The 230,029-nt window shown below is 41.3% G+C and overlaps 2 protein-coding genes across 9 annotated transcripts; both read left to right on the top strand.

Annotated features, from left to right (window-relative positions):
* The first annotated feature begins 3,393 nt into the window (after positions 1-3,393).
* Positions 3,394-76,114, top strand: ngef (neuronal guanine nucleotide exchange factor). Of its 2 annotated transcripts, XM_059948502.1 has the most exons (16): positions 3,394-3,557; positions 6,767-7,044; positions 20,727-20,874; positions 36,040-36,393; positions 39,530-39,624; positions 43,609-43,889; positions 47,122-47,282; positions 49,769-49,921; positions 52,990-53,119; positions 53,820-53,894; positions 57,573-57,662; positions 58,286-58,449; positions 59,296-59,454; positions 62,107-62,186; positions 66,329-66,433; positions 72,603-76,114. In XM_059948502.1, the coding sequence occupies exons 2-16, from the start codon at positions 6,822-6,824 to the stop codon at positions 72,800-72,802; spliced, it is 2,418 nt and encodes an 805-aa protein (XP_059804485.1). In that variant the 5' UTR covers positions 3,394-3,557; positions 6,767-6,821; the 3' UTR covers positions 72,803-76,114. The 2 variants fall into 2 exon arrangements, with proteins under 2 accessions (XP_059804485.1, XP_059804493.1); XM_059948510.1 differs by lacking the exons at positions 3,394-3,557; positions 6,767-7,044 and having other exon boundaries at positions 20,752-20,886.
* A 27,199-nt stretch (positions 76,115-103,313) lies between these two features.
* LOC132380037 (EF-hand domain-containing protein D1-like) lies at positions 103,314-222,454 on the top strand. 7 transcript variants are annotated; one of them, XM_059948556.1, is made up of 5 exons: positions 103,829-103,965; positions 173,330-173,393; positions 192,059-192,206; positions 216,739-216,873; positions 219,797-222,454. In XM_059948556.1, exons 3-5 carry the CDS (start codon positions 192,093-192,095, stop codon positions 219,926-219,928), a joined length of 381 nt encoding a protein of 126 aa, XP_059804539.1. In that variant the 5' UTR covers positions 103,829-103,965; positions 173,330-173,393; positions 192,059-192,092; the 3' UTR covers positions 219,929-222,454. The 7 variants fall into 7 exon arrangements, with proteins under 7 accessions (XP_059804515.1, XP_059804506.1, XP_059804522.1 ...); XM_059948546.1 differs by lacking the exon at positions 103,829-103,965 and adding an exon at positions 104,037-104,153; XM_059948523.1 differs by lacking the exon at positions 173,330-173,393 and having other exon boundaries at positions 103,555-104,153.
* The last annotated feature ends 7,575 nt before the right edge of the window (positions 222,455-230,029 follow it).

Genomic DNA, 230,029 nt, shown 5'->3' on the forward strand with positions numbered 1-230,029 from the left:
ACATTGTTCCTTATGTTTGGGAATAGATTTTATTTATTTTTGCACTATGATTTCTCATCTTTAGTTTGTTCATAAATAACTCATTAGAATGGCTTTGCATTCTGGTATCCTTGCTGCTATAAATGGACAAGTTCCTAATATTCTTCAGCTTTGTATATTATTTTGAATCCGTTTCTTTGCAATTTGCGCTTTAGTTGCAGGTATACAGAGCTTCATATACGTGAAGCGTTACAAACTACTTTGTGATTTTATTTCTAAATCTTGCTCGTTTATAGTTCTTCGCAGGAAAATAAGGCTTCTGCCTAAGTGGAAATTATGATGTTTATTTGAAGGGAATAGAGTCTAAAATTTAAAACATTTCCTCATGTAACTTATAGAACTTTTTAATTTCCACATGGAAGCAATTAAAATTTAGTTCTCATTAAATTAAAGGAAATTTTATGGAAGTGGAAACAGGGTGATGGTTGAAGGTTGTTTCTTGTTTCATTATTTATGTAAATGATTTTTCACAAGTCTTGACCAGTAGGTCTGTAGATGGCACAAAGTTAGGAGGTGTTGTTTATAGTGAATGAACAAGGTTACTGTGGATTACAGAGGGGTCTTGATTGGTTAGAGAAGTGGGCCAAGGGGTGACAAAATGGATTTCAAAGCTGATAGGTGTGAAGTGGTGCATTTTGGGAAGTCAACCAATGAAAGACTTCTACTATTGAGGGAGGAGCACCAGTGAATGTAAAGGAACAGATTAGGAGTCCATTGAAGCTGTCATCATAGGTAGACAGGGTGGTGAAAAGGGCATTTAGCATGCTGGCTTTCATCAGTCAGGGTATTGAGTATAGGAGTTGGGACATTATATTGCCGTTGTATAAGTTGTTGGTAGCCTGTGTATAGTTTTGGTCACCCTGTTATAGGAAAAGTGTGATTAAACTGGAAAGAGTGCAGAAAAGATTTGCAAGGATGTTGCCAGAACTAGAGGGTCTGAGTGATAGGGAGATGTTGGCCAGACTAGGTCTTTATTCCTTAGATATTCTAAGGAATGAAGGGGACCTGATTAAAATTCTGAGAGGCATAGATAAGGTGGATGGTAACTATTTTCCCAGGGTGGAGGAGTCTGAAACTAGGGTGAGGGGGGAAAAATTACTATGGGACCTGAGAGTGTTGAGTATATAAGACAGAAAGACATACTTTATTGATCCCGAGGGGAAATTGGGTTTCGTTACAGCCGCACCAACCAAGAATAGTGAAGAAATATAACAATATAAAACCATAAATAGTTAAATAATAATGTTAATCATGCCAAGTGGAAATAAGTCCAGGACCAGCCTATTGGCTCAGGGTGTCTGACACTCCGAGGGAGGAGTTGTAAAGTTTGATGGCCACAGGCAGGAATGACTTCCTATGACGCTCAGTGTTACATCTTGGTGGAATGAGTCTCTGGCTGAATGTACTCCTGTGCCTAACCAGTACATTATGGAGTGGATGGGAGTCATTGTCCAAGATGGCATGCAACTTGGACAGCATCCTCTTTTCAGACACCACCGTCAGAGAGTCCAGTTCCACCACCACAACATCACTGGCCTTACGAATGAGTTTGTTGATTCTGTTGGTGTCTGCTACCCTCAGCCTGCTGCCCCAGCACACAACAGCAAACATGACAGCACTGGCCACCACAGACTTGTAGAACATCCTCAGCATATAAAATGAGTTATATATAGAATAAAGTGGTTGAGGAAGGTACAATAGGGCCATTTAAGAATCATTTGGGTAGGTACATGGATGGGGTGGGGCTTAGAGGGATAGAGGACAAATGCAGGAAATTGGGACTAGCTAGGTGGATACTGTGCCTGGCATGAATTTGTTTCACTGAAGGGTCTGTAGCTGTGACTTGACTTCCACTTTTGATGTGTATTATTTCCACAATAAATCTTCAATATGATCTAACTAAATATTTTCAACAATCAATGAATAATCTTTTAAACTAATTTGCTATAAATTCCAATTGAAAGAGGTGAATTTTTGAAACCTTGCAAGAAATATAACTATGTGAAGTGTTTCTAGCATCTTTGTAGTGTGTTGATTCTGAAATTGAAACTGGTATGAATTTATTGAATATCTTTGCATGGATTTTCTGCTTACGTTAAGGGAGCTGATTAATAATAAACTAAATCTTTTAGCTTGACATGATCAAGAATGATTAATCAATGAATATATGAATTTAACAACTGACAGTAGGATGAAAATCATTTCAAGTCCGGAGATATCAACGTACCTATCAATGAGCATAGAAAACTGATAGCGAGGGAAAATAAATTTGAGAACCCTAGAAGTGTACTCTGTGAGGCTCCAAAACAAGAACTGGCTGCTTTTTGTGCTATTTGAACGTGGGTTAAAAAGAAAGATTTGAGGTTACCACATGTTCCTTTTTCCGAGCATTTGTACAGTGCCAAACTCATAAAGTTCTATGCTCTTCATTGACAAGTAAATACTGTCAAAGGATTGTAATATAGGAATCACAGCAGCTGCACAAAGCAAATGTCAATAAATAAAAATGGATTTGTGGCGTTGAGGGATAAACCTTGAATGTGAGATTACCTGACCTCCCTCCAATGTAATCCCTCAAAGTTATGCCATGCAGTTTTATTTAAACCCACCTGAGAGAACAGCTGATGCCTGGCTTAATGTTTCAACTCAAATAGGTTATTCTAGAGAATGGAGAACTTCCTCATCATTGTCTTAGATTGCCTGTCAGATTTTTTGTGTTCAGATTTCTCAAATGGAATTTGAACCATCCTTACACAGAGAAGAGTATTACCCACTGATGAAATGGCTGCCATGTATTAAAATACATATAATTTAGATATATGTGACAGATTTGCATGAACAGAACTTTAAGCATTGTGCCTTTGATATGGACAGAGTGGACAAGTGGAATGTGTGTTCAAATAAGTGATTTTTACATAGTAATTTTGATGTCTGGATCAGCAATAGGGGCAATAGCGTAGTCCATTATAGGTATCTAAATTTCCTTAAAGGTCAGATTTATCAGCAGACATTTCACATTCTGTAGTCATGGAGATTGCTATTTTTGTAGATATTGGCAGCTCTGCCACTTAACATGGAACAGGGCTCAACAGACAGATTGAAAGATGCCACGGATGCTCAAATGGCGTTACCATGTTGCTTAGAAATCCTCAAAAGCTAACAAGTTATTTCTGTAATCATTGAAATCATTTTGGGGTTTTTTTTTGGATTAATTTGTTACTCTCCCAGCTGCATCCACCAAAAATAAATTATTGCTATTCAGATGCAATTGAATGTAAGTAATTTAAAGGGTTAATGCCATAACAATATAAAGCAAACAAGCCACGCTGGACTTTAGTATTCATAGGAGTGACGCAGGTGTGCAGAGCAATTATTAAACCTATGAAATGCTGAAAAAGAGCAAAGGGCTCCTTGGTGATTCCTGTCGCAGCCACCACTTATGTTAACAAAAAAGGATGTTTGTATATGAAAAGCACACAAGATTGAGTTATTCAGGATAACCAAAATTTAAAGAATGTGTAAGTACTTCCTAAAAATGTGCTATTTTAAGAGTCAAGTATTCATATTTTCAAAATACTGAATGTCATTTATTGCATGCGGTCTGTTCCCTAGCAACAACTTATTTTCTACAGCGATGAAATGTTAACTTTTGTCTGTATTATTACTTGAACTTTGTTGGAGCAGACTTCCAAAGCACAGTGTGATGGATAAGCGGGAAAATTTTGAAACAGGCATTGAATTATAGTCGGTACTGTATAAGAATTCACTGCTGAGCATGAACACAGGAAATGCTTGGAAAGCAGAGACTGAAAGTGTGTCATGCTGACTGTACAGGTATCTAATCTTCCCCTCCCTGTTACGCAACGTTGAGTGTAGGAAACCATGAGGAGAGGCTTTTTAACACCTAATGTACTTTCTACCAATTAATTAGGTTATGGATGATCTGTATCTTTACCACAAATGCCCTTCTTGGTCACGTAACCCTGAATACTCTTGTCGAACAAACTTCCATTAATTTCCATTTTTATCCTTTAGTCCCTCACTGGCTTTTTGAAAGTTTTTTTTTCAGAGTTTTGTAACCCTTTTACATTTCTCTGGAAGGTTTTTTATGCCTCAGATAAAATAGTCTCAATACTATATTATTTTTGTCCCTTTTTTAACATGGGACTTACATTTTTTCTCTTTTACTAATTACATCACACAAGACAGGCCTTTCACTGGATAAGTGCTAGAAATAACATTGCTAAATTTAATGATCGTTAATAATCTTAGTATCATTGCTTGGCCTTCCTTAAATACATTACCTATAAATATTTGAGAATGTAAGAAAGTTTTTTTTTAATGAAGAAATCAGATTTCTTTTCAAGTTGTCCGGTGATGCACCACCATGGTTCACAGTTCCAGTCCATCCATAAAATTCACTGCATTTTTGGATTCTTTGCTCCAATTTTTATTATTAATTTATAAAACTGACTTTCAAATATTGGTAGCTGTAGCTGTACAAACAAATACCCAAATTTGAAAAAAATCATAAGGTGCTAGATCTTTTTATATTTTGACTTATCTTTAAACTCTATAGAAATACCACAAAATAACTTGGGTTCATTGAATAATAGACATTATAATAAATAGTGCAACATTTTTGAACTTGTCTAATTTTACTTTCTTGTTGTCATGCTCAGACGAACTCCCCTTTACAAGCCCTATAAAAGCATTTCTGGAATCTGCCTGTTGCTTCCCCTAGCAGCCAGCCCTCGGGGTAAATGACAGGGGATGATTTTATGATGTCGTCTTCCTACATGTTGATTTTTGTTGACCCAATAATATACATGTGGCCAACTTAAACTGATCTCCACTGAAATCTCCTTCTCTACAGACTTTGGACATTTAATTCATTCAGCCAACTGAGCACTGCAAATATTAAAAGTTTAATATTTGACAATTATTCTGATGCCTATATCTATACCATAAAATGAATCACAACCTCATGTTCAATTAGTTTTAAACCCAGATTAGGACAGAAAGATGGCACCAATGATATTCTTCCTGTTTTCTACTTCAGAATTTTATCTGGCTTAATCCCACTTTTCTCCCCTTGGCCTAAAACCTTGTAGATTATAGCTCTCAAGTGTGTATCCAAGAACTTTCTAAACCTATGAAGTTTTCTCCTCTACCATATATTCAGTGAGTTATATAGGTTGCCTCTATCCACTACAATAAAAATAATCTCCCATTAAAATTCCTCTTGAATCATTTAGCCCCTTACGTTTACTAACTTTTCACTAAAGAAAAATAGTCCTTTCTATCCTCTTATAGTTGTAGCTCCTTAAGTCTGTCCGAGCTGGTGGAGCGGGTGGGGGGAGTAGTGGGGATAAGCTCCAACTACTGATTAAATGCTCCCGGTGGTATGCTTCTCAAATAATCTCTGACAACCAAGTCCAACTCCTGTCCTTCCCATATGACTACTAAGCCTGATGGAACCATTTCTACTGACAGGAGAGGGAGCAAAGCAGGTGCCTTAAAACCAGCAGCTTCGGGCAGACGGAGCTTAGTAGCTCATCGAGGAGAAGGGAAACTCTGATCTCAAACTTCCACTCCCTTGTGGCTGTACCCACTCATGGGGAAGGTTTCAGGAGCAAACCTCGAGGAAATATCCAGAGCTGGAGTCCCTAAAGCAGCCCCACGTCGGGTTCAAACTGACTGGTAACTCCTGCGATGCTGCTGGGGCTGAACTGTACCAGTCTCTGCCATTCCTTTGGATTCCTCAGCTGTGTAAACAGGGGGAGCCCGCTGCATGGGCAACAGCTTGCTCTCCATATTGTACTACCCTGGCTTGTGTATAGGCAGTTAGGATGCAATATCCAATGGAGGGCCACCATAGTCATATACACTACAGTAAAATCTCCCTTCAGCTTCTCTACTCCAAAGAAAACTACTCCCGCCTTTTCACTCATTCTTTATCATTATAGTTCTGCACATCAGGAAACGCATTCTCTCTGTGATGATCTTTAATTCCACAAACTAAAAGAAAGCATTGACCCTGAAAGGAGAAGGAAGGGCGATGAAGAAAACTGGGCTTAAGAAAATGCATCTCATCATGCTGAAATTAGATCAATCAATCATACTGCTTTTCTCCATATTTTTATAGAAATTTCCATGGGAACTGGAAAATGACACTTGATAATTCCATTTAAATCTGTATATTTAAAATCACTTTCCCATTGCATCCTCGATGAAGAAAGAACAGAGTGAGGTATAATGAGGGCATGTTAAACCAGGGTAAAGATAATGTTAGCTGCTTATTTTGAGTGATGACTGGTGACGGATGAGAATTTCCCAACATTACTCATATAGAAAGGCAAGTAAGTATGTGATAGGAAATGTGAAGTTTTCTTAAAGGGACAGGCTATGATGTATAAATCACACATGCTAACATTCTGTACTTCCAGAATTTTATCTTAATTGGTCCAAAATAAACAGAACAGGATGATTTTTGGAACTCATTCCCACCCACTGTACCCTCCTTTAGTAACAGTGCTATTAGTTGCCATGGCAATGAAGATGAATTCATGCCTGGTTACTGACAATTATTTCAATAGCTGTTTCGGAAAACGTTTTGCATTTTATTTGAGAGAACTAACTATTTTACAGATGCACATGGAGTAAAAAAATTCAGGATAACCTTTGGATTATTAATATAATGTTACATTTCTTTCCACTTACTAAGAGAACCCGTATGGATTCAGCAGAAATAACGCAGCAAAAAGCATCATCAGTGTGAAATGTTTGCAAGCAGTAAAAGCACAGTGAAACAGACTGGTGCAGTGAAAATGGATGATGCTTATACTGATAATAGAGAACTTGATATCCCTCAACGTGACAATGACGATTCAGAGAGAGAAGGACAGAAGCACATGCCCATCCGCAGGAATTCTTTATTTTATCGATCTATGAGGAAGAAACGGCATACCAAGAGTCAGTATGAAACTGCACAACAAACTGACAGTAAGTTACTGAGATATATAAAGTTATTATAAGTTGTAAGTGAGAGGGCTTAGAATATTCATAACACTTTACTCCACTAGAGTGACATTTAATACTTGCCATGTCTTCACAGCTAGGATCCACTCTGTCTTCAATTTTGGTAAATTTGCCCCTCAGTTTATATTAAGGATAAGCATCCATGGGCACCAGCTTAACCTTCAGGCAATACTTCAATTTGTGAACCCAGCTGGTCAGTCACAGCAGCTTACTCAATCATGGAGGACATAGGAAGTCTGGAAGGATCTTGAATCACGTTCTCACCTGACAAGTATATAAATAGTTTCTGTGACTGGCACTCACATCTGAGAGCTTCCCTTAGCTTAAGGTCAATACCACAACTTATGGTACTCGAAGACTGATATAAATGGGAATATTAATTCCAGGTGGATTGAATTTGCCAGTTTGTGCTACACAGGATTGTACCTCAATTGATGGAGAAATTGTAGGATTTATGACTTAATAATAAAAACAATGGGTCTGATGTAGCTGGACCATTCATTAGGAAACAAATTGTACTCCAGTGTTTCTATTTCTTGTGTTCACTGTGTTAACCAATATGTCTCACTGCAATTGGTGAAAGAAGCAGGAACATCAGCCACTATTTTTGTTGTTGTGAAGTCGCTTGCAAGTGACATGGTAACATCCTTGTGACGCAGGAATGCTCTGTGAAGGGACTTGTACCATTGCATTACAGGATTTGGTAAACACAGAAAAGGGCTCGACAACCATTTTCTCAGTTACTGCGGCCCCTTAAAATCTTGTCTGTGGAAGAATCAAGTAACTAATGATTCCAGCTCACATTGAAATACTTCAAGTGCATAAATCTATCAATCAGTTTATCTAAGCAGAACCTCCAATGCTTTTCATTCAGATTTCAGAACTCAGACCCGCCCTACTATCCAGGTAAGATGAAGGGTTTTTACACAGTTTCTATCTGCTCTTGTAAGTAAAATTGTTTTCATGCACGAGGCACTTAAAATAATGAGCACATAGGCTTTCGTTTTTTTGTTCAAAGTCAATCATAAATTGAGAATCTGATATCTGATGTAGCAACTACAATACAGCAAAATATCGGTTGGAAAACTACTGCATAATGTAATTTATCAATGCATGAGTGATAATATATAAAATAATGAACAGGACCATTTGGTTATGATTAATCAAGTATTACAAGTACTAATGATTCTACAGCTCTAGGACAATCAAGCAGCTGATTTTTTAAATATATTTCTGAACGTGTCAACAGACAATTCAGCCACAAGATGCATTGTAGGTTCACATATCTTATCTCCTACCACCCTGTTTCATTATGTACAGATGCACTTTAAGAAAGGAGCAATGAAGTGTAGCTTCTTTGGGTTAGCCACAGTTGAGCACAGTTCGCAGACCAATGATCAGTTAATTCAAAATAGACCTCCTTTGTGTAGAACATTTCTACCAAATGCTGTATTTAACAAATGAATAATCAAGAGAACCAATTTATTTATTTATTAATTTCAGTAAGTGTTATTTCTGTCATTTAGAAAATATTTTTGAGGATATATTCCAGTGTAAATGCTGAATTGAATTGACATCTTTGCCAGGCTTATGTAATAAAGGAATCCAGTCTTAAAAAAAACAATGTAGATGGATCTTCATTTACAACTTTAAATATACAGAAAATCATCAGAACCCCAAATTACCTCTCATCCTTTCAGGAATGACTTAATGAACAAATTTCCTGTGATATGCAAAGCACAAGTAGAGGATATTCAGACTTAGTCTTAGCAGGGAAAATGTTTGATGAAAAATACAGATTTATTTAAATTTGATAGTTTTCTATGATGACGAAGTAATAAAACATGATAAAAAAAATAAATCAGGCTAAGTAAATCATTTAAATTTTGGATATAAATGAAGAGGTTAAATACTGTAGGTGTAAAATGCAATAAACTAGCAAAAATGTTAGCAAGGAATCCGCAGCAGTTAGCAAGTAAATTAAAAACAATAGTTTTGTATGAATTTGCCTGTTTGAATGTTTCAGAAAATGGGCAGTGAAGGCTGCAGAAAGTTTGAACAATTGCAGAATATATTATTAAAATATTTCAAAAATAATTTTCTTAATTCATGAATTTAATAACCATTCTATTCTGTTCTGTAACTGTACACATTATTTGGCAATGGATCTTAAGTGCTCTGAAATTTGTCTAGAGAGCCATTAGTTTTTGAGACTATTTGTAATGTCAGATAACTTCAAAGAAAGAAGAGCAAGGAAGATGATATATGTGTGTAGAGCATTGTCTGTTAGGTAGTTAGTTCCTTCAGCTTAACAATTGTAAAAGATAAAGAAGTGAGCAAGAATTGTCAAGAAATATTTTAAATTATAATGCCTAAGCAATGGTTATTGTGTTACAAATTTTTTGATTACTGTTCAATACAATGTCCTAATGAATGGAGATTTGTGCAAAGGGGTTATGAGCAAGGAACAGATCATAACCCCCATTGAACGAATGAACACACACACACACACACACACACACACACACACACACACACACACACACACACACACACACACACACACACACACACACACACACACACCCCTGATGAGTTAGGCGCATGTTTGCATTATTTTCCCCAATTATTCTGGACCCGAACCTAGTCAGTCTACTCTAATTTGGCTCCTAAGATTGCCTACTTCAGTGAGATGGAGCAGTCGCTGAATAAAAAAAATAAGCTTCAGGTAGTGCTCCCCAGAAACCCCTGCTGAGCTTTTGACAATCTGCTGCTGTCTGGAACCTTTGAATTGAAATACGAAACACTTAAAAACAGTTCAACAAGGTTAAGATATGTTTTATAAGTAAACGTTACTTTTAAAACTAAAGAAATGATAATAAATTTAATTAGAAACACCTGAAAGATTTTAAGTAATGAAATTAAACAAAAAAATAGTAAAAATAAGGAAAAGTAAATCAGATCTCTTACTGCATTTACGTTCTCAGCCAGGGTTAGCAGCCTAATCGAAATGAATGGGATCACATTGCATCTACCAGCAATTATTGTTGTAAAGCTGATGGGCTGGATATAAAAAGCATTCAGCTCCTGGGAAAATTTGAGCAATATGCACAAAATGCGGGAGGAGCTCAAAAAGTTAGGCAGTATGTATGGAGGTGAATAAAGAGTCAACGTTTTGGGACAAGACCTTTCCTCAGGACTGAAAAGGAAAGGGATATAAGCCAGAGTATGAAGGTGGGGAGGGGAGGGAGAACAAGCTGGCAGGTGATGGATGAGACCAGATGAGGGGGAAGGTAGATACAAGGGGAGTCTTCTGGTTGCCCTCCTCCTTCCCTTTATCCCATGGTCCACTGTCCTCTCCTATCATAACTCCTTCTCCTTCAATCCTTTACCTCATCCACCAGTCTCCTCCCAGCTTCTTATTTCACCCTCCCCACCCCCAACCCCATGCAGCTTCCTTCCCCTTCCCAGTATCACCAATCACCTGGAGCTTGTACATCTACTCCTCCTACCATCTCATTCTGCTCTGGCCCCTTTATTTCCCCCATTCTGATGAAGTATCTTGGCCCAAAACATCAACGGTTTATTCCTCTCCATTGTTGCTGCCTATCCTGTTGAGTTCCTCCAGCATTTTGCCATCCATCCGTAATATCCTCTAGTATTACTGCTGAAGAACTGATGCAAGCAGGCATTGCAAGTTACTGAAATCATAGAATTCAATCTTGAATCTGGAGGGCTGCAACGTGCCTAGACAGAAGATGAGTTGTTATTGCTTAGGCTTCCATTGAGCATTGTTGTATTGGTCATTATAGAGAAGTTTAATTCTCTACTCCACTACCTTTCTGTCCTCCCTATCTGTGGCCTCTTGCACTGCTACACCAAGGCCAGTAGGCTTCAGAAATGGCTACTCCTGTGGTAAATGTTATAACATTAACATTTACCATGTTTGGTATGTAACCAAAGACACTCGTATAGTTATAGAAAAATACTCTGAAGAGCATCATTGTCTGGTGTGGGGGAAGGGGAGGGTGATGCGGCTACAGAATCAAAATAAGCTGCAGAGAGTTGTAAACTTAGTCAGCTCCATCCTGCGCACTAGTCTCCGTAGCATCCAGGACATCTTCAAGGAGCGATGTCTGAAAAAGGCAGCATCCATCATTCAGGACTACCAACACCTAGGTCATGCCTTGTTCTCTTTGCTGCCATCAGGAAGGAGGTACAGAGGGCTGAAGGCTTACACTCAGCGATTCAGAAAGAGCTCCTTCCTCTCTGCCATCTGATTTCTGAATGGAAATTAAACCCATCAACACTACTTCACTACTTTATTTATTTCTGTAATTCATATTTTTTCTATTATTATGTATTGCATTATACTACTACAGCAAAGACAACAAATTTTACAACATATGCCAGTGATATTAAACCTGATTCTGATTTTGCTATCTCCATGACACATATTGAGAATTTCCTACAGATTTGATATACATTTTACTGTTTTTACACATCGCTTCATTTGTTTTCATTTTTCTCATCCTCTGTAATTAATCTATTAACCAGATAAGTTGTTCAGCAGTTATCACTGTGGCAGTTCTGGTCCCACTAAATCAAACTTTCAGTCCCTCACCCACCAGAACTTAAAACTTACATGCTCCCTAGTCCAGATTAAGGTTATTCGACCTGAAGCATAAACTCTGTTTCTCTTTTTGCTGACCAGCTTGGTAGATGTTTCTAGTATTATCTGTTTTCATTTCAGATTTCCAGCATCTACACTTTTTATTTCATATCAGTTTTTAATGACTGGATTGAAGAAATTGTTAAATATTGTATCAAAGCATTGGTGTGTAGCATGCCCTTTCCAGCTATGCTGCAGAGTGATGTACTGAATAATTGCAATAATTTGGTTGCATTTGTACTATTGGCTAACAACAGATAGAGATTTACATAGGAGGCAAAAAGTTGTATGGTCCACGATTCACCAAAAAAAAATAAAATTTGAGGCTGGTTGATTAAGACTGCAGAAAGCTAGAAATGGACGTAAATTGTCAGGAATGTGATAATATCACATAACGGGCAATCGGAAGTGAATAATCTATATAACATTAGTGATGAAAATATGATAATAGGAATACTGTTTTGAAGCAGAGTTGTGACAGATAATTTATTTTCAAAAATACAGCACAACAATATTTACCACAATAAAAGATGAGCTTACTGAGATCCGAAAGAGGGAGCAGAGATCCAAACTCTTCTCTCTGTCACCCAATTTATTTTCTCTCCTTTCTTGCTTTAATGTACTGGTGTCTTGCTGGGAAACAGCTCCATGTACAACATTACTCATCCAAAATATTGTCCAAATGCTCATCAATATTACATAAAATTGGACTGTGGATGCTGTAGATTTAATTACGCATCTGTATTTCAGTCAGCCTCAGTCTTATTTTTGCGAGATGGTTACACAATTTCAAGAGTACTATATTTTGTACTTTTCTTTAAGTTATAGAGAATCTGTATATTCAATATAATTACAAAAATGAAGTATCATTATGTTGAAATGAAATGTCTTTGCTTGTGTAAATACAGTGTCTAACATGAAAGTTGATTAAAAAAAATCTATACACTGTCAAATCCTTTATTCAATGGGCATAAATTAGATTCTGAAACAGAAGATCACTTGAAAAATTAAGTCATGAAGGCTGACGTCAGAAGAACACAATGGGCAAAAATAAAAATCATTATCTCAGCTTCATTAGTGAAAATTCAAAATTTAACATTTTAATGAAAGGCGAAACATGCAGACTGAACATTTTAAACAAACAAAATGCAGAATGTAGGATATTGAAGTAAGTTAATTTAATAGTGTTTTATGGAAAATAAAACATTGCTATAAAGACTGGTGTCAGAATCAAGCAACTGGAAGATTAATTATTATAAGTTTGGGTTACTAGCTTGAGCTTTTCAGGCACTTACTTGGTTTTAAAATGGTATCTGACACCAAAAAGCCAGTACCACGTTGCTGAGATTGTTAGCCTGCATGGAACTAATCCCTAGTGAAAGTGTGCAGAGTAGGCCGATCATAATGTTAATTGATGTACAACATGGCTTGATGCCCGTGCTGTCAAATTGAATGTTTCAGTGAAACCTTCCATTAATCACACTGAGCCTTTCTATTGATATTGAATGGCTCTTATCTCAGAGAGCTGTCTTTGGGTTGCACCATTTGAGTCTGAGTGACAGCAGCCTTATGTAGTAAAGACCAAATGTAATGCAATCACAACGAATGCAATTTAAAGTGCACATGTAGAGACAAAAAGGTGCGTGCTTTTGAGAGATGGTAGCAAATTCATCCCAAACCTTCCCCCCCCCTCCACCCCCAACACCCCTGTCAGAGCGTTTTATAGTGTGTACCTTATGGTTTTGTTGATGGGAATCCCCCCGAAAATCTGGTAAACATTTGGAGGCGCAAATAGCCTACACCTGCCCCTCTTCCCAGTGTTGTATAACACCCTGGGAGTCCATATGAAAACTGGATTCACTACTATATCATGATGTTGGGTGTAACTGTATATTATTTTACATATTGATGTTCTCCATGAATTGCTAATATAGCAAACATTTTATTGTGTATACAATTCAATTTGTAGGGTGCCCATCTGACTCTATAACAGCAGAAATTGTGTGCAATATTGACTTTTTGAATATTGATACATAAACTTTTCCAACAAGGTTGCAAACACCCAATGAAAAATTAAAGTTCTACCACTTTCATTGAGATTCCACCACCAGGCACATCTTCCCTTCCCATTCCCTTTCAACATTATGCAGGGACTATTCCCTTTGGGGCTGCTTGATCCACTCTCCTAATTATTTTAGCTAATTCTTTACTCACAGCACTTCCCCATACAACAACAGGAGAAATAGCACCTGCCTTTTCACTTCAACTCTTTCACCATACCAAAAGCCAAGTAGTCCTTCTGGGTGAAGCAGGAGTTCACTTGCACATAGAAACATAGAAAACCTACAGCACTATACAGGCCCTTCGGCCCACAAAGGTGTGCCAAACGTGTCCTTACCTTAGATATTACCTAGTGTTATTCATAGCCCTCTATTTTTCTAAGCTCCATTTACCTATCCAGGAGTCTTTTAAAAGACCCTATGGTATTCGCCTCCACCATCGTCACTGGCAGCCTATTCCACACACTCACCACTCTCTGTGTAAAAAACTTACCCTTGACGTCTCCTCTGTACCTACTTCCAAGCACCTTACAACTGTGCCCTCTCGTGTTAGCCATTTCAGCCCTGGGAAAAAGCCTCTGACTATCCACATGATCAATGCCTCTCATCATCTTATACACCTCTATCTAGTCACCTCTCATCCTCCATCGCTCCAAGGAGAAAACGCCAAGTTCACTCAACCTATTCTCATAAGGCATGCTCCCCAATCCAGGCAACATCCTTGTAAATCTCCTCTGCACCCTTTCTATGGTTTCCACATCCTTCCTGTAGTGAGGCGACTGGAACTGAGCACAGTACTCCAAGTGGGGTCTGACCAGGGTCCTATATAGCTACAACATTACCTCTTGGCTCCTAAACTCAATCCCACAATTAATGAAGGCCAATGCACCATATGCCTTCTTAACCACAGTCAATCTGCATAGCAGCTTTGAGTGTCCTATGGACTCGGACCCCAACATCCCTCTGATCCTCCACACTGTCAAGAGTCTTACCATTAATACTATATTCTGCCATTATATTTAACCTACCAAAATGAACCACTTCACACTTATCTGGGTTGAACTCCATTTGCGACTCCTCAGCCCATTTTGCCTCTCATCAATGTCCCACACGTTTCTCTGAACACCTACGCTCTGTCCTCCAGAGAAAGCAGGATCTCCCAGTGGCCACACATTTTAACTCCACGTCCCATTCCCATTCTGATATGTTTATCCTTGGCCTCCTCTACTGTCAAGATGAAGCCACACTCAGGTTGGAGGAACAACACCTTATATACCGGCTGGGTAGCCTCCAACCTGATGGCATGAACATTGACTTCTCTAACTTCTGTTAATGCCCCTCCTCCCCTTCTTACCCCGTCCCTGAAATATTTAGTTTTTTCTTGTTTTTTCCCCCTCCCCTTTTTTTTCTTTCTCTCTCTGCCCATCACTCTGCCTGTTCTCCATCTCCCTCTGGTGCTCCCCTCCCCCTTTCTTTCTCTCTAGGCCTCCTGTCCTATGATCCTTTCCCTTCTCTAGCTCTGTATCCCTTTTGCCAATCACCTTTCTGGCTCTCAGCTTCACCCCACCCCCTCCGGTCTTTTCCTATCATTTTGCATTTTCCCCTCCCCTCCTGCTTTCAAATCTCTTACTATCTTTCCTTTCAGTTAGTCCTGACGAAGGGTCTCGGCCCAAAACGTCGACAGCGCTTCTCCCTATAGATGCTGCCTGGCCTGCTGTGTTCCACCAGCATTTTGTATGTGTTGCTTGAATTTCCAGCATCTGTAGATTTCCTGGTGTTTGTCTCCACTTCCCCATCCAGGTCATTTATAAAAATCATGAAGAGTAAGGTTCCTAGAACAAATCCCTGAGGCACACCACTGGTCACCAACTTCCATGCAGAATATGACCCGTCTACAACCACTCTTTGCCTTCTGTGGGCAAGCCAATTCTGGATCCACAAAGCAATGTCCCTTTGGATCTCATGCCTCCTTACTTTCTCAATAAGCCTTACATGGGGTACCTTATCATATGCCTTGCTGAAATCCATGTACACTACATCTACAGCTCTACCCTTATCATTGTGTTTAATCACATCTTCAAAAAATTCAATCAGGCTCGTAAGGCATGACCTGCCTTTGGCAAAGCCATGCTGATTATTCCTAATCATATTATGCCTCTGCAAATGTTTATAAATCCTGCCTCTCAGGATCTTCTCCATCAACTTACCAACCACTGAAGTAGTCTATGGTCTCTGAACTAAGCATCTTCTGATTTAGTTCATGCTAGCAATGTGGTCTCCTCTACAATGGAGAAATCAGAGACAGACTGAATAGTTGCTTTGCAGGACCTGTCTGCTTTGTCTATAAGGGTGAGTTTTCAGATGCCTTTCACATGAACTCTTCATCCCACCCAAAGTTTGTCCTCTCTATCTTTGGCCTCCCTCTGTAAGCTTAAGAAAAACACTTCACCTTTTATCCAGCTGTTGGGACTCAATATCAAATTTTATAATTTCAGATATCCAGCCTTTCCTGTTTGTGTTAGAATTGGGTCATTCAGATTATATACATAGTTATGCAACTGTAACTTTAACTTAGTTTTTCCCTCTTCACAAAAACTGCTACATCTGCTGAGTCATTACAGCATTCTTTCTTTAGTTCAGATCAACAACTGCTCTGTTCTGCTCCTCAGAGATCCAGCATTCTTTCCTTTTCCCTTCACTGTCCTATTTACACTCTTCCAGAGAGATCAGCTGCAACTAACAAGATTGACCTTCCTCTCATATGCTGCAAATTTGGTTACCTAGATGATCTTGGGTTTCACCTTGTCACTGACTTTCTCTCAGTTCTCTCCACCCCTTCCTCTCTCAGAACATACATAATATCCTAGTTTTCCCATTTTGACCACTGGCCTGAAATAATAGTTTAACAGAGGGACAGGTGGGAAATTGAGAGGTACATGCCTACATTATTTTCAGCTTCTAAGTCAGAAGAGATCATAGGTTTAGGTAGGAAAAATACCAACATCTTCAAAATGTTCTGACCTTGACTTGACATGATCTCAGCAATGTGTGTGGAGTATCTTGTCCACCAGTGTGGAGCCAAACTTGATCTCATCCGTACCTGCTGCCACTTCACATTTGTCCTCCAAGAGGCAAGTGAGGGAGGAGTGTGTCAGTAGGTGTCACACATTGAATTCATGTGATAATGGATTTCAAGGAAAAGTAGCACATTTATGTAGCACATCTAATGATCTTGTCATTGTTAAAGAGATTTTGTAGCCTCTGGTTATATGAAGAAAATATGGCTGCCAAATTGCACGCAGAAAGCTTTATGATCAACAGTGTAACTAAACAGATGATTAATTTGATAGTAGCACACACAAAGAGCTGAAAGAACTCAACGGGTCAGGCAGCATCTATGGAAATGAAACAGTTGATTTTTTTGGCCGAGACCTTTCTTCAGGACTGGAATGGAAGGGGCAAGACAACAGAATAAAAAGGTGGGGAAGGAGGCCTTGCAGGAAGGTGGTAGGGAAAGATAGAGGGCTGGAGGAGAAAAAGAATCTGATAGGAAAGGATGGTGGACCTTGGAGAAAGGGAAGAAGGAGGAGCACCAGTGGGGTCGATAGGCAAATGAGGAGAAGAGGTAAGAGCCCAGAGTAAGGAATAGAAGAAGAATGAAGGATGAGGGAAAATAATTATTGAAAGGAGAAATTGATTTTTAGGCCATCATTTTGGAGGCTATGTAGACGGGATACGAGGTGTTGCTTCTCCACTCTGAGCGTGACCTAATTATGCCAAAAGAGAAAGCTGTAGATTGACATGTCAGAATGGGAATGGGAATGAAAATAGCTGGGCACTGGGAAATTCTGCTTCTTGTGGATGGAGTGGAGGTGCTCAATAATTCAGTCCCAGAATTTATTCGATAGTGGTGTTGACTGAGATGTACAAATTGACCAAAGTTTAGTGATGGCTTTTATGTTCTACTTCAAAGTAATTCCATGGGATTTTTACAGCCACAAGAAGGTGCTAAAATCCTCTCTTTTAAACGATTGCACATTCAATAGCTCAGCACTCATTCCATAGTCCACTGAATTTTGTGCTTGTCTCTGGGGAATTTTTAGCCCATGGTTTTTTGACTCGGAAACAAACTGTTATTAATAGAACCACCATGGACATCTGTTGAACAGTTTATACAGATTACATGTTATGGATGCGAAACCTGCAGAAGTGTTTAATAGAGATCTATGAGTCCTGATTGTTGGACAGTATGTGATGGTTTGTAGAGTATTAAACATTTTCTAAGGCCACTGATGCAGTTGGTGGCTCTGTCAGTTATCATTTGCCAGTGCTTGCTCCATCTAGTTAATCAGAGCCTGACTCTTAAAATTGACATCAATCTATATTGTGAGAATTAACCTCTTGAAATAGATCATTCTTTTCTTCCTCTCCATTTTATTCACCTCACACTGCAATGCTGGTAAATCCTAGAAACCACATTCTGTCATATTATGCTGTTATGTTTATAATATGATTCTTTTGGCTGTGCTTTACTTGGGTCCATTCCCAACTTTTGAGTCAGAAGGATGTAGGTTCAAGTCCCACTTTAAAGACTGCAATGTAAAATTGCCAGGAGAGTGAGGGGCAACACTGTATTTCATAGATGAAATATTCAACTGAAGCCTATCTTCTCTGACAAATGCATTTCAAAGACCCTAAGGCTCTGTTTCATGGAAGACCAGGGAAACCTTCATGTGCTGGCCAATGTTAACCCTCAAATTCCTTATTTCCTTACAACACAAAAGGAAGGTTCCTTTTCACCCATCACTGATGCCCACTCACATATCAGTTCCATTTTCCTACTAATTTTCATGGTAAACTACTCTCCTCACATTCCCATCGTCTCCCTTGATAGCCACCCTCCTCTCCCCTACAATTCTGTTAATCACTTACAAACTAGGGACATTTTACAGTGACTAATAAACTTATCAAACAGCACATCTTTGAAATGTGGGAGGAACCCAGAGCACCTGGGAAAAATCCATGGATTCCTGATAGACCTCACTAAAAGCCCGGACTGAATGACTGGCTCACCATTGTACTGCCTTCTATTCATTATCAGATTGTTCTTCTGAGGGAGCTTGCTTTTCACAGATCACTTTTCTTGTCTTCTATGTACTTAAGTGGCTACACTTCAGAAAGTACTACATTAGTTCTGAAGCACCTTGACACAGCCCGAAAAGGCAATCTAAGTATTCACAAGGAACACTGCAGCACAGTTTATCAGCTCTGAGTAGTGGAAGCCAGCATTCAGTGGCGTAGGCCAGCTTTAAGTGGTGCCAGCATTCACATCACTGACCACTGCTGAGCTATGTCACCAATCAATAGCGTGGTTCGCACTGCTGTACACAATAATCATGTAAATTCGGTAATACATCAAATTGGCGTGCTCTCTCTATCAGAGACAACAAACGTAAGTTAACCCTGTATTTTAATTAGCAATCCATTTTCAGAGCTAGTAAATTTGATTCTCCACAGAAATGATAAATTGAGACATTTTTCTTTCTGTACTGATGCAGACGGTATTGAAAAGGCCAAGCATGGTGTGACCTACTAAGTGCAGCCAACATTTTCTTGATTTGGTATAGTGCTGAGACTTAAAATGCCTTGGAATAAAAAATAGAAAGCATCAGAAATAAGGACTGATAAAACCATGCTAGGATGATAAAAAATCAATGTGTTTAGCGCACAAGGATAAACTGTTTCAGAGAGCCTAAAAGAATCGTCAATAGAATGGGCAAGCAAGCAGAGTAAAGAACGTCGACAAGGAAAGCAAAATTAGGAGCAACAGAACTGGCATGGATGCAGTTAATTGAGAAGGTTCACAGAATTGGCTGAGCTTCTTAAATGGGACGATACTATGTGCCACAAGGCTTCTGAGGGATAATGAGTTGAACATTTGTTTTTCAATGTAGAAAATAAAGAGTAAAATATAAATTAAAATTTGAGCTATAAACAGATTAGCATTGTATCATATTTTAATTCAGATTTTTACATTCACAAGCTGATTAATTGTAACAGTGACTTTCACAAATAACTGTTGTATTATTATCAGATGGAAACTTCTGATAATATATCACAGGACCATTTATACAATGTGCAGCATGTGAAGCTAACACTGGTGTGTGCACAGTGACGCAGTCCCACAGTTGTTGAGAAGACTGAATATGATTTATATGGTAGACATTGCTGCTGACTTGCTCTCCCCTCAAACATCAGGTTCTCTTCTATTGTAAGTATAAAAAACACCAGTTCACGTGCGTACAGGGATCTGTATTGACGTGGGTATGAGGTGGAGTAAAGGGTTATAGAATGAAGCATTTAACTATGCCAAATGGCTAGAGTAAATTCAGAATCCTTGTGGTTTTCCTGAGTCTGAATTTTGAGGAATTTTGACATGTGGAAGTCCTTTACTTAAGCTAAAACTGGATTAATTTCTTGGTGTGTTAATCCATTGATGGCACTTCCTGTCACCATTACCTCGGTAAACAGATTAAGTAATACGTGTGTCTATTCTATATTAGGCTGAATAAATATGATTTAATAAGCTCAACATTTTAATTTAACAAAGCTTTACTTAATCCATATCCAATAAAACTGCATATTTGTTGTTTGCTAATTTTGTTATAATTATACTAATATAAATTTATTACAAAGCACATAAAACAGCCTAAATCTATATAATTTTAAAATATGTTTTCATACAGGTTGAGCTATTTTTAATCATGTTACAAAATGCATAATACTCCCAGGATGCTATAATGGAAATGGCATTTGTAAGATTACAGAAAACTAATTATATGTTTTTACTTGGATTATACTTAGATTTCATGGTGATGTAAAAATTGAAACTCTTCTTGGCTTTGTTTGGTTAGATTGCTGCATGAAGGATAATGGGCTGCAGGAAAGACCAATTCATCTAGGACACACTCCCAGACACTTGGGTTCATTGCCTTGCTGGAAAATCCCCACGAACACTCCTCAGCACATGCAGAGATCACCACTGTTCAACAGCAACCTTGGGTAAGAACAGAGGTAAACAATTCTCCTTGAATTGTACAGTGAAAGTAAAGCCAATGAATGCAAATTACTGAACAATATGAAGCAGCACTTGAAATAGATGTAATGTCAGAAGACCATAAGACATAGGAGCAGAATTAGGCCATTCAGCCCATCCAGTTTGTTCTGCCATTCCATTTTTGCTGATTTATTATCTTTTCATTCTCCTGCCTTCTCCCTATAACCTTTGATGCCCTGACTAATCAAGAAGTGACTGGCCACTGCTTAAATATGTCCACAGATTTGACTTCCACAGCCATCTGTAGCAATGAATTCCACAGAATCACTACCCTCTGGTTAAAGAAATTTCTCCTCATCTCTGTTCTAAATGGACATTCCTCTATTCTTAGGCTGTACCCTCTTGTCATAGATTCTTCCACTATAGGCAAAATCCTCTCCACATGACTCTATCTAGTCCTTTCAATATTTGATAAGTTTCGCTGAGGTCCCACCTCGCCCCATTCTTCTAAACTCCAGCAAGTACAGGCCCAGAGCCATCAAACACTTCTCATACATTAACCCTTTCATTCCTAGAATAATTCTCATGAACCTCCTCTAAGCCCTTTCCAATACCAGCACATCTTTTCTTAGCTAAGAAGACAAAAACTGCTAACAACATGCCAAGTGTGGTCTGACCAATGCCTTATACAATGTCAGCATCACATCCTTGCTTTTCCGTTCTAGTCCTCCAGAAATGAATGCTAACATTGCATTTGTCCTCCTTACCACCTACTCAACCAGCAATTTAATCTTTAAAAATCCTACACGAGGACTCCCAAGTCCCTTTGCACCTCCGATTTTTGAAATTTCTTCCTGACTAGGTAACAGTCTACACTTTTATTCCTTCTACCAAAGGTCATGACCATACACTTCCCTACACTATATTCCATCTGCCTCTTCTTTGCCCATTCTCCCAATCTGTCTAAGTCCTTCTGCAGTCTCTCTGCTTCCTCAGCACTACCTGCCCCTCCATTTACATTCGTATTGTCTGCAAACTTGGCCACAAAGCCATCAATTCCATCATCCAAATCTTTGACATACCGAATAACGTGAAGAGAAGCGGTCTCAACACTGACCCCTGTGGAACACCGTTAGCCACTGGCAGCCAACCCAAAATTATCTCCTCTCTTTGCCTCCTTTCAGACAGCCAATCTTCGATCCATGCATGGATCTTTCTTGTAATACCATGGACACTTAACTTATTGAGCAGCCTTATACACAACATTTTGTCAAAGACCTTCTGAAAATCCAAGCAAATCAACATCCACTGACTATCCTGCCTATTATTTTCTCAAAGAATTCCAACAGATTACTTAGTCAGGAATTTCCCTTAAAGAAATACAAACTTTGACGTAATTTATCATGTGCCTCCAAGTACCCCGAAACCTCATCCTTAACAATGAATGCAAGCATCTTCCCAGCCACTGTAGTCTCACTACCTGGCCTATAATTTCCTTCCTCCTGCCTCCCTCCCTTCCTAAAGAGGGGAGTGACATTTGCAATTTTCCAGTACTCTCGAAACATTCCAGAATCTAGTGATTCTTGAAAGATCACTACTAATGCCTCCACAATCTCTTCAGCTACCTCTTTCAAAACCCTGCAGTGTAGTCCATCTGGTCCAGGTGACATATCTACATTCAGACTTTTCAGCCTGTTAAGTACTTTCTTCTTAGTAATAGCAACTACACTCACTTCTGACCCGACACTCTCAAATTTCTCGCATACTGTTGTTGTCTTCAACTGTGAAGACTGATGAAAATTACTTATTAATTCTGTCTGCCATTTCTTTGTCCTCCTTTATTACCCCTCCAGTGTCATTTTCCAATGATCCAATATCCATAATCTTCTCTCTTTTACTCTTTATTTATCTGTGAAAACCTTTAGTATCCCCTTTTGTATTACTGGATAGCTTATCTAATATGTATTGTCTTTTCTCTCATTTCTTGTTGCCTTCCATTGATTTTGAAAACCTTTTCAACTTTACACTTCAACTCCTCAGGCTGACTGCACTTTTGCCCTATTAACTGCCCATCCTTCCTCCTAGTCCACGGGTCAGCAACCTTTACCACTGAAAGAGCCACTTGGACCCGTTTCCCACAGAAAAGAAAACACTGGGAGCCGCAAAACCCGTTTGACATTTAAAATGAAATAACACTGCATACAACGTTTTGTTTTGCCTTTATGCTATGTATAAACAAACTATAATGTGTTGCATTTATGAAATTGATGAACTCCTGCAGAGAAAACGAAATTACATTTCTGCATGCAACAAAAACATTTTGAACTCCGAAAAAAAGACGTTGGGTTGAAAGTTACTTTTAAGTAAAATATTCAATGTCTATTTGAGTCCTTCTTGTATTTATGAAAAACGCCGAACTTAAATTTTCCGCCAGCAGCAAACCAAAAATAACGTCAGCCAGCTGTCATCCTGAAAAATGAAAGGACTATTTCACTGAACAATGAAAAAATATGAATATAAGTAAAATAATAGGCAATTAAAATATTTATCATACTTGGTTAATGGGATTTCTGCTCCTGGACCTCAGCGCACAGCGTCTGCACATCAGGGCTGTATGATGTCACCTTCATCTTTACACAGGATCGCAAGCTGTCATCTGTGAGGTTTTCAATATCACTCCATTTGTGTTTCTGAGCAAGAACGGCCTTCTGACGGGCAGCATCTTCAAGGTCTGCTGTCAAGCGTCTAAACTTGGACACCCATATGTCTTTGTCGGCTATGTCGGCCAGTTCCATCTCAAGATCAGGTTGACTCACACCTGCCAATGCAGTCGTATTCAGTAGGGAAGGATCGATGCTTAAGGGAGTGACCGGGAAGGATAATGTGTTTTTTTCCTCTCTGAACTCACAGAAGCGTTTCCCAAACGATGTTTGCATTGCGATGATTGCAGAATGTAAATACTCCGAAATTATCAGGTCGTGACCTTGTTTGAACTCTCTCAAATTGGGGAAGTGAGACAAAGTGCCTTTCTGTAAATCTCTGGCAAGCACTGTCAACTTGCGCTCGAATGCCAAAACATCCTCCAACATGTGCAGGGCTGTACGTCCTTTCCCCTGAAGAGCTGTGTTCAGCGTGTTCAGGTGCGCTGTCATGTCTACCATGAAGTGTAGCTTTTCCAGCCACTCTGGCTGTTCCAGCTCAGGAAAGGTGAGCCCTTTGCTGCCCAGGAAAGTTTCCACTTCTTCCAGACACGCGACAAAGCGTTTCAGCACCTTCCGTCTGGACAGCCAGCGATAAAAACACGTTGTAGCGGTGTCAGTAAACTGCAGTCAAAGATAGCTTTATTCGAACTAAACAGCCTTGCTTTTAAGCCTCCCTCAACCCAGCCCCCATGGACGCAGATGCTGCAAAAGACGCGTACTCACAAACCCCCGTAGGCTATCTCCCTTAGCCGGAATGCTGGCTAATTGTGAGCCGTTTCGGATGTGGCAGGAAATGTGTCGCCACACTTAGGTTGTACAAGATCACCATAATTACATTTCAAAAGCTAACAAACTAACATAAAATACATTTTAATTAAATACTGACCAATTATTTCCCAAAGCCACAGGGAGCCGCAGCACAGAGGTGAAAGAGCCACAAATGGCTCGGGAGCCGCAGGTTGCCGACCCCCGTCCTAGTCTCACTACACACTGCATCCTGCATCTACTTGTATACCAACTGCCCCACCCTCAGCCCTATCACTCTGGTTCTGACCCCCCCACTCCAGCAAATTAGTTTTAACCGTCCCCTCAGCTCTAGCAAACCTGCCTGGGTTCTGGTGTAACCCATCCTTTTTGTACAGATCAGATCTTCCCCAGAAAAGATCCCAATCATCCTGAAGTCTGAAACGCTGCCCCTTACACCAATTCCTCAGCGACGTATTCATCTGCCAAATCATCCTATTTTTAACCAATAGCAGTAATCCAGAATTTACTACCCTGGAGTTCCTGCTTTTCAGATTTCTACCTAGCACCTTATATGCTCTCTTCAGAATCTGCCCCTTTGTTGTTGGACCAATATGCACCATGACTTCTGGCTCCTCACTCTCCCCCTTTAGAATGCTGGAGACCCGGTCGGAGACATCCCTGACATGAGCAGCTGGGAGGCAACATACCATCTGTGTGTCACTGTATGTCAACAGAATCTCCTGTCTACACATCTAACTATAGACTCCCTTATCACACTGTACTCCTCTTCTCCCCCTTCCCTTCCTGACCTACAGGACAGACTCAGGGCCAGAGACCTCTCCACTGTGGCTTTCCTTTACTAGGTGATCCTTCCCACCAACAGTATCCAAAATGGTATCCTTGTTGCCAAGTGAAACTGCCACACGCGTACTCTGCACTGGCTGTCTATCCCTTTTTCCCTGTTGACGGTCACTTGTGCCCTGCATTTTAGGTGTAACATATGTGTGGAATGCATTGAGGTTTTCATTAATCCTACTCTCCAAGGCCTTCTCATGTCCCCTTCTAACTCCACTATGTCCCTTCTTAAGCTCCTTCCTGGCTACTCATAACTGACAAGAGGCCTGTTTGACCTTTGCTTCCTAAAGCTTGAAGTATGGCTTCTTCAGGACTGGCTAAAGGGTCTCAGCCTGAAACTTCAACTGCTTACTCTTTTCCTTAGACGCTGCCTGGCCTGCTGAGTTCCTCCAGCAGTTTCTGTGTGTTGCTTTGGATTTCCAGCATCTGCAGGTTTTCTCATGTTAATGGTTAGGGAGATATGGTCACTGTCTTGGAAATGCTCACCCACCAGAGATCAGTCACCTGACTAGGTTCATTGCCTCATACTGAATCCAGTATGGCCTCTCTTCTAGTCAGTCCATCCACATATTACATCAGGAATCCTTCCTGGATACACCGAACACATACTGCTCAATCTAAACCTCTTGAACTAAGGAGTTTAATATTAGGGAATTTGAAGTCACCCAACCAATCAACATTAGGGAAGCTAAGTCACCCATAGAAAAAGGAAAATGTATTCTCTAGAATATTCCAGGCTTGTTAATCTACATGACTTCCTTTAGTTATCTGTGTTTGATTGCTCTATCTCCATTTGGATTCCCATTTCTAAGATAAATATGACACTTTTCATTAACTGAAATATAATAACTTGCATTCAATTGTATTGAATGTTTTTGTTAATTATGTCTCCATCTTCTAAGTTGAGAAATGTACTTTTGGAATTGCAGTTCCTTGCTATCGGGAACATGTACTGCTTCCCCATGCTAATTTTGATCGACAAGTTTTGCAATTATGTTTTAGGTTCCAATATTTAAACTGCACATATAAATTATGAACAACTGATTCAGACACTGATGTTTCCTAAACTCCCTATGCTACCCTCTGCAGCTAAGAATTTCTCCTAGCTGCTTTCTGCCTAGCAACCAGGGAGCTATCTGTCCTTGTCAATCAATTCTCCCTGCTTTAACTTTGAGAAGTCTAATACATACATAGATATATGACAGCTGCATTCCCTCTTCATCAATTCAAAGAATTCGGAGAACTAGGCCCATTTTGAAATTCAACATGGCTGCTGATTTTTCATTAGATGGTGATTTTTTATTTTTATATTTAGTAGGAATTTTGTTAGTTTTTGTGCCAATAACATTAAATTCACTGGTTTACTACATCCTTTCTTAAAAATAATCATGGCTCCAGCCAGGTAGAATCACCAGTTTCCCATGCCACAGTGGCACAGCGGAGTCTGCACCTGCCTCACAGCTTCTGCGATGTGGTTTAAATTCTGCCCTTGTGGAACATGGATCTTTTTGGGGAATTTGGATCGTCTTCTGGGGACACAGTGGCTTTCCGGAACTGCTCTGCTTTCCTTCCACACCGTAAGGGTGTGCTGATACTTAGGTTAACTGGCCACTGTGGACTGACCATGATGTAGAAACAGAGGGATGTTAATGGGCAGGAGTGGGAGCAACAGGGTGGATAGGAATACTGTGACAGGCGTATAAACTCAGTGGGCTGCATGTGCTCCTTCTGTGATGTGAGGAACAAGAAATAGAAGACCAACAGTGTGCTGGGTCTTTGTGGAGCAATCCAATCAGTCCCTCACCCTGTCACACAGAATTATTTTCCTACAAATGCCTTTCCAATTATTTTGGGAAAAGTCAAAACAAGTCTGTCAGGCCGGTGCTTATGCTGGTTTCCATGACGTAAAGCAACTGAGAGTACGATGGCAGTCTATCACAAGGTTAACCCCCAGCATTTTGCTGGTACCTCTTTTCAGCTGGGTGGACTGGAGCAATGTGCGGTTAAGTGCCTTGATCAAGGATACAACACGCTGCCTCAGCTGGGGCTCAAACTCACAACCTGCAGATCACTAGTCCAATGCCTTAACCACTTGACCATGCGCCACACAATTATTCTGGAAATACATGATTAACTCTGCTTCCAACACCTTAGCAAATTCCAGATCATAAACACCCTCACTTAATTTTCCTTACGTACTCCCTGAATCTTTTGCCCATTACATTGATGTTGTGTTCTCTGGTCTTTAAACAATCTACTAATGGAAGCGGCTTTTCTGTGGCTCCTCCCCCACAACGTCAGCACATCATGGTCTATTTTTCTCCTCCATCCAATCTTCTCTCAGCATTTTTGCTGTAAGGAGGACAACTCCAGCCTCTCCAATCTGACCTTGCCACTGCCATCTCTCATCCCTGGAAACAATCTAGTAAGTTTCCTCTGCACCCTCGCCAGGACATTTATGTCTTTCAAAAACAAGTAATGACCAGAAATTGACAGAGTTTTTTCATTGTGACCTAGCTCATGTTCATAAAGCTTCAGTGTAATCTCCCTGTCTTTGTGCCTCTGCTTATGATGCCCAGAATCCCACGTGCTTTTACTAACTACTCCGTCAAACTGTATTGCCACTTTCAAAAATGTATGCAGTCCTCAGGCACTGTACTCACTGCTGATGAATTATTAACTCTATGTAATCATGCCTTTGCCACTAGTTAGCTCCCTTCTTTTAAAATCCATGGAGGAATAGGGAATTATTTTTTTAAGTCTGATTGCTTTACTTTTCTCCTCTTTTAAATTGAAATCCAGTTTTATCTTTCTCAATTTTGTCTCAAATATCATGTGGACCTGATCTGCCTTCCTAATAAATAATGAAGAAAGGTATATATTTAAAAATATTGCTGCATTTTGCTATCTCTGCTAGCCACATAAATGTGTTTGTTCCTTAATAATCTGACCATTGTTCTGATTTGCTCTTTCCCATTTTCCACCAGTAGAACATTTTATTATTTTGTTTAAGATCCATGATAATTGAAGTTTATATCTATTGTCTTAAATTATTTTAGGCACTTCCTGTAACCTCCTTGTATTATGATTTCAATGGTTTCCCTGTACTCTTTCCTTCATTTCAACCTTTGTCCTTTCAGACAGAAATTCGTTTCCTAACTCAGCTTCAAACTTGACGCACCTACTTTAAGCAGATTTTTATAAAATAATATTAAACCTGTTCAGCCCAATTAAAAGCCGCTTATTGAATTACCAAGCCCTTTGCTACCATCCTCAACTGAATTTTGTTAAATTCACCAGGTGTACTTTGCCCTACTTTGAACAGAAGTGAAAGAAAGAGAATAAGACAAGATTTCTGCACTTCATTTCCCAGTTCCAGATTTTATCTCTCCACATCTCTTGCTTTAGGCTGTGCTGCCTTACCCATGTGTTTTCCTTCCCACAGCACAGAGGAAATGTAAAATCAAAGTTTCTGTTATCTTCCTCTTTAACCAGGTCAGCTGCAAACATGCCAACCAAACTGATTATGATTTTGTTGAAGAAAATATCCTTAGCAGTGTCCTGAAGCTAGGCTCACATAAATACCATAGAAGGATTTTCACAAGTGCCTGTATAGATGTTCTGTTTTATGGGTCATTAGTAGATGAAAAATGAATTGCTCCCTGGCCTTACTGATAATACATAACTGGTAAGCCTTCCTAACATCAGAACTTAGTGTAGTCACCTGTGAAAAAGATGTCTAATGTTAATATTGTTTTAAAGCACACTCCAAAAAACAAATAAATGCACACACATCATTTTCTGGTAGACTGCTGTTTACTTTCATTCTTCAGTATCCTTTTACTTTGCTATGTTCCTTTTATTGGAGGCCTTCCATGACCCAAACACATACGGACCCACTCAGCTAGAAGCCAAGAAGGAAGGGACACATCTAGTGGGTACTCAATCAATATTGAAGTTTTGCCTTGAACACCCCTGACTCCATTCCACCACATGCTATGAGGTGCGACTTTGAGAGGCTGTAAAGAATTATTCCAAACTGAAATAGAACAAGGATGCCGAAGAAGACAAAATCCCTGTTAAGATGCATAAATGCTTCTGGCATGAGTTTGTGACCAGATTCATTTTTATTTTATTTAGAGATAGAGCGCAGTAACAGGCCCTTTTGGCAGAATGAACCCAATTACACCCACTTGACCAAATAATTACCAACCCATTTACAAGACCATAAGACATTGGATCAAAATTAGACCAGTGAGTGCACTGAGTCCACACCAGCCTTCCATTATGGCTGATTCAGATCCCATTTAACCCCATACACTTGACCAATCTATCAACTTCCACTGTGAACATACCCACTGGCTTGGCCTCCACCACAGTCTGTGGCAGAGCATTCCACAGATTCACCCCACTTTAGCTAAAAAAATTCTTCCTTGCCTCTGTTCTGAAAGGTTCGCCCCTCAATTTCTGAAGCTGTGCCCTCTAGTTCTGGATACCACCACCAGATCCACCCAATCTAGTCCTTCCAGCATTCGGTAGATCTCAATGAGATCTCCACACATTCTTCTAAATTCCAGTGAATGCAGGCCCAAAGCTGCCAAATGCTCATGACATGTTAACCCCTTCATTCCAAGAATCATCCTCGTGAACCTTCTCTGGACCCTCTCTAATGACAAGACGTTCTTTCTTGAAATAAGTGGCTGAAAACTGTTGACAATACTGCAAATGCAGCCTGACTAGTGTCTTATAAAGCCTCAGCATTATCTCCTTATTTTTATATTCTATCCCCTTGAAATAAATGCAACATTGCATTTGCCTTGTTTATCAGAGTCAAATAGTGTCAAATTGTTTTCACAAGAAGACTTCTAAGTCCCTTTGCCCCTCTGATGTTTGAATTTTCTCCCCATTTAGATAATAGTCCGCACTATTGGTCCTTTTATCAAAATGCATTATCATACATTTCCCAACACTGTATTCTATCTGCCACATTATAGCCCATTCTTCCAATTTGTCTAAGTCCTGTTGCAATTGCATTACTTCCTCAGCACTACCTACTGCTCTACCTATCATTATATCATCCACCAACTTTGATACAAAGCCATCAATTACACTAGCTAAATCATTGACAAACAATGTGAAACTTAGCAGCCCAATACTGGCCCCTGAGCAACACCACTAGTCACTGACAACCAACCAGAAAAGGCCCCCTTTATTCCCACTTGCTGCCTCATGCCTGTCAGCCATTTCTCTATCCATACCAATATATTTTCTGTAACATTATAGGATTTATCTTATTAAGCAGCCTCATGTGTGGCACCTTATCAAATGCCTTCTGAAAATCTAAGTATATGACATCCACTGACTCTTCCTTGTCCACCCTGCTTGTTACTTCCTCAAAGAACTCTTAACAGATTTGTCAGGCAAGATTTCCCTTTACAGAAACCATGCTGACTTTGACTTATTTTATCATTAGTCTCAAAGAACACTGAAACCTCATCCTTAATAATAGATTCCAACACTTTCCCAACCACTGAGATTAGGTTAACTGGCCTATAGTTTCCTTTCTTTTGTCTTCCTCCCTTCTTAAAGAGTGGAGCGACATTTGCAATTTTTCAGTCCTCCAGGACCATGCCAGAATCAAGTGATTCTTGAAACATCATGACCAATGCAACTGTTATCTCTTCAGCAACCTCATTCAGGATGCTGGGATGTAGTCCATCTGGTCCAGGTGACTTATCCACCCTAAGGCCTTCCAGCTTGCCTTGCACTTTTTCCTTCGTAATAGCAGTGGCACTCACTCCTGCTCCCTGATATTCACAGACTAATTGGCATGCAGCTAGCGTCTTCTGACTGAAGCAAAGACCAAAGCAAAGTACTTATTAAGTTCATTGCCATTTTTTGTCCCCTATTACTATCACACCAGCATCATTTTCCAGTGGTCCGATACAAACTCTCACCTCCCTTTTATTCTTTATATAACTGAAAATCTTTTGGAATCCTGCTTTATATCATTGGCTAGTTTGACTTCTTATTTCATCTTTTCCCTTTTTACAGATGTTTTGTTGCCTTTTGTTGGATTTTAAAAGCTTCCCAATCATCCAACTTCCCACTCATCTTTGCTACCGTATATGCCCTTTCCTTGGCTTTTATGCAGGCCTGAACTTCCCTTGTCAGCCACAGATGCCTACCCCTGTCATTTGAGAACTTCTTCTTCTGTGGGATATATCCATCCTGTGCCTTGTGAACTACTTCCAGAAACTTAAACCACCTTTGTTCTGCCATCATCCCTGCCAGTATCCCCCTTCAGTCCACCTGGGCAAGCTCCTCTCTCATTCCTCTGCAGTTCCCTTTATTCCATTGATATATGTGACTTATGCTTCACCCTCCCAAATTGCAGTCTGAATTTAATCTATGATCACTGCTTCCTAAGGTTTCCTTTATATTGAGCTGACTAATGAAATCTGCATTATTACACAACACCCAATCTAAGATAAACTTTCCCCTAGTAGGCTCAAGCACAAACTGCTCTAAAAAGCCGTCTCGTAGGCATTCAACAAATTCCCTCTCTTGTGATCTGACACCAACCTGATTTTCCAGTCCCCTAGCATATCGAAGGACCCCATTACTATTGTGTCATTACCCTTATCACATGTCCTTTCCAACTCCCTTTGCAATCTCAACCCCACATCTAATTCCATCTCTTATCAAATGAGCACACCACCGCCTAAACAAAGGATATTAACATCCTTTGATGTTAAACTCCCAACTATGGCCTTCCTTCAACCACAACTCAATGATGCCCACAAGGTCATACCAATCAAACCCTAACTGTGCCATGAGTTCGTCCATCTTATTCCGAATGCCATGCGCATTTAAATATAGCTCATCAGTTCTGCGTTCTTTGCTCTTATGAATTTTGCCCCTGTGATGCTTAACATTTTGCTCTGTCTGCAGTTGTACTGAATGCTTACATTCATATTACATATTACATCATCTACTTGTAGACCGGCTGGCTCCTCCTCAGCTCTATCATACTTGTTCTCATCCCCCCTGCCATATTAGTTTAAAGCACTCCCAACAGCTCTAGCAAAGCTGCCCGCACAGGTATCTTTGAAGTGTGGGAGGAAACCCATGCAGTGACAGGGAGAACATGCTAATTCTTTACACTCAGCAGCAGGAAATGAACCTGGGTTGCCTGTGCTGTAAGACACTGAGCTAACCACTACACTACTGTGCCTCGTCAAATCCTCATCAGAAAAGAATACTTCAGAGATACCTTAATCATGATAGTTTTCAAGAAAAGAGAAAATCACAATAATTACAAAGAGATGCTCCTACTGTCTGTCACAGGAAAAGTCATTTTGAGAACCCTATTCAAATACCTGCTCCTCTGGCTGTAAAGTTCAAAGTAAATGTATTATCAAAGTCACCATGTACTACCCTGAGGTTCATTTTGTTGCAGGCATTTATAGTAAATAGAAAGAAACACAATAGAATCAATGAAAAGCCACACAGGACAGAAAAAGACAAACAACCAATGTGCAAAAGACAACAAATACTAAAAGCAAAGGAAATAATAAACAAATAAATAAGTGATAAATATCAAAAGCATGCTCTATAGAGTCCTTAAAGGTGAGTCCATAGGTTGTGGAATCAGTTCAGTGTTGTGGCTATGGAGGCTGATCCAGGATCCACATATTCTGGTGTAGTGTGGGCGAGGATCTTTCAGACCTCGTAATGCGGTCCCCTTCACTGCTTGCTGATCACCGTGGATTTAGTTGGGCTGTAGGGTGAATCCTGCGTGTGACTTTGTTTAAGGTGGGAAGGCTGATGCAAGGGCAACTGTAATATTGTCCTTGAGCGATCGGGGGTGGGGGGGGGGGTCAACCCCCAGTGGCGTGGAATACCGGGTGACTAGGGACCCTTCACTGTCTCAGCCTTCCACCTTCTCTGCCATCGTGATGCGTCATCATCTTCCACCGGCTCCACCGTTGCGATCTTGGTTGGATTGCTCTCTGTCTGGAACTTCCCCCTTGACCGTACTGCCATGGACGATCCTATCAGGGGCTAAGCACCAGATGGCAAAACTCTAGACAGCATCGCTCTCAGGACCTGAGGAACTGACAAGCACTTCCAACGCAAGAAGGTGGTGATCCTCAGAGAAGAGGATCGCCATGTGATAAATCAGAGGAGAACTTTCGGTGCAGCTCCAACGACTGCACATGACCTTTCTTAACCTCTCAAAGCCACTTTGTAAAAAATGTAACATTCTCACCAACCCTGAGTGTTCAAACTGGTGTAGCTGCTTCTTGGAACACAACGAGAGCTTAAGAGTTTCTCCAAGAGCAGCACATTGAGGCCAACAACAGATAGTTGAAAGGGCACACAATAATCCAGTTTACCTGCCTGCATGCCCCATTTTGTACTGCCTCCTTTATCTGGTAGAATCTTCTGGTCCCGTATTGGCCTTATCAGCCACCTCCACATAACTCAACTGAAAATAGTCCCTCCTCGGTCCTCTCATGGATGCAGTGGAAGGTGCCTTCAGTTTATCATCTGGCATCTGATCTGAGAGCCCATTCAGAATGAGCACACATCAGCCTGTGGTTTTGGAAGTGCACCCCTCTATGGTCACACTGCAAACTCATCCGACCTTGGAAATTGAAGCAGGTCCTCATGAGGAGCATAAAGTCAGGCAAAGGTAGATGGGCTGAATGGCCAGTTCCCGTGCTGTAAACTGTATGTAGTAATTTCAACAAAGGATGCACCAACACATCTAAAGTGACCTCAATACACAAAAAAGACATTTGTATAATGACCATCGTGTCCTTATAAGGCATCTTGAAGTGACTTATGTCCGATGAAGACTTCTGAAATACAGTTACTGTTATATCAAAGGAAACACCAGCTAGTTTTCACACAATATCTGCCACAATCAGTAATTTGAAAATCCGAACAAAATTTACACTTTTACTAATGTCAATTTAGGACTAAATATCAGAACATTTGAGGTGATTGCAGATTGTTCATGACTGCCACTGGATTTCTTACATTCCTTTGAGAGCAGGAAGAGCCTTGGTTTAACAGCTCATCAGAAAGCTGCTGGCACTTCCAACAGTGCAGAGCTGCCCAGGTGTCAGCTTCAAGTTTTGCATCTAGCTACTGCATGCAGAATGGAAATGAACTTTCAAACTATAATAGGTCAACAAAATAAACAAAATATAATAAATCAAAATGGTAATGTTTGTTTCTCAGGGGAATGTTTATTTATATAAACACAGTCATTGAAGATCAGAACGGCTCCTTTGGTACCTAGCACAGCCCACCCTGGTCACCCCCAGCCCTCTCCTTTCCTTTAAAATTTAGACTTACAAGTAATTAGTCAAAGTATATGAGTCAGGTCTTTCCCTCTGATTTGATCTTAGCAGAGTGTAAAAAAGAAACACAATAACAGTGCGTTCTTGGCAATACATGCTGATGATTCACAGTGCATCTGCAATTTGTCAGTTTGCAAGCAGTTGTTGTGCTGACAAGAATAAATAAATGCCCTCAGGTAAAAGCACAAGAGTCAGGCAGCATAGAGGTCCGTGGCTGATGCTGGAAATCTGGCAATTGCCGTGGCTCTGTCATTTGATTTACAGACTAGTTGGGAAGGATAACATGGAAACCCCTGATGCACTGTTCTGAAAGAGTCTGAAGACTGGAAAGGTCAGATGCCTCCACAGATAGCAGTGTTCTATGCCTAACATTCTGGTTGATTGTGCTAAGATTATTTTCATTCAGCAGCACTGAGCCCACGATGTCTGCTGAATGAAACATTTAAAACTTTCGACAGCTGGCTAAGATGATGAGCAAGCCTTGGTTTTGTAGGTAGATTCCTTCACCACCGCCCCCCCCCCCCACCTCCTTACGGAACACCTCAGGGATCTTTTTGGTGATGAATGGAGCTGCCTCTCTCCGCAGATTCCTGTAGGCAAAGCTGCACAGAGTAACTGGGAACCTTACTGTAGGTCAGTGATGAAAGCAGGCCGAACACTCAGGTTTCACTTCCCAAAGACCCAACTGAACATGGGCAGGGGACGGGAGTGGAGTAGGAGTGAGAGTCACAAAAGTGCAGTTGTACAACCTGATTTAATGTAAGTGTAAAAATGGTAGCAGTTCTCAAACGCCACCCTGAAGACAGAGAGGGTGGTGATAAACAAAAGAAGCATGAAGATTTCATTCCATCCCTCTGAACAAATTGTCTGATGTTTTCTGGCCATTTTCACTGCATTTGCAAATTGTCTGGTAATTTTAGTATCAAAAGCCCTTGCTAAAAAACTCACTTTGCAGCATCAATCTTGTTTTGGCTTTGACCCTCAAGCTATAGAATTGTGGGCTGCTTCAAAGTCAGTGTAGATAAGATGGGACTGGGCAGGATGAATACTGGTAGATGGGCTCAGCTTTATCTTCACCACTTCCATGCACCATTCTGACTGGTTGACTGGATTGATTGATCCCATTCTATCTGATTTGATCAGCTAATCAGCAATTAGCACTCTCACTGTTCAATGTTCTCATTTGAACAGTCGACATTCGAAGAGAAAATATCACATTATGGATAAATACTTACCATCAATCCAGACATTGTGAATGATAATCCAGTAGCTGTTCATAATTATAGTGGAGACGGTCAGTGATTTTGTGCTAAAGTTGATTGATTTAACTTTAGGTTACCTTTAATTCTAATGTTACATACAAAACTGCTAGTTATAACATTAAAAATCTGCACTAATTTAAAGCATAACTTATACATAATTTATTTTAAAAATACAGATATATTTTAATACTTTGGTTGCATTAAGAACATTCATCTCTTTGGCCTAGGTCATCTGTACCAAACAACACTGGACTGAAGGACTGGTGCAGTGGCGATACAAAAATGCTGCCCAGTTGTTATGGGCCTTTGCCAGTTTTGGGACTAAATAATATACAAAAGGAAAACCACTCGCAAAGATGCAGTGACTCCCAAAGTTGTCAGTTGGCATCGAACACTGAAAATATAAAAAAGGAAACCAGTTCCATTTCAATTCAGAGTAAAGTTACTTGCACAGAAACTCTGGCCAGTGACCTTGGCTCCTGCACTCTCGGAGAAACTCAACAGAGAAGTCAGTCCCTTGAAGAAAGAAGCTTCAAAATAACTTCACTGGGAAATGTTCAAGAGAAAGAAAACTCAAGCAGGTAAGGCATAAAGTAAATAATGTGTAATCATAGAAAAGAATAAACTTACAATAACTATGTACTCTATTTCCATCTTAAACCCCTACATTCAGATTCAGTCAGACATTATAAGCTTTATGAACACTAAATTAAATGTTAAATGCCGTTCCTATTGGATAGGGAAACCTAACATTGATATGAAAATATTCTTGAAATCACCTCATTTCAACAAGTTATTTTTCTCTTGGAAAGGATAATGCCACTTAGAGTCCATAAAGTTGACAGGTGAAGGAACTGCAAATCCCCTGCTGAGGTTCAAAATGAATGCAACGCTCAGCCTTGTCAGTGATTTGCCTAAACTGACAGAGATTGCTTCATCCAATGGGTCTTAAATTCACCATTTACTGGTTAAATGTCAAGTGGAAATACTTTAGTGAACATTATCCGTTAATCACAGGGATGCAAGGGTTGGTGTTAAACCTTAAGAACGAGCACTTGCAGGAAGACCCAGTATTCATAATTCAGATGGGGGAAATGTAAGTTAAATCTCATGCCCAGAGCCTCGTGAGTAGCTTGCCTTACTTTCTATGTTTACTCAGACTGGATCTGTTGCTCTGCTGTTATTGACATGTGTAAATGAAAGGCGATCCCAGTATCCAGTAATGGTGGGACTGTAACATTATATTGGACACTGCTCAAAAAAGTGATGGTGGCATATTACAGAGCTATCTAAACTTTGTAGGGCTGTGTCCCATTTTAGCAGGATCTATATTTTTGTTCCTCTTTGGCAATGATACTAACACTCACCATCATATCCCCTCCATTCTCCATTCTAATCACAAGCATTGAATAGGAGATGTTTTTTCTTGTAAGTGCACCTCCCTTCAAAACACATACACTTACCGAAAAATCTACACCGATGTTTTTGGAAAATCCTTTTGAGGTCAGGATTAAAGTATATGGAAAGGAAGGTTTATTTCCCATTCAGCCATTAATAGATTTGACACAATGGAGCTCTATGTGGATTGTACATAAAGTTTAACTTATCAGAATTAGCATCCCCCTATAAAGGCGTGGGTGACATTGCTCACTATTTTTGATGGACAAATGGCACAACGACCCCAATGAGGAGCAGATGTGCAGTTAAGAGCAAATAACCTAAGGTCGTTGTGATTCTCCGCAAAATGGCCTTTCTGTCTCACCATTCTAATGTATTAAATGTGTGAAGTTGCTCCATTAATGCAGAAGAATATTAAACACACCATAGAAATTTAAATTGTGTAATTACACATGTAAACAGCTTATTAACAACTTGTTGATTATTACCTAATCAACCTGTCAGGCATTGAAAATTAAGCGTGGATTCTCACTTTTTCAGATTTTCGTTCTTAATTGAAAACATCTTTTTTGCATTGATTTTATTTTTCCCTTTAGTCCCTTTTCTTCTCTCACTTAACCAACTTTTTCCTGTCATTTTTTTTATTTGACTCAGTCTAATTTATGTTTGTCACTTTTGCACTTTTATTTCTCAATTCTTTAATCTGATCACCCAGGCCGATGTAAACGTTAGAAATTAGATGGAATAACACTTATTTTTAATGTGCTTGTTTTACCTAAATGTGATTTGGTCCTGTTTAGAGCATGCCAGAGATTATAAATTGGGTGACTGCAGGCCCACCAGGAGATTGAGCCTAATATTACTTAGCACTATTAACATTGGCCTACCGGACACTTGTATAGTGTCAGCATGATCTATGTGGTCACTAAGCATGCAACTCCCATTTCTGTCCTCACCGAAGTCAATTAGAAAGGTGCAAACTCTAACCATTGAATAGTCATGTAAAATCAAATAGAACATCGAGTTAAAATCGCCAGTGAGGCACAAATTAAAAGGTCTTCATTCTGATGATGAGACGGTGACAAAAATTCTTTAAGGCTGATTGTCTACTTGCCCAAGTGTTTTCCGAGGATCTTGCCTTGCTCCCTAATTGTTTACAGGTTTTTCTTTCCATGAACCTCAGTGCATCATGCTGCCCCCCACCCCGGTCTCTGCCACAATGACGATCACAGACTTGGCAATCTCATGAGGCCACTCACAGCTTTGGACTTCATCAGGGCAGTGGATTTTGTGGGCAGGATTGAGACAGAAGAATGATTACCATGTCCTTCCTCCCCTGCGATTTTTACCATCTCCAGAGCATCATTTTTATGTAGCTTGAGAGTGACTCCTGTAATGCTGAGTCCTTTGAGGTTTGCTGATCTACCCTGAGCACCACTGAGTGAAGAAATAGCAATGTATCTGTCATTGGGAAACACTCGATTCTAGTTTCAGTGCAAATAAAATCTCGATCCTCTCCTCAGCCAACTTCACTTTCTTTTTTGGGAAAGGGCTAAGTCTTCTCATTTAATGCATTGACAAATTAGTGCATCAGTAGTAAGTGTGACTCATTTTCTAAATGACAATCTCTTGGTTTGTTCTGTCAGCTTAGAGATTCCTTTGTTCTCGTGTTGCACTGCTAGTTAACTCAACCAATCAGCTTTATTTTGGGCAAAAACAAAATCAAGCTAAAGGATGGACCAAGTCTATCTGATGACCTCCACCATTAGGGATCCTGCTACAAGGAAATGCTCTTAAAACAGGCAGTGTGTCTCTGATGGTGTGAAAAACAGTGCGTGTTCTAACGTTGCAAATCTCATTTGGCTGATTATGGAAAGCAAATGATTCTGATGCTGACACACCTGGATATCAACAGAATATTAGATAGACAAATTAAGTCTCACACAGAATAGAAGATCCATACTAACAATTTTTTTTAACACCTGTGCCTCAGGAGCAATACACATTATCTCACAAATCTTATTTATTCCTGAGCACAGTGTTTACTTAGCCAGGGAAAACTCACTGCACAGATGAAGAAGCCACTGTTAGCAAGCATTAGGAAGGTGTAGTGATGCCACAAAGCAGATGGAAGGAAATGGAAAAAGGTCAAGCACTAAAATTAGTAAATTAGAGAAGAAAAATAACCAGCAGACTGATGCACACAGCAGCCAAGTAAATAATACTTGTTAAATGTATTGAGGTAGGGAGGCAAATAAGTATTTTGTTCCTCATGTATTTCTATGCAACTCATTATCACTTCTTTCCGTGTCATTTTAGATTTCTTGAAACAAGCTCAGAACAAAATGGAAATTCTCCGGCAAATGCTTCCGTATCCAGATTCAGGAATGTTTGGCATTTTGTTGAAAACATAGGTACAGCACTATGAATTATCAGTGTCTTGGAATATTTCAAGCTATTACTTCTATGCAATTTATAGAGGCTTTTGTCATTAGTTTCCTGAAATAAAAGTATTCAGAGCTCTGAGTAAATTTAAACATTCAATTTGTTTCTTAGTTCCTCACCCCCTATTTGTTTCCCCCTCCCTTTTTTTGATGGTTTTATAATGCGTATCAGTGAAACAAAGGCTGTTGACATGGGGGAGTGTCTGAGCCCGACAATGTGTGGGAAGGTGAATTAACAATAGCACATAGTTATTAGTGCTAGGTGCTTCAGAAAGAGAAATTTCCATTGTGTGTTCGTGTTGCTTAAGGTTTCCTGCATTAACAGTTTCAAACCAACGAGGAGCAGAATTTTGTCCCAGATCTTCCATTGATATCTCAGTGGAAACCAGTCCCACATCACTCTCCCTGTGCCGGCCACCTGCTCCATTGTTTGATGTCCAGCTAATTTGTACCCTAACACAGACATGGGTGCAAATGGTCAGTAAAGTCAGTTGTCTGTGCTGTTATTGCTGCTAATGGTGCAACTAAGAGATGAAGCCTTAGGAGGCTGATAGCTTGGGCCTTTATGATCAGAGCTGTGTTGGACATTTGTTGTCACATTTCCAGAGAAAATCCTTTTCAGGGCACCACCTGGGCAAAATATATTGGGACCAAAGTCCTTTCTGATTAGATCCTGGCCAATGCAGGACATTAAATTGGCAACTGCTTGGTTGCAGGATTTAATGAAAAGGTGACCTAGTCAGCATTGGACTCTGCTCTGGATTTCTGTCAGGGGTTGGTCCCGCAGGCCTCTCTCTGCTCAGATGGCCACACTCAGAGGAAGCTGCATAAACCAAACTCCTTGTCATTGTAAAGCTGCTTACATGTTAGGATCATTGAAAATTGAGGGTTTCCTATCCAATGCCATTTACAAATAATTAACATCCCTCACTTTATAACCCCACCATACACCACCTCTGCTTCTCCCTAGACCACAGCTGATGCTGGACAAGACGACTTTGCAATAATGGAGTTACACCTCTTAGGATCACTTCTAATAAATGCTGCTCACGTGAACTCTCTGCTGATGCCAGCCTCTCTGTCTCTCCAGCACTGACAATTCATGGAGGAATCTTGCACTAACAGCTGATATCACTCAGAGAGTACTACTAGAGCTGGTAGAGCAGAGGTACCCAGCAGTAAGTGTTCCCCTTCTGCACAGTCTCCACAGAATACCCCGAGCTGCAGTACAGGAGCAGAAGGTGCCACTGCAGGCTCATGCCAGAGCCAAGCTCTGAGATTTCCATGTGGGTAATTACCAACAGGGAAGTTGGTACCGATGCATTATTTTCTTAACTGCTTTCACAGAGAGGTTGTAACTTGCCAATTTCTCTCAGAGTTCTCAGCACCCACCTTACACTCACAGGCATAACATGTGCACAAATCACAGAAACATGTACACAGCATATAAATGAATATACACAAACACGTTTCCACTTAAACAAACAAACACACACACACACACACACACACACACACACACACACACACACACACACACACACACACACACACACACACACACACACACACACACACACCTCCCCAAGGTCTGCTTAACTAATTAACTGCGTGGTTTTTTTCATATTTTCCTAAAGTTAATCTTTTTTTTCTGGGAAATTTTTACCAAAGTGGCTTTCTTGACTCATGGGTCAGAAGGTTGTTGTGCCAATCCCACTCAGGATTTGAACACATGATCCAAGCTGACACCTGTGGGTAGTTACTAAAATAAAACCCTATTTACTGTTTACTTTCCCAGTATTGGTTGCACAACTCTACGGCACATAATTGACTGTTGTACATTACAGCAAGGAATGCGCTTCTTTGAGGTTACGTCATGCACTAAACTAGATGGTATTTTGACTAACCCATATATCCACAACAGCAGTAATCTTTTACGTCAAGTGAGAAATAGTAAAATAAAGTTAGATAACAAATTATTCAAAAAGATAAAAGTTGACATCCCTTAAAACTTAACAGCTTTATTGAAAACTACCACACAGTGTCTCTTACCAGGTCATTCTGCATAAGAATAGCTTACTTATTTAAACCATTAAGTCACAGCAATAAGGTAAACCCAGTTTCATTATCATAATGCCAGAATTACAAAGCAGAACCGTGATTAGAGATTGCAAGTTTTGGTTGGGCATATTCCAGAGGTCATCACTCAGTGACATTTAACTACAGTTATAAAGGGGCAAAGGGAGGGGGCAATGTGAAGGTAACAATGGCATCAGAAAATTGCAGCATCTCATAAGATAGTTGGGAGAGGGAGTGTAAGTGGCATTTTAGCACCTGGGAGAAGCATAGATTTTTCCAACATATAACAGTCGCAGAGCATGTTGAATTATGTCTGAGAATTCTGCATGATATTGTACCTATATTTGTTGCAATATAGTTTAGAAGGTTACATTAAAAAGCACAATTCGGGAGGGGTGGCTAAACCTAGTCTTCACCCTCTCAGAAGCTAAGGTCTTGAAGCAATCGCCTGCAGAAGATCTCACAGCCGGTATTTTCAAATGACATCAACGCATAGTCACATAGCATAAATATTGCAAGAGATGACCACTATTTGGGACAAATATCGGGCGTGTGCTTGCCCAGTCAGGGTGCAATGTGTAAGGAGGGTGGCGAGCATAATTTCTTCTCTGACCCTTACTAACCATCCTTATCTGGGAGAGCAGGGTGGGTGGGGAGTCTGGTGAAAGGGTGGCTTCCTTCAAAATATGAAAACATATTAATGAATCTTCTAGTGGGGTCTTGGCTATTAGTTATGCTGGTAATTCTGTTAACTGCTCTCCACCAGCTTCTTTCCAGTCAACTTACAAATCCCCCATCAATATTTTCAAAGGAGAAGAAGACCTTTGGGCTTCCTCTAGCCCAAGCGTTTGCACTGATCCCTTTTGATATTTTCAGTCAGGAGCTCCTCCCCAAGTATCCGCCCACAAAGGCAACTCCTCCACAAGGTGGCACCATTTCCAAGGGTAACTGCCCCCACAGGTCTGACACCTTCCCAAGTGTAGATGATGCCAAAGGTAAATCCAGGGCAACGTCAGTGCCAAACATGTATTCAGGCCAGATTTTTATTGATTCTACTGCAGCATTACCAAAGATAAAGAAAGTAGAGCCTAGAGTGCTGATTATTTGTCTTGAGGCATTTATTTTTGTTTATGTTTTCTTGACCTTTACTTTTTCCTTTATTGGTTACCCCAGTGATGAAATTCATGTAAAAAATAGCAGGACTGGTGGTGACATATTAATTAGATATCCAGTGACTGAGACAAATTTTCTAATGACATGAGCTTGTACCTCCTTTAAGACTGTTGAGAGAATGTAAATCCAAATTACTAAGTAATTCTGGAATAAGAAGCTGTCGTCACAGTGAAACTACTAAACTGTGTTAAAGAATTTGCGTCTCTAATAATTCTGAGGGAAGGAAGTCACTGTCCCGTCTCTGAAATAGCCTAACAAGCTAATGCTGGTCAGGTTGGGTGGAAATAATGGGTAGAAAATAAATTCTGCATTGCTTAAATTCTGTGAATGAATGAATGAAAGGAACTCAACTGGAAAGATGAATGAATAATGAGAGTTTGGCCATGAACTTGGGTTCTGGGAAGCACAAATAATTGGTCTACATGATTACATTTTCTTTCGCTCCCCTGTGGGAGAGATCTTTGTCGTCGTTGATTTCATTTTAATGATGGCAGTGGTTACCTGAAGACCATTCAGCATATTAAGGTCAGAAGTATGAATATTGATTTCTTTGTCTGCTGTTTCCTTTGATTTAACAGGTTCCCTTCACTTGACAGCCTGCCAAGGGTCTTAATTAATATCACACAGAATGCTTCTAGGTTTAGTTAGTCAAAGGCATCAAATGCTGAAAAAAAAATAATGCAATAATTTGTCTTATCCTAGAACTTCTGTATCAGGAATATCGGGAGAAGAGTACATATCAAGAAATTGAGGCAAGGCGCATGCAGGATTGCACTGAAAAGAACAGAACAGAGTTTGCAAATGAAGCCAAACCTCAGGAAGTAAAAAGTGACACCAGTATTGCCACTCAAGTGCCATCACAGCCAGTTAAACTCAGTCCGAGTTCGAGTAATTTGGGCATGAAATTATGGCAGAACACAGAGAAAGTAAGAAACAGCACAGTGTTGAGTACGCTCAGTCGCAAGGAAATTAAACTCCAGGAGGTAAGAAAGACAAATAGAAATACAACCTGTGAGTAGCTTTATATTTCAATATGCTATTCATTCCAGAATCCCTATGACTATTCTGTAAAATGTTTCCATGGATTAATTTCACAAACTTACAAAATCCAACAGTGTGAAGTGAATAAAATCACACATCTGAAAAGCTTCTTCATCTGGTCGACAAGTTAAACCTGTACTGTGAGCACTGTAAATGATTTAAATTGTACAGCAATATCGGAAACAAAACTTACTTAAGTTTTTATTGTTTACATAACAATAATACAAAATACTCCAACCGCACTTTCCAAACCTATCTTCCAAAACGATGACTTCTACCATGAAAAGGCAAGAGCAGCAGGTTTCTGGGAACAAGATTCCCCTCACACATGTACACCAGATGGAACATATCACTGTTTTTTCAATGCCACTGGGTCTTAAGTCTTGGAACAAACTGCCTTGGGAGCACTGTGTTTACGTTCACCCGACGTACTGCAGTGGTTCAAGGGGAAGGCTTACCCATCATCTTCCCAAGGGTGGCAGGCATCCCTTGTATCCTGGAAAAGTGCTGGAAAGATGCAATCAAGCTGCTGGCTAGTTAAAGGTCTGGACTGGCTTGAGTTATTTTTCCAAAGTGATCCAGTAGCCTATTTCAAATTTGTCTGGTGACAAATCTGATGATCTACTGTTATGGGTTCTCTACATTTCATGCAATATCTGATGTCATCAGTTTTACTTTAACATTCCTAACAAAAATCTTTTGTTTTATTTCCTGAAATAATTTTTATCTTACTTAAATATAGTGATTTAACAGTTTATCAGCTAACAAGGGAAAAATGTTGGTCTATATAAGTTGCTTTGAAATTAAGAACACTTAAATTTTATAATCATGACATACTGTACAATTAGGAATGCCCCTTTTCATTAGTGTTATAAAGAAATTATCAGAAATATATTTTTTAGAGATTCTGATTATACTGAGTATTTATGAGGGGTGATTGATAAGTTTGTGGCCTAATGTAGAAGGGGTCAATTTTAGAAAATCTAGTACATTTATTTTTCAACATAGTCCCCTCCTACATTTACACACTTAGTCCAGCGGTCGTGGAGCATACGGATCCCTTCTTTGTAGAAGTTGGCATCTTGGACCTCCAGAAGAGGTCCACAGCAGGGGTGATTGATAAGTTCATGACCTAAGGTAGAAGGAGATGAGTTATACAGCTCTCATTACATGCATGTACAGTTCAACTCTTAGAGCGATTATGCAGAAAGTTTGAAGTTAACAACTCATCTCCTTCCACCTTAGGCCATGAATTTATCAATCAGCCCTCGTATAAAAAGGTAGTATTAAACCTCACACTTACTCTAGCCTGATCGAGGTTTGGGAGACTACGGCATGTGTGCTCAAGATGGCACATGCAATAATTTTGCTTGCATATGGCATGCAGTGCCACCTCTCAATTGTTTAACCCACCCACGATAAAAGAAAACATAACGATTATCCTTACTGCCAAATGTAGCAGTGAATGATTTTTTTTGCCACCAGAGAACAGAGAGATGCTTTCACAGGAAACATCTCATGCCAGCTTGGCGCCTGCTAGACCATTGCAAGAATAAGTGTTATGAAATCTTTGCAGACCTTGTGTACAGATCAGTGTTTAGAAAGGGAACAGTCACAAAAACAATTTTACCTAGATATGATGTTATTTTTCAATGTCTTTTTATTCAGTTTCCATTATACTTTTATTAATAGTAAAACTGTGAATACAAGCTCAAATTGGTAATAAACTTCTTTAAAAATTCGTTTGCACACCAGGGTAATTTTGAGCAGAGATTTTCATTGTTTCATGAATTAGTAACAATAATGATAGTCTTTTTTTTAAAGGTAAAAGGATGAGTCCTTAACTGTTGTTACTAATCCATTAATCAATAATAAACTCTGCTCAAGATGACCACATCAAGGAAGGGAATACTTTCAAAAGGTTATCTCCAGATTGGGCGTACACTCTCAAATTGGGCGTTCACTCCTACTCTAGCGGTTTGTTTGATGATGTTTATGTAAGAATAAATGACAGTAGGTGAACAAAGTTCACTACAGAATGACAACACAACACATGAGTTATGTGTCAAGTATTTATATTTTATATATATTTGATATGGGAGTCTCCACATTTACAGATGAATATCAAGAGGAAATCACTGCAAACAGTGTGCACACTTTTAATCCCAGTACCTACCTGGTGCAGAACTCTTGCTGTTAGTTTGAAACTTCTCAGCTACACTGTGCATCACATTTGGAAATCTGAACAAAACAGTAGCATGGAAGAGAAGTCTGAATAAGGAATGAAAAATAAATTAGAAGGAAAAAGGAGTTTTTCCAAATGTGAGTGGAGAAGTCCTGAAAACAAGAAGAAGAGTTTATGTACACAACTCAGCAGGTCAGGCAGCATCCGTGAGAAAAGAGTAGCCAATGTTTCGGGCTGAGACCCTTCATCAGGAATGGGTGGGTGCATTCCTGAAGAGTTCTCAGCATGAGAAGAAGAGTTTGGTTGCTTTTTGTAAACTGGGTGTGGGGGTAAAGAAAATGACTTCCTGTGAAATACAAACTACTCCAATATTCCACTGTGCAAATAATGGAATTATGTGTACACCTGCTCTAAAGATAAATTGGATTTGGAATTGGTTTATTATTGTCACATGTACCGAGATACTTGTCTTCAATACTACTCTAATGGATCAGACCAATACAGAGTGCATTAAAGTAGAACATGGTAAAACACTAGCCATGTGGAATAAAATGTATTAGTGACAGAGAAAGTACAGCTAAGGTAAACAGTAAGGTGCAAGGTCAGAATGAGGCAGATTGTGAGGTCAAGAGTCTAACTTATACTAGGGATCTATTTATTATTCTTATAGCAGCACATTATTGATGTAGCAAGAAGCTTAGGCAGAGTCATTAGAGAGGAGGGCTGCTTTCCATGATGTGCTGGACTGTGTCCACAATTCTCTGCAGCTTCTTGTAGTCATGTGCAGAACTGTTGCCTTACCAAGATGCTACACATCAGACAGGACGCTTTTTATAAGCATACCCATTGTAATCAATATGTGGGATCTTATCTATTCATTTAGTGAAATGATTCTAAGATAAGGAATGTTTCTATGTAGAATACAGCAGCTAAAATGAGCAACAGCGTTAATTTTGGCATGATATTCGTATTCATTGCATTTTCTTCAGGCAATGTTTGAGCTCGTCACATCCGAAGCTTCTTACTACAAGAGTCTGGAGATCTTGGTTTTCCACTTCATGAAATCTGAGCAACTCAGTGAGACACTCACTCCCATTGAGAAGCATCATATTTTCTCCAACATCCTCGAAATCAAAGCAGCTAGTGAAAGGTAAGTGAGGAGCATCAAGTCTTCTAAATCTATGACCTGGCAAAGACTTTCATTAGTTTCATTTTTAGTGAAATGTTTCATTACAGATAAACCATATTTTGAATAGTTAAACCTGGACTCTTTTGAGTTAGTGGTGGAGAGGAAACAAACTGTTATCCACTATGGACAATCTGGCACATCCTCTCCATGACCGACTGAATAAACAGCGGAGTACCTTCTCGAACAGACTCATTCGTCTCTGCTGTCAAAAGGATCATTACAGAAAATCTGTCTTATCAAGTGCAATGAGCATATACAACAGTTCATCTCTGTGCGACAGGAGAATACACATGCTAAGTATGTTTTTAAATATTGCTGCTGTAACAAAAGAATTTCCCACTCGGGATCAATAAACTACTACTCATTATTATTAACCAAAGGATTCAAAGTACATTTATTATGGAAGTGTGTATACAATATACAACTTAAGATACATCTTTTCTCACATCTGAGAGTTAACCCTTGATATATTTTGAGGTAGATCAAGGAATTATCTATGCCGTTGTTAATATCAATTTACCAGCATCCAAATTTATACAGATTACCTGGGCATTGAGTTGTTATTTGTGGCATCCTGACATTGCCTGTTGCTGAAAAATATGATGATTAGCCTGAAGTGAAATGAGTTATGTAAAGATTACTTGAGAATAATAATTTAGAGGATGAATTGCAAGATTAGTAATGCAGAAACCTGTTAATTACCTAGATGTGTGAGTTCAAATCCTACCGCAACACCAGGGAAATCAAATTCAATTAACTAAATAATTGATACACAGATACAATCCACTTACAAGCCGAACAATCAGTATAACTGAGTACTACTTGGAAGTGGTGCTAAGAGAACCAAGGGCACAAAATGTGCTCTGGGAAAGTCATAGACAGATTATGAGGTAGAAGTGGCCAGCTGTCTCAATGCATCTGTGCCAGAAACCCTCTATAGTCGAATCCCATCTTCTAGTACTAGGTTACTGGCCCTGCAATCCAATTACTTAAGAAATGTGAAGAAGGTTTTTGCTTCTACCACCCATTTAGAATGTAAGCTCCAGAATCCAATGTTTTGAGTGAAAAATCCTTCCCTCATCTCCCCCTGACACTTCTACAAATGATTGTGGTTGTTGGAAGTTCGTCAGAATATCACAATCGGAAGTTTCTCAGGGCAATGTTCTGAACCCGATCATCTTCAGTTGCTTCATCAATGACCTTCCTTCCATTGTAAGGTCAGGTCTAGGGATGGGTGCAGATGATTGCATGATGTTCCATTCAGCTTGTAACTCCTGTGAGAATGAAGCAGACTGGTATGTCCGTGTTGTGCCAGCAGTGGAGGGATTGAACAACTGTGTTGATGAGTAGGTTACCAATCAATCAGGCTACATTATTCTGGATCATGTTGAGCTTTTGAGTATTGATAGGCAAGTGGAGAGTATCATGTCACATTCCTGACTTGCGGATAGTGGAGTCAGACAGCACGCCATTCATTGCAGGAATTGTATATGGTTAAAAAGACAGAAGCCTGAAATACCCAGTCAAAGCCATGGCAGTTGAAAAATATAAATTAATTTGAAACAATTTAAATTATCATATGAAACAAAAATATATTATGGTTAATTATGCTTGGGGAAACACAGGCCAGAGTCTTTCATGTACAGAAATGTGCTATCCTTATACAATCACACCTCAGGTGACTCCAAACCAACCGATGTGGCTAACATTGATGGATAGATACCAGAATGGTATCTGCATTGAACAGTTTGTCTCAAGGTGAGTTAGTTCTGAAGTACATTTTGGCCTCCACCTTTGAAGGTGGGAAAGTTTTTAGATTCTCTTGGTCTTCAAGTTAATGACTGGACAAGGCAGAACTGAAGAGGGTCCATGGGTAATGGAATTGCTCAGTTCTGTTTACAGCTTCCAGTGTGCTCCAGTTACATACAAAGACTCCTTCAACAGCACTGTCCAAACCCACACCTTGACCTCCTGGGACTAGACAGCAAATAGTGGTGTCCTACAATATCCTGTCAAATCATTATCATGGCTAAGAAATGTATTTTCTGGCCCTTCATCACTACTTGATCAAAATCCTGAAGCTTCCTGCTCAACGCTAATCCTTTTCTGGATGGACTGGAGCAGTTTAGGGAAGACTAATGGTAAGGCAATGAATGCTTGCGTTGTCAGCAGCTTCCAGAGCACTTCAATGAAATTCTTAATGTATTTATGAAGGGAAAGAATTCTGTTCTCCCACGCAGTACTTACAATTTGGTCTTGCATTTGAATTTTGTTCTTTTCATGTTGAGCTCTCCCAGCAAGATATCTGTCCAAAGGAATTCACAATTCTAAAATATTAAGCAACAAAGTAATAACAAAGGTCAGAAAGCAAGTGCAGACAAATATGCAGATATCTCACTATCATTATCAGCAAACATCACTTTATGGATTATTTATTACTTTTTCAGATTCTTTCGTGATCTGGAGCACCGTGTGGAAGAGGACATTGTTATCTCGGATGTCTGTGATATTGTGTACGAACACACAGTTGGCTACTTTAATGTCTACATCCCATATGTTACAAACCAGAGCTACCAAGAGGCTGCTTATCGACGATCAATGTATGTTTCACGGTTATTTTTGTATCTGAAAGGCAGAGTGAAGCAATATTTATTCTAGAATGTGTGTTTGTGTCTATTTATGCCTGGGCACACGTCTGGCTAATTGTACTAGCAGCCTAAAAATAGCTCTAATATCTCACCCAGATGTATAACATTTTCTGGTGTTAATTTGAGGAGACAAATCTGAGTTTTAAAAGAAACATGTTATTTTCTAAATACACAGTAGTATGCAACATTGGGATAAAGGAGATAAGGATTCATCTCTCTGGACTCTTCTCTGGACTGCTTCTGATGATGTGTGATAAGATACAAGAAAATAGGAACAGGAAAAGCTACTCATCTTTCTAGACCTCACCACTGAACATAATCATGAGTGCTTTATGTTGACCTCAATTCCTCTTGTATGTTAACTCCCCATAACCCTTTTCCTTGATCTTTCAATTAGTTATTTATCTCTGTCTTAAACATACCTAACATTGTGAAGGTTTATACTTTAAGTATTGTCAACAGTTTTGGGCTCCATATATCAGAAATCATGTGTTGTCATTGGAGAGAGTCCAGAGGGGGTTCATGAGGATGGTTCAGGAATGAAGGGGTTAACATATGAGGAGAGTTTGGCACCTTTGGGCCTGTATTCACTGGAATTTAGGAGAGTGCAGGGGGATCTCATTGAGACCTACCAAATGTTGAAAGGACTAGATAGGGTGGATGTGAAGAGGATGTCTCCTATGGTGGAGGTATCCAGAACTAGAGGGACAACCCTTTTGAACAGAGGTAAGGAGGAATTTTTTTTTACCAAGAGGGTAGTGATTCTGTGGAATACTCTGCACAGTCAGTGTGAGGCCAAGTCTGTGGGCATCAAAGGATATGGTGAGAAGGCAGGTGTATGAAGTTGAGTGGGATCAGCCATAATGGAATGGTGGAACAGACTTGATGGGCTGAATGGCCTAATTCTGCTCCTATATCTTATGTGCTTATGGTCTTATCTAATGATCCAAAAGACATGAAATATTAACATGAATCATTCCCTCTCTACAGAGAGAATCTGACCTGCTTAGCCTTCCCAGCATTTTATTAATTTTAGTTAAATTTTATAGTGTCTAGACTGCTTACCTCCCCACATTGCATGAAGTGATATTTCCCATTTCTTTTGGAAATTATGGTAGTTCTGACAAGCAATGAACATTGTTTTACTTGGTTAAATATTGTTGATGAGTAAAGAATTCTTGGGGTGTGCACCTTAACAATTCCCAACAATAATGAAAAATTTCAAAATGGAGCATTTAAACATCAAAATCCTATATACAATGTAACAATTGCATTTGAAAATGCTGAGTTTCATGGAATCACTCTTTAATTAAAATCCACCAAGGTTCCAGAGTGTGCATGCTGCTAGTGAACTGTCCTTATGCATTTACCTATAGAGAGTGTGTGACGTGGTCCCCAGGGCTTCAAACGTTTAGTGTTCTCCTTATTTCCAGATCTTCTGTCTGGCCTCAGTCACCATCTCGGTGAACGAGCATGTGCATAACATTTAGCGTGGTTTTGGGATACATATGTAGGAAACAAAATCTTGAGTTATTGGGTAATTGGATGTAAAGAATACCTAGGTTGTTGCTGAAGTTCACACTAGTATTGTTTCTCATTTTACAGAGCTGTTACTTTGGTTTTAACCTGGAGGAAAATATTGTAAAGGGGTTGTCTTGAGATATAAAGTTTAGTTTCTGCTGAACCCAACTGAAAGTTTCCTTTCAATGGAGTTTCCAGCTGCCAGCAGCCTGAGGTCTGGTCTGAAATATTTTGGCCAGAAACTCTAATTTAACAGTTCATAAAGAAGCATTAAAGCCAGAACCAACAGGCGATGCTGAGGATGTTCTATGAGTCTGTGGTGGCCAGTGTTGTGTGCTGGGGCAGCAGGCTGAGGGTAGCAGACACCAAGAGAATCAATAAACTCATTCGTAAGGCCGGTGATGTTGTGGGGGTGGAACTGGACTCTCTGACGGTGGTGTCTGAAAAGAGGATGCTGTCCAAGTTGCATGCCACCTTGGACAATGACTCCCATCCACTCCATAATGTACTGGTTAGGCACAGGAGTACGTTCAGCCAGAGACTCATTCCACCGAGATGCAACACTGAGCATCATAGGAAGTCATTCCTGCCTGTGGCCATCAAACTTTACAACTCCTCCCTCGGAGTATCAGATGCCCCGAGCCAATAGGCTGGTCCTGGACTTATTTCCACTTGGAATAATTTACTTATTATTATTTAATTATTTATGGTTTTATATTGCTATATTTCTACACTATTCTTGGTTGCTGCGACTGTAACGAAACCCAATTTCCTTCCGGATCAATAAAGCATGTCTGTCTGTCTGTCTATGGGACAGCTTCTTTCTACAAGTATTAGACTTTTAAATTCACATGTTTGTACAACAGTCATAACGCAAAGCATTTTATGCCCTCACGTTGTAGGATGGATATAAAATTTAAATAAATTCTGAATTCCTAAAGCCTGCAAGTATTGGTAAATATTTGAGGCTGTGGATGAAGGATGCTGAGGGTTACTGAAGGTACATATAGTGATGGGGTGGTGCGAGGGACAATAGAAGTCAGGTAATGTAAAGGAATGGTTAACTTGGGACCCTGCTGCATGAAGAGAGACTTGATTGTTGTAGAGAACAGATTGTAGTTGGGGCAGAAAGTGGCTGAACACGAGTGTAATTTACAGGAAGAGTGTTTGATCCGGAGGAAACACTCCTGCTCTTTTTGCCAACACAGCGCTGCAGAGCTTGTGAAAATTGTACAAGTACAGCCATTCTCACCTCCTTTCAATTGTCATGTTTACTATTCCCTCAGGAGCAAGTTGCCAGTGGGCCAAAATGTAACAGTTGTTAAAAAAAACCTGAGCCATAATATTCAAAAGCCTACTTCCTGAGACTGGATTAGCTGCCCACCTTTCACCACGCCTCCATTAAAACCCAAAGTGGGCATATTTGTGACAGATTGAGTTCTATTCCACAGGATTTGCAGATTAACCTCTGGCATGAAACTGCATTTTCTTCTTTAAAGGGAGAATAACCTTCAGTTTCGTAATGTGATGGCTGAACTCGAGAAAGATCCGAAATGTAGAGGACTGCCCTTCCCCTCCTTTCTCATCCTGCCTTTTCAAAGGATAACACGTTTAAAGCTACTGGTACAGGTAACAACCCAAGAACATCTTATGGAGATATTTCATTGCCTATTAGTGTGGTGATCATTATGACAAAGGTAATCATTCATTTCATCGGGCATCAATAATACATTACTCCAAATTGCTGAATTGGGTCAAGTACCTCTCCACTTCTATACTGCACAGTAAAATGTAATTTAACAAAAAGCTATTAAATGTTATGAATGTGTAAATATTTCACAACCATTGAAAATAATATATATATTTTAAAATTATTTAATGAAGGCTTCCCTTCACACAGAGCTCAGTCAGATGTAACATGAACATTTTGTTGCTTAAAGCTTATTTATTGGATCACTGATTTTGCAAAGAGATCATGTCATGTTCATAAAATTCGTACACAAGATGTTGCAACTTTAAAAAAATAATTAACATAATTTTGATTTGTCTGTGGACTGAAACCACTTAAATATCTGACAATATCTCAGTAAGGCCAGCTAACATTTTACTATCACTTATTGTGGTTGAATGAGATCATTCCTTCTTATCTGTAAGACAGTCACGTCCTCCCTGCTCTGGGAGGGAATGCAGTACACATGGAGCCTTCCATTCCAGTTCTTCTTTAGCCCACTAAGCACTGGTATTTGTTCAAGAAATTTACAAATCTTCAAAACTTTGAAGAATTTGATGCTAAGTAATTTATGTCTCTGAATACAATTGTGTCCATCAGAATATCTTGAAAATAGCTGAAGAAGAGTCAAAGAGAGAGAGCACAGCCGTGAGGGCACATAAAGAAATCGAAAAGGTACAAGATTAACCTCTCTTAACAGTTTAAATTAACCTTCTTTCTTCACTCCTTTTTTATGGTTTTACCTTTGGGTAATAAATGTGTACAAATCTCCTAATATTCCTTATAAGTCTCCTGATATTCACTGCCGTGAATTCCAGTGTTTAGTTGCTTTTCCTCTTCTCTATTCTTACCTTCGTTACATCTGTCATGCAAGTATTTATCATTCTTGATTGCTTGCGTAGTGATATTGTATGTGACAAAGGCATCACATTATATTGTGAAGAACTGTGACAACATACATATATATTATTTCATTAAGATCCCCACTTGAGCACTACATGCACCTCTTCAGAATTTATTTCTGATCGTATGTAATATTTAATTAGGAAATCTCAGACAAGAGAAAAGGGAAAATCAGTATGTAAGCTAGCATTTAATCCATATATTTTATAAGCAAATTAGTTTACAGACAGAAAGGGAAATAAGGATTTTGGTAAATATTAATTAATATAGAGAAAGCTGAAAATAATGTCAGACAGCATCTGTGGAGAGAGAAGAACAGTTAATATTTCAGCTTACTTTCAAAGAAGTAGGAAAAGGTAGAAATTAAATGTGTTTTAAGTTGTAGGGGAGGATGTAGTATGGGGAAATAATAGATGAAAAAGATTGAGAGACTGAATGGTAAATAAGAGCGGGTGGCTGGGGCTCATTGATCAAGCTAATCTGTTTGGAGGGGATGGAAATAAAAGACCATGAATGTGAACAGAGAAGGAGAAAATAAAAACATATCCATGCAGGAAGTGTGGGATAGATGACAGTAGTCTGAAATAAAATCAGAGAATACTAGAAATACCCAACAGTCAGGCAGCATCTACGAGAGCTGATGACTTGTTATCAGAACTGGATCGTATATTTTTCTTTCAGAATTACAGCACCTGCAGTGTTTTACTTCACACAGATCAATCTATCCTTTTTATATTCTTACTTCCTGTCTGTTCTCATTCATCTCCTTCCACCTACATCTTTTCCAAGATGATCGGCTGTGACTAACAAACCTTTACTGCCCTCTTTCAGCTGACATCACCCCTACTTGTGTCATTCAGTTGCTCTTGATATTCCATTGCTTTCTCCGTCTTCTCAGCAACATAATATTTGACTTTTAACCCTCTTAATGGTGAATACCTCCAGCATTTTCTAATTATATTTCAGATTTCTAAATGCTGATTTTATTTTGCTTTTTAATTGCAGATTATTTTAATGCTCACTTTATCCTGTGCAAGCCTGTTTAGGTAGTATTGCTTGCTAATAGTTGGTAGATTCCATACTAAACACTCAAGAAGGAAATCATGACTGTATTTAAATGACCAAGTGCCACAATATACCAATGCCTTGTTTCATGTATGGCCATATGACGATTAATGAGCTAATAATGAGGAGCGGCTGTTTCTGGCTTTGTATGTAGGTAGTGGGTTCCTTTCAGTGCATCCTCTTTTTGTTCCAATGGACTGGTGTGGGTTAATTCCTTTTCAACTAGTAAGTGGGTTAAAGTATTTCTTCTTCTGTCTGATAATTAAAAGCAAGCATCTCATAACTAATAAATAAAAATGGTCCCACAATAGAAGAACATACATAGAACAGTACAGCACAGAATAGACCCTTTGGCCCATGATATTTACAATGAACACCACACAATAAATCTCCTCTGCCTGCTCAGGATCCATATTCATCCGTTTCCTATGCATTCACATGTCCATCGAACAACTCTTTAAATGCCACTGTCATATCTATTTCCACCATTACTCTGTCTTTTCCAGGCACTTGTCCATCTCTATGTTTAAAAATAACTTGCTCCACACGTCCTTTAAACATTCAACCTTTCGCCTTAAATGCAAGTCTGCTAGCACTTGATATAATTCCAAATATTCAGCAGAACATTAATGATGGAAATGTCATATGACCTTAAGACCATAAAATGTAGAAGCAGAATTAAGCCATTCAGCCCATCAAGTCTGCTCCACCATTTCATCATGGCTGACTTATTATCCTCTCAACTCTATTCTCCTGCTTTCTCTCCGTAACCTATGATGCCCTGACTAATCAGAAACTATCAATGTCTTCTTTAAATATACCCAGTGACTTGACCTCCAAAGCTGCCTGTGGCAATGAGTTCCACAGTTTCGCTACCCACTGGTTAAAGAAATTCCTCCTCATCTCTGTTTTTAATGGATGCCTCTCTATTCTGAGACTGTGTCCTCAAGTTCTAGACTTCCCCACTTTCTACATTTAGGCCTTTCAATATTCAATGGGTTTTCCAAAGAGATCCCCCCCTTATTCTTCTAAACTCCAGCAAGTACATGCCAGGACCATCAAAGAACCATAACGGGGAAAAAACAGGTTTAACATTGAAACAAATAATTAAAAATGTTTATCATTTTAAAACCCCTTTGTATATTGAAATTTCTTTATATTTAACCCATATTAGGTGAGAAATATATCTGGTATTTAAATAAATATATTTTGCAATGTTATGGACCTTAATGTGAACGTCTCACAAAATACATGCAACTGTTGTAATGAAAAGGAATCAATTGAAAACATATCTAAGGATTTTCTTGTAGGAATAGTTCAAATGAACCAGAAATTTATTCTATTACTGATGTGGGCTTCTAGCTTGAAATGTGAACCATTCCTGTGTGGCATCGTTCTAATTTTCTGCACAGTAAACCATATTTGTTACTACCCATGGATCCATGCAATTGAAAAGTTAGTGTAGTACTACTGGATATGTTGGTAAATATCGTATGTTCCTCCAGACCCTGGAGCTGTGATACCTGGTGTATGTCATGAGACTGATTGATTTTGATGCCTTGTGCTGGCAAGTAGAAAAATGTCAATGACTGCAGTGTGGCCAAAGTTGGGAACACTCAGAGTCAACAATGAGGGTAGGTTTGTGCTGGGACCAGGAGTGTGGGCGTGAGTTGAGGTCTGAAATGCATAAGTGTTTCAGACCTCAACCCACACTTTTTTGACAAGCTGACAGAAAATTTGTTATATCTATGGAGGGACTGATTGCTGTATATCATTGCAGCTTTAGTACCATGACCAGAAGCCTCAGTACCATCTATGTAATATGTGTGGGGTGTCAGTATCCATATCCTTCATAAATAGCAAAGACGCAGTCTATAATCCTACTAATCATTTAGTCGGCCAACTAGCAAATTTTATTTGGAGGAACTATTAATTTTTTTGTGCGAGGGAAGGGGTGGGGGTTTGAGTTTTGTGTGATTTGTTCTCTTGTGCGGGATGGTTGATGCTTCTACTCGAATGACTTCCATGGTTTTTTTTGTTTTGTTACTACCTGGAGAAGACAAATCTCAAATTTGTATACTGCATACTTACATTGATAATAAATGAACCTCTGAACTTTTTTTGAACCAGCAGCTTTATCAAGCATCATTGTTGAATGTGGTTTCCAAACTGTGGCATTTGCCAAGAAAATCTTGCCAATTTCACACATCATTTTTAATGATGAGCATAAATCAGTCATTTAATTCATAATTACAAAATAAACTAGTTAGCAGTGACAAAAATGATCACAGAAAATTGATCCTTCAGTATTTTTATATTTGATTAGTTAAAGATACATTGTGCATGAAATTTCCCTATTAAGAGTCATCTTATCTTTTGTTGAAGATAATCAAAGAGTGCAGTGAACGTGTGAAAAAAATGAGCAGAACTGAACAGCTGATCAATTTTGAGAAGAAGCTAGAATTTAAAGTCAAGGTATGTACAAAAAAATTTAATAAAGACGTCTGCATCTGAAGGCTAGTAGACCAAAAGTTCATCAGAACAGAATGCAGTGAGCAAAACAGGGAAAGTAATGTGTAGGGTAAAAAAGAAAACAAATTGGTAAATTGTTTTATTATTGTCATATGTACCAATGTACAACACAGTGGAAAAATTTTGTTTGGCATGTTGCCCTGGCACACCATTTCATGATATCACTACATCCAGTTGGTATAAGGGAAAATTTGTAAGGGAAGCAGAATATAGTGTTACAGTTGCAGAGGAAGTGCCATGCAGGCAGCCCGTAATGTGCATGGCCATGACAAGTTAGATTGTGAGGTCAAGAGTTTGCCTTATCATGCAAGATGTCCTTTGAAGAACCTTACAACAGCAGCACAGTGTCCTTCAGCCTGATATAGAATGAAACATTTTCCTTTTGAAATTTTAAATATTGTTTGTTACAATAAGTAAAGCAAATTTCTAATTGTGATTTGTGCAGAATTACAGCTTTCACCCATTAATTCACATTCTGAAGAGTTTTTCAGCAATAACTGTACAAGCTCTAAACTACTATATTACTGCCAAAGGTTGCATCTAATTGAAATATCTGCCTTTCTCAGTCTGTGCCAATTATCTCCCATTCCCGGTGGCTGCTGAAGGAAGGTGAACTTGAACAAATGTCTGTACAGAAAGCAACTCGAACTTTTCGGAAGAAGAAATTATTCAAGCCGGTCTACCTGATTTTGTTCAATGACCTTTTTCTAATAACCAGGAAACAATCCTAGTAAGTTCTTGAAAAAAACATCAAAGGTATCAGAAACATGGAGGAATTAGGTCAATTTATGTGTGGCTATAGATAACCCGGATAGGTTTTAAAACTTGTATTTCTGCTAAGAAGTCCTTCATTGAAGACCTGTTGATTTTGTTCTGTGGTATTGTTACATTTTGAAATCTGAAATTATTTGCTCCTCTTTTATCTTGAATTTCTGGTTTGTGAGGTACCGATGCAGTAATGTGATGCAATGGTTTATGTACATGGCTCTTCAGCAGAAAACTGTTCTCAAGTCTGTGCAAGATAGCTGTTTCACTAAAGATGACCAGAAAGTGAGAAACAGGGAAGATATAATTCTGACCCAGTTGAAAGTATCTTCTGAGGTACCTTGTTTGGACAAATCAGATGTAGCTTCACACTACATCTGGCCATTATTTCTAATCTTTGAATTATTGCTACTGACACTCGTTGCCTAAATTGAGAGAATTATGCTAACATTCTTCCCCTCAATATACAGTACATACAGGATATCCAGACAAAAGCGAAAGGATATGTTTTCCTTTGCTGTTGTGGAATCCTACAATGTGACCAATAGCCTTGAAGGAATTTAAGATGCAGCTTTAACTACAAGGCAATGTGGTAAAAAACACAGGAAAGTGGATTATGATTACTTAAGAGCTTAGACCTCAGAGTATCATTAGGAGGAACAGACCTGTGTTATCTCATGCTGATAATGAATTGTATTTAACTAGAGAATAGTTAGGTTCACAATAATGAATTACTGTGTGATTCCTATTGAACTTGTTTCCTAAATTATTCAGCACAGATATTGTTAACTGTGATACTTCTCCTTTCCAGTGGTGACAAATATGAAGTGTTTGACTATGCACTTCGAGGTTTACTTCGAGTTCAAGAGCTGGAAGATCAAGGGCAGGCACTAGCAAATGTCTTCACCCTGCGACTCTTGGAGAATAGTAATGACCGGGAGATTCAATATATGCTGAAAGCAAAGTCACTGTAAGTGTCTTAATAGAGGGAAGGGCTTGTAAATTAGTAATGTGTATCAGAACTCATACTGCTACAAAAATCTTTAACAGGAAATTGATTTCAACAAATCCACCTGCCAAATTATTCTCACAGACGACAGGAGTGCAAATTGCAGAAATAATAGGCAAGATGGTATTTTGCATAATTTTAATAATCCTGATGAATAATCTTCCATTTTTATTTCTAACACTTTATTTTGTTTCAGGGGTTGAACTGTTCCTTCCATTTCAACTCTGTCAATTTTCAGACAATTGATGGATTTTGTGAATCTGTGTGCATATAATGATGGGATGTAAATCATTCTACCTACAATTATCAGACAATAATGTACAACTTGAATCTTTATTCACATCGGCTTGTGGATTGTGACATATTTAGCAAAATTAATCCCTTATTTTCTTCTCCCAGTTATTTATTTGTGAATATAATAAGTATCTCTGAAAAACAGCAGGGCTGGCTGTCAGCTCACTTAGCCTCAGAAGGAAGCAAAGCGAAAATAAATCACCACACAGTTATTCGTTTAAAAACTTATGCAAATTGTATTCTAATAATACACAAGATAGAAGTTATTAAAGATTCTGTTGTCAAAACACTTCTCAGTTCTGTTTTATTTGGAATCTCAGTGCATGCAGCCATTTTGCTACCAGTGCTACATCCACGTTGTTGATTAATTTAAAAGCAGTAAGAACATGGAACTGTACAGCACTGAACAGAACTCTGTTGTGCCAGTTCGATATTTAATGCATTCCCCCTGTGTATCATCCATATCTTTCCATATCCTTCATATTCATGTGTAAAAGCCACCAAACTCTCTGTTTCCACCACCACCTCTGATACCCAATTCCAGACACCTAATACTCTCTGTGTAAAAAAAAATCCCTTCATGTCACCTTTAAACTGCTGCACTCAAAATTTCAAAACTTAACCTCTGATGTTTGATATTTATAGATTCTGACTGTCTATCCTAGCTATGCCTCTCATAGTTTAAAAAAAATGCCTCTATATGGTCTGCCTTAAGCCTCCAACACTCTAGGGAGAACAACCCAAATTTGTTCAATTCTTTCTTATAGCTTATACTTTTTAATCAGGCAGCATCCTGGTACACCACCTATGAAAATCTCCACAGTCTCCACACCCTTCTTATATCACTGTCTTCACTTCTGCGATTCATCTTCTGTAGATATAATAGTTAATTGAACGACTGCCTCCAGTTAATGTCATGGGGCCTTATTCAAAATTGTGACTAAATGTCTCAAGTAACTAAAATTATCTATAAAATTTAAAAGTATTCTAAATATTAAGGTAATGTATGAAAATTGCACTGAAGTTAAGAGTTAGCCATGATTGTACTGTATAGTGGAGTAAGCCAAAAGAATTATTACATTAGACACAGAGCTCTAATACATAATGTAGAATGTTTATCAAGGCTTTCAACTGCTATTGCTAATGTTCAAATTATCTTGCCGACAAGCTGGAATAATGAGAGCATCTTTAACACTTTTTGATGGGATAACAGAGAGAGAGGATATAGACTGTAGTTGTGTTAAATAAATAGTATTTAAGTTGGTATTTGATGATGTAATGCATATTATATCAATGAGCATTTTGGGTCAATAACAGCAAGGATACAAAATGTTTTGCCAAAATTGAGCTCTTCAGAGGGAGGAAGATGTTCTCTCCTACATTAGTTTAGCACAGCAACCTCTGCTGTTTTTTTAACATTTTCATATAAATTTGAACTTAACGGGTGTTGCACCTTCTTAATATTTACAAACAGCATAAACTGACAGTGCAGGGGATTGTAAGGAGGTGACTATAGATTTGCTTAGGGCATATACTACCTGATGGAACGTGTGAACATATGGCAGACAAATTTGATGCAGCAAAGTGTGAAGTGATGATCTTGGTAGAAAGAATAAGAATAAACAATACAAACTGATAGGTGCAATTTTAAAGAGTTTTTAAAGGGGAGGTTGTGGACTGAGATCTGAGAGTTTCTCAACACATCTTTCAAAATTGATAGGATAAATTAACAGTTAATAAGGTATTCAGAATCGTGGTTAATACTTAAAACCAATGAGTTATGCTCAATTAATTTAGAATTTAAAATTGTTTAACTGAATAGAGCAAATCTACAATATACCCTCCTGCTGAAGGGTTGTAAACACAGGACGCAGAGCTGGTACCATGAAATAATATGGTTAAGATTTGGAATTTAATGCTCAATGAGGTGATAAAATCAGATTTATTTATTATCTTCAAAGGTCTATTAGATAAATAAATGAGGACAGATTATTGTTGGAATGTGAAAGAAGTAATGAGCGCAAGCGACTAGATTGAAAGACTCGATGGGTGATCTTTGTGTTGTCCTTTTGTTGATTCTATGAATCTTCAGAAATGTCATCCAACTCAGAATGATCAAAGTCACAGGTTCATTATGTTTTCTTTTGTTTCAATATAGCAGTTTGGTTTCAGCCAAAATTTTATGATTGAACAAACAATTACAATAGAAAAAGAAACTGATAAGTACACATCTCTTGCAAATATAATATGATATTAAAAGGTATTGGTGCCACCTTTGTTTAATTACTGATTTTATGTGTCTGCATTTTTATTTTGCAGGAGTGATAAGAAACGCTGGGTGCATGCACTCATGCCAAACCGAAGAACTAAATATGTTTCTCCCAGCTCTTTGCATTGGGGTAAGGATTTACAAATTATTTACTTCACTGAAGCATCTAACCAACCCTAAAGTCCATATTTGATCAGGGTAAAATTTTATCCTTCATAATTTTCTTAAACTCATATTAGAATAAAAGAACATTCTGCTCCTGAATTCTTTTCCAGCAAAAAGCAGAAAGACTTTGACCCAAACTTAAACTGCACTCTGATGTAGAAATAAGTGTCCAAAATGGATCCCATTAATTTAGCTTAATGTTTACCATAAGAATTGAAAGAAGTAACAATTATAATAGTTATACAAACAATAACAAATGTGAAAGGCATTTCACGAAAGCGCACCAAGCTACAGAGAACCACAGGTCTTGCTTAAAGAGCCAGGCATTTATAAAAATCTTTAAAAATATAGAAAGGTAGTGAAGTAGAATATAGACTATAGACAGGTATCGCAGCATAAAAGCCAAGACCAACAGGCTCTGGGACAGCTTCTTCCACCAGGCCATCAGACTGATTAACTCACGCTGATTTGAGTGTATTCTATGTTACATTGACTGTTCTATTTATTATAAATCGTTATAAATTACTTTGCACATTGCATGTTTAGACCGAGACATAACATAAAGATTATTACTCCTCATGTATGTGAAGGATGTAAGTAATAAAGTCAATTCAATTTAATTAGTATTCACAAATATGTATTTTATTATAATTTATTTATGTTTTATTATTGTATTGCAAAGTACAGCTGCCACAAAACAACAAATTTCACAACATATGTCAATGATATTAAACCTGATTCTGATTCTTAAGTAGAGAGATTTGGTGAAGGAATTTGAGAATGTAGAATCATGAAGGAATAAGTAGAAATGACAGTAAATAGTCTGGGAGGTGAGTTGTAAAATTAGATGAGATTAAACAGAATGGGATGAGCAAGCCAGAGGTGTTATTTAACTGGAAGCCAATGCTTGTTAGAAACAAGCCCTTCACCCCATCATATTCAGGACAATCATCAAGCACATATTTATACTAGCCCTCCTTGACCCAGAGCCTTCAATGTCTTGGAAATTCAAGTGTTCATCAAGAAAATTCATAAATGACACGAGAGTACGTACTTCCAGGACTTCCTCCCACAGTGTGTACTGGATTTCAATAACACTCTGAGTGAACTTATTCTAATTCCTTCTGAACGAATGAAACCTATGCCCCCTCGTTTAATGCACCATTGCTACAAAGAAAGTTTTCTTTCCACCTATACCCCTCCATACATCAGTTAGCTTCTCACTAAGTTTACTTTCCAAAGGAAAAGAGATTTCAGAAATTAAAGGTGATCTTATTTGCCACAATCAGTGGAAATAAACAGTAAAATGTGTTACTTGTGCCAAAACAATTCAGTGAGGATTGTGCTGGGGAGTCTGCAAGAATCGATCTACACCTGTGACACCAAAATTACATACCAGCAACTTACTAACCGTAACCTGTATGACTTCAGAGCACGGTAGGGAACCAGAGCACCTGGAGGAAACCCATGCAGTCATGGGGAGAGCATACAACTTCCTTACAGACAGTGAATGGGAATTGAACTCCAGTCTTACCATAAGCGTTGTAATAGTGTTAGCTCATCAATATGCTACAGTGCTACTGCTCAAAATTCAAATATTCCATTCCAGGCAACACTCTGGTGAAACTACACGTACAACATGCTGGAGGAATGCTGGAGGGCCCGAAACGTTGACTGCCCATTTCCACGGATGCTGTCCGACCTGCTGAGTTTCTCCAGCGTGTTGTACGTGTTGCTTTGACCACAGCATCTGCAGTGCACTTTGTGTTTACTCTGGCGAAACTTCTCTTAAGTATAAACTGGATTTTTGATACAATCTTAAAAAATTTCCTTATCTGACACTAAGTGATGAACAGTCACACAGTTTAATATTTAACTCTCCTCTCCAACCACATTCAAAGAACGTGGAAACAAAGATTATCATAAACCTTGGGTGTTCAAAAATTTCTTTGGATTTCTTTTATCTTTCTGTGATTAAATTGATTATGATCCGATGGTATGATGTTATTTTATTTGAGTTCTTTAGCAAATGTAAGAGTTCCAATCTACATCCAGTAGGACCTTAAGACTGAGATAACGTTTTGGCAAGAACTGACAGATGACAAGTAAAGTTTGGACCAATATGTGCAATGGAGTTATAGAGCATAGAAATAGACCCTTCAGCCCATCTAGTCCAAGATACTCATTTAAGATGGTCCCATTTGCCTGCTTACCGCTGGAAAATGTTCCCATTCTTGCACCCTGTCCTGTTGGCTTTTAAATGTTTTTTATATACCTGACTCAACCACTTCCTCTGGCAGCTCATTCCACAGTCTAGTGAAAAGGCTGCCCCCTGTTTCTTATTGAATTTCTCCCCTCCCACTGCAAATGTAGTTCTGAATTTCCCATTCTTTGGGGAAAAGTTACTGTGCATTCACCCTATCTGTGCCCACCCCACCCCACTTGGCATTCAGGAGGAGGAAATGCCCAATTTCATTCAATATTGGCTTAGCAGGAGAGGTTGAAGTGTGGTAGCAGATAGTTACCTCTCTGACCGAAGGCAGGTGACTAATGGTGTGCACGAGGGATCGTTGCTGGCTTCTTAGTTCATCACCTATATAGATGATAATGTGGTAAAATGCAGATTGTTAAAGGTCAAGGTGTAGTGGATAGTGGCAAAGGCTATCAAAGCTTGCAGTGAGATTGGGACTAGCTGTAAAAACAAGCATAAATATTAATGGCAGATGGAATTTAATGCAGACAAGCCGTGAGGTGTTCTCCTTCGGGAGGACAAACCGAGGTAGGACTTACATAGTGAATGGTAAAACAGTAAGGGATCTAGCAATACAAATCAGTAATTCCTTGAAGATGGTGTCACAAGTAGATAGAGTTATAAAGAGAGTTTATAGCATATTCGTCTCATAAATCAGATTACTGAGTACAGGAGTTGGGATGTTATGTTGAAGTTGTATCGGAGATTGGTGAAGCCAAATGTGGAATATTATCTGTAGTTCCCGTCACCTATCTACAGGAAAGGTACTAATAAGCTTGAAAGAGTACAGAGCAAATTTTAAGGATGATGCCAGGACCTGAGAACCTGAGTTGGGAAAGGTTAAATGGGTTAGGACTTCATTCCCTGGAGTGTAAGAAAAGGAAGGGAGATTTAACAGAGTTGTACACAATTGAGGGGAATAGATAGGGTATATGCAAGCAGGCATTGAGGTTGTGTGAAACTAAACCTATAGGTTAAGGCAGACAGACAGACAGACAGTCATACTTTATTGATCCCGAGGGAAATTGGGTTAAGAGTGAAAGGTGAAATATTGAAGTAGAACCTGAGAGGGAACTTCTTCACTCAGAGGGTATTATGACTGTGGAATAAACTGCCGGCGAAAGTGGTGAATGCGGGTTCGATTGCAACATTTAAGAGGAGTTTGGCTAAGTACATACAGGTGTTGCCCCCACCCCCCGCCCACTTTACAAAGGTAGAGTGTTCATATGAAACATGTAGGTCTTTTGTAAAAGCGAAGTGATGTAAAGTGAACATTCATAAAGTGGGGGACACCTGTATAGGAAGGGTATATACTACGTTCCATTCTGGGATCACACAGATTAACAGTTGGCATGGATTAGATGAGCTGATGGATCTGTTACTGTGCTGTACAGCTCCATGACACTTGACTCTGAATTTAGAGAACATTCAATCTCAGGTGAGAGGAAAGAGATTTCCTCGGAGCCTGAGGGGCAACATTTACACCCATGGGGCTGTGGCACTGCAACAGTATACGGAATGAGCTGCTGGAGGAAGTGGTTGAAGCACATATACTACCAACATTTAAAAGACATTTGGACAAGTACGTGGGCAGGAAAGATTTAGAAGGAAATGGGTCAAATAGGGGCAAATGGAACAAGCTTAGGTGGGAATCTTGGTCAGCATGGGTAGTTGGGCCTGTATGACTGTAAGCATACCTTTACCCTAAGGACTGCTGGAGCCAGGAAGGTAACCCACCAGTACCTTCACGGAAACAATAATGAATGGGTAATTAGTGCTAGCCTTGCCAGTGAAAAGCAAGTCTTGAGAAATGAATTTAAAAAAATAGAAAGCTCATGTTTGGTGCTCTCGTCTAGATTGTCCTCAGGTGCAGTGCATCCAGAGGTACACAGCACAGGAACCCGATGAACTCTCACTGGAAGCTGCTGACATCCTTAGTGTTGTCGAATGGACATCTGACGGTAAGTAGAATCTTCTGCTGGAATGCACAGTTGCAAATTCTCAGTTTTACTAATCAACATTTTTAGTTCTCTTTTTATAGTGGATCTGTGATTTTTTTAAAAATAGACCAAACAGATGGCCAGAGTGGTAAATGGCCTCAAAGCGCACAGATTCAGTGAAAGGAAGTTATATCGGTGTCCTGACAAAGGGTCTCGGCCCGAAACGTCGACAGCGCTGCCTGGCCTGCTGTGTTCCACCAGCATTTTGTGTGTGTTGTTGGTGTTCTACTGAATGGTATTTTTATATTATTGCACTCCTGCAGACATGAAGGAGAGAGCTTCCTTAACAATCAGGGGTAGCTGTCAAATCACTAAATGAAGGCAGTTTGATGTGAGAATGGAAAACACATACAAAGTCAAAAGCATGATTATTTGAGGACTGGAGAATCAGATTTTAATGGCCAACTCCACTGGACGAGCTTTGTGGGTTACCAGCAGTATTGTCAATGAATTTAATCTCCTGTAGGTGTAATGTCACCTGTTCCCTTCTACATTAACAGTGGACACCTAGTGTGAGATTGTTGCCAACTCTGCTCAAGTTGTAACTGTTCTTGTAAACAATGATAAAACAGGATTCCATATTTTGTAAAAAAAATTTAGAAGGCTCGCCCTTTGGCTAAACAAACATCTCCCAGTGGCTTGTCTGTACATCTCCTCACAATCCACAGTCTACATTCAGAACCTTCTAAAAGTTCGGTTCTCTCAAAACCTGATAGGAAGCTGCACTTTTTGGCCAATATCATCATTGTGCATGTAAATTCGGCAGGAGGTTGTGAACACAGTGGCAGCACGGCCTCCTAGCACCAATAATGCAGATAGACTGCCTTCCTCCAGGTATCGCTAAAAGGTTCATATTTATTTTCCAAACTGCAAAGTAAGCTGATGTAGACTATGGCATGATCTCACTGAAACATTCACCATTCTATGGGACTTGGCAGTAGTAGATGCAGGGATAATGTTTCCCCTGCCTGGGGTGTCTGGAACCAGGCATCTCCATCTCAGAACAAGGAGGATTTCTTCCCCGAAAGAACTGGGAATTTTTTGAATTTCCTGTCGTTGGAGATCAGAGTGAGTATGAAAGAGATTGGTAGATTTTTTGATATTAACTGAATCAATGGATGCAGTAAAGTGGTACTGAGGTAAATGATCAGGCATTATGTTATTGAATGGAGAAGCAATGATGAGAAACTGCTTGGCCAGTTCCTGCTCCTATTCTTACATTCATACATCCTATTGTGGAAAGCTGTCACCTGTAACAGACCAGGTAGCATTTCCTAATGTTGCTTCCCTGCAGAGTGACTGAAGTGACTGATATTTTCCCATGACATCTTAGAAGGGATTAAAGAAAATTCAGGGTTATGCTTAATTTAGTGTAACAGAAAGTATATGTCTCCTCTCCTTATTGTTCACGGGGTCTTTGTCATAGCTACTGTCATTATTTCCCTGATGAAGAATAGCCTCCGCAGATTTTCTTCTTCCTAGACCATCCCTTGAGATCATACTTCCACTCTGGCTTTGTGGATACTGAGGTTGCTGATGGGGCCAATATGAGAACTGAAGATTCTTCCACTGGAAGGGTAGATGGATCGTTTGCAGATGGTCACTCCTATTGTTTTCACAGTTCCTCTGTCCTTGAACTGCTCCTTCTGCACTTTGTGCAGTCGTGGGCCAGAGGCTCCCAAGATTCCACACACGTCACCCGGGACAGGAGAACTACTGCTTCATAGATTCAGCAGCCCGGGATTGTTATAGAGGCCCAGGCCTCTGGTATAGTCTGTGTGGAGTCTGTAATCTGTGTGCCCCAGTTTCTTCCCATATCCCAAAGATGACCAGGTTCATTGGTTAATTAACTGTTGTAAATTGCCCCTTTTAATTTGCAGGTTGAGTGGCAGAATCAACAGGGAGTTGATGCAAAAATAGGGAGAATTAAATGGAGATAATGTAGGATTAGAATATATGAGTGTTGGATGATATAGAGTCAGTGGTTCACAAGGCCTGATTCAATGCTGTTGCCAAGCAAGGGCATGTGCGCTTTTGTCTTCTCTCTGAGAAATGCATTCTGCTGGGTGGTATTGCTTGTTAACATTCTTCCATTCTTCACTGAAAGATATTGAGCTGCATTTGGGCTTATTTATCTGCCACTGAAGTTGTTTCCTAATGCTGCAGAATGGAAGGCAGGAACCTTCCGACTGGACATGCTTTTGGTGCTCGAACATATTTATGTAAATTAAGAGCTGTGTGTCTGCTTCAGGTGCCCACTCATTGTTGGACTACCTGGACCTAGTCTCTTTCAAAGCCTAAAATATCCTGGATTATGCAATTTCTGCATATTTCTCAAAGGGAAAAATGTCATAGCAACTAAAAATCTAGGTCAGAATGTTCTGAAGGATTAAAAATTGAAGATTAAAATAATGAGAAAAGTTAGATGTGTATTAATCAGTTCAGGGTAAGTCTGGCATCACTGTTAGATTCAAAATTCTCTTTGCAATTAATAATGGAACTTCAAAAAAGCATTTAAGCAATTGTTTCATGTTGTCAGTTAGTACTTTATGAGACTGGTTGCATGTCACTGTTTCGTGAAAAATGCTTATTTATTTGGGGTAGGAAGGGAGAAGTTTGGTTAGCGATGAAGTTAAGGAATTGTCAACCAGAAAGAATGGTGCTGCTTGAATTCGCAACAGGAAGGACGTGTAAAGGGAGGAGATCAATGGGGTAGGAGATTAGAATAGGATGGAAGAAAGTCATTTTAAACCAAGTGACTGGGGTGGAAAATGGAATTTGGAAACTGGGAAAAAAATCCGGTTAATGTGAGGCTGAGGATAAAAAATACCATCATGGAGCAGAAATTAGAAAAGCAAGATGAGATTTTATAAAATATTGTATCATGAGGTGTTTTGGTATACCATGTGATGCAATGTTCTTGAAAATTAAAATGTGGGTCAAAATCGGGGACTGTAGAATGTGGTCCACAAACTTTTGTTCTAATCTTTTGGAGAATAGTAGAACCTTGGAGGTCACTGAAGATGTGCAATGCCATCCAACGAGGTGCAGTGCACAAACCCACCGATTTCCACAGCTATCTTGACTATACCTCTTCCCATCCTGTCTCCTGTAGCAATTCCATTCCTTTTTTTCAGTTCCTTCGTCTCTGCTGCATCTGTTCCCAGGATGAAGTTTTCCTTTCCAGGACATCAGAGATGCCGCCCTTCTTCAAAGAGTGGGATTTCCCTTCCTCCACCATTGATGCTGCCCTCACCTACACCTCCTCCATTCCCCAGAAGTCCTCTTATCCTCACCTACCAATGTATAAACCTCCCTATCCAACACATTATTCTCAACTCCCGCCATGTTCAATGGGGCCCCACCACCAAGCACGTCTTTACCTCCCCCCAAGCTCTCTTTCCACAGGGATCATTTCCTCCATGAAACACTTGTCCATTTGTCCCTCCCCACTCACCTCCTTCCTGGCATTTACGCCTGCAAGTGGCAGAAGTGCTGCACCTGCCCATTCGCCTCCATTCAGGGTTCCAGACACATCACATGCAAATCTGTTGGGGTCATCTACTGTATCTGGTGCTCTTGGTGCAGCTTCCTCTACATTGGTGAGACCCAACATGGATTGGGGGCAGAGTTGCTTTGCCAAGCTCCTCAGCTCCATCCACAAATTGCAGTATTTCCCAGTCAGCAAGCATTTCAATTCCTGTGCCCGTTCCCGTTCTGACTTGTCGTCCATGGACTCCTCTTGTGGATCAGTGAGCTCACTCTCAGGTTGGAGGAGAAACACCTCACATTTTGTCTAGGTAGCCTCCAACCTGATGGAATGATTATTGATTTCTCCAACTTAACAATAATTTTTCCCCTTTCTTCATTACCCCGCTCTGGCCCCTCCTTCTTCACTTTCTCCCATGATCCACTCTCTCTCCTAGCAGATCCCTTCTTCACCAGCTCTTTGCCTTTTCCACTTATCACCTCCCAGCATCTTACTTCACCCCCCCTCCCCACCCACAGCTTCACCCATCACCTTCTAGCTGGTCCTCTTCTCCCACCCCCCCAGCTTCTTATTTATTCAAAGGTTTCAAAGGTACAATTAATGTCAGAGATATGTATACAATATACATCCTGAAATGCCTTTTCTCGCAACCATCCATGAAAACAGAGGAGCTCCCCAAAGAATAAAAAAAGCATCGGCGCCCCCACCAAACATTCACGCGTGCAGCAAAGCGTCAATGAAGACGCAGATGTTCAGTACCCCAAAGATTACTCGTTCACCCGGTAATTCAACATACCACTGGCTCTCTCTCTCTCCCTAATAAGGGTAAAAAGGTGTCTCCATTTCACAGTGAGAGGGGAGACATAACAAATAACTTGCTGACGTATGATATTAAAAGTCCATTGCGTTGCTTTTTCCAAACTCTGTGTGCAAAGAACTGAGGTCTCTGGGCACAGAGCCAGCTCGCTGCTTTTGATCTTCCATCTCCCATGACACATCAGATTCCTGCAGAGGCACTGACCCCGAGGCCGCCTGCCTCCAGAGCCACAAAATCCTGAAACTCCAAGGTGCACTAGTCTTCTAGGCCGCATCCCTGGTATATTGAATAATGGCCAGTCGTGAGACCCTGGGAGTGGGTTCCATTCCCGCACAGAACCAAAGTCAGCGTGTAACTCCAGGTCAGGGTCTTCAAAAGAACCCAAAAGGGAAAAATAGAGATATTAAAGATAGAAATCGAGCTGTTACCGAAGATGCAAGCAAAGGAGTCGACGTTAGGCGCCATCGTCTCCTGAGCCCCACCCCCTGTCCTTTCCAGTCCTGTCGCAAAATGTCGACAGCTTATATATTTCCATCGATGCTGTCTAACTTGCTGAGTTCCTCCAGCATTTTGTGTGTGTTGATCTGTATCTTCACTGACAATGGAGTGGCTCATAGGATATGTAGGCCACACAGAAAAAGCAGTCTTCTCATACTCTCAAGTGAAATATGTCATGTCTCTGTTATGTAATGGGGTCGTTTGGGCAGGTGGGGCCAGTCAGCCTTGGACAGCAACCCGCTTAGGAGAAGGAAAACTCTGATTTTAAACCTCCACTGCCTTGCAGCCATATCCTCTCATAGGAAAGGCTTCGGGAGTAAACCTTGAGGAAGAAATCAGGAGTCGGGGTTCCTAAGGCAGTTTGATGTTGTATACAACTTCACTCTGGCAACCTCTGTGACAACACTGGCGCCAAGTTGTATCGGGGCTTGCCCTTCTCTTGTTCTACATCAGTGACGTAGAGAGGGGATCCCGCTACATGGGCCACAGCGAGTTCCTCAAATCTTCCTGCCCTGACTTGCACCCTGGAGAGGACACAATCCACCAGAGGCAAAAACCCAGGACCCCTGAGATCAACAACTGCCTACTATTAATAGGGTTTTCCTAACAAGATGGCTAGGTGCTTCTGAAATTTCAAACTGCAAGTCAGTGACGGAAATGATTATAGGTCTACCTTCTGTGACTATTGAGCACAACTCCATGAGTACTTTGAAATTCTCCACTTAATGTCTGCTATTGTATTGCAAGATGTGATCATGAAATATCACAAGTTCAATTTTTGATATATTATTACATATGGGAGTCAAAATTTTCCTCATAGTTCATAAGTTTTGAAATAATTCTTTACATGACAATTACCTTCAATGAATATTTACATCATGGCTGTTAAGGACTGAATGGTGAATTAATAGACAATAGACAATAGGTGCAGAAGTAGACCATTCGGCCCCTCGAGTATTGTACTAACATAAGAATAAAATAAAAACTGATGTGTGTTAGATTTCTCTCTGCACTATCTTAAGAGAAGATTGTTGATTTATAATTAGTTTGGTGCTATTATTGTCTTCTTCCACTCTAACCTGGAAATGCATTTTGTTCAAAAAGAGATTAGTTGGTCCCCTATCAGAGTTATAAATGCTATTAATATTGTGATGATGGTAGGAGATACTAAAGTGATAAATGTGATGCTATCCGCTAACATCTCCCACCTCAAAAAGACTAACTACAAGATTTTATTTAAAAAGGATTGGGGAAATAACAATGCATAACTTGATTGGCCCCTCAGTGATGTAAATTACCTTGTCTCTACATGTCTTGTCCATTAGGCTGGATATTGGGAGATCGCTTGCACGATGGAGAGAAAGGTTGGTTCCCAAGCCTAATGGTTGAAGAGATCAAGAATCCACAGCTCCGAGCTCAGAACAGAAAAGAATGCTACCGAATCTACAAAGCAGAAGAATGCCATGGCAATAAAAGCAAAGAAGGGAGAAAATTTACCAACAAAAATGTGATCCAACAGCAGTGATCAAATTTTGTATTTTGTTCAGCTTGTATTTTTGGCAGATTGTGAAACTCCCACCATTCTGCATGGCAGTGCTAGCAGTGAATTTTTTTGCCAGAAAACTGCAGATTGTGAACAGTTTTTATTTAATTTACAGAATGCTGCATCTTTTAAAATTATTTCTTCTGCACAGTGAAAGCACGATTGAAGTTAATGTGTTTCATCAACAGAATGTATCCACTAAGCACAATGACGGGAAATTATTTGAACTTTTTATTTAACCAAATAATGGTTAATTCCAATTGAAATGTAACGGCAGCTATTAAGACAGAGAAAAAATATATATACATGAATCGGAGTAAATCTTGCTGCACTTGGATAAAACCTGTGTGACAAATATTCAGAGGATAAATTTTAAGATGGAGTGCCCCAGCTAGAACCTTGAAGGAAATCCATTAAGAATTAAACTCTGCAATATGGTTGAAAGCTGCAAATCTCTTTACACAACAGTGAAGATAAAGTAGAGCTTTCAATCTGATGCCATTGGGGTTCTTATAAATGCCCATACAATTAAATATTGTGTAGGACTTAACAAAAATAAGTTTCCATATGTGGAATTCAGTTTAATTCTGGTTTTTAACTCGTGGCATTATTACTTGCTATGTTACCTCCTAACTTCAAACCAAGGCTCATAAATTAATCTTGATTACAAGGATCAAGATGAAACCATTACTTGAAGTAAATAAATTAAGTGAGAGTACGAAGCATAAAGCTTACATATAAGTTTGGGCAGGAAGGTGCTACTGTATATTATGTATCCAAAATATCCAAGAAAATTTATTCAATTTCTTAATAGACTCTGTGGCTATATCCATATGCAATACATGTCAGAGAAAAGAGAAAATGACTACTGTTTAGTATAGCCCAAAAAACAACTCTGGTAGTTGGTTTTAAAGGTTAAAAAACAGAGGGAAACTGGCAACAAAAACTGATTGTTGCTAACTTGCCAAGCCCTCAGAACTCCAGTGTACCCAAAAAAACATGTTACATGGATAATGCAGCAGCTTGTCACCAAAACTGTGGTTGGGTGCCATTGTCTGCAAAGTATCTGGGCCAACTGACAGGGAATTGCACATAAAAAAAAAATCAAAATGTACCTCATAGGATTTGAGTCAGATGCCAATCTGGTGCAATCAGACGGTCACAAAGCTGATTAGGCCAAAGCTAGGAAGAGGGGCGTGGGGGTTACCAATAGAAGGAGGGTTTGATGTCTATGTTGTGGTCAGGAATGGTGTGAGAAGGTGTTGTAAAAGGATTGTAGCCAAGCACTGGGTGGAAGATGGGTGCCCAGTTTGGGGCAAATGAAGCAAGCACTATGTTGTGTTAAATGTTGAGCGGAAAGAAGATGTTGGGATGGAGTTGGGGTTGGAGATTAAGATCTTCATTGCGGTACTGAAGGTAATCCATTTTCAGTTAGATTGGATTAGATCAGGTCTATTCAGTTGGACCTGAGATTGGAAGGTCAAAATGAGAAGGTGCTCAGGAAATCGGAACGTCACTTTATTAGTGTAAAGGAGGCTGGTAGTTAGGAGACTGGAGAGCTGGAAGCGTCATCCGTTTTTCAGGAGAGAGTGCTTGGGTGAGCTGACAATACATCAGGGGTGTAAAGGGTTATAGGCAGACCATTTAGAGTTCATAATGAAAAAGGGTGAGTAAGACTGAAATGAGAGGAGTCAGAGTCTAGTGTAGCCAGTTCAGGTGTGTTTTGTAGGTTGCTGGTCAGAATCTCCCACAATATCCCAGAAACATTGTTCAGTGAACAATGGAAACCAAACTTAGGATACCAAGAGGACTTGTGTCTACAAGTGCTGGATTGAGATGAAACCACTCAGAAACACTTTCACATTGAAATATATTGATTTGCAAATTGTTGAACACTATTGTTGAAGAAGACATTATTGCAAAACTGAATTTCTAGGCTGATGAGCTATAAGGGTTTTTTTCCATAAACTATGTTATCACTGATTTAATTGCTCTGAAGTTAGAGTCTAAAGGAAAGGGAAAAGAACTGGTATTAGCTCCAATCCAATTTCTGCTGTTTCTGCCAATTTTATATGCTCTATCGGAAAGGTTTCCATCCTGGAGTCCATGGACCCCTTACTTAATGGTATTGGTTCATGGCATAAGAAAAGTTGGCAACACCTGCTCTATAGGTATCATCTCAGGGTGAATCAGACTGTTCCTTCCTTGGGACCTCATTTAACCAACCGTGAATCCTCTTCATCACAAAGACTGCCTGTCCTTTAGTCTCTGAAATATAGCTTGCATCTGCTCTGCCCCAGCCAGTCCCATACTGAAAACTTGATCCAATAATCCCAAAAATCATTAAGGCCTATTTTGCCTGAATCTCTGACTCTAGTAGAGATTTGAGTAAGGGTTGGACAGATGCCCCATTTTGTCAGATAAAATGTTAAGCTTAAATATTTTATTCACTTTAAAGTGAATGTGAGTCATCCAACACCACTACTTTGAAAAAGAGCAGACAAGTTATACCCTGTTGTCCTGGCTCATATTTGTTCCTCAATCAGCATCAGTAAAAGAATGAAGGAATCGCATTGTTTTTTTTTGTGGGAGATTGCAAAGTGTAAATTGAATGCCATTTTCCTACCTTAAATTGGTGACTGTACTTCAAAAGTATTTCTGGCTATTAAATAATCTGGGATGTTCTGTGAAAGATGTGCTTTAAAATAAATGCATGTCTTCCTTGGTGTCAGTGGAGCTGATCACTAAGAACAGAAGAAATTACATAAATTTTACAACAACATGAAGGGAGATTTAAAATCTTTTCAGCATTAATTGTGTCAGAATTTTATTAGCATTAATGTAGGTTGGAGATGTACTCTACTCTCATTTGTTATCAGATGTATTGTAGTGTTATAATTATTTGGGGCAGATTTTCCTCTGAGCATAAATAATGACCCAGAAATGTGGAGAAAGTTGACCTATCTACGTTCTACATAGTGCTATCATTGGCTGAACTCCAACAGCGGTGCAGCACACCACCAGGTTCAGAGTAAAATGGTGTAAAATTACAGATATAAATATTGTGGTTCTGAATTAGTCATTAAGTGAACTGTTAAGCATTTTCAAACATCTCAACAAACACGAGTAAAGAACAAACAGAAATTAATGTCTTGCATTGTAAAACAGTTTCGGCAACTTGTGAGGAGTATTGTCGATCAAGTGGTCCTTCATTTTACACAGATGCGGAATTTCTGTAATCCTACGAAGAGGACGATTAAAATAGCAGTGATATAATAAATCGTTCCAGTGAAGTTTTTGTGGTTATGTCTGTCAAAAATGCAATTATGCATGTTTATTTGATCTACAATCCCTGTAGGATTTAAAATCGCTTCAACTCATAGCTGATAAGTAGCACCATAAGTTTAATCTGAGTTAAGTCACACTGCCACAAGGCAGTATTTTTATGACTATGCTGTGCCAGAACACCTCCATCTACACCTCATTAATTTTCTAAAGCCACCATTTGCATTAGGAATATTAAGCATGTGAATATTTATAGAGAGACCACCTACACATTGGAGGTCCATTTAAAATTTTGCATCAATCACTGGTTTTACTAGCTTATACAGAATGGGAATATAGTCAGTTGTTAACATCCCCTGCAGCTAGGAGATGGTTACTGAACAACAGAGGATTTGTGAAGCATTAGTCTGAATGCTGCCATTGTAACTATAGATTAAAACCCAGCCAACCGTGGGCATGTTTGTCAAAACTACTTTTATTTGAGAAGCATGATTTTTCTTTCTTTTTTTTTCATCAGGATTAAAATTTGATTGTGGTACAAATACGGCTCACCAATGTTCAACTCTAATTTATCACGCAGCAGATGATTTACCATAAAACTACTGAATGACGGCACCCTATTTTTGAGCATAAAGCATTAGAGGACCAGATTGTTATAACACGTATGAAATTACTTGTGACTGCTGTGGTACACATTGTGTCATATTTTCCACCTGTTCAAAGTACACTGAATGTGCAAAAAAAGAGCAAATTATGCAAACAATAAAATGTAAGCCAACAACACTCAGAACTAAAGTTCACAGAAGTGTAATGGGGGTTGTGAACAATTTAGATAAATAAACTTTAATATAGAATTATAGGTTAGATGGGGTAATTCATTGGGGCTCAGCAATGTCAGGCATTTGCATAAACTCGGATGATGATTGAGGGGATGCAGAACAGATATGGAACCTTGGAGTACCAGAAGGAAGTCTGAGAGCAATTTAGTCTGTAAATGCATAACTGGCTGAGGTCTGGCGGTACTTGGCAGAGTGTGGGCACTAATGTTATTTACCACAGATTGACGTGAAGGATGTGACACATTACTGATAACTGCACTGGGGTCTCAAGTATTCTGGGGGCCTGAGACTGCGGTATACTTCAGTCTCACTGCTAACAAAGATGTGGTGGGTAGCTGATGGCGAGTTATTGCGTCTACGTTTTGGAGCATTTTCAGGATCTGGATGTCATGTGTGGGTTGGGGGTTCTGGGATAATTCACATTAATGCTAAATTATCTGAGGACTCCTTGATTTTGTTGGGGAGAGGATGAGGATATGATACAAAAGCTTTTATGAAGGGATTGAGTGTGGGTGGAGCAGTTTGAGCAATCTCACATTAATGCTCTTGGAGAGCACCCAAAATGCAACCTGACAATGTAGGGACAAGGGTGAGTCAAAATGCCGGTAGAAGCAATGATTGTAACTGCAGTGGGGGTGGGGGGAGGTCCTAGGGTTGGAAGCAGAGTACAAATGCCAGAATGTGGGAGAAGTGCTGGAGATTAGGAGGCCATGATTAGGCTGAAAAAATATCAGCATTCGTGAGTCAATCAGGGAATCATGGAAAAGGACAGTCAGAAGCTCTGAAGGTTTAGTAGATTATGTGGTAAAAGCTTAGCTAAGGTATTGGTAGATAGGATGTCTAGGTTCAATAGTAATATGTGTACAATGTGTCTATTTATTTTGTTAACAGCATCACTTATCGTCATAGGGGTCACCAAGAAGGTGAAATACCCCATTAGTGAATTTTTACTGCTGCATTATGACAGTGGTTGTTGTGCTTAATTGTAGGTTTGAATACTTGCTTAATGGCTCATTGTGGAACAAAAATATACAGAATACAAAAGCCGACCTGGTATTTCAAACCAGCTTAACTTCATTTGTACATTGTTCAAACCATTCAAAGTGTTTGAATTTTTTTTCCCACTTTTATCCTTCAGGAGATATGACCAGTATTTATTATCTCTGGAGAGAGGGGTGAGCCTCTTCTTGAACCTCTAGTGTCCTGTGCTTTTGAGGTATTCCTGCAGTGCTGTGAGTTCGTTGTTCAGGATTTTGACATGTAGGTGGTGGGAAGAACTACGATTTATTTCTATTTTAGCCACAAATACAGATTAAGAGTTCATGTGTACTTCTCGTCTTTGTTCTTCTAGGTAGTAAAGTTTCTGTGTTTGAGAGCTGCTGTGGAAGGAGCCCGAGCTTGTTGTTGCATTGGGTTTTGTAAATGTAAGTACAGCATGAGGTTGCTGGAGGAAGTGAATACTTGAGATGGAGGATGGTTGCTGAGCAAGCAAATGGCTGGTGCCTGAATGGTGTCAAGCTTTTTACACACTGTTGGAGCTGCACTTATCCAGGCAAGTGGAGGTATTCATGACCCCTCTACCTTCTGCCTTGTAGCTGCTGGGGAGTGTTTGGGAAGACAGTTGTTGAATATGCAAGTTAAGGCTACCCAAATACAAGGGGAGGTTATTCAATTATCTCTTATTAAAAAATAACCATAGCCCTGTATTTGAGTAGAGTGAATATTAACAAATTACTTTACCCTCAAATCTTGTCTACACTTTAAAAGTGGATGTGGAGAGGAAGTATCCTATACTGGAGGAGTCTAGGACCAGACAGCACAACCACAGAAAAGAAAAATGCTCCTTTAGAACAGAGATGAGGAGGAATTTCTTTAAACAGAGAGTGGTAAATCTGTGGAATTCATTGCCACAGACAGCTGAGGAGGCCGTCATTGGGTATATCTGAAGTGGACGTTGATAGGTTATTGATTAGTAAGGGCACCAAAGATTACAGGGAGAAGGCAAGAGAATGGGGTTGGGAGGGACAATAAATCAGCCATGATAGAATGGTGGAGCAGATTCAACGGGAGAAATGGTCAAATTCTGCTTGTATGTCTTGTGGTTTTATGGTTTACATTCTTAAAAAAGTTGTAAATTTTGTAATTATCCCCACATCTGAACTTATGACAGAGGGATTGTAAGTGACAAAGCTGTGGTAGATGATTGGGCTAAACACATTCATTCTCTGTAGTCTGACAAATGGCATCCAACAGGACTAACTTCCTTCCTCTGAGATAGATATGACCCCTGCTTGTGACGTGACATCCCTGTATTCCCATTGACCAATTTTACTTTAGTCCCATGATGTCAAGCTCGGTCAACTGAAACCGTGACATCAAGGGTGGTCATTCTCACCTCGCCTCTGGAATTTGGCATTCTTTTGCCATGTTGAAGTAAGGGACTTGGGAGCGTCAGAGAAAGTGATTTGGAGTATTGTACAACAGGTCTCTTGTAAGTTAGTACCTCTTGGAAACATTGTAAATATACCATAAATGATCTCCTTTCACCTGTTTGGAGATGACTGAAAGTAGGCTAGATGTATAAAATGGATGGATTGTATTTGCTTTGTTCTGTGTGGGCAGGATTTAGCTGCCATGTGTCGAGGAGGAAGTAGTGCTGTTCTTTAGAGGTTGGCATTTCTAGTTCTGGAGCTTGATGCTTACTGCAACACCTGACATACAAGAGGGGGCATTTTTTGCTCCTTGTCATATCCTGTTTGCTCAATGATTTCTTAATATTGTGTTGTGAGTCAAAATAGCTGGAGACTGGCTTCTAAAGTGATATAGGGATCTGTTGGAGCTGTGCTGAACGAGCAGGGAACTATTGGGAGGATGTTACTTGTTATGATTTGTAACTCCAAAGCAGAACACTAATTGAAAGGAAACATGGTGCCAGGAATGTGTGTCTTAGCTTCGTTTTTACTTTAAGCAAGATGTGTGTATTTGACATGGTGGGTGACAACGTCTGCTGTTCACGTATAATCCGTAATGAATTATTCAAACAACAATTATTATTAAATGCTTAATCAACCAATATATTTACAATCTTACTCAAATATTGCTGAAAAACATAGCATTTATAATATATAGTGTATATATTTGGGTGCTGACTGGAGATACGTCTCTACCAAAGGAGGTGTAAGGCGCTCCTTTGCTACATGAGCCTGCAGGTCACCCTTGGGCAAGGTGTGGTACCCGCTTAGCAACCCCCACCCACAAGGTCATGTGTCATCATTCATGAACCCATGAATTTGTCTATTTTCTGTTTTTTTTAAAAAACTCAGCCGCCTCTGTCTCCTTTTCTGAAGAGACACGTGCTGCGCTTTTTTTTCACCTGACAGTTTCTCGCTGTGCTTTTTTTAAAAAAAGCTTGACTGTCTTGCAGCTGCTTCAACAGGTGGGTAGTCATCTTGTGTTCATTTCACACTTCCTCGTTGCTGCTGTTTTGTTTTGTACGTCCGACACGTAAAATTATTGAAAGGAAACATGGAGCTGGGAATGCGTGTCCTTGTTCCAGCATGCCTGACCTTTCCCTATAACTCAGGCCCTCTACACCAGACAGCCTCCTTGTAAATCCCATCTGCACCCTCTCCACCAGGACACCGTCTTTCCTTAAAAAGGGTGACCAAACTAAAGGCAATGCTCCCAACTGCGAACTCACCAGCAACTTATATAACTGCAATATAATGTCCTGCTCCTAAACTCAGTGCCCTGACTGATGAAGACTAGCATGCTAAATGCCTTTTTCAACAAGTCGTTTACTGGTGTTGCTGCTTTCAGTGTATAGTTTCCCTCTGTTTCCACTCATGGGTATCACTGTACAAGTTTTACTCTGCTTCCAATGTCCAAAATGTACCACCTCCCACTTGCCTAAGTTGAAATCCATTTGTCATTCCCCAATTGATTTCCCTAATTGATCAAGGTACCTTTGCAATTCATTGTAACCTGCCTCAGTTTCAACAAGACCCCTTAATTTAGTATCAATAAACTAGTTAATTACACAAGTACTTTTATATCCAACTCATTTACATAAACAATGAATGACAGAGGTCCCAACACAGACTCCTGGGGCACCCCACTCATCACAGATCTCCTTCATTCATCGCCCTTTGATTCCTAGCATCATGCTGATTCTGAATCTAGCTTGCTAGCTCCCTCTTAATCCCATGCCATCTAATCTTCCAGATCAGTTTATCATGCCTGGCTTCATCAAAGGCTTTACTGAAGTTGATATAGACACCATCTACTCTCCTACCTTCATCTATCCCATTAGTTACCTCTTTGAAGATCTCCAAAACATTCATCAGACATGACATCTCATACACATAACTATTCTCCATCAGCCCTTGACTATCCAAGTGATGGTAGATCTTGCCCCTCAGAATTTTCTCTCCTAACTTCCCTACAACTGAAGTCAGGCTCACCAGCTTGTAGAGCCCTGGCCTGTCCTTGTCACCATTCTTAAACAATGGAAAGCATTAGCCACCCTCTAAGTCTTTCGGAACATCACCAGTGGGTTTGCGATGTGGGAGGAAACCAGTGGAAACTTACCTACTCACAGAGTGGTCACAAACACTCCACACAGAAAAGCATGAGATCAAGGTGGAACCCGGGCCCCAGGAACTGTGAGGTAGCAACTAACTGCTGTACGACCATGCCAACTTTGCTGATGTGACTTGCAATATTCAGCAGCAGCTGTGTACATAAATGCAGGTGTTAATGATCCTAAAGCATGGCAGGCTTGCTGGATGCTTGCTGCCTTCATCTTGTCACATCCTCTTCGGTGTTTTACGATGTTGGAAAACACATGGTCATGTACTTTGGTAGAAGAAGTAAATGTGCAGACTATTTCCTGAATGGGGTGAAAATCCAAAAATCTGAGATGCAAAGGGACTCGGTAGTCCTTGTGCAGAACAACCTAAAGGGTTACTCAGGTAGAGCTGGTGGTGACAAAGGCAAATGTAATGTTAGCATTCATTTCCAGAGGTCTAGAATATAAGAGCAGGGATGTGATGCTGAGGCTTTATAAGGCACTGGTGAGGCCCATCTTGAGTACTGGAAACAGTTTAGGGCTCGTCATCTAAGAAAAGATTTGCTGGCATTGGAGAAGGTTTAGAAGAGGTTCATTCAAGGATGATTCTGGAAATGAAAGGATTATCATACAAAGAACGTTTGATAGCTCAGGGTCTATATTCACAAGAATTTAGAAGGATGATGGGGGAACTCATTGAAACCTTTTGATTGTTGAAGGGCTAGACACAATGGATGTGGAAAGGATGTTTCCCATGGTGCGTGAGTCTAGGTCAAGAGAGCACAGCCTCAGGATAGAGGGCGTCCATTAAAAAAAAGAGATGTGGAGAAATTTCTTTAGCCAGAAGTTTGTGGAATTTATTACCACAGGCAGTTGTGGAGGTCAGGTTGTTGGGTATATTTAAAGCAGAGCTTGATAGGTTCTTGATTGGACACAGCATCAAAGGTTACAAGGGGAAGTCCCGGGAATGGGGCTGAGGAGGGAAAAAGAAGGATCAGTCATGATTGAATGATGGAGCAGACTCGACAAGCCAAATGGCCTAATTCTGCTCCTATGTCATTTGGTCTTGTGGTCTTATGGTTTTCACTCATTGGAGAGCAGTAAGCAAGGTTACAGTTAGGAGTTAACTCGGGTACATTTGATTGTCTGGGAAGGGATGTTCATTATTGTTCAGGCTCTTCGCGATCCCATTGCTTGCAACAGGATTAAGGCTTTGAACAGTGATCCAGTGTTTCATGTTAATTAAGCTTGAGCATACATCATAAAGGTCAGAAGCTGCAGCGTTCATGTCCTTTGACAAGTGATGCACTTTTCAATGTTGGCCAAGGCAAACACATCCCCTCAGTATACTTTAAAACCATGGTAGGTGGGATATAAGTTACTTGCTTTGAAGTGATAACATGGGAACTAATACTTACCACACCAATGAACTTTGTTCTCCTAATGTTGTTCTTTAGTGCCGCTAAATAATGAATGGTACAGTAAAAATGCAAGCCTTTCTTTAATGTGTTAAAACCTGTTTGTGCCAGTTGGAATTCATAATGATGCATTTTTTTCAGCTGCCAATAGAGGGCATCAAAACATCATAAGGAAATGGTGGTAAATATTATAATCAGAATCAGAATTAGGTTTATTATCACTGACATATGTCGCAAATTCTGTTGTTTCATCACAGCAATGCTGTACATGGCACAAAATAATTACTATAAGTTGCAATAAAAAATAACAAATAATGTAAAAAAGGAATAATGAAAGGTTCATGGAATGTTCAGAATTCCACTGTCCCTAAAATATTTAGTGTGGGTCTTCTGGTTCCTGTACCTTCTCCCTGGTGATGGTAATGAGAAGAGGGCATCTCCTGGATGATGAGGGTCCTTCATAAGGACTTCATAAGCACCTTCTTAAGGCACAGCCTTTTGAAGATGTTCTCAATGGTGGGAAGGCTAGTGTCCAAGAGGGAGGATTCATAGATTAACAACTCATCTGCAGCTTTATTTCATTTAATACAGATGTTCCATTTTATGCCAAATATAGATTGATGACTACTTATGTTTCTTTGACCTAAGCTGCTCAATGGATGTGTAGTTCAAATTAAAGTAGGCATTCAGGAATGTTATTTTGTCAGTGTCCTAGAGTTTTACAGCACATAAACAGGCCCATTGGCCAAACTTATCCATGACGATCAAGTTGCCTACCTGCGCTAATCCCATTTGCCAGCATTTGACCCATAGTCCTCCAAGTCTTTCACTTCTAAATGTCTTTTAAGCATTGTAGTTGTGCTCACCTCTATCACTTCCTCTGGAAGCTTGTTCCATACACACACTGTGAAAATATTGCCCTTCAGGTCTCCTTTAAGTTGTTACCCCCACATCGTAGACCTAAGCCTTCTAGTTTTAGATACCACATACACCGGGAATAAGACCTTATCTATGCCCCTTCATAATTTTAAATCCCTTTGTAAGATTATATTACAGGCTCCTTTGCTCCAAGGAAGAATATTCCTACCTTCCCTGTCTCTCCTTGTAACCCAAGGCGTCCAACCCTTATGAATCTTTCCTACACCTTTTCCAGTTTAATGACATCCTTTCTATAGCTAAATGACCAGAAGTGCACACAATACTCCAAGTGTGGTCTCACCAACATCTTGTACAGCTGTATCATGATGCCCCAGCTCTTGCACTCAGTACCCAGACTGATGGAAGCAAGCATGCCAAAAGCCTTCTTCAGCAACCTCTCTACCTGGGCTGTGCCCTTCTTCCACCTCCCTTTATACGCCTACTTCTCATCTCCCTTATGACATTTGATGGATTTTTGTTATCGAATATAATGTTTAAAATTAGCAATTGTCCTCAAACTAATTACCAATTATGGAAGCAAGTTCCAAATGTCTTTTAATCATGATATTTGCTTTACAATAATTATATAATTTCTTAATTCCACTCTAGAGAGGCCTGGCTCTAATCATTAGACTATACCGTTAGCTTTGGATATTTTGCCAGTGAAAATAGTTTCCCTGTACCATATCTTTTCCATAAAATACCTTGGAAACTGCAAATCCAATCATCTTGTAATGTAGAAGAGTAACATCTCTCTGATAAAGCTCTGTTACTTTCCCACTCAGGCTGACGTACAGTAGCTTTTCTATGGTACGGTGCACAGAACAACACAGCAGGTGTTGCCCATCCAGCTCAGCTAGAGCTTCCACCTCTGTGCACACTACATTTCAAAAGAAAATGGCCACCACCTCAGTACTATTTGTGATTATGCTCTCTCTGCTGGTAGTTATGCTTTAAAGACTAATGACATGGACCTTCAAGTGCTCCACAGTTTTGAGCATCTCACAATTTCAAAATTATTCTCTACTATTCCTTTTATAACCAATGAGGATGGTTTCCTACACATCATGGTGGAATCCTTTGCCACTGTCATTCATTCACTTGGCCAATTATTCTGTCTTGATAAGTTATTGGTGTCAACTGCACTGTTAATCTTGATCTCTGTGTTTCTATTATTAGCAAACTTGGGTACATGACTTTCTATCTCATCATTCAAGTATGCCATTCACAAAGGTTTTCAATTTGAAACCTTAGTACCAATCATTGCAATACTTCAAGAGTCACAACATTTGAGTACCTGTCTGTTACCACTGTTCTGACTTATAACCGAAAAAAACTGATTTCCTAACCAGGTCAATCCCACGTTCTTCACGTTTAATGCAGTGCATCAGTCAATGTCATTTAACCCACTGTTGGTTGGTGGGCTAATTGGGCACTGTAAATAGCTCCTCATGTGTATGTGAGTCTGGAGGATGTTGATGGGAACAGGGAAAGAATTAAACATAATTAGTGTAAATGTTAATCACAGATTCAATGGGTCCCAAGGCCTGTTTTCATATGATCCTTTTACTGAATGACTCTATGACTATGGCTGTAATACTGACAGAAGATGAGTCTCATTTTAGTCATATCCCCTGAATGTTATTTTGGAGTTGTAAAGCACCCAGAGGGAAATACTTCTCCTGGGCGACAGAAGGAAGACACATAATAATATACAGTGGATGCAATCTCACTGGCTCCCACTCAGCCTTGGACCATCAGAACAATAGCATTACCTACGTCAGGTTGCTGTTTATTGATTACAACTCAGTGTTCAACACCATCTTCCCCTCAGTACTAACCGACTATCTCGAAAACCTGGGTCTATATACCTCCCTCTGCCACTGGATCCTTGACTTCCTCGCCGGGAGACCACAATCACTGCAGATCAGGGCTAACATTTCCTCCTCGCTGACAATCAACACTGACGCAATTCAAGGATGCCTGCTTGGCACACTGCTCTAAACTCTCAGCAACCAAGACTGTGTGACCAGGCACAGCTCAAATGCCATATATGAGTTTGCCGATGTCACTTCAGATGGTGTTGAGGAGGCATACGAGAGTGAGGTAGATCAATTGGTTGAGTGGTGTCGAAACAACACCCTTACACTCAACGCCACTGAGACAAGGAATTGATTGTGGACTTCAGGAAGGGGAAGAGAGAACACATACCAGTCTTTATTGAGGGATCAGCATCAGAAACGACGAGCAGTTTCAAGTTCCTGGGTGTCAACATCTCTGATCTGTCTATCCTGGGCCCAGCATATTGATGCAATTACAAAGAAGGCATGACAGCAGCTATATTTGATTAGAAGACACATACTGTACGTTTCAGGAACAGCTTCTTCCTCTCCGCCATCAAATTTCTGAATGGATAATGAATCCATGGACACTATTTTACTATTTTTTTTTTCTCTTTTGGCACTAATTATTTAATTTAACTTTTAGATATATTTTATTGTAATTTATAGTTACTTGATGTATTGCACTGTACTGCTGCCATAAAACAACAAATGTCACGGCATTCTCTATCCAGTGATATTACACCTGATTCTGATCAATGACGTGATCAGAGAGTGACCGCTGACAGATCCAAGGCCTAAAATGGTTTGCCTGGCCTTAGCAAAAATGACAACAGCAACATATTTACCCATATCACGATGTCTGTTCCATCCCCAGCTACCTTGCTTTGCCTGCTCATGGACACCGTGTGCGATCACTTCATATAAACAATCTCCCTCTGCGGCTTCATTATCATCCACATTCCCCTCATCTTTGGGATTACTTGGAGAATAAGGCTCTGTGCCTTACTCTTCCCGTGGTCCAAACTTTACTGGGCAATCACACTGCACGAACTGCAGTGTGTCACGATCATTTTAGGCACCATGACCAGTCCGTATTGAAGGATGCCTCTAGAACTGTCAAGCCAGACTTTCAATATCTCTGTGTTTCTTTCAAGGACACAGCCCTGCTGATGTTTGGGTCTCGTCATATCCCTCCTGGGCTTCGTTGATTGGGTTTTATCTTGGTATCATCTGCTGCGCTGTAAGTGGGCATCATTTGTTAGGAGCCAGGCAACATGTCTGCAAAGCATTCTGAAGAGATTAAAGACCTTGGCAGCTGCCTGTGAACTTACCACAACCACAAATCATACTGGCCTTCTTGTGGTTGTGCACCAGCTGCTGACAGATGGACGAGGAATCCTCATGATCTCTGAATACCCAAGGACTGAGGTAATTGTCCTGTGCATGTAGCTGATTACCCCTCATCAGTGCTGCTCACCCAGATTTCTGCTCATTTTAATTGGTGTCACCACAAAAAAAAAATGGTGCTCTGGATTAGCTGTGTAGCAGACAAAATCCTTCTCCTCGATACATTTTGGAGTTGCTGATTTACAGTCCAACAACTATTTCCAATATGTTCTTCTGGGTTCCAAAGACCAACAGGCTAAGTTTACCGATGATTTTGGACAGAAACCATAGGGGAAGATGCTATCACAGCAGATGTCTGCAGCCATTTGATGCAAGGCACTGGGCCTCCTGAATCACTGGAGCTGCAAAGTGGCAAGGAAGCTTATTCTCTGCCTGAAGAATCTTAAGCTCCTGTGAGGTTCTCCACTCTGCTGCGAGTGCTGATGTTACTGCGGCTGTTTCAGCTCCCACTGGTGTGGTTGCTAGCTGAGGCTACAGGTAGCAGCATTAGCAGCACGAATAATGCTCTGACAAATTTGAACTTTTAAGCAGATCAGGCAGCCTTCAAAGCTGTCAAACTAACCTCTCTGCCCAAATTCTTTCACAGAGGCAGGCAGAAAACAAGAGAAGTCAGTAAGCATTGGAAAATCTCCAGATTTTCAGCTCCCTCAACTGCTGTGCTTTTACCTCATTTATTTTTGACAAGTACCCATAATGTTGGAAAGCTGTGGATTCTTCCTTAATTATCAAAGGGCCCGATCATGATCACTGAGTGATTAACTTGATGAAATTGATAACCAGTTTCTCCTGCAGAAACTGCCTCCCTTCAGCCTAATGTTCTTCAGCTAACCATGAGCTGGAGCTAGTTGCAGGTAATTTTGTTTGTTCCCATTTCAAAATACAAGGCTCAAAGTAAATTTATTGTCTGCAGGCACTCATAACAGGACAAAGAAATATAGTCCTGTAATGAAAAACTACACACAAAGACTGATAAACAACCAATGTGCAAAAGAAGACAATCCAAATAGAAAAAAAAGTAAATAAATAATACTGAGAACATGAGTTGTAGAATCCTTAGTCACTTTACACCTATGACTGTGTGGCTAAGCACAGCTCCAATGCCATATTCGGGTTTGCTGGTGACACCATTGTCATGGCTGGATCAGTGTTTAGAAGAGAGATTGAAAATCTGGCTGAATGGTGCCATAACAACAACTTCTTACTCATGTCAACAAGATTAAGGAGCTGATTATTGGCTTCAGGAGAGGAAACCAAAGATTCGTGAGTGAGTTCTCATTGGAGCATCAGAGGTGAAGAGCGTCAGCATCTTCCCTGGTGTTATTATTACAGAGGGTCTCTTCTGTGCCCAACAGATAAGTGTATTTACAAAGCACAGCAGCACCTCAACTTCCTCAGGAGTTTGCAAAGATTCGGCATGACATCTAAAACTGACAAAATTCTAAAGATGTGTGGTGCAGGGCATATTGGCAGGCTGCATCACAGCCTGATAGGGAAGCACCAGTACCCTTGAATGGAAAATCCTACAAAAAGTAGTAGACCTGGCTCAGTCCATCATGGGTAAAGTCCTCCCCACCATTGAGCATATCTACACGAAACGTTGTCACAGGAAAACAGCATCCATCATCAGAGACCACCCCCCCACAACACCCAGGATATGCTCTCTTCTCACTGCTACCATCAGGAAGAAGGTATGGGAGTCTCAGGACTCACACCACCAGGTTTGGGAATAGTTATTACCCATCAGCCATTAGGCTCTTGAACCATGGGGGATAGCTTGTTGAAGAGATTTGGTATGTCAGCAAATACACTGAAAAACTTCTATAGATGTACTGTAGAGAGCATTCTTACAGGCTGCATCACTGTCTGGTATGGTGAGGGGCTACTGCACAGGACTGAAAGAAGCTGCAGAGGGTCAGAAATTTAGTTGGCTCCATCTTGGGCACTAGCCTACAAAGTACCCAGGACACCTTCAAGGAGCAGTGTCTCAGAAAGGCAGTGTCCATTATTAAGGACCTCCAATACCCAGGGCATGTCCTTTTCTCACTGTTACCATCAGCTGGGAGGTACAGAAGCCTGAAGGCACACACTCAGTGATTTAGCAACAGCTTCTTCTCCTCCTCTGCCATCTGATTCCTAAATGGACATTGAACCTTTGAACACTACCTCACTTTTTTAATATACATTATTTCTGTGTTTTGCACGATTTTTAATCTATTCAATACATGTATACTGCAACACACACAAAATGCTGGAGGAAGGCAGCAGGCCAGGCGACATCTATAGGAAGAAGTACAGTCGACATTTCGGGTTGAGACCCTTCGTCAGGACGAACAGAAAAAAGAGCTGTAAGAGATTTGAAAGTGGGAGGGGAGGGGGAGACACGAAATGATAGGAGAAGACAGGAGGGGGAGGGATGAAGCTAAGAGCTGGGAAGCTGATTGACAAAAGGGATACAAGGCTAGAGAAGGGGGGGGGGGGTATCATAGGACCGAAGGCCATGGAAGAAAGAAAGGGGGAGGGGAGCACCAGAGGAAGGTGGAGAACAGGCAAGCAGTTATTGAGAAAGGGAACGAGAGAAAAAAAAATAAAAAAATAGGGATGGGGTAAGAAGGGAAGGAGGGGCATTAACAGAAGTTAGAGAAGTCAATGTTTATGCCATCAGGTTGGAGGCTACCCAGCCAGTATATAAGGTGTTGTTCCTCCAACCTGAGTGTGGCTTCATCTTGACAGTAGAGGAGGCCATGGATTGACATATCAGAATGGGAATGGGACGTGGAATTAAAATGTGTGGCAACTGGGAGATCCTGCTTTCTCTGGCGGACCGAGCGTAGGTGTTCAGCAAAATGGTCTCCCAGTCTGCATCGGGTCTCACCAAAATATAGAAGGCCACACTGGGAGCACCGGACACAATATATCACTCCAGCAGACTCACAGGTGAAGCGTTGGCTTTCTGTATACTCTAAATGATTTACTTATTTACTATTATTATTATATATTTTTCTTCTATATTATGTATTGCATTGAACTGCTGCTGTTAAGTTAACAAATTTCATGACACATGTCAGTGATAATAAAGCTGATTCTGATTCTGAACTTCACTCAACTTCACTTGCTCCATCATTGAAATGTCTCCACAACCCATGGACTCACTTTCACGGACTCTTCATCTCATGTTCTTAATATTTGTTGCTTAATTATTATTATTATTATTATTATTATTATTATTATTATATCTTTCCTTTTGTATTTGCATATTGTTGTCTTTCTACACGTGGTTAAATGCCCAGGTTGGTGTGGTCTTTCATTGATTCTGTTATGATTATTATTCTATGGATTTATTGAGTAGGGCTGCAAGTTAATGAATCTCAGGGTAGAACATGGTGACGTATATGCATTTCGATAATAAAATTTATTTTTAACATTGAAAGTAAGTCCACAGGTTGTGGAATCAGTTCAGAGTTGAGGTGAGTGATGTTTCAGGAAGCTGATGGTTGATGTGTAATACCTGTTCCTGAATCTCATGTGCGGGATCCTTAGGCCCCTGAACCTCCTGTACCTCCAGCAGAGCACGGCCTAGTTGATGGGAGCCTTTTAGATGCTGCTTTCTTGTGGCAGCACTCCTTGTGTATGTGCTTAATGGTGGGGCTTGCATTGCCTTGGACTAGGCAGTATCCAGCACTTTTGCAAGCATTTTCAAAGGGGCAGCAATTATGAAGATCATTTATGAATAAGACATTGTACAAAGTTGATATGTGCTGATTGAAATTCAGATTATTTAGCGTATTGTCTGTCATTGTACCCTGGGTCATGTGAAACTTACAGAGTAAACAGTATATTCCATAGGTAATAATAAATATGCAGATCAGTACAGCGATGGGCTCAGAAACATTAGAATAGTCCTAAGTATTGTACAAACTGAAGTAGTACAAAAAGAAATGCTAAGGAGGTCTATGCTGAAGGAATAAAATTATATGATCACCACAAACATTTTAATTAATTGACAGAGACCAAACTGTGAGATTCTTTTCAATGTAATGAACAAATGCATTTTAATAATGCATGGCATCCTTCAATTTATACCTAACAAAAATGCATTCATAAAATCCAATTTATAGTGGATCATCTTCTATGATTACTTAGTGAATTAAATTTTCTGTGCAATTATCATACACTTTAACTCAACAGTTCACAGTTTTCTTAATAAAAGTCAAACTCTCCAATCTTATACCAGAACATAATATTCACAAGTGCAGAGTAAAGTGAATATAACAATAATGGATCAGTTAATTAAAAAGGAATTTATGGTTATGGAGACTGGCATTTTATAATCATATGATCCTTGTGTTATTTCGAGGTTTTAATGAAGTCACTGTAGTTGAGCAAAAACTAATATTACAGTAGTCAGCCTTTTTTAAGCCTGTGGCTTTTTCCATTCAAATACTTGCAGTGTTTACCATTTTAGTAAAATGGAGTAAAAAACATAAGCTTCCTAAGAATGTTTTCCTACATTTAGGCCCCACACCAATACTTCTTGTAAGATCTAAAGTGCTTCACTAATGGCTTTTGCATTAAAGGGTAGAATACTTGTCTCATAATCAATATTGTATAATCCATAATCTCCTCCAGTTCACTTAAACCTATTATCTCCAAATACACCCAAAGCATATGTGCTTGCCATCAACTCTATACCCTACACTTACCATTTCCTCACACTGTGACCTTGCCAGCATCCTTGAAATCAGCTTCAGTTTCAAGCTGAGTTTATGACCCACATAATTTCAATCTTCATTGCCACCTATTTCTACTTTTGTTAACTTTAATTACCTCTGTTCCATCCTTCTTCTGTCTACTAGCAAAAAAATCGTAGATACTACTTCATCCAATTAATCTAATGGCCTCCCATCCTTCACCCTCAAACACACTTGTCATCTTTGTCACATAATTGGTTATTCAATGCCTCAAATTCAAAATCTCTTCTGGTTCAGGATTCTAGATGTCTTTACTTGCAAATTTATGTGCTTAAAGGAAGATGTAATGATTAAGGAAAACATGAAATGAAGAGACCACAGAAATGAAGTTGTTTATCCTTTTTTTACATTCCAGGCTCAACTATTCCAAAACAGCATACCAATCTTCACTCTGTATGTCCCTACACATACCAAACCCTGAACAAGCCCCTTTCAAATAACTCTTCTGATCACTAACCTACAGCATTCCCAGTAAATCTGTGCCTTAAGTCTAAAACTCTTGTCCTTGTCTTCAAATCTTTCCATGATCTTCAGTGCTAGAATGCTCAAATCAAATCAAGTTTAATTGTCATTCAAACCATACATGAAAGGAACAGCGTTCTTCTGAAGTTATGATGCCAAGACACACACACACACACACACACACACACACACACACATTGCAGATTTGAGCTAGAAAGTATACAGCGTGGGTGTGGTGAACTATGTGCCTGTCGGGACACGCCCCTGCTGACTGCTCCTGTGGCTCCTCCCACAGGCCCCTGTATAAAGGAGACCTGCGGCCTGAAGATCGGCCTCAGTCTCCAGGACCTTGTATGATAGACACTCACTCCTGGTTCCTTCTTCCAGTCAATAAAAGCCGATATCTCGCCTACGTCTCAGAGTGAGTTATTGATGGTGCATCAATTTTATTGACTGGAAGTTTTAAAACATGGAACCCGTTTTGCGTCCGGACCGGTTGGATTTGGACCCTCAAGACCCTGACGCAGCTCTCGCTTTTGAACACTGGCTTGCATGCTTCCAATCGTACTTGGCGGAGCTTCGTGCGACTGAACCCGCCGTTATGCACAGAATCCTACTCTCGAGGGTCTCCTCCAAAGTTTACTCCTTTATCCGGGACCTGCCGACCTACGAAGGGGCACTGGACGCCCTCAAACGACAGTACCTGCGGCCGGTGAACACCGTCTACGCAAGACATTGCTTAGCTACCCGGCAACAGCGGCCTGGCGAATCGTGCGCTGAGTTTCTCCGAGCACTACAGACACTCGTCCGACCTTGCGACTGCAAGACGCTCACGGCAGAACAGCATGCGGAGCTGCTGGTGCGAGACGCCTTTGTGACGGGACTGAGGTCAGTGTACATGCGCCAGCGACTGCTGGAGAACTCGGATCTTACCTTAAGCTCGGCGATCGAGACGGCCAACGCTCTAGAAGCTGCGCGGCATAACGCCGACGCTGTCCAGTCGCGCGATTCCCCGCCGGTTTCGTGGACGCCTCAGACCCCGCCACCGCCGGCTCCCGGGAGCGAATTCGCCAACGCCGCCGCCAGTCGCCATTCCACGAGCTCCCCGACCCAGACCACGGCTGTGGCCCGTAAGAAACTCGTGCCTTGTTATTTCTGTGGCCAAAAGAAACATCCTCGACAACGCTGTCCAGCGCGAGAAGCGACCTGCTCCAGCTGCGGAAAGCGGGGCCACTTCGCCAAGGTCTGTAAGTCTCAACCTCGAGCGGAGTGCAGCGCTGCGGGTGAAACGTGGGGGCCGCCATCTTGCATGCCGGGATGTGGGCGGCCATCTTTGTCGACGTCAGCACGCCCCGCCCCCGATCCTCGGATGCTGACCGGGTACCCCGGATGTGAGCGGCCATCTTTGTCGGCGTCAGCATGCCCCGCCCCCGACCCTCCGATGCTGACCGGGTACCCCGACGGCGATCCAACTCTGGCCACTGTGACTCTCGACCAAAGCGCCCCACACCAGCTTGCAAGGTCCATGATGGACATCCAGGTGGAGGGGCATTGGACTGGATGCCTGTTTGACACGGGCAGCACTGGGAGTTTTATTCACCCGGACACAGTGCAACGCTGCGGACTTGCAACGCGGCCGGTCAGTCGGAGGTTCCATTTGGCCTCTGGGTCGCAGTCCGCAGACATCCGGGCGGGTTGTGTAGCGACTTTGGTGGTGCAAGGCACAGTATATCGGGACTTTGAACTGCTGGTCATGCCTAATCTGTGTGCACCTGTGCTATTGGGGCTGGACTTCCAGAGCCATCTCGAAAGTGTGACTATGGTATACGACGGGCCCCTCCCACCACTCACTGTCAAGAATCCTCAGTTTTGTGGGACTTCTTCACATACCCCGCTACTGACTACACACACACACGGACACACACATCCCATCCAGAACCAGGCCAACAGCTGCGCTACCGACACTTGCAGCCTCTCCACTCTCAAGATCCCTCCCCCACCGCTGTTCGCCAACCTGACCCCCGACTGTAAACCTGTGGCAACCAAAAGCAGGAGGTACAGCGCGGGGGACCGGGCCTTCATTCGGTCGGAGGTGCAGCGGCTGCTCAGGGAGGGGATCATTGAGCCGAGCACAAGCCCTTGGAGGGCCCAGGTGGTTGTTGTTCGGACTGGGCAGAAAAATAGGATGGTGGTGGACTATAGTCAAACCATCAATAGGTTTACGCAGCTTGACGCATACCCCCTACCCCGCATCGCGGATATGGTCAACCAGATTGCTCAGTATAAGGTGTACTCGACAATAGATCTGAAATCCGCTTATCACCAGCTCCCCATCTGCCCAGAGGACCGCCCCTACACCGCCTTCGAGGCGGGCGGCCGGCTCTATCACTTCCTGCGCGTCCCTTTCGGTGTCACGAATGGTGTCTCTGTCTTCCAGAGGGAAATGGACCGGATGGTGGACCAGTACCAACTGCAGGCCACATTTCCCTATCCGGATAACATCACCATCTGTGGTCATGACAGGCCAGATCACGACGCCAACCTCCAACGGTTTCTCCAAGTGGCCGCAGCTCTGAACCTTACTTATAACAGGGACAAGTGTGTTTTTGGTACCACCCGCCTTGCTATACTTGGGTATGTCGTGGAAAACGGGGTTATTGGGCCTGATCCCGAACGTATGCGCCCCCTGTTAGAGCTCCCTCTTCCCACCACTCTCAAGGCCCTCAGACGGTGCCTGGGGTTTTTTTCCTATTACGCCCAATGGGTCCCCCATTACGCAGACAAGGCTCGCCCCCTGGTCAAGTCTACCTCGTTTCCCCTCTCTGCTGAGGCCTGCGCGGCCTTCAACTGCATTAAAGCGGACATTGCCAAAGCTACGATGCATGCAGTGGACGAGACCGCTCCCTTCCAAGTGGAGTGTGATGCCTCCGATTTCGCTCTGGCTGCTACCCTTAATCAGGAAGGCAGACCAGTAGCATTCTTTTCTCGCACCCTCCAAGGCTCTGAAATTCGGCACTCCGCGGTGGAGAAAGAAGCCCAGGCCATAGTGGAGGCTGTTAGGCACTGGAGGCACTATCTTGCTGGCAAAAGATTCACTGTGCTGACCGACCAGCGCTCGGTTGCGTTCCTGTTCAGCAACCAACAGCGGGGCAAGATCAAAAATGATAAGATTTTGCGGTGGAGGATAGAACTCTCCACCTACACCTATGATATCCTGTACCGGCCTGGCAGACTCAATGAGCCCCCTGATGCCCTATCCCGGGGAACATGTGCTAGCACACAGCTCGACCAGCTGTACGCCCTTCATGCACAACTTTGCCATCCGGGGGTCACCCGATTTTACCATTTTGTGAAAGCTTGGAACCTGCCGTACTCCCTGGAGGACATCAGGACGATGACCAGGGACTGCCAAATTTGTGCCGAGTGCAAACCGCACTTCTACTGTCCTGACACGGCACAACTTGTCAAGGCCACCCGCCCTTTTGAACGCCTGAGTGTTGACTTTAAGGGCCCCCTTCCCTCCACTGACCGCAATGTCTATTTTCTCAGTGTTATTGACGAGTTCTCACGGTTCCCCTTTGCCATCCCCTGCCCCGACACCACTGCCACGTCCGTCATAAAAGCCCTGCGCCAGCTCTTCACTCTGTTCGGGTATCCCTGCTATATCCACAGTGATAGAGGGTCCTCCTTTATGAGTGAAGAGCTGCGCCAGTACTTGCTAGCTAGGGGCATTGCTACCAGTCGGACCACGAGTTATAATCCCCGGGGTAATGGCCAGGTAGAGCGGGAGAATGCCACAGTGTGGAAGGCCACACTTTTAGCCCTCAAGTCCAAAGGGTTGCCGGTCTCTCGATGGCAGGAGGTCCTCCCTGAGGCACTGCACTCTATCCGCTCTCTGTTATGTACGTCCACCAATGCCACCCCTCACGAACGCCTATTCTCTTTTCCCAGGAAGTCTGTCACTGGGACCACCCTACCAGTTTGGCTGACGTCCCCGGGGCCAGTGCTGCTCCGGAAACATGTGAGGAGCAATAAATACTCCCCGCTGGTGGAGAGGGTTCACCTTCTCCATGCGAACCCCCAGTATGCTTACGTGGTCTTACCTGATGGGCGGGAGGACACGGTCTCCATCCGCGACCTGGCACCCGCAGGTGCAGCAGACCACTACCCTGAAGGCTCTCCGGTAACTGTGAACCCTGCACCAGAGGTGACACCGTACTCACCAGGCCCTACACAGACTCCTCACGACACTTGTATACCGGGCGTTTCGTACGCATTTATACCAGGCGCCTCGCACATGCATGAGGGATCACCGGCGCCTAGTGGGCAAGAACACGCGCAACCCCCGTCCCCTGTGCAATCGCCAATGTTGCCGGCACCTATGCGGTCACAGCCGGTGCTACGTAGATCGCAGCGACAGATTCGACCGCCTGATCGGCTTGACTTGTAAGAACCTTCGCTACATGAGGACTTTTTCAAACGAAGGGGGGGTGAATGTGGTGAACTATGTGCCTGTCGGGACACGCCCCTGCTGACTGCTCCTGTGGCTCCTCCCACAGGCCCCTGTATAAAGGAGACCTGCGGCCTGAAGATCGGCCTCAGTCTCCAGGACCTTGTATGATAGACACTCACTCCTGGTTCCTTCTTCCAGTCAATAAAAGCCGATATCTCGCCTACGTCTCAGAGTGAGTTATTGATGGTGCATCAGTGGGCGAGAAATTATATTGACTTAATAATCAAAGTCTAAAGGATCTGAGTCAACTACTGCACGGGTCACAAGCTTGTGATACAATGGTTTGTTAGAATTAGCAAGTGACAAATAGATTAATTATGTCACCATTGTGTTTTCCCTATAGCAAAATCAGAACAAAGATATTATTAACTGTTCTGACCAACTATTTGTGAAAAACAAAACTCAAATTTTCAGGACAAAGTTTAGCTTATGACTTATGTACTCCCATACACAAATGGGTGTCATTTGTGAATTCTGGTCATGACTTGTAGAAATACACCTAAGCATTTATAAGGCAATTGTAGCAACTCTCCACATCATCTATATTGATTTCAGTGAGATGATTGGCTGATTTTGCACTCTAATGTTTTGATGCAAATAATATTTTGCAATTTTTCCTGGTTTAGGACTGCTCTCCCAAGGTTGGGAGAATGGAAAGGGATGGAGGGGTGGTGGTACAGGACACTGGCGTGCAATGCCGTGCAATGGTTCAGGGATTATCAGCACTCACCAGGAACTCCCAGCTTGCGCTGTCAGAGTCCAATCCAAATAATGCTGTGCAACTTTCTCTGCCATGCTCCAAAGGGAATATGCCATGAGGAACCTCATCCTTATTTTCAAATACTTCCATGAACTTCAATGCTAGGACCGTCAAGGATGTCAGCAAAAGTATGTAATGCTCTCACTTGGATGACCTAAGAGGAAGTGCTCTGCTAAGTTTTCCAAGTTAGATGACATGACTTAGTAATTGACATTGTTGTGTTTCACTTATAGAAACATCATTCTACAGCTGGATAAAGCAAAAAAAAAGTGATGTACAACTGCATTGGCAAGCATGTAACCTATCTCTAAAATGTTAAAATTGCCAGATATGCTATGAAATACATGTGCAGTGCTATTTTTTTATATAAATGGACAGCAGATATTTTATAAATAGGAATATACCACAAGGAAGAAGTTAATAATCCATTGAATTTCTACTAATGTTATCAGCTCAGTAAGGAACTTTAGGTTCTATAATTGGGACAACAAGCTGCTTATGAAGAACGGTGGCATAGAATTTTTAATTCTTTCCCAAATCCTGGAAAAGACAGATGAATTTCACTGTAATATCTTACTCAAAGGATTGAAAATCTAGCAATGCAGTTCTCCCTTCGAACAGCCTAACAAAAACGTATATTAAGCTCCACATTGAGTGTAATCCTTCAAGTATACAAAGTGAGCTCAACTGCTGATCAATCACGACAATATTTTACGTATGGTCTAATCTCTTGGGGATAGACACAGAAACCATTTGACAGAACTAGATTGGAAGAAATGGATAATAAATTTAAATCCTTATTAAAAATTAAACATCAAAAGCAATGTTCTTCATAAATATTAATTAAATTGAATTCAGATTGGAACTTTACTATATTTATTAATAAGATTGATGACTGGCTTGTACAAAATTAAGATTTTAATTTATATTTATAGCAGTTGTTGACGTTAGATCTAGAGAAGACCGGAAGGAAAATTGTATCTAATTTTAATGAAACGGGTAATCAATTAATTGTCCAGAACAGCACTATACGTCTGAGGACAAAAATAAGACTACTTAAATTTGTTATCAAGCAACATAATCCAAATGAATTTCAGCAGAAATGTTTGTTAGTCCATTTTTAATCATTGTATGTAAGTTAAACATCACTTCTAAATGCTAAATTCAATGCACAGAACTGGTTTAGTATGGCACTGGAATGGGGTGGGGGGAGTCTTCATTCTGTGTATTTTTATGCTTGGGTAAACTGAAGAAAGAGCAAACATAGCAAAAGTCTTGCTGTCTTTCATGAGTGAAAGACAACAATAGGCACTGAACTGTGCACCTGCATTCATTTTCAATGTTAAATTTCTGTTGATTTTTGATTTGGTGTTTCATTGCTTGTTGGATTATTTTTCAATTGTATTGACAACACTGGGTTTTATAAAAACAGTAGAAAAAAGAGTTGAGGCAATTTGAGGCTCCATAATGCTTGTAATAATAGGCCTGTGAATAAATTAGCAGAGAAGCATTATTAATGATTGATAGATAGATACTTTATTGATCCCAAAGGAAATTTCAGTAGCATTACAAGTTCACAGATATAGATATTAGAAGGTAAGTACAAAAACAAAAAATAAGTTACCACGAACAGTCTAACAGGAGGGGGGTCATCATTTCCCCGGCTATAGATTGACTCTTTATAGAGCCTATAGAGCAGCCAAGTTGTCTTAGTCTGTTACTAAAAGTGCTCCTTTGTTCAGCCAAAGTGGCATGTAGAGGGTGAGAAACATTGTCCGGAATTGCCAGGATTTTCCGTAGGGTCCTTTGTTCTACCACGGCCTCCAGTATGCCCAGTTTGATTCATCTAACAGAGCCAGCCTTAGTTTATTGGGCCTGTTGGCATCACCTGTGTTGATGCCATTCCCCCAACACACCACTGCATAGAAGATTGTACTGGTGACAACAGACTAGTAGAACATATGAAGGAGAGGCCAGCATATTCCAAAGAACATCAGTCTCCTCAGGAAGTAGAATCGACTCTGGCCCTTCTTATACACAACACTCAAGTCTGTCATCCAGGTGCAAACCCAGGTACTTGTAGGTCCTCCCCACATCTACGTCCTCACCATCAATAGTAACAGGGAGCAGTGCAGGCTTAGTCTTCCTAAGTCCATCACCAGCTCCTTTGTCTTACTAATGTTGAGCTGTAGATGATTTGAAGAGACAGTGGAATGGCAAACTATTGAAAAATGCTGGGAAGCCAAAAAGATAAAAGATAATCAATCAAAAGGGAAAGTTCATATCTAATTGATCTTACTAACAAGATGTGTTCCCTCATTCCATCACATCCAGTCTCTTAAACACAACACTACTTCTCTCCTTGAGATTATTCATTTCCCTCAGGATCACCACTATCCTGTTTCAGTCTTTGTAAAAATGAAATTTCTATTTAAAGAGTGATTGTTTAGCACAAAAATAAATCTCTAGGGCAGTTCATTGTGTTTGATCTTGTAACCAGATGCCTATGGTTTTGGAAAGATAAATTTAAATTTTGATTGAAATGCAAATAAAATGATACTTTTTTGCAAGAAAAATATTTTCCAAACTAGTAAACTCCAGCATATGATGTGCTCATCATTCAATTAATGCATGTTATTCTTCTCTAGGATGTATAGAAAAGAGTCTAAGAGTTAACTTCATCTTTACACTCTAGTTTGGTAATATATGTCGTTTATTTTTAGTATGTCAGTTTTGGTCAGCTGAAGGAACTCTTGCCTGAGAATCAAGTGTTGAAAGTGGCATCTCAGGTAGTCAAGGGCATAAAGAAAGCTTTTTGTCCATTGGCCTACTTAAATCAGTGTATTGAGTACAGGAGATGGGATGTTATCTTGAAGTTGTATAAGATGTTGCTGTGACCTAATTTGGAGTATTGTGTGCAGTTTTGGTCACCTACCTACAGTAAAATGTAAACAAGGATGAAAGATTTCAGAGAAAGTTTACATGGATGTTGCTAGTACTGGAAGACCTTAGTTATAAGGAAAGATTGAATAGGTTAGCACTGTATTCTGTAGAATGCAGAAGAATGAGAGGAGATTGATAGAGTTATACAAAATTACGAGGGGCATAGATAGGATCAATACAAGCAGGCTTTCTCCATTGTGTCTGGGGTGGCACTACAACCAGATGTCATGGGTTAAGAGTGAAAGGTGGGAAGTTTAAGGGGAATATGAGGAGAAACTTCTTCACTCAGAGGGTTATGAGGGTGTGGAATGAGCAGCCAGCACAATTAATGCATGCAAGCTCAATTTCAATGTCTAAGAGAAGTTTGGATAAGTACATGGATGGTAGCGGTATGGAGGGCTATGGTCTGGGTGCAGTTTGATTGGAGTAGGCAGCTTAAGTGGTTTTTGCATGGACTCGATAGACCTGTTTCTGTACTGTACTTCTTTATGACTCTACCAATATATGCAAGGTTGTGCAACTCCAGGGCAGAACTGCATACTGACCATGTATCACTGATTATCTTTCAGATGCTTTGTTAAATTGTGGTTATACCTAGGACTTAAAGTATTTCTGAATAAATCCTATTAACCTGGGCTCAGTACAACACCACCACAAAAACCTAGGGTACTATCATCCCAATGATGATTTAGATTTGGTTTAATATCACTGGCATATATCGTGCAATTTGTTGCTTTGCAGCAACTGTACAGTGAAATACATAAAAATATAAAGTATAAAGTACAATAAGAAATATATATATTATATATACAGTATATAAAATTAAATTCATTACGTAGTGCAAAAAGAGAGCAAAATAAAAAATGAGCTAGTGCACATGAGTTCATTGTTTGTGAAAAAATCCGATGGCGAAGAAGAAGCTGGTACTAAAATGTGAAGTGTGTGTCTTCAGGCTCCTGTACCTCCTTCTTGAAGTTAGCAATGAGCAGACACATGTCCTGGGTGCTGGAAGTCCTTGATGATGGGTACACCGTTTTGAGGCACTGACTTTTGAAGATGTCCTCGATGCTGAGGAGGCTATTGCCCATGATGGAGTTGGCTGAGTTATCAACTTTCTGCAGCTTTTTCCCATCCTGGGCAGTGGCTCCTTCATGCCAGATGGTGATACAAACAGTTAGAATGGTCTCCATGGTATATTTTCAGAAATTTGCTAGAGTCTTTGGTGACATACAAACTCTCCTCAACTTCTAATGAAATATAGACATTGCTATGCCTACTTTGTAATTGCATCAATATGATGGGCCCAGGATAGAAGCAGACACCCAGGAACATGAAACTGCTCACCCTTTCCACTGTGGAACCCTCAATCACAGCTGGTGTGTTCTCCATCAACTACTCCTTCCTGAAGTCCACAATCAATTCCTTGTTCTTACTGACATTGACTGCAAGGTTGTTATTGTGACACTTCTCAACCAGCTGATCTCTCACTCCTGGAAGACTCCTCCTCACCTTTTGAAATTCTGCTAATGATCGTTGCATTGTCGGCAAATTTATAGATCACGTTTGAATTGCGCTTAGCCGCACAGTGATGGGTATAGAGAAAGAACAGCAGTGGGCTAAGCACACACCTTTGCAGTGTGCTGGTATTGATTATGAGTGAGGAGGAGATATTATTTCCGATTCGCACAGGCTGTGGTCTCCCAGTGAGAAAGTCAGGGATCCAATTGCAGAGGAAGGTACAGAGGCCCAGGTTTTGGAGCTTGTTGATTAGTACTGGTGATATGACATTCTTGAACACTGAGTAATCAACGAACAGCAGCCTGACGTAGGTATTGATATTGTCTATGAGACCTAAGGCCGAGTGGACAACCAGTGAGAAAGCAACCTATTGTTGTGATAGACAAACTCAAATTGCAGTGGGTCCCTGTCCTAGTTTAGGCAGACTCTGATTCTGGCTATGACCAATCTCTCAAAGCACCTCATCACAGTAGCTGTGTGACACTCATCAAGGCAACTCACCCTATTTTCTTGGGCACAGTCACCCTTCTGAAGCAGGTGGGGACCTCAGACTGCAGCAGTGAGTGATTGAAGATGTCCTTGAACACATCTCTTTTAAGAGACTGCTTAAAATTTAACGATTTTCACAAACCTCCTCATCTGTACTCGCTTCTCCTTAAGTAAGTCAGAAAATGGTGGAAACACTCAGCATGTCAGGAAGTATCTGCGGAAGCCAAAACACAGTCTTGGATCTACAACCTTAATTCTGTTTTTTCCTCTATAGATGCTGCTTGACCAGCTAAGTGTTTCTAACATTTCTATTCTTTTCAGATTTCTTTTATTACAGCACATTAACAGGTCGTCTGGTCCAATGAGCCCACACTGCCCTATTACACCCAAGTGACTAAACCCAAATACTTTGGAATGTGGGAGGAAACCGGAACATGTGCAAACTTCTTACACTGTGTCGAGTAAATGCTTCTTTGCCTCTGCCTTGTCATCAACAGTTATTACAAAGTTTGCAAGGATCTTTCAGCTTACTTCAATAAAGAAAAACTTTCAGTTAATTGTTTAATAGTTTTATAAGAATAATTGTCTGTGGAAAATGTAATAATTCATTTCTTGTTAGATTCTGTAAATACCAATGCCTACTTTCTGAGGAACCTTGTCAAAAAATCAGGTCTACTCTTTAAAAAGTCTTTCATTTTGTTTTTCATCAAAAACAGAAAGTGCTGGAAACACTCAATGAGTCAGGCAGCATCTGTGGACAGAGAAAGGAATCAGTATTTCAAACTCGGACCAGTTAATTGTCATATACATCAGAATATAATGAAAATCTTTGCTTGCAGGAACCTCACAGACTAAACCGTATACAGGGCAATAATATAACATAACCTGTGCCGAGCGTAGATAGGGGCAAAGACTGTAGTACAGACTGAGGTAGTGCAAAAGAAATGCTAAAGTAGCAATAAGGAATTAATGAGAGAGGTGGAATTAAAATTGATTACCTTTGATTGTAAAGTTCTTTGGTATGGTCTGAGGTCGGCAAAGGCCATACATAACATCAGTGTCTTTCTCGACATAACCCTGACTCCAATCTCCAATTTACCGTAACATAACATTCCCTGCCCTCTCTGCGCTGATTGGTTACTCGACGATTTACGTTAGGCATACCAGTCTTTCTAATGGCTTCTGGAACTGTCAGTCAGTACGGCTCCGCCTTCCTCCCTAAATTATAAAGAGGGCAGCGGTTTTGAAGTTGAGAAGTGTTTGTAAATTTCACAGATTAGTCGTGTGTTGGTAGCAGGAGACTATTTAAAACTCTCACGTGGCGACATGGCATCTGAAGAGCTGGCCAAAAAACTCCAACGCCGGCTGATGCTGGAAGAATCGACAGAAAATTCAAACGGTGCCATCCTTGAAAATAACAATCACATAGAGGTGGGTGTAGAGGAGGACAAACCCGTCACCAGCAATGCAGACACCGAGCTATCCGCTAAACTGACCAGGAGACTGGGTATCAATGAAGGGACGACAGAGCCCAAACAAGCTAAAGTGTTTAACCCTTACACCGAATTCAAAGAATTCACCAGGAAACAGATTAAAGACATGGAAAAAATGTTCAAACAGTGAGTATAGGCGATCCTGCGAGTTGTATATTTCCAATTCCGCTGTCAGTTTAATATTCTTTCTTAATGTTCAGTATATTCAATCGGCGAGTCTTGCATCTAACTCCGGTTGTTAGCAAGTCCACGACTAAGTTTTTCTCAACGGTTATTTCTCATTGTTTGCCGTCGTCTTTGTATTTCAAATGGTGGCGGTCTTAGAGATGTTCTCGTTAGTTAAAGGAACTTCTGAGTTTTTTAAGACAAATGATGCAGTGAGTTGCCGCGGACTCGGAAGGGATCTGTCCCAGCGTGGCCGCGTTGTTGCAGTGAGCCAGGACTGGAAATCCTGGTCTCGCCCTCTGTGTGGTTCTTCAGATCAACGCGGCCCAACACGATCCCTTTCCGAATGGCACTGGCTGGATTCCACTCGGGAAGCATCTGTCCTTCAATTAAGTGACCAAGAACGTAAATGCTTTTCGCCCACTTTGCCAAGCCCCGACCACATTCCTAGTGTTTCAATGTACTTCTAATTATTCAGACTGGGTAGGACGTTGTTAGCAGTGCCGTTAAAGTCTCCTGCTGCGGTGTGGCTTTTCTAATGGTTAATAATGCAGATCTAGGTGGTGACTAAGGCAGTTTCTTTAAAGCAGGACGAGGAAGCGCTCTTCGTCCCTGAGACAAGTCCACCTCAATGTTCCCCGGAAAGTATCACTGCGTACTAGTCGGCTTTAGTTTAGGCCAATCCATGGTGAGTAATCAGTACTTGGCTGTTTATAAATCGGAGGACAGCATCCCGGTCTGCACAGGCAGCGTGTTACGCCGGGCGTTGATCAGCACAAGGTTGTGGAAGTGGAGCCTGACCTTATTCTCATTCCGTTTCACGAGTTCCCTTGTTGTCCTTTCAAAGATTCTGGGGCACGTAAAAACTAGCAGAACCCGAAGAAGTCTTTTACCAAGCGGGCGATACTTTTTTGACGGAAGTGGTAGTTTGCTGATTCTAGTTTGAAGTATTCATGGCATGTCTTTAAAAAAACATGAAATAATTGAAATTCCTCTTCTGGATGTCTTTATAATTTGTAGTAAACTCTGCACGCCGTGTAACAGCAAAACAACTGTAACCAAATAGTTCAGTATTCGACACAGGGCCACCTGGACTGTAAGGTTACAGTTTGTTCTGTAAATGTGCAGTTGAAGCCGATGTCATGAGTACTCGTGTCCATTCGCAAGCCGGCCGGTGAAATCTGCAGCCAATCCGGAAATTTCCCAAGAATTCCTTGGAGTTGCTGCATTAATTCAAGGACAAACGAAACGTTAAATAACTCGCCGCTGCTGTATTAACTATTGACTGGAATGAAAGTTAGGTCTGATTGCATTGTAATTTGATCTAGTCTTCCCTGTTAACTGGAATTGACTTGTATCCTGTTCCTATAATTCAAAATACACATTGACATATGACCCGTCTGTGTTGGCACCAACAATATTTAACACCCATTCCCCTAACGGGCATACACATGGTCCGTGGTTTTTTGACCCAGTTTTCACAGGTGTACCACAGCCTGAGATCTGCTCGAGTACTCCCTTGTGTCCACTTGCCTGCCTTGAAAGCATGTTGCTTTGCTTATCCTGCGCTGCCAGTTGTCTAATAATCAGAAGCAGTTCATGGACCTCCACTCAATGGCCACTTTATTTCGGTACCACCTGTACCTAATAAAGTGGCCACTGAGTGTCTGCCTGGGGCCGCCTTCTGCTGAAGCCCATCCACTTCAACGTGTTGTGTGTTCAGAGATAGCCTCCTGCACATCACTGTTGTAACAAGCATTGGCTATTTGAGTTACTATCCCCTTCCTGTCAGGTTGAATCTGTCTGGGATTCTCCTCCAACCTCTCTCATTAATAAGGTGTTTTCATCCACAGAACTGTCACTCAGTGGATTTTTGTTTTGTTTTTATTTTGCTCCATTCTCTGTAAACTCTAGAAATTGTTGGGCATGAAAATCCCAGGAGATCGGCAGTTTCTGAAATGCACAAAGCACCCCGTCTGGCACCAACAATCATCCCACAGTCAAAGTCACTTGGTCCCATTTCTTCCTCCATTCTAATGTTTGGACTGAACAGCTACTGAATCTTTTGACCATGTCTGCATGCTTTTATGCATTGAGTTGCTATCACATGATTGGCTGATTAGATACTTGCATTAATAACCAAGTGTACCTAATATAGTGGCCACGGAGTGTGTGTCACGTAATATCTGCTCCGATGTCTTATGGTCTTATAACATTGATGTTATCTATTTAGATCTCCACCTCTTTCCCATTTTAACCAACCTTGTCTATTGAATCCACGTCCTGCCTCTTTCACTCATACTCAAAAGTTGCTGGCTCAGAGAGCCGCAGACCATTGTAAATGATTGCTTTTCCTAGATAGAAGAGATGGGATGGTTCTATTTATAGACTGTTGTCATACTCAAATAGTATATCAACTCCAATCTCTTTCAAATGGACAGTCTTCCTCAGCCTCCTTCAATTTCATTAATGCTTGTTCCCATAAGACCGTAAGAGAGAGGAGCAGAATTAGGTCATTCAGCCAATTGAGTCTGCACTGCCATTCCATCATGGATAATACCAGATCTCACTCAACCCCATACAATAACCTCTTGTAACTTGTTTTTGAATCTCTTCAATGAAGTTCTCCCTTATCTAGTTCTGTCCTTTCTAATCCAGTTGTGTTGAGACCATCACCACTGGTGTTTTTTCCTGCATTATTGCAAGAATTTGTTCTTCTTGTTTAACATCTATTGGTATGATCATGTGTAGACACGTCTGTTGTACAGTTCACTAATACTGAATTTCCAACATCTCTCTGAATAAAAATTCCACACTTCACTTTGACAGACCTCACGTCTGACACACAATGGCAAGCCACACCAAATTTTCCTTCAGCTGAGCATTACACCGAGGTTTGACGATATGAATGGAAAACTGAATGAATAGTTTTGATAATTCCAATTTTGACTAAACGGTTAATGCAAGAGTAATAGGTTTGAGGTGTAAATATTGGAGATATGAAAAACATGATTGAATCTCGTGCAATTGAGTAAATTACCTTCACTCATAAGAAGTTAAATTACATAACTGTTGCGAGACATCTTGAGTAAAATTTCAACAACGTGTCTTTTTATGTCATCGGTGGCATGGTCATGTTGCGGTTAGCTTAACACTACTACAGCGCCAGTGGCCCAGTTTCATTTCTGCTGCTGCCTGCGAGGGGTTTGTACGTTCTCCCCAAAAATGCTTGGCTTTCTTCCTGGTGCTCTGTTTTTCTCCCACATTCCAAAGATGCACAGGTTAGTAGGTTAATTGGTCAGATGGGTATAGTTAGGCCAGAAGGGCCTGATGCCATTCTGCATCTCTAAATAACAAAAATAAAATAATAAAACCTATTTTGGGGTTAGTCAATACATTTTCTAAATTAATCTTCAAAACACTGTATTGATGTGCTCAGTGATGTCTGTATCAATATGGTGTTGAATGTTCGGTTTTCTAACATAACACTGTCTGTTATGGTGTTAGTAAAATCTTGGGCTAACATTTCTTGTTGTCTCAGTAAAGCAGTCAGCATAATCAAAGATCCCATGCACCCTGGACACTCCCTTTTCTCCTTCCATTAGACAGAAGATGAAAAGCAAAAGGCCATAAGACATAGGAGCAGAATTAGGCCATTCAGCCCATTGTCTGCTGTAGCATTCCATCAGGATCCCTCTCAACCCCATACACCTGCCTTCTTGCCATATCCTATGATGCCCTAACATACAGGAAACTAGCAACTTCTGCCTTAAATATACCCACGGACTTGGCCTCCACCACTGACTGTGGCAGCACATTCCACAGATTCAACACTCTGGCTTAAAAAAAAGCCCTCCCTACCTCTGTTCTAAAAGGTTGCCCCTCAATTCTGAGGCTGTGCCCTCTAGTTCCGGATGCTCCCACCATAGGAAACATCTTCTCCACATCCACCCTTTCTAGTCCTTTCAACATTTGCAGGTTTCAATGAGGTCCCCGTGCATTCTTCTAACTTCCGGTGAGTACAGACCCAAAGCTGCTAAACACTCCTCAGATTTTAACCCCTTCATTCCTGGAATCATCCTCGTGCATCTAATGACAACACATCCTTTCTGAGATATGGGGTCCAAAACAGTCCCCAACTGCAGCCTGACTGGTGTCTTCTAAAGTCTCAGCATTATCTCCTTGCTTTCATATTCTATTCCCCTTGAAATAATGCCAACATTGCATTTGCCTTCTTTACCATAGACTGTAAAATACCATAAACCTGTAAAATAACCTTCTAGGAGTCTTGCAACAGGACTCATAAGTTCCTCTGCATCTCTGATTTTTGAACCTTCTCCCCAATTAGATAATATTGTTCCTTTTACCAAAATGCGTTACCATACATTTCCCAAAAATGTATTCCATAATACCACATTTTTGCCCATTCTTCCATTTTGTCTAGGTGCTTCTGCAAAAGCATTGCTTCCTCAGCACTACTTACCCCTCAACCTATCCTTGTATCGTCCTACAGCTTATTAGGGAAGGTGAGCAAGAGATAGATAGGAGCTACAAGGAGTTAGTGACCTCACGGCTGCAGGAGCTAGATAAGTAGGTGACTGTCAGGGAAGGGATGGGAAAAGCTCAGATAGTAGAGAGCAACCCTATGGCTTTCCCCTCAGTAATCGTTATCTGGTTTTGGATGCTGTTGAGAGAGATGACCTGGCAGAGGATGACCACGGCATTCGGTTCTCTGGCACTGAGCCTGGTGCAGAAGGGAGAGAAGATGATGAGGAATGCAGTAGTCATAGGGGATTCCACAGTGAGAGGAACAGACAGGAGGCTCTGTCAGCCTGATAGAGATACCCACATGGTATGTTGCCTCCTAGGTGCCAGGGTACAAGATGTCTTGGATCAGGAGCAGAATATTCTGAAGGGAGAGGGTGAACAGCCAGAAGTCTTGGTACACGTTGGTACCAATGACATAGATAGAAAAAGGGAGGAGGCCCTGAAGAGAGAATTCAGGGAGTTGGGTAGGAAGCTGAAAGGGTAGTAATCTCGGGATTGCTGCCTGTGCCAGGTGCTAACGAGCGCAAGAATAGCAAGATCAGGCATATTAATGCGTGGCTGAGAGACCTGTGTAGGGGGAAGGGCTTCCGGTTCCAGGATCATTGGAGCATCTTCTTGGAGAGGTATGACCTGTATAAAAAGGACGGGTTACACCTGAACCCAAAGGGGTCCAATATCCCAGCAAGCAGGTTTAATAGAGTTGTTAGGAAGTGTTTAAACTAATTTGACAGGGGGATGGGAACTGGAGTGAGAGGATTGAGGAAGGGGAAAACAGAAATAAATCAAAGATAGCATGCAACAGAGATGATAGAAAGGAGAGGCAAGAGATGAAGCATAACCACAGCCAGTGGGATGATATACAGGACAATAGAGGCATGGTGCAGTTAAAACAGAAAGCAACAAATACTGGACCGAAAGTGTTGTATTCGAATTCATGCAGCATAAGAAATAAAATGGACAATCTTGAAATTCAGCAAGTATGACGTTGTAGCCATCTTTGAAACTTGGCTAAAGGATGGCTGCCATTGGGAGTTGAATGTCTGAGGACATAGGATTGGAAGGTGTAGAGTCTCTCTGGGTTGAGTTAAGAAATGGCAGAGGTAAAAGGACCCTAATGGCAGTTGTATGCAGGGCTCCAAACAGCAGCCAGGATGTGGATTACAAGTTACAGCAGCAGATAGAAAAGGCATGTCAGAAGGGCAATGTCATGATAATTGTTGGGGATATTAACATGAAAGTGGATTGGGAAAACCAAGTCAGTATTGGACTTTGAGAAAGATTTGCTTTTTCTGAGGGATTGGTTTTTAGAACAGCTTGTTGTTGAGGCCACTAGGGCATCAGCTGTGCTGGACTGGCTGTTGTTCAATGATCCAGAGGTGATAAGAGAGCTTAAGGTTAAGGAACTCTTAGGGAACAGTGACCACAATATGATCCAGTTTACATTGAAACTTGAGAAGGAGAAACTAAATTCCAATTCATCAGTATTTCAGTGGAATAAAGGAAATTACAATGGCATGAGAGGGGAACTGGCCAAGATTGACGAGAAGGGGACACTAACAGGAAGGACAGCAGAGCAGCAATGGCTGGAGTTTCTGTGAAAAATGAGGAAAGTGCAAGACAGATATACTCCAAATAAGAATATACTTTTGAATGGAAAAAGGACATTACTGTGGCTGACAAGTGAAGTGAGAGCCAAAGTAAAAGAGAGGGCATACAAGGAAGCCAAAGCTAGTGGGAAGATAGAGGATCGGGAAGCGTTTAAGAACTTGCAGAAGGAAACTAAGAAGGCCATTAGGAAGGAAAAGATGAATTATGAAAGGAAGCTGGCGACTAATATCAAAGAAGATACTAAAAGCCTTTTTAAGTATATAAAGAGGAGGAGAGAGTTGTGGGTAGATATAAGACCAATAGAAAATGCCACTGGAGGTATTGTAATGAGAGACGTAGAGATGGCAGAGGAACTAAATGTATATTTTGCATCAATCATCACAGTGGAAGACATTTGCGGTATACTGGACATTCAAGAGTGTCAGGGAAGTGAAGTATGTGCGGTGAAAATTACGGCTGAGAAGGTGCTCAGGAAGCTTAGTGGTCTGATGGGGGGATAAGCTTCCTGGACCTGATGGAATGGACCCTTGGGTTCCGGAGGAAGTAGCTGGAGAGATTGTGGAGGCATTAATAATGATCTTTCAAGAATCAGTAGATTCTGGCATTGTACTGGATGACTGGAAAGTTGCAAATGTGACTCCGCTATTTAAGAAGGGTGGGAGGCAGCAGAAAGGAAACTATAAAACTATTTATAAAAAAAAAGCTGTTAGCCTGACATCAGTGGTTGGGAAGCTGTTGGAATCGATTGTAGGGGTTAGATTACGGAATACCTGGAGGCACATGACAAGATAGGCCAAAGCCAACATGGTTTCCTGAAAGGAAAGTCCCTACACGACTAGCCTACTGCAATTTTTTGAGGAAATTATAAGCAGGATAGACAAAGGAGATGCAGTAGATGTGGTGTACTTGGATTTTCAGATGGACCCTGGGCAGTAGATCTTTTAGAGATTGGGTTTTTAAAGCTTTTTGCCGCCCCTGTACAGGAACACTTCTGTTGCATCTGCGCAGTACAGCATGTACTACTAGATTCAGGGACAGCTCTATCTTGCTGTTAGAAGACTTGAATGTTTCTCCCATATAATGAGATGGACCCTAGACTTCACAATTTACCTCATTATGACCTTGCATCTTACTGTCTACCTGCTCTACAGTTTGTACAGTAAGACTTTATTCTGCAGTCTTTTACTTTGTACTACTTAAATGTTCAGTTATAATGAATTGATCAGTATAACTGGTATGCAAGACAAGTTTTTCACTGTATCTCAGTATATGGCAATTATAAACCGACTTGCCAAAAACTGGAAAGACTAATTGACAAAGACTTTGTCTCATTGGAATTGTTTAGTTTTTTAAAAAAACAATTTAGTTAATTGATGCTGAAATGTTCTTTTGGAGAGAGTTGCAGCTCCCTACTTGAATGTATCACACACACTGTGCCCTATGTATCTAATTCCAAGCACTCCTTGTTTCTTGTCTGGAAAGAATGTTCAAGGTTTGAAACTGAATTGTTTCTAAGTATGTGAGTAGCTTTTGTCCCCACTTCACAATGCCCTTCATCCTGAAATCCATAGGATGTGCTAAGTAGTTCCATACACTTCAGTTTTGAAGTAAGTCACTCTTACTTTCTTCTATTCACTGTGATCCTCTGCAGAACTTCCAACTTTCTTTTAACAAGGGTAACATGATCAAATAACTTTAAAAAAAAAAGTTATCTTACTTGGCTGCAGGTGAACTTTTAATGTGAATGATTACTAAAGATGTGGATTCTCTATAGAAGACCAGAACCTTGTACAAAACGACCCTCTCAAGCAACATTACTGGAAATGGTAGTTTTTGAAGCCTGTCTTGAATTATTTGCAGGATATCATCGTTCTGGATGCCGTTAATTTGATATGCGTTTAGGTGATTAGGTTGAATGACAATTTGCCATTCCCTCTGATGTGACTGATAGCGTAATTTTGAAAATTAGCAAATGTTTTCCTAACATGTGGCACAGAAATAACAGACCTAATGTTTAGATTAAGTGGCTGAAGGTCATCATGTATGGCCTTGTGCAAGGCTTTGTCCCTTCTTCTTAGCCTGCACTCAGCAGCTCTTTATCACTGTGCATTTACAATGCTACATGGAAAGAACACTGGCCGTTACACCCAAAGCTAGCATGTCACATCATTGAGATACTGTAATGCCAGAATATGGGCATTTCACTAGAAATGGCCTAGAAACAGTATTATACTTTGTAAACTTGCCTTGTTCATGGGTTGGTTGCAGGAAGAGTACTATTTCATCTTTAATGACCTATGAAGTCCCCTGAGGTATGGGACTTGGTTTTTGTAGTTTTTACAAATCACTTGAGTATGTGATTTATTTTCCTCTCTAATTAATTAATGAATATTACTGCAATCACCTTTTTTAGAGTTTATGTCAATGTGTCATAAATATTCTGTTTAAGTTACCAGTTTCTCTTTTCTTTTTAATGTCCTATACATAGACTTTTGATTCCCATGAGAAGTAATACAAGTTGGCAACAAGATTAAACTTGAAGTGCATTCACACCACCATTTTAGTAATGGTGCAAAGTGGTTTTGACAACTTAACCATGCTAAACTTGTGGAGCGTAAATTGGGTATCAGTGTTTGAAATGGCTTTTGTATAGCAGGATTATATCCACAAGGAATTTGGCTTCAATGTCTCATTGGATTTTAATTTTTGATTTGGGTTGTATTGGATGTTTTTAGTACAGCAGGAAAGTGAAGAAGGTTCGCATCCAAAATGAACCTGTTGTACCAAGTTGTAACAGTTTGTTGTACTAAGACCTTGGAGCTCTTAAAGCAAAGAAAAAATGGATGCTGCATTTCCCAACCCTCCAAGTCCATCTGCAGACTCTCTGCTTCCTCAGCACTACCTTTCCTCCACTTATCTCTGTATCATCTGCAAACTTGACCACAAAGCCATCAAATCTATTATCCAACATACACAAAATGCTGGTGGAACACAGCAGGCCAGGCAGCATCTATAAGGAGAAGGACTGTCGATGTTTCAGGCTGAGACCCTTCGTCAGGAGCGTTCGTTAGTCCTGACGAAGGGTCTCGGCCCGAAACGTCAACAGTCCTTCTCCTTATAGATGCTGCCTGGCCTGCTGTGTTCCACCAGCATTTTGTGTGTGTTGTTTGAATTTCCAGCATCTGCAGATTTCCTCGTGTTAAATCTATTATCCAGATCATTAACCTATAACATGAAAAGTAGCAGAACCAACATGGACCACTGAGAACACAACTTGTCACTGGCAACCAGCAAGAAAATCCTCGGTTTGTACCTCCTCTTTGCCTTCCCTCGTCAGCCAAACATCTGTCTATGCTAATATCTCTCCTTGGGCTCTTGTTTAGCAGTCTCATGTGCAACACCTTGTCAAAGACTTTCAGAAAATCCAAATAAAAAACATCTCTTTTGCCTTCATGTCTCTCCACTTTTTACTTCCTCAAAAAATTCCAACAGACTTGTTAGGCAAGGTCACCCCTGATTGAAACCTTGATGACTTTGGCCTATTCTATCATATGCTTCCAAGTAGTCTTTTACAATGGAGACTAAAATCTTACCAATGCCTTAAGCCAGGCAAACCAACCTATAACTACTTGTCTTTAAGCTCTTTCCTTCTTAAAGAGTGGACTGATACTTGTAATTTTTCAGTCTTCTGGAACCATTCCTGATTCTCATCATTCTTGATCGCTACTAACAGCAGCACACTTTCTTCACCAACTTTCTTCAGAACCCTTGGGTGTAGTCCTCTGATCTAGGTGACTTAACCACCTTGGACCTTCTAGCTTCCCAAGCACCATTTCCTTAGTAATAGCGACTTTTACTTACTAATTATCTTGAATTTCTGGCACACTGTTGGTGTCTGCCACGATGTAGACTGATGCAAAATATTCAGTTCATTTGGTATCTCCTTTTTTCTCATTATATAACCATATAACAATCACAGCACGGAAACAGGCCATCTCAGCCCTCCTAGTCCGTGCCGAACTCTTAATCTCACCTAGTCCCACCTACCCGCACTCAGCCCATAACCCTCCACTCCTTTCCTGTCCATATACCTATCCAATTTTACCTTAAATGACACAACTGAACTGGCCTCTACTACTTCTACAGGAAGCTCATTCCACACAGCTATCATTCTCTGAGTAAAGAAATACCCCCTCGTGTTTCCCTTAAACTTCTGCCCCCTAACTCTCAAATCATGTCCTCTCGTTTGAATCTCCCCTACTCTCAATGGAAACAGCCTATTCACGTCAACTCTATCTATCCCTCTCAAAATTTTAAATACCTCGATCAAATCCCCCCTCAACCTTCTACGCTCCAATGAATAGAGACCTAACTTGTTCAACCTTTCTCTGTAACTTAAGTGCTGAAACCCAGGTAACATCCTAGTAAATTGTCTCTGCACTCTCTCTAATTTATTGATATCTTTCCTATAACTCGGTGACCAGAACTGTACACAATATTCCAAATTTGGCCTTACCAATGCCTTGTACAATTTTAACATTACATCCCACTCTTCAGTGTCCAGCAGTTTGTTGTCCAGTCTTGCTTCTCTTTTACTCTTTATTCAGTATATCTGAGAAAACTTGATATCCTCATATTTCATCTTTTCTCCCCTTATTGCTTTAATTTCCTTCTGCTGTTTTAAAAAGCTTCCCAGTCCTCTACCTTCCCACTAGCTTTTGCTCTCTCTTTTGCTTTTATGCTATTTTTGACTTTTCTTCTCAGACTGATTCTCCCTTTAGAATGGGTGAATAAATGAGGTGTATGAGGTAAGCAACTGTGACCTGACCTGACTACCCTACTGAGTCCAGGCAAACAGATGTCAAAAGATTCCACAGCAAGAATACACAGAATTCCAACTACCACCTAACTACTGTTGTAAGATGTGCTTAGGAGGCTCATTGGCTTGCTATCAGACAATTCAGGGTTTGGTATGCCACAAACAGTCATCCCACCCTGCAAAAAGTCATTTCAGGGAGGCAGCACCCCCGCCACCCCATATTCTACCTCCCCCCCACCCCCCCACCGGTCGACCACCAAAGGTTTTGTTTAGTGATTTTGTCTATTTGTAAACCAAGTTGGGTATATACAGAAAATGTGACATTAAAATGTGTACTTATATTATCACTGAGTGTTTTTGTTTTTAATTTTATTACAACTTTAAGCAAGTCTACAGGGAGTCTGGCCTCATCACATAGGACATCAATAGAGTAGCTCCTTAGCAGCTAGCCAGCTAGTTTAAATAACGTTAGCTATGCTAATGGACAAATGACACCTGTTAAACTCACCTCAGCATGTCTTTTACATTTTAACCCACCATGGGCAATAGAAAAGTCACTGTTGCAAACAGTGCAGCGAGCAACACTGTCATTATTTTTGTGGTCGACTGTAAAACCCACCCACAGAGAAAACTGATAGGTCTACTTAGCACGAAGAGAGACCAATCAGGATGCTCCCTCTCACTCTCGCTCTTCCTCTCCCTCTCCTTCTCAAAAAAATCGATTTCCGGGATATTGTATATAATTTACGGGCATCAGGGAGCTGCTATCAATACGTATGTGGGAGACTCCCAGAACTTCTGGGAGAGGTGGGATGTCTGCATGAATCAGATTTGACTTCCTTTAGCCAAGTTCTACAGAAGTACCTTGGAGAGCTTTCTGACTGGTAGCATCTCCACCTGGCACGGAGGCTCCAATGCACAAGATCGAAAGAGGCCGCAGAGGATTGTATTCTCAGTCATCTCCATCATGGACACAAGCCTCCCCACCATCAAAGACATCTTCAAAAGGTGGTGCCTCAAGAAATTACCCTCCCCATCCGGGACATGCCCACTTCTTATTAGTACCATCAGCGAGGAGGTACAGGACTCTGAAAATACACACTCAATGTTTCAGAGCCAAATTCTTCCCCTCCACCATCAGATTGCTGAATTGTCCATGAATCGTTGAACAGTACCTCACTGTTCCTCTTTGATAACTTCTTGTAACCAGTAGTAATTTTTTACATCTTGCACTGTACTGCTACAAAACAACAAATTTCATGACATATGTCAATGCTAATAAACCTGTTTCTGATTCTATTTTAGCCAATAGACAACAATCCTGCATTTTCTGAATTACCATCAGAAATTCCAGCCATTGCTGCTTTAGCATCTTTCCTGCTAGTGTCCCCTTCTAATCAAGTTTGACCAGCTCCTCTCTCATGACTAGTTACCTTCACTGGTATAATACAAATACATATGATTTTAGCTTCTACTGCTTAAACTGCAAGGTCAAATCTATCTATTAAGTTCCCTAATCCAACCTGCTTCATGTCACAACACAAAATCTAGAATTGCCCAATAACAAGCCTATGAGCCACCAAAGGACATTTTACTAGAGTAAAGTTAGGTGATGGTAGGAGTTGTATGTATTCTTGTTGGGAACCATTTTCACTTCTATTTGTCAGGACTCAGTAGTGTAGTTGGGTCAGGCCACACTTGTTCACCTCATGTATTTCATCACAGATTCTACTGCTTGTATTTAATTTCCAACTTGTTCACCAAGGTGAAACATAAAGACAGAATTCTTTCAATGCAAGACTTTGGTAAATCCAATTCAGTCGATTTCCTTGTACTTAAAGTGACATTAACAAGAACTTCTGACCTCTGGTGGAATTTTCCTTGATACAAAGAACATTTCAAAATCTAATACAGTAGCAGGTTATCTTTTTCCTAAGTCCACGATTGCTGTGTTAACTCATTTAGCCTCCATCAGTACACCAATATCTTGTAAGTTTCAAATGTAGCAATAAGTGAGCTTATTTCATCCACGTTATACAGGGTATCTAAAAGGATGTGGCCAATGACACAGATATAGAGCCAGCCTTCTTTCTTGGGCTAAATCATATCTGAACGCCTTCCTTGGACAGTCCCTCAGAATCGAGGATAACTTGCTTCCACCCTTGCTCCCTGTGTTCTGTGATGACCAGAGAGAACTTTTTCCCCAAATGGGGCAGGAAGCGACTGACTGGTAACTAGTGTACATTTTCACGGTGTACTTCTATGTGCTCCTGATACATAGACTTGAGGTTCTTGGCATCATTCTGAATGCATCTTCTCCACCTCGAGCCACCATTTGTCAGGAATTTCTGAGAGCTGGCGGGGATGTTTCAGGTTTTATGTCCTCCTGGGTGAACTCTTCCTGCAAACACGGAAATGGAGGTCTGTTACTGGGCATGTGCATGATGTGGCCAGGCCTGTGCAGCTGTCTGAGAGTCACTAACGCCTCAGCACTGGGGATGTTGGTTTGGAAGAGGGCACTGGATTTTTGCTCATTCATCCTTCCAAATTCTTTGGAGGATTTTGCACAAATGCTGCATTTGATAACTTTCTTGTGCTTCGATATGCCTGCTCACGTAGACCAAGTCTTGAAAGCACACAGGAAAGCAACGTAATGACTGGCTAGTAGATTGGATTTTGTGCAGGGCTGAGTTCTGAACCATCAACACTACTTTCCTCAGTCAAAGATGGACTCCATGGCACATTAAAGATGATGATGGTTAATTTCACCATTAATATCTGCCATGTTTCCTAGCATCGTTTTTATTTGTTGGAGGGCAGTGTGATACAATGGGTGCCGATTGAACAGTACCTTGGCCTTGAGGATGTTGAGAATAAGGACCAACCCTGCAGTGCTCAACCAGCAGCACAGTTAATATAATCTCCTAACCTAAGAGGACAGAAAATATGGCTGGAGCTACATTATTATTTTGACAGCACAAATTGAATTCCAAATCTCTTGTCTTCTGAGTAGGCTGAAATTGAGATTAATGAATTAAATTAAAGCAAGAGCGGCTGGGATCATATTTCAATTATTCTCCAGGATGACCTTATCAACCAGTCTTGATTCAAATTTTTAAATGTATACAGGAGATCTTTTAATTTTTTGTGAGTCTGTGCATATTAGTTATCATATGCCTCCCTTAATGTATTAAGTTCATGACTGAACTCCAGAAGATAAATTTTCGGAGGGCAAGACTGGCATGATGTCAAAGCATATATTTTGATATGAGAAATAATAAAGATACAATCTAAGTCAGTTGATAAAATATTGTGCTATTAATTAGCTGATTGAGACCATAGCAAATTATTTATACATTTGTTATAATTTTAGAGCCTTTTTTTAAACGAGTTCGCTTATGCAGTAGTGACCTTTGCACATATTTAGACTGAGAACCCAGAGCGGCTGTTGGCATGTTTGCTGGTCAGCTAGTTTCCTAAACAACTGACTTCCATCTTTAAACACCCACCTTGACTGAAGAATCTTTCTCTCCACAGAAACAAATTTCTTTTTTTTTTGCTGGCTTTAGTTGCACCCCTTCCTATAACTTAAATACGTTTTGCAATGGACTTCACAGAAGTTAATCTCTTGTGAAGTTTTCACCCAAAAGCTTGCATTATTGACACACTTAAAATTGAGATTCAAAGGCTGCTTTAGTCCTGAATTAAAAAAAAGTTTGTATAATATTATCAGCTGCCTAAAATAATTCCAATGTTCTATAACATGAAAATCTGTGGGATAGTAGTCAGTCTTGTACCTACCTGCATATTTTGGCTTGCCATAAGATATAGGAGTAGAATTAGGCAGTTTGCCCCATCAAGTCAGCTCCACCATTCCATCATCGCTGATTTATTACCCTTATCAACCCTGTTCTCCTGCCTTCTCCCCATAATTGTTGACACCCTTACTAATTAAAAGCCTGTCGACTTCTGAATACTGTTGAAGATTTAGGAATCCTTGAATTCAAAGAACAGATCTTCCTTTGTCTTGATGCTCTGAAGCAGCTGTATGCGATGATCTCTAGCAGTCTGTTCTGTAACGTAAGATGTGGGAGCAGGAATCGCTCATTTGACCTGCTGTGCCTGCAACACCATTCAAAACTCTCAGGGCTCATCATTTACCCACACCGTCACGCTTACCACTGATCCCGTGATTTCCTTTAATACCCAACAATGTATCCACCTCCCTCTCGTGACTCGGCTTCTATAGTCCTCTTGTGTGCAGAATTTTAAATATTCATTGTTTTCTGGTTGAAGATATTTCCTCTGACCCCTTATTTTGAGATTGTGACACTAGCTCTAGGTAACCCAGCCTGGGAAGTCAATCGTATTGCACTTACTCTATATTTCAGGAATTTCACATGTTTTAAAGAAACCACTCATCTTTCTCCTAAACACCTGAGTATTGAACCCATTCAGAGGCAAGAATATATTGGTCTTTGACCAGAGAAGTATATGAACTCCACAGCACAGCACTTGGATTAGGAGAGATAGATACAAGAAGATGTGGCTTTAGGGTGAAATTGGAAAGGTTTGGGGGGAACACTAGGGGGAATTTCTTCACTCAGAGTGGTAGGAGTGTGGAATGAGCTGCCATCTGATGTGGTAAATGTGGACTCTCTCAAGTTTTAAGAATAAATTGGATGGGTCATGGACTGGGTGCAGGTCAATGGGACTAGCGGAATAAGGTTTCGGCACAGACTAGAAGGGCTGAATGGCCTGATTTCTGTGCTGCAGTGCTCTATGGTTCACAGTCAGGATATAAACTCAGGATTAAGATAATTTATTTCTGTGTGGATTGAAATTTAATTTTAGCTAAGTACATTTGGGAAAACTGCAACCACAAAAAAATGGCAATAAACTTTCCTTAAGGAAGGAGATTTCCCCCCATCCTGCTGATTTAGACGGTGGGGGTTATGTCTGTCAAGAAAGTGGAGTTTGGACTGCAGATACTGTGCATTATTTCACTTATTGTAATGGTTATTATCTTTGGATCAGCAGTGATTTTATTCTTCACAACTTCCTTACATCCTCCCCTTTGCATTTTCTCTTTTTTAACTGGTGAAGACTCATATTGTTTGTTTAATTCCGTTTTTCTCATTAAGCGTTTGGACAACTTTGTCTTGGGATCTAATTTTGTTAGAAATCTTGCAACGTAGTAAAACTATGTTATGGATACTACTTCACAACAGGCATCTCCTGGGGCAGACCTGCAGTGCTGAACCAGGGTTTTGACCTGAAGCACTCACAGTCCCTCCCTCACCCACTCCCTCACAGATGCTGCTCCGTGCACGAAGCTCCTCTAGCAGCAGCTGGTTTGGTACTATATAATAGACCTGCTGGAAATGCAAAGATTCAAAGTGCCTCATTTATCAACAAATGTATAAGCTATATAGATTTGGTCGAGGCAGTCACAAAGCAAGGAACTCAAAAGAGCCCAATTATATATAAAAAAATACCAACCCCTAATGCCCACAGAGAAAGAGGGGGGGAAAAACAAAACAAAACATGCAAACAATAGAATGAGCAACAACCTACTCACTCATGCATGAGAAATGTGAATTGGCGGTTATCAATTGCAGGACTTCAAAGTCCTTGATGATCCACAAAGATCATTTTACAATTGATTTGTCAATTTGTCTACAATCCTTAACATTGCCAGATCAGTGAAGTCACAGTATTCTCATCAATTGCAAATTGTCGATATTGGATTCTAAGCAATTACTGTGAAGCCTACTAGCCCCACCATTATTTATGCAATTTGCACTAAAATTTAATTCCAAACTGAAGGAAAACGTTATGCTTGTCAGTTTGGTAATACTGTACATCTATCAGTGTTTCCTCTAGTCAATGTGACTTTTCATGTAAACCTTCATTGCTGAATAGCATAATATTACTTCTGCCTGCTCTGAACTGTTCACACTACATAGAACAACCATTATCTCTTCAGTGTATAATATTTTTTTTCTCTCTGTATGGATAAAATCTTTTTCAATTCCTGTCAATTTATCATGTGACTAGGCTAAATTAAGAAGTCAGTCATTAGAACAATTTAGTCATTGTACAGTCTTTTACCATGAGTATAAAAGTGTGTTATATCAGTGTTGACAGTCAATACTATCAATAGGAGTCACAAACAGTTTTTCCTAAGATTAGGTCTAAATGAACCAGTCTGGTATTTGACTTGTCATAGATTTCCTGTACTTTTTAGTGGTAGAATCAAAATATGTCAAATGCAATAAACTGCATGAAAACCAGTCCTGTGCAATTAATAAGTATTTAACTAAATCAAGTTGTCCTCGACATGTAACCATGCATATATTCCTTAACGTTTTTGCCTAGTAGGTGCTGAGACTAAAACATGGCATTTGAGTTTCTGACCTGAATTGGAACCTTCACACTGAGTAAAATTAAGCTATTTGAAATTGTACCAAATTTTACTGGACTCAATATTGACATGTTAACATTTTAGCATCTGCAGTTCATGCAATAAAATCTCTGGCAAAAAAAAAAATACTAGGTGTCTTGAATTGATGGGCTCCTGCCTTTTCAGGTCATATTGGAGGGGGATCGTTGGATTAGTCAAGTATAAGGGTACAGTCTGCATGAACTGCTCTCTCCTGCAATCTTCTGATATCATTGCTAATCCTAAAGATGGGAAGGAGAATGTCTAGAAGTTGCCTTATAACTTAACTGGATCTGAAATGTGGACTAGCTAATCTTAAGTAGTTCTCTGGAGGAGGTGTGGAAATAAAGCAGTTTTTATCGAGTAGAAAATAATTTCACTTTCTTACTACATTAAAAAATGTCTTTGTGTAATAACTGCCAAGTAATTTTCAAGCCTTGACACATAATTCGTTGTGATTATTCCATTTAATGTCTACGTCTACATTGACCATGATTTCTATAAATATATCACACTGTAAAGTAACCTGATTTTTTTTTTCTGAAGTCTTTTGAAGAACTCTTTAATTTCAGACTCTTGCCATTATGGACTAGGGAAACATGAAGGAGGAGGGAAGCTTTATTGGGAAAGTTGCATTTTAAGGGATGATCAAATAGTCTGAATTCTATTGGCAAAGAGCAGGTGGACAATGGATCTAGGCTAGGAATACAATGAAGAGTTTCAATCTAAAATGTTGACTGTTCTTTTCCCTCCATAGATGCTGCCTGATCTGTTGAGTTCTCCAGCTTTTGTGTGTTGCTTCAGATTTTCAGCCTCTGTTACCTCCTGTGCCATTATTTTGAGGGCTGTGGAATGTATTTTGTAATTCCAATAATGGCTGAGCTAATAGCTAAGAACAGTTTTAACACGTAAACCTTGAGGAAAATTGCATGAATTATGTATTGATTTGGCTGTTCTTCTGTGCCAGCAATAACAATAGGGACTGAAGATCAAACTATAGATGGTGGAAACCTGAAGTAAAATGGATAATGCTGGAAACATTCAGGAGGTGAGGCAACATCTACAGAAAGAGCTAACAAAACAGTTCAAGGACTCTTCATCAAATGCAAAATGGAATTTTAGATAGAATAGACAGATTATATTGTCACATGTCATAAGGGTTACCGATTTTAGGACTTGACATGAATCATTCAAGACCTAGGTGAAAGAACTGAGGTGTAGCTTTACACTGTACATTATCTGACTGTTCCACAAAAGAATGTAGATTACACGAGGCAAGTTAAATATTGTGTCATTGTTTTGCAATTATAACATTTTGGGGTTTATTTTGGAGCCGATTGACATTGTTTACTCTGTAAATTTCTGATTGTCATTGTAACATAGCCAACATGAGCCATTTAACGGCTTCAAGTGACTTGGCTCTTTGTACTGCGGAATAGCCAGCTGAGCAGCAATGGTACGAGATGATGATTTACTGGAACGTTTCCATCAGAGAAAAGAAATCAATAAAGGCCAGTACAAGTTTAACATTGTGTGTATTAGTCTTGCAAGTTGCAGCAATGCCTTGACGCAGCTGGTTAGCATTGGATTCACAGACAAAAGGGTAATTGGCTATTTTTGTAGTTTAGAAATGCTCAGAAATCACAATCTCTGGAGCAAACTGGTTCATTGTGCTACTTTCAAAAAAGCTAATGCTCTCTTATATTTAGAAATTTACGTTGCCCTTTCAAATATTTAATTATGTGTCTAGAACCTTTTGCCACTATGTTTTTCATACACGAAGCGATGAAAATTCACTATTGCATTTGGGTTAAGAAAGTAACAGGTGTAGTCGTCTTCTGAATTTTCTACGCATCACTGTGCCAAATTGTGTCCAGGACATGCCTATGCTTCTGAGGGAATTTTTTTTGTCACTTCCAGTGATGAAGTTGTTGATACTACTCGGGTGCATTGGGTGAAGAGGAAGCCTCGCGACCAATTTCTAGACAGCACCTGTAATAATCATTTTGGCGGATCGATACTATCCAATTGTTATTGTTGTTACTCGTCTCTGCACCTTGTGGAGCATCAGGCAGTGACCTTGCTGTCGTGTATCTAAGTTTGCTGATGATAGTAAATTGAGTGTAAAAGCAAATTGTGCAGAGGATACAGAGAGATATAGACAGGTTAAGTGAGTGGGCAAGGGTCTGGCAGATGGAGTACAATGTTGGTAAATGCAAGGTCATCCACTTTGGATGGAAAAATGAAAGACAGATTATTATTTAAATGGTTTAAAAAATTGCAGAATGCTGGCCGTGCAGAAGGACATGGGAGTGCCATTGCATGAATCGCAAAAGGTTGGTTTGCAGGTGCAGCAGGCTATCAAGAAGGCAAATGGAATGTTAGTCTTCATTGCTGGAGGGAATGAGCAGGGAGGTTATGCTGCAACTGTACGGGATACAGGTGAGTCTGCATCTGGAGTACTGCATGCAGTTCTCGCTTCCTCACTTAAGGAAGGATATACTGGCTTTGGAGGTGGTGCAGAGGAGATTCACCAGGTTGATTCCAGAGATGAAAGGGTTAGACTATGGGGAGAGATTGAGTCACCTTGGAGTGTACTCATTCAGAAGGATGAAAGGAGATCATATAGAAGCATATAAAATAATGAAAGGAATAGATAAGAGAGAGACAGGGAAGTTGTTTCCACTGGTAGGTGAGACGAGAACTAAGGGACAAAGCCTCGTGGTTCGAGGGAGTAGATTTGGGATGTTGATGAGGAGGAGCTGCTTTTCCCAGAGAGTAGTGAATCTGTGGAATTCTCCGCCCAATGAAGCAGTGAAGGCTACCTCAGTAAATGTATTTAAGTCAAGGTTGGATAGATTTTTACATGGCAGGGGAATTGGGGGTTATGGGGAAAAAGCAGGTCAGTGGAGATGACCCCATGGCCAGAACAGCCATGATCTTATTGAATGGCTGAGCAGCTCGACAGGACAGATGGCCCACTCCTGCTCCTATTTCTTATGTTCTTTAGCATTTTGTCTGTTTTTTTTTTATGAGGCACAGTTGCTAGCTCAACACTCAGCCCAGCATGGATGGAAAGCACACAAGGAGCAGGCCAGATTTGAACCCACGACCACTCACCTCAACATCCAGTGCTGATGACTCTGTTGTCCACTGGCCGGCGATTGTACCATCCAAAGAATGTAGTTTTACTTTTTCTCACACTTTCTGAATCTCTACAGCACTCACACTGCTGACTTCTGCCAACATGATTTGGCTAGGGGTGCAAAAAACATTAATCAGAGCTGGTTTTCAATCACGATTCCACTTTCAGAAGATGGAATTTAGTAAATCTGATAAAATTGTTACGCATGAAATTGTTCTGTTTAAGCCTATTCACTAATCTTTTGTTTCCTGTATTATTTTCTCTCTGGCACCTAAATCGTGTTATAAATTATTTCTTTCTATTGTTAATTCTTTGAATGTAGGTTTTGCTAGTTGCACAATAGTTATTGCCCCTCCGAAATGCCCTTGAAATGAAAGGGCTGTGAGTCACTCGCTGCACACAGGTAAGTGTTGACCTTATTGCTGTAGGTATTGGGCCATATATCAACACGGCTGATTTCCTTCTTAAAGACATTGTCGGCCTCCTTGGACTTTCAGCTCAATCCATTTTCACAGTCAACTTTACTGATGTTAATTTTCGGTGCTTTATTCATAAAGTTTTAGATTTACTTAGTTGCCTGAATAATTAAAAAAATATATGCTATTGTTAGGATTAACTTTGTCACCAAATTATCAATGCCTGGACAGCTAGTCTGCTGCTCTGGCTCCTTTTGATAGAGGAATGCAGCTTTCCTTGGCAGGCTGATAATGAAGGGACGGGGTCAGGGTAGGCGAGGAGAAAAGGAAGAGGGCGTGAGAATGAACATCAAATTGTACAGCAGAACTCCATAAGGTTCTATAGGAAATGTTTGTTAAATTGCCCTTGTATTCTTTTGTAGGTTCCTACTGTTGGCCATAATGCTTTGCAGGTCCGGTATGTCTGTAATCAAAATCTATATGTATCTGTTGTTTTTCTTGTCCCAGAGCTAATGTTTATTTTACAGTGGGTTGTAACTGAACTTCAGTACACAGAACATAATTTATGTGGTTTTAATATTTTCTTTTTCTTCTATATTCAATTTTATTTACCTTTTTATATTCTATTCATTCCTCCTATTTTGCAATGAGTCATGTGGTGCATACATCCTATAAATTCTGCACTCAAGGATGCTTGCAACTTTAATTATAGGGTTATTAGAGACTTGTGACCTACTGTGTAGCCATAAGGCCTATCGTGTTACAGATTAGCACTTGGGTGCAACTTCCTGAAGATCACTAAATTGCCAGTATTGTATTGCATTAATATATCAGAATCTGTAAACAATTTTCCTATCACCATGACTTGGCTGTATCTCCATTAATTATAATATTCAGAGATCCAGATTTCCTGTAAATTGCCATTTAGGCCCACTGTTACAGCTTCCTATTACTTTAATTATAGTAATACAATTTTTAAATGAGCTGTCTGTCTGTACTTGATGGTAAAGTCTGTTTCAAGGATATATCTGCAGTCAACTCCATCTCATCTGAGTGCATTACTTTGCCTGCCCCTACCCTGGTAGGACCTGTAACAGTCAAGCAAGAGATACCTGAGTAGAGACATAGCAGAAGTTCTTCCAAGTGTTTATTATGAAAATGCAAAATGCACAGTCACCAGGCAGGGGAGAGTCCCAATGTTTGAAGTTTATATTGACAGCAAGCAGATATACTTTCCGGGAGGTCTTTGGTCTTTGTTATACAACCCAAGTCCAACATCATTGTCTAAAGTTTGGTTTCGTGGCATGGTGATGTGGCTGGTAGGGATACTACCTCCCAGTCCCAGAGACTTGGATTCAGTCCTGGCCTTGAGTGCACTCCGTACGGAGGTTGCATTTTCTCTCCGTGACTCAGTGAGCCGAAAAGCCCCTCCTGTGTGACTCCAAAAATCTGAAACTGCTGGCACTTCCTCACCAAAGGCCCTTCCTGGTTTGTGCAGTCCTACTGTCAGAGCTCTGCTGTTGGACTCCACACGAGGATCGGTAGTGGAGCTGGAGCTCCTGATGATTCCCAGTATTTGTCATCGTGAGCCTAATCTTGGATCCTGTACCACTTTGGGTGAGTCACCTTCTTTTTCAGATTGTGCTCACTTAAACACTTGCAAGTTCAACTTTATTGCATTGGGTGGACATGCACAGTTATAAATGCAATGAAACATTGCTTTATGTAGCATTACAGTGTTTACAAGCATGTCACACATGCCTGTAAATTAAATAAAACAAATTATCATCAATTATTCACAACTTGCGTAACAAAAACAAAGCTAGACAGAATGATATTAATGCAAATTGGGGCAAATTTAATCCAAGGCAGAGATGGAGCTTCTATAGGTCAGTTCAAGAACCTGACTGCAATGGGGAGAAGTTGTTTTGGAATCTTAAGCTGAGGGTCTCTTGGCTCCTTTATGTCCTGCCTGATGGCAGCAATGAGAAGCTTCAAGTTTAGATTCAGGTTTTCAATATTCTCAACAGTTTAAAGTTCGAAGTACATTTATCAATATGTGTATACTATATACAACCCTGAGATTCGTCTTTTTCCAGGCAGCTAGAAAACAAGGAAACCCAACGGAACCTATTGAAGAAAGGAGACTGTCAAACACCTAATGTGCAATAAAAAAAACCACAAACCATGCAAACAATAAAAGTAAGCAATTAACATTCAGAACTGAAGTTCACGACAGTGAGCCACGAAGCCAGTCATCACTGCAGCCGATTCAGAGGCCCATTAGTTACAGGCCACAGTTTCAGTTCAGCGCAGAGACAAGTAAACTTTACAGAGCAGCGAGCTTAACACCAGCCTGTCCCTCACCTCTGGTCCCAACATCACGCCCTCCTCAATCTGGCCTGGCATTTAAGTCTGCTAAACCTCAGGTCGTTCTTCATTCTCAGACCCAGGCCCTGTCGCTTCGATGCGCCCTTGGGCCTGGGCCTCAATTGGCTCATACCTGACCTTTCGAATTCGGCCCAGCGCCCAAGTCAGTCAAACCTGAGGTCTTTCCTTATTCTTGGGCATGGGTCTGGGTTCCGCCATCTTGACTCTCTCTTGCCTCCACACTGCTCACCTCAATTCTGCCGCATTGACTCGCCACCAAGTCCACTCCAGAAATGGCTCATTCCCTGCTCTCGGGTCTGGGTCCCGTTGCCTCAATTCGGCCCATGCGCTACACCCTCCAACCGTTCTGCACCTTCAAGACTTGGGCTCACGCAGCAAAAAAAGCCAGGTTGTACAGACAGTTCAAAAGCTCATCTCTGAAAGGGAAGTTCCAGTCTATCCATTGCAATGATCATATCCGGGAAAAAGTGTGATTAATACAGTAATTTGTAGTTCTGTTTTTGTCAAAGGCATCCTGAAGCATTGCGGATGGATCAGAATCAGCTTTAGTATCACTGACATACAGTATGTTGCAAAATTTCTTCAAATCTCACAATTGACGGAACCAAAGCTGGGAATACAGTGGGTTGTGGGTGGAGCTTGTTCTGGCCTATCCACGTACTCCAGTTACTTAATTTGAAGGTCTGAGCTTCGCTGCTTGCCTCCTGTACCCACTCGGCCAGCAAGATCAGCTGCGCAGATCTGGACTTAGTAAGTTGGGGCTACATCAGCACATAGGACAGAGACTAAAAATCTGGCTGAATGGTGCCACAACAACCACCTGTCCCTCAACAGCAGCAAGACCAAGCAGATGACGATTGACTTCAGGAAGAGGACGGTGGAGGTTCATAAGCCAGTCCTCCTCAGGGGATCAGAAGTGGAGAGGGCCAAAAAATTTAAATTCTTCAGGGTTATTGTTTCAATGGATCAGTCCTGGGTCCAGCACATGAGTGCCATTACAAAGAAAGCACGGCAGTGTGTTGATCTTCTGAGAAACTTGCGAAGATTCGGCGTAACATCTAAATCTTTGACTCTAAAGCAGTGATTCGAAAACCCTCCCCACTGTGGAATGTGAGCAAAGTCACTGAAGGGATGTAGTTGGTGGATATAAAGTAGTCTTTTATTCTACAAAATGAGGCACTCTGAAGGAACATGCCTGTTCAATCCAATATTACATATTACATGACATTTTATATGTTAAAGACCAAAGGACAATTCTATATTTACAGTGTATCTACAATGCTTCCTTTGAGTTACATATGATGTTCACATTTCCTCCTTTGCACCCACACTCCAGACACCCAAAGTGAATGTTAATCAGCATATTCTGCTTTTTCAGTTAACTGATGTTCACAGCTCTAGGAACCTAATGTCCAGGGCTGCATTTTAAACTTAGTCAAGTCTAAAGATTGGTTGCTGAAGTTTATTCCTGAAGTTAATATTTTGCTATCCTAAATCTAGAATATTCCCTCACACCCACCTCTGAGCACATCTACTTTCTTAATGGCACTTAAAACTAGTCTCTGACTGAATTATGGCCTCTTTTATATGGCCAAGTCACTTTTTTTCTGTTCATGTAAAGCCACTTGATATACATTGCTGAACTGTTGATGCTGTACAAATACAGGCTGCTGTTGCTTGATATTTTCATTGTACATCCGAATCTGGATTAGAATTTTGGATTCTAATGTACAACTTCCACCCCCTCAGACTTTGTACTTCAAAAGGTTGGACTGTCTTTGTATTAAGAACACTATCATTTGAGCCAGACTCTTGTGCTGATTCTGAGACACGGGTTCTTGAAGTGATATCAATTACAACGTGTTTCATAAAGGCAAATATTATAATGACCATTCATAAAATGATAAAACAAGATGGGGACTTTTTTTTTGGAAACGGATATTGTTCAGTGATTTCTGGCCCTGTCCATATGACAATTTTAATTTGCAAGTGCCCCCCCCCCCTTCAATGTACCAAGAAGATTTGAACTAGCTTCAGATTGCAAGTTCTTGTAGAGAGAGGTATTTCCCCCATACTCTGTTCACAGTGATGTTTAAACCTGTTAGTATATGCTCTGCACCATGATCAGATTCCTCCTCCTTGTGGAGAAAGAACGAGTCATAAAGGCAACAAGAAAGTTGCCACTAACTTACTGGTCAGACACTGCCACACATAACCAAAGACTGGCACTGAACGAAAAGTCACTACGACTGAAGTGAATGGGTGATCAATCCTGTGGTGTCCAATTGTTACCTCCGGGAACCACACTCCCTCTGCAGAGTTGGTCAGTATAATGCCAGGATTGGATCTTCAATGTTCAGGACTGTCTTTACTAAGCAGGGGTAAGTGGTTGGTCTACTCAGCTTTTGTCCTGTACCTCACCTTGAAGAGTTTTATTACAAGCAACAAGAATGTATTCTATTGTTGTGATGTTCGTGCTTCATTTCCTTTTTCAGGGTTCCACAATTTAATTGTATTCCTTGTCATTTTCTTCCCCATATCTTTTCTTATGCCATCTCACTTCATCTCATTTTCTCCTGGAACCAATCAGAAAATTGGAATGGGTTTCTCCAACCTTTTCTTTGATTTGGAGAAATGGAAAGGAAGCTAAGTGTACTTGGTTTGTCTTGTAATTCAACGCATAAACACGTGCAGATGCAGTCAAGAAGTTCAGTTGTTGTTCGACCAAACTTCAGAATGGGGAAGACTTTTACTGTGGAATGATTGTTGGTGCCAGATGGGGTGGCTTGAGTATCTCAGAAATTGTGGATCTCCTGGGATTTTCTCACAGGTCTTTAGAGTTTAAAGTGAATAGTGTGAAAAACAGAAAATATCTTGGGAGCAGTAGTTCTGTGGACAAAAACACCTTGTTAATGAGAGAGGTCAGAGGAACGTAGCCAGACTGGTTCAAGCTGACAGGAACCTGACAGTAACTCAAATAACAGTTTGAGTTTGTAACTCAACCGTTACAACAGTAGTGTGCAGAAGAATATCTTTGAACGTACAGCATGTTGAACCTTAAAGTGGATGGCCGACTGCAGGAGTAGACCACGAACATAGACTCAGTGGCCACTTTATGAGGTCTAACTTTATAGATAATAATACTATCCTCCCATATAAGAATAAATGTACTTGATATAGTACAGCAAATGGATATCTTGTAATATTGTTAGTAGTTAATATTTTGGATAATGCTTGATAATGTTTTGATGTTGTCTCTACTAACTTGTATTTCCTACCCTAGTGACAGTATGTTTTGGATTACTAACTCTCGTTGCCTGTTATAAATAGTAATTGTGGATGCAGACTGTTGTGAAAGAAAGAATGGCAGCATTGAAGACCCAAGTAGCTGAAAGATAAAATCAAGTTTGATGCTTTAACATAAGGCGACTGATTTGAAAATTCACTGTTGCCAGGGAGATTTGTGGAATATCCTTCTTGGTAGAAATATTATGAAGTACATTTTGTTAAGCTAAACATGGAGCCCTACAGCTTTTATCTTTTAGGAAATAGTCAACTTCCTTTACAGAATTTCAGGCTTGGTGAAATTCTTCAATATTTTGGGGACTTTGATGATAAGTCAATGAAATTCCCTTTAATAGTTGATTTGTACTTTAAGAAATTATGATTATAGTATTTCATGTGGCATGGGTAAGATAATGACTAGGAATGTGATTAAAAACAGGAAATGGACTGTACTTTCAGGCTGTGGAGATGGTTTCTGTAAGCTTATTTGAATAACAATGGGCAGTTTGATTTAAAAGGAAGGAGTGATCGCAAATTGCATATTGTGTTAAAATTGACGATTCTTATTTTACATTGGGTAAGCTTGTCTTTGGTTATTCTTGTATTATCTGGAGTCTACAGTTAACTATGTTTCTGGATAAAAGATTTAATACATTTGGTCATATGAATTCCATTACAGAGTACAGCATTTTCTATTGAGTAATTTAAATTTTATCTGACCTTTATGCTCACTTCAGAAAATTCTTTGCCTGTGTACATAATGAAACTGCTGGGAATGCAACACAAGAAGCGCCAGTTGAACGATTTCCTAACCCTGATCAACAAATAGCGTGGGCATTGAACACTGCTGCAAGGTCCTAGTGAGAAGACCAGCATCTGCTCCAGTATCAGATGAAGGTTCTGTTCTAATCTGTGCCTCTGGCAAGCTGGATATTTAGCGTTCACCCAGGTTGTGTTGTTCCTGTCTTCTGCCAACAGCTTCTGAATCATCCCAAAGCACCACAGCCCACCTTATTCACCCATGCAAAGGGAATGAGCAATTTCTTTAAGTATTCCCTGAAGAGCTCTTGAATTACAGTACAGTATCTATAAAAAATATCCAATGGGTTCTCCAAGATAAACAAAGAATATTGCAGTAGTTAGTTAGATTGAAATACAAAGTAAAATTGAGTGCAAAAAGTTAAAATATTTTAAATGAAAATTTGCTGAAATAATGTTGCTCGGGTTATGATGTCAGATTTGGGGAGTGTTCAGAATACAGTTAAGTTGCAGTCTGGAGAGAAAGGGGGAGATCTGTTGTGGGTGACACCAGATCTTGCCTTTTGGTAATAATTTGTTTTTAGCATTTGTATTTTCTGGCTGCTTGCTCTATTTAACTCCTGTAAATAGATGACAAGAATTTCCTTTAAGATTGGATGGAACGCAAAATATTAATGTAAACCTGACCATCTTTCGGATGAAAGGTTTTGGCTAAAAATCTATTATGATATAAAATGTAAAATTAAACTAAAATTGTGGAAATGCTCAACAGACCAGGCAGCATCTGCAGAGGAAGCATAATGAATAGACAATAGGTGCAGAAGTAGACCATTTGGCCCCTCGAGTCTGCACCACCATTCTGAGATCATGGCTGATCATTCACTATCAATACCCAGTCCCTGCCTTGTCTTGTTTTGGTTCTGGTTTTGGTTTTGGTTCTGATGAAAGGTTAGCAAAATATGAAAATTGTTAAATAAATCTTTTTTTTTCAGTTGAGGGGGGAGATGAATGAAGAGAACGTAGGCAAATCAGTGACAGGGTGAAGACTTGATTGTCATGGTCACAGCTGAAACGAGCTGTTGGTCATGGCTGATCTGTTTGGCGAAGGTAAAAATAGATGATTGAAAAGGACAGATGAGCGGAACTAAGATGTAGAACAATGCAGTTGATGGAAAACCGAAATAATTTTAAACCCACTTTTCAGAATTCTGGAGTCCTGAGGGCTATAATGTAGCTAGTTGATAGTGAAATGTTGTTCAAGTTTCTCTTGGAGCTCCAAGATGAGGCAGGATGGGAATGAGGTGAATAGTTAAAAGCAACAGACAACTCGCAATCAGTTACTGCGGCAGAATGAATGCAATTGACAAAATTGGAAGAAGTACAAGAGAGTTACGGCTTCACCTGAATTCAGTGCTTGAGCTCCTGGATGGTTATGGGAGTTGGAAAGGGAGAGGGTAGTGTAGAAAGAGGGGAGGTATTATACTCTATTTTCTGTAGTTGTGCATTGAAAAGAGGAGCAGGTGATGGTAGGAATGAACTAGTGAACCAAAGAGCCACAGAGGAAACGATCATTTAGCAGTGCTGAAGGGAGAAGGTAGAAGATGCATCTGGTAGCAAAACTGCTTTGAATCTGCTCTAAATTAGAGGCTGACCTTTTCAATGTGGAGGCTGGTGGCATGGAAGATGAGGATAAGGGAAGCTTATCCTTGGTTTTGCTGGGAGGAGAGAGGGTGAGAGTGAAACTATGGGAAATGATAAGCTAATCGACGTTTAGTGGAGGGGAAGCCACAGTTAAGGATAAAGGAAGACATCTTAGAAACAATAATGTGGGAAGTGTTCATTATTAGCACAGGTGTAATGAACCTAAAGAAAGCAGAATGGAATTGTGGTGAACTACATATACATGTCCGGACACGCCCCCCCCCCCCCCCCCACTGACTACTCCTGTGGCCCCTCCCACTGATCGTGGCTCCTCCCACAGACCCCGGTTTAAAGGTGATTGAGGCCTGAGCCCTGCCGTCAGTCTCCAGGATGTAGTATGGTAGTCAACTACTGCTTGTTCCTTCTTCCAGTCAATAAAAGCCGATATCTCGCCTCACATCTCAGAGATATTGATGGTGCATCAGGAATGGACTAACAAGATGCTGGAAATCTGAGCAACACACAAAATGCTGGAGGAACTCAGCAGGTCAGACGGCATCTATGGGGGAAAAAAGTATAGTCGACGCTTCAGGCCAAAACCCTTCAGCAGGACTGGAGAAAAGAAGCTGAAGAGTAGATTTAAAAGGTGAGGGTAGGGAGGAGAGAAATGCCAGGTGATGGGTGAAACCTGGAGGGAGAGGGATGAAATAAAGAGCTGTCAAGTTGATTGGTGAAAGAGACAGAAGTCTATGGAAGAAAGAAAAAGGGGGAGGAGCACCAGAGGGAGCCGATGGGCAGACAAGGAGATGGGTGAGAGGGAAAAGGGGATGGGGAATGGTGAAGAGGGGTGGGGCAGTGAATGGAATGGAAGCAGGGTAGGGGAGGTGTGGTCAAGAGAGCTGTGGGAGTTGGTGGTCTTGCAGTCAGAATCAGGTTTATTATCACCAGCATGTGTCGTGAAATTTGTTAACTTAGCAGCAGCAGTTCAATGCAATACATGATATAGAAGAAAAAAATAATAACAAAAGTATATCAATTATAATATACATATATTGAATAGATTTAAAATTGTGGAAAAAAAACAGAAATAATCAATATTAAAAAAGTGAGGTAGTGTCCAAGGGTTCAATGTACATTTAGGAATCAGATGACAGAGGGAAAGAAGCTGTTCCTGAATCACTGAGTGTGTGCCTTCAGGCTTCTGTACCTCCTACCTGATGGTAACAGTGAGAAAAGGGCATGCCCTGGGTGCTGGGGGGTGCTTAATAATGGATGCTGCCTTTCTGAGACAACACTCCTTGAAGATGTCCTGGGTACTTTGTAGGCTAGTACCCAAGATGGAGCCGATTAAATTTACAATCCTCTGCAGCTTCTTTCTGTTCTGTGCAGTAGCCCCTCCATATCAGACAGTGATACAGCCTGTCAGAATGCTCTCCACGGTATATCTATAGGAGTTTTTCAGTGTATTTGTTGACATACCAAATCCCTTCAAACTCCTCATGAAGTATAGCCACTGTCTTGCCTCAGTGGCATCAATATGTTGGGACCAGGGTAGATCCTCAGATTTTGAATCTGCTCACTCTCTCACTTCTGATCCCTCTGAGGATTGGTATATAATAGATGCTGGCTGCTACCTGCTTTCAGAGATGGAGACTGAGAAAAGTTGGAGATGGGCCCTCTGAAAGTGAGTACAGGGTGAAAATTGTCAGCAAAGGGAATTAGAATTTTGAGTTTGTATGAAGACAGGAATTATATCAATACAACAATCAATGTACAGTACCAGTAAAGGAAGTGAGTAGAGAACAAGGGTAACATTGAACAAGGACTGGCCTATTTATCCCACAAAGAGATGGGCAGAGCCCAGGCCCACAGGCTCACATGCAGGTTCCCATAGCTACACCTATTAAAGCATGTTCAATGTCAAAGGCGAAAGTGAAATAAAGTGGGTGATTGCTGTCGTTCTGCTAGATGAAGCATGATATATTCTGGAGTTCCTGTGCATGTTGTGAATAGTTAACCCATCATTATGCTTGCACATAAGTGATATTAGGCAGGTTATTATTACCTGTGAAATGTGAACTCTGCTAATTTAAGCTGTGTAAAAGGCTTGAATCTGAGACAGTTCCCTATTAGCCTAAGTAGAGTGTAAATTATACCTTTTCTTTGGTACTTTATCCGAAAATGCATGCCGGTCTAATGTTTTATTGTTAAGTATTCCATACATAATTTCAAATAAAGGTTATAGGTCTGTACGTTGGAATTTACCTTTCATTTTGTGCGCCTCCTATCTTCCTCGGTTATTATGCACTTAACTGTGTGCATGTTGTCTATCAAACCAAAATTAAGGGGCCTGCATCCCACTATTCCCTATAGTGATGATCTGTTCCTGTTTCTCCATTTCAGTGCAATGACTTGACCCTGGGAACAAATGTGTGTGTGGTATTCTTACGGCCATTTTGCTGTCCTCCTGTGTTCAGCTAAGGATGTGGCATGAGGTACACCCTGAAGTCGGTGTGTCTAGTATGAGTAGTTCAGTTTCTTTATTTCTGCACTTGCCACACACCAAATAGCTCCTCTCTTCGATCTCTGATCCACAATTTCACTGTGGTTTTCAGGATGTGCATCCTTGTATTTGCTATTGCTGATTCAAACTGATTTTAATGTTCTGCTTGTGAGTAAATAAGCTAAACTACTTATTGTGCTGTGTTTTCTGTCACAGGTAGTAGAACCAGAATCAGGTTTAATATCACTGGTATATGTCATGAATTTTTTTCTTTTGCAACAACAGCACATTGTAATACATAATAATAAAAAATTATAAATTACAGTAAGTATACATTAAAAAAATAAATTAATCAAGTAGTGCAAAAAGAGAGGAAAAAAATTGAGGTAGTGTTCATGGGTTCATTGTCCATTCAGAAATTTGATGGCAGAGGAGAAAGTATTCCTGGAATGTTGAGTGTGTGTCCTCAGGTTCCTGTACCACCACCTTTATGGTGACATACCAATTCTTCTCAAACTCCTAATGAAATATCAGCACTGTCATGTGATGCACCATCAATAACTCTCTGAGACATGAGGCGAGATATTGGCTTTTATTGACTGGAAGAAAGAACAAGCAGCAATTGACCACCATGCTACATCCTGGAGACTGAGGGCAGGGCTCAGGCCTCAATCGCCTTTATACCGGGGTCTGTGGGAGGAGCCACAGGAGCAGTCAGCAGGGGGCGTGTCCAGACAGGTATATGTAGTTCACCACGTTCACACCCCCCTTTGTTTTAAAAGAGAGTCCCCATGGGGTGAAGTTTCTTACAAGTATATTTACAGGTTAAGTCTATCAGGCGGTCGAATCTGTCGCTGCGATCTACGTAGCACCGGCTGTGATTGCACAGGTGCCGGTGGTGTTTGCACCAGATACAGTGGTTGCGCTGGTTCCAGCCTAACTGGAGTTGTCAGCCCACTAGGCGTCAGTGATCCCTCATGCGTGTGCGAGGCACCTGGTATATGCGCATGCGAGACGCCCGGTATATGAGTGTCGTGAGGAGTCTGTGTAGGGCTTGGTGTGCGCGGTGTCACCTTGGGTACAGGGTTCATAGTTACCGTGGAGTGTTTGGGGTGGTAGTCTGCTGCTCCTGCGGGCGCCAGGTTGCGGACGGAGACCGTGTCCTCCCGCCCATCAGGTAAAGCCACGTAGGCATACTGGGGGTTCGCATGTAGAAGGTGAACCCTCTCGACCAGCGGGGAGTATTTATTGCTCCTCACATGTTTCCGGAGCAGCACTGGCCCTGGGGATGTCAGCCAAGCCGGCAGGGTCAGACTTCCTGGGTAAAGAGAATAGGCGCTCGTGAGGGTTGGCATTGGTGGACGTACATAACAGGGAGCGGATAGAGTGGAGTGCCTCAGGGAGGACCTCCTGCCAGCGAGAGACCGGCAACCCTTTTGACTTAAGGGCTAAAAGTGTGGCCTTCCACACAGTGGCATTCTCCCTCGCCACCTGTCCATTCCCCCGGGGATTATAGCTCGTGGTCCTACTAGTAGCAATACCCCTAGCCAGCAGGTACTGGCGCAGCTCATCACTCATAAAGGAGGACCCTCTGTCACTGTGGATATAGCAGGGATATCTGAACAGAGTGAAGAGCTGGTGCAGGGCTTTTATGACCGACGTAGCAGTGGTGTCGGGGCAGGGAATGGCAAAGGGAAACCGTGAGTACTCATCGATAATGTTGAGAAAGCAGACATTGCGGTTGGTGGAGGGAAGGGGGCCCTTAAAGTCAACACTCAGTCGCTCAAAGGGGCGGGTGGCCTTGATAAGTTGCGCCTTTTCAGGACAGTAGAAGTGCAGTTTGCATTCAGCGCAAACTTGGCAGTCCCTGGTCATCGTCCAGATGTCCTCAAGGGAGTACAGCAGGTTCCGGGCTTTCACAAAATAGTAAAATCGGGTGACCCTCGGGTGGCAAAGATGTGCATGGAGGGCGTATAGCTGTTCGAGCTGTGCGCTGGCACACGCTCCCCAGGATAGGTCATCAGGGGGCTCATTGAGCCTTCCAGGCCGGTACAGGATATCATAGTTGTAGGTGGAGAGTTCTATTCTCCACCGTCAAATTATATCATTTTTGATTTTGCCCCGCTGTTGGTTGCTGAACATGAACGCACCTGAGCGCTGGTCGGTCAGCAAGGTGAACCTTTTGCTGGCAAGATAGTGCCTCCAGTGACTAATAACTTCCACTATGGCCTGGGCTTCTTTCTCCACCATGGAGTGCTGAATTTCAGAGCCTTGAAGGGTACGAGAAAAGAATGCTACTGGCCTGCCTGCCTGATTGAGGGTAGCAGCCAGCGCGAAGTCGGAAGCGTCACTCTCTACTTGGAAGGGAATGGTCTCGTCCACCGCATGCATCGTTGCTTTGGCAATGTCCCCTTTAATGCAGCTGAAGGCCACGCAGGCCTCGGCAGAGAGGGGGAAAGTGCTAAACTTGACCAGGGGGCGGGCCTTGTCTGCGTAATGGGGGACCCATTGGGCGTAATAGGAAAAGAAGCCCAGGCACCGCCTGAGGGCTTTGAGGGTGGTGGGAAGAGGGAGTTCTAACAGGGGGTGCATATGGTTGGGATCAGGGCCAATGACCCCGTTCTCCAGGACATACCCAAGGATAGCGAGTCGGGTGGTTCCGGACACACACTTGTCCCTGTTATAAGTAAGGTTCAGGGCTTTGGCCACTTGGAAAAATCGTTGGAGGTTGGCGTTGTGATCTGACCAGTCGTGACCACAGATAGTGATATTATCCAGATGGGGAAATGTGGCTTTCAGTTGGCACTGGTCCACCATCCAGTCCATTTCCCTCTGGAAGACAGAAAAGCCATTTGTGACACCGAAGGGGACGCGCAGGATGTGATAGAGCCTGCCGCCTGCCTCGAAGGTGGTGTAGGGGCGGTCCTCTGGGCGGATGAGGAGCTGGTGATAAGTGGATTTCAGATCTATTGTCGAGTACACCTTGTACTGAGCTATCTGGTTGACCAGATCCATGATGCGGGATAGGGGGTACGCGTCAAGCTGTGTGAACCTTTTGATAGTCTGGCTATAGTCCACAAACATCCTATTCTTCTCCCCATTCTGAACAACAACCACCTGGGCTTGTGCTTGGCTCAATGATCCCCTCCCTGAGCAGCCACTGCACCTCTGACTGAATGAAGGCCCTGTCTCCCGCGCTGTACCTCCTGCTTTTAGTTGCCACCGATTTACAGTCAGGTGTCAGGTTGGCGAACAGGTGGGGGAGGGATGGGGCATGACCAGTAGCGCAAAGTTCTGATATTCTGTGCCCTGCACCACCAATGTCGCTACACAACCCACCCGGATGTCTGTGGAATGTGACCCAGAAGCCATGGTGACCCTCTGGCTTACCGGCCGTGTCACGAGTCCACAGCATTGCACCGTGTCCGGGTCAATAAAACTCTCAAATCTCAGTGCTGCCTGTGTCAAACAGTCAGCTAGTCCTGTGCCCCTCCACCAGGATGTCCATTTTTGATCTTGCTTGCTGGTGTGGGGCGCTTTGGTTGAGGGTTACGGAGGCCAGAGTTGAACTGCCGTCTTGGTGCCCAGTAAGCACTGGTGGGTCGGGGGTGGGGCGATGTGGCGTCGACAAAGATGGCCGCCCTCATGTCTTGCATGAGGCGGGCAGGCAAGATGGCGGCCCCCATGCCTCACTCACAGCGCTGCCCGACCCCGCTCGTGGTTTAGACTTACAGACCTTGGCAAAATGGCCCTTCTTCCCACAGCTGGAGCAGGTCACTTCTCGGACCAGGCAGCGTTTTCGGGGGTGCTTTTCAAGTCCGCAGAAGTAACACTGCGCGGGCTGTGGTCAGTTTCGGGGAGTTCGTGGACTCATGACTGACAGCGGCGTTGGTGAATTCGCTCGCGGGAACCGGCAGCGGCGGGGTCTGAGGTGTCCACGGAACCGGCGGGGGATCACGCGGCTGGACAGCGTCAGCATTGTGCAGAGCAGCCTCCAGCGTGTCGGCCGTCTCGATCGCCGAGCATAAGGTAAGATCGGCGTTTTCCAGCAGCCGCTGGCGCACGTACACTGACCTGATCCCCGTAACGAAGGCATCTCGTACTAGTAGCTCCGCATGTTGTTCCGCTGTCAGTCCTTTGCAGTCGCAAGTTCGCACGAGTGTCTGTAGGGCTCGGAGAAACACGGCGCTCGACTCGCCGGGTCACTGTTGCCGCGTCGCTAAGCGATGTCTTGCGTAGACAGTGTTCACCGGCCGCAGGTCCTGTCTTTTGAGGGCGTCCAGTGCCCCTTGGTAGGTCGGTAGGTCCCTGATAAGGGAGAATACTTTGGGATTTGCTCTAGATAGTAATATTTTATACTTCGTGGCAGGCTCAGTCACTGGAATCTGTTCCAAGTATGATTGGAAGCATTCAAGCTAGAGTTCAAAGAGCTGCTTCGGAGTCTTGCGGATCAAGGTCTAATTTTTCCGGACGTAAAATTTTGTCCATGTTTTAAACTTCCAATCAATAAAATTGATGCACCATCAATAACACTCCGAGACGTGAGGCGAGATATCGGCTTTTATTGACTGGAAGAAAGAACAAGTAGTAATTGACCACCATACTACATCCTGGAGACTTAGGGCAGGGCTCAGGCCCCAATCGCCTTTATACCGGGGTCTGTGGGAGGAGCCACAGGAACAGTCAGCGGGGGTGCGTTTCCAGACAGGCACACGTAGTTCACCACATCATGTCTTGTTTGCATTTGCATCAACATGTTCGGTAAGGGCAGACCTTCAGAGATGTTGACATCCAGGAACTCTAATCTGATCACCTATTCCACTATCCCTTGATACAAACTGGTGTGTTCCCTTGACTTCCCCTTCCTGAAGTCCACAATCAATTCCTTGGTCTTACTGGCTTTGAGTGCAGGGTTGTTGTGAAACCACTCAACCAGCTGATCCATTTCACTCCTGCACGCCTACTCATCACCATTTGAAATTCTACCAACAGTAGCTGAATCATTGGAAAATTTAGAGATTGTGTCTGAGCTGTGTCTAGCTATACAAGTGTGGGTATAGAAAGAGTAGAGCAGTCAGCTATGCACACATCCTTGAGGTGTGCCAGTATTGATTGTCAGCAAGGAGGAGATGTTATTTCCAGACCGCACAGACTGTGGTCCCCAATGAGGAAGTCAGGGATCCAGTTGCAAAGTAAGGTAGAGAGGCCCAGGATTTGGAGCTTGTGGATTTGTGGTGTGGCTCAGTTTTGTTATGTTGCTTTAATGAATTACTGTGTGGTGCATTAGTGATAGGGAATATAATTCTTGAGCAGCAAAGTCGATGTGAGTGCTAGGAGTGCAAGCAGGCTCAGATGTCCGCTGGTGTAAATACCATTCCTATTTGGCAATTTTTATTAGATTTGTCTTCAACTTCCTGTCTCTTTTTATCATCCTGTTTTTGGTCTGATCTTGTAGATCAGATGATCTTCATGATGTTAGCAAAAAAAAATCCAGGTCAGAACTACAGAACCAACAAATAATTGAACCAAAAATCTGTAATGGGTGATTGTATCGGGATCTTTGATCCTGGACCTTGTTGGTGTTAAAATGCGTAGAGGTTATTTAGTAGATGCAGTAATGTCAAACAACAAGTAAATGACAGTATTTACAGAATTTCGTGCCTTATATGTTATGGAAATGTACGTCAACAATAAACATTTCTTAACTGGAGGATTTAAGTTCTCTAGATCCACCTGAGCTGCTGCCAGGGAGGCAAAATGTAGTTTCCGCTAACTTTTCCTTGACATAGCTTCTAAGCTCACTCCTCACTGCCCCATCTGCCCCTTGTTGGCCAAAAGGAATACTATCTGATTTCCAATCAGTGCAACAGCTAGATATTGCAGAGGAAAACCCTTGGTATATGACTGTGTTTGTGAAGACTCTTCTTGAGCCCAGATATGACATTATTTTATAGGCTTCTTTTTCTTCTAAGATTTTCTCTAGTGAAAGCCTTAAGTGTGGCCATTCCATGGAGGTAATTGTGGTTGAAAGTGGCAGATGGTAATTATGTCTGAAGCAACCAGCTCATCTGTTAGTGAACAATTAATGTTTTGAGCAGTCTTTAAAGAATTTTCATGGTAGTAAATCGATATTGTTTTGAAAACATGACACAAGTCTGAATTACTGTGTTCCTGCAGGCTGCTTCTCTTCCTCTAGTGGAAGTTGAAGGCTTTTGTCCACTGGAGTGAAGTCATAATTATCCTTGGCTGGCCTGCCATTGAGTTCATTTGGCAATAGAACATGGAATGTTCTCTGGAACTGCAAGCGTTTGCTATCTAGGTCAATAATACTATATCTTGTAACTCCTGCTATAATTAGTGACTTAACAAACATTGGCTGTACAGTGGGGGAGAAAATACCAGACACGTGGGAACAAAGAGGACAGTGATGTTTGGATTATTGTAGAGCACACCTTATTTTTTGGGGAGCATTTGCCGAGATCCTGGCAATGTGCACAGGAGGGATTGAGGGCAATCTGGCACTGATGGAGTAGGCGTCTTATTCCAACACCAACAGAGTAGGGGAGTGACTTGGAGACTGAAGAATCCCTGAGATTTAAATAGTTGGCTTGGGAACAGCCAGCGTGGAGGAAGCCACTATAACAGAGTAAATAAAGCAAGCGTTGGCTAGGACAAATTGCTTTGATTCCTTCTGTTCTCCTTTCAACCCATTGCAGCATGTACCACATTGTTCAGTACTGTGCAGGGTAAGGAAGGATATCTGCCAGTTCTAATCACTTCCTTCCTACTTCCCTCTCCAGTGCTACTTAAACGTACTAACACTACCTAGAGGAGACTGGCCAACAGCCTTCAAAAATGCTTTTTACAGATCAGATATTTTCATTGGTGGTATTTGGGAGACATGTTTGCACTTTTAGCTGACATCTCTGTTTCTCTTGGTAAATTAGAGAAGTTAAGTAAAACATTCATCCCTATTTTTATTCATCATCTTGCAAAAAAATGTATTATTCTTGTATTCTGTACATTGCTCTGTAGTGTCTCTAACAAGCGGGGACATGGTTGACATAGAAATGGGTCATTTTTCAGTGCTGTCAGGCTTCTGCTTAAATGGAATAAATTGAAAAAGCAGTATATTGTTTAAAAGACTAGTATGCAAAGCTCCTTACCTTGAAGTCACCTTTTTACATCATTTCCCACCTGTCAGAGCACTTCATATGAATGCCTTGAGGAAAATAATATTTGTCTGTGTTTTAGTTAACATGGGTATCATCTGGCTAATTGGAAATTTAACATATAGAACATAATACTGGTTAACACTGACATCTCCCAGCTTGTCTGAGTGTAATGTACTTTGAGTTGTCAGAGATTTTAGGAAGGTCTTTTTGTTTAGCCAAGTAAAATACACTTTAAGTATGGAAATAGTTATATAAAGTCGTGATTTACAGATATAAGGATACCAGGTTTTCATTTTGCAGGATATTGAAAAAAAAAATTAAAACTAAACTCAAAATTCAAATTACACTGGATAACAAAGGTTTTGCTTCCTGAATACCTTTGGGTGTATCTTGGGAATTTTGGGTAGCTGATCATGAAAATCACCATGAATTTTTTTCTATCATGTACTATAATTGTTATTTCAATTCATAATTCAAGTCAGAATAACTGATGCCAAGATTAAGAAAGACATTTTTAGTGGTCCACAAATCAAACATGTTATCAATTACAGGCAATTCAAAGAACTTCTGGTGGGACCAGAGAAAATCGCATGGAAGGCATTCAAGGATGTTGCTGAAAAAATTCTTGGCAACTACAGAAGAGCACCAAACTACCTGCAGCTGGTTGACAAGTTGCTTCAGGCATGCAAAACAATAAAGTGTAACACGTCACTAAATATTCATTTTCTGCATTCCAATTTAGACTTCCTTCCTGCAAACCTTGGTGCTGTCAGTGATGACTGTGGTGAAATGTTTCACCAGAACATTGCAGTCATAGAGAAACAATATCAGGGCAACTGGAATCCATTAATGCTGGCTGATTATTGTTGGACAGTTAAGCGAGAAGCCTCAGACACTGAATACAAATGAAAATCATCAACAAAATATTTTTAGCTTAGTTGAACTATTGCAAAGTGTCAGCACCTTTATTCAATTAAGCACATTATATTCAGTAAAAGTTAATTTCTTGATTCTCCAAATTCCTATGTGATACAAGTAGTCTGAAATTACATTTGTGTTTGGCTTCAAGCAGTCTATCATAACAAAAAACAATCCTGAGGAAGCAATACTTTAAAAAAAAATTGTCCAGTGTTGTGTATACAATGTACTTTTTCCATTACTTTCTTAAATTAACTTTTGAAATCCAGATTTTCAGTAAAGGGTTGTAAAGCTTCACGTGTAAGAAGCCAATACACATAGGTAGAAATTTCCTTTCCAAGTTGCCTCTTGTTCATCTGAAAATGCAGTGGGCATGATCACAGCCTGCCAGACCCAATATCATCCAAACAAACCAACTCGAAGTGTACACCATTCTTGAGCTGCCAATCCTGTCTCTCCTGCAAACAAGTCTCACTAATAGCTACAATGTCATAATGCCACATGCTGATCCATGCCATGCCCTAAGCTCATCCGCCTTTCCTACAATACTCCTTGCATTAAAGTATATGCAACTCAGAACATTAGTCCCACCATGCTCGACTCAATTGCTGACTTTGTTTGTAGGCTGAACAACATCCTTCTCCAGAACCACTCTATGATCTGTCCTCACACTCTGCTTCCCATCCCCCTGCAACAGTAGTTTAAACAGCACTTCACCCCCCGCCCCCACCCAGCAGTACTAGCAAACCTTTATTAGTCCTCCTCCAATTTGGGTGCAAACCAACCCTTCTGACAGGTCCCACCTTCCTTGGAAGCGAGCCCAATAATCCAAAAACCTCTTGAACCAACTCTTTAGCCACATGTTAAACTGTAAAATCTTCTTTCTTCTGGCTCAATAGCACATGGCACTCATGGCAATCCAGAGATCACAATCCCGAAGGTCCTGCCCTTTAACTTAGCACCTAACTCCTTGAGTAGCACAACAAACTGCTGGAAGAACTCAGCAGACCAGGTAGGTTCAGTGCTAGAGACCTAGCCTCTGCTAAGTCGTCCAGCTCAATGATATCCAAAGTGCCCTACCTGTTATTGAGGAGCATGATCACAAGGTATTCTGCACCAGCTTTCTATCTCCTTTTCCCCTCCTGACGGTCACCCTGATAACTGTGTCCTCCGCCTCCGGTGTGACTACTGCTCATTTTTCCTGTTTATCAACCCTGCCTGAACAATCGGGAGTTCGTACATTTCCAGCTTCAGCTCCTGAACCGTCTGTTAGAAGCTGCAGCTGGATACATATCTTGCAGGTGTAGTGGTCAGGGACACTGGAGGTCTCCCTGCCTTCGCACATCCCAAAACAGGAGCATTCCAGAATCCTGTCTGCCCCCCCTCCCCCCCCCACTGCTCCAAATGTGCAACAAGAAAGAAATGTGGAATATTTAACTTTTCAAGGAAGATCTACAACAAACCCCAGAAAACATGAACTCCCCAAGAGCCAATGCAATGCTGGTGATTAAATTCACATCTCCAGTCTCTAACAGTGTCCTTCAATGTCTCTGGAAAGGATGAAAATCTCCAACTCTGCATATCGCTTATCTCCATGACCCCTACTTTTCTGTATGGCTATGATATGAGCTATCAAGAGCAACTTCACTAATTATTAACCATACAAACTCCTCCAATTGCATTTGGAGGATACAGAAACAAACATTAGCATCCATTTCTAGGCCAATATCTTTTGCAGTGATGTCTGATAAATGTTCCATTGGCTCCAGTGAGGAGGCTGCATCATTCACATGCCTGAAACTCCAGAAATAAACACTGTTTCAAGCTCCGTCACTCCCATACATTGCCAAGACGACCTTTACATCCCCACTGCTTTGTGGGAATTGCTGGCCCACGAGCTCTCATGGGGGGGAAGAGCTGCGAATGGGATGACACCAAGAACCATGTTGAGGCCCCATGTGAATGACTGCAGAATGACACCACTTCTAAAACTTTTGGGACCCTCCTGTGCCAAGAAGCTTAAGTTGCTTTTTCCCCTTCTTAGAACCCACAGAGCTGGTGAGACATTGTCAACCATCAACTTTGCAAGATGTGCTGTGGTTCTGACCCCTATCAAACATGACTAATATTGCAGTAAATTCCTTATCAAAGGATGTTATTTTTAAGGTGTTCAACTGAACCCACTTAACTGTTAGTGCATAGACATACACATACGATCTTCGATTCGATATTGAACACAGACTCTACAAAATCATACCACTGGATCTTTTGCATTTGCCCAATAGTGGAATTTTACTGCCACTACATCTTCCTTGTGCACTATGAAATATGATGTTTTATGTTTTTTCTGCCTTAAATGCAAGCCCTTAGTGTGTAAGACTGATGTCTCTGTTTAGTGTCACATCCACCCCTTTCATCATGCAGTATCAAGTTAGAAATGCTTTGTCAAAGATTTTGAGTTTGATATAGGGAAAAGAATGAGCAGTGTGCTCAAAAGCAAATAAATTGCATAAAGTAATTATTCTTAATCAGCTAATAAGTCACTTAACAGCTGCAGCAAAACTCCAGCTGGAAGGAACCGCATTTTAAGAATGTTTTGATGGAGAAGATGTGGGATCACTCCCACACTGAATTTCAGGCATTCCTATTTCCCATCAGGTCCGATCTTCCTACAAGAATGACTTGGAGAAAGGAGGGAGGTCAAACTAATTGGGCATCTTTCTGTAATCATACAATCAGCATCAGGTTTAACATTACTGTCATACTGTGAAATTTGTTTTGCAGCAGCTGTAATTTTAAAAAGTATAAATTAAATTAAGAAATACAGTTGATTCTGGTTCATTTGTCAATCAAATAACCAGGGCAGCCACTTATGGACAGCTTTTAAAGAGCAAAAACTAATCCAGCAAATAGCCGGGATTCCCTTCGTTTATTTGGTTCTGTATGCCTTTTAATTGAAACAGTAGACTGTTGCTGAACAGTTTCTAACTAGTGCCAGTTTCACGAACATGCTTAGAGTGAAGAGCTTTTAAATAGCATCAGTTGTGTTCACAAAGCAGTGATTTTTGTCATTGATAGTGAAAAATAAGAATTGAATTGCTTACTGTGATTTCAACCATTCAAGCTTGAAAATGCCAGAAAGGCTGGGAGTGATAATTAAATGATTTCACTACTTCAACAAGTTAAGAATTACAAAGGATTTTAAGATGGCAACAATCATCTTGAATGTTACATTGTCCATAAAAATTTGGAGGATGCATTCGTCAAAAGCATTGTAGGAACGCAGTTCATTATCTGCACTAGGTGTCTCCGCTAACTTTGTTTAATTACAGTCAATCAAAAGAACGTACTAGCATGTTGGTTGCCCATCATATCCGATGATGCTCGTGAATGTGTGTGGGAGAGTTTTTAAAGTTGAAATGCCATTACACTGGGACAGTTCCACTCTATCAGCCTCAGAAGTCCAGGAGCACTGGTACAAGTAGTCATCACAAATTAGGGTCTTCCTTGTTTGCAGTGAAAATCAATGACTACTTTTGTGCCTTATCATGCATGGCCTTCACACTCCATGAAGTATTGCAGAACTGCCTTCTTGGCCATTGGATCTCATTGCTTATCTCATCTACCCAGGAATGGCTTTACGTGCTAAGACAGGCATATCCCTATTTCACCAGGATATGAGGCCTGCCAGCAACCCTCACCCGGTTTAGTCCACCTGTTGAAGTATTGTATCGGGGGTGGTTGCTGTTGCATGCAAAAATAACTACTTGTAGCCACAGGTGAGAGCTAAGTGTCCAGTGGGAACTAAAGGTGTATGAGCTGTCCCTGAATAGATACGACAGAGGTGACACCCTTTATGTGGCAATGTACACCGGATGAATTCCTCCATCGATAATACAGTTTTATAATACTGTAATAGCACTGGTGGTCTAATTTGTCTGATATTTCACTTAAATACATAATTTGTTAGTTAAAATATAGTTTGACTTTTTTAACTATTTCCATGAAACTTTGGCAATTTAGGGAAGCCCCTTAACTGACCCAAAACACATAGGAACCAGTGTGTCTCAATTAAGCTGAAACCACTCCATATATTTAAAAAAATTAAACTAAATAAGTAGTGCAAAAAAATAGTGAGATAGTGTGCATGGGTTCATTGTCCATTCAGAAATCTGATAGCGGAGCAGAAAGAGCTGTGCCTGAAATATTGAGTGTGTGTCTTCAGGCTCATGCTCCTCCTCCTTGGTGGTAGCAATGAGAAGAGGGCATGTCTTGGATGATGGGGGTCCTGAATGGTAGATGCTGCCTCTATGAGGCATTGCCTTTTGAAAATGTCCTCAATACTGGGAAAACTAGTACCCATGATGGAGCTGACTGAGTTTGCTGTTTTCCGCAGCTTTTTCTGTTCCTGCGCAAATGCCTCTCCATAACAGACAGTGATACAACTGTTAGAATGCTCTCCACAAAAATTCTGCAGAAATTTACACAAGTCATTAATGACATACCAAGTCTCCTCTAACTCCTAATGAAATATAGCTGCTGTCATGCTGTCTTCTAATTGCATCAACATGTTGGGCCCAGGATAGACCTTCAGAGATATTGATGCCCAGGAACTTGAAGCTGCTCACTGCTGATCCCGCCATGAGGCCTGGTGCGTGTTCCCTCAACTTCCCCTTCCTGAAGTCCACAATCAATTCTTTGGTCTTACTGACATTGAGAGCAAGGTTGTTGTTGTGACACCGCTCAACTGGCCTACCTCATTTCTGTATGCTTCCTCGTCAGATCTAAAATCTTGCCAACAATAGTTGTGCTATTGGCAAATTTATAGATGGCGTTTGAGCTGTGCCTATTTATATAGTCATAGGTGTAGAGACAGTAAAGCACTGGGCTAAGCATGCATCCTTGAGATGTGCCAGTATTGATTATCAGGAAGGAGGAGATGTTAATTCCAATCTGCATTGACTGGTGGACTTCAAATGAAGAAGTCAAGGATCCCATCGCAGACAGAGGTAAAGAGGCCCAGGTTTTGGAGCTTGTTGATTAGAACTGAAGGCATGGTGTTGTTGAACACAGAGCTGTAATCAACAAACTGCTGCCTGACATAGATATTGCTATTGAAGTACCTGAACTTCTTAGTTAGTTCCAGATCACTAGTTCTGAGGGCCATAGATGTAGCCCTCAGCAGAGTACGAATCTTTTGGTTTATCCATAGCTTTTAGTTTGGGTATGTCTAATATGTTCTTGAAGGTGCACACTAATCCACACAATTTTTGATGAAGTCAGTGACAACACTGATGTATTGACTCTGATTCAAAGATGAATCTGAATATTGTCTAGTGCACTAACTTAAAGCAGTCCTGTATGCACTCCTCCGCCTCCCTCGACCATACCTTCTTCATCGTCACCACTGGTGTCGTGGTCTTTAGTTTCTGCCGATACACCAGGAGTAGAAGTACAGCCAGGCGATTGGCCTTTCCAAAGTGAGGGCATGGGATGGCACAGTAAGCACTCTTGATGGTGCTATAAAAGTGGTCAAGTGTGCCGGCTGCTCTGGTTCCACAAGTGATATGTTGCTGGTAGGTGGTCAGAGACTTCTTCAAGCTGACCTGGTTGAGATCCCCTGCAGTGATAGGGAAGGCATCAGAGAGCGTTGTTTCGTGAATGCTGATTACGATGACCAGTCTTCCAGTGCCTGCCTGACATTGGCCAGGGTAGGGACATACACCATCACCAGGGTGATGGCAAAAAGCTCCTTCAGCATGTAAAATGGACAGCATTTGACCACTAGATGTTCCAGGTTGGATGAGCAGGATTGAGGCAGAACCATCACATCTGTACACCATGAGGAGATGCTCATGAAGCATGCTCCACCTTCTCTACCTTTAAAAGGCTCAGCTGCCCTGCCTTTGTATTGGATGTGAAGTCCTCAACCTGTAATGCTGCATCTAAAATGGCAGGTAATAGCTGTGTTTCCATGAATCAAAGGGCACAGCAGTCTCTGATGTCCCTTTGGTATTGCAAACTTGCTCTGAGGTCCTCAGTTTTATTCTCCAGAAACAGAACATTTGCCAACAGTATAGTAGGAAGTTGAAGGTTTAAGAGCCCTGTGTTCATTTGAACCTGCAGCCCCGCTCGCCTTCCTCACTTGCTTTTTCTTAAAAGGGAACTGCACTCGCAACCTGAGTCTGCCATCTTCTGTCTGCTGATCTTAAGGATCAATAGATTACTTAAATATCCTAAAATGATGTTACTTACCAGAGTGTGTGTGGTGAACTACATATACCTGTCTGGACACGCCCCCTGCTGACTGCCCCTGAGGCCCCTGCCACTGACCGTGGCTCCTCCCACAGACCCTGGTATAAAGGCAACTGAGGCCTGAGCCAGGCCCTCAGTCTCAAGGATGTAGTATGGTGGTCAACTACTGCTTGTTCCTTCTTCCAGTCAATAAAAACCGATATCTTGCCTTTACGTCTGAGAGAGAGTTATTGATGGTGCATCAATTTTATTGACTGGAAGTTTTAAAACATGGAAAGCATTTTACGTCTGGAAAAATTGGATTTGGACCCCCAAACCCCTGAAGCAGCTCCTGCCTTTGAACTCTGGCTTGCATGCTTCCAATCATACTTGGAGGAGGTTAGTGAAACTGAACCGGCTGTTATGCACAGAATTCTCCTCTCGAGGGTCACCCCGAAAGTTTACTCACTTATCAGAGACCTGTCGACCTACCAAGGGGCACTGGACACCCTCAAAAGACAGGACCTGTAGCCGGTGAACACAGTCTACGCAAGACATCGCTTAGCTACGCAACGCCAGCGGCCTGGAGAATCGAGCGCCGAGTTTCTCCAAGCCCTACAGACACTCGTGCGAACTTGTGACTGCAAAACACTCACGGTGGAACAGCATGTGGAACTCCTCGTACGAGACGCCTTTGTTACAGGAATTAGGTCAGTGTATGTGCACCAGCGGCTGCTGGAAAATGCCGATCTTACCTTACGCTCGGCGATTGAGATGGCCGACATGCTGGAGGCTGCTCTGCACAACACTGATGCTGTCCAGCCGCGCGATTCCCCACCGGTTTCGTGGACACCTCAGACCCCGCCGCCGCCGGTTCCCACGAGCAAATTCGCCAATGCAGCTGCCAGTTGCGATTCCACGAACTCCCCGAACCCGACGACAGCTGTTGCCAGTCGCAAGCCCACGCAGTGTTACTTCTGTGGACTCAAAAAGCACCCCCGAAAATGCTGCCCAGCCTGAGAAGCGACCTGCTCCAGCTGCGGGAAGAAGGGCCATTTCGCCAAGGTCTGTAAGGTCTAAACCACGAGTGGGGTCGGGCAGCGCTGCGTGCGAGGCATGGGGGCTGCCATCTTGCATGCCTGGATGGGGGTGGCCATCTTTGTCGGCGCCAACATGCCCCGCCCCCTACCTACCTGGGCGCCAAGACGGCGGTTCAACTCTGGCCACCGTAACCCTCAACCAAAACGCCCCACACCAGCTTGCAAGGTCAATGATAGACATCCTGGTGGAGGGGCACAGGACTAGCTGCCTGTTTGACAGGGGCAGCACTGAGAGTTTTATTTACCTGGACACGGTGCAACACTGCGGACTTGTGACATGGCCAGTAAGCCAGAGGGTCACCATGGCTTCTGGGTCGCATTCCACAGACAATCGGGGGGGGGGGGGGGGGGTTGTGTAGCGACATTGGTGATGCAGGGCACAGAATATCAGAACTTTGCGCTACTGGTCACGCCTCAACTGTGCGCACCTGTGCTATTGGGGCTGGACTTCCAGAGCCATCTCGAAAGTGTGACTATGGCATATGACAGGCCCCTCCCACCACTCACTGTCAGGAATCCTCAGTTTTGTGGGACTTCACCATATACCCCACTACTGACCACACACACACACACACCAAACCACACATCCCACCCAGCACCGTGCCGAAAGCTGCGCTACTGACACCATTTGCAGCCTCTCCACCCTCAAGATCCCCCCCCCCCCCGACTGCTGTCCGCCAAACTGACCCCCGACTGTAAACCTGTGGCAACTAAAAGCAGGAGGTACAGCACGGGGGACAGGGCCTTCATTCAGTCAGAGGTGCAGCGGCTGCTCAGGGAGGGGATCATTGAGCCAAGCACAAGCTCTTGGAGGGCCCAGGTGGTTGGTGTTCAGACCGGGCAGTAAAATAGGGTGGTCGTAGATTATACCCAGACCATCAATAGGTTCACGCAGCTTGACGCGTACCCCCTATCCCGCATCTCGGATATGGTCAACCAGATAGCTCAGTACAAGGTGTACTCGACAATAGATCTGAAATCTGCTTATCACCAGCTCCCCATCCGCCCAGAGGACCGCCCCTACACCACCTTCGAGGCGGGCGGCAGGCTCTATCACATCCTGCGCGTCCCTTTCGGTGTCACAAATGGCTTTTCTGTCTTCCAGAGGGAAATGGACTGGATGGTGGACCAGTGCCAACTGAAGGCCACATTTCCCCATCTGGATAATATCACCATCTGTGGTCACGACTGGCCGGATCACAATGCCAACCTCCAACGATTTTTCCAAGTGGCCAAAGCCCGGAACCTTACTTATAACAGGGACAAGTGTGTGTCCGGAACCACCCGACTCGCTATCCTTGGGTATGTCCTGGAGAATGGGGCATTGGCCCTGACCCCGACCGTATGCGCCCCCTGTTAGAACTCCCTCTTCTCACCACCCTCAAAGCCCTCAGGCGGTGCCTGAGCTTCTTTTCCTATTACGCCCAATGGGTCCCCCATTACGCAGACAAGGCCCGCCCCCTGGTCAAGTTTAGCACTTTTCCCCTCTCTGCCGAGGCCTGCGTGGCCTTCAGCTGCATTAAAGGGGACATTGCCAAAGCAACGATGCATGCGGTGGACGAGACCATTCCCTTCCAAGTAGAGAGTGACACCTCCAATTTCGCACTTGCTGCTACCCTCAATCAGGCAGGCAAGACAGTAGCATTCTTTTCTCGTACCCTTCAAGGCTCTGAAATTCGGCTCTCCATGGTGGAGAAAGAAGCCCAGGCCATAGTGGAAGTTATTAGTCACTGGAGGCACTATCTCGCTGGCAAAAGGTTCACCTTGCTGACCGACTAGCGCTCAATTGCATTCATGTTCAGCAACCAACAGTGGGGCAAAATCAAAAATGATAAAATTTTGCAGTGGAGAATAGAACTCTCCACCTACAACTATGACATCCTGTACCAGCCTGGAAGGCTCAATGAGCCCCCTGATGCCCTATCCCGGGGAGCATGTGCCAGCGCACAGCTTGACCAACTATACGCCCTCCATGCAGATCTTTGCCACCCGGGGGTCACCTGATTTTACCATTTCGTGAAAGCGCAGAATCTGCCGTACTCCCTTGAGGACATCAGGACGATGACCAGGGACTGCCAAGTCTGCGCTGAGTACAAACCGCACTTCTACCGTCCTGAAAAGGTGCAACTTATCAAGGCCACCCGCCCCTTTGAGCGATTGAGTGTTGACTTTAAGGGCCCCCTTCCCTCCACCGACCACATTGTCTACTTTCTCAACATTATCGACGAGTACTCGCGGTTCCCCTTTGCCATCCCCTGCTCCGACACCACTACCACGTCCGTCATAAAAGCCCTGCGCCAGCTCTTCAGATATCCCTGCTATATCCACAGTGACAGAGGGTCCTCCTTTATGAGTGACGAGCTGCGCCAGTTCCTGCTGGCTAAGGGTATTGCTACTAGTAGGACCACAAGCTATAATCCCCGGGGGAATGGACAGGTGGCGAGGGAGAATGCCACTGTGTTGAAGGCCACACTTTTAGCCCTTAAGTCAAAAGGGTTGCCGGTCTCTCAATGGCAGGAGGTCCTCCCTGAGGCACTCCACTCTATCCGCTCCTTGTTATGTACATCCACCAATGCCACCCCTCACGAGCGCCTATTCTCTTTTCCCAGGAAGTCTGCCACTGGGACCACCCTACCAGCTTGGCTGACATCCCCAGGGCCAGTGCTGCTCCAGAAACATGTGAGGAGCAATAAATACTCCCCGCTAGTCGAGAGGGTTCACCTTCTACATGCGAACCCCAGTTTGCTTACGTGGTCTTACCTGATGGGAGGGAGGACACAGACTCCATCGCGACCTGGTGCCCGCAGGAGCAGCAGACCACTACCCCAAACACTCCACCGTAACTATGAACCCTGTACCCGAGGTGACACCACACACACCGAGCCCTACACAGACTCCTCACGACACTCATATACCGGGTGTCTCGCACGCACATGAGGGGATCACCGACGCCTAGTGGGCTGACACCTCCAGTTAGGCCGGAACCAGCACAACCACCGTCTCTGGTGCAATCACCACCGGCACCTGTGCAATCACAGCCGGCGCTACGTAGATCGCAGCGACAGATTCGACCACCTGATAGACTTAACCTTGAAATATACTTGTAAGAAACTTCGCCCCATGGGGACTCTCTTTTAAAACAAAGGGGGGGTAAATGTGGTGAACTACATATACCTGTCTGGATACGCCCCCTGCTGACTGCTCCTGTAGCCCCTCCCACTGACCGTGGCTCCTCCCACAGACCCCGGTATAAAGGCGATTGGAGACACAGCCCCGGCCTCAGTCTCCAGGATATAGTATGGTGGTCAACTACTGCTTGTTCTTTCTTCCAGTCAATAAAAGCCGATATCTCGCCTTCACGTTTCAGAGAGAGTTATTGATGGTGCATCAGTGTGCATGGCTGTGACTGGACTTCAGCTGCAGTAGTCTTGAATGGGAATATTTGATGATTCCCTTCAGAGCTGCATGCAAAGGGATGCCATCTTGTAAATCCGTGATTCACTGCAGGGGCAGTTCTTTGTCCTAAGGGGGCATTTGGGGAAATAGAAGTCATCAGGGGGCATTCAAGATTTTTGGGGAGGAGGCAGTAGGTGGCACCCTAACTTGAGGCATGAGACCTGATTGACTGTGTCAATTAGCTGTTGTTGTCAACATCTGATGGACATTCCCAGATTGTGTTAGTTTTTATTTTAATCTAGCCCCGTTAATGGTGGATAAATATGTAATGCACAATCTCTGAGTTTGAAGGTGGTGAAGCCTTGAATTCTAATCCTGCTAAGAAACAGAATCTATAGAAAGAGTAAAGTTTTATTCCATTCCCATCAGTCCAGTGACAACCCATGTGTCTTATTTATAATACTGTGATGTCTAACAAAGCTATGAAACCAGCAAGTTTGCAGGAACGCTTCCATAAAAGACACCCTGAAAAAGCTACTTATGCTAGTACTCCATTCCAGAAGATGAAAGAAGCATTTGAAAAGCTTTGCACACTCGAGTCATTTGTCAAGAAAGCTAAAAATGACGTAGATAGTGCTTCTTTTAACATCTCCAAAATGATAGCAAGATGTGGAAAATCTTATACCATTGATGAAAGATTAATAATGCCTGCTGTATCAGAAGTGCTCCCCACTGTTGTCAAAATGGATGCCAGTAATTTTAAAATCATTCCTCTGAGTAATAACTTTGTAGCTAGTTGTACTGACAAAATGAGTGAAAACATTGCACAGAGCTACACAAAACAACTGGGTGAGTCAACTGTGTGAGACAGTGAGACATTTCTAATGGCATATGTATGGTTTATCAAAAGTGGAAAAGTTTATGAAGAGATTAGTTTGTAAAAAGTTAAAAGCAAGTATCAATGAATAATCAATCTACAATGAGCTCAAAATGTAAATTAAGGATAAAAGTATTCCAATTAGGATCCTGATTTCTTGTGCAACAGTTGGAGCACCCACATATGATTGTTTGCCACGCTGGTTTAATGGCATTTCTGAAAAACGAAATTCAAAGTCTGGTTGCAATCCATTGTGTAATTCATTATCAACATATTACAGCCAAAAACCTCAGCCAGTGTCTTTTTACAAGCATGACTCTTACAATACTTATCTGCTATCAACAAAATTAAAGCTCATCCATTAAATCGCAGAATACTTTGCCAATTATGCCAAGATAATGGCGAAGAGTTTGAATGCTTGTTTCTTCACACTGAAGTGTGTTGGCTGTCAAAAGGCTGCGGATTAAAAAGTTTCTTTGATTTTTTTTTGACACTGGTTAAATATTTGCTCAAATTTGACAGGAGCTCGGGAAACAAGTTTGAACTTCCATGTGGAGATATAGCGTACCTAGCCCATCTGTACAATAAAATTAATATTCTAAATATGAAACAACAGGGTCAGAATTTCAATTTAATCCAGACAAAAAGTGTTGTGTCCACTTTTATCAGAAAATTGGAAATATATTAGCAAAACATTGGGAGAAGAATGTTCTCAGTTTCTCTGTATGGAAAGTATGGCACTCTCTTTCATAGACAGTGATTTGCAAGAGTACTCCTTACACCTGCAGTCACTGCAGAAGGATTTTCAGAATTGATTCAAGCAGTTGAATAATCTGGAAATTCCATACTGGGTAATCAACCCATTTCTTTGCAAGGTGGAACAACAGGAAGAAAGCTTGTAAGAAGTAATTATCAAAACTCAGAATGATGAAAAATGTTTTTCAAAAATGTCAGCTTTTGTAGTATGTAGCTACACTGTCGTACAAAGTTTCCTGGACTTTAGAGAAGAGCCAAACTGCTCTTCATTGCATTTCCATCCTCCAGCTTTGTTGAAAGAGACTTCAGTGAACCACATACTTACAAAAAACAAAACCTGCTTGAACATTGGTACATATGGGGACTTGAGGCTTTTGCTATCACAACTATGAACTTGATATTTCAACTCTTGCTAAAGACCGTCAAGCTCAAGGGTCACATTGATGTCAAAGCTGCTGTACAGTGCACAGGTGCAGTGCGAGCTAGGTTTTAAAGCAAGATAAAATAAAATAAAACCTTGTGTTGACATATGGTAGACATGCTTTTACACTATGTAGGTGCCAGAAAGATTATTATGTTTAAGAGGGGTGTTGGCAATTATGAAAGTGCTTTGGGGGGGGGGCTATTGGGCTAAATAAGGTTGGGAAGCACTGTTGTACAGTGCCTGTTTAAAAAAAATTAAAAAAAATCAACCACCTTGGAAGTTTTCATGTTTTATTGTTTTACAACATTGAATTACTTTAGCCTCTCCTCAAATTTCAAGGTAAATTCAATCATATTATGATTACAGATCCCTGAGGGTTCCTTTACTTTAAATCCTCTAATCAATTCTGGTTCATTGCACAACACCCAATCCAGAATAGCTCATCTACTGGGCTCAACCACCAACTGCTCTAAAAAGCCATCTCATAGGGACTCTAGAAATTCACACATCTGTAATCAGGTACAAACCTGATTTTCCCAGCCTACCTGCATATTGAAGTCCCCCATGACTATTGTAACATTGCCCTTTTGGCATGCATTTTCTATGTCAGTTTAATTTGTTGGCTACATCCTTACTACTGCTTGGGGGTCTGTATACAACTCTCATCAGGGTCTTTCTATAATAGTGAAACATTTAGAAAGGAGTGGTTCCATTAGACAGATGCAGCATGGATTCAGAAAGGGCAGGTCCTGTTTTACAAACTTACTCAAGTTCTTTGAGGACAAAATGAGTGTAATGGATAGAGGGTGGATGTCAAATACTTGGATTTCCAGAAGGCGTTCGATAAGGTGCCGCACAAGAGACTTATCACACCGAGCACGGGGGCTCCCCAAGGCTGGGTGCTCAGTGCACTGCTGTTCACTTGGCTGACCCACAACTGTGCTGCAACACACAGCTCGAACCACATCATCAAGTTCGCCGATGACACGGCCGTGGTGGGTCTCATCAGCAAGAACGATGAGTCAGCTTACAGAGAGGAGGTGCAGCGGCTAACGGACTGGTGCAGAGCCAACAACCTGTCTCTTAATGTGAACAAAACAAAAGAGATGGTTGTTGACTTCAGGGCATGGAGCGACCACTCCCCACTGAACATCGACGGTTCCTCGGTAGAGATCGCAAACAGCACCAAGTTTCTTGGTGTTCACCTGGTGGAGAATCTCACCTGGTCCCTCAACCAACTCCATAGCAAAGAAAGCCCAGCAGCATCTCTACTTTCTGCGAAGGCTGAGGAAAGTCCATCGCCCACCCCCCATCCTCATCACATTCTACAGGGGTTGTAGTGAGAGCATCCTGAGCAGCTGCATCACTGCCTGGTTCGAAAATTGCACCATCTTGGATCGCAAGACCCTGCAGCGGATAGTGAGGTCAGCTGAGAAGATCATCGGGGTCTCTCTTCCTGCTATCACGGACATTTACACTACACGCTGCATCCACAAAGGAAACAGCATTATGAAGGACCCCATGCACCCCTCATACAATCTCTTCTCCCTCCTGCCATCTGGGAAAAGACTCAGAAGCATTTGGGCTCTCACAACCAGACTATGTAACAGTTTCTTCCCCCAAGCTATCAGACTCCTCAATACCTGAAGCCTGGACTGACACCTTGCCCTATTGTCCTGTTAATTATCTATTGTAATGCCTGCACTGTTTTTGTGCACTTTATGCAGTCCTGTATAGGTCTGTAGTCTAGTGTAGCTTTCTGTGTTTTTTTTTAACGTAGTTCAGTCTAGTTTTTGTACTGTGTCATGTAACACTATGGTCCTGAAAAACGTTGTCTCATTTTTACTATGTACTGTACCAGTAGTTATGGTCGACATGACAATAAAAGTTACTTGACTTGACTTATAAATAAGACATGGATGCATGGAGCTGGAGGAAGTGTATTGGCATGGATAGTGGATTGGTTAACCAATATAAGGTATAAATGGGTGTTTCTCCAGTTGGCGGTCAGTGATGAGTGGGGTGCCGCTGGGGTCAGTGCTGGGCCCATGGCTATTTAGCATTTACACTGATGATTTGGAAGAGGGGACTGAGTGAAGCGTAGCAAAATTTGCTTATGATACTAAGCTGAGTAGAAAAATAAATTGTACAGAGGATGTGGAGAGTCTGCAGAGGGATATAGGTAGGTTAAGTGAGTGGGCCAAGGTCTGGCAGATGAAATACAACATTGGTAAATGCGAGATCATCTATGCTGGAAGGAATAATAGAAGAGTTAAAGTCTGTCCTGAGCCTTATAGGCTCATCAGGCCGGTGCTTATGCCGGTTTCTGTGGCGTGAAGCGACAGAGAGTACGAGACACCCCTCCCCCCGGCTGGATAGGATGCCAATCAATCACGAGGTTAACCCCCAGCATTTTGTTGGTACCCATCTTCAGCTGGATGGACTGGAGCAATGTGTGGTTAAGTGCCTTGCTCGAGGACACAACACATTGCCTCAGCTGGGGCTCAAACTTACGACCTTCAGATCGCTAGTCCAACGCCTTAACCACACCTTGTCTCCGGCACCCAGGAGGCAACATACCATCAGGGCAATCTCGTTCTCACTCACAGAACCTCCTGTCTGTTCCCCTAATTACAAATCCCCTATCACCACAGCGTGCCTCTCCTTCTCCAATCCCTTCTGAGTCACAGAAGCAGACTCAGTGCTAGAGGACCGACCACTGACTTTCCTCTGTTAGGTCGTCTCTCCCCCAACCCCCATCCCCTGGACAATATCCAACATTATATATCTGTTGTTGAGGGGGATGGCCATAGGGGTACTCTGAACTGATTCCTTGGCCCCTTTCTTCTTCCTGACTGTCACCCAGTGTCCTGTGTACTCTGGGTGTAACTACCTCTCTATGTGTCCCATATCTCATCCTCCCAGCCACCCGAATGATCTGGAGTTCATCCAGTTCCAGCTCCTTAAGTCCAGAGAGCTTGTCTTTTGCCCACTCCCATTAAATGGACTGGGTTCAGTGGAAAGTTCAATTATTCTGCTTTGTTACATGTTTAAAACTGTATTGAAATAAAAGTGAGTTTGTGTATTGACAGAAGATACATCCAGTAGTCCAAAAAATCTGCTCCTCCAGCACAACCAAAGGGCAAGAATGCTGGGTTATCAGGGTTTTACAATAGTTCCAAAACTGTTCTCTATCTGATCCGATTTTTAATCAGAAGAAATATTTCTGCATCTGGTTTATAACAACATTTATGAATCTATATATATTTCATGTTAAAGTAGATTAATGAAATCAAGTAAAGTCTATTTGAAATGGTTCTGAATGTTAATACCAACTATAAAACTATATCAACATGTTTAATTTATGGTAAATAAGATATAATTGATTGATGCTTCAAAATATTGTTTCAACTAAAAATTAAAAATGTAACATTGTAATGGCCAAATGTAGCAATTAAATTTCATCACCAAACTTCGAGCAGCTTTGGCATCGAGAGACCTCTGCACTCTACTGTATGTTGCAGCTGTCTGGAGGTTTTCCTACTAAAAAAGGAGAAGAGGACAAACAGAATAACTGCCCAAATTTGTTTTCCTTGCATCCTAGCAGCTGCTTGGAGACAAGCCGGAGTAATTCATTTGCCAGTGGATGAAAAATGGTCCTAGTGGTGTTATGGAGTGGAGTAGGGGGGTGGAGGAGGGTGGTTTGAGTGAAGACTGGCTTGTGAAGTTGCCAGCTTTAAACTTTGTGCCATGTCACAGTAAAAGCATTGTTTAATTCCCTGCTGAATAATAAATTCAAATGCATTCTGACTAAAAGTTCATTCACTGTACATGTTTGTTTTCACTTTAAATGTAGGAAATGAGTATAATTCACATGTAAAGATGTGGTCTTCTTTACAACCAACAACATTCTTTTGAAAAGACTGTTGAATGGAAATTGGAGGACAGAAAAATCCATTTGCACCTGTTTTCTTTCTGAGACATTAAAGCTCATTGCAAAAGATGTCCAAAAATCACACTGTGTTTGTCCACATCTCCCGCTTAAAATCTTGCCTGTTGGGAAATTAAACAAGGCATTTTTTGACACAATCTACATCTAGTGATAAAGCATTTCTATGTTGCATCTTGCATTTGTAATGACATTATCAGTGTGCTCAGTGCACTTAATATACCAGATGCCAGAAATGGGAACAAAATCAGGGACTTGCAACCTCTTGTTTTTAATGCACAGTTTAGCAAGGGAAACATCATACTGACAGTAATTAAATCAGTGTGAGTTAAAGGGGCAGGGCTGGCATGCTAAAGAAGTCACTGTTGCAGCTGAGTTTTGTTAAAAAAATATTGGCCACCTCCCCCAATTTAATATTGTCCCCTTCGTCTCATCCCTCGGGTTACGTTCTTGTAAGCATAACATGTGCCACCACTCAATACAAACACCAGTGTTCACATTCCCACTCTGACTGGGGCAATTCTGACCAATCCCTGTCACTCTGTGACTCAGATGACATGCCAATAAAATTTTGCCTTTTCCACCTAATTTTCCTTTCTTATCCTCTTCCTCTTGCACTATCCCTCACTATCTGAACTCCATGACTCAGGATAATGCTGGAATTGGACTACAGGCCAAGTTATTCAATGTTCAAAGTACATGTATGTCACCATTTACAGCCCTAAGATTTATTTTCTTGCAGACATACTCAGTAAGTCCAGGAACCATAATAGAATCTGTAAAAGAGGGCACCCAACGAAGCAGACAAACAACTAATATGCAAAAGCCGACAAACTGTGCAAAAACAAAAAAAAAATTGATAAATTAGCAACAAATGCCAAGAGCATGAGATGAAGAGTCCTTGAAAGCAAGTTCAGTGATGGGGTGAGTGAAGTTATCCTCACTGCCTGATGGTTGAGGGGTAGTAACTGTTCTTGAATCTGGTGGAGTCAGTCCTGAGGATTCTGTGCTGCCCTCCAGATGGGCAGTAGCGAGCGAGAGCACAGCCTGGGTGGTGGGGACCCTGATGATGGATGCTGCTTTCCGGCAACAGCGCTCCATGTAGATGTGCTTAACGGTTGGGAGGGCTTTGCCCGTGATGGACTGAGCTGTTTCCAATACGTACTTTTATTTAGGATTTTTCATTCAAGGGCATTGGTGTTTCCATACTAGGCTGTGATGCAGCTAGTCAATATACTTTTCACCATACATCTATAGAAATTAGTCAAAGTTTTAGCTGTCATGCTGAATCTTCGCAAACTCCGAAGGAAATAGGGGTGCTGCTGCGCTTTCGTCATAATTGCACTCCTGTGCTGAGCTGAGTACAGGTCCTTTCAAATGGCAACACTGATTAATTTAAAGTTGCTGACCCTCTCCACTTCTGATCTCCCAGTCAGAACTGGCTCATGGACCTCTGGTTTCCTCCTCCTGAAGTGAATAATCAGCTTCTTGATCTTGCTGACCTTGAATGAGAGGTTGTTGTTATGACACCACTCAGCCAGATTTTCAGTCTCCCTCTATTTGCTGATTTGTCACCAACTTTGATTCAGCCAACAACAGTGGTGCCATCAGCAAACCTGAATATTGTACTCCTAATAGATAAATATCACTGAAAAAAGGTTTCCCAAGTGTTTTTATTTAGTAATTTCAAATTTGGTTCTGATGCTAAAATTAGCATTCATTTGGCCTGCTGAAAATGTACACATACTTGAGGCCAAGGTCATTTTTTCAGTCTTAAATTTGTACTAAAAGTTCCCCTTGCTAAACATTTAGTAAAGGTTGAGCTACTTCGATTACAGAATTCTCTGGAGTATGAACAATTCTTGTGCTCCATTGAGGCGGTTAGTGAGATAAATTCTTTAGCTTTCTGGCCATTAAACAAGATTCCAACAGCAGTTTCAAATGTATCCAGTCTACTGGGTCAGTGCTTCACTAGGCCATTTTATTGGGTGATTGAATAGCTGTGAAGATCCTGTAAAATAGGATCCCAAAGGCTGCACCAAATGGGGACAGTGGACTTTATTCTTGAAAGATTAAGTTTACCTGACATTTTATTGGTAACTGATGCTATCCACCTATTCTGCTTTCATGTCATTTTGGCTAATTTAAAGTTTGATACAGTGCCTCAATTGGCCTTCTCATCTCTAACTGTGTATGTGATGGAAAAGGGTAGAAACAGCCTCAGGAAAAAAAGTTGAAAATGAAATTAAAAGGAACTCCAGGTGTTGGAAATCTTAAATTAATACCTGCATACATACATATCAGGCAACATCTATGGGAAGATAAACAGTTTTATTTTCATTTTGAAGACCCTTCATTAGTTCTGACAAAAGGTCTTGGAGGTGAAGAGAAAGTTGAGCATGGTTCTGATGGTGTTGGGTCATGTGGCCACTTGGATGCGGAGCTGGTCATTGTCCAACAGCTGAGCCTGATCCTGAATAACGGGTGAATGTAGAGTAATATAAGTACAACTCTGAAAGCTACAATTCTGAATGCAAACTAAAATACCAAAGAGCTCTTGCATAATGCTGATAATTAAAAAGGAGCAGTATGCAATGGGGATATCAGGAAAAGGGTGGAAATATTTTTGGTTTCCTGTTGGCTGATGCCATACAAACTTCCAATGGAAAATTGCTAGCCCTAACAATGGACATTTTTAGGTTGAATTCTTGTTTTTGCTTTTAAAAAGAAAAGGCTGAAAATTTATTGGGAATGATAAGATACTTACAGTTCACAAACAAGATTATCCTTTTGCTCACATTTAACAAGAATGCACACTTGAAGTATAGACAAATCTTATTATCCAAATGGATTAAACAGCCTGGACTACAAAAACTCTGAGGTTATAAATTATCTGTTACCAGTAGTCTGTGTTGAATGGATTTGGTTTAAAGAATACAATGACTGGAACAACCAGGCATATAGTATAATCCAAGTGCTACCTTTAGTATGTCCTGACAGGATATTTTCCAAACTCTTTGGATCTTTCTACTTGCAATAAGGACTTACATGTGTGGGAGTTAGAGGGACAGGAATGTCAAGCTGCATTCTAGGCCTCTGCTGCTTGCTCAAAGGCCAGCAACGTGGACACGTGACGAAGAACATATGTGGATGTGGGGTTCTAAAGGTCTGCTCATTAGATTTGAATCTGTTGCCTATACCTGTCCCAATATCATGGGTGGTTTCCTTTATTTCCATTACGGCTTTGCTTAATTTTCTGAATGCCTATGGAATTTAGTATTAGTAGAGTTTAATATTTTAGGAAACACAATAGTTGCATGTGGCTGATAGATGTTTCATTATTGTATTAGCTTTCCTGTATCTTGAACATTTGCGGTCTGATCACCTTGCTTGAGAAGAATCAAAGTTTGCCACCAGTATTTGGATGAAAATTACACTCAGAGAAACCAGAAGATCTGCATTGGTTACTTAAGTTTAGATTCAAAATCATTCCCATAATAACTAGCTTTAAGACTTTGTAAATGCATAATTGAAAATTCTACTTAAACTACAAACTGCAAAACAAGCTACAAATTTGTGCTTCAATAGAAGCTGATTATTAAGTACCTTACATTGTTGTAACACCGGCTAAACAAGTTCCCATTGCACTAAATTACTTTTTTTTTTAACTTGCAGCAATTTCATTACGACAGTTTGCATACAATTGCTGACTGAAGTGATCTCTTCACAATTAGAACCAGACATATTGCCACACAGAAAACAAATGTGGATCTTCAAATAAAATTACCTCACAGTATCATTGAGGTATTGTTTTTTTCCGTAATAAATGTCATTATGAATATGATTCCCTTGATCTTGAAGCTGACAGTGGCCTTGCTGGAATATTGCTTCTTCAAAAATGTTGCTGTTTTTCTGTACGAGATATCTGGTATTTGTTTATAGATTCACATATCATCCTGGAATGTACAGCTGCATTTCTCCATTTTTGTAGCTGCAGAATTTATAGAAGATTTTAATGAGATCTTTGCAAATGGTATCTGATTTTGACCAGTTTTGGATTTTTCCCGGTTCACTTACCTTGCCAATGACCATTTTCCATGCTGTTATGCTGGGGCTTTTATTGAGTGAAGGCATGATTTGGAGAAAACTGACAAGATGAATGATCTTTAAAATTTTATGTAATAAAAATGCATAAATTATTTGGACTAGATTCAAAAGTTAATATTTATTTTAGTGATTATGTACATTTTAAAAAGTTCAGTGAAAAGTGGAAATGTTTATGAACAATCAGTTTAACATCTGTAAACTGGGCTTGATTTGTGCCAAACATTTGCAGTGAACTGAGGAATTTTTAGACTGGCCATTGATTCATCTAAACTCATTTCCCTTGGCAGAGGTGTAGTCCTGTAAATTTCCTAATGTAGTTTGCAGAGTACTATTTGACACTGGCTCAGTTATATCACACATGCTTGAGAAATGCTGAGGAATGTGGTAATTAATATCTGTGATCATAATACACGGCTTGATCATAATGCAAACACATGAGCATCAGGATTGAGAATAGGGTATACAGTACACTGCATTGCATTTCAAGTTGGTTGAACCATAATCAAGAGTTTTTCCCTCAGTTCCGTTTTTTTTGCTTTTCACATATCCCATTATATCTAAGGTTTTGTATGTTGCAATGGCACCACTCCCAATCTTGTAAACTCCAGAGAATACTGGACTTGACTATTCCGTTTCTCATACAGCAAACCCAAAAAGCAGTCCAATGAATCATTTGCTATGCTCCTTCTATAACAACTTCAAAGCTAAATCTTGCAACATAGGGGACAGCAGAGCTTTGCTTCCAGATGAGCTCAGTGCCTCTGTCCTGACGAAGGGTCTCGACCCGAAACGTTGACAGCGCTTGTCCCTATTTTTCCTTGTATTTGCTCAATGCCTCTGTGCTCACTTTGATCACCAGAACGGGGAGGAACCATCACGCATCCCCGTGCCTCCTGATTCTTTGGTCTCAGTATCTGAAGATGAAGAGTGGACTGCCTTCAGGGAAAGTATCCAGTCTGGATGGAGCACCTGGCTGAGTATACAAGTCCTGTGCCGACCAACTGGCTGGTGTATTCACAGATATCCTCAACCTCTCGCTCTGGCAGTGTGTGGTACCACCTGCTTCGATCATACCAGTACCCAAGAAGACCACGGTAACCCGTCAAAATGACTACCACCCAGTGGCACTTACATCCACAGTGATGAAGCATTTTGAGAGGCTGGTGTTGAAGCACATCAGCTCCTGTCTGAGTGCCCTCTTAGACTGGCTCCAATTCGCCTACCGAAGCAACAGTTCTACAGTAGGTGCCATCTCATTGGCTCTTCACACAACCCTAGATAGAAGATTTGGACATTAAAGATGCATTCACTAGGAAAGACCTGGGCCTCACTACTCCCTTGTGCAATTGGACCCTGGCTTTCCTCACTTGTCAGTTCAAATTAACAAAAACATCTGTTCCACAATCTCCATTGGCACCGGAGCACCGCAGGGTGTGTGTTTAGCCCTCTGCTCTACTCGCTTTACACCCATGACTGTGTGGCTAACCACAGCTCCAACAGTCAGATACAAGTTTGCTGACACCACTGTTGTGGGCTGAGTCAAAGGTGGTGATGAATCAGTATGCAGGAGGGAGACTGAAAATTTGGCTGAGTGGTGTAAAAACAACCTTTCAGTCAATGTCAATTAGACGAAGGAACTGATAATAGACTTCAGGAGAGGGGAACCAGAGGTCCATGAGCCAGTAATCATTGGAGGATCAGAGATGGAAAGGGTTAGTAACTCCTGGTGTCACTATCTCAGAGAACCTGGTCTGGACCCATCGTATAAATATAATTGCGAAGAAAGTACAACAGTGCTTCTACTTCCTCAGGAGTCTGCAGAGCTTCGATGTGTCATCAAAAGCCTTTGCAAACTTCTATAGGTGTGTGGTGGAAAGTGTGCTGACTGGCTGCATTATGGCCTGGTCTGGCCTTTGAGTGTAAAGTCCTCCAAGAGGTAATGGATTCTGCCCAGAACAAGCGGGTAAAACCCTCCCAACCATTTAGCACATCTACATGACCCATTGCCATGGAAAAGCAGCATCGGTTATCACCAGGCAGACCATGCTCTTTTCTCACTGCTGCCATCAGGTAGAAAGTACAAGTGCCTCAAGACTCGCATCGCCAGGTTCAAGAACAGTTACTACACCTCAACTATCAAACTCTTGAACAAAAGGGGATAACTATACTCATTTAAGGACTCTTTTATCTTATTAAATCTTGCTCACTATGTATTGCTAATTATTTATTATCTGCATTTGTGAAGTTTGTTTTCAATTTACAGTTCCTGATGTTTGCAACTTACAGATCCTATTTACAGTTACTGTTCTATAGATTTGCTAAGTATGCTCATAGAAAAAGGAATCTCAGGGTTGTATGTGGTGACATGCATATACTTCAACAGTAAATTTCACTTTGAACTTTAAACTTTGAAAGTATGTTCTTATGTTCAGACTCTTAAACTCCTCAGAGTTAAAGGACTACAGTGCAGAAGAGTCAACAAGAACATTCTGGAGGTGGCTGAAAAGGCCTTGCGGTGGCTGTGGATCCGGAGGGGGGAATCTGTGGGTTAGTGTGCCACTTGGACACAAGTCGGGGGCTAATCACCCCCGGCTGGGTCGCCCGGGTGAGGGTGTCTGATGATTAAAGAAGCATCCTGCGACCCCAGGTCCATCACTGAAGGTGCATGGCCAAGTGGTTAAGGCGTTTGTCTAGTGATCTGAAGGTCGCTAGTTCGAGCCTTGGCTGAGGCTGCATGTGTGTCCTTGAGCAAGGCACTTGACCACACATTGCTCTCACTGGGGCCAAGCTGTATGGGTCCTAATGCCCTTCCCTTGGACAACATTGATGGTGTGGAGAGGGGAGACTTGCAGCTTAGGCAACTGCCGGTCTTACATAAAAAAAACCCTGCCCAGGCTTGTGCCCTGGAGACTTTCCAAGGCGCAAATCCACGGTCTATCGAGACTAACAGAGACACGTCACTGATGACGTGTCCAGGTAGCACCAGAAGGTTTATTCTACAATTGGAGAAGAGGATGAACTCTTAACAGAGTCTGACCAAGACCCTGACGTCCTTACACCTATAATCATTGTTGTTTTGTAAAGGCGTTTATACCACTGCTTGTTCCTCCTGCATGTTAATTGTCTTTAAGTTGCATGCAGGATACACAAGACCCTTTGAACATTGACATTTTTCAGTCTGTTAACACTTAAAATAAAACACCTTTGTTTTGAATGTGGCAGTCCCATTTTCGCACACATTTGATTCACCCAGTACTCGCCCATTCACTTAGCTTATTCATCCCCTTTGAAGAGCTTTTACACCTTGCAAACCCACCTAATTTGTATCATTATTAAACTTGGAAAAATTAAATTCATTACCCCAGGCTGAGTGCCAAATTTAGATAATGAGATTCAAGATTGTTTAATGTCATTTTCAGTACACAAGGGTAAAAGCAAACAAAATAATTATTACTCTGGATCTGATGTGGCATGGTAGCATAGTGGTGAGCACAACGCTTTAACATTCAGGCGATACCAGTTCAATTCCCGCTGCTTCCTGTAAGGAGTTTGTAGGTTCTCCCTGTGACCGCGTGGGTTTCCTCCCACAGTCCAAAGATGTACTGGTTGATAGGTTAATTGGTCATTCTAAATTGTCTGATGATGAGGATTAGATTAAATCGTGGAATTCTAGGAAGGGCTGGAAGGGCATATTCCATGTTATAAAGCAATAAATAAATAATTTAAAAAGCAGTAAGATAAAGAACAAAATACTAAAAAAAAACAATAAATATAAACTTAAAGTGCCCGTACATCAGGTGACTGGCAGGAAATGATAAAGTAGTGGTGGTGGGAGGTGTGGAAGCACTGGTCATTGAGTGGAGGTGTTGACCAGCCTTGCTGCTTGTGGAACATAAACGTCTTTGGGTCTAATGGTCTTAGTGTGGATGTTATGTAACCTCCTCCTTGATGGGAGTGGGACAAACAGTCCATGAGCAGGGTGGGTGGGTCACTTCATGATATTGCTGGCCTTTTTCTGGCACCTTTCTGTACAAAAGTCCTTTTTGGCAGGTAGACAGATGGGCAAGGCAGTTTTGATTACCCACTGCAGAGCCTTCCTGTCCGGCACAGAGCAGTTTCCGTACCAGGCAGTGATGCAACTTGTTCAGATGCTCTCTTCTGCGCATCTGCAGACTTACGCGAGTGTAGATGTGCGCAGTCAGGAAAGCTGACTAGCACCTCTACTTTCTGAGGAGCTGTTAGTGAGCTTTCCTGACTGTGCAGGGTGTGCTCTGGGACTTTGAGAGTTTGTGTGAGATGTACTCTGCGTGCTGTTTCCACTGCCGTGCCTCTGATGTGAAGAGGGGTGAGAGTTCTCCTGAAGCAGTTAACCATCTCCTTTGTCTTCCTGACATTAAGGGAAGGGGTTATTTGCCCGGCGCTAGGCCTTCAGCGCTTCAACCCCTTCTCTGTAGGCTGTGAAGACATCAGTGAGACGGTGTGCACGCTCCCTGAGTGATCAGTCTGGGCTGTTGTCTGGCCTGGCAGACCATTGGGGGTTGACTCTCTGCGAAACCCTTCTCACTTCTGCTGCTGTTACACACAGGAGAAGCTCATCTGGAGGCAGGGTGGCTTTCGAGGCTGGCGTTGTTTTGCATGTCTCAAAGCATATATAAAAGTTGTTGACACCGTTGGGGAGGGAGGTATCACTGGTGCAGTCGATACTGCTTTTCTTTGCATTGTTAGCAATGCCCTTGATACGGTACCACATTCACTGGGGATTGCTAAAAGAAAAGCATTCCTGAATCTTTTGTGCATAGCCAATCTCTTCCATCCTGATGCCTAATGTGAAGTTTCTCCTAACTGCTTTAGTTAGGAGACTGTTAGGAGACTAGTAGACTGTTTATTAGTAGAGACCAGTGTAGTAGCTGGATCCATACTCCAAACCCTTTTGGCAGTCTCTGATCACATTCTGCCAGCCCAAAAAAGATCCTTTTATTGCCAGTTTTTACTTACTGTCTGTAAACATTTGTATACCCACGCCAGTACATTATCCCCAATTTCAGGTGTTCTAACCTGGTATGAAAACTTATTAAAAGTCTACTAGTGATTCCCCTTATCTATTCTGTTCTTCACATATTCAAAGAACTCCAATAGAATAATTAACATGATTATAAAGAGGAGAAAGTCTGAAGATGCCGGACATCCAAACAACACAGACAAAATGCTGGAGGAACTCAGCAGGTCAGGTAGCATCTGTGAAAATGAATAAACAGTCAACGTTTTGGGCTGAGACCCTTTTTCAGGATGGAGAAGGAAGGAAGAAGACGATCTTACCTTCATAAATTCATGCTGACTCTGCTCAATCCTGTGAGTTTAAGAGGTTTTAATTTAGTGTCTTTCATGTACACATAACAGCATTTTCCTTTCAACTGATGTTAGCCTATAAACTCTGAAGTTTTTTTTTCTTTCCTTATTGCTTCTAAACAGCAGGGTCATATTCGCTACCCTACAATCCATAAGAACAACTCAAGGCCGCAGAATCTCAGAAGATGATAACCAGGATATTCACTATCTCTATGGCTACTGGTTTGAAAACTCCATGATGTAAATCACCGACTCTTGGAATTTATTGGCTTCCGTTCCTGCCATTTTTTTTAACCACACAGAAAAAAACAATTCCCTCAGCTCCTCATTCTCTTGTGTTTCTGGCAGGTTTTATTTTTTCTTCAGTGAAGCCAAAGGTTTTGTTTAACATCTTTGTCATTTCATTCTCTTTTATAAATTCTCAGGTAGCCCACTTCACTTAGAAAATCTTTTCCTTTTTACAGTATATGCTTAGTGAGGTTCAGTATGTTTGCTCCCAGTCTACCCAAAGTTCACTTCCTTTATCAATTTTTTGGATTATTCCTTACTGAGTTCCACATTTCTGCCAATTCTTAGGCCTGTTGTTATTTCTGGCAAATCCATTAGCCTCTTCCTTTCATTTCATGCTATCTTTAGTTTCTCCCTTCAGCCATGGACAGATTTCTTTTACTGTTTTTATGCCTTAAAGCAGGGGTTCTTAACCTTTTTTTAATGCAATGGAACCCTTTGACTGTCTGGTGGAGCCTGTAGGCTCCTTCTCTGAGTAATGCATTTACATATAAAATAAAATGCCTATGACTACAAAAAAAAGAAATACAGTTATCAAGATACTCCTGTGGTTTGTTACCTACATTCATTATTGAAGGAAATGCAAAATTTCAGTTAGAAGTTGAGTGAAAATGACAATGTAATTTTTTCTCATCCAAGTTCACAGAGCTCCCTGGAATCTATCCGTGGAGCCCAGGTTAAGAACCCCTAACTTTAAGGAATATATCTCTACAAATCATATATCGTTGTACTGTCTCTCTTTACTGTCAACTTTTAATTTAGTTTCAGAGGTGAAAAAACTGAGATCTATCATTTTAGTCCTGTAAATTTATTTCTGGTATTGTCATATTTCAAAAATAATATTGGTTACTTTCTTATCAGTAGGACTTGTTTTCATCTTTCTGTAGTTATTCAGTCATGCACATCCAACTTGCCTGTCATGTCTTTGTAGTTCTCTTGAACCTCATTAGTCATAGATTGGCAGACAATTGGTTGGGTAAGTTTTACCAGGAGAATGATGGGCATCTTTGTATCCTCTGTCTGAATATTGCTTCTAATGCAAGTTGAAATATGGGTGTTTTAATTTGGAATTAAATTTAGGGAATGTTTATTTGCTAGATGGACCTAAGGCAGTGATCATCCTTTTTTTTGGGGAGATCTACAGTACATGGGCAAAAAAATCCTAAATTATTTCAAAATCAGAATCAAGTTTAATATCACTGGCATATGTCATTTTAATATGTTGCTTTGCAGTAGCAGTACTTTGCAATGCATAATAAAATTTTCTAAAAAACTATAAATTACTCAAGTGGTCCTCGGCTGGTCAAGGTCATCTGTGGATGTTGTATCCTAGCTATCTACATTGTTGCCTGTGGTCAATGAGACCAATGCAAGAGTTTCTCAAGCCAGTATACAAGCCAGGGCAGCAGAGACACCTCTTCACACAGCTGATGAATCTAAAGGAACGGCAAACCCTGATACGGTTTGGCACCAGCAGCGTCGCAGGAGTTGCCGGTCAGTATTGAACTCCTTCGAGACTCCAGCTCCAGATTTTTCCTTGCAGTTACTCCCAGACCCTTCCCTCTGAGTGGATATAGCCACAAGCAAGTGGATGAGCTGCCATCTCCTGGATGAACTGCCAACCACTGCTGATGCGTGCCTTCTGCCCGATATAAATTACAATAAGAAATAGATATAAATTAAATAAGTAGTCCAAAAAGAAAGCACAAACAAAAATTAAAAAGCTGAGACGTTGATTCATTACTCATTCAGAAATCTGATAGCAGAGGGGAGAAAGCTATTCCTAAAATACTGAGTGTGTGTCTTTAGGCTCCTGTGCCTCCTGAATGGGACAAAGTACTGGGTGATGAAATCCATCTCTATAAGGCATTGTCTTTTGAAGATGTTCTGGATGCTAGGAAGATTAGTGCCGATGATGGAGCTGGCTGTGTTAGCAACTTTCTGCAGCTTTTTCCAATCCTGTGTAATGGCCCCTCCATACCAGACCATGATGCAAGCGGATTGAATACTCTCCACAATACATCTGTAGAAATTTGCAAGTGTCTTTGGTGACAAACCAAGTCTCCTCAAACTCCTAAGGAAATATAGCCACTGTTGTGCCTCCTTAGTAATTGCATCAATATGTTGAGCCCAGGATACATCTTTAGAGATGTTGACACCAAGAAATTTGAAACTGCTCAACCTTTCCACTGCTGATTCCTCGGTGAAGATTGGTGTGTTCCCTCAATGTCCCCTTCCTGAAGTCCACAATCAATTTCTTGGTCTTATTGATGCTGAGTGCCAAATTGTTGCTGTGACACCACTCAACCAGTTGATCTGTCTCACTCCCTTACACCTCCTTGTCACCATCTGAAGTTCTACTAACAATAGTGGTGTTATCAGCAAACTTGTAGATGGTGTTGGAGCTGTGCCTCGACATACAGTCATGGGTGTAGAGAGAGTAGAGCAGTGGGCTGAGCCCACATCCCTGAGGTGTGCCAGCGTTGATTGTCAGCAAGATGGAAATGTTATTTCTGATCTGCCCAGACTGTGGACTTCCAATGAAGGGTCCCATTGCAGACAGCGGTAGAGGCCCAGGTTTTGTAGCTTGTTGATTAGAACTGAGGGCATGACAGTGTTCAATGCTGAGCTGTAATCAATAAACAACAGCCTGACGTGGGTATTGCAAGGCAATTATTTTAAGACATGCAAGTCTGAATACAAGATGAAGTCTTGGATACATAACTGTGTTATATTGTATTATTTTCTCACCACATGGATCTCAATTTTGATCACAAATGCAAAATCATTGAAATGATATGTGCCATATCATATAACAACAATCATAATAAGTTCATTGTTATTATAACGACTAATCTTGTTCAATGCTCCTGTGCTCTGCAGTTGTTATAATTAAAGTAATTTCCCAAAACTCAGTTATATCCATCTCAGAATATTCTATAATCGGCAATGATGTTGATATAATTTAACAAATCGACATGTTACCAATAACATTCTTATCTCATAGATTCTGGGAGAAATGGAAGAACTATACAAACGAGCCACTGAGGACTCAGTCTGCCGCTGACTCAGTGAGTGTATTTTGCAATGGTCCTAGTTATTATGCTTGTGATTAATGAAGACAAACTTGGTGTGGGTAAATACTAGAACATCTTATTACTCAAAAAACTGTTCAACACCGAGTGCGTACTTTCAAAACTTCCACTTCCAGGGGAACCAACCACATTGCCCACTGGGAATTGAAGTTCCTCATTATATACACACACATAGTGACACACTCAGGGCCTGATCAAAGGCAGAGCATCTGATTCCAAGCCAGCAATTACACTTAAGGTAACTTCTGCTGATTTTCTTTGGTGTAAGGTAAAATTTAAACAAGGAAGGCAGCACAAGTCTGTTAATAGTTGAACAAACTGAGGTTAAATGCAAACAAGGCTGGAGATTTGCAAGGTCTATTTTTCCACATGGCTGGGCAGGGTAGTAAAATAATGGCCTGAGCACTGTCTAACTTCAGAGACACCTGAACTTCATTCAACTTTTGGAAGATGCATCTGAAGGTGTACACTACACGGACTTCTGTTAAATTGACAGACCTGTAATTTCTGGGTTTATTTTTCCATTATTTTGAGCAAGGTGTAACAGTTCCATGGGATTTGCTACCATACCTATCTAGTATAAATAACTTGATCAGTACCAAATATCTTAGTTTCATTATAGGGACACAGAAGCGAGATTTATCAGCTAGTAGAGTGGTGTCGCAGCAGCAACCTTGCACTCATTGTCACTAAGACCAGAAAACTGATTGTTAACTTTAGAAAGGGTAAGACAAGGGAACATGAGGAATCAAACGTGGAGAGTTAGCAACTTCAAGTTCCTGGCTGTCAATATCTCTGAAAACCTATCCTGGGCCCAACATATCGATGCAGCTACAGTTCTTTAAGAGTTTATCGAGATTTGGTATGTCGCCAAAGACACTTGCAAATTTCTACAGATATACCATGGAGAGCATTTTAACTGGCTGCATCACTGTCTGGTATGGCGTTGGTACTGCACAGGATTGAAATAAACTGCAAAGAGTTGAAAGCTCAGCTCCATCATGGGCACTAGCCACTGAAGTATCCAGGGCATCTTCAGGGAGTGATAACTCACAAAGGCTGCATCTATCATTAAGGACCCGCATCACCCAGGTCATGTCTTGTTCTCATTGTTACCATCAGAGAGGAGGTACAGAAGCCTGATGACACACACTCAATAATTCAGGAACAGCTTCTTCCTCTCTGCCATCCAATTTCTGAATGAATATTAAACCCATGAACACTACTGAACTATTTTATTTCCATGATTGCACTACATAATTTAACTATCTAATATATATATTTATTGTTCTTTTTTTTCTTATTATTTATGTATTGTACTGCTGTTACAAAGACAACAAATTTCATGACATATACTGGTGATTTTAAACCTGATTCTGATTGTGAGAAGGAGGCCATTGAGCCGTTTGGATCCATGTCACAGCCAGGGAGCAATCCCATTTATATGATTCCCTTGTACCTCTGCATCTGTTCTTAGACGAGTCCATCAGCTCTGGTTTGATTCATTTAATTCCTCACGGATATCAGGCTTCAATGGTTAGACGAATAGATTGTTGTATTGCCCCTGTGTCTGGATATTGCAGTCACCAGGGGTGAAGTGACACCTGGGGTGAGGGGAATAAAAAAATAGGCATCTTCTGTTTGACTGCACAGTCAGCTGTGCTGCTGAGTAGTGAACAAGTGTTCATAGTTAGCACACTTGGGTTTATGTTTCTTGTTACTTAGCTTGCAAGCACTGCTCAGATTGGCACTTAAAGCAACATGTATGATATCATTTAAGTTTTGTTTTGAATACCACCTTCACCTCCATCATGAGATGTCTGATGAACTGCACAATGATGTAAGTATTGCTATAAATTATAACATCAGTGCAGAAAAAAAAATATTGTTATAATTTATAATAATGCTTATGTCATTGCACGGTACCTTTACTATAAACCACAAATTTTGGGGTGCATTTCCCACCATTGCCTGTAAGGAGTTTGCGCATTCTCCCCATGACCGTATGGGTTTTCTCCAGATTCTCCCATTTCCTCGCACAGTCTAAAGACGAATCAGATGCTAGGTGAATTGGTCATTGTAAACTGTCCTGGGATTAGGCCAGGGTTAAATCAGGGGATGCTGAGCAATGCAAGTTGAAAGGCCTATTGCATGATGTATCTCAAATAAATAAATAAATGACAAAGTTCTGTAATCATAAACCTGTTTCTGGTTCTGACTCTGACCTATGTCAAGGTAGTACAAGGGAAAATCAATAACAGCAATGCAGAGCAAAGCATTGCAGAGAAAGTCTGATCTACGTTTATTTATCATATACATTGAAAAATTATGAAATGTGCTGTTTGTGTTAACGACTAACACACCCAAGGATATGCCGGGGGCAGCCCTCAATTGTCACTACATGTTCTAGCGCCAACATAGCATGTCCACAATTCAGCAGAACAACAAAAGCAGCAGCAACAGAACAACAGCTAAAGAAGCCCCTTTCCCATCCTCACATACACAAGCAAGCCTCCAATGCCAGCTCAGGCCTAGGCCCAGGACTCTCAGACATCAGGCCTCTAAACGCCAGTCCCTCAGGATTGACCCTCCAGCTTCTACCTCCTGACTCTCCAACTCCACGTTTGGGCTTTCTCCTTCTGGATTTGCTGAAGTTCAACCTTCGGCTTTGCAGGTAGACAATAAGGTGCGAGTGCCATGACAAGGGAAACTGTAAGGTCAAGATTTCATCTTTCACTCATCCTGTTGGGGTCACCACTCACAGTAATGCCAGTGTCCAGTGCCTTACGTGCTGCTGCTGAAAGAACACGTCAGCATGCGATGGTCTCCCTCAATGCTGTCCGAGGATGGTGCCTGAGCTCTGGGTCTTGGGCAAAGCTTGATTGATGCTCTGTGTGGATCGGACTCTGTAGTTTACGTTATGAACTGTTTCTGGTTTATGGTCACTCCTTTTTGTTTTGTTGCTTTTTTGTACGATTTTGAAAGGGAACAGCCTGCAGATAACAAACATGAGCTGAACTGAAGCTGGACTCTTTCAATTTTGCGTTCTGTGTTCTGTGTCTGATTTCATTTTTTTTCTCTCTGCTGCTATTGCACAATTTATATTTCTGTGCATAGGTGGAGTTTATGATTTCTGTTGAATGGGTTCCATGGTTTTCTTTGTGTCGTGGCTGTCTGTGGGAAAGATGAATCTCAGGGTTGTACACTGCTCAGATACATTGATAGTATACTTTGACTCCTTGAATCTTAAACTCTTGACCCACCATAACTCAGCGATGAAAAACAATTTATTTTAATCTTTCACTGTTCGCACTATTCAAATGAAGGAGTGTGTTCTTCTATCAAAACGAATTCCACAAATGCAACAGCTGCTGAGTGTATGGCTGACAGCTGGAGTGAATTAATACGGTTTAAGTGGACATAGTGATGCCAAATACAGCTCCTTGGGTGGATCCAACATTCCTGATGTTTCTCTCACAGCTGAAGCCTTCAGATGTCAGAGCATTCTGTGTGGCAATTTAAACCAAGATCCAACTCTGAGAGGAAATATTGTCTGCCCCAAAGTACAGCGAGGGAGTATTTTTTCACTAAAGTGTCTGTGGCTATTTTGTTGATCCATGCAAAAGATGTTTTGAGAAGTGATATCTCGGACAAGATTTGTTTTAAACATCATCATCTGATCACCAAGAATTGAATATTTTTTAGCTGCTCTCAGCACTAATTCCTGCACCTCCAATAGCCGATTTTGACACGGTTTGTGACAACAAACTATTGTTGGCAGAATTTCAGATGGTGACAAAAAGGCATATAGGAGCGCTATATATCAGCTAGTTGAGTGCATGGCCTCTGTTGGTCGCGATCAACCATGGGTACTGCGCCTCTGGTAGGCACTGGGAGTGGCCTCTCCAGGGCGCAAGCCAGGGCAGAGTTGATATGGAGATCTGTCTGTTGCCCATGCAGTGGGACCCCCCCCCCCCCCCCACTTCTCTATGCTGATGACAGGTCCAAAGGAACAACGAGTCGGTACAGTTTGGTGCCAGCAGCATCGCAGGAATTGCCGTGCCGGTGCCGGGTACGGCAGTCAGCTGCCTTCGGGACTCCAACTCCAGATTTTTCCTCAGGGTTTACTCCCAAAGCCTTTCCTGTGAGCTGGTATAGCCACAAGTCAGCGGAGGTTTGAAATTGGAGTTTTCCCTCTCCTAGATGAGCTACCATCGGTGGTTAACGAGTCCCATCTGTCCAGAGCAACTGGTTTTAAGGTGCCAGTGGCCCACCTTTGCCCCTTCTCCTGTCAGTGAGAACAGCTCCGCCGGGCATAAGATCTATACCTTACGTGAAGGCCAGGAGTTGGACTTGGTCGTCAGAGGCTGTTTGAGACGCACTCCAGGAAGAGCATCTGTTTAGCGGTGGGAGCTCGTCCCCACTACCACGCTTCGGCTATGATGACCCTTGGAACTAGTTGAGTGGTGTCACAGTAACAATCCTGCACTCAACATCATTAAGACCAGCGAACAGATCATGGACTTCAGAAAGGGGAAGACATGGGAACACACCCCAGTCCTCATCAAAAGATCAGAAGTGCAAAGAATGAGCAATTTCAAATTCTTGGGTGTCAATACCTCTGAGGATGTCGGGCTGTCTTTAAGGAGGGTGAACCCTCACAAGGAGGCAGGCCCCAGTGGAGTACCTGTTAAGGCTCTGAAAACTTGTGCCAGCCATCTGGTGGGAATATTCAAAGACATTTTTCAGCCTCTCGCTGCTATGGTTGGAAATTCCCATCTGCTTCAAAAAGGCACCAATTTTACCAGAGTCTAAGATGAGCAGTATGAGCTGTCTGAATGTCTATCGTCCAGTAGCACTCACATCTACGATGATAAAATGCTGAGTGTTTGGTCATGGCTAGAATGAACTCTGCCGCAGCAAGGACCTGGACTCCATGCAAGTTACCCATCGCCACAATAGGTCTGCAACCAACACAGTCTTAATGACTCTTCAGACAGCCTTCGATTACCAGGATAACATAAATACCTATGTCTCCATGTAGTTCGTTGACTATAGCTCAGTGTTTAACACCATTATTCCCACAGTCCTCATCGATAAGCTACAGAACCTGAGCATCTTTACCTCCCTCTGCAATTAGATCCTCAGCTTCCTAACCAGAGGACTGCAGTCTGTGTGGATTGGTGATAATATCTCCTCCTCACTGATGATTAACACTGACACACCTCAGGGGTGTGTGCTTAGCCCACTGCTCTACTACCTCTATACCCATGACTGTGTGGCTAGGCATAGCTCAAATACCATCTATAAATTGTTTGATGATACAAGCATTGTTGGTGGAATTTCAGATGGAGACAAGAGGGCATACAGGAGCAAGATATGCCAATTAGTGGAGTGGTGCTGCAGCAACAACCTTGCCCTCAATGTCAGTAAGACAAAAGAGCTGATTACGAACTTCAGGAAGGGTAAGATGAGAGAACACAAACTAATCCTCATAGAGGGATCAGAAGTGGAGAGAGTGAGCAGCTTCAAGTTCCTGGGTGTCAAGATCTCTTGAGGATCTAACCTGGTCCCATTGATAGGGTCTATCAATGCAGCTATGTAGAAGTCAAGACAGCGGCTGTACTTCATTAGGAGATTGAAGAGATTTGGTTTGTCACCTAAAACACTCCAAAAAAAAGTTATCATTGTACCGTGGAGAGCATTCTGACAGGCTGGATCACTGTCTGGTATGGTGGGGGGAAGGTGGTGGTGGTGTTCCTCCACTGGATCGAAAGAAGCTACAGAAAGTTGTGAAGTTAGTCAGCTCCGTCTTGGGTACTGCCTCATAGTATCAAAGACATCTTCAAGGAGCAGTGTCTTAGAAAGGCGGTGTTCATTATTCATCACCCAGGGCATGTCCCTTCTCACTGTTACCATCAGGTAGGAGGTACAGAAGCCAGAAGGCACACACTCAGCAATTCAGGAACAGCTTCTTCCCCTCTGTCATCTGGTTCCTAAATGGAGATTGAAGCATATGAACACCACCTCAGTGCTTTTTATAATATTTCTGTTCTGTATTACTTTTAATCTAACTACTTAATATACAGTATAGTATATATACTAACAGTAATTGATTTCTTTACTTTCTCTATTATCATGTATTGCATTGTCCTGCTGCTTCCTAATTAACAAATTTCATGACACATGCTGGTGATAATAAACCTGTTTCTGATTCTGATCTATTGTGGGCCCAACATATCGATGCAATTACAAAGAAGGCATGGCAGCAGCTATATTTCATTAGGAGTTTGAGGAGACTTGGAGTTTGGGGAATTTACAAAGACACCTGTAAATTTCTACAGATGTACCGTGGAGAGCATTCTGACAGGCTGTGTCACCGTGTGGTATGGGGGGGGGGTCTACTCCAGAGGTTTGAAATAAGCTGCAGAGAGGTGTAAAATTAGTCAGCTCCATCATGAGCTCTAGCCTCTGTAGTATCCAGGATATCTTCTAGGACCCATGTCTCAAAGAGGCAGCATCCATCATTAAGGACCCCTGTCACCCAGATTATGCCTTCTTCCCATTGCTACCATCAGGAAGGAGGTACAGAAGCCTGAAAATGCTGGTGGAACACAGCAGGCCAGGCAGCATCTATAGGGAGAAGCGCTGTTGACCTTTCGGGCCGAGACCCTGACGAAGTCCTGAGTCCTGACGAAGGGTCTCAGCCCGAGACGTCGACAGCGCTTCTCCCTATAGATACCGCCTGGCCTGCTGTGTTCCACCAGCATTTTGTGTGTATTGCTCTCTGCATAGACCCAAGGGTCTACAATCTGCTCGTCATAACTGAATAACTGTTGTGCAATAAAATGCAACAACTGTGAACTGTCTCCTTGTACAGTAACTGGACAATGTTGATGTTGCTGCAGGGGCAACTCCACATTTGCAAAGTGCATAATATGATGCCTGAAACCTCCAGGCAGGAGTCTTGTGTTTCTACAGTCACCTCTGGAAACTATTGACTGAGACTTCTGGTCAGCAAATTCTTACCAATTAAGGTACTTTACAGTTTGAACAATGTACCCCATTTTAGTGGCAATATGAAGCTTACATTTTACTGTTTTAAATTGGCTTTATGTAAGAATACCTCCTAATTGTGCAAAGGGTTATTTTATGGCAGCTATCTTTTCAACATATTACTAATCTGTCCTTGGATCTTGGTGTTGCATCTCTCTTCTGAAAAGCTGATAGCAGTCTTCCTAAAATAAAACTTGCATCTGATGTTGACAACCAATTAAAAATTTAATACGGGATTTGGACAGAAAATAATTTCCCTGTTGCAGCTGGCGTGATGGAAGAAACCCCAGCACCTGTCTGTGCACACCATTCTGTATGATAAAAGTTTGTGTCCTTTTTTTGCATTCTCCTATAAAATGCATTAACCAGGAAAGCAACATTATTGTACTCTAACAGTCAGGAACTCCCATCAGCATATCATTATCCACTCACATGGATGTAAAGAATCCAGAGTACAAAGCGATGCCTGTTTTTTCTTGGACTCTTAACCATTCATTGAGAGCCATGAATTTTGGCATATTGAGGTAGGTGTGGAATGTGATAGCTGAGGACTTGGATGGATAAAACAACTTTAAAAAAAAAAAAATTTTTTGTTAACATTTGCTACCAGATAAAGCAGCTGCATTGTTCCAAGTGAATTCCGCTTAGACTACAGAAAAAAAAAGCTGACGGCTGTATGTGGGAATGGGGGACAGAAATGCTGAGTGCAGTTGTGCACACTAGTTTAGATGCAGGTCTTTTTTTTCTGGAGAAGCCAGTTGCTTCCCTGCCTGGGCCCCCCTGTCACAACACATGAAAGAATCTATTTATAAACGTCAGAGCTGAAGAAAAAACCTTGTGTATGAATGAAGAACATTTTCTGTGCAACATATTAAATCCTTTCCGTGGTCTGTGAATAAATCTTTATATATCTGCTTGGATGAATTAATTAACCCCTCAGCATCTTGGCATTTTCTGCAAGGCTATGCATGGCAACTTAGTTCAATTGTAGCCTTCAGGTCTTCGTAAGCAATCCAATTGCACCAACTGAACTCTTGTAATTAAGCAGATCAAATTTTCCTCAATGAATTAGCATGATTTGGGGAGGAAAATTGCAAATCCACTGCATGGCATTTAAAAACTTTGTTTTATAAACATATGCCTGATTTTTCCCTCATCAGCCGCTAATATTATGAGAAACATAGACATGTTTGTTTTCAGAATATTTAATCTCCTCGATCCAATTAGTGTTCTCCCTTGAGGCCAAGACAAACTTTGCGGATTTTATTTTGAGTGGATCCGTCTTTGTTCAGTGTGTGTATATATTAGATAAATTGCATCAGACCTAGCAGGGAGTGAGAGATGTATTTAAATTGCTAGCAGTACTCTGTTGGCTTAGATCAATACAGCTTTTAACATCAGCACCCTTTGAGGATGACAACTGTCACTTTGACAGGGGTCGACAAATGCCAGCTCTTGCATTGCTGCTCTAAAAACAAGTTTGTGAATGATGCTAACACGGGCTTAAAATAGGATGATTATCTATTCATTTTAGTTGTGTAAGTGTCCAGAATTTTTTTAAAAAGCAAACCAAAATGTGTGTAAAGTATAAAAATAGCTGATTTCGAATCTGACACAGTGGTTTGGCCTGAACCAACCTTTGCTCTATTGTACAGACCTAAAAATGATCTGTCATATCATCTGATTAGTTAGCATGTTGAATGAAAAGTATTCAAGTTTTGCATCCTTATTACTTATCCCTGGTACTTTGCCAGTCCTAGCCAGACTCTCCTTTATATTAAAATGCTGATTAGTGCCTATTCCTGTGTGAGAACACTCTAAAGACAGATCACAATCTACTTTCTGGACCTTGAGAAAGGCTCGAGCCATCTGAAAAATAACCATTTAATGTGGAATATATTCAGGCAGATTTCTAAGGCACTTAAGAACCTTCTTGAAATTAGTACTGACTAATTAGTCCACCTTTTCATTTTATAAGTTCAGAACTCGTGCCTGTTGAGTCTAAAGCATGTGCTAAGTCTCAGCTGCTGCCTTAGTTCCACCTGTTTAAGAGTCAGGATTTTCAGATTATAAGGAAGTCACTGATGTGGGCACAAATCTAGAAACCTGACCAAGCTTTCAAAAGCAGACCTAATGTAACATCAACAATGAGATTAGTCACTTGAAGTTCATTTAAAGGGCGGAGTGTCAAATGATTAGTTCTCTGGCGAAGTGTTAGGTGATTGGATCTCCTGCAAAGTGTACAGTATGTATTAGCCTAGCATTAATTGCAGTGATGATGTCAGCAGCAAACTCAGTACAGGGAATTTAAGAAACCTGCTGCAGAAGACCATGCAGCCGAGTTGCTTTCTGGGCCAGTAAGAGCCATTCAAAATGATCACAATTCCCAGCACTCACTGTAAGTATCCAGGATCGGACACGTTAAGTGCTCATCAAAGTATTTTATAAGCTAAGAGTGTTCTGGCCTTACTTATTGTTTTCAGGCAATGAATTTTAAATTCGCGCCACACTCTGGATGAAAAGATTTTCTCTTTCATTTCCTTGAAAATTTAGATCCCCAACTTACTCTCACCTTTGGTAAATTAGCTTCTTTATATATCTAGACTTGGGCAATATTGTTTTTACAACTTATTTTAAATCTCTCCTCTCCTCTATCTCTTCTGTTCCTTTACCCCGGCCGTGTCCATCCTTGTAGTTACATATCTCCAGCCTTATAAAACTTCCTCTTTACCCTCATCTGTGCTGTCACTTGTTTCATGTAAAGTCATGACCAGAACTACAGACAATACTGTAGTCACAATCTTTAATCGACCAGTTCACCAATATGGCTTCAAAGTAACTGCAATACTGACAAAACGCAATGTGGGTCAGGAGCCAACATGTCTCAAAGATGACCAGATCTGTAGAAAATAATATTATCTATTAATTCCATGGAACTAATTCCAAGCCTCCTATACTTTGAGTGATAAAGCTGTTATCAATGAAGATTTGCCTTCCTGAAAGTCACCTTGTGTTTAAATTACAGAAAACAGGAGGGGTGAAGAGCCTCAAAAAAAGGTGGGGGGGGGGGTGGGGGAAGAAAGGGTTACCTCCAGTCATTTGAAAAATAACTTTTATGTGGAATATAGTCAGGCAGATTTTTAAGGCTCTTAGGAATCCTCTTGCAGTTAGTTCTAACTAGTTATAAGCTCAAAACTCATGCATGTTGAGTCTAAAGCATATGCAAGGTAGTGCGAGTTTAACAATCTGAAATCCCTTTGAACTTTCTCTTCACAGAGAACACTGTACCTTTGCTTCTACTTACTTTTTAAAGTATATTATTTTGTTCCAACTTTCAGAATCAGGTTTGATATCACTGTCCTAGGTCATGAAATGTGTTCTTTCTACAACAAAACTACCAGATTTCAAAGTTCTTCTTGCAAATGAAAATCAAACAAAAACTGCACATACACGAGGAAATCTGCAGATGCTGGAAATTCAAACAACACACACAAAATGCTGGTGGAACACAGCAGGCCAGGCAGCATCTATAAGGAGAAGCACTGTCGACGTTTCGGGCTGAGACCCTTCATCAGGACTAAAACTGCGCATGTTGGAATTCTGAAATAAAACAGAAAAAACTGGAAATACTCAGTCTGGGAAGCAGCTTTGAACAGACATTACATCTCCCATTATCTCTACCTCTGTAATTAAAATCACACCACACCTCTTTTCTCAGTTTTCCAGTTCTGACGAAGGTCCATTGACTTGACATTGACACCATTTCCCTTTCCCCCTCACCTAACCGTCAGAGTGCTGCCAGCATTCTTCATTTATAATTTGGACATTTATAGAGTGTCGGAGTCATGTTTAGTACTGCTTTTAGTTTTAAATCTCGATGACTTCATTTCAAAGGACCACCTTGTTGAAGAATGAAGTGGGACATATCCCACTAACATGGAAGACTTGTCTAGTACCCTAGCCCTTTCGGTGTGCCTTGCTGCTGCAGAGGGTCTTGTCAGTGCACAAGGCTTGGCCACACAGGATTCCCTGGGCTCCAAGCCCTAACTTCCTGTTTCAGTAAGTACTCATTTATTTTTACAAACTTGTTTTAGATTCTGCGGCAATAATTTTTAAAAGTAGTAGTGCGTCATTGAATTGTGTGATCAGCTCTCCCCTGACTCCAAATGCTTGGCCCAAAGACCAGAATGTAGGCTATCCTAGTGTCATTCCCCGAAGCTGCGGATGAATCTTCATCAGTCTGGACTAGTCATATAAGGCTGGAAATCTGCAGGATGACCCACACAATATTGGACCTGATACAGGAACAAGGTTTCTCTGGATTTCCATGGAGGGAGCAGCTGCAAATGACTAAAATAAAGAATAATTGGGGACAGATGGCCACCCTATAAGGCTTGCTGAGAAATAAAGGATCTGTCTTGGTTTTTAAGACTTCTTCAGTGACCAGTTTCACCCTAACCTGGGACAGAAAGGGACAGGCCTGCTGTTCGTTGTTCAAGTAAATCTGTAGATTTATTGTGGTCTGTCCTATAGTGCACAACCTTGACCCAGCTACAGGAGGAGAGAGCACAAGTTGTTGTGACCAACTCCTCCAATGATGCATGATGTTTTTCTTAGTTCACAAGATTTATTTTGGAATACCACTCTGCATTTGGCACTTCAGCAGGGACTAGCTTCCAAACAAAATATATTCTTTTGGTATAGTTTAGTTAAGAAATAGCTGTATTTCATTAATTAGATCTTGCTTTATAATTCATTATTGGGCTACGTGTTTCATATTTTGTTATTACATTCTTTATTTATGGTTTTAATTTCCATTTTTGAAAGTGACCAGATCAAAAGTGATTCATAATGTTAATTGTCATGGAAGCCATTGAAAGCATATACAGTTTAGTGCAGTTTATGAGGTTCTGCTTCTGGGTCATGTCCTCTTTCCACTGTTACTCTCAGGCAAACAGAAGCCCGAAGTTTGTCACCACTAGGTTGTGGTAAACTATGTATACTTGTCTGGACACGCCCCTCTGCTGACTGCTCCTGTGGCTCCTCCCACAGAACCCTGTATAAAGACGATTGGAGGCATTGCTCCCCCCTCAGTCTCCGAGATGCTGTGCTCCATTTTGCTGCTAATAAAAGCCTATCGTCTGCCTCCCGTCTCCAAGAGTTATTGATGTTGCATCAATTTTTTTAGCAGCAATTTTAAAACATGGAGAGCATTTTGCGACCCAACAGATTGGATATTGACCCTCAATCTCCAGAAGCCGGCATTGCTTTTGAACTCTGGCTTGCATGCTTCCAATCGTACCTGGAGGAGATTCGTGGGACCAAGCCTGCCACGATGCACAAAATTCCCCTCTCCAGGGTCAGTCTGCAGGTCTACTCCGACCTGCCGACCTACCAAGGGGCACTGGACGCCCTCAAAAGACAATGCCGGCGGCCAGTGAACACTGTCTAAGCAAGACATCACTTAGCGACATGGCGGCAGTGGGCCAGAGAGTCGAGCGCTGAGTTTGTCCGGGCCCTACAGACACTCGTGCGGGCCTGCGACTGCAGGGGACTGACGGCGGAACAGCATGCGGAGCTGCTGGTAAGAGACGCCTTCATTACAGGGATCAGGTCAGTGTACGTGCGCCAGCGGCTGCTGGAACACGCCGATCTTACCTTACATTCGGCGATTGAGCTGGCCAACGCGCTGGAGGCCGCTCTGCGCTATGCTGCTGCTGTCCAGCTGATCTCCCGCCGGCCCCGTGGACGCGGCAGACCCCACCACCCGGGAGCGAATCTACCTCGGCTGCTGCCAGTCGCAAGTCCGCGCAGTGTTACTTCTGCGGACTCGAAAAGCACCCCCAAAAACGCTGCCCAGCCCGAGAAGCGACCTGCTCCAGCTGCGGAAAGAAGGGCCACTTCACTAAGGCCTGTGAGCCTAAATCACAAGCGGGGTCGAAAGCGCTGCGTGCGAGGCATGGGGGTGGCCATCTTTGTCGGCGCCACCTCGAGTCGCCTCCGACCCCCGGGTGCTTACCGGGCACCAAGTGGCGACACAACTCTGACCCTCGACCAAAGCGCTCCACACCAGCTCGCAAGGTCAATGATGGACATCCTGGTGGAGGGGCACAGGACTAGCTGCCTGCTTGACACGGGCAGCACTGAGAGTTTTATTCACCCAGACACGGTGCAACGCTGTGGACTCGTGACACAGCCGGTAAGCCAGAGGGTCACCATGGCTTCTGGATCGCATTCCACAGACAATCGGGGGGGTTGTGTAGCGACATTGGTGGTGCAGGGCACAGAATATCGGAACTTTGCTTTACTGGTCATGCCTCAACTGTGTGCCCCTGTGCTATTGGGGATCGACTTCCAGAGCCACCTGAAAAGTGTGACAATGGAGTATGACGGGCCCCTCCCTCCAATCACTGTCAGAAATCCTCAGTTTGGTGGGACTTAGTCATATACCCCGCTACTGACCACACACACACACACACACCGACCCGCACATCCACCCAACACCATGCCAACAGCTGCGCTACTGACACCACTTGCAGCCTCTCCACCCTCAAGATCCCTCCCCCACCGCTGTTCGCCAACCTGACCCCTGACTGAAAACCTGTGGCAACTAAAAGCAGGAGGTACAGCGCGGGGGACAGGGCCTTCATTCAGTCAGAGGTGCAGCAGCTGCTCAGGGAGGGGATCATTGAGCCAAGCACAAGTCCTTGGAGGGCCCAGGTGGTCATTGTTTGGACAGGGCAGAAAAATAGGATGGTTACAGACTATAGCCAGACCATCAATAGGTTCACGCAGCTTGACGCGTACCCCCTACCCCACATCGCGGATATGGTCAATCAGATAGCTCAGTACAAGGTGTACTCGACAATAGATCTGAAATCCGCTTACCATCAGCTCCTCATCCGCCCAGAGGACCACCCCTACGCCATCTTCGAGGCGGGCGGCAGGCTCTATCACTTCCTGCGCGTCCCATTCAGTGTCATGAATGGTGTCTCTGTCTTCCAGAGGGAAATGGACTGGATGGTGGACCAGTGCCAACTGAAGGCCACGTTCCCATATCTGGATAACATCACCATCTGTGGTCGTGACCGGCAGGATCACAACACCAACCTCCAACGATTTATCCAAACGGCCAAAGCTCTTAACCTCACCTATAACAGGGACAAGTGTGTGTTCAGAACCACCTGACTCGCTATCCTTGGGTATGTCGTGGAGAACGAAGTCATTGGCCCTGGCCCCCTGTTGGAACTCCCTCTTCCCAACACCCTCAGAACCCTCAAAAGGAGCCTGGGCCTCTTTTCCTATTACGCCCAATGGGTCCCCCATTACGCAGACAAGCCCCCTGGTCAAGTCTACCACATTTCCCCTCTCTGCCGAGGCCTGCGTGGCCTTCAGCTGCATTAAAGGGGACATTGCCAAAGCAACGATGCATGCGGTGGACGAGACCATTCCCTTCCAAGTAGAGAGTGACACCTCCAATTTCGTGCTTGCTGCTACCCTCAATCAGGCATGCAGGCCAGAAGCATTCTTCTCTCGTACCCTTCAAGGCTCTGAAATTCGGCACTCCGCAGTGGAGAAAGAAGCCCAGGCCATAGTGGAAGCTATTAGGCACTGGAGGCACTATCTCACTGGCAAAAGGTTCACCTTGCTGACCGAATGGCGCTCAGTTGCGTTCATGTTCAGCAACCAACAGCGGGGCAAAATCAAAAATGATAAAATTTTGCAGTGGAGAATAGAACTCTCCACCTACAACTATGATATCCTGTACCAGCCTGGAAGGCTCAATGAGCCCCCTGATGCCCTATCCCAGGGAGCGTGTGCCAGCGCACAGCTCAACCGGCTATACGCCCTCCATGCAGATCTTTGCCACCCAGGGGTCACCTGATTTTACCATTTCGTGAAAGCCCGGAACCTGCCTTACTCCCTTGAGGACATCAGGACGATGACCAGGGACTGCCAAGTCTGTGCTGAGTGCAAACTGCACTTCTACCGTCCTGAAAAGGCGCAACTTATCAAGGCCACCCACCCCTTTGAGCGACAGAATATTAACTTTAAGGGTCCCCTTCCCTCCACCGACTGCAATGTCTACTTTCTCAACATAATCGACGAGTACTCGCGGTTCTCCTTTGCCATCCCCTGCCCCGACACCACTACCACGTCCGTCATAAAAGCCCTGCACCAGCTCTTCAATCTGTTCGGGTATCCCTGCTATATCCACAGTGATAGAGGGTCCTCCTTTATGAGTGATGAGCTGCGCCAGTACCTGCTGGCTAAGGGTATTGCTACTAGTAGGACCATGAGCTATAATCCCCGGAGGAATGGATAGGTGGAGAGGGAGAATGCCACTGTGTGGAAGGCCACACTCTGAGCCCTTAGGTCAAAGGGATTGCCAGTCTCTCGCTGGCAGGAGGTCCTCCCGGAGGCACTCCACTCCATCCGCTCCCTGTTATGCACGTCCACCAATGCCACGGCTCAAGAGCGACTCTTTTCTTTTCCCAGGAAGTCTGCCACTGGGACCACTCTGCCAGCTTGGCTGACGTCCCTGGGGCCAGTGCTGCTCCGGAAACGTGAGAAGCAATAAATACTCCCCGCTGGTCGAGAGGGTTCACCTACTACATGCGAACCCCCAGTATGCCTACGTGGTCTTACCTGATGGGCGGGAGGACACGGTTTCCGTCCACGACCTGGCGCCCGCAGGAGCAGCAGACCCCTACCCCAAACACTCCACGGTGACTATGAACCCCGTACCCACCGGGGTGTATACCCACGAGACACCGCGCACGCCAAGCCCTACACAGACTCCTCATGACACTCTCATACCGAGCACCATGCACACGCATGAGGGATTACTGACGCTTAATGGGCTGGTACCTCAAGTCAGACTGGAGACAACACAACCACCGTCACCGGTGCTACGTAGATCGCAGCGACAGACTCGACCGCCTGATAGACTTACCCTGTAAATATACTTGTAAGAAAGCCCCGTGGGGACTCTCTTTTAAATCAAAGGGGGAGCTGAATGTGGTAAACTATGTATACCTGTCTGGACACGCCCCTCTGCTGACTGCTCCTGTGGCTCCTCCCACAGACCCCAGTATAAAGGCGATTGAAGGCACGGCTCCCCCCTAAGTCTCCGAGATGCTGTGCTCTGTTTTGCTGCTAATAAAAGCCTATCGTTCACCTCCCGTCTCCGAGAGTTATTGATGGTGCATCATAGGTTCAATAACAGCTAGTGTCCTACAACCATAACGAACAGAAGCCCGAAGTTTGTCACCACTAGGTTCAGGAACAGCTACTGTCCTACAAACATAAGGTTCTTATCTATTCTTTTTATTGGGATACAGCTAGAGTAGGCCCTGCTGCCCAGCGATCCCAGCCTAATCATGCAACAATTGACAATGATCAATTAACCCACCGACCAATACGTCTGTGGACTGTGGGAGGAAACCGGAGCACCCGGAGGAAACCCACATGCACATGGGGAGAATGTACAGACTCCTTACAGGCGGGGGCTGGAATTGAACCTAGATAGCCTACGTTACGTTAGTGTGCCTCCTCTTGAACCATCCTATATAGCGCTAACCCTACCTCATCAGACGACATTCTTGCACTACCATGCACTTGTTACTGGTTCTGCTTTGCACTGATTTTGTACAATCTTTTTCTTCACTGTCTTGTATAATTTATGAGTGTTATCCAAATATATGGTATTATATTTCTACCTCACTGTACTTCTGTATACACCAACAAACTTTGCCTGACCTGACTTGATATGATTTCTGTTTGTGTCCTGAGAATAAAGGTGGGTGTTGTTTACTGATCTAGAATAGTGGTGTTTGCAAATGTGTTCATGTGTTGGTTCTTAAGACCAGGTATTTTTTTAAAGTTCAGCTATATTTATTCCAGCCATATTTTGGTCAAATTATATAAGTAAACATGTCTGTACATTTTGTGCTAGTGAAGAGGGTGTGGTGCGTATCATCGACTGACGCTGTCATGACAGTTTATGTTAACTATGGTAAGGTTGCAGGAATAATGGTTAATGAAAATGATCATCTAATGCATGACACACTAAGTGCACTTAAACTCTCTTGGACCAGGATAAGGTCGGACATTTGGGATTTGTTGTCAAGCAGATCCATTCCCTCTTACATAAGTTTTCATAAGTTGATAGCTGAGAAATATTGAATGATTTATAAAGCTCAAAATAGTCAATAATTCCAGAGTAGACAGTGCTTTTACTGTAAGGTAGCCTTTTCATACCTTGATCCAAATGGTTTTCTGTTTGGCTCTGGCTGCAGCACTTTCTTGTGTATTCAATTTTTCCTTCCAATGTAATAGTCTTTAACTGGATCACTCCCCATGGCAAAACATTTTATGATCCAACAATTATGTGGGTGTAAACAAAAAGTACTGCCCTATTTGCCCTCTTCCCAAACATCTCTCAATCCTCCCATTTTGAAATTGACCTTTTGACCTTTTATTTGTGGACTGTCTCCCCCAAAGGCTGACGGGTCATCCCAGAGCGATGATTTTCTTGTGCTGGATCAGCTCTATACTGAACATATTTCAAAATGTTTCAGGATCCTCAAGCTGTCGAGGCAGTTTGACATGCAGATGAAAGCTGTGACCGAGAGGTACAACATCCGCAGGTCTCTGTTTTCTCTGGACTCTTTTTTCAAGCACTGAGCTTTCCACACCACTTTGCCTCCACAACAACATTCCAGTTTTCCGTGGCAATGCCATCTTCTTACCTTGCTCATGGTTCATCCACTGAGTATGGTGAACCTACAAATGGAATAAATGTATTTTCACACATTTATTGTATTGGGGCTGCTTGTGATTGTGATGTTGGCCTGTGGTGGCAAAAGTGAGAGCTGTTGAGTTTCTTCTCACGCCTGGCTTGTTGTCCCACTTCACTTACAGGAGTGGTATGTACTGAAGACATGAGTTTAGTGTTCTTGCCCTTTCAAGTTCTCTGTTGTTTTTTTTTTGGTGGCCTGCCACCCTCTTTTTTGGCTTGGACACATTCATTGCAAAGTTGTGCTGATGTCAGCGTTAAGTGAGTGTCTGCTGGTGGTTGTGACTGTGAAGTCTAGAAATGTGAAAGTGTGATCACTTTATTAATGTTAATTAATGGAGATCCAGTATGGCAGTCCCTGACAATGATAACTAATCAGGAAAAATGTGGAAAAACCTTCAGATAAAACTCAAGAAAAATTAAGTTATGCCAGACGACCCATTACTTTATGAAAATGTTTGCTGAAGACTGCATGTGTAGAATATCTTCACTCCTCCATCTGCTTTAAAAGCTAATTCAATAAAATGTCTAAATAATTATTGTTTACTGACACCAAGGCTGCAATGACTTTGGAAGTGGGAGTTGCAGATCCAAATGCATAGGAAGTTGACGATGAAAATACAGATAGTTTGATTGGTTCGGTTTTCATTTGTTCCCTTTCTCATCCTCTTTACCAGCTCCATAGCCCATCCCAATCTGCCATTACCTTCCTACCCTGAAACACTACTGGGCTTTCCCTATTTCCACATCAACTTTATTTGTCACTTCCTCTAACTTTCTGCAGTTATGACTCTGGAAAGGATGGCTTCATTGACTTAATGGAACTAAAACTGATGATGGAAAAACTCGGAGCCCCTCAGACCCATCTCGGCCTCAAAGACATGATCAAAGAAGTAGACGAGGATTTTGATGGGAAGCTGAACTTCCGAGAGGTGAGGAAGTTTCCTTTCCACAGCTTTATCTTGAACTGTTTTTAACAATGTATGAAGGTCACTTGTCTCTGTCTTATTTGTTATATGGCTGTAATTGTTATATGGTTATATTATAATATATTAGCATTCCAATGTAATGAAACAGTTACAAGGCGTTATCTGCAAACTAGCTAATATATCAGAATAAGGTTTAATATTACTGGCATATGTCATGAAATTTGTTGTTTTTGCAGCAGCACTACAATAGAATACATTATAATAGAATAAAACATAGTTTATGAAACATATATACCTTACAGTTAAATTAAAAAGTAGTGCAATGATAGAAATTTTTAAAAATTATGAGGTAGTGTTCACAGGTTCAATGTCCATTCAGAAATTGAATGGCAGAGGGGGAAAAGCTGTTCCTGGAGATATATATGTGTGTGTTCACACTTCTGTACCTCCTTCCTGATGGTAGCAGTGAGAACAAGGCATGACCTGGTGATGGGAGTCCTTAGTGATGGATGCTACCTTTTTGAGACATCGCTCCTTGAAGATGTCCAGGTTACTACAGAGACTAGTGCCAGTGATGGAGTTAACTAATTTTACAACTCTCCGCAGCTTATTTTGATCCTGTGCAGTAGCCACCAACCTCCTCCCATACCACACAGTGATGCAGCCTGTCAAAATGCTATCCATGGTACATATGTAGATATTTTTGAGTGTTTTAGGTGACATACCAAATCTCCTCAAACGCCTAATGAAAGATAGCAGCTGTGTGTGTATTCTGTGTAGCAGCATCAATATGTCGGGACCAGGTTCAATCCTCAAAGATATTGACACCCTGGAACTTGAAATAATTTCCCACTTCAGATCCCTCTGAGGTCTGGTGAGTGTTCCCTCATCTTATCCATTCTGAAGTCCACAAACAGTTCTTTGGTCTTACTGACGTACAGTGAAAGGTTGTTGCCGAGACACCACTCAACTGGCTGGTGTATCTCACTCCTGTACACCCTCTCATCACCATCTGAAATTCTGGCAACAATAGTTGTATTGTCAACACATTTATAAATGGCGTTTGTAGTGGAAACCAACCACATCATAAAATGTTAAGCTGAGGACCATGATTACACAAGAAGGTGATGATTCTTTAGCTGATGTCTTAGGTAGAATTGGAGGGTAAATTCACTTTTAATGGGCTTCGTACTAGAGAGAAGGAGAAGAGAATCCATGTCTGTTCTATTGGTTGCTACCAAGAGTAGAATCTGATGGGAGTTTTATTAAACATAAAACCTATGTTGTAATCAAAATACAATGTGAAGTTTTTTTTAAAAAATGCACTATGTTCCTTTTATTCCAAAGCTTGACTGTACTACAATGATATGCAAAAGTTTTAGGTACATACCTGTATATGTATAGAGAGAGAGGGAGCCTAAGACTTCTGCACAGTTCTGTAGTAATTTTATGTATTGCTCTGTACTACTGCCATAAAAAAACAAATTTCATGACATATGTGAGTGATGATAAACCTGTTTCTGATATGGGTCTCATATTGTGGTTTGAGAGCGGGAAGGGGGCGGGGGAGGGTATTCATGGTTGGGAAAAGGGGAAGGGAGAGGAGAGGGAGCGGGAGGCACTAGAGAGACCCTCTAGTGTAATGACTGATAGTCAATTAGTTAGAAACAAATTACCTTGCCTGGTGTCTCAGGGCTAAGTGTGTCTCCACCCGGCCCGACCCTCAACCCTTGCACTCCTTTTCTGTCACCTAATTCACACCCTTCCCATGAAGCTTCACCCTCACCATTCCCAACATGCTTTGCTCCTGCCAGATTTATAAATTCCCACTTCACCTTGACAAATACATTACTGTGCAGAAGTCTTAGGACCCTGCCTATATGTGCTTCAGAATTGGCTCAGTACTATAGATCCATTTTGGCAGATATTATCTACTAATTTAATCTTAACCCTTCTCATGAACAAAATTGCATGTATACTAATTAAGGCATAACACAAATAAAAAGTCAATAAGAAACTTAACAAGTGGTCAGGGTCCATTTGTGCTACTCTTCATGGATAATTTTAGCAGAATTTGCAATACTGGGTTTCATTGAAGATTAAGGAAATACCAATTGTATGAGAAGGCAGTCTGGTGACTTTACAGGGCTGAACTGTGGTGTTTATACTACAATATTAGTCAAGACTGCTGACTGAGTTATACTCAACCTGACAAAAAGAGACAGTTTAAATATTTTGGCAAGAAATCTTTGCTGGGTCCCTATCGTGCTCATTTAGTTCACTTTTCTGTATCTAACTTGCACTGGACTAGGGATAAGTACTGAAAAGAGTGGGAACTGCACCATGAATGAAAGTAATGCAAAATTATTTCTCCAGATTGATAATTGTCTGTAAAAGGGTGAGTTCCAAACCGTGTCAAAGTTCTGATGGATCACGTTCAAATGAAGAAATGCAAATATTGTTAAGTTTGCAAATCCTGCATTCTACAATGATATAGTGTTAAGTAATTTTGCTGCTTGAAGCAGTTTACAATGAGAGCATAATTGATTGAAGTCTGCTTGCTTGAACTTGCATCGACCTTAACCGTGAATCAATTAAATTGAATATGTACGCATTTTAGATCTTATGTACATTGTTTCTTCCCATTTTCCTTTCTCAGGATATAAATAGATTGTTGCATAAGGATTTTAAAGTAGTCTGTCCTGGTTCTTCCCGACATTAGTCAGATCACCTCTCAGTGGTCAAGGTACCAAAGGACTAAATTGACGGCAGATCAGTGACAGATGTCAAGAACATTAAAATTAATTGTGTGCATTGATCAGTCTGTAAACTGCTTATCTTTGGGTGGTAAAATTGAGCGGAATATCAGAACAAAGTAAGCAAAGCATAATGATACTTCTTCATCCTGTTGATCAAATCTTTATATTTGTATTCCTTTTTTACACACCAACTGAGTAAATTATGCTCATACTGCTGTCCTATAATCTCTTCCCAAATTAACCATAAAGCTACCTGGGAGCTGTACTATATATATATATATATTTTTTTATTATTGAGATACAGCGCAGAATAGGCCCTTCCAGCTTTCTGAACCACGCCGCCCAGAAATCGACTTAGCCCTTGCCCAATCACGGGACAGTTGACAATGATCAATTAACCTACCAACTGGTACGTCTTTGGACCGTGGGAGGAAACTGGAGCCCAGAGGAAACCCATGCAGTTACAGGGAGTACACGAGGTGGCATGGTAGTGTAGTGGTTAGGACAATGCTTTACAGTACAGGTGACCCGGGTTCAATTCCCAACGATGCCTATAAGGAGTTTCTACGTTCTCCCCGTGACCGCATTGGTTTCCTCAGGGTGCTCTGGCTTCCTCCCACAGTCCAAAGACGTACTGGTTGATAGGTTAATTGGATATTGTATACGTCCCATGATTAAGCTACTGTTAAATTGGTGGCAAGGCTCAAAGGGCCAAAAGGGCCTACTCCATGCTTTATCTCAATAAACAAGTAAACAAACTCCTTACAGACAGTGGAAGGAATTGAACCCAGGTCCCCTGTCCTGTAAAGTGTTGTGCTAACCACTACACTGCTGTGCCGCCCTATATTTGCATGTACCTAGTCCACGAACAATAACTTCTTAATGACACGTGGCAGAACACCTGTGGCCTGGCAAATGGGTGTTTTATTTTCTCAAGATGCACATTGGTAAAATAACAAATTTTGTTTGAAGAATAGCTCTAATTTTTTCAAATCTTATCATTTTGAAGCTTCTAGTTTTTAAAAATGGATACACAAAGGACCACAGATGCTGGATACCGGAGCAACACAGAATCTGCTGAAAGAGCTCACTGGGTCAAGCAGCTTTGGTAAGAGGAAAGAAAAGTGTCGACATTTAAGTCCGAAATGCCGATATTTCTTTCCTTCCACTGATGGTCTTGGATAAGCTGATTCCTTCCAGCAGATTGTGCAATAGTCTAAAAATGATTTGCTCTTCCCTGCCAGGATACTTTTCTAAATATGGCTATATTGGAAAAAAGTTACAGGAAACCAAGATGCTGATAATCTGTATCAGATTTTTACTACATTGTGTACAGAGAATCATATTTCAATTGGCACTTCTTTTCCTTGTACTTAATCTATTTCCTGAACCTTGGACCTTGGGACTGCTGACGTATCTGAAATGCCAGTTAAACACCATTCTCCTGGGCACTGTTGTGAATAACACTAGAGAAAAATAACAAACTGTTGCTTGATTTTCTTTCTGAAAGGTTTCTAGCCTCCAAAATAAAACTTTGGAGTGAGAGTGGGAAAATGCTACTCAACCAACTTGCAGTTGAATTCACGGGACACCATGTGGATGGGCACATTTGTAGGCCAACAGGGTGACCTGGGCAGGGGTTGTGTGATGAAATATCCCAGAATAAACTCTTAAGTCATAAATGAAATTAAATTTTAACATGGAAAATGCCTACTGATTCTTTCTTTTATCTTCTCCATTTATAAGTTTGAGCCTCATTTAAGATTCTTTAAAAAAACTGATGTCGGTTTGAGGTAAATACAATTTCAACAGGAGCTAGACAGTTGGATACAATTTGCAATGACACTGAGCATGATTTCTGCAGTTGCTATTGACATCATATGACATGATTCTTGGCCCCACCCGGACAGACAGTTAATGTTCTCAAAGTTATTCGGCAATAGGCTCCATAATGCACAAGCAACAGTGGGTTACCTTTGCCATCTGCAATGAATTGGTTAACATTTAATTCATTTTGTTCCATAACTTATCTTGACTCTTGTCTTCCTTAGATGCCTATATCCTTAAAAAGTTACTGTTTGTGAAATAATATCCACATTTTTCATGATTTTGGTATCTGCTTAGATAAACATGCTCTTTAAACACTGCTTATCAAATCTGGCTCATCTGCCAACAATTAGCTATCTGCTTGCAGCTATTTTGTCTCCTCCACAGACCTAACCCTTGCATTAAAAGACTTTAATGGATTCCCTGGACACTAGTAAATAGTCCTCAAGCACACCACTGTATTTAAGGATATGTTGAATTGATCTGAACAAATTGTTTTGTTTTTCATTGTAATACTCTATGTAGGAACACTTCAGTTTCTAAATTGATTACCTTGAGCAGTGACTGATGAATATTTCACACTTGTTTGCATTTGCAAGTTGACTATCTCTGTCTCTTGTCACACGTTCATCTCCACCCCCACTCACAAGCTTCCTCTTTGTGCTCACTCCTTAATTGTTCAATAAATTTCAAAAACAGGTGTAATAGGAGACTGAAGTGTGTTAAAACAAATCTTAGAAATTAATTTTGTAGCTTGAATCAAACCTGATTCCCAGCAATAGTCACTGCTCAAGGTAGCAACATTGAAGTAAGCAGGATCTGCCTGCTAAACGTAGTAGCTAATACAAATTGTTTCCCTAATCAGAGCAGGGAATTTCAAGTTGTTGACCTCAGTGGCATTTATCACAGCCAGTTCTTGGGAACATTTCTGTATATGCTTCAAGTGTGTGAAAGAATACACAGGAAAGAGGACAGGATTTCTAGGATTTCTGGATGATTGGGACCATTCTGTGAGTAATGAATACTGGTTAAGCTGAGAGTGTTGTGCCTCACCTAGTCCAGGATGAATCTCATCATGGGGAGGATTTAGACTAACTCATCAGGCTGATGGGAACCTGAAAAGACCTTCCCAGGGGAGAGTGACAGAGGCAAATTTGATGGAGGCTCTTTGTTTGTTGGGATCGACCATGGACTTTGCGCCCTAGCTGTCAATATACAGACCAGGGCAAAACGATATGGAAGGCAAGCCTACGCAGCAGGCTCTTCTTCTCCACGCAGCTGATAAACCCAAAGAAATGACGGGGACCAATGTAGTTTGGCCCCAGTGGCATCACAGGATTTGCCAGTCAGTGTTGAATTCAGCTTAGGGACTCCAGCTCTAGATTTTTCCTTGGGGTTTATTCCCAAAGCCTTTCCCATGAGTAGGTAGAGCTGCAAGGCAGCAAAGGTCTGAGATCAGAGTATTTCTTCTCCTGAGTGAGCAGCCAACCACAACTGTTGAGTCCCATCTGCCCGACCAGAATTTGAATCTCGAGGAATTACTATATAAACTTGGAAAAGGAAACTATGATCAGAGGGAAAAGGACAGCAAAGCAGTAATGCAACATTTAATGATATATGCTTCTCACCGTAAGAAGCTCTCGAAAACCTGAGGACTCAGGCCTCATGTGACTGTCACAGACCGGTAAGAACGACGACTCCACCTTTCCAGCTTTTCTGTCAGGCTTGCTAAGTTGCCATTTTTGTCATTGTATATCCATGATGGTCAAAAAGGGATAGAAAAAATTTATTCTTCTAAGATTCAAAAACATGAGAAACAAGATCTGCAGATGCTGGAATCTTGGGGCAAAAAGTAAACTGCTGGAAGAACTCAATGTGTCACACAGTATCCATGGAGACAAATGGATAGCCATGTTCTGATGTCCTGGTGCAGGGTCTCAACCTGAAACATCCGTCATTCCTTAGCTTCTACAAATGCTGCTTGACCTGCTGAGTTCTTCCAGCAGTTTATTTTTACTTTATTTCAAGAGCAATGGAGCCTAATATAGTGTCAGAAAATAAAAACATAATGATTGACACAAGTTTCTGATTACAAAGGCCGGGCACAGTAGGTTTCTAAGTGCTTCTAATTGTGGGCCCCTTGCATATCTGGGATGGATTTAAATTCATAACTTAAAGTCACAATTAAGGTTGTAGAAAACTCCAAAGATAGTAGGGTGATGGAATTTGAAGCCATGATTATATTTGAGTGTAGCTGGATAATATTCTGCAGCTTTCATAGAGATGGGAAATGTGATGAGACTGGATAGAAGAACTTCCTTTTTCTAAACTGCCCAAATGCTCTCTTCCTTCCAAGTTTTATATTTTTATTACTTTGACCATTTTCAAGAAGATGCACAATAAACAAAAGGCTTTGATCTTATAGTAATAGGTGAATTTACTGGCAGTAAAATAAGGGTAACTTGTGCTGTCTTGTTTGCCTGTCCAAATCTTTTCTGAAGCCATTGATTGTGTTCTTACCAACTGTGACTTGATTGCCAGATCATAATAAATCTGAGTATTTAAAAGTACATTACTCTACCAAGATTGGCATTATATTTTAAATTAGTGTTCCCTGGTCCTCGAGCCATCTGTGATTGGGTGTACATCTTCTCTCCATTTCCTTTTTCTAAACCAGTGACAGTCCTTATATACCTCTAGTAATGTTTTTGTCCAAGGAGAACAACCACACTTTACACTCCAAATCTGCAGCTATGAACCTTCATCCCTAAATCATTCCACTAACTTTCTCGTACGTCTTCATTTGTCGCAATATTACAGCTATAGTTTTATCTGTTTTATACAGATTAATCATAGCCCTTCTGCTTTCATTAGACATAAACACCCTTATTTCCCATTTACTGGACATTTTTTTGGTCTTCATTTCAACTACATTATTTTGCCTTATGCTTTCTACCAGAAGTGTACCTCTTCATATTTCATCTGTTATTTGTCTGTGCATGCAGGCAGCCTGTTTGTTACAGTCTACTAGAGTTTATGGCTATTTTAAACACAAGAGATTCTACAGATGCTGGTAATCCAGAGCAACACACATAAATGCTGGAGGAACTCAGCAGGTCAGGCAACATCTATGGACATGAAAAAACAGTCAACTTTTCGAGCCAAGTCCCTTCATCAGGACTGGAAAGGAAGTGGGAAGATGCCAGAATAAGAAGGTGGGGGAGTGGAAGAAGGACAACCTAGATGGTGATAGGTGAAGGAGGTGATGAAATAAGAAGCCCAGAGGTAGTAGATGGAAAAGGCAAAGAGGTGGAGAAGGAGGAATCTGATAGGAGAGGAGATGGACCATGGAAATATCAGAATGAAAAGGAGCACCAAGAGAATGTAATAGGCAGATGAGGAAAAGAGGTAAAAGGCCAGAGTGGGAAATAAAAGAGAAGTGAATGGGAGAGGGAATAAAAAGAAGAAAAATAAATTATCAGAAGGATAATTTGATGTTCATGCCATCAGGTTGGATGCTACCTAGACTGAATATGAGGAGTTGTTCCTCCAAACTGAGAGTGACCTCATTGTGGCAGAAGAGGAGACCATTTACTGACATGTCAGAACAGGAATGGGGATAGGAATTAAAATGGTTGGCTACTGAGAAATTCCACTTTTTGCAGATGAAGTGGAGGTGCTCGACAAAGCGGCCTCCCAGTTTACATTGGGTCTCAGTACTGTAGAGAAGGCTGCATTGAATAACACCAGATACATTAGACAACCCCAACAGATTCACAGGTGAAGTGTTGCCTCTCTTGAAAGATCTGTTTGGAGCCCTGAGTGAAGGTAAAGGAGGAGGTGAATGGGCAAGTGTAACATTTCTGTCACTAACACCAGGAGGGATGAATGGACAAGGGAATCACGGAGGTATCGATCCCTGGGGGGCGGGGGATGGCAGAAGTTGTGGAGAATATTACTGGGTGCAGAGGTTCATAGTATGGCAGGTGAGGACAAGAGGAACTCTATCCCTGTTCAGTCGCCAGGAGGATGGGGTGAACACGGATGTCTGCAAAAATGGAGTAGATGCCGGTGAGGACAGCATCAACAGTGGAGAAAGGAATCAGGAGCAGGAGGACATCTCTGATGTCCTGGAAAGGAAATCCTCATCCTGGGAACAGATGCAGCAGAGACGAAGGAACTGAGAAAAGGGAATAGCATTTTAACAGGAGACAGAGTGGGAAGAGATTTAGTCAAGTTAGCTGTAGGAATCGGTAGGTTTATAAACGATGTTGAAAGACAGCTTGGCTCCATAGATGGTGACAGAGGTCGAGAAAGGGGAGAGAGGTGTCAAAAATTGACCAGGTGAATTTTAGGGCAGGGTGGAAGTTGGAGGCAAAGTTGATGAGTTTGAGGAACTCAGCATGCGTGCACAAAGCAGAATCAAGGCAGTCATCAATGTGGCGCAGAAAGCGTTGGGGAATATTACCAGGGAAGGCTTGGAGCATGGATCATTTCATGTAGCCATTGAAAAGGCAGGTGTAGCTGGGGCCGACATGAGTGTCCATGGATACGCCTTGAGTTTGGAGAAAGTGGGAGGAGCTGATAGATGTTGTGTTGGAGGGGCTATGCCTATTTCCCTTTCGATGTTGCTTTCTGCAGTTTATCGAATATTGAATAAATTTAGGTTTAACCAGTGGACAGCATGTCTGTCAGGATTCTTAAATACAGATGTAGAAATTCATCCACATAGCAAGGTTTACTTTTTTAAGACACATAGTAATATTTTCTGGAGTAACTGCAACTATAGCCAACAGCTGGCCAAATCCCTCCACTCCAGATATTTAACTGCAAGTAGAAGCTGATCTTTTTCCATCATGATTTACAAATAACTCAGATCATTAATGATGAATGTTATTTTCCATTACTTAATATCTGAGCAACCAAAGATAGTCCTTTGTTTTGAATTGATTGGATAATTGAAACAAACATTTCAATAATTTTTAATTATTAAATGATTTTAACATGGGGAAAGTATCCCAGACTCCATCACAGAAACGTAGACAACCGTAATGAATGAGGAATAAATGGAGCTGGTCAAAAAGCACAGTTTTAAGATTAATCTTAATGAAGGTGTAGGAACCATGTATCTTTTTTGTTTCTGTATTGTATTTTGAGGTGCACACTTACTATATTTATATGGGTAGTTAGACACATGATTCGGGGCGTGGTAGACGCAACGAGTTTAGTTACGTGTTCATGCTTTGTTTTTAGTCAGTCGAGTTTGGGTAGAGCTAGAGAGTGTGCTGGGATGCTATCTTTTTTGATGACGCTTAAAATCACTTACAAATACACTTTAGTATGCTTGAATATTCTGGAATACTTTTAAGAACATTTGGCTTAAATGCATTTAAATATGCTAAGACTATTTATTTCATTATATCGCTAGTTTTAGTTCCATTAGTTTCTGTTTTTTGTTTAGGTGGTTTCTTAATAACGGATTCAACACATTCTTCAACTTTGGAAATTCAGTATTGGATGGGTAGCACATCATAGAGTATCAACCCCCCTCCCCCGTGCTTAATCTCTAAGTGCTTTTGGTTTTCAAGAAACCATTACAAAAGGGATATGGAAATAGAGCAAAATCTTCTGATTGTGGTAGTCAGCCTGCTGATGGAGGTAAAAATAGGATGTGGGGGGATGAACAAAGTGCAAGAGTGAGTAATTATTTTATGGATTGAGATTGAGGAATCATGTTTCTCAAGTTACTACTACCAAGAAGGGAGAATTATGTCATAAACTTACAAATGCTGAAAATTATTTGCCACTTTATTTATTTTCTTTATTTCTATGAGTTTATTGGAATCATTGTTTCAATTAAAGCTACATTTTTGACAAAATTACTTATTCTACCTGAATAAAATAAAACTGGGTCTTTGCTAATTTCCAGGTCAAGAATTAAATTAGCCTCTTAAATTCTTGGCATTTTGTAGCAAGCCACGACAGTGATTTTTTAAAGTTCTAATGCAAGAAGTTTAAGCTTGTGCTTCTTCATAACATTGGGGTATCCTTTGCTAAAGAGGTGGGCTAATGAAGCATTCACAGTATTTTTGGAAATTATACAAGTTTATCAAAACAACCATTTATCAGTGTTAAATTGGTCCACAAAATAAGACATTGTAACTGACACAACAAATCCTCACTACCACAGGGAATGATGTGAAATTAAATATATCCTCCCTTTTGCATTTTGGGTTATCTAAAATGGGAAGAACTTTTACATGCCTTTTGAATTTGTTGATGGCCTGTGGCCCAGGAGACAGAGCATGTTGAGTGCTGTAATGCACCAATTCCTCAATTTCACCCTAAATTTTGGTGAGTTTTAAAATGTAAGGTTCGACTTTCACCCTCTGTGACTTTGGTGATCAACTATTTGATTCATGCTTATGTGCAATTATGTGAATTGCAGTCACCTGGGTCTACCGATAAACAGAAGTAGCAGTTTATTTTCATCGTAGCAGTGACTTGCTTGTGTGTGTGTGTATATGTGTATGTATATATACACACACACGTGTGCAGCATACACTAACAGGCCCCTCACCAAAATAAGTAAATCCTTGACAATCTATTGCTACAGCTGTATAAAATTAGACTTCAGTACACATCCTGCACAGGCTTTGTGGATGTCATCTATACCATCAAAGAAATTTTACAAGAGGTTGTCATCCAACCCACATCCAAGACAGCTGGGATGTCTTGAATTATATCGTCCTTTATTCTTTCTACGGAATGCCCAGGACACCATTCATTAAATTAGTTGCTGCTTCTAATCTATTAGAGGCTGTTTAGTTGTTTAATCTAGGCTTTTATTTCAATCTGGATAAGAAAGTCACATTGCATGTACAACATGTGAGAATCAGATGTTTCTGCCGAACTAAAGGGAGATCGATTTCCGCTGTAATGCACACAAAATGCTGGAGGAATCCAGCAAGTCAGGCAGCATCTGTGTAAATAAGCAGTTGACGTTTTGGGGCAAGGCCCTTCTTCAGGGCTGGAAAGGAAGGGGAAGATACCAGAATAAAAAGGTGGGGGGGATGGAACGACAGATACCTAGAAGGTGATAGATGAAGCCAGGTGGGTGGGAAAGGCAAAGGTCAAGAAATCTGATAGGAAAGGAGAGTGGACCATAGAAAAAGGGGAAGGAGGAGGGGCATCAGGGGGAGGAGATAGGCAGGTGCAAGGAGACAAGAGGCCAGAGTAGAGAATAGAAGAAGAGGAGAAGGGAAGGGAATTTTTTTTATTCCAAGGAGAAATTGATGTTTATGCCATTAGGTTGAAGGCTACCCAGACCTAATATAAGGCAAGGTTCTTCCACCCTGAGAGTGGCCTCATCCTGGCTCAAGAAGAGGCCATGGACCGACATGTTGGAACAGGAATGAGGACCACTGGGAAGACCTGCTTTTGGCAGATGGAGCAGAGGTGCTGATGAAGTGGGACCCCAATTTACGACGGGTCTCAACAACGTAGAGGAGGCTACAGCAGGAGCATCAAACACAAACTACAGCTCTCTGTCAGAACATAAGACAATTGAACAGAATTTATGCAGCTTTTGCATTCTGTTTTCTTTACTGGTTCGAACAGTGCTACTTGCCAATATTATTCTGATCTGTACTTGAATATTTGTACTATTCTGATAACTGCATTGTTCCGTAGGCTGTGTCCAGTTTGCCTTTACATTCAGGAATCTCTCTGCAGACCAATTACACTAAGCAAACACTAATAATAGTTCAATTTTCAGAATATTTGGATGGAATTAGTGATTTTTAATTTTGCCTAGAAATTCCAATGACTTGTAAAGCATGCTAAGAAGACGACTAATGTAGTATATATGATATAGAACATATATGCAGTACTGACCAGGCATTCAGGCCACAATGTTTTACTGCTCTTGGTGCCAGTTCCTACTAAATGCCCTCTTTCTGTATATCATACATATCTCTCATTTCATTTATTTTCATCTGTCTGTCTGAAAGCATCATGAACTCCATAAACTGTTTGCTTCTACTAACACCCATAGTGACATATTTCAGGCACTTCACAGTCTTTGCATAAAAAAAGCGTCCCTCATGTCACCTTTACCCTCCTCCAATAACCTTAAAAGCATGTTTTCTAGTGTTGGACATTTCTGCTCCGGGGAATGTGTGTGTGTGTGTATTTCAGAACTTTAAATCTACAGACAGGTCTCCCCTCAACCTCCAATGTTCAAGGGAGAACAACCCAACCTTTCCTTATAGCCTGTATCCTTTAATCCAGGCAACATCCTGGTAAACATTTTCTGCATGCTGTCCACAGTCTCCACATCCTTCCTATAATAGTACAACCAGGACTGCAGACAATTCTCCAAATGTGGTCCATCTAAAGTTTTGTATAGCTGTGGCATGACCAGCTGCTTTTTATTACCAACACCCCTACTAACGAAGACGAACATGCCATATGTCTCCTTTACCACCTCAACCATTTGAATTGCTATTTTCAGTGAACAATGGACTTGGTTCCCAAGACATCATGTAGTTGAATGATATTTATGGAGTCTAGCACTAACTGTATTCTTTCTCCTTTTATTTGACCCAACCCTCCCCAAAGTCCAACACCTCACACTAGCCCAGGTTAAACTCCATCTGCCACTTCTCTACCCATATCTGTAACTGATCTACGGTATATCCCCCTGTATTCTCTGATAGTCCATTACACTGTCCATAATGTCACCAATCTTGGTGTCATCTACAAACATGCTGATCCACTCATCTACATTTTCCTCCAAGTTATTGATATATATCATAAACCATGGAGGTTTCAGCACCAATCTTGTGAAACACCAGTGGTCACAGACCTCCAGCAAGAATAACAGCCTTCCACCCCTAGACTCTGCATTCTATGGGCAAGCCAGCTCCAAATCCAAACTTGCAATTCATCCTGGATTTCATGCATTTTTATCTTCTGAGTTAACCTACCCTGAGGGATCTTATCAAATGCCTTACTAAACGCAATGTAAATAATGTCCACTGTGGTACAATCAACAAGCAGCTTTGTCACCTCTTCGGTCATGTTTATAAGGCATGACCTGCACAAATCCACGCTGACCTCAGCAGTCCTTGCCTTTTCAAATGTGCATAAACTTTATGCTTGGATATCCTCTCCAATAGTTTCCCTGCCACTGGTGTAGACTCACTGGCCTAGAATTACATGGATTTTCCCAATTTCCCAATAGCACATTTGCTATTCTTTATTCCTCTGGGATCTCACCAGTGCAGGTGAGGAGGATAGAGATATCTTTGTCAAAGCCCAACAATCTCTTCACTTGCTCATTTCAGTATTCTGGGATTTTTGCCATCAGGTTATGTGAACTTATTGTCACGAATCCTGTGACAAGTTGAAAAGGACCACCAGAAATGGAAGAAATGGAACACTCCTGGAGAATGAATTACTACAAATTAAGACTATATTTATTTCTACTACGAATTAATATTATTAAAACCTGATAATACGATACAGGTTATAAACTATTTTATATATATATATATATATATATATATATCCATAAATGTGTGTGTGTGTGTGTGTGTATGTGTGGATACAAAGATAATAGTCCCAGAGGTAGATATTATGGTGTCAGGTAAGTTTAAGCAACTCAGTTCACTTTGTGTTGCCTCGAGTTGAATTGATGGAGGGAGAGAGAGTTAATTAACTTGGCAGCTTTAGTTGTTCTTGCTTCCGAAGTCTTTAGAGTCACTTCGTGTGACCCCCCACAGAGACACAGACAGACAGAGCCCCTTCTAGGGAACGGTCTACCAACCCACGGCATGGGTTCAGCACCAGCAGACCACCACAGGCAAGCTCTTACCCACACTGGTAGTCTCAGGTCGAGATTAATCGGTCCGTGGCCTCCACCCTCGTGGTGGTCTCAAACTCCACCAGTGGTTTCTCAGGTAGCTTCCGCATTTCTCCCGTGTCGTGTCTCCTCTGCCATTATCAGACCAACCACCTCCACTTTTTGTAATCCATTCGAAATTCCAGTCGTCCATTAAGTCAACTGCTCTGAGCTGTTACCATGGTGACCTCCCAGCTCGTGTCTCAGCTGGTGCCGTACTCTCTCTCTCTCAAGGTCACAATTAAAAGTGTTATCAAAACCAAGTCAGAGTCCTCTCTCTCTTTTAATTGCCTCCTTGTTCATTAGACTGCTGAATTTTCTAGCGGTTTCTCACCTTAAAAATTTTTAGAAGACCCAACATTTCCTTCTCCAAAATTTCAAAATGTCCCAGCACAATCGCCTGTTTTCACTATTCTCCAAATCTTTCTTTTCAGTAAGTACTGATGAAAAGTGCTCATTTAGTATCTCACACACTTGTTATAACGCCAAGTACAAATATCTCCATTTATCCTTGAGTGGACCTACACTCTCCTTTATTATCTTTTTCTTCTAATTGTAAGAATAAAATGCATTGGGATTCTCTTTAAGTTTGCTCACCAATGCCATGTTATTACCCGAATTGTACTTTCAGTATAGTTGTAGGCCTTTATTTTGCATTGTTATTGTTCTATCTTGATCTGTTTCAATGCATTGTGTAATGATTTGATGTCAGTATGCCAAACAAACTTTTCATTGTGTGTCAGTACATGTGACAATTATAGCGAATTCCAGGTCTAATTCCAGCGACTCTTTATCAGAACATGCTGATTGTGAACTCTATTCAGCTGCTTCTTAAACAAATTGCAGATGTCAGACGTGCAGTCCAGCTACAAATGAATGACCTCATGTCTTATCCCATTTTTATTCTTATTTACAGCTATCTGAAAGTATATTCACTTGAGTCACTATTCCGAAAATGTTCTCCTGCTATCAGGTCTATCACTTGGCCTGGCTCATTTCCCAAAAGCAGATCCAGTATGTTTTCTCTTCTATTTGACTCTCCATATATATTTTCCAGAATCCCTCTTAGATGCACTGAAGAAATTCTGCTCCACCTAAGTTTCTTCAGTTTAGGAAGTTTGAATCACGTCGACAACGCTATTGTTCCTGCACCTTTCCCTAATCTGTTTTACGTGTCATTTCTCCACCTTGGTGCCTTTTGGTGGCGGGGGGGGCCAAGAGCATCTATGGTATAATCACCAACATCATACATCATGCTTCTGTGGATGGGACTTTCAGTATGTCTTTGAGTACCACTGAGAAATTCTCCGTCATCATTAGTATAACCTTTCCCCCCCCCCTCTTTTATCCTCTACACATCTAAAACAACCAAGCACAGAAATGTTGATCTTCCAGTCTTATCCCTCACCCAACCAGGTATCTGTAATGATGACACATAAAGTTCTATAATTGAATCAGATTCAGTTTTTATTATTATGGATTTACGCTGTGAGATCAGTTGTTTTGTGGCAGCAGCACAGTGCAAGAGAAGATTACTAGAAGTTACTATAAAGAAATAGTTAAATAAAATAGTGCTAAAAAAGGAATAACAAGGTAGTGTTCATGGACTGTTTAGAAATCTGATGGCAGAGGGGAAGAAACTGTTCCTAAAATGTGCTTTGTGGGTCTGCAGGCTCTTTCTTGATGGTAATAATGAGACATATCCCAGGTGGTGAGGATCCTTAATGCTGCCTTCTTGAGACATTGTCTTCTGAAGATACGCACAATGATAGGGAGAGAGAGGCTTATGCCTGTGATGGAGCTGGCTGAGTCAACAACCCTCTGCAGACTCTGGTGCATTTGGAGCCTTCATATGCTTGAATTTGGTGACCTACCAAATCTCCTAATGAATGATAGCTACTGTTGTGTCTTTTTCATGATGCATCAATACGTTGGGCCGAGGATAGATCATCTGAGATGTTGACACCAGGAACTTGAAGCTGCCAACCCTTTCTCTTTGCTGACCCCTCAATGAGGATTGGTGTGTGTTCTCTTGACTTACCCTTCAGAAGTCCACAATCAATTCCTTGTCCTTGCTAACGTTGAATACAAAGTCATTGTTGCAAAGCCAATTAATCAGCCGATCCATCTTGCTCTTGTATGCCTTCTCATTACCATCTGAGACTCTGACAACAGCAGTGCCATCTGCAAATTTATAGATGGTGTTTGAGCAGCGTCTAACTGTACAGCCATGAGCATAGAGAGAGTAGAACAGTGGGCTAAGCACATTTCCTTGCAGTGCGCCTGTGTTGATTAGCAGCGAGCGTCCCAATTGGGAAGACACAAATCCAGTTGCGGGGGCTGGTGGGGGGAAATGGTATAGATGCCAAGGTTCTGAAGCTTGTTGATTAGTACCAATGGGATGATGGTGAATTCTTATAAATAAACAGCAGCCTAACCTATGTATGACTGTATTTCAGGTGCTCCAAAGCTGAGTGGAGAGCCAGTGAGATTGTGTCCACTGTAGACGAATTGCAGTGGGTCCAGGTCTTTGCTCAGGCAAGAAGTTTATGATAACTATGACCAACCTCTCAAAGCAGTTCATCACAGCAAATGTGAGTGCAATTTGCCTATCGCTACAATTCATCTACAGTGGACACAATCTCACTGGCTCTCCACTCAGCTCTGGAGCACCTGAACTACAGTCATACATAGGTTAGGCAAAAGTCATTGAGAGAGCTCACCATGCTCTTTGGGCAAAAATATGATTGATGCCCTTTTGAAGCCGGTGGGACTCTCCAATTGCAACAGTGAGAGGTTGAAAATGTCTAGCTGGTTGGGCACAACCATTTTGCAATTTAGTTGGAAATGAAGTTCAGGCCTTAGTTATAATTGTAGTCATACAACACACAGACAGGCCCTTTGGACATTCAACCTCTCATTTAAATCAATCCCATTGTGTTCACTACACATCCCCACCCCACCCCACCCCACCACTTCAGCCAGTCTCTAGACAGTACCTCCAAAGTACATTCTAGGGGGCAATTTACATTGGCCAATTGACCTAGCAGCATGTACATTTTTTGGATCTGTGGGGAAACCCATGTAGTTGCAGGAAACAAGCAGTTTCCACACATTCGGTATAGGAGGTCAGGATTGAAGCCGAGTCACTGCACCTATGAGCGAGCAACTTTAACTGTGCTGCCTCACAAAGTTTCCTTCCCCTTTTCCCTGACAGTGGCAAAGAAGCGTTTAACGAGGAAGATTTGTCACTTCTGGATTCATTAAGCAATCACGGGTGTTGCTTGTTTTATACTTGAAAGAGAAGTGCTCCCTGTGCTTGGCGATGGAAGTTGGCATCAGAACCCAGCACTGGCAGATATTCAGAGACCCAGCTAGAAAACAACATTGGGTTAGACATGCCAGCCAGTTTTGGAGAATGGGAATTAGGGAAACAGATGTGAAGGTGTTAATTCAAAGTATAGATTTTTTAATGGAATTAAAATTTTTAATGGATTAAATTTTTTAATGGATTTTTTAATGAAATTAGGATCAGGGAAAGGCTAGCCGAACAGGAGTGTTGGGGAAAGGGTCCATTGGACTGGGGCCAGGTTGGGCAAGTCTCGGGCATGACTGCAGGTTTCACCAGCCAAAGTTGTAGGTATCCTCCTCACTTGCCTACACTCTACTATTGACACCAACAGATCCAAATTTCATGAAGCTTTGGACAAGAAATGATGTTATCGCATGAAATCTCACTTTGTTTGATGTACCAGCTGAATTTCCTAAATGGTGAGTTTGATCTGAGGATGTGATTTAGCATGACTTAAAATCAGTGCTAAAAAAAATGAGTGCAATCAAGTCTCAAGTCAAAAAATTCCTTTCTTTTGTTTATCTTTTATATTAATCTTTGTTTATGGAAAGGTACCCTTGACTTCTCAGATGTGGAATCTGCACAGAGGAAAATGTATCTTTGTATTAAAGGCTACGCAATTAATTGCGATATATTTTGAAACAGATGTAGATTATCCTCTTGTAAAAATGCTGGTTGGCCATGAAATTACAAAGCATTGCAGACCATTCTCTAATACCATTAACCCTCGATTAGGCCAAAGGAAATGAGCCATCATTATCTTTATAAAGAATTAATCCAAGTGTTCTTAACTGTTGCATCAATCATTATTAAACAAGTCAACCATTTAGAGGTAGGAAAATATGAGGTATTAGTCACCTCGTGTTCAACCTTCAGTTTTAATTGAAGGGCAAAAAAAAATTGAAAACACATTACCATACTGAACTGGCTCCTAAACATAGAAGAATGTTATAAAAGAGCTGATTTTCTTTTTTTTTGACAGCCTAGAGTAATTTAATATGCATTGTCTTGCTCTTCTACAATAGTACATTTTAGAGGCTGCTTTTCCCACTCTTTTGACTGCCTACAATGAGTACCCCAATGTTGGGTTTAACAGAATGTAATGAACAAAAACTCATAAAACCATACATCTATTTTAAGATTTAATCCAGTCAGCAAGGCGGTGCCAGTAAGGGCCTCTACTGGAGCCCCTCCTCTACACCTGACCTCACCAGATGGCATTGGCCACTGAGGGAACGCACATGAGCAATGTCCAGAAATCAGCAAGTGCTTGTGAGAAGATCAGGAAGGTAGTTCCCTCAAAAGCTGGAGACTGGATTTATTTTACATGTCTAATTGTTTACCCAGATCTATTCCAAGATAGGCCCAGAGAGACAACCAGAAAATTCCTCATCCAGGTATATGGTTGAAAATGCAGTTGCAGTTGAGTCCAAGCGATGTGCTTAGAGGTTGATGTACACATCTGAGGGAAGGCATTTTGGAGCAAAGCGATATCTCCTTCATTACTGCAAAACCAATAGAACTGGTTTGACAAGATAATCAAACAAAAACAAATAAATGTAATCTGCTTAAAATTACTTTATTATAGATCTATGCTGATTTTGAGGCAAATTTTGTAATTGCTGCAGCATTTTAGGATGAGACAGATATGTGATCATCATGAAAAATAACCAGATACTTAATGTAATAATCAGATCTTAATAATTTTTAAATTATTTTTGATTGTTTCTGTGGGGGGTGCAAAAGTTAACTCTGTCTATACCTCATGAAAAGTAATTCAATGATTTACAGTCTATTACTAGTTATAATGGAATGGCCTTGGCAAACTGAGCAGTCATAACAGTTTGTGAAAACAAAGAGTAACTCCACATTTCAAATCTAAAATCTGCTTAGTTGAAGGACATTCTGGGATTGAATAAATAATATTGCCAGGGCTTTGATAGAATGTGAAACAGTTGCCTCTTATTTTGTTCTTACCTTTGTTTAAGTAGATAATTTAAGCAAAAATGATTTGTCATTTAATGCATTTGTTGAAATTACCTTTTTAACAGGAGTTGAGCTCTTGAGACTGACCTCAAAGGCATGAAATTTATCTCGGTGTCATGGCCAATTTTTATCTCTGAATCAACATACAGTAATTTATTTGGCTAAAATGCGACATATTATACATTTTATGTATATAATTTATTGTATCAAAACAGCCCTTCATGTAAGAAATGGCCTTCCTGTTTTACAACAGTTATGCATTGGCTTTTTACACCACTTTGATTGCCTTCAATGTAATCTCAATGAATCTGATTCTTTGATGAAAGGGTCTTGGGCTGAAACATCGAGGGTTTATTCATTTCCATGGATGTTTCCTGATCTGCTGAGTTCCTCCAGTACTTTGTGTGTGTTACTCTTATTTACACATGTTCCAAAACTATCCTTAGTACGGACCTTTCTCATGCAGAGCAGTGGTACAACTAAACAGCTTGGTGAAATAAGAAGCTGCTGCTTGTTTTGCAAATTTAAGTTGTTTGGAAAAGAAGGCTGGAATCTGCAAAACCACAGTATGAGCTATCCTAAAGTACTTTTGGAAGTGGTTTGGTAAGCATGCATTTTTGTGAAGTCATATAAATGGACAGTCAATTCCAGAGATTTTGCCAAAGCAAATGATGTCTTTTTAGTTTGGTCTTATGATGGATTTATGTGCACAAACTCAAAGCATAATAAATGAGGTTAAACAGCTGTAGGTGCATTTGGCTATATGCAATCATGATGCGACAATAGAAACACAGCTAAAAAGAGCAGGTCTAGATGCTAAATGAGTGTAAAAGTGGTTGTAGAGAAGGGGATGGGATGGCCTTAGGGGAATGTTGGGAGAGGGGATATTCTTGAACAGTCAAGGATTGAATTTATTTTGTTTTGAGTTGGACAGAACAAAAGAGGAACATCTGCAATATTGTGACTTTTTAATAGGCTATCATCTAGTGAGAAGGGTATGAAGGAGCATGGGGGATCTTCAATGGTTCTATTAAGACTGGAATATCAATGAAAGAAAAGGCAATTAGGGAAGAACACTTAAATCATGTTCAGAAGAACTTTTTGACCAGTGCATTTCTAGCCCAGTAAGCAATTGATGATTTGCTTCTATAGGAAAAGGTGAAGTATATGTGAGGGAACATTTAGAGAGCAGCAATCATACTATCATTAGCATTACAACAGCTTTTGAAACTGAACTAATGTTTTATTTTCTATTGGAAAATTGAGAAATAGGAGATTTTTGGGAAGGTGGTACCTTCTCTGTGTCTGAACCTAACAGGGAGATGTGTAGAACAGGTACTGATATTCCCAGTACTACACAACTGACCTAGTTAGTAGTGGATCGGTGGATGATAAGTCAGCAGATAATAAAATTTTGTTATACCAAGTAAACTGGTAATGCAAACAGTTGAACTGATTAGGGATCAGATAGCACAAACTGAATTTGAATGATGATTCAAAAATGAAGTGTTGTGGTGGCCCACTTTCCAGTGCACTCGAACCGGCTCATAAAACGGTGCGCGCCGGCAGGGAGTCCGGCCCCAAAAAGGGCGCCAGGCCTTCTTCACCAGCAATGGGAAATGGGGAAGGCTTAAAAGCGAGGCCGCGAAGTTTGAATAAATCTTTAACGCAACTGCAACTCACCATCTGCGTGTCGTTATTCCAACGCCATGTGTAGCACACCGCTAAAGTGTACCAATATCCAACTAAGTATTTATACTGGAGAAAAGATAATGCCTATGGGAATGACATTCATCACAGTGAATTGCAACAACCAACAAGCCACATTGGGCTTGTATGTGGTAAAATCAGGAGCACAGGCATTGTGAGGTTGTGATTGGCTGAGACAACTACAACTTGATTGGCGATCCACCTGTTATTTGCATGCCTCACCTCCTGCAAATGAGTCAACTGAAAACTATTTAGAAAGGTATTGGATGATACCACAGCACTGTTTGAGGATGGCATTGGGAAAACTCAAACATATCAAGGGTAAAATAGAGCCTAAAGAAAATGCCACACCCAAATTTTACAAAGCCCCTCCAGTTCCTTATACCATCTGCAGCAAAGTAGTCAATGAGCTGGATCACATGAAGGCTGAAGGACTTCTTTTCAGAATTGAGTGGAGCCTGTAGTGGGCAATACCAGTGGTCCCAGTAGTCAAGAAGAATTGGTCTGTCATGATGTGTGGTGATTTTAATGTTACCATCACCCAGAACTGAAAGTAGATCAATACTCTCTGCCCAGGATAGACAATACCTCTACAAACCTTTCTGGAGGGAAACATTAGCAAAGTAAACTTAGCTGAGGCTTACCTACAGATGGAGATGGAAGAAGAGTCCAAAATGTTTCTCACCATAAACACTCACAAAGGGCTTTATTGCTATATTAGGCTTATTTTTGGAGTAGCATCTGCACCTGCACTCTGACAGAAAGCCGTGGACCAGATGCTGCAAGGCTGCCAGACACTCGGTGTTACCTGGATGACATCATTGTTACTGGTAAAGGATGACAAGGAACGTCTCCAAAATCTCAAGACAATGTTAAAAAGATTAGAAGATTATGGGCTCAGAGCTGAACGCAACAAGTGTGAATTCTTTAAACCAAGCATTCCTTAATGTGGCGACACCATTGATGCACAAGGGTTATGCAAGTATGCTGAGAAAGTTCAAGCAGTGTTGGATGCCCAAAGCCAAAGGGTGGTCCTTTTTATCAGTTACTATAACAGGTTCCTGCCAAACTCCTTGAAGTCATTGCTACAGATCAGGAAGAAATGACAATGGACAAAACAGTGTGAGGTGGCTTTCCAAAAGACAAAGAAAATGGTGGCATTAGAATCTGTATTCTCACTTTATGATCCATATAGTCCAGGGAAGCTCACCTTATGGTATAGGTGCAGTCATGTTGCATGTTTTTAGCAATACAAGTGAAAGCCCCGTAATCTTTTCCTCATGTTTGCTTGCTGCTGCAGAGAAAAATTACACACAGATTGACAGAGATTACACACAGATTCAAGAGGATGATGAATGGAAATACTGATGGATTAACCCGTTTACACTGGGGAAAGGAAATATCTGAAAATTTCACAGAAGAGGACAATCCTCTTGATAGATTCTTCTTAATGCAAATCAAAAGTCTCCATATTATGGCAGAGATGATCCAAAGGGAAACTAGAAAGGATGTCACACTGTTTCAGATCTATATGGCCACCCAAGTGGCAGGAATATGCAGCAGAAATCCAAGTTCCCCCATTTTTAACCAACGCAGGGATGAACTCGCCCTTGACGGAGACTGCCTTATGTTTGGATTGAGAGTTGTTTTAACATCCAAGCTGAGAGCAAGTGTTGGAGGAGCTACATATTGGTCATCTAGGCATAGTCAAAATGAAAGCAATTGCTCAAAGCTTTGTCTGGTGGCTTGAGATAGATCAGCTTGCCATGCTCTGTTGGGATGCCAATATGTCCAGAAGAAGGTGTCCAGAGCAGAAAGAACCACTTCCTGCAAAACCAGAGTCGACTCCTACAACCACCACAAAAGAGGCCCCAGAACCTGACAAAGGGTCTCAGCCCAAAACGTCAGCAGCGCTTCTCTCTATAGATGCTGCCTGGCCTGCTGTGTTCCACCAGCATTCTGTGTGTGTTATTGTTTGAATTTCCAGCATCTGCAGATTTCCTCATGTTTGCTCCCAGAACCTGAGATTGTTTCACAGCCAGGTCTGTGAATTTTAGATTTAAAAAAAGTATGTTTAAATTTTAAAATTAAAGATTTACTATGCTGTGGATGTTTATATAGTGGTTGTATTATTTAGTATACTCTGTGCATGCGTGTTTTTGTGTGTGTGTTGAGATGGAGTTTATAGCTAAACAGGAAGGAATGTTATGTATTTAATATTTGAGTAATATAAATATATTGTTTGATTAAGAATTCTTTGTTTGCCTACATAATTCATTATATGTTATATGCAAAAGTAAGTGAATGACATGTCATCATGCTACCTCATCACAAGTGCACGCTTGCTTAAAGTAAAAACCAAAAAATAAGACGCATGTCTCCCTCCCTGCTCCGTGTTTTCTCTTTCTATTTTTTTTATGTTTTGGAGTTACAAAACATATCAGGTTGCAGATTTCACCTTCTCCATCTTGTCTTGAGCTCCTGCTGTTCTGGACATGTCTGAAGAGGAGGATGGACACAAGGAAAGTTTAACTTAACGTATCTTGTTCTTGCAATCTGGAAGTGAGGATAGATTTCATTATTTTGCTGACAAGAATGGAGAAGTAATACAGAATCTCAGTTTAGTAAGAGGCAAGAAATGGGAGTCCAGCAGGTTCTTAATCACTCCTGGCTTCAGTGGTGATCTGTGCAGTGGTAGTTGCACCTGTCTAACCAGGATTCAATTACTGTTCCTTAAATAAATTAAGTTGGAGAATAATAAGATTTCCTGATCATTGAGTTTAACAATAGAATGTTTGAAGGACTAATGATGGAAAAACTCCAGTGGAAGTGAATTCAAAGATTTTAGAATATTGATTCAGTGAATTTCAACTACCCTTTATATATGTGCATATTTATAGAAATAAATACCATTTTGTTAAGTCCAAAGCAGTTTTCTGTGTAGAGATGATAAAGGTTTACTTATTTGTTCAGAATTCTTGTGTTTCTTTCCAGTTTCTTCTGATTTTCCATAAAGCAGCCGCAGGCGAATTGGAGGAAGACAGTGGGTTGATGGCTCTTGCCAGACTTTCGGAAATTGACGTTTCCACTGAGGGAGTTCAAGGTGCTAAGAACTTCTTTGAAGCAAAGGTAAAGTCTAACTTGGGCCAAATATTTCAAGTCTGGAAAAGAACTCTGGTGAAACCAGCAATTTCTAAATTGTAGGCCAAAGAATTGGTCAGGTAACTCTTGGAATGCCAGAGTTCTCATTTAAAAAGCTTCATTTCTGACTGACTGTTGTTGATCTGTAATTGGACAGCATGCTGCCAGAGTTTATAATTTTACCCTATCAGGAGCAGCCCAGCTATAGATGACATGATATTCACCGGAGCTCGTTACATTGTTAAATTCAGACCATTCAAGGCAAGTATACTAAATGCATCATTGATTGTCCTCAATCATCAACTGTCTTCCACCTCCAGCCTGAATTGTGTATTTCCTGTATTTCTGTTTTATTGCACTCTTCAGTTCAGATGAAGTGCACCCTCACAAGAATTTACAGGTTGGTAAACTTACTCAGGACTTTGTTCTGAAGGTATTTAAAGCCTGTACGTGTCTTTGGTATCAGTGCCTCAGGCAGTGGAGTTGCAGAGAAAGAAATAACCGCACTTTGAAACTGGGTTTGACCTCACTTTGGTGTGCAAAACTATTCTTGAGCTTTTCTCTAATGCCGATTTGGATCTTTGACAAAAAATAAGCAAAACTGACCAAAAATTTAAACACTTGACAACATGCCATTGTGGTAGCTTACACAGAGAAAGGTACTGAATCAGAGATCTTTAGTACACAGCACTTGGAATAAGGTACCCATCTTTAAAGGCACACTCCCCAAAAACACACAATGACCACCCTGGGGACTTCAGGGATGGCGATAGAGCATCTAGATTTTGGTAAGAATTGAGAACATTGTCATCAAATGAGATAAGTACCAGAAAGGAGTTCCAAGGATTTGTCGAGGATCTCGGAGACCCATTGAGAATCAAGTACTCCTAATCACCCCTTAATTCCAGAATCCAGTTGAGGGAATCTCCACTCAGTCAAACATTGCATAACTTTCATGTTCTCACAGTAAGCTGTAGACCAGTGACAGTAGTTTCAGCAAGGCATCTTAGTAGTTGAATCAGGGATCCACTTATTGTTGCATTTTCAGTGTAGCTGCACCTGTAGTGCGAAGCTTTATTAAATGTCCGCTAACTCCCCTGTGTGATCATAGGTATCCTATTTTACTGATGATCATGGGAATGTGAAAAACATTGTGTAGTTGCTTCAGGGACTACAATTCCCATGTGGGTGCTGCTTTTCACTTCTGCTTGACTGTAGCAGCAAACATTGGTCCAAAATCAAAACAATTGCCGCCAGCCTGTGACAAGGTTGCTATACTTGCATGACACTCCCACAGCTCCAAAGATTGTTCCAAAGAGTCGAATTCCTTACTTCAATCCATTATTAGTGATTAGCAAACATACAATTAAGCATTATTGAGCATTATCTCAACAGTCAGCAAAGAAATGACCTCCACCAGTCCCAAGCTGCAAACTGCTACGAAATAAGCACGAAAATGCAGCTACCTCTCTGCTACCGTGATTAACAGTTTCTCAGTTCACGTGAAGAGTTTCCGGCCCGAAACTTAAAATGCTTCTCTTTCCATTGATACTCTCTGACCTCCCATGTATTTTCAGCACTTCCTTTATATTACTCCTTTTGTAAGTACAGTTCCACAGTGTCTTTAATGCAGTGGCAAGCAACATACTGGAAAGCATCACTGGCATCTCCCGAAGTTTCTATTGCAACAGAGTTCAGAATCATTGTGACTTTGACCTCCACTGAAAGAGCATTCTAGACATTGGAGTGTGGCTGATGATCTTCCCCCAAAATGATGTGTATCCCAGTGATGGCAGCATTCGAAATCCTGAGCATGTAAACACTTTGCTTATCAGTGTGGTGTGGTAGCTCAGAAGACTCTTATGGGAGGCAGCTCTTTGGTCCTCTACCCTCTGACACTGAAACCTCACCCAGAGTGACTGGTTATTGCCACAATGATACCCAGCCGTGGGAATGCTGCTACTGATGTCACTACGGAAGCCCCCATTGCTAAATGTTGGAGGGAAAGTTCACTATTGTATATTCTGTGGACTTTGATAGGCGTTAGAATTGACCACAGACGGCTTAATAGCTGCCCAGGCAAATGCTCTAATGTCAGGAGATTGCAATTGTTCATTGTTTTTATTGAAGTGACATTATCCACTGAGTTTTGATTTTCTCATGTGCTGCGATGATTGTAGGTTGTACCCATCCACTCCCAATTCCCATGCAAAAGAGCAGAAATGGTTATTTAATCCAGAAATGATTCTGTGTGTTCTAATCAGGACAAAATTGATGTGCCTGATCAGCACTTAAAAATGGATGCTAATTAATCCAATTTCTAACATTAAACTCCAGTTTGCTGTCTGTTAGAATCACACCTGATCAGGATAAAAATACTGTTTTATAGGAAGAAAAAAAAGTGAATTATAACTCAACATCAATACCTAGTCATACAGTTTTAAATCCAACTTGATTAGCATCAAGAACCCCCCAGCATCCCTATAATGTCAGAATCCAGAATTCATTTCTCATCCTGAAATATTTCAGACATCTTTGTTCATTGCTTTAACCTGAATAATTACCACCCTTTAGACCTTTAGATCATAAGACATAGAAGCAGAATTAGGCTATTTGGCCCATCAAGTCTGCCCTACCATTCAACCATCATCGATTTATTTTTTCCCTCTCAACCACAAGCTTAGTAATAAAACAGTTATAAATGGCTCTGTGATATTGCTTTTCTAAACTTAAGCAAACAATATCTGCATACCTCTCCAAAATCACTTTTCAGTTGAGACTTCTAGTTAAGTTGAAGAACAAAACAAAACGTGAAGGAACAGCACAGTGTTTAGGGTTTGAAGGAGTCAGTTTTACTTTAATCAGGAAAGAAAACATTATTATTTCAAATTTTACTTGCATTTGTTTTCAGGTTCAGGCACTGACGACTGGCAGTAAATTTGAAGCTGAGATCAAAGCCGAGCAGGAGCATCGTAAGCGTATGGAAGAGGAGAAGAAGCAGAGAAGAGCAGCTTTTAAAGAACTGAAAGCTGCATTTCAGTAAAAAAAGGCCTTAGTCCCATCAAGAACAACTACTTGTTCAGATTTATAAAGTGTAGATCTAAATCCTAACAGCTGGACATATAAAACTTGCACTAAGTGACTGTTTCTTGGCTGCCACTCTATTTTAATTTTATCCAAAATCTAGCCATGTTATTTTTTTAAGCTATCTAACTGATTTGATACTGTATACAAGCCTCTAAATTGCACTTATGCTATCAACGTGAGGAAATGACAAATTCTGCTTGTCAACGAGGAGGTTGTTTACAGTTGCCTTTCTCCTGATCTGTACCGTAAAATCAATGGCTCAGGGCTTTGCTTTTTGTAGATTGAAACATCTCTTAGAAATGCTGCACTAAATTATACCATTTGAAGTATTTTTGAGTTTTATCTTTTGTAGCTCTTTTTATAAGCATTTCATTTGGGAACAACCGTAGACTTTAGACACAGGCTATTTACTTCTTTCGGTGTTATTTGTGGAAACTGCTTTTTGTGCTCTAAACAAATACTTAATCCAAAAATACAATATTTTAACAACCTAATCCGCAAAACAATGATTATGTACTTAATATAGTGTAGCTACTTCAAAAAATGTTAATATTGTATCAATATTAAATTAAGTCCTGTTACAACTAAACATTTTACATTTTGATAGAGTTGAAAATACATTGTATATGTAGGTTTCAAATTTTATTTTGAATTAGTCAATATATTGGTTATACAAAAATTGTGAGCATTGTGAAAAAGCACAATAAGTGTGTGAACTCTCTGTAAACTTTCTGATGATTATACACAGTGATTTTCCAATAGGTTGTTTGACTTTAGCCTGACTCATTCTTAAGAAGTCTTGGCATACATGTAAGCAGAGTAAACCATTATATCAAGGCTGTCGTGGGCATTCCCAATTTTACCCCCATGACCTCACTCAGTTTTATGCAAAAATTATCAACTGTATCAATACTATATGCAATGCAACTTTACTTTCAGATAGAGGAAGTCTCTTATAATACGGGACTGTTGCAATTCTGCTTGTGATTATTCAGTAATAAGAACCTGCTAATGACTAGGCTAGTCATTTTGGCCTCTTTTAAGTATGGTGTTGCCAGGAGTGTTTTGTGCAGCTACAGATTAGCTAATGAATATCACTAAAGCTCCTAAAACATTAAAGTAGAAATCAGAAACAAACCTCTTAGAACATTTCTAAATCATGTGTTGTCTGATAGGGATTACAAGTGAGTTCCTCCACCACATAGATCAGCTTCCTGTACTTCTGGCCTGGCCTTACCAAGATGCCTCAGGATATGTACTATTCTGTAAGGTTACATGTGCTGGTCACTCTATGCACTCCTATAATTTTTGAAACCTGCAAACAGTAAATGACAGAAGTTACTAATTTCATAAACTTTTATTAATAAATTCAAGGGATGTTTCTCTTTAAACTTTTTTTATGGTGATGTCGAGAGTAGTGTGTAGAAGAAAGACTGACTTTTTCAGTAGGGCATATGATGATATTTTAATGTTGCATAAGGGGTACCTATTGGACCAGAAGCTCAATTATCAGTATGACCCTACCCCTGTACCAGGATAGAATGAATAAGTGTGATGGCTGTGCACCAGGGTGCTATGAAATTTCTTGTTCACATGAAGCTTACAGTTTATATTAATAATATAACAGGTAATAATATATACAACAATAAATACAGTGACAAGCACAAAACAACAGAATGGTGCAATTTGTTATTGCAATCTGAAATAGTGCAAAAATGCTAAAACGGTAATAGCACAATAACCATAAGTGGTAGAAGAGTACAAGGTTTGTTTATAGTTCTAATAAAATGTAAAAAAAAATCTGATGTAATGAGAAATGTTCATCTTACAAATGCTTAACTGTAAAATTTGATTTTTAAGAATTTTTAAATTGCTTGATTTTCTGGTTTGTATTGTAAAGGATTCTTCCTCTGCAATATTTCTTCCTCCCACATTTTCCACCTTGAATGAACATATCTACAAATGGATTTTGGAAGTGCTGTTTTGCTCAGAAAGCAGGTATCTGGTGTGACTGTGACCTTTCCAAAGAAAGGGCTGTAGATGGCTTTGAGAAGTAAACTAGTGAACTAACCAGCTGGATTATAAATATTTCAAGACCAGAGCAATGCAGGATTTAAGTAGAAAAGTGGAAGAAAATGATGGGTATTTATAAGCAGAGTCTAAAATCAAAAATGTTAAAGGTGCTGCATTAATGTATTGTTATTCAATATAATGGAAATTTTAAAATTGATTATTTCAAAATTATTTTGGGGAGGAACAATCCTTGCAATCTGAGAACAGAATTTCACTCTGTTGTATGTGTCACAAACAGGAAGTTATCACATTGCCATCTCTTCTAAAATTCAGTCCCATTGACCTGAAACACATGCACTCAAAGATGAAATTCTGAGTTTCCAACTCTTTAACATTGTGTTTTAATATACAACTGTTTGTGCTATTTAAAAAATATATTTTTGAAGTAATAAAATAAATACTAATGATCTTCCAGAGTGAACCTTTTTTGTTTTTTTTTTGCACTTTGATGTCAGCTCTGAACTCAAAATGCACTGGCCTTTCTTTCTAACTGACCAGCTTCTGTATTTAGCTAATTAAAATACTGATATGCACACAAAATGCTGGAGAAACTCAGCAGGCCAGGAAGCATCTATGGAAAAAAGTACAGTCCACGTCTGATATCATACAGATGTACCTACTCTCAGGATGAAGTTTTTCATTCTAGAATGAAGGAGATGTCCTCCTTTTGCAAAGAAAGGGGCTTTCCTTATTCTACTATCAACACTGTCCTCAACCGCATCTCTTCCCTTTCACGCACATCCGCTCTTACTCCGTCCTCCCAGCACCCTACCAGGGATAGGGTTCCTCTTGTCCTCACCTACCACCCCACCGGCCTCCGCGTGCAGCACATAATTCTCCAGAATTTCTGCCATCTCCAGCGGGATCCCACGACCAAGCGCATCTTTCTGTTCCTGACACAACTCCCTTGCCCATTCATCCCTCCTCATTGATCTCCCTCCTGGCACTTATCCTTGCAAGCAGAGCAAGTGCTAGACCTGCCCCCATGCTTCCTCCCTCACTACCATTCAGAGCCCCAAACAGTCCGTCCGGGTGAGACAACTCCTCTTCTGTGAGTCTGTTGGCGTCATACATCGGTGAGACCCAACATAATTGGGAGACCATTTCACCGACCACCTCTGCTTGTCCGTCAGAAGAAATGGGATCTCCCAGTGGCCACCCATTTTAATTCCACTTCCCATTCCCATTCCAATATGTGCATTCATGGCCTCCTCTGCTGTTACGATGAGACCACACTCAGGTTGGAGGAACAACACCTTATATTTCATCTGGGCAGCCTCTAACCTGGTGGCATGAACATTGATTTCTTGAACTTCCTGTAATGCCCCCCCTGCCCTCTTCACCAGTCTCCATCCCTTTTTTCTTCTCTCACCTTTTCTCATTGCCTCCCACTGGTGCTTCTCCCCCTGCTTTTTGCTTCCATGGTCTTTTCTCTTCTCCTATCAGACCCCCCTTTCTCCAGCCCTGTATCTCTTTCCCCAATCAACTTGTTTCACTTATCACCTTGTGTTTCTGTCTCCCTTCATCTTTTAAATCTACTCCTCATCTTTTTTTCTTCTGTACTGCCAAAGGGTCTCAGCCCGAAACATTGACTATACTCTTTTCCATTGGTGCTGCCTGGTCCGTCCGCTGAGTTCCTCCAGCATTTTGTGTCCTTGCTAGGATTTCCAGCATCTGCAGATTTTCTCTTGTTTAAATTGCCGATATTTCTAGTCGCGTAGCATGTACAACATGGCTGAAGGTACAGTGTGTATTTACAATACCTCCTCATGTTCTGAGGAAGAGTCCCGGCTCAAAACGTCGATTGATAATTTTCATGGAAGCTGCCTGACCTACTGAATTCTTCCAGAAATTTGTGTATGTTATCTCCTTATGATGTAGAGGTAGAGATATCTGAAGTTGGTTTCACAGTATTTGTCTTTCCTGCCCAGACGTCGAGCTTATTTCTCTTTGATGCAAGGAGTAAAGATCAAGAACAGAGAAGACCAATCCCTAATCCTTTGGGGTAGTCGGATGTGGTGTTCACTTGTTTTTCATTGTCCAGAAGAGCTCATGCTTGAGATATCCAACTGACTATTTGTTATGCACACGTAAACTAGGTGAGGATTTTCTAACCTCATTAGCATACAATGCCAACCTGGAAGCAAGGTAGCAACCCAGACCATACCTTGTCCAGTGAAACAGAAAACTTTGCAAGTTGGGGCCAGTTTCCATATAAACTCAAGCTGAAGTGTAAGGCAATACCCTGCATGAATCTAATAGTGTCTGTAATTGGAACTGGTTACCATTACACCAGGTCACATGCTCCAGCTGTAGGATCCTCTTTAGAAAATACAAAACTTAGGACAACTTAAAGCAAACCTGTGCTAGTCTCTAATAGCAGGGTATTTTGTCAATCACCAACTTTCTTATGCAACTTCCGTAAAGTAAACTATCTTCAGATCTAGGAGATCAGCAGTTTCTTGGATATTCAATCAGTGACTGCTGAGTCATTCTTGGTGATAGACAAGAATGGTTTCTAATTCCACAGTATTGTAATGCCATTTCTGTAGAAATAGAAAACAAAAGCTATAGACATGCTTTGAAGAAATTGAAAAATGCAGACACAATATCATTATATGTTATGCTACGGTGTATAATATTTATGAACATTTTGTTGGATTTCTGCTTAAATTTTAGACTAGTTTTCTAACCAAGTGTATTGGAAAACAAGGAAAAACTGCAATTTCCCTGTTATCTGGGATTCCAGGTTGGATATTTCACTGGAAGGTAAAATCTCAGTTATTCATCATTGTATCCTTCAGCATTAGAGTGAGCCCCATTCTAAATAATTTCCTGCCAGGTCATTTCAACTTCTTTAACCATTTCTGATACACACCCAGTGGCCACTTTACCAGGTACCTCTTGTACCTAATAAAGTGGGCACTGAGATATGTTTGTGGTCTTCTGCTGCTGTAACCCATCCACTTCAAGGTTTGACGTGTTGTATGTTCAGAGCCGGTCTTCTGCACATCACTGTCGTAATGCATGGTTACTTGAACTGCTGTCACCTTCCTGTCAGGTTGAACCAGTCTGGCCATTATCCTTTGATCTCTGTCATTAACAAGGTATTTTCACCCACATCATTTCTGCTCACAGGGTTTCCTCTTTGCTTTTTGCACCATTCTCTGTAAATTCCAGAGACTTGTGCATGAAAATCCCAGGAGATCAGCAGTTTCTTGGATATTCAATCACTCAACAATCAAAGTCGCTTGGATCACATTTCTTTCCCATTCTGAAGTTTGGCCTGCACCTCTTGATCATGTCTGCATGCTTTTCTGCCTTAAGTAGCTACCACACAATTGGCCGATTATATACTTCATTTGCATTAACGAGCAGCTATACTGGTGTACCTAATAAAATGGCCACTGAGTGTGCGTATTTTTCTTCTGAATCACTGTATCAATAAAAACATTTAATTGATGGATGCATCACCAAATTTGAAATGAGAAAAGGTGAAAGAAGAAGTGAGTGAATGTTAGTTGACCACATATGAGTATTTTTTTAAAACAGTAGATTTAAGACAACTAAAATAAAGGAAAGAAATCAGTAGGAAGATTTATCATTAGGCTTAAAACTATGGGATGAGTTTTAATACAAGGGGTTATAAGTTCGTAGGAGGAGTCAATTTTAGAAAACCTAGCACATTTATTTTCCCTACAGTTACACACTTAGTCCAGTGGTCGTGGAGCATACTGATCTCTTCTTTATGGAAGTCAGCATCTTGGACCTCCAGAAAGTGCTCCACAGCATGGAGTGATTGGTAAGTTCGTTGCCTAAAGTAGAAGATGAGTTATTAACTTAAAACATTCTGCATTTTCACTCAAAAAGTGGAACTGCTAGTGCATGTAACGAGAGCTGTATAACTCATCTCCTTCTACCTTAGGCCACGAACTTATCAATCACCCCTTCTGTGGACCACTTCTACAAAGAAGGGATCCGTATGCTCCACGACCGCTGGACTTAGTGTGTAAATGTAGGAGGGGACTATGTTGGAAAGTAAATATGCTAGGTTTTCTAAAACTGACTCCTTCTACCTTAGGCCACAAACTTATCAATCATCCCTCATAATTGTAAAAGAGCAATATTTTCAATTTAGGACAAACCAAAGAGAAAACTACAGAAAAGTAATTGAATGAAAATAAGCTAGAGGGAGCAAAGGAATAAGCAGTACAAAGAAGAAAGAAGTTTAGTAATTGTCTTTTTATCGTGCAAGACAGGTGTTTGGAGTCTATTGTGAATTTCTGAACTGTATTCAAGGGTGGGGAACTTTGACTTTAGAACGGTGTGTGAAAAGGAAAGATTTTTTCCACTCCTGTTCTTAATATTAGGCTCATGAACCTGTACCATCATTCATCATCTCTGTAAATACTTCAAAAGGAAGTTCTAATTTTAAAGTTACTGTCCCGTGTTCTGGACTCTTCCAGCAGAGAGAATAACTTTTTATACCCATCCTGACAACTCATTTAACTACCTTAAGCACTTCAATGATGTTATTTTAATCCTCTGAACATATGGTATGAAATGCTTAAACATTGTCAGAATTGAACCCTTTTGCCCACTGTAGTATGAACCATGTGCCTAATAGATTGCGTAATGCCTAAACTGAATACAGTGCTCCAAATGCCATGTAACGATAGCTTTAAAACACTGTGGGATGAAACCCAAACTGTGTCCCTGAAATGAAGGTCAATTTTTAACTATCGTTTTGAATTCTAATGTGTACTTTTTCACCAGCTTTTAGAGAATTTTACTACCAGACTTCAAATTTGTCTGCTTTTCCACAGTTCATGGCTTCTTACTATTAAAACAATAACCTTCATCCAGCTTTCTTGGGACCCAGCATTTCAAGGATCAACTTTATTTACAATATACATGAGGAATATATATTAGGAATTTGCCATGGTGTGTTGTTGTGACATGCAATAGAAAACAACATTCAACAATTCTAAAGAATAAAGAGTTTAATAAACAATAAAATTAAAGGTTGAAGCATGGAATAAAATGTGCTTGAATGCCAGCGTGTGTTTATGATGTAAATAGCATTTCAAAACATGGTTTGAAGTGTTCACAGTGCAGTGTAGTGACTGAGGTAATATATAGAGGGACAAGAAACTTTTAAGGTGGAGTGAAGTGTTTTCTTTTGTTTTGTTTTAATATCCCTTTGGCATTTTCCAGAAGGGAGCTTTTGTAAAAGGCAGTAAAAGTAGTGTGGGCAATGATTTTTCTTGCCTGCTTCTTTGTGCTGTATTGATGGTAGGCCGTAGCCAATGACTTTTTCTGCTGCCCTGACAGTTCGCTGAAGTTTCCTTATGTTGTGAGGCTGCTGCACCAAACCAGACAGTAATGGCTGATGTGAGGATGCTCTCTATGGCAGTGTAGAATCGCGCCAGTATGTTCTGGCGAAGATGGAATTTTACATCCTCTGAGAGCCTTTTTATGCATGAAAATGATGTGATCCTCCCACATGAGGTGCTGCAAAATAATGATGCCCTGGAATCTGAACACTGAAATGGTGCTAACTGCAGTGCTGTTGATGATGAACGGGTGGAGAGGAGACACATTTCTCCTGAAGTCAGTATGCATCTCCATGGCGTTCAACTCCAAGTTGCTGTGATTGCACCAGGACCCTTGTCTTGGTGGTACTTGGATTTTATCACCTCTGGTGATTAGTCCAATGACTGTGGTTTCCTCCACAAGCTTTATTAGTTTAACAGATGAATCTCTAGAAACACAGTCATTGATGTATAGAGAAAATAGGAGAGAGAAGCGAGCATGCCCCTGAGGTGCACTAATACTGAGAGAGCGAGATTTGAAAAGGTGCTTGCTTGGTCTCAGATACCGTCTCCTGTCAGAGGGGGAAGTTTGTCATTCACCTGCAAGTGGACCTGGTGCAGTGGCCCGGCAATGATGACTTTGGATATTTAATTGATAATCCTTTCCATAAAAATTCTGCCCATTCATTAATCTTGGTATGAAAATAGAAGTTACTTGAGATAGAAATGGAGAAAAGAATATTCTGTTTGCAGTTAATGACAGAGAATTAACTATTAAGAAAGATCAAATGTAATTGTATAAATGGAGCAAAAATATAAAAATCTGAAGCGCAAAGGGGCTTGGGAGTTGTGTAGGATTCTCTGAAGGTTAGTTTGCCGGTTGAGTCTGAGGTGAAGAGGGAAAATGGGATGTTAGCACTCATTTCAAGCGGACTAGAATATAAAAGCAAGGATATAATGCTGAGTCCTTATAAAGCACTAGTGAGGCCTCTCTTGGAGTATGGCGTGCAGTTTTGGGCCCCTTAGAAAGAATGTGCTGAAGCTGGAGAGGGTTCAAAGGAAGTTCACAAAAGTTATTTATCGATAAAGGGCTTGTCATATTAAGTGCGTTTGATAGCCCTGGGTCTGTATTCACTGGAATTTGGGAGACTGAGTGGTGACTTGATTGAAAACTATTGAATGGTGAAAAGCCTTGTTTGAGTGGATGTATAGAGGATGCTTCCTATGTTGAGAGTGTCTAAGACACAGCCTCAGAATAGAGGGACATCCTTTTAGAACGGTGATGTGGAGGAATTTCTTTAGTCAGAGGTGGTGAAACTGTGGAATTTTTTGCCACAAGCTGCTATGGAGTTCAAGTCTTTATGCATATTTAATACAGACGTTGATAGATTCTTGATTAGTCAGGGCTTGAAGGGATACCTGGAGAAGGCAGGAGGTTGGGACTGAAAAGAAAAAAGGGATCAGCCATGATGAACTGGCTGAGCAGACTTTTTGGGCCAAAGGTCCTAATTCTGCTTATGTATCTTATGGTCTGAATATTGAACTGTTATTTCAAAAGAGCCGGTGAGAAATTGGATTGGAATTTAACTTCTCATGTTTACATGTGTACTTTAGATATGAATAAACGCTTCCATAGATTTGGAGTCACTGTATGAATAACCAAAATGATTCATTTATACATGAGATTAGAAATAATGAAAGGACCAAGTCTGCAATATTCACTGGCTGCAGGCAATAGACTATTTCACATGCTCCATCTAGTGGCTGTTAAACACAGAAGTTGCAGGATTTCCTTTACTGTGTGCATGGAAGTGAAAATTAAACATCTGGGAATTTTAAGATTTTATAGACTAATTAGTTATGTTGGAGATCTTAGTAGGATCCCAATCAAATCTTCTTTAATCGGTTGAAAAGTTGTAAGGACAAAGTGATAGCAGCAAACATTAATTTTGATAGATTGAGATAATCAGGAAACAAAGTATATTCTCCCATTTCTCAGTTCCTTCATCTCTGCACATCTGTTTCCAAGATGAGGTTTTGCTTTCCAGGACATCAGAGATATCCTCCTTCTTCAAAGAATAGGGACTCTCTTCCTCCACCCACATCTCCTTCATTTCCCAGATATCAGTGCTTCTGCCATCCTCACACCATCTTAACAGGGATAGAATTCCTCTTGTCATCCCAAGAGCCTCTACATTCAACACATCATTCTCTGCAACTGCCACCTTCAACAGGGCACTAACCACCAAGCACATTTTTACCTCTGACCCCTCCCCCCCACTCTCTGCAGAGACCAATGCCTCCGTGATTCCACCATCTCTTTGTCTATCCCACTAATCTCCCTCCTGGCACATATCCCTGCAAGCCATAGAAATGCTACATCTGCCCATTCACCTCCTTCCTCACCTCCGTTCAGAGTCCCAGACAGTCCTTGCAGGTGAGATAATACTTCACTTGTGAATCTGTTGAGATCATCTACTGTAACCGGTGTTCCCGTTGTGACCTCCTTTACATTAGCGAGACCCACTGTAAACTGAGGGACTGTTTTGTTAAGCACTTCCACTCCATCCGCAAAAAATGGAATTTCCTGGTAACCAACCGTTTAAACTTCTATCCCATTCCTGTTCTGAAATGTCGGTCCATGGCCTCCTCTCTGTGACAATGAGGCC

The sequence above is a fragment of the Hypanus sabinus genome, chromosome 2, assembly GCF_030144855.1.
Source record: "Hypanus sabinus isolate sHypSab1 chromosome 2, sHypSab1.hap1, whole genome shotgun sequence".
NCBI lineage: Eukaryota > Metazoa > Chordata > Chondrichthyes > Myliobatiformes > Dasyatidae > Hypanus > Hypanus sabinus.

Coding starts and splice junctions, on each gene's coding strand:
- ngef (XM_059948502.1), top strand. CDS start 6,822: ATGTTTGCAAGCAGTAAAAGCACAGTGAAACAGACTGGTGCAGTGAAA. Junction 39,625..43,608: donor GCATTTTGTTGAAAACATAG/GTACAGCACTAT, acceptor GTCTTATCCTAG/AACTTCTGTATCAGGAATAT. Junction 58,450..59,295: donor ATAACCAGGAAACAATCCTA/GTAAGTTCTTGA, acceptor TCTCCTTTCCAG/TGGTGACAAATATGAAGTGT.
- LOC132380037 (XM_059948523.1), top strand. CDS start 103,861: ATGGCATCTGAAGAGCTGGCCAAAAAACTCCAACGCCGGCTGATGCTG. Junction 192,207..216,738: donor GGAAGCTGAACTTCCGAGAG/GTGAGGAAGTTT, acceptor GTTTCTTTCCAG/TTTCTTCTGATTTTCCATAA. Junction 216,874..219,796: donor AGAACTTCTTTGAAGCAAAG/GTAAAGTCTAAC, acceptor ATTTGTTTTCAG/GTTCAGGCACTGACGACTGG.